This window comes from Eulemur rufifrons, chromosome 28 (assembly GCF_041146395.1).
Source record: "Eulemur rufifrons isolate Redbay chromosome 28, OSU_ERuf_1, whole genome shotgun sequence".
Taxonomy (NCBI): domain Eukaryota; kingdom Metazoa; phylum Chordata; class Mammalia; order Primates; family Lemuridae; genus Eulemur; species Eulemur rufifrons.
In genome coordinates this window covers 23414915-23625529 of record NC_091010.1, presented here as the reverse complement: position 1 = coordinate 23625529, position 210615 = coordinate 23414915, and the positions used below count along the sequence as shown (strand labels likewise).

The 210615-nt window shown below is 38.6% G+C and overlaps 6 protein-coding genes, 2 non-coding genes and 1 pseudogene across 31 annotated transcripts; 1 reads left to right on the top strand and 8 right to left on the bottom strand.

Moving 5' to 3' along the window:
* Positions 1-7461: 7461 nt before the first annotated feature.
* ATOH7 (atonal bHLH transcription factor 7) lies at positions 7462-8932 on the bottom strand. Its single transcript, XM_069461224.1, has one exon. The coding sequence runs from the start codon at positions 8496-8498 to the stop codon at positions 8040-8042; it is 459 nt and encodes a 152-aa protein (XP_069317325.1). The 5' UTR covers positions 8499-8932; the 3' UTR covers positions 7462-8039.
* Positions 8933-37357: 28425 nt separating this feature from the next.
* PBLD (phenazine biosynthesis like protein domain containing) lies at positions 37358-70128 on the bottom strand. 4 transcript variants are annotated; one of them, XM_069460444.1, is made up of 10 exons: positions 69985-70043; positions 54903-55053; positions 47400-47499; positions 46927-47025; positions 44393-44502; positions 44267-44296; positions 41762-41850; positions 41321-41499; positions 39703-39765; positions 37358-38616 (listed from the first exon to the last, which is right to left on the bottom strand). In XM_069460444.1, the coding sequence occupies exons 2-10, from the start codon at positions 54984-54986 to the stop codon at positions 38504-38506; spliced, it is 867 nt and encodes a 288-aa protein (XP_069316545.1). In that variant the 5' UTR covers positions 54987-55053; positions 69985-70043; the 3' UTR covers positions 37358-38503. The 4 variants fall into 4 exon arrangements, with proteins under 4 accessions (XP_069316545.1, XP_069316544.1, XP_069316546.1 ...); XM_069460443.1 differs by lacking the exon at positions 69985-70043 and adding an exon at positions 68712-68823; XM_069460445.1 differs by lacking the exon at positions 37358-38616 and adding an exon at positions 66713-66714 and having other exon boundaries at positions 38648-39765; positions 54903-55043; positions 69985-70128.
* HNRNPH3 (heterogeneous nuclear ribonucleoprotein H3) lies at positions 69313-80520 on the top strand. 19 transcript variants are annotated; one of them, XM_069460431.1, is made up of 10 exons: positions 69313-69455; positions 74024-74158; positions 74700-74838; positions 75358-75497; positions 75970-76056; positions 76269-76384; positions 77367-77502; positions 77804-77899; positions 77975-78067; positions 78196-80412. In XM_069460431.1, exons 2-10 carry the CDS (start codon positions 74047-74049, stop codon positions 78270-78272), a joined length of 996 nt encoding a protein of 331 aa, XP_069316532.1. In that variant the 5' UTR covers positions 69313-69455; positions 74024-74046; the 3' UTR covers positions 78273-80412. The 19 variants fall into 19 exon arrangements, with proteins under 19 accessions (XP_069316532.1, XP_069316530.1, XP_069316528.1 ...); XM_069460429.1 differs by having other exon boundaries at positions 69313-69474; XM_069460427.1 differs by having other exon boundaries at positions 69313-69474; positions 75358-75524; positions 78196-80411.
* Positions 80521-81822: 1302 nt separating this feature from the next.
* Positions 81823-119014, bottom strand: RUFY2 (RUN and FYVE domain containing 2). 3 transcript variants are annotated; one of them, XM_069459861.1, is made up of 18 exons: positions 118493-118601; positions 116832-117005; positions 114680-114797; positions 111398-111499; positions 108994-109117; positions 108740-108801; positions 107761-107826; positions 104944-105013; positions 103647-103748; positions 103391-103507; positions 102012-102179; positions 101121-101218; positions 98561-98680; positions 92161-92290; positions 91751-91845; positions 85072-85120; positions 82349-82426; positions 81823-82260 (listed from the first exon to the last, which is right to left on the bottom strand). In XM_069459861.1, exons 1-18 carry the CDS (start codon positions 118599-118601, stop codon positions 82117-82119), a joined length of 1926 nt encoding a protein of 641 aa, XP_069315962.1. In that variant the 3' UTR covers positions 81823-82116. The 3 variants fall into 3 exon arrangements, with proteins under 3 accessions (XP_069315962.1, XP_069315963.1, XP_069315964.1); XM_069459862.1 differs by lacking the exons at positions 81823-82260; positions 82349-82426; positions 85072-85120; ... (3 more) ...; positions 111398-111499; positions 118493-118601 and adding exons at positions 98898-100360; positions 118921-119014; XM_069459863.1 differs by lacking the exons at positions 81823-82260; positions 82349-82426; positions 85072-85120; ... (3 more) ...; positions 116832-117005; positions 118493-118601 and adding exons at positions 98898-100360; positions 118921-119014.
* A 7847-nt stretch (positions 119015-126861) lies between these two features.
* DNA2 (DNA replication helicase/nuclease 2) lies at positions 126862-167645 on the bottom strand. Its single transcript, XM_069460168.1, has 21 exons — positions 167572-167645; positions 165972-166154; positions 165062-165245; positions 163632-163777; positions 156074-156205; positions 152212-152431; positions 146924-147041; positions 146187-146349; positions 143804-143998; positions 141385-141615; positions 138705-138821; positions 138519-138628; positions 137858-137967; positions 136350-136574; positions 132637-132830; positions 132456-132545; positions 132166-132370; positions 129981-130070; positions 128846-129028; positions 127511-127657; positions 126862-126930 (listed from the first exon to the last, which is right to left on the bottom strand). The coding sequence occupies exons 1-21, from the start codon at positions 167643-167645 to the stop codon at positions 126862-126864; spliced, it is 3186 nt and encodes a 1061-aa protein (XP_069316269.1).
* Positions 167646-171342: 3697 nt separating this feature from the next.
* On the bottom strand, positions 171343-206515 carry SLC25A16 (solute carrier family 25 member 16). Its single transcript, XM_069460313.1, has 9 exons — positions 206317-206515; positions 202016-202108; positions 198424-198557; positions 197367-197430; positions 185928-186049; positions 185624-185690; positions 177502-177664; positions 174087-174155; positions 171343-172666 (listed from the first exon to the last, which is right to left on the bottom strand). The coding sequence occupies exons 1-9, from the start codon at positions 206429-206431 to the stop codon at positions 172510-172512; spliced, it is 984 nt and encodes a 327-aa protein (XP_069316414.1). The 5' UTR covers positions 206432-206515; the 3' UTR covers positions 171343-172509.
* On the bottom strand, positions 188263-191342 carry LOC138376535 (programmed cell death protein 10-like; annotated as a pseudogene).
* Positions 196601-196704, bottom strand: LOC138376758 (small nucleolar RNA U13). The gene has a single exon (XR_011231732.1). It is a non-coding gene; the product is annotated as a small nucleolar RNA U13 (small nucleolar RNA).
* On the bottom strand, positions 204207-204315 carry LOC138376696 (U6 spliceosomal RNA). Its single transcript, XR_011231681.1, has one exon. It is a non-coding gene; the product is annotated as a U6 spliceosomal RNA (small nuclear RNA).
* Positions 206516-210615: the final 4100 nt, after the last annotated feature.

Here is a 210615-nt window from a genome sequence, read left to right as displayed (position 1 = left end):
GCTCAGGAGTTTGAGGTTGCCTGTGAGCTAGGCTGACGCCACGGCACTCACTCTAGCCTGGGCAACAGAGTGAGACTCTGTCTCAAAAAAAAAAAAAAAAAAATCTGTAAAACATATGGGAGCATTAGGAGAGCTCCCTCTTTCTAGGAATTCTTAGGTGAATTGCAAGGTGGATTTCAATAATTCAGATGAATTTAGATACATTCTCTAATATTGCTATAACTCTGGGGTCTCTTTCTTTACCTGAAAAATAGGCAAAGTATTGGAGCTTTTCCAAGGATGGAGGCTAGGACAAATAAATAAATAAATATTTATGAAGAATTTACTTTAGAGACCCCAAAAAAGTGGTAGCAATGTTTTTATTCCCAGGAAAATGTGAAAAATATTTTTCTCCAAAGTAAATAGTTAATTTGTTTAAAAAGTTCATATTTCTTTCCTGTCCCACTACTTCGTTTTTTCCTTAGAAGGTAAAAAGTTTTATACAAAGGTGGAATGCCTTATTCCAAAATGGTATGCAGTAAAAAAATAAATAAATCTGGAGAAAAATCAAATGAATTCAAGAAATATTCTATCTGCTTTCTGCAGGCAGATTCCAAGGAAATTTACTACCCCAAGATAGGCAAAATAGCCTAGGGGAATTCTGACTCCTGCATCTTTGATTGAAGCTAGTGGAAATGATGACTCCGCAGTGCAGAGAAATAATAGCAAAGGAGTTCCCTGTATTCCTTTCTGGCTTAAGCAGTTCAAGGACAACTCCACAGTAGTGTTCCAAACCCTAATAAAGAAATGTCTTATGCCAGCCATCAGTGGCCTTATGTTGAAATGAGTCGACTTTAGGATAACTAGTAGATATGAACCCTCAAAAATGAGCATACCCTTTGGTCTCTGTTTTGGCATTCTCAGCTACATCAAGCCTGAATTTAACCCTGTGGATTCACATAATGACTGACAAATGATGCACATGTGCACACATACCCACACCCCTCCCCCACACACTTCAATTAAGGAGTCACAGAGCACCCATAGCTGACTTAATTCAACTGGCATCAAGTTATGTCTCTTAATGCTTTTCCTTTTACTCCTTGCATGAGTTCTTTCCACTTGAAAATACACCAAGCCCCAGAAGGCTCACAAACACAGTATGCTTCCATCTCAGGAAGCTTGAGTCAACTTATTTTCTAAAGTACTTTTTTGGTTATTGAAATCTTAATGCAGAAGCCATTATAGTAGCCATTTTGAAATGCGTGAATTATAAAAACTGTATATTTTGCCTCTATTACTAGAAAGCAATTAATAGATCTTGACTTTTATTCCCGTTCCTCTACATCATGCATGTTAAGACATTCTGTGGAACTGAAAACCAGTGATCATGTAAGCCAAAATGTCTGTGAGCATAAGTCGTGTCCTTCCCCAGAAGTTTATAGTACTGTATTCTGGTAGACCACGTCATCTCTGTGACATTTGTTGCTGTTCCCTAGTCATGCTTTCTTAAAGATTTCTTCGAGTTGTGTTTTGCCTGGAAACTTTGCAATTAGCAGAAGAAAAATAAGAACTAACAATCAGTATTTAATTTAATCTGAATGCTTTTAAAGGCAATTTAGAGGATGTGATGGACTGTTTCTTTATTCATTAAATAAAATTTTATTTATTCTCAATTGTTGGGTTTGTTTTGCTTTGGTTTATTTTGGTCCCAGAGTTAATATTTCGTGTTCTGTGATGGTCAGTCTGTGTTATGCGATGGTCAGTCGGGTGGCCACAAGAGGAGGCACAGGAGAGGCTCAAGAAAATAAAGTTTATTGGACTCACAGATCCTAGAGACAGGAGGTACAGCAAGCCACGCAGGGTCACATGGGAAAGCACCAGCTTTGGTCAGGAGGCAGAAGGGGCTGGAGCTAGGAAAGAGCCAAGGCCATGGCCCTTATTGGAGTTTCTGTGTGAAAGGCAGGGCAGGGCAGGATTGGCAAGGGTAAATAATTTTGGCAAACTCTAAGGAGGGGTCCCTAGTTGGCAGGTACCTGGCCCTGGGATAATGAAGGCAGAGGAATATTACCTCCTGGGATGTATGGGCCTGACAAAAGTCTGGCTTTGGATTGGTTAGTTTGCATATCAGAGGCAAGCACCCCACAGAGCCCTTTGCTTTTTTGGCTAGCCCTGGGAGGGACAGTCTCTCCCCAGCCAGAAAGATTTTTAAGATGTTAAAACATCATAATACATAGAAATTTTAAAAAATAAACAATATACTTAGTATATGAGATGGATAAATTCTTTCTTTCCACAATAGTAACGTGCCGACTAACAATGTTTCAGTCAACCACATATACGACAGTGGTTCCGTAAGATTATAATGGAGCTGACAAATTCCCATCACCTAGTGACTTCACAGATGACATAACGTCATAGAGCAACGCATCACTCACATGCTTGCAGTGATGCTGGTGTAAACAAACCTACTGCACTGCCATTCATATAAAGTATAGCACATACAATTATGTACAATACATAATAATAATTATAGTAAATGAGTGTTACTGGTTTGTGTATTTACTATATTATACATTTTATTGTTATTTTAACGTGTTCTCCTTCTACTTATAAAAACAAAAGTTAACTGTAAAACAGCCTCGGGCAAGTCCTTCAGGAGACACTCTAGAAGAAGGCACTGTTATCACAGGAGATGACAGCTCCATGTGTGTTACTGCCCCTGAAGACCTTCCAGAAGGCAAGATGTGGAGGTGGAAGAGAGTGATATCGATGATCCTGACCCTGTGAAGGCCTAGGCTAATGTGTGTTTGTGTCTTCGTTATTAACAAAAAAGTTCGTAATTAAAAATTTTAAAAAGCTTTAGAATAAGGACACAAAGAAAGAAAATATTTTTGTATAGTTGTTCAATATGTTTCTGTTTTAAGCTGTATTATTTTAAAAAAGGTCAAAAAACTTTAAAAACTTAAAAGTTGAGAGAGTAAAAAAATTACCAGTAAGGTAAGGTTAATTTATTACCAAAGAAAGAAAAAGTTTTTTAATAAATTTAGGGTCGCCTAAGTGTCCAGTGTTTATAAAGTCTACAGCAGTGTACAGTAACGTCCGAGGCCTCACATTCACTCACCACTCACTCACTGACTCACCCCGAGCAACTTCCAGTCCTGCAAGGTCCATTCATGGTAAGTGCCTTGTACAGGTGGACCATCTTTTATCTTTTATACTGTATTTTTACCATACCTTTTCTATGTTAGATATGTTTAGATACACAAATACTTACCATTGTGTTAGAACTGCCTACAGTATTCAGTAGGTAATATGCTGTGCAGGTCTGTAGCCTAGGAGTATTAGGCTACACCACACAGCCTAGGTGTGTAGTAGACTATACCATCTAGGTTTATCTAAGTACAATCCATGATGCTTGCACAACGAAACTCATTTCTTGGAACATATCCCCATTGTTAAGCAACACAGGACTGTAGTTTTCTTTCAGCTCAAGTATTTTAGGGATACACCACCAGTTTGAAATAGCAATCCAAAAGTCCCATGTTAATTCAATAAAATACTCATTAAAGTTTGTACCCATTAGTATATTTATGATCAGAGAGGGGAATGGGTATACATGTGAGAAGACAGGTCATATATTTATGATCTTATATGTACTTCGAAATTTCTTTCACCCATAGGTATCAAAAACAGGTATCTTTAGTGAAACATAGGCAGACAGCAGCTGCTAGCCAAATTCAGTCCAAAAATAGCACTTTGTTTTTATTGTAACAGGGCAAAATTTAAGTGAATTGAGCCTTAATTGTTGAATCCTACAGCTCTATTAACTACAACAAAATAAACCCCATCTTGCCCATATCTAGCAGAAATTTTAAATCTTCATTAGTATAAAGTTCAGCTCATTAACTAAGAAACTGGCTATGCTGGATGTTTGGAAAGATAGCCTAGTCCTTCTTAAGATCTGCAAATAGAAAGAATAGGGTGTGCACAGAGGGAAGTAGTGATAAAACTCATTGGAAATCAAGCAAGAGAGAGGAGGGAGGGAGGACGGGCAAAAACCTACCTCACAGATACAACGAGCACTATTCAGGTGACGGGCAAATTTATAACTGTGACTTAAGCATTACAAAAGTGATACATGTGGCCGGCTGTGCTGGCTCACACCTGTAATCCTAGCACTCTGGGAGGCCGAGGTGGGCAGATCGTTTGAGCTCAGGAGTTCGAGACCAGCCTGAGCAAGAGCGAGACCCCGTCTCTACTAAAAATAGAAAGAAATTATATGGACAGCTAAAAATATATAGAGAAAAATTAGCCGGGCATGGTGGCACATGCCTGTAGTCCCAGCTACTGGGGAGGCTGAGGCAGTAGGATCACTAGAGCCCAGGAGTTTGAGGTTGCTGTGAACTAGGTTGATGCCACGGCACTCTAGCCCAGGCAACAGAGTGACACTCTGTCTCAAAAAAAAAAAAAAGTGATACATGTAACAAAAATATTTGTACATCCTTAATATTTTGAAATTAAAAAAAAGAATAGGAAGTCAATAAAACCAGTTTTTGGTAATGAGGTTAATGGTATCATAGTAGATATTGTTTAATTAAATGGTTCTCAACCTTGGAAGCCCATTAAAATCACCTGGGGAGTGTTTAAAAAGTATCTATGCTTAGATCCCACCCCAGAACAGTTGAATCAATTCTTGGGGTGGGGGCCCCAGGCTCAGTATTTTTTAAAGACTTCTTAGGTGTGATTCTAATGAGTAGTCAGGTTTGAGAACCACTGGCTTAGGTGGCCTTTCCCATCTTGATAGCTCTGTTCACTTGTATGTGCTTCTTCAAGACTTCTGACCTTGGGGTTTGGAACCTCAACCTCTAGCTTGCACCTAGGGAGAATCCCTACATATGGCTAGACAGACTGAAACCCTGCGGGGGGGAGGTCTTCCTTTGTTATTTAATACCCCCTCTTAGGAGCTCTTGTGGCACGTATCACTGGTACTACACTATTGAAGGATTCAGCTATACTCTGTTTAGTACTGTTTATTGATTAGTGTGTGTGTGTTCTTTTTGGCTGCCTAGCCAAGGACAGGGATGGTGTTGTGTGAGCCTGGGTACAAATAGATACTTGATATTATGTGTTGATTTGTTGAGAAAGGAACTCAGAAACAAGAATATTTTTGAATTTCAATATGTCCTGTTGTCAAACTAGAAAGAAAATGGATTTTCAAAGGTGAACAGTATAAAATACTGTGGCAACTTTTGGGATGCTTGGCAACCTAAATTCTGTTATCCACAATGATATATGAATCTTGACTTCAAAAAGATTTTACACTTGCTTTATCTGAGCTCCCACTTCATAAACCATGAAGGATGTCCCAACATACAGTTTGAAGAGTTATATCCATTATTGAATTTGATCACTGTGACCCATTTACTTTTCCTTCAAATGTCTTTCTGGAAAAAATAGTACATTGAGTACAGTAAAAAGCTTAGGAATTTGGTAAGAGCTAGGTTGCTTCCAGAAATTTCCAAAACACAAAAGCAGCCAGCCAAAGGCATAATATCTAACAGGCTGATTTCCATTCTTTTGGAGGAGTGAGGTTAGGGAAGAAGAGGCATGGGATTAGAATCCCATCACTTTAATTGAATTGTTTGATTTCATTAAGAAAGTGCTATCAAATTAATAGCCAAAATTGAAATATTTGTTGAGTGTTCTTCCCGTGCAAGGCCCTGTACTAGAACCAACACAGATATAATGAAAGGTACAGTTCTCTTTCACAAGGTTTTTACAGTCCAGAGAGGGGAATGTGACACCTTAACTCAAAAATGACTAACGATCTTAATATATTTTTGAGAACTTCTCTGATGAATACATTTTTTTAGCATTGATTGTTCAATCTCAAACTCTACAAACTTACTGAGGTTATTGACGAAGCTTTGTAGAAGGTGTAAGTAGACTAGTGTACCCATATAGTGAGTAAAGCAAATGCCTTGAATCTTTTTTTTTTTTTTTTTTTTTGAGACAGAGTCTCACTCTGTTGCCCAGGCTAGAGTGAGTGCCGTGGCGTCAGCCTAGCTCACAGCAACCTCAAACTCCTGGGCTCAAGCGATCCTCCTGTCTCAGCCTCCCGAGTAGCTGGGACTACAGGCATGCACCACCATGCCCGGCTAATTTTTTTTTTTTTCTATATATATTTTTAGCTGTCCATATAATTTCTTTCTATTTTTAGTAGAGATGGGGTCTCGCTCTTGCTCAGGCTGGTCTCGAACTCCTGAGCTCAAACGATCCGCCCACCTCGGCCTCCCAGAGTGCTAGGATTACAGGCGTGAGCCACCGCGCCCGGCCCAAATGCCTTGAATCTTGCCATTGACCTAGGTGCACACTGCAGATTGGAGTGTGACCAGAGAGTTCTGGAAGCATCACTTCCAGAATTGTGTTGTTTGCCTGCTGGACTACACAACATCTTCTAAGAGTTGTTGGAGTCAAGAGATTAAACACTTTACTATCAAATTTACAGTAAAGAAGCAAAGCCCTGAGCCCTCCTCAGTTTCTTATTAACAGCTATCAGACAGAAAGGAAATTCAGCTTCAATTTCCCAAGGGGTTTCTGGAGATATACTTGTGATTTTCTAGGTTTAAGTGTATGTATGGGCTGGGGAAGATGCTTTCCTTCATTATGAACCAAATGGATTTTAATAAAGATAACTAAGAAAATAAAAATTTTAATGAAGACCCTGTAGATAAATTGCAAATAGGAGGCTGTGTCTGAGGTTAGGTTTTGGAATGCATAAAAAAGGATTTGGGAAATGTCGTTGTTGTTGACTTCTGACAAATTCCAAATGCACAGATAATTTAAGAGTCCTGCTTTTCCTAATTATGAGTAAGACTTTCTCCCAAATGCAGTCAGTGCTGTTCACCACCTAGTCACATAGTAAGGGCTTGCTTTATTCATGTAATGGTAAAGCAAACTAATAAAGGTAATTCAATCCAATACCATATATATTATTTTGTTCCCATTTTGATTAGCCTTGATGGTATTCCAAAAGCAGTATTTTTTATTTGTGTTAGTTTTAGGAATACATATATTTATTTATTCCTATATGTGTGCATATACGTATATGTAAATTCGTATATACATATAGGAATAAATACATATATTTGGGTACTTGTAAAGAATTAGTAGTAATTTGCTTAATAAAGAAAATAAAATACTGAAGAACTGCATATCTAGTTAATTAAAAGCTATTAACATCTCGATTTAATCTTTTTTAAAAATCACAAAAATATGTCTATATTTCCAGGTTGACACAGAAAACTTTCAAGTTAAGTATTTGTACTCTCATCAGCTTTTTGAGGAAATATTACAAAACAGTACATTTGCCAATCGGTATAAATTAGTTTTAAACATTCCACATCGTTACTCAGAGAAACACTTTGTATCATCACCCCCAAATAGGCCTTTAGTGCCATCAAGAAACTAGCAGCGTACTTAGCATGAAAAACAAACCCACGTTTTTATTTATATCTTACAAAATCTATATTTTAATAATGTGTACACAGTTTAAAAAAATACAGAGCGCTCATGCCCATGTACCCTACCAACGAAAGAGTCTGACTCTACATCATGCATGCACACACAATGCACTAAGCGTAAATGCATATACACAACAGCAAGGTAGCTCTGTTGTGAGCATGCACAAGTAATGGATACTGTAACTTCACCGGAACAGGACAAACTTACAAAGTTTAAGAACGTGATTATTTCTCTGAGGACTGGAACAGCAGAATAGCCTAATCTTATTTTTTTAAGACTGTTTTCCCTCAAAGTAGCCCAGAAAAGGGGAAGGGGGCATTATTTTCACAGCAAACAAAACCATTCACAAGATCCAGTAATGGCATCTACAAAATACAGAGGAGGGGAAAAGAAAGGCAATAAAATGATTGTGTCCATAGGTCTGATGTTGCGAATATAGGTAACCTGAAAGTTTACTAATTCTATCGGAAGAAAGCATCCTTAGCACGGTAGGCCACGTGGGGAAGGGCGGCGGCTCCTCCTCACTGGGCGCCCTAAGTGGCCATCTGGAAGGGCTCAGGCTGGAAGCCGAAGAGCCGCTGGCCGTAGGGCTCGCTCTCGCCCGGCAGCTTCGCGCCCGCGAACGGGAGGTAGTGGTCGCGTCCGAAGTGCTCACAGTGGAGACCGACCCAGTCCCGCTCCGAGCCGAATCGCTCGGCCTCGGCCAGGATGCGGGTCAGAGCCATGATGTAGCTCAGCGCCATCTGCAGGGTCTCGTACTTGGACAGCTTTTTATCCTGGCCCCACTGCGGCACCACCCTGCGCAGGCGGTCGAAGGCCGTGTTGAGCCCCTGCATGCGGCGGCGCTCGCGCGCGTTGGCCGCCAGGCGCCTGCGCGCCGCGCTCTCCAGCCGCCCGGCCCCGGCGCACGAGCCCGCGCACTCGCCGCCGCCCGCGCACTGGGGCGCCGCGCGCGCTCCCGCCGGCGGGCCGCTCGGCTTGCAGGACTTCATGCCCGGCCTGCGGCGGCGAGGCGCCGAGCTCGCCCGCCCGCTCAGCACCCGCGCGTGGGCCTGTCTGCCGAGCCGCTTCCCAACGAGGCTCTTCTCAGCAAATAAGTCATAAACAGAGCAACTCACGTGCAATCAAAAAGTTTACAGGGGCCAGTGCGGGACTCGGCCTTCTGTCCTACTGGATAACCAGGCTGATGTCTCTTCACTTGCCCCAGTTGAGGGGAAATTGAGATGCTCAAGAGAAAGTCATTTGCTCAAGGTGAAGTTGAAAAAGAAAAGGAAACCTTCTTCCAGCAGAGTTTGGTGTGGCTGGTTCGGAGAAGGCCTTTCAAGTCCTTTGGGAAAGCCCGAGACTCCTTTTCAGGAAGATGAAATCTTTCCCGAAGCTCAGATAGGGAAGGAGCGCTTTTAGCGCAGTAGCTGTCGGAGAGTGCTGGATGAATCTTTGAGGGAGGAGAATTTATAGCAGAGGGCTGAGGAGGGAACAGGTGGTGGCAGGTGGGCGGGCGTCCCTCGGCTTCCATCTCAGCACCTTCCTACCCTGGGAACTGCGGGGGGAGGGGGCGACGCACAGCAAAATCCTGACATTACAGCCTTAGTCTGTTGAAGTTTCTCCAAAGCTATGTCCAACACTAACACACCATCTGGAGTGGCCTGGCTGTCCCTAAAAGAATAACAAGGTGGGGGGGTGGGGGGAAGCTTGATCTATCTTTTCCCATATCTGCGGGCAGCTTACATATCAAAAACTTAACGGAGGTTTTTAAATTATGAGAAATAATTTGTGTGAAGATGTTGGTTTTGGCATTATGAGATATATCAGAAGTTTAGTGTAAGAAGATGTAGCTTTGTCGAGAAGTGTAACAATTTTGCATAATGCTGAACTAATATAGAGGCATTTTCATTTTAGCTATTAAGTAAATTGGGACAGATTAGCAGGTTCTAATATTGCAGACCTGGTATTTTACTGTAAATAATCTGGCTATTTTCTGTGAAATAACTTATCATAGCATATCAAAATATATTAATGTGTATATTAAAACTTTGTTATATTATTCTAATTATATAATTGGATTGTATGAGTATTTATACTTCATTTCTCCTGACACAGGTTCACAAATGTTTGTGGGACATACACTGAGATGATAACTAATCACTTAGATTTGACATTTAAATCTATTAAAACTAATCATAATGCACATATATGTGCAAAATGAAAACATCTAAGTACTGTGAGGTTTTTAAAACTAATTCCTGATGGAATATTTTAGCCCACCTCATAAAGCTGAATATATTTCATACTACTTAGATGTTTCCGTTGTGTCAACTGCCTTCAGCAACAATAAGGCAGTTGATAAGTATGATTTCCACTATTGATAACAAGGATCTGATTTTTACAGAGAAACCATTAATTTCATTCTCTTATCTCAGCTTGTTTCTTGCTCTTAAGACGAATCAAGGGGCGAAGAAACCAGCTCCAAATAGACTCAATGCGGACTCATTTCTGTATTCTTCAGGAACACCAAGTATGTTTCTTCTCCTTTTGAAATATGGATAATGTCAGCATTATTCTCAAATATGTTTGTTTAATTAAGTTATCAACAAACTCTCACAAATCCGGAGTCTTTTAACCATGACTTGCTTCCCCCTGCCTCAGACTATAACCACATTGTGACTGCCCTGACTCTAAGTCCTGTCTTCCCATAAATAGTTGATTAATCCCCAGCTGAAGCAATGACAATGAAATGAAGTTGAATAACATGAAGACAATAGGAAGCAATTGAACATTAATGATCTCCAGCATGACAGATGTTGAACGCAGACTTTTACATGGAGCCACTCAGCTCTGTTTCTCTGAGTCCTAACAGTCTTGGTTGGGAACAGCAGTCTTGTTACAGGAAATACTAAGTTATTTACTCATCAAAATGTCAAAATTTTTTTGAGTTTTCATGAAAATCTACCCTATTAATGCTGTTGTTTTTGGTGTTCATTTATCTCAACCCTTTCCTCCAAAGAGCTCCCACTGTGCTGCTCTGTGGAATGTTTCTCTGCAAAACAGACTATGCACTTGTTCTGGACACTATTGTCCAAAGTGCTAATGAGATGTAGGCTTTTGCAGGCCATGTACCCAGGATTGATGAGATTATAGCTCTTGTACCAAAAGCGTAACTCGAAGAGAAAAAAGAAACTATGAGAAGAAAGAAACTAAGAGAAAAAAGTACTATGCACAGAACCCAGTTATATTAGAATTTAAATTAGCGGACAAGTAGGACATGAAATTGGTTAAAAAATAGATAGTATTGCTGCAATAAAGAGCCTTAGAAGGCATACAGTAAGACATTATAAGTCTACAAAGATGCATCTGGGAAAAGGGTTTCCATAGTCAAATAAGTTTGAGAAATATCTGCTATTTTCCACTTGGAGAGTCACGAAGCAAAATTGACATAGTAAAGTTTCTGAGAAGTCTTGGATTAAAGAAACCTATTGACTCCGGCATTTTCTAGACCTTCTTGAATACAGAACCTTCTTTTCCTAGCAAAATCTGTTAACAACGTTTCCTTGGACACTTTTTCAAACCTGCTCTAGTACCTTCCATTTATTTTATAGAGGAGGAGACTGAGATCCAGAGACTGTACATTGTGCTGAAAGGCACTGAGCAATTTCATGATTGGATTAAGACAATAAATCAAATCTCCTACATCCTTTGATTTGAGAGGCTTTAAAATTATGAGATCACTTAATTCAAGCTCCTCATTTTACAAGGGGGCAGCAGAGATCTACCAGTGACTTCCCAGTCAGACAAGTCACTAACAAAAGTTTCAGGAGAGGCCAGGCATGGTGGCTCACGCCTGTAATCCTAGCACTCTGGGAGCCCGAGGCAGGAGGATCACTTAAGATCAAGAGTTTGAGACCAACCTGAGGAAGAGCAAGACCCCGTCTCTACAAAAAAAATAGAAAAAATTTGTTGGGCGTGGTGGCATGCACCTGTAGTCCCAGCTACTGGGGAGGCTGAGGCAGGAGGATCCCTTAAGCCCAGGAGTTTGAAGTTGCAGTGAGCTATGATGACACCAATGCACTCTAGCTGGAGCAACAGAGTGAGACTCTGAAAAGTTTCAGGAGTAGAATTAGAAATTTTGTGCATAAAGGACAGTGTCATTTATTTTATAACCCTAGTGTCTAGCACACTAGACACTAGAAATAGTAAGTGCTCGATAAATAACCCAGAATGAATGGCTGGAACAATAAATTAGATAACTAGTAGGTAGATGCTGATCAAAATGAGCACATTCCTAATGAGTAACTCATATGAATGATTTTTATTCCCTGACCTGTAGAGAACACAAGCTATTGCCACATTTTCTTTTTTTTTTTTTTTTTTTTTGAGACAGAGTCTCACTTTGTTGCCCAGGCTAGAGTGAGTGCCGTGGCGTCAGCCTAGCTCACAGCAACCTCAAACTCCTGGGCTCAAGCGATCCTCCTGCCTCAGCCTCCCGAGTAGCTGGGACTACAGGCATGCGCCACCATGCCCGGCTAATTTTTCTATATATATATATATATTTTTTTTTTTTTTTTTAGTTGTCCATATAATTTCTTTCTATTTTTGGTAGAGACGGGGTCTCGCTCTTGCTCAGGCTGGTCTCGAACTCCTGACCTTGAGCGATCCACCCGCCTCGGCCTCCCAGAGTGCTAGGATTACAGGCGTGAGCCACCGCGCCCGGCCTATTGCCACATTTTCAAAGCAGAATGGGTTCTTTCTTCTCAAAAAACAAATGCATAGTAATTTTAGACCAGAAGAACATGTACGTCAGACCAACTTCCACTATATTTCTATATTGAGGGCATAATCCTACCAGTTACATTGGCAGTTACTGTATACTTGATGGTCAGCCAGAAATCAAAACTGGAAGATGGAGATATGGAGATGGTGGGAGTTGGGGGTGGGGCCGGGGAAAAGGAGCTTACATATGTACAAGGAGTAGAAAAATAGGAGAAATATCATTTTAGAGGTAAAAGATCAATGGCTTGAAATTATTGCATAAAATGTGTAGAATAGGTTCAAGGATAAACATTATCTTATTATCCAAAACTGTATTTAATTTTTTAAATGGAGGTTCTCAAAAGAATACACAATTAAAAGAGAGAGAGGGGCCGGGCGCGGTGGCTCACGCCTATAATCCTAGCACTCTGGGAGGCCGAGGCGGGTGGATCGCTCTAGGTCAGGAGTTCGAGACCAGCCTGAGCAAGAGCGAGACCCCGTCTCTACTAAAAATAGAAAGAAATTATCTGGCCAACTAAAAGTATATATAGAAAAAATTAGCTGGGCATGGTGGCACATGCCTGCAGTCCCAGCTACTCGGAGGCCGAGGCAGTAGGATCGCTTAAGCCCAGGAGTTTGAGGTTGTGTGAGCTAGGCTGATGCCACGTCACTCTAGCCCAGGCAACAAAGCGAGACTCTGTCTCAAAAAAAAAAAAAAAAGAAAAGAAAAGAGAGGGACGAAAACACTTAGCAAAAAATATTCATTCTGAAATCTGAAGAAAAAATATGGAAATGGAATCCTGGGGCTTCCTTATGAAGAGTGTGGTAATTAGGGGACTGTGGGTCCCTGAAAGACTAAGAGGAAAGCCAGAAAAAGACAAAAGAACAATGAACTTGAGGTCCACTTTTGTTTTATTAAAGACCACAAGTGCAAGATATTAAGAGTTCTTATAGCTTTATAATGTGCTATGTAGTTACTAGGGGTAAAAAACCCCACAAAAGGATTTATATGCTTAGAGAAAGGAAGGGAGAGGCCAAGCCTTATACCTCTGCATCCTGCCACTCAAAGGTCCAGGAAAGAGAAAACTCAGCCGAGGACAGAAACTGAGAAGGGACAGAGACTAAAAATGGGGTCAAGAGAAAGATGACAACAATGAGGGGCCCTATCCCAGACCCCAGAAGTGATCACTTACCAGAAAGTGCAGGCTCATCAAAGGGCCCCAGGTGACTCTCCAAGCCCCAGTCACTCGATACTGCTTGAGAATTCCAGCTAGGCACTTTTATTTCTAGACACCATGAGTTAGACTGACTTATATGGTTTGGTCTCTGCCTTTACTTTTCTTGCTAGTAGATCTTAGAGTCCTGTTAGCATTCGGGCTGGAAAAAAACCAACATCTTTGGAGTCAGTTTTAAATCCTGAATCTCCCATCAACTAGCTGAACTGTGTGGTCTTACGCAAATCACTTCTGTTTCTCCATCTGCAAGGTGGAATCATAACACCTACCTCACAGGGCAGTAGTGAGCATTAAGCCTGCACTTATAAAGGACTCTGCCTGGTCTCTAAGAAAGTCACCCTTTAAATCAGAACTAGTATAACATATTCTGAATAGTTTTTATAAAAGTTAATGAAAATGAACTCATCGGTTTCTGCAGATTTAGAATGTAATGAATAATTTTTAAATTTTTACACATAAATATACAGTTAAAGTCATGATGTGAATTCTAGCTGTGTGATCTTGGGCACCTTGCTTAACCTCTCTGTGTCTCTTACCTTGTATGTAAAAGAGGGTTAGTAATATGTAGAAGCAATCTCATAGAATAGGATTACATCAGTTTATCTTTGTAAAGCACTTAGATCTATGCCTAGCTTATAATTAAATGCAATATAGGTGCTTGTTTAAAAAACAAAATGACCACCTTATTCCAGGTGTAAAACAGCCACCCCCTTCTTCTGCTCATTTTTCTGTTCTTCAGTGCTTGTACCATAAGGCTGCGGTCCCCAAGTCCAAGGCTGTGGACTGGTACCAGTCTGTGGCCTGTTAGGAACTGGGCCGCATAGCGGGAGGCGAGCGGCAGGCAAGCGAGCAAAGCTTCATCTGTATTTACAGCCACTCCCCATCACTCACATCTCCGCATAAGCTCCACCTCCCTCCTGTCAGATCAGTGGCAGAATTAGATTCTCATAGAAGCGTAAACCCTACTGTAAACTGCGCATGCAAGGGACCTAGGTTGTGCGCTCCTTATGAGAATCTAATGCCTGATGACCTGAGGTGGAGCGGAGCTGAGGTGGTGAGGCTAGCACTGGGGAGCAGCTGCAAATACAGATTATCGTTAGTAGGAGTTTGCCCAATAAATATAATGCGCTTGAATCATCCTGAAACCATCCCCCCACCACTACCCCACCCTCAGGTCCATGGAAAAATTGTCTTCCATGAAACTGGTCCCTGGTGTGAAAAAGGTTGGGGACCACTGCCATAGGGTGAGCAGGAACAGGGAAAGGAGAAAAAATTCAAAGGAATTTATTTTGCCTTTGATATTAGAGCAATTTGAGCTTGAAATGTCACAGACAGAAGCCAAAAGTCTACTCAGGGAAAGCCTTTACTGGTAGTATATTTAGTGGTTTCATTATAGTTTGAGGTTCAGTTTTAGTTGCAGACACATATTTAAAAGTGCTAATTTTCAGAGGATGCTCTACTTTTCCGGTGATTGAAATATTTGCATCCACCATCTAGGGCCCTTCCTTCCTGGTACTGAGGTATCTGAGAGGGCAAATCGATAAACATGATCTTGCTTCATGAGTGAGTGTAGCCCCAGAACAAAGGGAATTGGTCATAAGGATGTGCTGGACTGTTCTGTGGTAAACTTAGGCTGGAAGCTCCAGTTCTCAGGGTGGCCTTCCCTCTGTGGTCCCAGATTTGAGCTGGGCAAAAGTGAAGCTGCATGAGCTTTGGGAGGCAGAAGTAAAGCCATCATACTGTGAAGAAGATTGCAGGCTGGAGGCTTCGACAGTCGGACAAAGAGGTGCCACTGGATCCCAGTTGTCCTTGTTCTCTCTCGTTCCATGTCCAGCACACTCTGACTGCTGGCCCTGCTGGCCAACAGCGGCCCCAGACCCTCTACCAGGTGCTTCATACTAACTCACAGAGGTGGTAGCCACAGGGACCTCGACTTCCACACCAGCCGCCCTACCCAGTCTTACTTCTGCAGCTGGGCATGCCTGGCTTCAGACTCCCCTGCAAGCTATGACTCATTCGCCCACGCCAGGGCTGCTTCATGCGTATTCTCCAACCCTTTGACAGTGCTTTTTGGACTTTGTGTCCTCAGCTCCTCCCCCAGTTGTGTAAGGCCTCATATTTATAATAAATTCCTTCTTCCACCATATGCATAGTGGCTCTGCTTTCCTGATTGAACCCTGATTGAGACAAGGAATGTTTCACCCCGGCCACAGTAAGGCCACAGGACCTATCCCCGCCTCCCAGTGCAGACCTTCCACACCAGCACCCTGTTGTGTATGAGTCCACCAGGATTAAATAGTAATTACTATTTCTATCTGTTCAGCCCTGTACCTGTACCGGGCAACATCGGAGATAAGACAGCCTTTAGCTTATTGGAATTCACAATCCAATTATGCAGATGAGATCCAACACGTGTTAAAAACTCCCCCAAGCAGTAAACCAGAGTTTTTCTCCCCAAGAGGCACACAAGACAATCCATTAGGCTATGGGAAAAGATTAGAAATTTTACTGATATTTATTTTACCTAATCCTTTCTATCTCTATCTTGGGGTGTGTTTTATAATGTACAAAATATAAATACATATACTTATATGTGAGTATATACTGATGCTTTTTTTTTTCTGATGGGAATGTGTGTGATCGGAAAAGTTGGGTCCACTGTCCTAGGTATGAGGCAGTGCATAAATAGGAGCATTAGGACATCAGAGCACCGAGGTCTTACTGGGCTCTGGAGGAAGAGGGATTTCAGCTGGTGGCCCCACCTCTCTGACACCACCTCTCACTGCTGCCCCCTCACAGGGCTGCTGCTCCTCTCCCACTGCCCAAGCCCGCGTGGGGCTTCCTCGCTTCTTGCTCCCTCAGCCCCAAATGCAGTTTCCCCCGTTCTTCCCTGGCTGGCTCCTGTGTGTCATTCAGCTCCTATCCTATCTGATGTTTTATTTCCTTAGTTGTTTGTTTGAAAACTCCAGGAATTCACGGGCTTCCTCTGTACTTTTCCTAGCTGTATCCTCAGCACCTAGAGTTGTCTGTAGTACAAAATAGATGCTCAAGAAATAGTGTTGAAAAGAAGAAGAGAAGGAGGAGGGGAAGGGAAGCAGGCAGATGGAGGGACCCACACGCAGAGGGAGAGTAGACACCGTTCCACTAGCAACACAGCTCTCTTTCCTCCTGCTAACGGCCCCTTTTGGGGGAAATCATGTCCTCCAAAAGCAATGGCAACAGACCTGCTGCTTTTGTTTTTGCTCTGCAATTGTGGCATTCTCCGTTTCGCAGAGAGCAGGTGGCTTCCTTCCCCAAAGGGTGGCTCTCATTACAATCCAGGTTTCAGGCAGTACCTGAGTCAGCTCAGAGTAAAAGCCCAGAGGCTTCACCGGCCCAGGCCAGCCGCTGATGCCGGCTCCCTGCCCCAGGGGGAAGCGGTTTTCTGTTTATTTTAGTTGGTTTTGCTTTTTTTGTTTCCTTGTGCAATTTCAACAGCTTGGCTGAACAAGTTATTCTAAATGTCCAGACACTGGAGTCTTTTGATTCTGAGCTCATGTTCCCATCCCTCCTCACCACTGTTCTTGACTCTAGCTGTGCCCCAGCCTCCTACTGACCTCCAGTGAGGGGGACAAAAAGATATCATAGCTCACTCGCCAGACGTCTGTGCCAGAGTCCTAGACTATCTCTAAGTGGAATCCAAAATTGGGATGCCATATAATTTGTCACTCTAGGTCACGTGATTCACCTTAGCAAGCTTGCTTTTGTACTAACTGATGAACACTGAGTTGGATTCCAGGTAACGTTGGTGGTATGTGGAACCCAGGAGTCATCTAGAATGGAAGCCAAAGTTGCCTTATATACTTGACTACTTTAAGCCAAGAAACACCCCTGGAACATGAGTTTTCTGCAGAAGCCCATTATACCAATCTCTCATCAGTTACGTCCCCCAAGTGTCCCCAGACTCACATGGGTCGGAGGAATCCAGAGTACTGGCTGGAAACTTAATCCCCCTTGTCCCTCACTTTACCCAGATCAGCCTTGTTGGTTCTCTGAAGTGAGCTTCCCAAAGTGTGTCCTGAAACTATTGCCCTTCCACAAAGAAAAGCAAATCCTGGCTTAGACAAAGCTATACAGTCATCCCTCGCTTTCCGTGGGGGGATTGGTTCCACACCTCCCAAGATACCAGAATCCACAGACGCTCAAGTCCACGATATAAAACAGTGTAGTATTTGCATGTAACTATACACATCCTCCTATATACTTTAAATCATCACTAGATTACTTATAATAGCTAACACCATGTCAATGCTGTGTAAATAATTGTTATATTGTATTGTTCAGGGAACAATGACAAGAAAAAAAAGTCTGTGCATGTTCAGTACAGACACAATTTTTTTTCCTCAAAATTTTTTAAAATTATTTTTTCAGACACCTGGTCTCTGTCACCCAGGCTAGAATGCAGGGGCATAATCATAGCTCATTGCAGCCTCAAACTCCTTGGCTCAAATGATCTTCCCCCACCTAGGCCACCGAATAGCTAAGACTACAGGTTCACGCCACCATGCCCAGCTAATTTTTCTTACTTTTTGTAGAGATAGAGTATTACTACATTGTTCAGGCTGGTCTTAAACTCCTGGCCCCAAGCGATCCTCCCACCTCAACCTCCCAAAGTGCTGGGATTACCGGTGTGAGCCACCACACCTGGCCCTTTTTTCTCAAATTTTTTTTTTTCTTTTTTCTTTTTTTTTTTGAGACAGAGTCTCACTCTGTTGCCCAGGCTAGAGTGAGTGCCATGGCGTCAGCCTAGCTCAGAGCAACCTCAAAGTCCTGAGCTCAAGGGATCCTCCTGTCTCAGCCTCCCAAGTAGCTGGGACTACAGGCATGTGCCACCATGCCCGGCTAATTTTTTCTATATATATTTTTAGCTGTCTATATAATTTCTTTCTATTTTTAATAGAGATGGGGTCTCGCTCTTGCTCAGGCTGGTCTCGAACTTCTGAGCTCAAACGATCCGCCCACCTCGGCCTCCCAGAGTGCTAGGATTACAGGCGTGAGCCACCGCGCCTGGCCTCTCAAATATTTTTGATCCTTGGTTGGTCGAATCCATGGATGCAGAATCCACAGATGTGGAGGGCCGACTGTATAGATTTTTCACTGCAGGACTTTTTAGAGGTTTTACTGTAATCATGGTCCTTTTCAGGCCAGGCCATGCAGCATGTCCCAAACTTGTGTGGCCACGGAACCTCTTCATCTCAGAGGATAGCCAGAGAGCAGTGTCCACAGAAAACATGTTTGGAAAAAGGGAAGCTGAATCTACAACCTGACATTAAAGAGAAAGCTGTCTTGAAAAATTTTAGTGGTTAATTAAAAAAAAAAATCTGTATATCTTTATACTCAAAGTTTTTTAACTTGCTACTTTGAAATTAAAGAACTAACCCCCTTTTCCCTACATTCTAGTTGTTCTTTTGAGCCCTAAAGATTTCTCTTACAAAGTTACTTCTGAGCGTGGAAATTCTCTGGGTGGTGCCGAGGGTGAGGTGGCTGTGCCGGAGAGACACGCTGGGGCCGGGGGGACTTTCAGGGACAGAACTGGTCAGTAAGGAGGATAGTGAGAGGTCCACAGCTCAGCTGGTAGTACAAAGGAGGGAAAGATTTTTCTTCCTCACTGATCCTAGGTTCGTGGCCAAGGCCCCTATTACAAAAGATAGATTAACAAGAGAAAAACACATAAATTCATTTAATATAAATTTTATGTGACATGGGAACCCTCACAAGGAAAGGAAGACTTGAAGAAACAGGTAAACCTGTGTATTTTTTATGCTAGGTGTGATGAAAAACTGACAGCTGTGGAGAAGTGAGATTGCACAAAGGGGGTATGATCTAATGGGGAGAAACCGGGGGCGGGGAGGACTTAGCAAGGCCTGTCTGCTCCTCCCCGTGTCTTCAGAGAAAAGGATGTTCCTTTCCCCCAATTACAGGGCGGGCACCTCTTGAATGAGGATCTTTCAACCTGTTTCAGGGGAGAAAAGCAGTGGAAAAGTGAGATTGATCTTCCTGCTTCTGCTGTTTTCTGGAATATTCTGGGGGAGCATGTCCTGAACCCGATCAGCAGGCAGCCCAGAGTCCGGCTGCACATACAGGAACCCAGGAAAGGAAGGAGGCGCCGATGCAGAGAAGGGCAGGAGTGGCAAGGTCAGATTCAAACTCTGGGCTACCCCACGGTTTACTGCCCAACGCCTGGTGGAGACCTGTCCGTGAGTGGCCTGCCTCTGCTCTACTGCTCTTCTGATTGTACAGTTAACCCGCTAAACAGAGAGGAACAGACAGAATCAGACATCGTGTGCCTCCTGATGGAAAAACACAGCACCTAGTAAACGTACTAAAAAAATCGAACCTGAATCTTATTAGGCCTTCGTATCTAACAATGAATTCACTGAAATTCAAGGGAGAGAGAATCATGTTAACAGTGACCCTGGGGAGGCAATCAGATGCCTTTTATGGGGGAAATTTTATGTTATGATGATATTCTCAAGATTGGGGAATCCAGAGGTTTTGAGTTAAATCACTTGCAAACTTGACAATCTTACTGTACAAAACTCACCTCCACTCCTTTTTTTCTTTAAGTTTTTAGTAGGAAACAGTATCACTTAAGCTTCTTTCAGAAGCAAGCAAGAAAAAAGAAAACAGAACCAGCCTCTAGTAAATTTAAACAAAAAGAGGATTTATGAGAAAGATACTAACTAGGAGTAGCTCACTAAATCAGATGAAGCTGAAACAACCAATTCTCTGTCAGAATATAAGTAAAGGTGACCTGGGACCTTAAGAGCTATTGCACCTGGCCATGGAGCACTGTCACAGATGACTCCACGCCACCCCACTTGTCTTTTCCAGTCAAGTTTTCAAATACCAAGGAGAGAGAATTTCATATGCCAGCTTCTCCGTTGTCTCTAGCTTTGGCCAGGGAACAAGACAGGGAGCAGCAACGTGGTCACTGGGAGACCAGTTGTGAGTCAGAAGGCACTGAAGTTTGTGTCTACTGGAGAAAGAAGGACCCATTCATGCTGCCCCAGTGACAGGACCTGGCTGAAGATGTGGATTAAGGGAAAAAAAGTAATCAAGCGTCTTCCAGAAGCTGTGGCTCTGGCTTACAGCACAGTTCTCCCATCTGCCACCGCTCTCTACCAATCTAGTAGAATTGGCCCTTCCTCTCCCGTCCTCCTCACCCAGCCGCACCCAGAGGCGGGGCTCTTTGTTCCTGTTCCCTCAGTGTCCACTGCAATGAAACTGCCTCTGATGGGACAGAGGAGAGCTTGGGGTACGTATGGCCAGGCAGCCCACACTCCATCGGCGTCTGGCTCTGAAGAAAGCAACCCCATCCCCAGCTACATAAAAGCTTTTCTCCCATATGGGTCATCACTGCAAACTTGACTACCCATCTCTCTCCTGGGAATCCATCTCTCTCCTGGGAATGGTCTGGGAAACATGACAGAAGCCATTGCCATGATTGCTGCCAGGTTCCTGAGTTCTGGTTCTGCTAAGACCGGGGGATTGGCATGAAGTGCTTCCAAAGCAATAACCCATTCATTGCAGGGTGAATCCCCATCTCTTTGACGAAAAACGAGAAAGGTTAATGAGTCAGAGCAAGGGAGAAATGAGCAAGTTAATGAATTCGTATTCAACTTTAAGACTATGGAGTTCAATGGTAAGAATGTTAAAAATTAAGATTTTAAAACTAGTGCTACTCATTCAAGTCTACTGTTCCATCCTATTTTAACATGCCTGTTCTGCTCATATTTGACTGGACTTTTTATTATCATCTTTATTGTCATTTTCAACACCCAAGATTTACCGAAAGTGTATGAGTACATCAGGTATTATAGTGAGCCCTTTCGGTACATTATCTTATTTCATTCTCTCAGCATCTCAGTGTGGTGGGTACTATTATTACCCCCATTTCACAGGTGAGGAAAATGAGGCCCAGTGAGGTTAAGAAACTTGCCCCAAGGTCCTTTAGCGGGTGAGTGGTGGAACCTGCATTTGTCTGACTATAGACACAACCTCTTAGCTGCTATAAAGTCTTATGTAAAGAAAACCTTATGCAACTGCTATAAAATCTTATATAAAATTTCATGTAAAGAAAACTGGTTTACTTAACATGGAGTTGGCACATTGAACATAATGATCCGATATTGCTACATGCAGAGGAACCTACACATCTACCTCAGGCTACAGACAGTGTGGTAAGGCGTTTGGGGCCTACACATATTGCACTGATGCTCAGACTCCAGGCCCTGGATAAATAATGGCCAACGTCACCATTAGTCTGTCTTAGCATGACAGCTGGGCTGCAACACTAACCTCTCGTAAACAGACTCTTCAGCTTATCGATGTGCTGTGAAGACATCAGACTCCATTGGAACAATCCTGGGAGGATGATCTGCGCTCTGCCCTGCCCATTAGGGGCTGTAAAGTTTGTGCAAATGACCATAAAATTAAACCCACCCAGGGAGGGCCATTGATTTCCAATTGGCACAATTTGCCAGATGCTGTTTGGTCTAAGAACTGCCTTGACCTCTAATAGTGACGCCGCCTGCCCTTGGCTTTGCAGGGTGTGTTCCCAGCAGGGAAGGCCTCTCCACTAATGCGTGCTGCTGGAACTTGGGCTGAAGGCGTGGTGGGTTCCCCATATGTTGCAGGAAAGAGGCCAGCCACGCCCTGGCGTTGGATTCACCCTCTTATCCAACCCTGGGGCTGAAGCCACCACCCCCAGGAGATTACAGACGCTCCCACTCCCAACTAATTAAATAGCTGGCCTCCTGCTGCTAAAAGGGAATGAGGGTGGGGGGTGGGGGCGGAGGTGACAGAGGATGCCTGATTTAACTAGGACCTGGGTAAGTAGCTCGCCAGCCAGACCCAGAAATCACCGATGCGTGCTTAAACAGCCTCTAATGGGTCGGGAGGGTTCTATGCCTGAGACCTGGGATTCTGCTTATTCTCAAACCCCTTTGGACTTTCAAATCTTCTAGCCCAAACGTTTGTCATGGAAGCTTTACAAATTATTTAAAATAATAGTATCTATTAATGAGTATATCTTACAATTCATTTTTATTACACACTAATCCTTATGTTCAAACATTGGAGTAAAAATGACTATTCCAAAGTGACTTTTTTTCTCATAGGACAACCTGAAGATGATACTACCTCCTTAGACACACACAAGCACACACACACACACACACACGCAAACAGTAGGCTTCTAAATGCAAGGCCAAGTGTCTGCCTAAATTATCAGTGCTAAATCTCAATATCCATGCAATTATAAATTTAGATGGAAACTAAAATCATGGTTCGGATCAAGGAAAGAAACCTCATAGTCTTTTTTTCAGGAGTTCAGTCTAACAAGAAAGTTCTAATTGTTTCAGTTTTGGTTTTGCTACAACCATTTAGAAGGAAAGAAGACAGGAGGTGCAAAGAGGAAGACGGTTTAATAATGGGAAATTGCACTAAATTAAAATGATCCTAAGTCACAGCACAACTAGGCTTCTTCACCACCAACTTTTGACATTCTAATTAGGGTAAGTGGTTATGCAAATCCAGTCAATCACTCTTTTCCCCCCAGCCCGAGAGCCTGCGATTGTTCAAGTGAGGACTGTTGGTGGCATAATTAAAGCTCTCCTAAAAATTAATTGAGAACTGGAGAACAGCCTCCAAAGATGCCCTAATTTGTGGGCAGCACAGCACAGCTGTCCTTTTGTCCTGCCTGCCACCAGGACGCCTGGCGTTTCCCCATCAAGTTTAATAGAATGTGACACTGGAGGTGTTCTCAAGCCTTGGTCCTCCTGAGTGGAGTGGAAGACAGGCCAGCGGGAGTCCACCACACCCAGGTCACCTCCTTCTGGGCATGTTAGCTGAGGAAATGGGGTTGCAGGGTGAACCCAAACATGGAGCACAGAACGCCTGAGTTTGGGGCATACGTGAAACAAAATTGGTCATGAGTTGGTGAGTTAGTAAATGTTGAAACTGCATGATGGGGCCGGGCGCGGTGGCTCACGCCTGTAATCCTAGCACTCTGGGAGGCCGAGGTGGGCGGATCGTTTGAGCTCAGGAGTTCGAGACCAGCCTGAGCAAGAGCGAGACCCCATCTCTACTAAAAATAGAAAGAAATTATATGGACAGCTAAAAATATATATAGAAAAAATTAGCCGGGCATGATGGCGCATGCCTGTAGTCCCAGCTACTCGGGAGGCTGAGGTAGGAGGATCGCTTGAGCTCAGGAGTTTGAGGTTGCTGTGAGCTAGGCTGACGCCACGGCACTCACTCTAGCCTGGGCAACAGAGTGAGACTCTGTCTCCAAAAAAATAAATAAAAAAAAAAAAAAAAGAAACTGCATGATGGGTATATGGGGAGGAGGCAGTAAGTATAGTATTTACTTTGCTTTTGTGTAGGTTTGAAATTTTCCATAATAAAAAAATTAATGCATGCACTGCCAAAAATTAGCGTCTATCATAGGGCAAAAGTTCTTAATAACAAGTCAACTTTTGGCTATCCTTTTAATGGAGAAGAGTCATAGAGAAGCTAATCTTTAAAAGTAAGTGTACTGTTCTATTACTTCTCCTTGATCACCTCTCATCACATCAGCAACACATCCCCAGATCCAGCCTGACTCTTCCCAGTTTAGCCCTAGCTGGAGAGCAAAGATCTAGTGGCGAGGAAAGAAATGGGGCCAAATGAGAGACAGAAAAGCCTCATGTGAGGGAGAAGAATCAGAGAGGTCCCCAGATAATCCAACCAGAGGATAACTGAGAGTTGATTGTGAATTACTTCTATGTCCTAAAAAACCATTGCATCCCATTTGACTTTAAAAGAAAAATAACTTAAGTAAAACTTCTAAATTTAAAAAATAAAAAGTGCCAGATAGTTAAGGGGCAAATTCTCTCAAGATTACCAAGCTCCCCTTGGCAGCCGTGAGTAACGATGCAATGTGAGAAGCAGGTGATAGTTTCGGTCCTGGAGGTGGAAGTTTGTAAATACGGGGAGCCCTTTGGCTGCAGGAATTACACCACAGGATAACTGTAGGCGTCGGAGATCACCCATCTTCCCTGGTGCAGAATGATGCTTTCTTTCCTTTATCTTTTAGGAGTATCCATGTCTGGGATGACAGCAATTAATGAGCTAGTAAAAAGCTGTTCCAGCGAGGCTGTGCCCGGTGTTTCCTAGCTTTGTTAGAAAAACTTGAAAGTATCAGTATGGGCTAATTAATTGGTCTTCAGATAGTAACTAAATCAAAGGTGTCTTGGGTACCCTGGGAAGCCAGAGTCTCCTTTTTCCTGAGAATCAATCAGCTCAAGATTGATGAAGGGCTGCTAAGGTCAGGCTTAGAAACACAAAACCATCTGCCAACTCTCTAGGGCTGGTACCTGCAGTAGAGCAATTTTAGAAGAACAGGTGTTCACTTTTAACTTACCTCTTCTTTTCTTTTATGCTGAAATCATGGTTTTAGCTAGAGAGCCTCCAGTTGGTTGATGAAATGCACAAACTGTCTGTTGTAACTTAAAATAATCTGGCCCAAAGGTATTGTGATAACCTCAACTGGCTGTTACACAAAGTCATAGACCACTCATCCCTGACAGTGGTCACTCTGATCCTACCCTAGAAGTATTTGGCAGCATCAGAAAACAGTGACCACAAGTCACTGCCCCAAAAGGGCTAAGCCAAGGAACACTTTCATCCTCTGAATGATGCAGGACTGCAGAACAGATCCAATTTGGTCTGTCTAATTTGCAGAGCATGCTTGAGAGCCCACAAAGTCCTTGAAAGCTGACACTTAAATGTTTCTGGTTCCTTAAAAGTGTCTTCCAGTTTCAAAAGTCTTCGATGATGATCTGTAAGTTCATCCATATGTTTGGTGATGATGGTTCAATGACAGGAGTTGTCTTTGTTTCACAAAAAACTATTCAGGATTCATGTCAAGTTTTCTTCTTTTAAACAAACGTATTCCCTGTTCCTGCTAACTAGTTATGTCCCAATTTTCCCAAGAATATGAGAATTCCCCAAAACTCTCATATGGAAAATTATATTTTCCAAAGGTGACTTCAGTCGAATATACCTCATCCTATATGCTTCTCTTACAATGTGATATTGACACTTCTCCATCAAGACGTGGGATTTGTTTTCCTGATCCTTGAGACTGGACAGAACTTTGTAAATGTCTTGACCAGTAGAATGTAGCAGAAGCAAAACTGTGTGAGTCTAGGTCATAAAAGATGACACAGCTTCCACTGAGCTCCCTCCGGATACCACCCTAGGAATCCAGCCAACAGGGAGGACGTCCAGCTATCCTAAACCCACCAGGAGGGAAACATCATATGGAGAGATCATTTAGAGATACAGAAAGGTGTCCAAGGAGCTCCAGCTGTTCCAGCTCCCAGCTGTTTGAGTGTTCCCAACATGGGCTCTAAATGTGTGCAAATAAGCCTTCAAATGACCACAACTTCTGCCTTTGACCCATCCTAGCTGAAACCAAGTGGAGTGGAGACAAGTCTTCACCATTATGTCCTGTACAAATTCCTGACCCACAGAATCTGTGAGCATAATAAGTGATTGTTTTATGCCTCTAAATTTTGGGGGTAATTTGTTACACAGAATAGTAACCAAAATAACCCTCTAGGGGTGAAGCCTTGAAATGTTAAAAGGACATTAGAATTATAGTCACATAGTCTTGTTTGTTTGTTTGTTTGTTTGTTGAAACAGAGTCTCGCTCTGCTGCCTGGTCTAGAGTGCAGTGGCAATCATCGTGGCTCACTGCAATCTCAAACTCCTAGGTTCAAGCAATCTTCCTACCTCAGCCTCCCAAGTAGCTAGGACTATAGGCATATGCTACCATATCTGGCTAATGTTTCTATTTTTTGCAGAGACAGGCTCTCATTAGTTGCCCAAGCTGGTCTCAAACTCCTGGCCTCAAGGGATCCTCCCGCGTAAGCTTCCCAAAGTGCTGGGATCACAGGCTGGAGCCATCGCACCCTGCCACATAGCCTGGTTTTGAATCCAAACCTACAACCTTCCTAGCTGAGTAACCTTAAGCAAGTCAATTTTCTTTCTGAGCATTGCTTTCCTCATCTATAAAGTGGGGATAATAATGACCGCCCAAATATACATCAAATTTTTTAAATTAACATGCAGAACAATGTGATGAGTAAGCCACCCTAGTGTAAGACATATGTATATACACACGCATATGTACATATACATACTCACATTGATACATTTGTACATGCATAACTATAATGAGAAGAATACAAATTTATAACAGTAAATTACCCCCTGAGGAAGGGACTGGTAGACTAGGGACCAGAGGTGGGAGGGAGACTTAGTTATCACGCCATATACTTTTACATTACTTGAATTTTTTACCAAGTGTTTGTGTTAACTATTTTGAAACAATTATAAAATTAAAATAAATTTTGGGAAATTATATGGCAAAATTTGTTTAATAAAGATTTAGGCCGGGCGCGGTGGCTCACGCCTGTAATCCTAGCACTCTGGGAGGCCGAGGCGGGTGGATAGCTCGAGGTCAGGAGTTCGAGACCAGCCTGAGCAAGAGCAAGACCCCATCTCTACTAACAATAGAAAGAAATTATCTGGCCAACTAAAATATATATAGAAAAAATTAGCCGGGCATGGTGGCGCACGCCTGTAGTCCTAGCTACCCGGGAGGCTGAGGCAGTAGGATTGCTTAAGCCCAGGAGTTTGGGGTTGCTGTGAGCTAGGCTGACGCCACGGCACTCACTCTAGCCCGGGCAACAGAGTGAGACTCTGTCTGGAAAAAAAAAAAAAAAAGATTTAAATGTTTGGCCAGGTGCAGTGGCTCAGTCCTGTAATCCCAGCACTTTGGGAAGCTGAGGCAGGAGGATTGCTTGAGGCCAGGAGTTCATACCCAGACTGAGCAACATAGCAAGACCCTGTCTCTACAAAAAATTTTTAAAAATTAGCCAGGCTTGGTGGTGCCCACCCATAGTCTTAGCTACTCAGGAGACTGAGACAGAATGATCACCCAAATCCAGGATTTCCAGGCTGCAATGAGCTGTGATTGCACCACTGCACTCCAGCCTGGGCAGGAGAGCAAGACCCTATCTCAAAAAAAAAATTTAAATGTTTAGTAGAAAAAATAAGATAATGCAGTATTGCCATAGGAAAAACAAATGGTACATTCAACAAAATAGAGAGCTCACAAACAGCCAGTCACACCTGGATACTGGACGTCTGAAGGAGGTGGCACTACAGATCAGAGAAAACATGGACTTTTCAATAAATGGCTGTGAGCCAATTAGTTATCTATGTAGAAAAACAATGAGGCTGTACCCCTCCTTCAAACCACACACATGGCAGATGAAGTAAAGACCTCAATGTGGGCCGGGCGCGGTGGCTCACGCCTGTAATCCTAGCACTCTGGGAGGCCGAGGTGGGCGGATCGTTTGAGCTCAGGAGTTCGAGACCAGCCTGAGCAAGAGCGAGACCCCATCTCTACTAAAAATAGAAAGAAATTATATGGACAGCTAAAAATATATATATAGAAAAAATTAGCCGGGCATGGTGGTGCATGCCTGTAGTCCCAACTACTCGGGAGGCTGAGACAGGAGGATCGCTTGAGCTCAGGAGTTTGAGGTTGCTGTGAGCTAGGCAGACGCCACGGCACTCACTCTAGCCTGGGCAACAAAGTGAGACTCTGTCTCAAAAAAAAAAAAAAAAAAAAAAAAAAAAAAAGACCTCAATGTGAAAGGGAAAACTATAAAGTTTTTCAATGTTGATAAAAAATATCTTCAGGAATTCAAGAGTATAAAAAAAATTCTTCAGCAAGACACAAAATAATACATAAACTATAAAGGAAAAAAAGTGGTAAATTCAGGCACATCATTTGTTTATCAAAAAACACTAGAGAGGCGGGGCGCGGTGGCTCATGCCTGTAATCCTAGCACTCTGGGAGGCCAAGGCAGGAGGATCGCTCAAGGTCAGGAGTTCGAGACCAGCCTGAGCAAGAGCAAGATCCTGTCTCTACTAAAAAATAGAAAGAAATTAACCGGACAACTAAAAATATATAGAAAAAATTAGCAGGGCATGGTGGTGCATGCCTGTAGTCCCAGCTACTTGGGAGGCTGAGGCAGGAGGATCACTTGAGCCCAAGAGTTTGAGGTTGCTGTGAGCTAGACTGATGCCACGGCACTCTAGCCCAGGCAACAGAGTGAGACTCTGTCTCAAAAAAAAAAAAAAAGAATGACCCCTGATGGCTACATCACACCATACATAAAAATTAAGTTGAGTATCTATATATGAAAAGTAAAATAATCAAGTGTCTAAAAGAAAACATAGGGGAAAGTCTTCATATTTTGGGGATAGACCAAGATTTCTTAAACTGAGCACAAAAAGCACTACCCATAAAAGATAAAATTGATAAATTAGGCTTTATTAAAATTAATTTATGTCATTAAACTACATCATTAAGAAAATGAAAAAACATGCCACAATCTGGGAGAAGATATTTACAGTACATACATCTGACAAAGGACTCATATCCAAAACATGTTAATTAATATAAATACAAATTAATAAAAAAGACAGCTCAATTACAAAGTGGACAAAACTTGAACAGGAACTTTCACAAAAGAAGATCTCCAGATGTCCAATAACCCTATGACAAGGTTGTTCAATACTAGAACTCACTGGGATATGCAATTTAAAACCACAATGAGATAGCACTACACTATCCCGGAATGGCTAAAATTCAAAAGACAGCACTATTAAGTGTTGGTGAGAACGTAGAGCAAATAGAACTCTCATACGTTACTGGTGAAAAGTGTAAATGCATTCAACTACATTCAAAAACCATTTGGCAGTATCAAAGTTAAACATATAATAAACGTATTACTTACCAATTATACTCCTAGGTGTGCTATCCAAAGTAAATAAGTATATATGACTACGAAAAGACACGTTCAAGAATGTTCATAACAGTTTTACTTATAACCAAAAATTGGAAACAACCCAAATGATAAACAAAGTGTAATACAGTTACACAGTGGAATGTTATACAGCAACAAAAAAGAATGAACTCAACATCATGTATAAATCTCAAAAACATTATGTTGAACGAAAGAAGCCAAACACCAAACAGTATATGCTTCATGAATCTACTTACAGAAGCCCAAGAATAGGCAAATAATTTATGGTGACGCAAGTCTCAGAACAGTGATTCTTTTAGGGAGTGAGGGATGGAGAGTGGATTTGTTTTGTTTTATGGAAAAAGGGCATGAGAAAACCTTCTAGAGTGATAGAAACATTTTATATCTTGATCTAGATGGTTGATACATGTTGTATACTTATGTTAAAATATATATAATATTATACATATATGCCCAGTTTCACAGATTGGGCAATTTCCTTGTCCCACTCTGGGAAAAACTGTTTTTTTTCCCCCTTGGAGAATATAAAACAGAAGATCTCTAGACTCAAAGCATGGAGCATAAATGAGGAAGGGATGCTGTCCTGAAAATAAGTAAACCTATGCATGCCAAATGTTGTTTCACCCCAGCCTGGGTCCTTTTTCCTCACTTGGCTCCCTGCACTGAAAACTTACCCTCATGTCTCACTGGCCAGAGTTGTATCACATGCTCATTCCTAAACCAATGAACTGTGCAGGAAGGGGGACTCCAGTGAAATCAAGACAACCTTGAAGTCTGTCATCACCATCATCATTATCATCCACACATTTATTATAGGTTCATACAACACGAACTTGACTCTATTACCTACTGGGCCAATGTTAAACAAATATTATTTCTGCAGCCAATACTCTGAACAGCTCCTGCAATTGCCAGAATCCTAGGTCAGCCCGCAGAGCTGCCACTGCAGGACCATGGCCTCCAGCCACCTGCACAGTACCGCTTCCCTTGTGGAGGATCCAAATTCCCAGGACAATATCTCTAATTCGGTTGAGCCTGAGCAGCATGCCCACTCCCTGATTTTCATCTGGGCACTACCTCTTCAGACTACTCACAATGAGAATCTCCCAATTCAAGGTGCCAGGATGATGGTGTTTGGGTGCTGAATGACCCCAAAGAACAAATGTTCACAACAACAAAATATCATGAACTGCCTTTAATCTATCTTGAGCCAAAATTTGAAAACATGTTCCCTGTTATTTAGCCATCATTGACTTTACCTGATGCCCCTTCAACTTGACGGTCTCATTTCTCTCTCTGCTCCAACAGCACAAGGCCATGTAAATCCTCTTATTGTGATTCGACACACAGGGGTGTTCTTGGTCTCTAGGAGTTTACAATCTCCCACTCACCCAATGCTTTCTATATAGTACAAAGGTCTGGTGTGTGATTTTTAACTCTTTCTTCTCTAAGTCCCATCCCATCAACCAATGGTTTCTGATAAAGCCGTTTGCATGTGTGTAAACAGAAAATATGATTGACCAAGACTCCCCTTTAATAGAATCTCACCAGAGTACTACACGAGTTTTGATGTATGGATCAATTCCTTATGGAAAAATTATAATATTACGGTGCAGTGATTAACATTGCCAAGTCAATTCCCCTAATATTGCATAAAATAAAGTTTGTTTTGGTGCCCCTAAAAATGAGTATTTTTTATTCTTGTAGGTCTCAGCAGCTCAACTTGCTCTGCATATGGTTGCATGTTTAATTGGTGATCCTTCTGTAAGTGTCTGCAATTAACATCATGATGATTAATAAAATAACTCCTTTAAAGCTCCATTTAGCTAGCAGAACTGCACAATCAGGTATAATTAATTCATCATTAATAAATCATGGCTGATTAACTAATCTGTTTATTACCAACACATTACTGAACAGCTCCCACCTGAGCACAGCTAATTTTTCTATGCTGTACAGAACTAGAAGCTAAAAAAAATTAAAAAAAAAAAAAAAGCTCCTCCAAAAGTGCATGAAGCAGCAAGTATATTGGTGTAGTCAGGGAGATTTTGAGGCAATGCACATTTAAAAATTATTGAGCTACATAGGCAATTGTCGCTTGGGAGTGAAGAAAACAGTGGCTAAATTTGAAAGCCCAAACACCCAGTGGTTCTCAAATGTAAGCATACACCGCAATCACCAGGAAAGCTTGTTAAAACCTAGATTGCTGGGCCCCCTCTCCAGAGCTTCTGATTCAGCTGAACAGGATAGGGCCTGTGATGCGCAGCTCCAACAAGCCCCCAGGTGATGCTAATGCTCATGGTTGGGACCACACTTGGAGAACCACAGTTCTACCCTTTCTCAAACACTGGGGAGGACTCTCAATTGCTGTGATTTCCTATATCCTTCCTACGGATCTATAGATTTTTTTATGGGTTTTTTTTTTTTTTTTTTTTTGAGACAAAGTCTTGCTCTGTTGGCCAAACTAGAGTGCCGTGATGTCAGCCTAGCTCACAGTAACCTCAAGCTCCTGGGCTCAAGCGATCCTCCTGCCTCAGCCTCCAGAGTAGCTGGGACTACAGGTGCACGCCACCACGCCCAGCTAATTTTTTCTATTTTTAGTAGAGACAGGGGGTCTCTATTGCTCAGGCTGGTTCTTGAACTCCTGACCTCAAGTGATCCTCCCACAGCCTCCCAGAGTGCTAGGATTACAGGCGTGAGCCACCACCCCGGCCTATAGATTTTAATAGTTAAAAAAAGACACACCAGTAAAAATAACTTTCAGTATTATTTATCTGTCCTCGTGTTTACATATTGACTATTCACTGGATTGTTAGTTTAAGAATTACTGTTTTTTATTTCTCTCTCTGCCCCGCAGAACCTAACAACTGCTTTCTAGATGTAGAAAATCTAGACTAAATTTACACATGCCCTGTACATTCATCTCTGAATCTTTGCACATTCCCTTGTCTTTCTAAACTGTGTTCTTCAACACTCCCCTGACTGTCATAGCACTTGGCTCTGTGCCATATATAGGCCCTAATCACAGACCAGCACAAGAGTTCATTATCATTGCATGAAAGATGAGCCTGGTTTCCCCAGTTAGAGTGAATCCCTTGAGAATTCTGTAAGCTCCCTCTCTAGTCTCCTTTGCAGCCGACCTCCGAGCTCTCCACCCTGCCAGATTTTAGCAGGTGTCTTATAACAGGAGACAACAAACATTTCGTTGCTTTTTACCAACCATGTAAGATTGCTTAACGGCAAGTCTGACCCACAGGCTATGAATTCAGGATAGTAACTTACAGGATACAGGGAGCAACAGCAGGGCGGATTCCCATCCTGACAAGAACTTGGAAAGAGGAAAACAATCCACCCTCTGAGAGTTAAACCACAAAACGAATGAGTAAGTCAAAGAAGAGAAAAGTGAGGTCAACTTAAAGCAGTGGTTCTCAAACCCAGGGGGTGATGGATTTTTGTCCCCTTCCCCCACCCTCCACAGGGACATTTGGCAATGTCTAATGACATTAAAGGAACAGAATGTCTTAACTATAATCCGATACAACTGGAAAGATGGCTGGTCAGCATGGAAGCTCTGGGGAAAGCTTTGGCAGGGCTGAGGCAGGGCTGATCTGAGAAAGACAAAGGAGAATCCGCTCTGGGGCAAGTCACAGGCAGTGGACTCACCCCACGCAGTTGCAGGCTAAAGTCAGCACTGCTTAAAAAATACTGTAAAAAATGTATAAGTCAGTCAGGGAAATAGGAACATTCATTGGAAATTCAATAATACTAAGTAATTGTTTCTAATTTCTGGATGTATTAGTTTTCTATTGCTGCATACCCGTGTTACCACAAACTTAGTGGCTAAAAATAACACACATTTGTTATTTCACAGCTTCTGTGGATCAGAAGTCCAGGCACGATGGGGTCCTCTGCAAGGGTACAATCAAGGTGTTGGCTAGGGCTGGGGTCTCTGTCTCCTAAGAATGCTCAACTGGGAAAAGATCTGCTTCAAAATTTCCGTAGGTTATTTGCAGAATTCAGTCCCTCACGCTTGTAGGACTGAGAGCCTCATTTTCTTGCAGGTTATTGGCTCCAGGCTGCCCTCAGCTTCTAGAGGCCACCCTCAGTTCCTTTTGGGTTCCCCAACATGGTGCCTTACTTCCTCAAAGCCAGCAAGCATAAAAGGGATGCCAGCAAGACTGTGCTACAGTCTTATGTAACATAACCCTATAATGCTTGTAGGTAGTCACATGTATTCCATCATCTTTGTGGTACCGTATTGGTTAGAAGCAAGTCACTCTGAGGACCGGTGATTACACAATGGCGTGACCTAACAGTCTGTCTACGACAGATGTGACATTGATATTGAGGTTACTTTTTGGTAAGAGTTCTTACATTTGAGAGATAAATACTGAACTATTTGCCGATGAGAGCATGTGATGTCTGTCTGGCATTTGCTTCAAAATAATCCAGTGGGAGGGGACATGGGCAGAGTATGGATGACTGTGGAACGTGAATGACAGGCTCAGGGGACTTATTACACTATTAAAATTTTCATAATAAAAATAAAAATGAAAAGACAAAGACAGCATGTATATTTGTTATCTATTGCTGCAAAGCAAATGACCTCACGATTAAGCGACGTAAAACTACAAACATTTATCATCTCAGTTTCTGTGGGTCAGCAATCTAGGGCAGCTTGGCCGGGCACCTCGGGCTCAGAGTCTCTCACGAGGCTACTGTCAAGGTGTGAGCAGGACCGCGGTCCTCTGAGGCTTACCTGGAGATGGAGGATCCGCTGCCGAGCGCATGCATGCGGCTGTTGGTCAGAGGCCTCAGTTCCTTGCTACATGGGCCTCTTCCTAAGCTGCTCCTGATGAGACAGCTGGCTTCCCACAGGGCAAGTGACCCAAGAAAGAGGGACAGAGAGAAATTGGCCAAAACAGAAATGCAACCTTTTACAACCTAATCTCAGAAGTGACACACCATCACTTCTGCGTATTCTACTGGCCTCACAGACCAACCCTGAGGCAATGTGGGAGAAGACTACATAAGGGCCTGAGCAACAGAAGATGGGGACCGTTGCGAGCCATTTTGGAGGCAAGCTACCATAGCGCATAAGGCAAAAACTGGGTGTTGCCAAAATTATCCTTGAAAATCCTATAAATAACGTAGAAAGACTAGTAGACAGATATGCCAGTCCACAAGCCCAACACTGCCAGTTCTTTCTACAGTGCTGAAACACATCACTGTGTTTTTTTGTTTTTTTGGTCTTGTTTCTTTGAGACAGGGCCTCTGTCATCCAGGCTGGAGTGCAGTGGCATCATCACAACTCACTGCAACCTCAAACTCCTGGGCTCAAGGAATCCTCCGGTCTCAGCCTCCTGAGTAGCTGGGACTACAGGTACGTGCCACCACACCCAGCTAATTTTTCTATTTTTTATTTTTATTTTTTGTAGAGACAGGGTCTCATTCTTGCTCAGGCTGGTCTTGAACTCCTGATCTCAAGCTCCTCCCACCTTGGCCTCCCAAAGTGCTAGTATTACAGGCATGAGCCATCATGCCCAGCCCACATCGCTGTTTTGTTGAGTGCTAGATGAAGTTGTTTGAACTAGAGACCACGGTGGTTCCAAAAATAAATATATTTACACACTAAAATTCCCTTTGGCCCTGACCTGAGCACCTATAGTCAAATTCAACTAAATCAAATGCAGCATGATGGGATTTTAACGCACTGTTAAAGTGGGGAAGCTTACTATGTCTTGATGACATTTGCCATTTAAGTCCATTTTGCTGATTCTCCTTGATTTGGTTCTGTAGTCGCCATGCAGCTTTCTGATCACAATTTGGCTTCCCAGACAGATATGCAAATGGAGAGCAAATGCTCTGATCTAATCTATTCCATGGTTACATTTCTCATTGTAAAATAACAAATCGATATTCTGGCTTTATACATCAGTCTCTATGTGCTAGGTTAATGTAAGTCTGCCCCTGAGAGATAGATTCACTCTTGGTGCATTTACATAATAGACTTCTGAGCCTGCATCCCTAAGCCCCTGGACTGTGATAAATTTACCCAAGTAATGCCACCCTAGGAGGAACCATCTGAGTGACCTGAAAACCTTCTCCAGTTGTAACAGCTATGTTAACTGTACACAGATGAATTCATGAGCTCTCCCACGTTGCCTAGCTCCCTTGCTGTTAGATGGAGCTATGTGACCAGTGCTGGCCAACAGGCTGCGAACTGAATGGACACCTATCACTCCTGAGCCAAAACATAGTGAAGTTTCCACATGCTCTTTCCTCCTGCCAAAGCAGCCACGGAGGCCATCCACTCAGGTGGCAGAATGAAAAACCAGCCCGGGTCCCTGTGTGATCACCAGAAAGAGAACCTCTCCTGACCTGTACTAGACAACTGAGTGGAAATAAATGTTTGTTATTTTAAGCCATTGTGATTTTGTGGATATTTCATATTTTAGCACAACCCAGTTTAATTCAATATAGCAGGGATGCCAACTTTGCAGGAAGCACTTTTTTCAACCAATGGCAACATTAAACTGGAGGGCTAGAGTACAACTCTCATGGTCTCCCTCCACGTTCCTCTATGTGCATTCTCATAGGATCAGGGAGGTGAGAGGCAGGCAGAAGCGGAAGAGGCAGGCACAACTCTAGCTGGAACTAGAGTCTCTGAAGCGCTCTCAAACCTGCCCTACTCGTATTAGCTGATAACTTACTGTACACAGTATGCTAATCCCAGATGCTCTTTGCTGCTGCTACCCAAAGATGTCATTTTTTATAGTTGTATAAAAATATAAAAAGCTACAGTTGGGCACAGTTGCTCACACCTATAGTCCTTGCACTCTGGGAGGCCAAGGTGGGAGGATCGCTTGAGCTCAGGAATTCAAGACCAGCCTGAGCAAGAGTGAGATCCCGTCTCTACTAAAAATAGAAAAATTAGCTGGGCATGGTGGCACACACCTGTAGTCCCAGCTACTCAGAAGGCTGAAGTAGGAGGATTGCTTGAGCCCAGGAGTTTGAGGTTGCTGTGAGCTAGGCTCATGCTACAGCACTGTAGCCCAGGCAACAGAGTGAGACACTGTCCCCCCCAAAAAATAATAAAAATAAAAATAAATAAAAATATAAAAAGCTGCTTTGTGACTATGGAGCCAAAACTAGGAAAGTCAGCAAAATGGACTTACATGATAGATGTTATTGAGACATGATAAGCTTCCCCACTTTAATAGTACATTAGAATCCCATCATACTCTGTTTAATTTAGTTGAATTTGGAAGGGTGGGTGATAAAAAAAAAATTAGTTGAATTTGACTATACACACTCAGGTCAAGGCCAAATGTGATTTTAGTGTTTAAATATATTTATTTTTATATAAATATATTTATATAAAGATAAGTGGATGTCCTGTTTATCTATTCAGGTGTGCTTGTCCTGGCTCTGTCCTGCTTCCCCAGTGGCTCCTTCTTACACATGGGTGCGTGACAGCGACTGGGTCAATCTTCAGTAGGCTGAGTACACACACACTAAACATAATCAGTTGTTCTGACTATTTTGACTCAATTGTCCATTGTTAAATGGACAGTTTCAAAAATCATTTATACAAGTGAATATATGGTTTGAAAATATAGAATGAAAAGTGGAGTGAGGTCCTACAAATAGCATCTTTCCTGCAAAAAAGAATCCAGCGTCATCTCAGGGAATCGTTTCCCAAAAATATCCATTAAGAACTTAGCACACATTTGAGAGGTCAAATTCAAGCCCTTTCAACTATACGTTTATATAAAATTATTCATATAGTTCAGTCCCAGGCTGGGAGAACCTCACATTTGGTGAAAACCCTCCAGCGATTCTCGCCCTTGGTATCACGACCCGTGGGTATGCTGTGGCCGGTTGTGAGGTCTGCGGGAGGCCACCAGTTACTCATTAAGTTAAGACACCGAAGCTGGTGAATTATTGACTTTATTGCAAATCAGGGGAAACACAAGATTGCTGCTATCATAAATTTACTCTTACATGATTTAATGAAAAGAAATAAAAATAGGAAACATGGTAGCAATTAAGATGAAAAAATTTGAGACACTACAGGAATTTCTAACTTACCAGCTTGCAGTTTTTGAGATGGCTGAGAACTGCCATCAATGACACCACCTTACACAAACAGTCTCAAAGCCTTGACAAAGTCCCCATGCCAAAGTCAACTATAGGTATTCAATATTACAGATTTAACTGAATTTAAAGTTATGTTAAAACTCATTTTATCAAGGTAAGAGAAGAATTCCTTTTAATTTATAATTCTAGAGTCACATATCAAGAAGATCAAGAGATTACATTACTTTTAGTGTTTAATTTTATTACCACGGAAGTAGCCTAGTAAACACTGTTTTATTTTAATTTTCTGGGTTTTGTCCTGATTTTTAATTATTGTATATGAGTGCAGCAACAAAGGTAATAGTTTTTTAGATACATTAAAATGACTTCCCACCTTTGCCCCCACACATGAACTGTTCTCACTTTGATTTCTTCACAGCCCATGGTTGTCCGTGTCTATTCATACGCTCCATAGACACAGAATACCATTGCTAAGGTTTTATGGCACACTGTACTTTTATTTCTTAGTATTATATCATGAAATATTTTTCTATATTTCCACATAGTTATTGGGTCTTTTGTAATGGCTGCAAAATATTCTATCAGGTACTCACACCTAAGTTTAAATGGTTTAATCTCACTCCTCATAAACATATTCCTCCTTCTCTGATTGGTAGTCATAATCAATGAAATGACAACATTACTCTTTGTTACTGGTTACTTAAATTTCAAATATATTCATGGGTGGAGCCAAAACTCCATTAGTTCATTAGCTTTATTAAATCTCCATTACCATGGCTTCATTTTTCTTCCTTCCTTCCTTCCTCTCTTTCTTTCCTTCTTTCTTTCTTTGCCAACTGCAGATCTTGGGACATTTTTGTATTTTTACCATGAGGATTAAGTGGACTACTATGCAAGTTTGCTGAAGGCAGCCCCTTACATTTCCATTTATGCAGAAAACACGTGGTGGTTAGAGACAGCATCACAGCACGCGCATCCCTAGGCTGTCAGCGTGCCCTCTACAACAACAGCAGCACCTCCCCTAATGTCGACGCGGCCGTCTGGACGCAGCGAAATCTCCAGCTCTCCTCCCCGGGTGGAACACTGAAAGGCTAAAGAAAGCACAGAACAAGTCACAAATTAAAAAGCATTTTCACCCTTTTAAATTAACAGAACATAGTGAAAGACTCCTTATTACAAACCCTAGAGTTCTCCCAGGTCAGTTTTTCCTTTGTCTGTTTACGGTACTGGCCACTCCCACCCCATTCTCCAGAAGACTGAGAAGGCCACAAATTCAATCTGATCTACAAACACACAGCTCCACATCCTCCCTTCCTTCCCTTCCTGAGCCTTTTCCTGGGCCACTTCCTCTACGACTTCCTATAATGCCCCAGTATATCCCACCCACAGCTTCTTCCCCAGCTCTCTCTAGGAGTAAGCAAGGGTGTGTGAAAATAAGTCTAAGAAGATGAAGAGGGGTGGTCTTGGCCCTCCTGAGAAGGGCCCATCTTCTCAACTCTAAATAGGACAGAGGGAGTTTGTTCACTCATAACATATTCAAGCAACCACATGTGCCAGGCAGACAAGAGAGGCTTGGCGTCAGCCTTCCGGGAGCTCGGCACTTAGGAGAAAAATTAGACTCACCGAGGAAAACAAACAGCCACCCCGCTTTCTCCAAATCAGAGTCACAGAGGCCTAACCCTCCACTGAGTAAGGCTTCCATCCTGTAGGGTCAGACTCCTGCTTTGATCATCAGGGCAGTGCAGTCTCCCTTGGCTGCAATCTCTTTCTCTGTCCCTGAGCAATATATTAATCACCAGGGCACTTGGTTTGGAAGCAATTTGTTTGATTCAATCGTATGACTAGCAATAGCAGTAAGGAAACTTGGTGATCATCCAGGCTTAACCAATCACTTCATAAATAACCTCTCTGGGCCAAAGTTATACAGCTAGTCAACTGTATTCAACAAACACTTATTGGGCAGTTACTGTCTCAGAAGAGCCTGTGTGTTGGGGGAGGCAGAGGTGGAAGATGTTTGGGTAGAGGGTATTTAAGGGTGAAGGAATTTAAAAACCTTTCATTTTCACATGGATGATACATAACATTTTATGACATTTTCAAGGGGACAGTACATATGGGAAGGAACACTAGCTTAAAGTTAGGCAAATAAAAAAGAAATTGGAAAAGAGCTGTCCTACCACGCATTTCTCTCTTCCCCAGCTGCTGGGACCAGTAGCTGCTGAGAACAGTGTGCGCAGACCCTTAAAAGAAGTGAAAAGTTACGAGACAATTCCAAAGAAAACAGGGGCAACTTTGTGGTAAATTCACAAGCAATTACAATCAATTATCCAGTTTGACTAAACCTCTGATCACCTAATCATCATGTTGGCCGACCCACAGCAGAGTGTAGATTGATGAAAGGAGATAGAAAGGAAAACACAGAATTTGTGGATAAACTCTTCCAAATTACGAATCCAATATGTCTTATATTTCTTAAAGCTGAATGAAACTGCAGCGTTTAATTCTAATCTTGTTTCCCAGCTCATTGTGAGCCCTTTGGTAGGAAAGCCAAGGCCTTCACATAAAGCTTTCTACATCTTCCCAGGGAAAGCATCTCCTTCCTCCTAGGGCATGTGCAAGGAAAGGCGGGAACTCTGACAAAAGGCCAAATTTTCCACTGAGCCAACATCCCTGGGCTTTTGCCACCAAAAGAACTTTCTTTTTAGTGAGGTATTTTTTTTACATAATTGTACCGTAGAGGTTTGAGATCAGAGATTAGGTATTAAAATGAAGACACACAATGTAAAGTAATAACTGACAGAAAAGTCTTTGTGGGAGAAAAGAGTGGGAAGGAAAAGACCCCCCTGTTCAGGAAAACTTATTAAGAGTTATGGGATGTCCAAGTAGGGTGACCAAGCCTCTTGGGTTGCCCGAGACCACCCTGGTTTTAGCACCGAAAGTTCCGCATCCTGATGGTTTGCATCAAAATCCTAAGAGCTTCACACTCTAGAAAAGCATTATTGAAGGAAAAACAAACTTGCATTCTGTGCCAGTTCAAATCTTTGTGAAGCAGCTGTGCATGTGCAAATCTGCTCAGAACTTCTCTTCCATGGGGCAGTGGGACTGTCTGGATATTGTCAGGCATTTTCCTGAGTCTTTAAAAATGCTTGTTTGCTAAGCTTTCGATGTCATGTGCTTCTTTCCTCAGAGAATAACTAAGCCATCCAGCCCCTGCCACCTGACCAGGAAAGGGACCTTGAAGCCTCTGCCCAGCCTCCTTTGGCCCTGGCCACCGCCCCACCCACTGGCCTCCCCCACCAGCATTCCCGTGCTTTGCTGTTCAGCCACTGTTCCCAAAGATTGTGAGAGCAGGACGCACGATGTCTCTGGTGGAAGCTCTGGAAGTGTTGGCTCCCAGAGCCAGTTTCGTTGTTATTATTAAAATAGCTAATAGCTACCAGGCACCTACCATGTGCCAGGCACTGTATTAAGCACTTAACACGAATTGTGCTTACATAACCCTATGAGGTATTATACATATTTTATACAGAAGGGATCTGAGACTTTTAAAAGTTAAGTCACTTGCCCAAGGTCAAGAGCTAGGAAGCTAGGAATGCAAATCAGGCTGTCTGACTGCTATACTGCCTCCCTATCTTGTGTCTTTCAAAAGATGGACAGGGAGGGGAAGAGATAGAGAAACAAAGGCAGCTCAAAACCCAAGCAATCTGAAAGGTCCCATGAAGGGCAACTTACATAACTATTTGTTATTCTCCTCTTCCGTTGTTTAAACCTCCCCCGGACTCAAGTAAGAAGTACCTGTTACAGGGTCTTCGGCCACACCAACCCACGGTGCAAAATATCTGGAGTAAAAGTCAAATGCTTGGGTCTGCCCACCAGGCTCTCCTTTCAGGGTGAGAATGAGTCCTTTCACCTTCCCTGTATTTTCAACTTGCAGCAGATTCCCCGTGTTCACCTTCAGGTTCTCCAGAAATGACCTATTCATAAACAGGATGGATTAGGACAAATGCATTTCACAGATCAGCCCCTGCAGACTCTATGAAACAGGCCAGGGTGCACTTGCCCAAACAGCTCAGCAGGAGGGGAGGGAAGAACAAGTGGTAATATCTTCCCACAGGAAAAGAAACTCTGGCTGCGCAAATCCTGGTTTGACTGGACAGAGCAAGACCAGACCAAGGCAGAGCTATAAATCAGGGTGCTCAGCCCTCCCCAAAGTGCTGACACAGCCAAAAAACTTACCTGTCATAAGTATCACTGAGCCGGACGAGGAGCTTTCGGGTATCTGGAGAATAGCGGATGTCCTGGACCAGTGTGTCACCAATGGCAGTCTGTGGAGACAGACCAAAAACTCAGGAGCACACCCTGGGTCAAGTCCTTCATCCTCTGAAACAGGTAACCACCTCTCATTGAGCATCTACTGTGAGTCATACCCATCAACTCCAGTCCCCAAGAGTGTAAGTTCAGTTTCAGGGCTCATGGTGTTGCCCAAGGATGCCCAGTTTCCTGGCTACCAAAGAGGCCTCTGTGAGCCTCAAAACTGGCATTGCTCGCAAGTGCCTACTAAGTGCTCAACACACACAACTCCTTCAAATGGGTATTTTCCCCACAGAGAAGGAGAAAGAGGCCCAGGGTCATATGCACACATACACAAAAATGTTACAGACACACACATATACACACACAGACCACACACACACACACACACACACACACATATTTTGACCCAGGTCTGAGTGGCTCTGCAGTCCAAGTTCTGAATCCCTACTGTCTACTGTCTTTAGAGATGGGGGGGCTTCATGCCCACCTCTTAGGGTTGTTATGAGGATTAGAAGAAGCAATATATGTGGAGTACCTGCAGCAGCAACTAGAACGTTCTGCATGGCAAGGACTCAGGGCTGGCCATTTGATTGGAAGTGGGGACTAGAGGACTCATCTTATGCTGCTCTGCTTGGCAAGCACACCACTTTCACTTAGATTGTATTTTACAGATCAGTAACATAACATTTTCTCCAGATACCTTGGTTCACTATCTAAGACTGCACATAATCTTGTTCAAATCCAAGAACATCATTTGTTTGCTTGTATGTTTGTTTAGGGATGGGTTGGGGCACTGCAGGAGATGATGAGGGGACAACCCTCCTCCCCCAGTCATCTTTTGGCACCACCCCCAGCTGCCAGGCAGAGCAGATGATAATTCATGGCAGTTGTATGGCAGTCATTATATAGGTGGCTTTAGGTTCACTGACTCTATCAGGGATGGAGATGCTCAAGTTCCCACAGCCAGAACTCCCCCTGCCTTGGGTGGTACCTGGGCTTTCTGTCTCTGTCACCACAGGCTGACCAATGTCCCTCCCTCAAGAAATGAGAACAGCCAGATCTTATCTGCTCTCCAGGGCTGTTTGGTCTCTCAAACCTGCCCTTCTCTGCATGGGTCTGTATATTGATTTGAAAATTTATTTCTTAGCTGAGAATCTCATTGCTAGTTTCTAGGGAAGAACACAAAATGACAACAATCATAATAAATAACCCTTTATTATCCCATATTGCAAATGGTGACCCAGAGGCTTCAAGAGATTACGTTAATTCTTTCTACCATGAACAAAGTTTACCATTAGGAATATTTTCCACTTCCTTACCAACATGCTTAAAGCAGGCCATTTTTAAATTGGCATGTCTCCAGAAACTCAAGGCCATGGGTGGGACAGAGTGTAAAATCAGGATCTGTGATCCTTGCTTATACTCTTTAAAAACTTAGATAAAGCAAAACACTAAAGAGATTATAAACGCTGTAGTCGAAAACTCACAGAGAAACACTGCACTGATACCCACAACAGACCATTTCACAGAAGCATTTTTCTCAAGACAGCCCTTGCCCTGGTGCTGATCTGGGTCCCCTCGTCTCAGAACTCCAGCACCTGGCCATGCAGGGCTGCTCAGCTCTCTGGAACCTCCGTGAGACAATTGTATTGCCCACCTCACAGGGTAACATGGAGAATGAAATGAGATCATGCAAGTGAAATGCTTAGCATGTGGCCCTGCACAGAGCAGACTCTCAAAAATGTTATCATCTTCATCATCATCATCATCATCAAGCCCCACACCCACATAGACCCCAAGAGGAGGCCAGGCCCTGTATCTTATCTCCTCTGTAGAGGTACCCATGGATTCCTGGTCTCCTCTGTCAAAGCACAGCCCTCCCACCCCAGTCCCACCCTCCACCACAGAAACTGGGGACACTGAAAGCTGCCAGGCAGTTTCCATTCTTTCCCTCAACCTTGTTTGTATGGATTTTATGGAATGACCTTTTTCTGCCAGAAATCCCCAACTCTCATGCCCAAACTTATATGGCCATGCCCCAGGCCCACTCCTCTCCTTCTAGCTAGAGGACAGACATTCCACCTCCCTTCCTTTCCTAGAGGCTGGTCTCCTCCCAGAGACTTACGGTTCCTGGAAGCCTACTCTCCCTCTTCCCCACCACCTCCTTCAGTTCTTTTCCTGTCATCTGCCATACGATAGTCTCCCTTCTCTCCACCCACGGAGGCTAGCACGGACAACTAAGAGTCAAGGAAAACTGTTCAAGCTTCTCACCAAATAGACTGAACATTAAAATTCAAACCTGAACTATTGTAACATTTATACTGGTGTAAGGCCCATCTTTGGAGATCAAATGGTCCTGAATCTTTGTGTCCAAACAATAATAAATGACCAACTCATACAAGCTCAGGTTTAATTCTTTTCACCGACCTTTATCAAGTCCTCTACTTCATGGAAGTCCTAGATGGGGCGAAAAAAAAAATAGACAAAAATCATCGTAAAACAGGTGAGTTGTCAGCTGTACACAGTTTATGGCAATAATTAGAAAGAGCTGACCTGGGGGTGGGCTGGATAAAGAGGCAAGTCCAAGACAATATCATCCTCTGCTCTTCTGGCCTTTAGTTCCCCACTCAGAGTGACAAACGTTAGAGTGCTATTCACGTTTTCTGGCCAAAAAAAAAAAAAAAAAAAAAAGGAATCAAGAAATAGAAAATAAACTTCGTGAAATATTTGCATTTCAATCACCTTTTCATTGCCTTAGATTTCTGGCAGTGCCCTCCAGGACTGTAATGGGGGCCAGGTTTGGGCTGCTGGGGTGTAGAGGGGAGAAAACCCCCACTGGATTCTAACTGGAGAACCAAGAACACAACCGACTGGACGTGGCATCACGCTGAAAGGCTTCAAATCCCAGCTCCTTACCACCTACTAACTGTGCCCTTGAATGAATTACTGGACTTCCTTAAACCTCAGTCTCCTCATCTATAAAATGAAGTTAATAATTAAACCTACCTCATAGGGCTGTTATAATGTTTTCTAATACAGATTTAAAAATATCCAACAACCGTAACTATAGAGTCATAAACTCTTCTAGTCTAAAGTATGCCAAGGGGATGACAAATAGAACATATAAGCTGTAAAAATCAGTCTTATATGAAACAAATCAGGTTTATCCTAAACAAACCCAGCTATACGTAAAAAATTGATTTAAAGAAGGCACCACAAATGCTGATAGCACCTCATGTTACTGACGCAGCTTGGGCCACTTATCAGTGTATATAACATTTTTAGTAAAAAAAGACTTGTGACCTAATTTTTTCTCCCCATAATATTTCTGTAAAACTTAAACCATATCTCAAAAGTGAAGAGATGTGGCTTATTACCTTTCATTGAGCATAAAACTGACATTCTCAAACCCAAAGCTTAGTTTTTCTCATTATAATTGGTGTAAAGCACTGTTTACAAAGCATTTTTTCATACGTTATCTCATCAAACCTTAAAACAGCCCTATGCAGGGGCGGGGGGGGGCAGTCCCAAGGATGATTATTCCAAACCTCAGTGTCATGCCAACCCATGCAGGGCCCCGTTTTCACAAGACACTCAGTCCAACTTCAGTAAAATCTATTTTTCAGGATTGGGTTCCCGAACATTTCAGAATGTTTGCTTGTCTTCCCTCTTGTGTCCTATCCACAGAAACTAAGATCATCTTTTTGAAATGTATATTGGTTCACAGTATGGCAGCACCTTGGCCTAACTCTCAACTTCATCTCCTGCCCATCAGGCCCCCCTCAGGACCCCGGGCCCCACAGGGCACACCCAGGGGCTCTGCCTTTGCTGTGCCTCTGCCTGGGATCTCTGCGCACTCTAGCTCTTTGCCCAGACTTCATCTTATTCTTCAGCCCAATGTCCCCTTCTCTAGAGGGTGCTGTTACCCAGATTCTATACCCAACCCCCCACCTCAGGGCTGGGACAAGGTGAGGCAAGGCAGTCCCATGGGGTGCAAAATTTAAGCAGGTACTTGCTCTCAGGTGCAACCTGAGGCCTTGCCTGTTTCCCCTACGCCCATCCCTGATCTGCCGCTGGGGGCGTTGGTGGCCCACAGCTCCTAGCTGAGTCCCTATCTGGAAATTGCCCTTGGCTACACAGAGCTACCTTGCCCGAAGTCATAGCATCTTTTCCAGGCCTGGGGGACTGGTCCTCTGCCTCTATCTGGAACTGCACTAGGTGAAGAAATTCCCAGCTTCAGAGTTCACCGTGGGTTTGGCCTAGGCCTTTCTTTGTTGCTAATTTGCGGTACAACTTCTCCCTCTGTTCAATCCTGCTTTCTTTGCTCCCCTACCAACACTGAGCCCAAGAATATTCCTCCCTCCAGTTCCTCCTCCGTGCAAATGTGCGTAGGGTCTGCTTTCTGCAGTGTTTGCCCAGCAGCACCTGCCCTTACACCCCCGTCTAAAGTAACTCCTCCAAACACCTTCCTTTCCAACTCCCCTGGTGACTCTCTGTCGTATCATCCTGTTTATTTCCTTGTCTACGTTTCTGTTTGTCTATGCTTGTTTGTGGCTGCTTTCGTCTCCTCTGTCCCATTCCCACAAAGCCCTGATCTTTGTCCATGAAACTAAATGCAGCTAAGATTAAGATGCTTCAACTCCTGTTAAGGTAAATGTACACAGTTAGGGCCCAGGAAAATCTTTAAAATTCAGAGCAAAGAAGCTCTTGCTGTGGAACTAATTTCAATGATGATGGGGAAATAGTGGCAGCAAAGTGTCTTGCCTTTTGGTCCCCTGATATCACATCATGTGAGATGACTATTCAGCCCGTGCAAGCTCCCCTGCCGTGTTGGTCACAAAGACCAGATATCTCCTATTTAAAATAAAATGGCATTCTGACCGTGGCTTTCCAACAATGCCAGCACATTCCCTAAAAGGCCAAAGTGTTGTTGAAGGTTGCTGTTTGTGTTTCTCTGAATCACGAATTACATGAAATAAACTCTGCAATGTCTTTATAACAGTCACTTTGATCATTCAGAGTGAGAATTTTTTTTTTAATATTTGCTATTTTCTAAGTGATAGGTTCAATAAGGAAAGTCATATTACTTCTTTTGTGAAACAGCACAGCTGCAGAAGCCAGGGTGGCGTGGCCACAGAGTGGGACTTCACTCGCGGGCGTAAACCACCTTAGTCCGAAGCAGGAACCTTCAGAGGAGGAAAAGCCAAAAGGAGACAAGATCATTCCCACGCAACCAGGTCGCAAACCTGTCGTTTAATGCTTCTCTTCTAAATATTTCACTAGCATGATTAACAGCTGAAACATGCTGCAAAAGGAGGACTGAAGGCTTGGCAAGCATCCTAGGGGGCCCTGGTGCTAGGTCTCAACAGAAACATTCGGGTTCTCCCCCTGCCCCCCACGGCCCCTCTCCCACCAACTGAGACTCCAATCAGAATCTCCTCCTCTGTCTACTACTGCATGCAAGCAATACATGGGCATTTCCCTTAAATACCATTCCCCCACCTAAAAAATAAATTCTAGTGCCATTCAAGAATAGGAAAAAAAAACACCGCATATTTACTTTCCGTAAAGTTATCTGTTGGGTGCAGTTTTCTGATAAAAGCAGTTTCAGAGAGGTTCATTTCCCTTGCAATTTGCTGATGCAAGTCTTCGTTCAATTTCTTAATTAGAAACAAAAGATTATTGAGATTTCAGAAACACAGATCAGACTTCCTCAGACAGCAACTACCATTAGTTCAAAAAGTAGTTTATTAATATTAAAAGTTACAAGCTTAGGCCGGGCGCGGTGGCTCACGCCTGTAATCCTAGCACTCTGGGAGGCCGAGGCGGGTGGATCGCTCAAGGTCAGGAGTTCGAGACCAGCCTGAGCGAGACCCCGTCTCTACTAAAAAAAAAATAGAAAGACATTATATGGACAACTAAAAATATATATAGAAAAAATTAGCCGGGCATGGTGGCGCATGCCTGTAGTCCCAGCTACTCGGGAGGCTGAGGCAGTAGGATCGCTTAAGCCGAGGAGTCTGAGGTTGCTGTGAGCCAAGCTGACGCCACGGCACTCACTCTAGCCTGGGCAACAAAGTGAGACTCTGTCTCAACAAAAAAAAAAAAAAAAAAAAAAAAAAGTTACAAGCTTAAAAAGAAATAATTGCCAAGGAATTCAAGGCATTTTTATAAAGATCATTTTTTAGAAATCCATGCTTGCAACACCCTATGAAGAATTACAGATGTGCAAAGCTAGAATAGATTCTGAAAAACTGGCTGGTCTGGCCTGTCTTTTCTCAGATTCATGTCTAGTCTATTTGAGAGCGTGTGCTCTCTTTTTAAAACAATCTCCACAAAACGAAAGCCCTCAATCTTCCTTGACATGTTGGATAAAGAGATGTTCAACACTCATTCTGGGTAGGCTGGACTGCTGTCTTTGCATTGTTTACTCCCTTTCGTGGGAAGGGATTCAGACCAGAGTTCATCTCCTCCAGGAAGCCTTCCCAGACCACTCTGTCTAAAGATGCTGTCTCCTCTCCAGTGTTTAGAGCTCCTGAAATTAAATGGTGTGGCTCCCACCTCTGACTCTGAGTTCTACAAGGGCGTGGATTGTGCTGTCTTGCTTTGTCTAGGCCTAGAACAATGCTTGGTACTTAGGATAGTAGGAGCTCAGTAAACATTTGCTGAAAGAATAAATACATTATTTCATTTAATCTCATTTTTAAAATACTCCATGTAAATATTTTTATACCCTTACAGATTAAGAATTTTTTCTTAACTATCTCACGCCTGGGCACAGATGAAGAAATTAAACAAAGAGGCTGTGTCACATCCTAAGAACACAATATACCTAATAAATGGTACAGCGATTAAGAATGAGGGCTTTGCAAATGTGAGAAATGGTAACAACTGGTGAATCTAAAGGAAAGGTATATGGGTGTTCATTGCATCATTCTTGAAACTTTTCCATAGGTTTTTAATTTTTCAAAATAAAGTGTTAAAAAATAGGCCAGGTGCGGTGGCTCACGCTTGTAATCCTAGCTCTCTGGGAGGCTGAGGCTGGAGGATCTTTTGAGCTCAGGAGTTCAAGATCATCCTGAGCAAGAGCAAGAATCAGTCTCTACTGAAAAAGAGAAAAAATTAGCCGGGTGTGGTGGTACCAGCCTGTAGTCCCAGCTAGTCGGGAGGCTGAGGCAGGTGGATCGCTTGAACCCAGAAGTTTGAGGTTGCTGTGAACAATGATGATGCCACTGCACTCTAGTCTCGGTGACAGAGTGAGAATCTGCCTCAAAAAAAACAAAAAAGTTAAAAAATAAATGTGGGCTTTGGGAATAGAATTGACTTTATATCCTGGGTCAGCCCCTAGTAGCAGTGCAATAGCGGACAAGTCATTTAATCTTATGGAGCCTTGGTTTCCATACCCTCAAAGTGGGGATAACAGCACTTAAATTGAAGGTTTATTGTGAAGATATATACACGCATACGTACACACACTTCACTGCCCATCAGTTCTTTATTCCTCTCTACCTTGGTATACTGCACTGATCGCAATTTGAATTTCTATAACTGCTGTCCCAGGACACTTAAAAATGCACCCACTAATTTCCAGGGACCAGAGACAATACAGAAAGTTTGACAGTAGCAGTCTTCCATGTGTACCACAGGCAGCTAGACTTTCACTGAATTTCTACACTGCCAACAAAGATCAAGATAATGGTGAATTGTCAAAAGGTTTCAACTTTGAGAGCCTTAGAAACAAACCTGGAGAAACAAAAGAAAGAGAATGCATTCATTCAAAATACTGGCTTTCAGTTCCAATGATTTTTCCATTTTACACTACAAGCTTCTTTTCAAATGCTGCACTAACAGACAGACAGCTATTAGTTCTCTTGCTTAATTATCCATTGCCCTTTGGCAATCTCATGTGAATCAAATTTCCAACAGCAAAAACAGAGTGATGTCTGCTTTTCTGAGTTCCAGTTATCCTACACTGGGACACTGAGGTTCTATCACCTTATGACCTACAAAAGATTAATGATCAGAAAATCAGACTAAAGTTTTAAAATACTCCCATCTTGTGGCAGTTTATAAATATGGCAGCCTAAATATGAGAGCCCTGCCTTATCAGTCCTTATTGCTCACGTGTCCCTCTGCTGTACAAAGATTCCAGTAAAGTAAAAGCACCTGGATGTAGAAAGTTCTAAAATCATCCAGGAAGAAATGGGAGATTCCTTCTGAAGCACCTGGACTTCCTACAGAAGTTATGTTCATACAATGCAGCACTCAAACCATAGACCATCTTCAGTTGTACCTAATAGACTCCTAGTCTCTCCACCTTCATCATAGAACCCCAAACTCGTATTCACTTTTATATACCCCGTCCATCCAGCCGCCATGACTAAGAATGTGAAATCTATCATTGTTGGTTAACTAGAACTCGTAGAAGGAAGTTTTGCCATAATTTCATTGATTATAATTATTTTCACATCCACTAAACGGTATCTATTTGGTGCCTCCCACGTGCTAGGCAGGGGGTGTTGGAACAAGCCGGAATAGGATAAGATTTCATAGAATTTGCAGTCTAGTGAGGAAGACAGGCACAGAATGAACTACAAGAGTGATGTCTGTTACCAACTGGGAAGTACAGCGCACCACAGGAGCCCCTAAGAGGAGAGGATATCTGGTCTAACAGTGAGTATGGTAAGAGCACAGGCTCTGCAGTCAGGCAGACCTGGGGTGGGATCCTAAGGCAGCCACTAAGGAGTGTGTGACCCAGGGCAAATTACTTAACCGTCTTCTGCCTCTGTTTCTTGATCTGCAAAATGGGAACAGTAATAATAAGACCTACTCATAAAGTAGCTGTGAGTGTAAAACGAGATATATGAAAATCAATGAGCATAGTACCTGGCTGAATTTGCCTAACTTAAGTTGCTGTTCCCAAAAGTGAAGATCATGTTCTAGAAGGCCCTGAGGATACATGGGAAGCAGAAATTCCCACATTAACATCTCCTCCTCCTTTGCATTATACTTTTCTCTCAAACACTGAGCAAAGGAAACCCCTTCAGTACTATCTCTCTCCCTAGAAGAACCTTCTCTGTACTCCTCATCCCTCCTCTGGGCATAGTAATTAGATGTGAGGTTCAAACACCTAGAAACCCCAGCGACCTCTGACCCAGTATGTTCACACCCAGCCAGTGACCCTCTCTCCAAGGAAGGGCACCAAGTTTGGAAATGGCCACTGCATCATAAGCTTCCCCACATGAGTTAAAACATGGATTAAACACAATATTGTTATATGTCTTTATAACCCACCAAGCTCTAAATAGGTTTTTAGTGTTCTCTAAACTTATCCAGGAAAACTGGAACAGGAAGTATGCCAAGAACTAAAACGAAGCATTCCTCTTTAAAAGTGGGAAGCCAATCCCCTTTGCTGTCACTGAAAATGATTGTTATTGTTTAAAAGAATAATAATGCATATGAATGAATACTACATTTGATCCTATCATGGTGCCCAGAGTATGACAGACATCCTGTAATGCCAATTGAAGAGGAATAAATACACTGGGAACACAACTAAGTTTCTTTTTTATAAGTAATTTTAACAGAAAAACTCAGAAATAAATCTCTCTTTAGAAAAGGTATCCTCTGAAACAATAGTTCTCAATTGGGAGCAATTTTGCCCCCAGGGAACACTTGGCTATGTCCGGAGACATTTTTGATTGTTACAACTGGGGAAGTACTACTGTCATCTAGTGGGTAAAGGACAAGGATACTGCTAAAAATCATATAGTGCACATTAACAGCCCCATACAACAAAGAACCATCTGGTCCAAAATGTCAACAGGGTGAGTGCAGTGGCTCTCTCACCTATAATTCCAGTACTTTGGAAGGCTGAGGCAGGTGGATCACTTGAGGCCAAGAGTTCAAGAACAGCCTGGGCAACATAGCAAGACCCCATTTCTACAAAAAATTTAAAAATTAGTTGAACATAGTGGCACGTGCCTATAGGCCTAGCTACCCTGGAGGCTGATGCAGGAAGATTGCTTGAGCCCAGAAGTTTGAGGTTGCAGAGAGTTATGATCAAGCCATTGCACTCTAGCCTGGGCAACAGAGAGCAAAAAATAAAAAAGTCAATACTGACTTGTCAAGAAACTGTGTTCTAAAACACACACACATAACCCCCACCACCAACAACAAAATAATAAAAACTTTTAGAACACGAGGGAGGATCAATAATATGGGCTCCCTACTCCTGTTGATATGTTATTTTCACGAAATATTAAAGCTGGTTTACAGAAGAATAAAGTACCACTGGTTATCACTACCACAGCCCTGTGACCCATTGCAATACTTGGTCATGGGTTCCTTAGTTTTTTACACATCTGTCATCATAATGTGTTTATTTCATTTTTTATGTTGTTTCTATATATTTTCCATGTTCCTACGAGGTCTTTTTTGTCAAATTGATTGTCAGGCATTTGAGGACACTCGATTTTTTTAGGGGTTAATTTTTTTTTTTTCAAATATCTGTTCCATGTTCCACTTAGCCCATAATCTTTGCTTTCACCTAAGGTATAGTGTTATATGTTTCTCATGTGAAAATTTTAAAAATGAACTTGTCTTGAAAACAACAACATAAAAATCCCTTTAGAAAATTATAGAAGCTCTTGGAACTTTATTACTCAGAATTTTTTACTTTATTTCCAGCAATCTTTTATTAAGTATCAAAATCTCAAAGCACAATGACCTTGTCTTTAGTCTACCAAATTTTCCTGTGGTTAGTCTCATCTCAGTCAAATTTTAAATAATTTATAGCAAAGCAAAACAAAACAAAACAAAAATACCTTTGAAGGCCTGCATTTAAAATATGAAGTATTTTTACCTCCATAAAACCCAACATTATTCCATTCTCTGAGTCCCCATCGTACCTAGCACCTTCAGCTCTTTTAGCCTTTGTGGTGACTACTAAATAATGATCCGGTTTACACGTCTATTTCCCCCACTAGACTTTGAGCTCCTAGAGGGCAGGCAAATTTGTTAATCTTTGTGCCTCTGGCCCCTAGACGATAGCCTGGCTTGTGGTAGGTGTCAATAAATATTTGTAGAATGCATTAACAACACGAGAAAGTCCTGCTGAATTGTGGTCAACATTATAAGGTTTAGCATTTACTTGTCTCTGATACTTTCCTGTGTCCACCGTGTTCTCTCTAGGTGTTTGGGGCATTCTCATCCCAGGCCATGAGCAGAGAACCCAAGGACAGAGACCACAGTTTGTTTATACTTCTACTATAATTTTTACTGATTATGAATTCGGAAAAGTGCTACATTAGCCTCCAGGAGGACAATATTCTCATGTCCAAAGAGTGGAAAAAGGTGAGCACGATACCTATATCTTTAGGTACCTATTCAGGTGTCCCTGACAGGCCATCAAATTAGCCTGGTCTCACAGGCCCAACCTTGCAAAAGAAGTGAATTGGAAGACTATTTAGAGGGAGCTTCCCCAATCATGGACTTCCTTATGTTCTTTTTCCTTCTTCCATTCATACTAAAACATATTGCTTTGAAATATGTCAAGTTCTTTGCTTCAATTTTTATTTCCTCGTTTTTCCAAATATCTAATTAACATATAAAATATATTTTAATGGAGAGAGAGGAAAATAGATCCTGTAAGTCTGATGTTTAATGAATGTACTGGATGTAAAAGGAGTAAGTTGGGAAATAAAACCAATTCTTATTATCTGGTAAAAATTGAATATATAAATTACTCAAAACTATTGTCAAAACTCTTCAAGGATATTACATGAGGACACTGGGCAAATATGCTAAGACCCTTAACAAGCAGTTTTAGTCAGTTCCACAATTCCTTAACAGGAAGTTATGTTTGCCAGATTGTTTCTAAAGAAAGTTCACAGTTTGGAATCTGATTGTTAATTATTCTCTCCCTTATCTTCCCAAGCTCTTGTGCTGCTGGATAAAGTCTATTAATTTTGTTACCTTCCACATTTTGTGGAAGCTGCAAGGTTGCACAATGAATGCATAGTTAAGGTAAGATAGGGACTTTGATCACCATTTTATTATTCCACTTGAGGGAGAAAAGAAGTGTAAAAATGACTCAGTTAACAATATTCATCTATCTTAATAAAACCTCAACCATTCTCCATCTTGATTGTTCACTGGAATCACTTGGGGAGTTTTAAAAAACAGTGCTGCCTGGGTCCTACCCCTAGAGAATCTGTTGTAATTGGTCCAGGATGCATCCCAGGCATAGGAATTATTTAAGCCCCTTGGGTGATTTTCATGTACAGGACAAGTTGAGATTCACTGCCCTCGAAGGCCTCAGTGCACACTCTGCCCAACTCCGTATGACTTATTTAAGATCATCAATTGCTACTGTCTTTGTCAAATAATTCTCAGATAATCTGCTTTTGTGCTGACTGCTCTGAGTGGAAGGGTACCTTACCTTATTTCCAACTATCCAGGGACCAACACAAAGCTCCTAAGGTCAAGGAATATTTAACTAGTCTGTTAATATTTATCCTAATCAAAAAGCCATTTCAAAAATGAGACTTTTAGTAAGTTCTTTATATATGATAGCTTAATTCCTTCTACCTTGCTACTTAATCACTTAAATTCCTTTGAAAAATGTCTCTTTTTCTTGGTCCTGAAAAGAATTTCTAATGGTCTGAGCTACAGGTAAGGTTAAAGATAACCAGCTTGGATCCATTAGCCATGTCTAGTCACTCAAAACTCATTTCATTCTCTTCAGCATTTGGTGCTAACTAAATGAAAATCTGATGGCTAAAAAGGAACTCCAGTCCTTTTTTAAAATTAGGTCTAGTTCCTCTGTTTATGAATCTTCATTTCTTTGGACTTAACCTAGATATAAGCATTCTCATCACATAATTTGGTCCAAATCAACTTGCATAGCTGAATATCACTGATATCATGACACAGAATATAAACCAAAGAGGTAAACAAACAGGTGGCACTGGTTTGGGTTTTTTAAAAAGAATTAACTGGTTCTACAGGAATTTATTAGAATAGCGTTTCAGGTGCTGCACTTTAAAACACAAGCACTTACATTTTCCAGGAGGCAAACAGCGGCTGGATTCCCACGAAATGCTCTTGCAGTGAATGCATCTGCTATGAAAATCGGGAGCTTCATTTTCCTTGCAAGCTCTTTTTGCAAACTCTCAGAACTGCTGGTGGCCTGCTTTACTTCCTGTTGTTGTCTAAAGTCAAAAAGTTAATGTTTTACTTGATATACAGAACCAATTAATAGTTCCCAGACACAAAGTCAAGCTAATTATTCTAATACACCTACATTTAAAGATATGTGATCCTTCATTTTTCAAGCCTCTAAATTGAATTTGTTTTAAAATATTGCCTAAATGGAATTTTTTTTGTTTTTCAAATTTTGTATTGACTTTTCACACTGTACATAGGACATAGTAGCATAATTGTATTCTTTCTTAGAGTGGCCAAACTAGCTAAGGCTCTGTTTTTAAAGAAGTGCATGACACATCCAAGAGGCTTGTATGTTACTTACAGTCTCCCAGTGAAAGTTATTACCCTTTTAAAAGAATGCATTTTTTCTAATTTGGAAATATTATAAAAAACTTGGGAGATAAAAAATGACCTATAAACACATAAATTAGTAATAACATTATTAATGTTTTTAGATGTATAGTTTTCTACCAGAATTTTTACTCCTTTAACAGTATAGTCTGCCTTCTGATTCCGGGACTCCTTGCAGATACCAAAATCCTCAGATGCTCAAGTCCCTTTTATAAAGTATCATAAATGGAGGATCAACTGTATAACATCAGTATTTTCCAAGGACACCAAATGCTTCTAATCATCATTTTAGTAGATTTACAATAGGCTTATAGATATGCTGTAAGTTATTTAACTCTATCCCTTTGGGTGAGTTTTTAAGTCATTTTTAATTTTTCATTTGTAAAGATAATGTAGTAACCAAACTTGTTGAATGTAAATCTAGACCTGTGTTTCTGATTTTTTAATCGTAATAGATTCCTAGAAGTGAAATCCTTGGATCAAAGTATATAGGTATTTTAACTTACACTGTTAAATTTATCTGCAGAAAAAGTATACCAATTTAGACAGCATATGAGAGTGTCCCACCATTGCTAATCTGATAAATAAAAAATATCTTGAGTTTTCATTTGCATTTCTTAGATTATTCTAATCAGACTGTAAAAGCATAAATTCAGAATCTCTTCTTGGTTTTGCCTTTTGAGACAGGGTCTCTGTCACCTAGGCTAGAGTTCAGTGGCATCATCATAGCTCACTATAACCTGTCTCCTGGGCTCAAGCGATTCTCCTGCCTTAGCCTCCCATAGTGCTAGGATCACAGCTATAATCTCGGCTCCCAGGATAGTGCCTGACACACAATAAATATTTATTGAATTAAATAATAGTATAATGAGCATGCATCAAAACTTGAGTTTCATACATTTGGCTGAAAAATGTTAGGATTTGTTATCATGCCAGCCAACATTTCAGTTTCAGTAGCATCACCATTATTCACAGTACATTATAGTTTGTTTATACAATTATTTGGATATTTTCTTTTTTCCTGAAAAAACCTCCAATTTTGTTTGGAAAGGCAATGCACGAAGTCCTAGACAATGAATTATAAATGTCAGGACAGTCTTATTCTCCTTTGCCAGATGCTCAATCTTCTTTCGAAGCTAGAGATGGCCACATGACCCAGTTAGGGAAAGATTGCTAGGGGAATTCAGGGGAAAATATTTTGCCTTCTGATAAAAGGGGCAGACCAGGAGTTTAAGACCAACCTGAGCAACACAGCAAAACCCTGGCTCTACAGAAAAACAGAAAAATTAGCCGGGCATGGTGGTGTGTGTCTGTAGTCCCAGTTGTTTGGGAGGCTGAGGCAGGAGGACCGCTTGAGCTCAGGTGTTTGAGGTTGCAGTGAGCTATGATGATGCCACTGCACTCTAGCCGAGGCAACAGAGCGAGACCTTGTCTCCAAAAAATTAATTAATTAATTAAAAGGGGGTGGACCTAAGAAGAGAATAGACTGCTGCCATGCGTTCCCCCTTTTCCTGTGTTGAACGTGTTCCTGATGCACAGAAATTCAACAATCATCTTTCAAACCATGAGGTGACAAATATGAAGATGAAAAGCTAAAAAGCTAGGTAAAGGAGACAGAGTATGGTTCTTGATGATATAGATAACCCGCTAAATAAATATTAGAAGCTCTCACCTCCAAACTTGTTTAGTAAATAATAAATGTCCTTAAGTTCAAACTATTGTTAGTCCACGTGGCAGCCAGAATAATGGCTCCCCAAAGATGTCCGCATCCTAATTAACCTGTGAATATATTTTGTTACATGGCAAGGAGGAAGTAAGCTTGTAGGTAAGATTAAGGTTGTTAATCAATTGACTTTAAAATAAAGAGTGTTCTGGATTACCCAGGTGGGCCCAATGTAATGACAGGTGTCTTTAAAAGTGGAAGAGGGAGGCAGGCAAGTCCAAATCAGGGAACGATTTGAAGATGCTACGCTTCTAGCTTTAAAGATAGAGAAAGGAGCCACAAACCAAGGAGTGCACATGGTCTTTAGAAGTTAGAAAAGACAAGGAAAAAAAATTCTCTCCTAGAGCCTCCAAGAGGAACAAATCTCTGTTATTCAGCTCAGGATGCCTTAACAAAATACCATAGACTAGGTGGCTTAAACAACAGAAATTTATTAGCCAGGCATGGTGGCACACACCTGTAGTCCCAGCTGCTTGAGAGACTGAGGCAGGAGGATCGCTTGCACCCAGGAATTTGAGGTTGCTGTGAGTTATGATGACACCACTGCACTCTTGCCCAGGAAACAGAGTGAGACTCTGTCTCAAAAATAGTAATAATAATAATAATAATAAATTTTTTAAAAAACAGAAATTTATTTTCTCACACTTTGAAGGCTGGGAATTCTAAGATCAAGGTGCTGGCCAATTCTATTCTCAGTGAGGGTTCACTTCCTGGCTTATAGACAGCTGCCGTCTTGATATGTCCTCACGTGGCAGCAAGAGATGAAGGGCGACTTCTCTGGTGTCCCTTCTTATAAGAGCACTAATTCCATCACAAGGACTCCACTCTCATGACCTCATCTAAACCTAATAACGCCCGCCAACAAACTCCATTTACAAATACCATCACATTGAGGGCAAGGCTTTACCATGAATTGAGGGGGGCACAATTTAGTCCATAGCAGCAACCCTGCCAACACCTTGATTTTGTCCCATTGAGACCCATTGTGTGCTTCTGACCTCCAGAACTATGTTAATATGTTGTTTAAAGTCACTATGTTTATAGTAATGTGTTATGGAAGCATATTAAACTAATATAGTCCAATACTCAGGCTGGGCGCGGTGGCTCATGCCTGTAATCCTAGCACTCTGGGAGGCTGAGGTGGGAGCATCGCTCAAGGTCAACCTAATGTCTGGTCCTGAGTTACAGCTATCAAGAAGGACTCTGGCTTCCTGTGTTTCTTCTTCAAATGACCCGAATAATTTATATTATCCTTCTTTAGTTTCACTTACATTCCATTTGGACCCCAAGAGTGGCTTCATATGCCCCTCAATAATGCCAAACAAATACGCTGTTTAAGTAGAAATCACTTACTCCCAGGGAGGACTAACTCATAAATGTAAATTCATATGACTTCTCAACCATTCACATCTCTTTTTTAACTCTCAGTTTTATAAGTTGATTTTTAATCACCAATTTAGTATGTGAATATAATTTCCTTATAAAGAATAAGATAGTACAGAAGAAGCTAAAGTCCCTTTTGACAATTTCCTGTCCCACTACCTCCCCCAGGGGTCCATCTGATTTGTTTTTTGAGAACATTGTAGACACTTCCTGAATTCTAATCTTGGTTCTGTTTACCATGTAAGTGTAGGGAATTCATAAACCTTCCTTGTTCAAATAGCTTAGTCATCAAACTTGCCCCTGCCTGTGGGTGTGCCTGGGAACACTGGAATGCATTTGTCTCTCTGTAATAAATAGTTTGTTTATAGTTTCCTGTGGCTACAGACAACAGAAAGTTGATTCCTGTTATTCTGTAACTGTTAGCATAAAAGAACTCACCTAGATACTGTTTATGACTGCTGCCTCAAAAGCAGGCTACTCGTTAATAAATGCCACTTCAGTTCTCTGAAAATGTAAATATTTAATAATAGAGTACTGGCATTCACAGTGTACATGAAAGCTATTTGCTTTTTTTCAGTTGCTGAAAAGAAAATAAGTATCAAAAAGAATTACAAATTATAAGGAAAATAAATTTTAAATCAAAATTTGGAAGAAAATTTTTTTTCTTGTCTCTTTACATTGTTTGTGGTATTCTTAAATTGAGAGATACAATTGTATGTATTTATTATGTATAATATGATGTGTTGAATATACACACATTGTGGAATGGTTAAGTCTAGCTAATTAACAAATGTGTTACCTCACAGTTATCACTTTTGTGGTGAGGACACAACATCCACTTTCTGTAGTTTTCAAGGATATAGGAGGTTGTCATTAACTATAGTCACTACACTGTACAATGGATCTCTTGAACTTATTTCTCCTACCTACTGTAATTATATATCACCAACATCTCCCCAACCCTCTCCGCTTCTGGTAACCACCACTCTACCCTCTACTTCTACGAGATCAACTTTCTTAGATCCCACATAATGAGTGAGATCATGTGGTACTTGTCTTTCCATGCCTGGCTTATTTCATTTAACATAATGCCCTCCAGGTTCGTTTATATTGTCTCAAATGACTGAATTTTCTTTCTCTGATGGCCGAGTAGTATTCCATTGTTTATACACAGGTGCTCTTCGATTTACACTGGGGTTAAGTCTCAATAAACCTATCATAAGTTGAAAATATTGTAAGTCAAAAATGCATTTAATACACCTAAGCCTATACCATGCATCATAGCTTAGCCTAGCCTACCTTAACTGTACTCAGAACACTTACATTAGCCTAAAGTTGGGCAATCATCTAACTCAAAGCCTATTTTATAATAAAGTGTTCAATATCTCATGTAATTTATTGAACACTATACTGAAAGTGAGAAGCGGAATGGTTGTGTGGGTACTCATCATTAACATACACAGCTGAAAGCACACTGGGCCTAAAGAATGTTTGAAGCATTGAACTAAAATTGCTGGACGATGGGGATGCTACAGCAACAGAGTCACCAATTTCTCTCTCTTTCATGAGGCTTGAGAATAGCTGGTAGAAGGCACAGGGCATTGACACGTGTTGATAGTTTAGCAGGATAGTGGTCTTCAAGAAGATGGCAAATACCAGTTGTTGACCCTCATGATTGCAGGGCTGACTGGAAGCTGCAGCTGGCAGCTGCTACCCAGCATTGCCTACTTTCCAGCATATTGCTAGCCCGGGAAAAGATCAAACTTCAAAATTTGAAGTACAATTTCTACTGAATGCATATTGCTTTCCCATCATCATAAAGTCAAAATATCATAAGTTGAACCACTGAAAGTCCAGGACTGTATGTATACCACATGTTCTTTATCCCTTCAGGGATTGATGGACACTTAGGTTGATTCCATATCTTGGCTATTGTGAATAATGCTGTAATAAGAACGGGAGCACAGATATCTCTTCAACATACTGATTTCATTTCCTTTGGATATACCCAGTAGTAGGATTGTTGGATTATATTGTAATTTTATTTTTAATTTTTTGAAGAACCTCTATACTCTTTTCTATAATGGCTGTACTAATTTACATTCCAACCAAATAGTGTGTAAGGGTTCCCTTTTCTCCACATCCTCACCAACACTTACTATCTTTTGTCTTTCAGATAATCGCCATTCTAACAAGAGTGAGGTAATAGCTAATCCTTTCTGTGATTTGCATTTCCCTAAAGATTAGTGATAGTAAGCATTTTTTTTCATATACCTATTGGTCATATGTATATCTTCCTTTGAGAAATGTCTATTTGGATCTTTCGCCCATTTTAAAATTGGGTTATTTGTTGGGGTTTTTGTTGCTGTTATTGAATTGAGTTTCTTATGTATTTTGAATATTAATCCCTTATCAGATGTATAGTTTGCAAATATTTTCTCCCATTCTACAGGTTGTCTCTTACTCTGCTCATTGTTTCCTTTGCTGTGCAGGTTTGTGCAGCTTTTTAGTTTGTCTATTTTTGCTTTTGTTGCCTGAAGAAAATTAATTTCTAAATTAGTCTCACCTAGCTATTATAATACATACATGTACATACATATAATTCAACTACTATATATAGTGCTCAAATACTTTGTGTTTACTTTTATGCATATTTCCTAGACTTCACAGAAGCTCTTTGTTAAAATATTTATAGGCTAGTCCTGAATTCCTCAACTATATTTATATTCAAATGCCCACTGTTTGGGAAATTTTTCACTTTTCTGCTATAATTTAGGGTTCTCATTTTATCATCATGATTTACCATTTATCAACCAAATTTTGTAAAAACACTTTGGTGTTAAGAACCACATTCTTGCCAGGTGCAGTGGCTTGCGCCTATAGTCCCAGCTACCTGGAAGCTGAGGCAGGAGGATGACTTGAGCTAGGGAGTTGGAAGCTGCAACCTCCTAGCCTCCTGGGTGCTACAGTGAGACCCCTGCCTCAAAAACAAACAAAAAACCCCATTCTTGCCCATTCAGAAGTTCAACAGGCTGGAAAGAACTTCAGAAAATAGGTTATAAACTGATGTTATGATGCTTTCTAAATAAGAAAAAATATGATTCAGTACTTTGCAGTGGTAAAACCTTTAGCATATGCCAAATGAATTGCTTAAATTCTTTCTACTGCTCTGTAAGGAAGCTGTATTTGACTATCCAACCGTACTTGATATTTATATTTTGAATTTAGAATTTTTAGACTCATAGTTAAAGACTTATCCATCATTTTGTAAAGCACTAGTGGAGGTTTGCTCTATCTTGACATTAACGGAGAAAACTGGGTCTACAGAGTCTTTAAGGGAAACATTATCTATCACTCTACATTTATACTATTTGGGTTTAACTGTAGCAATGGAGAGAAACAGTGTTTTTAAAACATGTTATGATTATCACAATCTCATAAACAAAATATTAACTCTTAAAGCCTTGTAGCCCTCTCTATATGTATCCTTCTTTTCTTTTCATATATATTTTATTTTATTTTTTTTTTTTTTGAGACAGAGTCTCGCTTTGTTGCCCTGGCCTAGAGTGAGTGCCGTGGCGTCAGCCTAGCTCACAGCAACCTCAAACCCCTGGGCTCAAGCAATCCTCCTGCCTCAGCCTCCCGAGTAGCTGGGACTACAGGCATGCGCCCCCATGCCCGGCTAATTTTTTCTATATATATTTTAGTTGGCCTCTTTTCATATATATTATTTACAAATGCAAGCTTACAAAAAAATTTTTATATATAAATATTTAGTTTCTAACAAAATATAAGAGATTTGGTTTTTTCCTCAAATAACAAAATACTGTGGGCACATTCCACGGTACTACACAGAGTTACACTGCATATCAGTACATACCTTATTCTTTTTAGCATCCACATAGTATTTCATAGTAATTTTTGTGAATGACTTCAGATATGGCCAACTCTATGCAGCAGTGGGGAGGAAAAGCTCAAAAAAGGGGAATTACAAAAGCAGCTAGTTTTGTACCTCCAAAACCCAAGGCTAGCCCTCAATAAAAATGAAGTACCTGAAATTTGTTTTTTAGATTCCATTTCTTCTGATTTTTTTTCCTTTCATTATAACTTTTTTCTCTATTCCCTTCTCAATAGAAATATTCCTTGAAGGTTTATTCCAGGAGTGCTAAAATGTTCAGTATTAGAATTCTATTAATGTAGATCATAATATTATATATTTAAGGAGACAAATGTTTATTCAAAAAATAGTGTCCAGGCCGGGCATGGTGGCTCACGCCTGTAATCCTAGCACTCTGGGAGGCCAAGGCAGGCGGATTGTTTGAGCTCAGGAGTTCGAGACCAGCCTGAGCAAGAGCAAGACCCCGTTTCTACTAAAAATAGAAAGAAATTATATGGACAGCTAAAAATATATATAGAAAAAATTAGCTGGGCATGGTGGCACATGCCTGTAGTCCCAGCTACTCCGGAGGCTGAGGCAGGAGGATTGCTTGAGCCCAAGAGTTTGAGGTTGCAATGAGCTATGATGATGCCACTGTACTCTACCCAGGGCAAAAGAGCGAGACTCTGTCTATAAATAAATAAATAAATAATCTAACTAAATTCTTTCTACAAGAGACAAACTTTAGATTCAAAGACACACACAGGTTGGAAATAAGAGTGGAAAAAAGATATGCCATGTAAAGAGTAACTAAAAGAGACCAGAGTGGCTATACTAATATCAGACACAATAAACTTTAAGACAAAAGTTGTTACTAGAAACAAAGGACATTTTATAACACTAAAAGGATCAATCCATCAGGAAGATATGACAATTACAAACATATATGCACCTAACAGAGCCCCAAAATACATGAAGCAAAAACTGGCAGAATTAAAGAAAGAAAAAAACAATTCAACAATAATAGAGTCATTTTTTGGCATCCACGGGGCATTGGTTCCAGGACCCTCCATGGGTACCAAAATTCAAGAATGTACAGGTCCCTTATATAAAATGGCATAGTATTTCCACATAATCTACCATGTACATTCTTCTATACACTTTAAATTATTTCTAGATTACTTATAATATTTAGTACAATGTAAATGCTATGTAAACAGTTGTTATACTATATTGTTCTTTTATTTGTATTATATTTTATTGTTGTATTGTTATTTTTCCTTTTTTCCCCAAATATTTTTGTCCATAGTTGGTTGAATCCATGGATATGGAGAACCGACTACAGTTGGAGATTTCAATGCCTACTTTCATTAATGAATGAAACAACTAGACAGACGATCAATAACGAAATAGAAGACTTGAATGAATAACACTATAAACCAACTAGACCTAACAGGCATCTATAGAATGCACCACAACAGCAACAGACAATACATTCTTCTTAAGTGCACAGGGAACATTCTCCAGGATAGGCTATTTGTTAGCCCATAAAAGAAGTCTCAATAAATTTAAAGGACTAAAATCATACAAAGTATGTCCTTCAACCACACTGGAAGGAAATTACATATCAATAACAGAAGGAAAAGGAAATTTGGGAGATGATCTGAGGCCTGCCAGTAGCCATGAGAGTGAACTTTCAAGCAGATCTTCCCTCACTTGAGCCTTGAGATAACTGTAGCCCCAGCTTACATTTTAATTACAATCTTGTAATTACAATCTTGTAAGATTGCCTGAGCCAGAGGCATCCAGCTAAGCTGCCCCAAGATTTCTGACCCATAAAAACTGTGAAATAATAGTTTGTTGTTTAAGCTGTAATTCTGGTTTTTACAACAGATTCTGCAGCAAATTTACTTAGCCTGAGGAGATCCCAAAAAACCTATTTCAAAGTATAAAAGCAAAATGTATGTTGATGAATGCCAAAGTCATATCCCTATCCCAAATTAATTTCCTAATAGACACACCCACTTGGATTGTACATGGCATCTCAAAATCAACATACCCAACATTCCTACATTTCCTATGTCAATTGCTGCTTCTGCCATCCAACCCTAAGCCAAAAATAATTCATCCTTGACTTTTTTTCACTCACCCATTCACAGCCCCTCTCCTCAAACACTAAATCTTGTTGATAATGCTCCCAAATATTTCTCAAAGACATCCTCTTGTATCTATCCCTAATACCATGGTTCTAATTTAAGTGCTCACTATCTCTGCTGGGCCTTCTCATAGTCTTCTCTCTTCTCCTCTTCCCAAAATCTACTCTCCACACTTTAACCAGAATTACCTAATTAAACACTAAGTTGACCATCAACATGAAAACAATAGCCAAGTTCCACAGGGTAGAATAAAAACTTCTCCAAGATCTGGTTACTACCTACTTCCTTCATCTATTTTACAATGCTCCATCTGCTTAGAGTTTCCACTTCTACCAAGTTATTTTCTACATCCATGCCTTGGATCTTATTGTGTCCTCAGCCTTAAATGCCTTTCCTATCTTTCAAAGCCGAGCTAAATTTTACTTATTATCCAACTCTTAGCTCAGGAGTTATCTATTTCAGAAAGCTTTCCCTGAAGCCCCAGGGTATGCTAATGGCCCTATTCTGTGCTCCCTGAACACTGTGTGCTTACTGTCTTATCACTTGCTATAGTTTAATATAATTTATCTATTCAATGGAATGTACCTGTATGCTCTTAAAAGTCGGGACAGCTTCACTTTACGTACTTGTAATTTTTTGTGGCTAGAAACATATATACTGACCTACTAGAAATTCAGTTATGCTCTCAAATTTCCATATTATTAACAGCAGCTGTATCTGCCTATATTGGAAAATCAGCAGTACGTTACATGTGAACTACTATTTATTCTGTCCACAGATGAGTTCATATGAGTTATAGATATCACTGGAATAATTTCCTGGCTCCCAACACAGTGCTTCAGACACTGTACTTACTAAAAAAAATTCCATTAAATTCTCTGTTGAAGTGAGTTTAACAGTAATGAACCAAATTTATTAACAATGCCATGACAATTACATATGAAACAGCATGGGACTAGAATTATTATTTCAACCACCAACCTCTACCCTATATAATAACCTAACAACTCATTTTAGAGATTAAGAAACTGAGGTTCAGAAAAGTAATTGCTTCAGAATCAATTAACTGGTAGCTGGTGTCAGAACTAGGGTTGAAAGGTAGGCCTGTTTGACTCCTTGTAGGCAATTCTAAGTTTTGTCATTGGTTTTTTTGGGTAAACTTTGGAGCATTACTTTATCTCTTGATTCTTCAATATCTTGGCCCATAATATAATAACGTTGCTAGACTGTGGTGAAAATGAATTACTTAAAGTGTCTTCACCCCAATGTGACCATTATTATTTGCACACTGAGAGGCACAGGTACATAAATAATGAAACCTGAAACCTGCATTTTTATCTATCACTAAGAAGTTTAAAATCACTTTGGGGAAAATGGTCTGTTACTCTATTATCAATGCTGTATTTTCTAAGTTATTAATGAGCTTATGACATGCTAAAAACAGTACAGTAATTTGATTTAGATTCTTTAAGTACCTATTTTTTTTAGCTGTTTTTCCTGGTCTTCACAGCAATCTACCAGAACAGAAAGAATGTTTAGTATTTTTAATTATTTGCAAAAATTAGAGAAAGAATGTGTTTAGCTGTTTTCTTCCTTTTGAGTTTCTATTTATTTACTTAGTGTCATAATTATTAAGATTGGATGAGGTCATTTGGTTTCCATAGTCCCACAGTGAACATTTAGGTGACTTAAAAAAGTTATCAAGAACATAAACTGTAATTAATCCTTGTCTTGAGAAACAATGTTAAATAGAATAAAGATTAGTGCTTTCTAAAGACAGTAGATATATATTATACAAACCAAAGAACAAGCGGTTTAAAAAGCCTTAAGAAAATTTTGTTGTTCCAAAGGCATTAACTACTTTAATTAGACACACTCCTAGAAACTTATTTGTGGATTTTGTCACATTTTTAGTTTGTTTGCTTTTCCATAGGCAAGTGATTATGATAATCCAGTTTTTATGGTACTTTACAATGCCTTCAGGGGTACGTGAACAAAAATCTTAACCGATTTTTAGTTAATGTGCCTTCACTCCTCCAGAAGAATGCAATCTCTTTCAATTTCTCTTTCTTTCTCTCAGGCTCTGCATGGCATTTTCCTCTCCTCTTCCTCCTGATGGCAAAATACATGATCACATGTTCCTTGTCCTGTTTTCCCCTGGGTGGTGTGGGTACTTCTATTTCCTTCTCCTTTTTCATCTTTTCTCTCATTATGGCCTCTAGCAAGATACTCTCCAGGGTCCCTCTGATCTCTATGCTAATAGCAAAGCACTGAAATGACAGAAAGGAAGAACAAAGAAAAAAAAAAAAAATCCCCAAAGCAGCTGGGAGTCCGTAGTTCTAACCATCTCTATGGAAACAATTCCACAGAGATCGATCTGGAAACAATTCTGTAGGGATTACTGGAGCTGTGGTGAGCTAATCTCACTTTACTTATAGGATTCAGCTTGTAAATGACAATACTTGACATTGTTTTTTGTTGTGGTTTTCTTTGGAGAAAGTAATAAAATTGGAGGCCAAATAAAAATTATACTTATGACTATATGGTGTATTTTTTAACTCAGAACTTCCTACTTGCTGTAATAATAAAAGGCAAAAGGAATGCATGTACTAATTTCAATTCCTTCCTAAGCATTTACACTGGCAAAGAGTGCCCAACACAAAGAAATTGTGGCCAAAAAACTTAAAACATAGCAGTTTGGTAGTGAAAAGTTATTCATGTCATTAGAATGATTGTAAGATTGTGGCCCATAACCACACAAAGTAAGTATGTAGAAAGAATGCCAAATTCAATCAGGCAGTAAATAGATTGTTTGAATTCAGGCAAGCGGTGAAAAGGTAACAGAATTCCACCTACCAAGTCAGGTAGAAAGCTCCCTGGATCAAGTAGCCATGTAACTTGAACCCAGGGAAGGAGTACTAAGGGAAGAACTCCATCTGAAGTGTGGGACCTGTAAGTCTTACTAATACAGCAATTTGGTTTTTTTTTTAAGGGGCGGACATAGAGAGTGACAGTGTCAGTGATATCAGGACTATCAAGTTTCAGGCCTGTTTAAAAACCTCTGGCCAGTAAACTAGTAACCACAGGTCTCCTGAGATGGTAACTCCAAGTGTTTATTAGGGCCAGTTAACTTCAATTTGCCTATAATAATGTCTGTTCTCTTAATTTACGTATAAGTTATTTGTAACTCGAGGAAGGTTCATAGTGTTTTCAGACCCTGGCCCTTGGGGTAAAACCATATAGGTTCCAATTCTAGCTCTGCCACTAAGCTATCTGTGTGACCTTGAGCAACCATTTTCATTTCTCTAGGACTCAGGCACTTCATCTATAAAATGCAGATAATTATTATTTTTCACAGTTGTAAAGAATCAGTGAATTGAGTAAAACACCTAGCTCAAATAAGCTCTCAATAGCTGCAAGCTATTGCAATTATAGCATCAGCGAGCGGTCTCAAGAATGGCAGTAGAGCACTATGACCTAGGCAATGCTTACTGCCCCACACTTGTCTTAAGCAAATTTGAGAATGAATTAAAGCCTTGAAATGGAAGTTTCCATTACACGAAGATAAATGGTTTCCTGTCTCCATCCTACACATTGCAAATCTCATGGGGAAACAAATTTCATCCTTCTACACTGCTAACATACCTCACTGCATCCCCAATAGTCTTTCCAATGTCTGTAACACTAAGTCCAAAGTCTTTTGGCTGTACTTTGAAGGTTGTCTACAATCTAGCTTCGTCCACATTTCCAATCTTACCCATGCCACAGAAACACTCAACTGTGGTCAAGTTCTTTTTCTCTTCCTGGCATTCCACGTACATTCCTACCTTTGCACTTTAACTTGTACTAATCTCTTTACCAGACTTGCTCTCCATCTTCCCACAGAAATTCGTCTTGCATTTTTTTTTTTTTTTACTTAAAGGCCTTAACGCGTCCTGACGCATTCAGGGACGTGACAGCACGACCGAAACGTATTTATTAGGTGCTACTTGTAAGCACAGTTTTCAAAAACGCAAAGCTCTATTTAGAAAACTACCCGAAGGTGACCTCCAACGGGAGGCCGATCAGTCACTGAGGCTTTAGCGGAGAGATTAAAGACAACGCGAAGGCGAGAGGACAGGAACGATTTGTTAAAACAAGGGAAACAAGAAGCCTCAGGCCCATGCCACGCACCCGGACCAGGCCTGCTGGGGGGCAGCCGGCAGCTCCAGGCCCAGGGGAAGGAAGAGGATCCCCGCCAGAGAGACGAAACAGGGTCCCGGTGGGCACTTGTATCTTCGTAGCCGAGAAACACTATTTTTTACTGCACAATGCAAATATGGTGGACAAACACCACCCTCCCCGCGTTCGCCTGTCGAACCACGTGGCGCCCTTTCCACGCTGTTGACGCGGGGGTAAGGGCGGGACCTTCACGGAATTTGCTCATGATGGGGTAGACCATGGGAGAATTTTTCCAGACCGCGACACCACGGTTCCTTCAAAACACACGCGCAGGACTGCTGCGGCCACCTCCCCAAGAGGGCAGAACAGCAGGGTCTGAGAATTTGATAGTCGTACGGTAAGCAAGAAAAGCGGCGCGTGTAGAGGCTCTTTCTCTAACTGGAAGAGCCCCCGCTTCTCTCTACCTCGCCCACAACTGGTCAGCACACCCGCACTCAAGCCCTTTTCTTACCGCCAACGCCAAAGCGGAACCGATTCTATCATCTCGCGAGAGTAGCGCCGGGCGTTCTAGCAGCTCTCGCTCCACCCCCTCCTTCTCGCTCGCTCTCTCCCATCCCCCCAAGCCAGTCGCTCTGCTACGCAGCTCCCTTAGCGGTTGCCGCCGCCGGAGACGGTTGGAGTAGCCGTTGTGGTGAGCGCTACACGAGGCGAACGACTTGTCCCGCCTCACGACCGGACCCGAGCACCGGAGTCGGTGTTACTATCGCCTGACAGGGTATCCGAAGTAAAAGGGGGTAGGTTGGGCTGGTGGTTTTGAGAGCCGAGTCGGGAGAAGGACGAAAGACCGGGAGGGGGGAGGGGGTGGAGGTCGCTGCTCGGTGACGGCTGGGGTGCGCCTACCCGGTAATCTCCCACTTCAAGGAGGGCGGCCTGCGGAGGGGAGGACACCAAGGCCCGAAGTGGGGGACGTCCAGCATTTCCCTTTTCAAAATGGCCTCCGCCATTTTGGGTACGGTGGCGCGGCCACCTTGGCTTCCCGCCCTTCCCCGCTCTTTTTACTTTTTGTTCCCCAGCTTCCGAAAACTGACTTAGAAGGCCGGGGGTGGGGGTTGGTTTAGGGCTCCTTGGAAGGGATGAAGGTGGGGAGTGAAGCGAGCAGGGAACGGCGGGGCAGTTGGGTGGGGGGAGAGTCAGGGCTGTCGGGCGCGCTCCCGATGGAAATGGCGCCGGATGGGCCTGGCCTCCCACCGCGGCCTCCGTTCCTCCGCAGTCTCGGCAGGGCTACCTGGGCTGGCGGGGCTGCGAGTGACTTCTGACGCAGATTCCCAAGATGAGAAAGGCTGGAGCTGGGGGAAGAAGGCCAATGGCGACGAAGGCGCTCAACTCCCAAATCCAGGACAAAGGAGGCAGACGGCCTCCTTTGTAATTCCGCCGCCCGGTGGCGAAGGTTTTAAGCCAGGCTTGGCTGCCGGGCCGGGAGGGGGAAGGGGCGTACTCTCCCTAGCTCTCTGGTCTCTAGGGCCGCTAGATAAACGAAAAGTCTCCGGGGAGGAATAAAGGACGCTTAGCCGGCCCTTATATTCCCGATTTGGAACTTCGAAAAGAGTACGTACTCCTTTTCCAAGGTTTTTTTTTCTTTTCCACGCTTAAACGTTAATTTTGCGGGTAATTATCTACGCAGAAAAGTTGGGTGACTTATCAAATAGGAATGTGAAATGGGCATATTTCAGATAGGTCGTCTGGGCCCAGTGAACTGTGATACTGCTTTTTGAACTTGGGGGGAGGTGGTGGGTGGTTTAACCGTGGTTTTGTGTAGTTTGGTCCATGTGGGTTAGAATTTAAGAGTTTCACTTTTAGGAAATAGTTAAACACAACCAGTGATGGTAAAAGTATATGTGTGTATGTACAGGAATTGCGTTACTAGCTTTAAATATTCAATCTCCAAGAGTTGTATTTTGTGCAGAGAGATTTTTTTTTTTCTTGGCATAAGGCTGTAGACATAAAATACTTAAAAATACAGTTAGGGTTTATTTTCTTTTGGTAGCTAAGCATGTTTTTCCTTTAGGAGTATAGTACTTTGTAATCGTATTTGAACAGGGAAATAAGCCTACTACACAGGACAAGTTGTAAACCCAGTCACGTAGTGGTGTAATTTTGAGGACAGGTTCCTTAGAGCAGCGAACTGGTGGGTAGTTTTCTTTGAAGACAGTACAGAAGGGAGGGGAAAGGCCTGAAAGAGCTTTTAATGATTCATATGAATCTTTACAAGAAGTCTGTTATCTACTTTTCCAGCTCTAAAAACAAAACCTTCCTGCCTGTTGTTGAAGATGTTCTATGATGCTTTGTCAAGATTGTCAAGGAAAAGTTTACCAAAATTCTTACTTTGAAACAGTAGGTTTTAGTGGACTTTAGAAAGACAGCTCAGACATTCCTACAAAGTAGTATACGTTATGATTAATAGCTTTCCTGGTTGGATTAGACGATACACCTTTTTTCTGCCCTCTTTTTGTCTGCGCCATAATCTGGAAACCGTCTAGTTGCCTTTTTAAAATAACTGAGTCCTTATCTCCTTAAGGTATTAGTGGTATGTCTAGGTTTCTTATTTAAAATTAAGGTGCAGGCACATTGAAAAGGAAGAATGGTGTAAAATTTCCATTATAGTTAAACTTAATTATCACCACTTGTTTGGCAAAAAATAAAATTCATTCTCATTTTTTTGGACCACCAGGCTACCATTTAGAGGACACTTCAAGAAGATAGGATATGCCCCCACATTATGAGAATTCTGTATTTCAATTGTTCTTATTAGGTATTTTTTCCCTAATGGGTTTGGTATATAATTTACATACCATAAACTTGACACATTTAAAATGTAGAGTTCAGTGGATTTTAGTGCATTCCCAGATTTGTACAATCATCACTACAATTTTAGGACATTTTTATCACTCAAAAGATGCCCATATCAATTAGCAGTCATTCCCCTTGCTGGCACCCACTCTCCCCTCAAGCCTCAGACAATCACAAATATAAATGGTATCATAAAATTTGTGGTCTTCTGTGACTGGTTTGTTTCATTTAGCATAATGTTTAGGAAATTATATTTAAAGTCTCATAAAACTGACCAAAGTTATCCTCATATTTTAATTGCTGGTATTTTAACACTTGAAATTCTTAGAGTAAGTGATTAGCTATGACATTGTTGCAAAGAAAGGTTTAGATGGATTATCCTGAATAATTAGTAAACTGTTTAGGTAGTTTCTGACAGCTTTATTAAGATAATACATTAGATTGCCTCTTTCTATGCACTTGGGGTTTTTTTTCTTCTTTCTTTTTTTGTTTTGTAAGTAGATTTTTGAGTTTTGAAGGGGTAGTAGAGCAAGGCTCTCTTTTTATTGTACACTCTTGTTCTGAATCTGGGTATGTTTTCCTCAGTTGAAAATTGTGTTAACAATTTAGTGTTTCTTATAGACAATACTTTGTTGTTTTCATATGGGAAAGTACCGACTAAGATCCTTTCACATTAAATTAGATTGACTTCAGATTTTTAAATTTCTCATGAGGAAGTGACATTTGATTTTAGATCTTTTCCACCTTTTCCTCTCTTCTGTTCTTAGATCACGCTTTTTGGTCACACTTGTTTAGGTTGGTGCTGTTTTGAATTTTTTTATTTTTTTTAAATGGTAGAGATCTTCAAGATGTCTCTGAACTTTTTTCTCAAACTGATTTGGGGGCTTTTTTCAGAGCCACTCTCTGGAATGATATTAAACTTTTAAAAAGCCTTTGCTGCCTTGGAAAAGATTTAACAGTCCTTATTTCCTTTCAAGACTCAGAATAATTTTCTATTCTTTAAGGTTCAGAAATTCTGTTTGTGGTATATCTCATTGCTTTTGCAGGGCACCTTAAAATTCAGTGACAGTTGCTGTCAGCAAATGCTTACCATGAGGCAGACCAAGCTCTTTAAATAATTCTTGACAACAGCCCAGTGAGGTATGGGTTCTACTGCTATATTTTACACTTGAATAGGCTCAGAGGTTAAGTGGTTGATGCAGCCTGTGGATGACAGAGTAGAGACTCAGGCCCCCAGGGTATTTCTCTTAAAAGTTGATAATGTTTATTTGTGAATAAGTTGTAATGTCAGTTCATTTTGGTTCTGTATGTCTAGGGTGGCACCTAGGACTTTAACAAAACAGGTGCTGAAGGTGATTCATATGTAGAGGTTATTTGATTAGTAACAACTTCTGGAGAGTTTTTATATTAGCTTACTTTAGTGCATGAATTCTAGGAAAAAGAAATTTACTCTTTGCGGATGCCACCTCTAAGAGTTGAACTAATAATTAGATCATGCGAAATTAAGCATTAGTGAATGCTATTGATGTATGAAATATCCTCAAGCATAAAGGAATCAAGTGAACAAACTGTTTTGTTTACAGGGGAGGAGGTGGTGAGGGAAAGGTTTGAAATATTCAGGTGAGTAGAATTCCTACAGCTGCATAGTGAAATTTGTAAGGTTCTGGTAAGTTTCTGCAGCTGAAGGACTTCTGCATTAGCCTCTTTTGAAAGTGTTCTGGAATTTTAAAAGGATGGATGCCTGTTGCCTCTGGGGAAGGGAACTGGGTGGATGGGTTCCCTATCTCCAGTGACTTCCAAATAGATGGTTTCTAAAACATGGGTACTGTTGGAAGATGATCATTTTAAAGTGGCCTTCGACCTCAGTTTTAACTCAGTTCTAATTAATTTTAAAACTCTTGCTCTTGGTGAGTTTAAACTAGATACAGCTAAAATTTCCTCCCTTCAAAGACAGTTTGGTGTATTGAAAATTATAGTGCATCACCTTTGTAATACTTTTCAACATCAACCACTATTCATTACATTTTTACTTAGGCTCTCTGATGTGAGTAGATGGTGGTATATGTAACTTCTGAATAATTCAAGTTTTAAAGAATTTGCATGACTATTCAGGTGAATAGTGAAATCTGAGAAGTATGAAAGAAAATGTGAGATGAAAAGGCTGGAGTTGGCATTCAGGTGACAAGTAGTTTGAAGACTCTGGTAGTTGAATTATTCGAGTTTTCTTAAAAGTAGGAAATATATTTTTGATCCTAAGAAATTCAGTGCTTTTTGCCAGGAGGTGTCAGGTTTCACTGCCTTTTTCCCTACCCCAAAATAGAAAGGTGGTATCCCTTGGGTTGTGGCATTGTCAACAGGAGTCTTTTAACCCTATGTTGCATTTCCTCTTGTGACACCTCTGAGAGGTGTTTCTTCAGTACCTCTTGAAAAGAGTGTATTTTGATTGACTGCTCTATGTGCTTGTTTATTTTTTATAGCATTTAAATCAAACGGTATTGAGATGGATTGGGTTATGAAACATAATGGTCCAAATGACGCTAGTGATGGGACAGTACGACTTCGAGGACTACCATTTGGTTGCAGCAAAGAGGAAATAGTTCAGTTCTTTCAAGGTACCTCTAGTATTAGTCAAAGTTTAGTAGTGTGATTTTCTATTTGTATTATATTACTCAGTTTTTAATTTGTAAAACCCATTTGATTTTGGAACTTTTAAATTTAACCATGATAATCCTGGTGAATGTATTAAAATATAAAATGTGCTCCAGTTAATATTCAATACAGAATGTGTAAGAATTTGTAAAACCTAATTAATTTACAGTAACTTAATTGAGAATAATTGTGTGATGAAATAAACCATGAATTAGCATTTGGAGCATGTGGAGTTAAGTTTGATTTGTAGCAATTTTTTTCATGTAATATAGGTGGGCTTTTAGAGTATAATTACACAGTGTTTTTACACTGGTTGCAAAAAATTTATTTAATCTAGTAATATTTGAAAAAATCTTTTCATTTGTATTATGGGGTGATGGGAAACTAAGCTTTTTTGTTTTGTTTTGTTTTCTTTAGACTTGTTTTAAATATTTGATTCAGATGGGAATGTTTCAGCCTTTAACACTGTTCCCCTTGATGGGGTTATTTGTCCTTGGGTTAAAGGGTTGGAAATCGTGCCAAATGGGATAACATTGACGATGGACTACCAGGGGAGAAGCACAGGGGAGGCCTTCGTGCAGTTTGCTTCAAAGGAGATAGCAGAAAATGCTCTGGGGAAACACAAGGAAAGAATAGGGCACAGGTGGGGATGGAGAGTTTGGGATGGTGTTAAATTTTTATTTTTGGGGGTTGTGGGTCACTATTGCTTAAATGGGGGGGTAACCATAACATTTTTCTGGGGTAGTTTAAAAGAATTGATAATTACCTAAATTTAACTTGGAAACTACAGATTTGGGTGGGGAATTAATGCTAATAGCTTACTTAAATTAAAATTAGATTGTTTCCATTTCTCTGTAGGATGTTGTCAATGAATGCATTTGTATAATCACCTATTTTCTTTAAAACACTATCTTGTACTAAAGGAAACAAACTAAAAATATATTTTATGAATTGTTTTCAAATGACTAATTTGTCTATGTAAAACTTAAATATTTAATTATTTAAGTTTGTAGGTGTAAAAAATGTTAACTTATGGTGTATTTAGGCAATTTAAATTGGGTTATGTATCTAGATGTAGAAAAATGTACTGCATTTTGCCCAATATCTAATTTGCTCTAATACATTTATGCTGAAACCTATACCTTAAAACGTTTTTAAATAGGTATATTGAGATCTTCAGAAGTAGCAGGAGTGAAATCAAAGGATTTTATGATCCACCAAGAAGATTGCTGGGACAGCGACCGGGACCATATGATAGACCAATAGGAGGAAGAGGGGGTTATTATGGAGCTGGGCGTGGAAGTATGTATGACAGAATGCGACGAGGAGGTGATGGATATGATGGTGGTATGTGTATCTAATGAACACAGGTTCTGTTGTCATTTTCTTAATATTCCTGACATTTTGTCAAGAAATATAGAAATGGCAGTAATTTCAGTACCTACAAGGTTCTAAAACCTGTTCATGAAAATATGGATATCTGTGGCCAGCTATGGGACTGGATTGATGCACATTAGCACCTAGAAAACTTACGCAGAAATTACAAGGAAGATATTGGCATATTTTGGCATGGGGATGAAATTTAATTTACATGTCTGAATTTGTCCTTTTTAGATTTTTAATATCCATAGGTGTTTAATACTTCATATGCACTAAGTTGGAAATTACAAAAATAGTCAAGTGAAACTGCTTATCACAAAATGTGTTTTATAAACTAGATTATAAAATTTATCTCTTGAAAGTGTATTCATGTATTTCTCCTTAAATTACACAGGTTATGGAGGTTTTGATGACTATGGAGGCTATAATAATTATGGCTATGGAAATGATGGCTTTGATGACAGAATGAGAGATGGAAGAGGTACAATAAATATTAAAGATAATTTTATTCTGAGATAATTTTTAGTATTTGCAAGCTCTTAGTGGTAATAAAGGGAACTTGTATAAAAAGTTGAGCATACGTCAGTGTGGTCCTCTGTAGGGCTTTTTTTTTATACTTTGTATAGTACATATGTATACTTTTCTAACATGTTTCCATAATAGTTTATAATCTTTGCAAATGTTATTTTCCAGGGATGGGAGGACATGGCTATGGTGGCGCTGGTGATGCAAGTTCAGGATTTCATGGTGGTCATTTTGTACACATGAGAGGGTTGCCTTTTCGTGCAACTGAAAATGACATTGCTAATGTGAGTAATTTTAGTAATTATTAGTGGTTTTGTACTTGTCCTGGTATCTCAATTTTGAAGCATTCTTAATGTTTTCATGTTTATAGTTTAACATTAGAATCCCTTGAACATAAAAACATATCCTACCCCCTTATCTTTAGTGTTACAGTTATTTTTGTGTCCATTGTGTCCTGACCTACATAGGATTCAAGCAAGTAAAAAGCTGCATTCATAAAATTCAGTTAAGGGGATATAGTGAAAGAGAATGATCAGTATAGAGTGGTGGTGACTGGAGAATATTTTTTTGTCATTGTGTCAGGTTTCAAAAGATTTAAGTTTTGGTGGTTGGGTTTCGCTTTATAGGCTAGATGGTGATTAAAAACTGAGGAGTTGCAAATAATAGGAATAGATGCTGCTGCCGTCATTGATTTGAAACTGATTGGTTTTAGATTGGTGGGGGGGGGGGTGGGCAGCAAATATCAGCCCATGGGCTAAATCCAGTCACACCAATTTGTTTATTCAGTAGGTGCATTAGAGAGCTAGTGGTAAACAAAGCCAAAAATACTATCTGGCTCTTAAAGCCAAAGTTTGCTCTAGATCTTACTGGGAACCAATTGGCGTTAAGTTCCAAATGCCTTTATACTGATAGCTTAAACCTGGTTAACTTGTGATTAGAACTATATGTAGAGTTTGCAGGTTTATCAAACCCCATTGTTCTGAATCATGATATACCCTATTTCTCTGCATATAGTTTCTGAGTTTCAGGGGACCTATTATATCTAGGACAGCAATATTGAAGTAAATTTCTTGGAAGGCAGGATTAGGGGTGGGGCTTTGTTCCATTTCAGGTCATAGGGTAAAAAGATTTCTTCTGTTTACGATAAAATATTTTCTAGATTAGATACATTGTTCTTTCAAAATTTATTATCACCTTGCTTATTTTAAAAGTGGTTAAGTTCTTTGCAATAATCTGAACAGAAAAGAAATGTGTTTTTTCATTTAGTTCTTCTCACCACTAAATCCAATACGAGTTCATATTGATATTGGAGCTGATGGCAGAGCAACAGGAGAAGCAGATGTAGAGTTTGTAACACATGAAGATGCAGTAGCTGCCATGTCTAAAGATAAAAATAACATGCGTAAGTGGTATTCTTGGCATGCTATCATTTCCTAGATGTGAACTTACATGTAAAATAAATTCTCATTTGTTTAAGTAAATATAAGAGGTCATAGGTTCTGTAGATTACTCTTGGCAGCCATTGGCCTCTATATGAAGTTCAGATTTTAATGGTTCCTCTGGGTTTTTTTCATCACCACACTAGGAATTGATACTTAATATTTACTTTCATATTAGCCAGTTAACCTTTTAAAGCTTTTATTGATAAAATTATGATCCATCATTCCTTTCTCTCCCCTATGCCCTTGCTTTTTTTCTTAAAGAACATCGATACATTGAACTCTTCCTGAATTCGACTCCTGGAGGCGGCTCTGGAATGGGCGGTTCAGGAATGGGAGGCTACGGCAGAGATGGAATGGGTATGTAAAGTTTTTAAGATAAGCAGAGTTAGCTACTTAGCAATCCGTCTCAAACTTTTTTTTTTCCCCCAAAAGATAATCAGGGAGGTTATGGATCTGTTGGAAGAATGGGAATGGGGAACAATTACAGTGGAGGATATGGTACTCCTGATGGCTTGGGTGGTTATGGTAAGTATCTCTAGTTCGGTTTGTGTTAGTCCCCATATAAAGTACAATTAAAAATGCACACAATACTTTTTACATCTCACGCATGAATGTCTTGTGCTAAGTGATTCTTAATGTTATTTTTTCTTAAGGCCGTGGCGGTGGAGGCAGTGGAGGTTATTATGGGCAAGGTGGCATGAGTGGAGGTGGATGGCGTGGGATGTACTGAAAGCATAACCACCAACACGTACAAGTCCTGACAACAGCATCTGGTCTACTAGACTTTCTTACAGATTTACTTTCTTTTGTATTTTAAGAACTTTATAATGACTGAAGGAATGTGTTTTCAAAATATTATTTGGTAAAGCAACAGATTGTGATGGGGAAATCTGTTTTCTGTAGGTTTTATTTGTTGCATACTTTGACTTAAATAAATTTTTATATTCAAACCACTGATGTTGATACTTTTTATATACTAGTTACTCTTAAAGATGTGCTGCCTTCACAAGATTTGGGTTGGTGTATTTTATTAGCTCTGTTAAGAAGTAGAATGGTGTAATTTTAGAGGATAATGGTTCACCTCTGCATAAACTGCAAGTCTTAAGTAGACATCTGAAATAGAGTTTCACAAATATAATTAGTGTAACTTTTTTTTGTTAATTTCTCCTGGACAACACTGTAAATATAAAGCCTAAAGATGAGGTAGCTTCAGGAGTATAAATTCAGCTAATTAGTTCCATGTTATTCTTTCTCAAATGTAATTTATCAGGCTTAGCTCTGGAATGTTGATGACATAAGAGGTATCTGGATTTCTGAGTATTCGTAATTGTGTAACTGGGGGGTGGAAGCATTGGAAGTTCTAAATTCTAACACTAGATTTTGGAGTAAAATCCCCATGACACTTGACCAACCGAAATACCAAAAGTGTTTCCAGAAAATTGAGAGTTGTACGTTATCTCAAGATGTCTTAGAGTAGGTTAAGGTTCTCAGTGACATGAGAATTCAGTATAAGTACATAGGTATTTACTATGGAGTATAATTTTCACAGATGTATTTTCAGTTTCCTGCCCAATGGAGCATATGGTTTTAAAATAACTGTAAATGAGTACTTTAAAGAAATGTAAGACAAGTCCATGTTATAGTCAATTAAAATAAGAATCTGCAGTTGGGTTTTTTGCATCTGATAATCTGCTTGGAGTTTTAAAATACTATATGTAGCAAGGAAAAGGTGCTTTTTTTAGTTCTAATCCCTTTCATCAATATGGCTTTTTCAAATTGGCTAATGGATCAAAATGAAACCTGTCAATGTGAATTCAGTTAACTGAACTTGTTATTGTTTTTGCTAGAAATGTTATTAATGTAATAAATGTCAATGTGGGAGATAATAGTATGGTGTCTGTCCTAGAATGCTTTGTGTCGGTCACTGTATCAAATTGGTAGAAAGTACTGTATATGATGTCTAATTGAAGATTTAGAACAAGTGACTCCTAAGGAGTGATTTCTGCTGTTAGAAGAGGGAGCTGTGACAGCCTGTATATTTGGAAGCTGTTAGTTTGGTTTGTTTTGAGACAATCTTCTCTGTTGCCCAGGCTAGAGCATAGTGTTGTCATCATAGCTCACTACAACCTCAAAATTCCTGGGCTCGAGTGATCCTTCTGCCTCGGTCTCCCAAATATCTGGGACTACAGCACACATCAGCGGGGTCTTGCTATGTAATACAGGCTGGCCTTGAAATCCTAGCCTGGAGCCCCTTGACTCAAGCAATGATTCATCTTAATACTTGCAGTCACTTCCTTGAAATAGCTACTTAAATATGAGGGCTCACAGCACCTGTCTTTTGAAAGTCACATGTGCTTTTATTTTCCCCTTAAAATCTTCACGCTGTAAAAGTATAAAATGTTAGAAATCAAAGTTGCCCTTTTTAAGCAGGCTAGTTTTTCAAATCTTTATTTGGTTTATAAAATTCACATTTTATTTTTAAAACATTACAGGATAGAAGAATTACAATTGCAATTCCTTGGCACCATGATAGCATTATTATAGTAGTACTGCTAGGTGAGGGAATGGTATGTGAAATCTTTTGAAAAGTAAAAGGTTCGTAATCACAAATTGTGAACATTTTGTAAAAGGAAAAACTCAAAGCATAAGTGGTTTTTGAGCCAAAAACGAAGCAAGTTGCATTCATAAAAGCTGCCTTTAAAAGAAAAAGCCCAAATGAATGGTGAGACATGTTTTGAATGGCAAGAAATTTGAAGGGTGACTAGAAGTCGTGGTTTATTTGTTCAATGAAATCATTCTTGGAATTTAAGTTACTTTAAAATTTGTTCAAGCACAGTAATAAAAAACACCTATTTGAAATTTTTCATTTATGCTTCTCATTTTCAACAGTCATAAAAATGTTAATCTATCCCATCAATACAAAATGGTTCATTCAAGAATATAATTCCTTCTTGAGGACATTTCTATCAATCAGTATTCAAAAGAAAGACCATCTAAAAATATGTCAAGATCTAACTGAAGTTGACCTCAAAAGCTGAAAATTTATGGGTTCTGGAGATAATAGATCTTCAAGTAAAATATTAGTCTCATGCTTTGGCAATTAGAAAATTTAATAATTTTAAATGTGCATGACAGTATATACTCATGAGGAAAGATCCTGTGGAGTAACTATTTTGGGGAAGGAGAGGAAAATGTTCTGATAAATCACAAAATGTGATGCTCCCAAGTAATGTAAAATTCCTATACATTTTTGATAGGCTCACAAACTTAAAGTGCATGGCTAAAAAATTAAAAAGATAATGTGATGCTGTTTATATAAAGATAACAATTTTTACAGATTAGATTCTTAGTATGCTATAAACAGTATAACTGGATTAGTGTTCGTTGCGTCAGCTTGAAATAGTTCAAATATATATTTCACAGTGGGACAGAGACTATTTTCATCTGCTCAATACCCTGGCATAGAGGTGACCAGTATATTGGTGTAATTTTACTGTGGGCATATAATGCAGTGGTAGACCACTACAGTGTAATGCTTCCTAAAAGTTACTCCAATGGCAATATAATACAAAATTTCTTGAACTACTCAAACCTATGTGTAATATAAAAGGTAAAGTTTTAATTTTTTCCTCATTTGTAATGCTTAGAGAAGAGAATCTTTATAAGGAACCTGTAATCCCCTGCTTTTATACATATTTTTTTCCAGGGAAGAGACTGTTTTCATTTTTGAATTGGGGGGATCTTAAGCAGACAGCTGCTTAAGAAGGGCTGTCTGAGCCACCTTAAATAACAGCAATTCAGTGAGACAGGTAGCATAGGAGACCTGCAAGTAACTAACTTAAGGTAAAAGTATGATATATACATGTAACTTCCTTTCAAGATTAGAAGAAAAAATGTTGAGGCCAAATAATGCCCCTTTAATTAAATCCACTATCTGAAAGGTATAGGCAAGCATGACAATAATTTTGAAAAGACTAAAAGGAAATTTTTTAGGACAAAATATTGGTCCTTTCTAATGCAAAAGAGGGAAAGGGGAAGAAGGGGCAAATAAATAGAGTTAAATTGAAATCTTACCAAGATAATGAAAAATGTTCAATTGGAATATTAATACTTCTAAAAAGTTTTATGCATTTCCAGTCTCCATGAGACCTGTGAAGCTTTAAAGTGCATTAAGAGAATTTCAGGCACCATCAAATATCAACTTGACAGAATTTGGAAGAATAAAACAATCTGAAGCCTTATTTTTAAGAAGGCCTTTACAAGATAAGGCAAATGTGTGTTAGCTATGCTATCTGGCCTTTCAATGAAATTAAGTGTTCATGATTATTACATCAATTAAAAATTAGGCTAACATTATTTTTAAGCATGCTCTGCTGAATTCTTTTTGAATAACAATGAGGAAGGAAATATCAAATTACAACTAATTACCATGAGTTGAGTATGTGGAAAATAAACTGGTACCAATACTGACTGAAAGCTGCTTAAGAAGGGCTGTCTGGATACCTTGTATACATACAGATCATACACAACATTCCTTGTAGGTACTTGGATCATAAAGATTTAGTTCTGGAGTCTTATGGTAAGTTAGATGAGCATCTCTGAATGAGCAATGCGTGACAGGAATCACAGACTCGTACTGGTTTTGGTGAGGAAGGCAAAGGCAGTTCATTGTCGGAGCAGGCATTACAGAAAATTTCCCCGCAGTTTCTACAATGGTGCTATCAAAAGAGAAAAAAATCTATGAATAACCATAGTTGGAGGCATTTTTGCACCAAAATTTTTGGACTCACTTCCTAGCTCCCTTACCTTTCTCTTAGAGAGTGAAAATTCCTTTTCGCAAAGTTTACAATGTGTTGCTTCTTTGTCTTTTAGCCAAACCAGTCCCTAGTAGGAAGAAAAGTCAAAATGCTTACATTGGTAACATCAAAAATTACATGTGAAAACTTTTTTGCCCAAGAACATTTTATAGAAATAAATATATGAAGAAGCAAAAATAAAAGTTCTTTTCTTTGAGATGTACTGAAACATTTGTAGATGAACTATGTGTGAAATTTGCCTCAAAATATCCTGGGTTGGGAGGGGAGATGTGTATTGAGTATAAACAAGATTGCCAATGTAATGATAAATAGTGAAACTGGGTAATATTTCATTTTACTCTTCCTGGATATGATCAAACATAGTTCATTTTACAACTGTATATATTTGATCATATCCAGGATAAAATATTTTTAAGAAATAAAAATCTATTATTGATGGGAATTCTTTTTTAAGGAAAAGAACCTTCAAGATTATCTAGTCCAACAACATTTAAAGAGAAATTTTCACTACGTGAAATGCAAGATTTTGGCATTATGTATACTTTATACATAGTAAAGCCCTAAAATCTGAAGAAAATTGGGAAATCAGATGTTTGAGTTCATTATTTTAGATAAGACCTTCTTTTTTTTCAACAGAGATAGGGTCTCACTCTGTCACCCAGGCTGGAGTGCAGTGGCATGGTCATAGCTCACTGCAACCTCCAACTCCTGGGCAAAATAATGATTTCCACAAAATAGAGGATTACTATAAGGAGGAAAGTGCCAACAGGAAGCATACATGGGGGCTTCCAGGGTACTGGTCATATTCTATTATAAGCTGAGCAGAGGGTATGCAAGTGGTTTTTTTGTTTTGTTTTGTTTTGTTTTGTTTTTTTTGAGACAGAGTCTCACTCTGTTGCCCGGGCTAGAGTGAGTTCTGTGGCATCAGCCTAGCTCACAGCAACCTCAAACTCCTGGGCTCAAGCAATCCTCCTGCCTCAGCCTCCCGAATAGCTGGGACTACAGGCATGCGCCACTATGCCCGGCTCATTTTTTCTATATAGATTTTTAGTTGTCCATATAATGTCTTTCTATCTTTAGTAGAGACAGGGTCTCGCTCTTGCTCAGGCTGGTCTTGAACTCCTGACCTCGAGCAATCCACCCGCCTCGGCCTCCCAGAGTGCTAGGATTACAGGCGTGAGCAACTGCGCCCGGCAAAAAATGTTTTTACACAGTTTAAATAATGGTGATTTGGGCAAACATCCATGTATCCACCCATCTCCTAAAAAAGTGTGAGAACAGAATAAAGGCATATTTAGATGTGCAAATTCCTACAATTTTTATCTTCATCCACCATTTTTCAGGAAGCTACTGAAGGATGTGCTGCCCACAACAAGGGAGTAAACCAAGAGAGAAGTTATGGGGTTCAGGCAACAGGACTCCCACATAAGAGAAGGATAAAGGGTATTCTGAGAATACCAGCAAATGGAACTGTCAGGACAGGAGGAACCAGACTAGACATGAGCAGTAGAATAGAGAACTCTTGAACTTGAAGAAATGATTCCAAGGAAAGAATAAACTAACCTATTATTACCTGATACATTTTACCACGTAAAAAAACTTTATCAAGAAGTATTTTATAGAACTGTTTGAAGGTATGAGAAAACTCTGATGTTAAAGAGAAGGGCAATTACTCAGGGGGAAATAAAAAGTATTAATAGTTCAAGTAAGAAAATAAAATCACAATACCTGGCTCGGTAAGAAACAATTCAATAGTCATAATGAAGAATATAAAGTAAATGAAGGCCACAAAAAACTTAATTATACTGGGAGAACAGAAAGACTCCAGTGAGAGTGACCAAAACTCACCCACCATGTTAAGAAGTCAACAGATAGCCCTAAAATCGGTGAATCAAGAGCAAACAGTAGATACTACATATTATTTAGAAATACAGGGATAAATACCAGAAGAAACAGGTAAAAGAACTGAAAGTAGCTAGGCTAGTTCCTCATCTGGGGCAGACAAGAGACCACTACCATTTTTTTTTTTTTAACTTTTTTCGGTGTTAAATCTTTTTAGCAATGTTTTTTGGTGTTAAGTCTTTTTAGCAATGTTTTTTTATTTTCACGTAACACTTTGATAAAAAAAAAAATGAAATAAGTAAGTTACGGGGTAGGAAGCCACCTGTCACTGAAGTGCTCACGCGGACACTGTCTTTTTCTATGTTGTAGAAGGGATTCTTGCATCCAGACACATTCACAATCATATACTGATAAATTGTACCCACCACTTCCATATGTATTAACGTATTCAAAATTCAAAGCAACCCTATGCAGAAATAAGCCCATTTCAGAAGAGAAAACTGAGGCTCAATGAGGACATGTGACTTGTTGAAGGTCAAAAACTAGTAAGTAACAGACTGGCATAGGAACTCAAGGATTCTTAAGTTCAAAGGCAGTTTCACTCTATAGTGCCACACTTCATAGAGAAGTGGACAAAATTTTATTTCTAAAGTCAATTTCCAACAAGAACATTATTTAATAATAGTGTGATTTCTAGAGGTGCCAGAAAGAGCTGAACCCCCATCATCCAGATTCCCCATTCGGTGCTTCTGCCTTCATGCATCCTGGGATTCATTAATAATACCTTAGATTTATACAGGGCTTTACCTTTTATTGGAGACTTTCACATATATTATACTTTCCTACTTAAGGAAAACATTTCCTACTCACCTGTAATGCTTTGTTGGCTTCTTTTATATCCTCTATTTTAAGTTTTGATCTAAAAAAATAATAAGTCCAAATTTTAGTACACATATTTAAATATAGAATACCTAGTAAGTCATTAGATATTGGTTTTTCATAGGATATAAAATTGTATATATTTAATAGTACGTGATCCTAATGATCTGTCTCTGACCAGAATATTTTCCTATATTTTCTAAATGTCCTAAAGCCAAAATCTATTTTTTAGATGTACAACTTGTATTTCTAAGGAAAGAAATATTAGCATGTTCACATGATGATGATAATGTTAATAGCTCTCATTTACTGTACGTTTACTATGTGCCAGACACTATACTATAACCTTTGCGTGTACTTAATCTTCACAAAAACCTATTTTAACAATGAAAAAAGGCCTGATGAAGTTCAGTCACTTGTAAGAGGTCACAGAGGCGGTAACTGGAGAAGCCAAGATCCAAACCCTGGTCTGTGACCCCAAAGCCCGCATGCTAATCATTATATACACTATGCATCCAGCAGATATAAAAGTGCTAAGGAAGAAAATATTGCAGAAGACATAGTCGTGATGCTTTTCTACTTTTTGTAAATACATATGTTAATGAAAATGCAGATTTATAAAAAGCAGTATTTAATTATATTATATAGTGGGATCTGGCAGTGATCCCACTACCCGGAGATAATCTCTACATGTCTATATGTGTATTTTAAATGGAATTATTATTTACATAGTTTTCTATAACCAGCTCTTTTCACTTAATATATCCTGAACAGCTTACAGCTACTGACTTGTTACTAAGTATCTGCCCCATCGCTATCGTATGTGGCAGATACTTAGTAACTGGTGGGTTGGTATATAACATGTGAAAGAATATAAAATGGTTTATATAATTATGATATACTGTTGAACTTTCAATTTGTTTCAAATTTTTCACCACAAAAGTTGTTTATTAAAATTGGAATCATCCCTGGAAGAAAAGGGGGTTTAAAAAAAAAAGTAAAATTGGAATGACTAGAAAATCTGTATTATTTTTCTTAGAAATGAAATTACTGGATCAAAAGCTATATCAAATATTTCAGTTTCTGCTACTGAAACAGAACATTACAAACCTTCTTTGCCCTATAGGTGCTCTTCATGCCAAGACATAAATCTAGTTTACACTGACTCTTACAGTGGAAATAATAAATGTAAAACTATACACTGTAAAAATGTTGACAGAACAATCAAATTTTCTTGGCTAAAATTCACATCTATAAAACGTGCCTCAGGAAAACTGACTCTGGTGGGAATAATGGCCTCCACAGTAATGGTTTATCTGTGTGCTATACAGAAAAATTGGATATGGAATGACAGTGGCATAATGGCATTGACCACAAAAAATAGTTATGAAAATGTACTGGTATTTATATATTCCTGATTAAAATGCTTTCTATTCACAAATATGGACTCAGAAAAGATTGTCTCCCTATGACATATATGTATAGACTAAGTGTCCTAAAGAAGAAGGCCGTCAGTTACTATTCCAATAAATGTAATGTACAAGAATATCTTCTCCTCCTCCTAAATAGAGAGGAAATAGGTATCCATTATTTGTTTTAATTAGCTTTTATTAGGGAACATGTATTTTAAGTGTGTGAAAATATTCTGACCTTAGCATGAAAACAGCATAGAAAAGGGTCAAAATAAAATATAAGAGGCCGGGCATGGTGGCTCATGTCTATAAATCCTAGCAACTTGGGAGGCCAAGGTGGGAGGATCGCTTGAGGCCAGGAGTTCAAGACCAGCTTGAGCAAAATAGTGAGACCCTTGTCTCTACAAAAAAAATTTTAAAAAAATTAGTTGGGTGTGGCGGTGCACACCTGTAGTCCCCACTACTCATGAGACTGAGGCAAGTGGATCTCTTGAGCCTAGGAGTTTTGAGGTTGCAGTGAGCTATGAGGACACCAGCCTACTACACTCCAGCCTGGGCAATGCAGCAAGACTCTATCATTTGTTAATAAATAAATAAATGAATAAATAAAAGAATGAATGAATATAATGAATGTGATACAATCAATTATGATGCCACAGGAAAATATCCATAAACTACACAAGCCTCTGATAATCCTGAAACCCTTACTTTCAAGGGGAAAAAAAAATCTATAAATGTCTTTATATGGAAAGGACAGCATTTACAGAATATTTACAAAATATAGACTTGGAAGAGTCCTGGTAATCCCTCTTTTTCTAAACTAAAAATTCTTCTTGCTAGAATTTAAGGCTCAGTGAAGATAAGGAAAAGGCCAGTTATCCTTCGCAGAATACTCCATGCATTTTAAACTGTCAGTCAATATAATACAGATATACTAATTAGCCTAGATTCTCTTCCTTGAATAGTCCATCCTAATATTTCATATGTTCCATGTTTTCTTCAAATATAAATAGTTTCCTTTAAGCTTCTTTTAGTTCTCAAATTAGTCTACTGTAATTAGAATTCATTCAGAACAACGTTTAAAGCCTTCCAAAATCTATCAAAAATTCTCTATCAGAATCCTTCAATATAAACCAGTAAGTAAATATTTCATTTTCAAAAGTGTATTTCTAATTAAAATTAACCATTTACATTTAAAATGGCAAGTTGAGATGGTAATGACTAGGAAGTAACTTCCAGATCCAACCCATTCATTTTACAGCCAAGAAACTGATATTCTGGCTGGGACGAGGAAAGGCACTGTATTAGGTGTTTTCACATACATACTTATTCTCAGTTAATTAGAAAAAGAACCCTTTGAAGATTTTATAAGTCTCCATTTTACAAATGGGGAAATGGGCTTAAAGAGGTTACATAACTGACCTTAGGTCACACAACTGGTAAGTGGCAGAAGGATGCGATATTCCTGTGAGTGATATTAATGAATACTAATTTTTAAATCTAGTATTGAAAATGCAGAGCTCAAATGGTAAGTTTAAGAATAACTCTTGGCTGGGTGCGGTGACTCACGCCTGTAATCCTAGCACTCTGGGAGGCCGAGGTGAGGGGATCGTTTAAGCTCAGGAGTTCGAAACCAGTCTTAGCAAGAGCGAGACCCCGTCTCAAAAAAAAAAAAAGAATAACTCTTTCTGAAATTTTAATTTTCCCTTTTTGCAAAATTAAAAGAAGATTCAAAGAAACCATTCCAATATGTTTCACTATTATTCTATTAAATACATGATGTTCCCACCCCATTTTAATAACACCTACATGGTCTATAAAGCCTAAAGCCAATTCTGGTAAATTAGGAGCAAGGTTAAACAGCATTGATCCAATCTCAGCCCTCACCATCAAGTTTTTAAAGAAATATTTCATCATCCTGTGTAGCAGAGGAAAATTTGTTTTTATTTATTTCAGTCTGATAACATATAAGAATAGGAGAAGAGAAGTAAAAGTGTTTCAGCAGATAATTTAGTATGGTCTGGGAAAACTCAATGGAAGAGGCCATTGATCTTTTCTCTAGCCCTGATTAAATTCTCGTCACTGCAAAGAACTAGAGTTGAGAAAGGATAAAATACGTTTTGACCTAAAACTGGTGCTACCCATGTTTTAGGGACTATGGTCTCAGAGGCAATAAAGGAAAACTCCAATAAATCTGTACCATAAAAATTCAAATATTAGCAAGGAGAAAAATACATATCATAACGTAAAAGGATGAAAGACAAACTAGGGGAAAAAAAAGATGTGCACAATTAATTTACAAACATCCCATTAGAAAAAGATGAGCAATCCAACTAAAAAAATGTGTAAAGGGTATGAGCAGGCAATTTACAGAAAATAAACTATAAATATAAATAAGTATGGTCAACCTAGCTCATGGTTAAAAAAATATAAATCAAAATAATAAGATTTTTTTTTTTTTTTTTGAGACAGAGTCTCACTCTGTTGCCCGAGCTAGAGTGCCATGGCGTCAGCCTAGCTCACAGCAACCTCAAACTCCTGGGCTCAAGTGATCCTCCTGCCTCAGCCTCCTGAGTAGCTGGGACTACAGGCATGTGCCACCATGCCCGGCTAATTTTTTTCTATATATGTATATATGTATTTTTTTTAGCTGTCCAAATAATTTCTATTTTTAGTAGAGATGGGGGTCTCGCTCTTGCTCAGGCTGGTCTCGCACTCCTGACCTCGAGAGATCCTCCCTCCTCAGCCTCCCAGAGTGCTAGGATTACAGGCATGAGCCACCACGCCCAGCCCAAGATTTTTAACTATCATACTATCATAAACAGGCACTCTCTGCCCCACTACTGCAGAGGGTACAGATTGGACATGGAAGGCAATTTAGCACTATTGAAAAATTTAAAGTACATTCTTTTTGGCCCACCAATTCACTTCTACAAACTTCCTCTTCAGAGAAACTCAAGTATATCAAGATAGATCAATATACATACAAGATGTTCACAGCAGTACTGCTTATAAAAGAAAACTTGGAAGTTTAACTTATAGCATCCATCCTATGGAATATCTATCTATATGCACTGATACGGTGTTTTCGTAGAGACAGAGTCTCACTCTGTCGCCCTGGCTAGAGTATAATGGTATCATCATAGCTCATTACAACCTACAACTCCTGAGCTCAAGCGATTCTCCTGCCTCAGCTTCCTGAGTAGCTGGATTACAGGTGTGCCTGGCTAATTTTTTCTATTTTTAGTAGAGACGGGGTCTCGCTCTTGCTCAGGCTGGTCTCAAACTCCTGAATTCAAGTGATCCTCCCACCTCGGCCTCCCAGAGTGCTAGGATTACAGGCATGAGCCACCTTACCCAGCCTTCTAACACATGTTCATATATTAACACATAAAAATCCACACACTACAGAAGAACATGCATACAGTGGAATTACATGGGTTAGGTATGCAAGTCAGTATACAGGAGAAAAAGTAGTCAAAATAACCCTTGACGATTCCTTAAATAGGGCTGGGCGCAGTGGCTCACGCCTGTCATCCTAGCACTGCCATGCGCCTGTAGTCCCAGCTACTCAGGAGGCTGAGGAAGGAGGATCGCTTGAGCCCAGGAGTTTGAGGTTACTGTGAGCTAGGCTGAAGCCACAGCATTCTACTCAGGACAATGGAGTGAGACTCTGTCTCAAACAAACAAACAAAAAAAGGTTCCTTAAATAGCCCATAAAGTTTAGTATAGATTGTTTCATATAGCCAACGTTGAGCAGTAATTTTCCTGCAAACTAAAATTTGAGAAACAATGACCCAGACTAAAGGAAATAACAAGAGTCTGAAGGCAACATCTAGACACTCAAATGATCATGCCTTTAATACAATTATAAAGTCTCTAGTATTAAGTAGGGGATGGGTAAAAAGTAATACACATTCCTTATTTTATTATACCCTTATATTTTAAATTAAACTTTATGATCTTAATAAATGTAAATATGTTTATTTTTGGTTGTGGGGATTGTTCACTGTTAAGTTTCTAGCACTTAGCATAGTGCCTGGCACATAGTAGAAGCTCAATAAGTATTTGTCAAATAAATAAGTGGGAAATAAGGTAATAAGCACACAGCACACAAGGTCTGGCTCAAAGTACTCAATAAATGGATGTTAGATTGGAATCAAAATCTTGCTTATTAGAACTATAATGCAAATTCATTATTCTTTGAAAAGCTATAGAGACAAAAATAGCTTTTTCTTTTTGAGGGCTGATATTAATATATCCTTTTGTGGTTCTAGTGAATTACTTTCTTATGTTCCTGAATTGGTTTCATTACTTCTTAATGGAATCCCACCTTCAGCCATTAAGTCTCCATTCTAATGAGTTCTACTGAGTTAAATTTTTACAAACAACATATAGGCACATACATATAACTAATTCTGTCTATATAAATGACAAGATGTTTACACACAGATTTGTTCAGAGATTAGCTAACTTTGAGGATTGATACTTGGGAGGAGAGGCACTTTTTAAAATTTTATATCTTTTTGTACTATTTGAATTTTCTAATCATATTAAACATCAAAAAAGATTTGGAAAGGTGATGGGATTATGAGCCATTGCGGCTTTCTCATTTTTACTGTTCTGTGTTAAAAAGAATGATAGGGTTTTTTTTAACATGGCCATGGTACATTCAATACTAAATTAAACCTTGAGCTTACTTCAAATACCTGGTAATATGTTAAATCAAGGCACAAAGATAGAACTGCTAACTCAAAACACAGACTACAAGGAACAAAAAGAAAAGTGTAAAAGAAAGGTAGAACACCATTTGTCCTTTTCTTTATAGAATCCCACTGACATTTTACTGCAATAGGACCACATCATATGAAGTTAAGGCCTGACTTCAGAACATAAAACCACTTCCACTTCTCATGATGCTGGCTCCTTCTCAAAACAGTCTGAAAGAGAGCTCTGTGGATATTTTGAAAATTCAACTTCTGTTGTTCTGAGAAAAATATATTAAATGACCTTCTGTTCTCTGAAATTTTATAAAAGTCTACAGGGAAACGTTCAGAGCTAAGACCTACTAAAATGAACATAACTTTTAATAAGATCTCTCTAATCTGGTCTTATTTTTTAATCATTAAAGTTTTTATCTTGTTTAATAGTTCTTCTTTCTTTCTTGTATTTAAACTTTTCTGCCTATTTGGTTTAGTACATTTATACCTTTTATAAAAGCCAGTAACTACTTAGTTGAAGGAAAAAAGAGAAATTACTCGCTAAGTTTGTTGCCAAGTTCTTGAAGAGCTTGCTCTTGTTCATGATATATTTTTTTCAACTGCTGATTTTCATCCTGGAGGTTAAGGAACTCCTTCAGAACAATAAAAGACAGAAAATGCAATTTAAAAGAAAGAAAAAAGAAACTCCACACTGTATAATATATATACCACTAATTAGGAACAAATATATTAATACTTTAGCTTTTTATAAGAAACAGAACTGTGTCTAAAGCTCTTTCTAGCTGCTCTGGGTATCAGCTGTTTTCCATTTACTTAATCTCCTTACTGATATTTTTTAAGATACTAGTATATCCTGTTTCCTTGGTATAAATGTAAATTATGATTTATCTTTTTAAATACGTTAACATTCATCAAGATATAATTTTTAAAGTTTTACCACTATTTACTTTTTTAAGACTAACGATTTGTTGGGTCTCATTTCTAAGATGAGATAAGGCATCTTTTTCCTTTTGAAGATCTTCCTGCAAAGTCTGCCTCCATTCCTTCTCAATCTTCAAATCGGTTTCCAGTTGTACCCTTGAATGACAAATAATACACAGAAGCTCAGCGCTATTTCTCACACACAGCTGTATGTGTTCTCTAACAAGAGCATCTTTTTTGGTTGGTTACTTTGGCCTTTATAATACATTTCTTCAGACATTTTCTTTCATAAATACTTTTTGGTAAACAAGTTCAGCAGCACAGTGACTACCACTCACAAAGTATCAATTCATTTGCCCACCACAAAAAGAATCCTTGCTAAATAATTTATATCATTTATTAATTCTGTATATACAAATATTGTATAGGCATAGAAAATGCTATGGAAAGGCACCCACCATACTATTTAAACTGGTTACATCTTAGGAATGGAACGAAGGGGAAGAATGTGGGGTTGTAATTATTTACATTTCTATGCCATGTGAAAATTTTTATAACAACCTAATGAAAAGGATTATTCTGACATGAGAATTATAGCAATTGCTAAATCAAATTAAACATCAGGTACAGAAAATCAGCCCTGGTACAAAGTGCTAATTTGCAGGTTACTGTTGGAAGCTGACCAATTACAGGAGAGATCTAAGACCAAGCAGACACTGGGGAAAAGTCCACACTGCCTGGAAATGCCAGTTCTCATCTGAAAGCACTCCTACATTATTCTATCAACAGGTGCTAGCTGGCAAAACAAAAGTAGTTCAATTTATACACTCTAGGTTGACCAAAAACAAAAAATATATATATTTTTGGGTTAATATTTTGATTATTTTTTGTTTCCTCATAGTTAGCATTTCCAACTACAGCCACATATTTTCCAGGGAAATAAATTTTAGATTGTATAATTCAGGTCGAAGAGATGAGATACCTGAGAATGGAATTTAAAGATTGTTGGTAAATACTATTTCACTACAAATTTAAAAGGAATACAGAGGGAAGGGTACAGCAGGTCCTTGAACACTGCTGTTTCATTAAACTTCGTTTCATTATAATGTTGTTGAGAAAAACAATCAACTCCTGGCCAGGGCCACTGTCTGTGTGGAATTTGCATGTTCTCCCTATGGCTGCATGGGTTTTCTCTAGGTACTCCGGATTCTTCCCACATCCCAAAGATGTGCAGATTCAGTTCAGTGGCGTGTCTACATGGTCCCCATCTGAGTGAGCATGGGCGTGTGTGTGAGTGCCTCCTGCGATGGAATGGTGTCCTGTCCAGGGCTGGTTCCCAGCTGGCACCCTGAGCTGCCAGGATAGGCGCCAGCCACCCACAACCCTGAACTGAAGTAACTGGGCAAATAATTCACTTGTTTTTATGAATCTTTCTTAAATGTATGTATAGCTCACATTTATTTCAATATTTAATATTAGAAGTGTTTTGGTCTTTTTTTTTTTTTTTTTTTTTTGAGACAGAGTCTCACTCCATTGCCCGGGCTAGAGTGAGTGCTGTGGCGTCAGCCCAGCTCACAGCAACCTCAAACTCCTCAGTTTAAGCGATCTACTGCCTCAGCCTCCCAAGTAGCTGGGACTACAGGCATGCACCACCACGCCCGTCTAATTCTTTATATATATATTTTTAGTTGTTCAGCTAATTTCTTCCTATTTTTTTAGTAGAGATGGGGGGGGTCTCGCTCTTGCTCAGGCTGCTCTCGAACTCCTGAGCTCAAACGATCCACCCGCCTTGGCCTCCCAGAGTGCTAGGATTACAGGCATGAGCCACCGTGCCCGGTGGTGTTTTGGTCTTTATTTAGAAGTTCAGTGATGTTTTTGTGACCAGAAATATGCCATAAAACTTAACTACTGTTTATATCAACTAGCCTATGGTAAAACTGGTTTTATTATATGTCGTTTTGCTTAAAGTCATAGTTTCCAAGAACCTATCAACAACATTAAGTAAGGACTTACTGTATATATTACAAACACTGAAGTAACCAAAGTACAAATACCCTGTTTAGCAGCTTAATCATCCAGGATCAGAAAAAACTGAGTGAAAAGGCAAAGGAAAAATTTTGTTTTTAAGTTATATAAATATAGTGTGAAAATACATTTTGAATATCAAAAGCAGAAACCATAAAGGAGAAAAAGGGAAGGTATACTTACATAAAAAAATTAAAATGTCTAAATAAAAAAAACACTATGAACAGAATTTTTAAATAAACAATAAGCCTGTAATCCCAGCACTTCGGGAGGCCAAGGCAGGAGGATCACTTCAGGCCAGGAGTTCAAGACCAGCCTGGGCAATACAATGATACCCCATCACTATAAAAACATTTTAAAAAATTAGCCAGGTGTGGTGATGCATGCTGGTAGTCCCAGCTACTCAGGAGGCTGAGGTAGGAAAATTGCTTGAGCCCAAGAGTTTGAGGTTGCAGTGAGCTGTAATGATGCCATTGCATTCAGCCTAGGCAACAGAGTGAGACCCTATCTCAAAAATAAATAAATGAATAAAATAAAATAAACAATAAACTTAGAAAACATCTTCACTAATGTGAAAGACCTAAACATATAAAGAGCTCTTACAAATAAATACTAAAAGGATGATCACCCCAAGGAAAAGAAATAGGTTATATCAATTAGCAATTCACATACACACACAAAAAATACAAAAGACTGTCACTAGTAATCAAAGATACACAAATCCAAACAATAAGGCAGAATTTTTCAGGCTAAAGAATTCCCTTAGGTTAACTTTGATGTGATGATGGTATAGACCTATATTAATAGATATGATACAATGTCCATGACATAGTAAATAAAATAAACAAGATACTAAAGGGTATCCAGCATGATACTTTTTTAATTTTGTAATTTTTTTAAGACTAGTCAAGTGTAGTAGTGAGATGCATGATACTATTTCTAAAAACATGAAAAATACTGATGTATACCAAAAAAACTATAACGATATTTTTCAAATGGTTTCAAAATGGTTCTTTCTCTGGTTTTTATTTTCTTCACACTTTTCCATATTTTCTTAGGTTTTGGCCAAGAATATGTAATCTTTTCATAATCAGAAACCGACAGTTATTTCCACCGTAGGGGAAAAAAATGGAATTTGTTTTTCTCTTCTAAAGTCCCAACTGCCCATTTCCACACATACAACTCCAATTTTTCTGAATCATCAGGGATTCCTCTGTTTGCCAAATTGCTAACACGTTCATCCTCTACCAAAATGGCACCAATTGAGAGACAAGATTACTTTTATAGTTTCACCAAGGACAAACATCTTCTCTTAGCAGTTGCACCAAAGTCCTACTGAGTAGTTTAGCCCTACAGAGAAGGGGCAGGTCCCTGTAGCATTGTTTGGGTCACCCTTTGGGCAGGGATCAAATAGTGGCATCAGTGCAGAATAAGTTGCATCATTGCAGAATATCAGATTTGTCTTACGTACACTTTTGTCAATCACTAGAAAGGTGATGCAGTAACAGAGTATCAGGGTTTCAAGATTGTATTCTATTGACTGACAAAGTGTCCTAGTCTTGCTTTTCATGTGTTTCATTCAGCTGGGCACAGAGACTTAAACAAGGCACCGCTGATAAACTTGATGACTTAAATAAATGCTCCTTGTGACTTTTGTTGCCAAAGGAAGTCCTGAGAGTGTTGGCTACCCTTTTAGGAAAGTGCTTAAGAGAAAATTTTGATTTGCTGAATGTTTTTGGTTTTAGGGGGCAGGTTTTAGTTTCATAATTTTCACAATGTACAAATGATGCAAGTTTTCAACCACACTAATATTCCCTGACCCCAAACCAGGGAATTCTATATACCAGTTCCTCAAGATATTTTTGTGGTAAATTTAAAAGGAACTTAGAATTCTGATTCTGCACAAAATGGAGTAAACACATTACTCCCTATCTCTCCAACTAAGTATAGCTAAAAACCCTGGATATAATATATATGTTATAAAAAAAAAAAAAAAAAAAAGACGACGACTCTGAAAGGCAGAGAGAAGAAACAGCATCAGGTAGGAACACCACAAATCAAGGAACAATATGGTGGTAAGTTACCTGAGGTTTCTTTTTCTCTCCTATATAGCTCAGATTGGGTATTGAAGAAGCCCTCAAACTATAAACACTAATGGGCAAAGACCAAAAAGCCTCAAAAAGAACCTTCTCTTTTGCCAAAGGGCTGGGAAAGAGACAGCCTAGCAAGATAGAAAACTTTTTGACGATAAACATCTTATTCCAGCAAAACACCAGAGAAAAAAACCCATGCATACCCCCCTACATAACTCTGTCAGCAAAAGCTGAGTGGAGAACCTAGATTTCCACCCTGACCTGGCAATAATGAGGTATCCTCCTATGCCCTGCTGTGGTAGTATGAGAGAATGCCAAGTGGGGAACCTGGACTTTCACCACTGCTCAACAGTAATAAGGTGTCTGTTATGGCTTGAATGTCCCTTTCAAAACTCATGTTGAGGCCAGGTGCAGTGGCTCATGCCTATAATCCTAGCACTTTGGGAGGCCGAGGTGGGAGGATCATTTGAGCCCAGGAGTTTGAGGCTGCAGAGAGCTATGATGATGCCACTGCATTCTACCTCAGGCAACAGAGTGAGACTCTGTCTCCAAAAAATAAATTAATATGTAATAACAACAACAAAAATCTATACAAAGAAATATTCTCAAAAACACTACAGATAAATCAAAATGGAATTCTAAATAATATTCATGTAACCCAAGGGAAGGCAGGAAAAATAAAAGAGGAATAAAAAGCAGGAAAAACAAACAATAAAATGGCATATTTAAGCTCTTACGTATCAATAATTACACTAAATGTAAATGAACTAAATAACCATGAAAAGGCCGGGCGCGGTGGCTCACGCCTGTAATCCTAGCACTCTGGAAGGCCGAGGTGGGCGGATCGTTTGAGCTCAGGAGTTCGAGACCAGCCTGAGCAAGAGCGAGACCCCATCTCTACTAAAAATAGAAAGAAATTATATGGACAGCTAAAAATATATATAGAAAAAATCAGCCGGGCATGGTGGTGCATGCCTGTAGTCCCAGCTACTCGGGAGGCTGAGACAGGAGGATCCCTTGAGCTCAGGAGTTTGAGGTTGCTGTGAGCTAGGCTGACGCCATGGCACTCACTCTAGCCTGGGCAACAGAGTGAGACTCTGTCTCAAAAAAAAATAAATAAATAACCATGAAAAGACAGAGTTGGCAGAATTCATTTAAAAAACATATGAACTATATGCTGTCTATAAGAAACTTCAAAAATGATAAAGGTAGGCTGAAAGTAAAAACATGGAAAAATGCAAACAATAATCAACAGAAGGCAGGAGTGGCTATATTAATATCAGAAAAACTAGACTTCAGAGCAAAGAAAATTACCAGAGCCAAAGAAGTACATTATATAATGACAAAGGGTTAATTTACCAAGAATCCTAAATATGTAGGCACTAGACAACAGGGCTTCAGAATACAAGAAGCAAAAACTAACAGATCTGAAAGGAGAAATACACAAATCCACAATTACATTTGGATATTTCAAGAAATCCTCCCCCCAATAATTGAACTACTAGACAGAAAAATCAGCAAGGATAGAGAAGAACTTAATACTTCAACCAACAGATCTAAAGGCAGCTTAGCAACTTACACAACACACATGGAATGTGGTCTTCTTTAATGATCTGTTAACATAATACATAACCCTCTATTCTCTTTTAATAACAGAAGTGACACATGTTAAGTCGGAAAAAAAATACTGATGTTTACAAAGTAAAAACTAAAATGCCCCTTTCAACCTGCCATCACTTCCCTGAGATGACCACTCCCCAGAATGTGTATTCTTTGAAATCTTTTCTACGTATATGTAAACATATATACACATACATGGTTTTCTTTAATTTTATAAAAAAGATATTCGGCATACTATCTGCAACTTGCTTTTTTCCAACACAATGACACATACTAACATCCTTCCTAATTGGTCATATATAGATCATATGAAGTATTAATAAAAATGTTCTCAGAAAACAGCATGTTCTTTGACAATGTAAGTTCCTTTGCAGTTGTAAAAACCTATTATACTCAGTACCTAGAAATATAATGGCCATCAGATTAATGTTAAACAACAGAAAAAAACTCTCCTAGAGCAAGAAGATAACAAGACAGAATTGAAAGTGCTCTGTAAACAATAAAGGGCGTAAAAACATAAGTAGTATCACAATTATTATTTTCTGATTTGTTTTTTAAAGTGAATACTATAACCTAGCTGGCATCATTAGATAAATAAAAATATTAGTATTCTACCATTAGACGCAAAAAAATGGGAGAGCTCACTATGTTAAATACAAGTATTTGTTTCCAAGAGTAAAATACTCACAGCTGTTTCTCCTTTTGGGAAATCTGTTTCTGTAGACTGTCGGATTTACTCAGACATTCCTGTAGGTATTTCTCGTCCTCATCTTCAGCTTCCATTTGCGCCTTCTCTGTTTGCTGCAATCTGGTGTAATTCAAATCAACTTTGGGTAAAACTGAGGCTAGAACTAGGGTGTAAAAGGGTGAAGAAGACAAATAAAAGAAAAATGGGGAAATAGAAACATTTCTAAATGAAAACAAAGTTTGGGAGAAAACTCACAAACTCAAACGTGAAAGAGCCACACAATGTCTAGAAATTGTTTTGTGGTTTTTTTCCAACATAACATATAATATGCCCAGAATACTATTCTTCAAATTTGTTTATTTCTTGTTCATAATTAACAATGCAAAGCAGTACAGCCTTTACCACTGATGTAGAGCATAATGAATCAAATTTCAAAGTATAATAGGTATATTACTGCCTTTTTAGAAAACCATGAAAAGCATAGTACTTATGTCTACACTAGGTGAAGAAGCCTTATGCTAGGATGTGTATGCCAGGAATCAAGTGTGCTACAAGGCCAAGAGCAAAGACCTGCAATTATGTCAAATGATAATCGAGTTCTTCCTATAGGGTCTTTACTGAATTATACCAAAGCTCTATGTGTGTGTATGTGTGTGTGTGTGTGTGTGTGTGTGTATGCAAGTGCATATATTTTTTTTAAGATTCAAAAAGAACTGTGCTAGTTGGCATCATTCTCTAAAGATCATTTTGGTTCCTCACCATTAAGTTAAAAAATAGTTCAAATGTGATTTTCATTTTTCCTATTTTTATTTGTAAGTCATTGCTTTTCCCTGTGCTTAGCTCCACTCCCTGCCTTCCTTTGGCCATCTAGGACTTCTTAGATTTAACCTCAATATTTTTATAAGAAAATATCTTCCAAGATTCAAAGGCCATTAACTGCCTGTAGGGAATTACAAGAGAAATTTCTGTTCAACTAACCAAAAAAACCTGCTTCTTCCTTTCTTTCTTAAAACCGTATCAATCAGGCAACCCTTACATATTTCAGGAATATAAGTGCTGCTTCCAAGGAAAGGAGAGTAACATTTAAGTTATCTCTAAATCTAAATTAAAATATTAAGGTGGCAGGAGTGGACTCAAGCTTTTCTCTAAGATTACAGAAAGTAAAATAAAAGTCAGAGTGAGGTAGGCCTTGAAGTTGTGCTATCACAGAAGAGTGCTAGGGAAAACTGGAAAATTGAGATGCTAAAGCACAGGATCATGTCCAATCTGGTTTATAAACTATTTTAAAGCATATTAAAAAATCAGTAAGGGAGCCATTAGGCAAGGAGTGGGCCAATGGGAAAAAATATCTGTGCCGACACATGGTGAAACCAAAGGTTAACTTATTTTAAAACAATTTTTATATTTTCCATCAAAAAGTAGCTAAAAAGATAAAACTACATTTGAAAATCCTGACCCCCAAAGGGTCAATACTCAAATCAGCCTTTGTGCACAAGGTTTGAAGAATGTATTTTTGTAAATCCAGGTGCACCCACTCTGTTTCATGGCAGTGTATATTACCATAGCAGCTGACCAAAAATGTACAGGGCTCCTGATACCCTTTTAGAATACTTAATAGCATAAATTATCTTCTATTTAATATATTATAAAATTGTTGATTCTCTTTCAGTCTGTTTAAATACAAGTTGTTTTCAGAAAGATATATCTTTGACCAGCTTGTACTGGTCCTGAGTGTCACTGCTGGCACATTTCACCAATGACATTGCAATTGTCCTAGTTTGAGTTAACAGATCGTTGTCACTTCAAAATGGAATGGACAGAAATCAAAGACAGAAAAAGGTAATAAAAATGTCCAAAATGTAGAAATGGGGATAAAGAAAACAAAAAAGAAAAAAGAAGAAAGAGGATGTCAATAAAAGAATATTCATGTCAATAAAGCATTAATAGTTATGTTTTTCATAAGTAGATTCAAAGAAAGCAATGATTAGACATATGTTGACACCAACATGACAGGGCAATGGAAATACATTACATTTTCCAACAATAAAAGTGAAAAATGCCAATATAAAACAATTCAATTTAAACAAAATTGTATCTTTGATCGGGTTGAGGGTCCTAGCTCAAAAAAACAAAACTAAAGCACCAATTCAGAATGCTTGATTTTAGATAAAGAGATGGTGAATGGCAAAGAATATGGCAATTAATATGCATGGAAATCAATCATGGATAATCCCACCATGGATTTTGTTCGCTTTTAATTTTTTTGAGGTTTTTGTTTGTGTATTTGTTTTATGTAGATTGAACCACATGAAATTGCTGATATTAGGCCTTTAAAAAAAATCTACAAAACGGCAACTTCTAATGAATCAGCCTAATATAAAGCAACTTGATTCCATGCAACAACCAAAACAAAAAGGCAAAATCCTGCTGGGCTTAAACAAAAAACATGTCCTAATCTATATCTTCCTAATGGATTTTTTTGTGGCAGGTGTCAGAGTTGAATAAAAAAAAAGGGAGGGAAAGAAAAGAAAAAAGGAAACTAAGACTGGAAATACTGTACCTTTGTTCCAGCTGCCTCATGGCTGCAGTAATTTTATTGGTTTTTTCTTCTAGTCGGGCAATTATTTCATTTTTTTCTTTCAAGCCATCTTCAGAACCCTATTTATAAAAACAAAGCTATAGTGGTTTTGATTTTTTTTTTTTTTTTTTTTGACAGTGTCTAGTTCAGGCTGTTTTCAAACTCCTGGGCTCAAGGGATCCTCCTGTTTCAGCCTCCCGAGTAGCATTTTGATTTTTAAACATGAATAAGTTTCTTACACCCTTTTGCTATGGGATTATTACATTGAAATAAGCAGAGTTAATTTTTACATTAAAATAATTCTATGATATAAAACAGTTCTATGAGTCTTCATTTAAAGTGTAGTAAAAATGTAATTCTTTAAAATGTAATAAAGAAAAAAACCCTCACTTTCAAAGTTTTTGGAAGACAACAGAATAAATTCTTATAAAATATGCCATTTTCCAAATTAATTAAATTGTAGAGGACTTTTAGCAACAAGCGCCTACTTAATAGCAATGTGACTTTATTAGAAGATTCACAACAATTATGATAATAAAGCATTTTAATCAAATCTTTCTTAGGACTATACTATAAAAAAGAAGTTCATAAAAATGTCTTGCATATTTAGAGTTTTCTCCAAAGATCTAATCTTCATACTGTTAATCTTTCAGCATTAAGAAACAAATTCAGACAGGTGGGTTTTTTTGTTTGTTCTTTGATATCTTTTTCATTACATTTTTAAGCTTCCATTTAGAAAAAAAGACACTGGCTTTTATAACCAATATGGCACAGTTAAAACAGACTTATCTCTTAAAAACCAAACCCTTCCTACAAATATTCATTTTCAATTTATATAAAATGGAATTGCAAGAATTTAAGAACATTTCTTACCTGCAACTTTTGATACATCTCTATGTTAATTGCTTTAACTTCCTCTAGTTGCTGTCGAAGGCCTATCAGAGTATCTTGTTTCTCATGGATATCTTTCTCCAACAACTTCATGGCAAGTTCAATCTCATGTTTCATACTCACTTGTACTGCTAGCTCATTCTCCACATCCTGAAATTTCAACATATCCTCAACTCACATGCCACTTCAAAGTGTCAAAATCAGATACACAATAGTTAATAAGACCAAGAAAGATTTTCCATTCAATATGTAGACTACAACTTTTAAGTCTACTAAAGGAAATCTATCAGGTCCTATAACAACATAATACTTTAAATATTCTCAAGTAAAGTTTTTGCTAAAATGAAAGCATTTTCTACATTCTGTTAATCATTACTAGTTTACTGGTTCAAGAATTAAATATCTTTATGCCTCATAAATTCAGTATTAATTTTCCTTAAACAAAAAAAAATGAGTCTCTCTGAACCTATTCTGGTTTGGGGGGCTGCTTGATAGAAAAATAAAATAAAAGGAAATAAAGTGGTTAAGGCCAAAGATAACTCTAACAGTTTTAATTTCTCCCCTTAAAGAATTTTTATGGCCGGGCGAGGTGGCTCACGCCTGTAATCCTAGCACTCTGGGAGGCCAAGGCAGGAGGATCACTCTAGGTCAGGAGTTCGAGACCAGCCTTAGCAAGAGCAAGACCTCGTCTCTACTAAAAATAGAAAGAAATTAGCCAGACAACTACAAATATATAGAAAAATTAGCCGGGCATGGTGGCGCAGCTACTTGGGAGGCTGAGGCAGAAGGATTACTTGAGCCCAGGAGTTTGAGATTGCTGTGAGCTAGGCTGACGCCACGGCACTCTAGCTTGGGCAACAGAGCGAGACTCTGTCTCCAAAAAAAAAAAAAGAAAGAATTTTTATAAGAAAGATTAAGAAATTTCTTAACATTAAAGACAAGCAGCAAAGGGGACAGAAAGGCTGGCAATGTTCTCTCCTTGACCTGGGTGGTGGTTACACAGGTATTTGTGTTATAATTCATGAAACTATACATTCATATTTCTCTGTTGGTATTATATCTCACAATTTCAAAAGTTAAAAAAATAAGTTAATTTTACATATGTCATTCTATGTCTTCTGTTTTCCCTTTTTTGTAATGCTGGTCACAACCAATTCATTTTACAACCATAGATTGTAACTCAGAGTTTAAAAAACACTGATATAGTGGGAACATAAGGATTTTGAAAGGATTAACGGGTGAGTTTGCTATCCCACACCAAAAAATGTAAGACAGATGAGGCTGAAAAAGACTTGAAATGGTCCTTGCTTGAGGGTAAATTATTCCCAGGATTTTGCTAATGTAACTTTAATGTTACCCACCTGTCGTAACTGAGATTCATCTCGAAGCTGCCTTCTGGCGTCATTGTACATTTCATCTAGCCCCTGCCGAGAATGCTTATATGTTTGAAGCTCAGTTTCCACATCTACTTTGGTAACCTAGGAAGAAAACATAACAACTTTTCATTCTATAATCACTACTATTAATACAGCAGAGAAATACCTACTTTATGCAAAAGTCCTTAAAAGTGTTATTCTTTGACACAAGACAGTCTGTCTGAAAGCAATCTATACTCACCTCTAGGTGCTGCTGTGTTTTCATTAAAATCAGTTTATTTTCACTTCGTAATTGATGATTTTCTTCTTGGAGTTTAATGATATTATTCTTTGCTATTGCTAACTAAAAATTAAGAAACAGAGGCAAGAAAAAAGATTTTAAACATCTTTATACTTGTTTTATAAATTATGTTTGTATCTATAAACAATAGAAAATAAAATCTTAAAATTAGTAAATGTCTCTCACACCCATAGAAACTTTCATAAGACAAATGTGCTCCTTACTATCCCAAGATACCAATCAAAGAAATTACACTCTTATTTCCTTTTGTACTATTCCTACTATTTCCTTTTGTAGTTGAATCATATTATGCTTACTTATTATGCTTATAATAAACATTATGCTTATTGTCTGATTTATATGATCTGAATAAAAAGTGTCTCAGTAAACATGAAAATTATGCATTAAACAACAAAGACTGTAAAGACTTGTGTAAATATAAAAACATGTATAAGGAAAGAAAGTTGTGCTATCATGAATACAGACATTCATGGTAACTGAATACGTCACCCTGTAAAATCTGGGCATGTCATGGGAACTTAAGTGACTATGACAAACATGAGATAGCTCTCACCATCAGACTTAAATATGAATGAGTTGTGGTCATAGCACTAATAATAGAATAAATAATTCTGAAAGTAGGAAACAATAATTCTGTCATTTGATAGTTTTAAAAAAAAAAAAAACTTATCTAAAAAGCAACTCTACAAAAGTATTAAAAAGAGAGCCGAGACAAATTTCTGGTTCTTCTTCAAATGAGCTCTGGGACCACGGGATAGCCACTTTCACAATGTAAGAAACCAGAGCACATGGGATGAGTTTTACACATGGGAAGGTGGAGAAAGGGTAGACATGATCATACAGGGATGCTTGTGAAGAAAAAGTAATCTGACCAGGGGAACAGTATCATTTTAAGAAGAATTTCTAACTATAAGTGATTCTACTACGTAAGTATAGGCCATTCAGATTTTAAAATGAGAATCACAGCTTATCTACAGAGGAGTTTGTGTTGAGTTTCATCTCTGGGGCTCTTTTCTGAAAGTTGAGTATCTCATATATAGATTGACTTAACTGAAAATTTGCCTAAGAATATGTGCTTTCTCTAGAACTTACACCATCAGTTTCAACTACATTACAAGTATTCCATTAAATGATGAAAATGTGTGTGGGAGTGCTTAATGCATTCATACTTAAAATGGAAAGGGATCACAAACACTAGGTCCATGAAATACTTTTATCCATTACTGGGTGACAGTACCTCTTCAATCAGCTTAGTATTTGACTTTTCTAATGAATCGACTCTTGAATGGAGGCTGCTGACTGTGCTGCTGAAATTAATAAAGAAACCTTATTCAAAATCACACAAACTAACAAAGGCAAGACAAAATATGTTAACCTAAACTCATTATGTTGACTGACATACACCAACAGTCCTGTCCAAATTTGTGAGTGTGGAAAATATCATTAATTTGGGTGACCTGATTTGGCTAGGAGAGCAATAAAGAGTACAGTAAAAGATTCAATATTTCTTTTGAAATTCCATTTGGCATTACTCATTATTTTTTATTATCTTCTTAGGGTGCTTCTTACATTTAACTGATAATATTTGGGAATGAAAATTCCACACACAGATTACTAAATATTATTAAAATTTTATTTTATTGTATTGTATGTATTTTTTGAGACGGTGTCTTGCTCTGTCACCTGGGCTAGCATGCTGTAGCATCAGCCTAGCTTACAGCAACCTCAAACTCCTGGGCTCAAGTGATTCTCCTACCTCAGCCTCCCAAGTAGCTAGGATTACAGGCACATGCCACCACACCCAGCTAATTTTTCTATTTTTAGTGGAGAAAGGGTCTCACTCTTGCTCAGGCTGGTCTCCAACTCCTGACCTCAAGCGATCCTCCCACCTCAGCCTCCCAGAGAGCTAGGATTACAGGCATGGGTCACCGTGCCTGGCCAAAATTATATTTTAAATTATTTTTAAAAGTATGAACTCTGTCTACTTTATAATTATGTGGCTTGATGAAGCATATTAAACAATGGTCTTTAATTCAAGCCCCATTCTGTTTCCCCTCTCCATTTTCATAATAACTTAGAGACTTCCAAAGTCACCCATAGTTTGAGAAATACGAATACAAGATATCCATCATCAGATACCTAGCATCAGGTACCTGGCAGCTAAACACCTGTCTTTCTAGAAAATAGTCCAAAGTCAGGTTAGGCCACATGAACACACCCGTTTTTTGCTCTTTTGTTTAAATGAATCAAGACTAGACATTACTGTACATTTCATTAAGTCTGTTGTCTAAGGCCTGCTTGACACTACTGTCTCAAACTTTCTCTAATAAAATGGAATATGCTATACATATCGTGTATTACAGCAAAATCAATAAAATATACAACAAAATTTATACTGGCCTCAGAAACAAGTACTGGCATTTTAGTTTAACTGGTGAAACAAGAAAATGTTTTTCCATTCATAGTAAATCATTTTTTAAACATAATCACTCTTAGGTAAACAACTTGAGTTTTTCACAAACAGCACCAGGATGTACTGATGTTGAGATAGAAAAGTACAGGTCTGAGAAATGTAAGACCAAGGTCATGGGCCCTGCTTTTCTACCTTCTAATTGAGTCACCTTGAAAGTTATGAAACCTTTCTAAGCTTCAGTTTCTTTTCTATAAAATCAGACAACAGTATTTGCCTTGCCTTTATGTGAGAACCCATAATCACCAAAAAAGCACTTTGAAAACAATAAACCCTCAATAGTAGTTTTGAGTAAAGAATAATAGATGAATTCTTTTTTTTCTGCATCTTTTCTCTATATTGATGAAATATTCTAAACGTACAATAACTTTTTATTAGAAAAAGCAATGAAACATTTTTAAAACATAAAGTGTACAAAATTAAGGCACTAATAGTTCTGTAACTGATTAATACACATGATTTAAAAGACTGAGAATGAGAAAACTGTTTTGAACTGAATAGAATAGATGCCAAGATAAACTGTTGAGTGAAAATAGTACAGAGTATTGTGAAAGTATGCTACCTTATATGTAAAAACAATTAATGAGAACAGTCCATTCATTTCTAATTATGTAGCAAATATTACTCAATATACCTGTGCTGTTCAGTATGGTAGCCATGAGCCACACATGACTACTAAGTACTTAAAATGTAGCAAGTCCTTCTCCTTTAAAAATACAAAATGAACAAAAAGAAAAAAAAAATGTAGTTAGTCCAAATTCAAATGTGCTATAAGGGTAAAATACACGCTGGATTTTGAGGACAGGACCAAATAAAATGTAAAATATCTTATTAATAACCTTTTTAAAGAGAGAGGGTCTTGCTATATGGCCCAGGCTGGTCTTGAACTCAAGGGATCTTCTTGCCTCGGCCTTCCAAGTAGCTGGGACTACACCCACACACCACCACACTCAGCTAATAATAATTTTTTATACTGATTACATGTTGAAATAATATTTCGGGTATATTAGGCAAAATAAAATATATTTTGTAATTAATTTTTTTTAACATTTTTAACGTGGTTACCAGAAGTTTTAAATTACCTATGTGCCACACATTATATTTCTATAACAACTGCACTATACTATTTTACATACAGATCTCAGAAACTCTTCTCAGCTAGAGTATTCATTGACGGCTTCAATGACCAGTTGACAATGTAAGAAGGAGAAAATTTCCACCATAGAAGATGACAGCCACATTTACACATGAAGCCCTTTGAAGTAGGAAAAATGAATTTTTGAAGCATCAAATTATATGAACTTCCACCTTATCTAGGCTTTTTTCTTAAAGGAATAGTGATTAAGTTCAAAATTTTACTTAAATTCTATGAAGATTCTATTTAAAAATCTTACTCTCATTTTCTGCTGAAAATGAATTAGCTTCAATAATTCTCAGTATTCTTAATTTCCATGTTCTATCCCCTCAACCCCTCAAAGGTACTTAGAAGAAAGAAACAGGGTTAAGCTGAAATGAAGGGAAGGAGAACAAAAATAAAAACCTAAGATAATATTCATAAATGTGCTAAATATCCATAATACTTACTTCAGTTGTCTATTTAATTCTTCAACATAATTCTTTTGGTCTAATATGGCAGCAATTTGAACATTCCTGGGGGGAGAAAAAAATAGGTTTGTACTAGTTGAAAGGTACTTACTAGATGCAAAAAGAAAAAAAATTTAAGTCATCTAAAATTGTTGTAAAACCATAATGGTGTAACAACATTATCTTCATTTAAAACATGCATGTAAGCTCTGTACTGACTACCTATAACCTTTGTTGAATAAATTACTTGCTAATAATAGACTTAACAATACCATTAGTGTATATATATTTATTTATTTATTTTATTTTATTTTAGACAGAGTCTCACTCTGTTGCCTGGGCTAGAGTGCCATGGTGTTAGCCTAGCTCACAGCAACCTCAAACTCCTAGGCTCAAGCAATCCTTCTGCCTCAGCCTCCCCAGTAGCAGGGACTACAGGCATGCACCACCATGCCCAGCTAATTCTTTCTATATATTTTTAGTTGTCCAGCTAATTTATTTTTATTTTTAGTAGAGACAGAGTCTCGCTCTTGCTCAGGCTAGTCTTGAACTCCTGACCTCAAGCAATCCTCCTGCCTCGGCCTCCCAGAGTGCTAGGATTACAGGCATGAGCCACCGTGCCCGGCCAGCATATTTTAAATTTAAACACAATTATACCTTGAAATAAACCACCACTTGTAAGCTTGTGAATAATAAGCTTTCATCTCTTCTATCACAAAACACAGTTATTAAAATGGGTCTCAGTAACTACAGGTACAGCTAAAAGCCCTACTTTATACTGAAGCCTCCTTCTGCTAAGTGGTTTTCCCTAATTTGCTTTGTAAAGTTACAATAGAAGTGGAAGTGAAAATGCAACAAAGTAGAAATGGGGGGGGGGGGACAGAAAACCACATTGCATAACAAATAGATGGATCCCATACTGATTTGTAAAGAGCTATCTAAAAAAAAAGACATGTGAAATAACTTATGAAAATCATACCTTTCTTTATTTCCAATATCTTCTTCATTCTTTAAATACATAGAAAAATCAATCACTCCAACCTGAAGTAAATAAAGTTATTTTTATTTAAAGGAGAGAAATACTACCTAATCAGAAGTACCTTTACTAAATTTCATTCTTAATTCTTCTTTAGGGTTTAACAGCACTGTTTACAGATTAAAGCGATACCTGGATCAAGGGGGACTGCACAAACTGAAAACACTCTGCATTTGGTGGTGATCACTTTCACTTACTTGTGAGTCTAAATCCTCTCCCTTCACACACAGATTAGCATCTATCACGTTCAGGCCAACCAGCAGCCCAACAATTACTGCTCCTTCTTCTTCCATCATTAGTGCATGATACTCATAGAACTCACTGTGAAAATTAAAAACAAACAAACAAACACCTTAATTCACAAATTCATTTCAAAAACTAAATTTTAAAATCACCTTATCTTCCTAATCTTCCATTTTATAGACATAGAAGTAATCTAAGTTACATAACTTCAAATTAGCCTTTCTACATCTGAATAACTTTTTAAAATTTTGAAATTTAAATGTCTATATAGAAAAATTAAAAGAAAAACACAAAAGGAGAAAAAAGAGGAAAAGGAACTTTGAGAGAGAAAAGAAGAGAAGCAAAGAGACATCAAAAGAAAAAGAGGCAACACTGAAGTCTGGAACAGTTATGAGAGAAAGAGAAAGGGGTAACACTGAAGCCTAGAATGTTCCTGAATCTCAGAAGGACATGGTGACTGTTGCTGATCTGATTGTAACATTTTTTGTTAGAGCTGAATTGTCAATCTTAAGATTTATTAAGACCGTTGGGATAAGACTAAAGTGGGAAATGAACGTATGAAACATTTCAAAGCCCAGGTTCAAGTCAATGCATTTGATAGGTATATTGTAAGTGCCCTTAATAGATAATCATGAATTAAAGACACTTACAGCTATCTATACTCTTAAAAATGTCCAAACAAGAGACTTGTGAAAGAAGTAGGACAGTCCAAAAACAAAGTCTTGTCTCTAAAACAAATAAAAAATAAAAAATTAGGCTGGGCGTGGTGGCTCATGCCTGTAATCCTAGCACTCTGGGAGGCCGAGGTGGGAGGATCATTTGAGCTCAGGAGTTCGAAACCAGCCTGAGCAAGAGCGAGACCCCGTTTCCACTAAAAAATAAAAAGAAATTATCTGGACAACTAAAAATATATAGAAAAAATTAGCTGGGCATGGTGGCGCATGCCTATAGTCTCAGCTACTTGGGAGGCTGAGGCAGAAGGATTGCTTGAGCCCAGGAGTTTGAGGTTGCTGTGAGCTAGGCTGATGCCACAGCACTCTAGCCAGGGTGACAGAGTGGGACTCTGCCTCAAAAAAAATAAAAATAAAAAATAGAAAATTATCCAGGCATAGCATGCCTATAGTCCTAACTACATAGGAGGCTGAGGCAGGAGGGCGAGGCGTGAGCCCTTTGAGCTCACGAGTTTGAGGTTATAAAGGGCTGTGATAGTGCCACTGCACTCCAGCCTGTGTGACAAAGCAAGACCTTATCTCTAAAAAAAAAAAAAAAAAAAAGTACAAAAGTAAAACCTAAAACAGGACCAACTTCTCTACAACATCAAAGAGGCACTCTAAAAGAACAAGGACAGATGGAGGGCTATCGTGGATCTACTCCTTTGGAAGACTATTGGGCCAGGCATGGTGGTTCATGCCTGTAATACTAGCACTCTGGCACTCTGGGAGGCCGAGGCAGGAGGATCGCTTCAGCTCAGGAGTTCAAGGCCAGCCAGAGTAAGAGAGAGACTCCATCTCTACAAAAAAATTGAAAACTTAGCCAGGTGTGGTGGTGTGTGCCTGTAACCCCAGCTACTCGGGAGGCTAAGGCAGAAGGATCACTTGAGGCCAGGAGTTGGAAATTACAGAAAAGACTGAATACTTTGTTCTGAAAGTAATAACCTTTGGCCTTCAATTTAAAGTGTGCCCAGGGCCAGGTGTGGTGGCTCATGCCTATAAGCCCAGCACCTTGGGAGGCCTAGGAGGGAGGATCACTTGAGGCCAGGAGTTTGGCAGCATAGCAAGACCCCATTTCTACAAAAAAATTTTTTTAAAAATTAGGCAGGCGTGGTTGCAAGTGCTTGTGGTCCCAGCTACTTTGGAGGCTGACCCAGGAGGATGGCTTGAGCCCAGGAATTAGAGGTTGCAGTGAGCTATGATGGCACCTCTGCACTCCAGCCTGGGCAACAGAGCAAGACCTTGTCTCAAATAAAAAAAAAAAAAAAAAGTCCACAATACAGTCAAAGCAGTAATTTGGACATTCAAGATCAAAAAAGAAACCTGTGGAATTAAAGCCCCAAATTCCAACACAAATTTTTATCTATAAAATTAACTATAATTCAGAAAAATGAAACTAAGAAATACAATATATATAAATTTCCCTTTATTGGCTGATAATAAGCTTATGGTACTCATGTTTGAGGCTAGTTCCTGATCCATGCTATGCCCCCACCATGGTTTTCTTTCTCATTTTGCTCCTCCTTTTATTTTATACCATCTTGTTATATTTTATATAACCTTTTATACTCCATCTTCAATCCTTTTTAGAAGACAGGACACAAATGAAATAAAAAAATGAAAATGAACATGACTTAATAATACTAACCTCAAGAGATCCCTCTGAATAATTAAGCAACGCAGGTAATCAGCCATTTTTTTCTGCATGAGGGCTAGTCGAAGCCATGCTCTTGCTCGACCCAGGGGCGTCCTAACAAGAAGAACCAATTGGTCAGAAAACAACCCTATTCCAAAGATCATGGACTACATGTTCTATCTCTGTTGAGGTACACATTAACAAAGAAAAGGGGCATTTTTACCATGATTTTCTTCACATTTTTATAGTTAAGCCAACAAACCAATCTCTGGGAGCTAGCTAAATTTGCTCCTGTAGGTCACCTAGGTACCATTTTATGCCTTTGAAGAAATGACTCTCTAAATATGGTCATGGATCACTTAACACTGGGGATATGTTCTGATAAATATGTCCCTAGGCACTTGTATCATTGTACAAACATCACTCTTACACAAGCCTAGATGGTATAGCCTATTGCTCCTAGGCTACAAACCTGTACAGCATACTACTGTACTGAATACTATAGGCAACTGTAACACAATGGTTAAGTATTTGTGTATCTAAATGTATCTAAACAGAAAATGTATAGTAAAAATAGAGTATTATAATCTTATGGAACCACCATAGTTGAGTGACACATTGCTATACAGGGCAAGACTGTAGTGAGAATATTTCTACAAGAAATATTTAGTGCAAGTAGGCTTAGCCCTCTAAAAATGAATATGTAAAATCTATCATTATGGTAGTATAATGCCTTCAAAGATTAGTTAACATTATATCTGAATTTTAAAAATCATAATAAAGCTAAGAAGATACCAACTTGCTAATTAAAGAGAAATCACTGTGCTGCTTGCTGTTTTTCAAATGTTTCTTTTACCCAGTTGCACTTAAGAAATTAAATCTCATATCTCTCTTACCTAAGTTCCATATTTAAAAGCAAGTTTTAAAGAATATGTATTTTTTTTTTTTTTTTTTTTGAGACAGAGTGTTGCTTTGTTGCCCTGGCTAGAATGAGTGCCGTGGCGTCAGCCTAGCTCACAGCAACCTCAAACTCCTGGGCTTAAGCGATCCTACTGCCTCAGCCTCCTGAATGGCTGGGACTACAGGCATGCGCCACTATGCCCGGCTAATTTTTTCTATATAGATTTTTAGTTGGCCACATAATTTCTTTCTATTTTTAGTAGAGACGGGGTCTCGCTCTTGCTCAGGCTGGTCTTGAACTCCTGACCTCAAGCGATCCAACCGCCTTGGCCTCCCAGAGTGCTAGGATTACAGGCGTGAGCCACCGCGCCCGGCCAAGAATATGTATTTTTATAAAAAAAAAAAAAAAAAAAGGAACAATATCATTCACATTTTATGTTTTCTTACACAGAGAACATATTTTCAGGTAGTTTGGGAGGATACTTAATCTTCACTTCCAAACATCAATGAGTTTCTTATAGCTTAGCATTTTAACACACATTATCAGGAAACATTTCGTAAAGTTTAGCTTTTTGAAAAAATATGAATATGTATTTTGATATTAAAACCAAATCTTATATTTCCCTTGAAACTCCATTTTTCCTCTATGTTTTTTAAAAATTACTACACCTAATATGTCATTATAAGTGACATCAAGTTTGAACATCATTTGCTATTTAACTCTAAAATCTGGGTTTTAATCCTGCCTCTGCCACTTTTTTTTTTTTTTTTTTGGATACAGGATATTGCTTTGTCACCCAGGCTGTACAGTGCAGTGGCATCATCATAGCTCACTGCAGTCACAAACTCCTGGGCTCAAGCGATCCTCCTGCCTTAGCCTCCCAAGTAGCTGCAACTACAGGCATGCTATCATGCCCAGCTAATTTTTCTAGTTTTTTGTAGAGACAGGGTCTCGCTATGTTGCTGAGGCTAGTCTTGAACTCCTGGCCTCAAGTGATCCTCCCACTTGGGTCTCTCAAAGTGCTAGGATTACAGGTGTGAGCCACCTTGCCCGTCCTGCCACTTATTAACTGTAACTTCTCTGACTTTTATTTTTCACATATATACAATTATTATAATAATAATCTCTACCTATAGGATTGATTTAAGCACTAAAGGAGATAATTCATGTAAAACAATTACCTTATTACCCTGACACAATGCTCAATGGTAGGTATTTATTTTTATCACTCAATTATGTCCAACTTACACAAATTTGAACATTGAAATAACAGCAAGAAAACACTACCATATTTCCCACAATATATAAAACCCTAAACTGTAAAGCTAAGAGAAAACAAACTGATAATCTGACAGAAAATACTAAATATAAAAATTATCTTGGCCGGGCTCAGTGGCTCACGCCTTTAATCCTAGCACTCTGGGAGGCCAAGACAGAAGGATTGCTTGAGCTCAGGAGTTCGAGACCAGCCTGAGCAAGAGCAAGACTTCATCTCTATAAAAAATAGAAAAATTAGCTGGGCATAGTGGTTCGTGCCTGCAGTCCCAGCTACTCGGGAGGCTGAGGGAGGAAGATCACTTGAGCCTAGGAGTTGGAGACTGCAGTGAGCTATGATGACACCACAGCACTCTACCCTAGGCGACAGAATGAGATCCTGTCTCAAAAAAAAAAAAAAAAAAAGAAAAAAGAAAAAAAAAATTATCTCCTTCACAAGAATTAAGATGAACTAAAGGGAGTGCTTACATTTTAATTACCCCTAAAGAACGTAAGAACTTCGCCTTAACACTTGAAGCCTGCAAAAAATTTCAATACTTATGAGTTCTTAGCTAGAATACTCTAGCTTTTAGGACATTTCATATACATTGGTCTGATGAAACAAGCTGTTGATACTATAGGTCACAACATCAAGGAAGAAAAGTAATTTATACAACTCCTATGTACATAAATGGCTTATCTGAGAACCTGAATCTCCTGAGCCCTTGTCCTACATTCAACCTAAATCCGTCTTCAATAAATAGTTATTGACTGCCTGCTACATGCAAACTAATTTAACACTCAGAAAACAGAGATGCACAATTGATATACCCTATCTTAAAGGGAATTGCAATTTCCTGCAATACAAGGCAGAACTGAAGATATAGTAAAGCAGGAAATACAGTGATACGAGCATAAAAGAAAGAGTGGTTAATTCTTATCAAAGGGGCTAAGAAAAACTTCTTAAAGGAAATGGAATTTGAGCTGAGCAATAAAGAATGAACAGAATTTTATTAAAAGAGAATGGAAGAAGGGGATCGAAGACTGAGAGAAGATACTAAACTAGAGCGTGAGGTACTTCAGAGGAAGGATGAATGCACTTCTGTGGTTAAGGATAAACAAGTAATAAGATTACTTACTTAAGACCAGGTAAATCCCGGACACTGGCTCCTATTTCCTCTGCTTCTGGGTACAATTTTTCCACCAGTTCCAAAGGGCCCCAGATGGTTTTGTTATAACTCAAAAATGATTTTCTAACTGAAAAAAAGAAAATATAATGCACACAATTTCCACATACAAAATAGTGGTAACTTGATTTTTTTTTTTCTTGTTTTCTTTTTTATTTTTTGAGACAGAGTCTCACTCTGTTGCCCAAGCTAGAGTGCCGTGGCATTGGCCTAGCTCACAGCAACCTCAAACTCCTGGGCTCAAGCAATCCTTCTGCCTCAGCCTCCCCAGTAGCTGGGATGACAGGCATGTGCCACCATGCCTGGCAAATTTTTCTATATATATTTTTATCTGTCCAGCTAATTTCTTCCTTTTTTTTTTTTTAGTAGAGACGGGGGCCTCACTCTTGCTCAGGCTGGTCTTGAACTCCTGAGCTCAAACGATCCACCCGCCTCGGCCTCCCAGAGTGCTAGGATTACAGGCGTGAGCTACCGCGCCCGGCCAGTAACTTGATTTTAAATATTAGTTTCAATTTTTCTAACTTAATACACAATTAATTATGCAGAGATCTTTCCTCTTTTTCAGTCACTACACAGCCCTATTGATCAAGAGCCTGTTCAATCAGGAGCCTGCTGCCCATCCTGCTGTTTTTTTCTGTATCAGAAAAATGCACCTTGGCCATTCTTTCATATCAAATATGCAGGCAAGAAATTAAAGTAAAATATGATTCCAATAATTCCTTACCAGTACCAAAACAGAGACTGGTGGCTTTAGCTGATTGATCTTTATAAGTCTATTAAATAAACCAAGCACAAATAAAAAGTTATTTTAATTTTAAATATGAAAATTGTGAATTTGCTTTTCCTTTTATTTGATTCTGAGATTTGGGCAATAAAAAAACCATGAAATAACCATACATTTCTTTCTTAATGCTGATCAGATCTCCTGCACACACAGTGTACCAATCACATGCATCACCCAAGGACAACCAACAAGATAGGCAACTTTTACTGGGGGCAAAAATCACAAGCACAAAGTAGTTTTATAATAATTCATCATGATAAGCCCAAGGATGTGGCTCACTATATTTTGTGAAGTAAAGGATAATAAATTCTAGGCCAGCATGGTGGCTCACACCTGTAATCCTAGCACTCTGGGAGGGTGAGGCGGGAGGATCACTTGAGCTCAGGAGTTCAAGACCAGCCTGAACAAGAGTGAGACCCCATCTCTACTAAAAATAGAAAAAATTAGCTGGAGGTGGTGGCACACACTTGTAGTCCCAGCTACTCAGGAGGCTGAGGCAGGAGGATTGCTTGAGCCCAGGAGTCTGAGGTTGCAGTGAGCTATGATCATACCACTGCACTCTAACCAGGGCAACAGAGTGAGACGCTGTCTCAAAAATAAATAAATAAATAAATAAATTCTAAAAAGAACTTAAAATTTAATTATTTGGGCCATCATTTGGAAAACTCCATTTCAGCAGACTTGGGGAAAATAAAGATGTATATCACTGTTATTTTTAAAAAATAAAGCTTTTCTTTTCTTTTCTAGAGACAGGGTCTTGCTTTGTCACCCAGGCTGAAATGCAGTGGCCCAATCACAGCTCACTATAACCTCAAACTCCTGGACTCAAGCTGTCTTCCTGCCTCAGCCTCCTGTGGAGCTGGTACTACAGGTATGCACCACCATGCTCAGCTAAATTTTAAAAAAAATTTTTTGTAGAGATGGAGTCTTGCTATGTTGCCCAGGTTGGTCTTGAACTCCTGGCTTCAAGCGATCCTCCTATCTTGGCCTCCCAAAATGGTGGGATTAGGGGAATTCACCAATGCACCTGGCCTAAAATAACTCTATAATTGTCCTAGAAAATGGAAACCAGTTCAGAGTATGTATGTTGAAAAAGCTTAAAAATCAAATATGCTTTTTACAAAACACTAAGCATTTTCTGAAAACCATCTATTAGAAAACATAAAGTTGTAAGATATTTCCTCCCCAAATCATCCAGTTCAATGTTTTTAATGCAGATTACGTTATTATGGCCTCAAAAAATAACACATTTTCAATATATTTAAAAATGGAAAGGGGGAGATTCTAAAGTGAATTAAAATGTTTTAAGTCTCTTGATACCTTTAAGACCGTGTTTCAGACAATGTTCCATAACAACAAAGAACTGCTGCAAGGGAGGATAGTCAGAATCCAGAGTGCGGCCAAAACTTAGAGCAGATTCAATGAGTCCTTTGATACTCAGTTTAGCCATGTTTAACAAGTTTGCTCTCTCTACAGCTGTGGGGTCTTTTGTAGCTGAAAGCACAAGAAAAGCATCCAACATCATTTGCAAGACATGACAATGAAAAATGTACCAATTCTTCTCATATCCTATAAAACCAATGGTGTTTTGCTTTTCCCTTGGTCGACAAACTGCCTCCCAACTAAACTATACCCCCAGTTAACTTATCCTTATGTCTCTCTCACATATACCATAGAAAACTACCATACCCATTCCAGTGAACATTTATGAATTATTTCCAAATCCTGCAAATTTTCCATTCTCCTGAATTTATTTTGCTTTTGTAGTACCTCTTCATGAAGAATGATTTTTTTATGGTCTAAGGATGAATTCTAAGGTTAAAATGCCCAGAATAAACTGGCAAAAAAAATAAAAGGCAGTTAAAATTCTAAGATTTCAGTATCATCCAAAACAAACATGACAAGTAAAATGTACTGACAAGGGGATACAGAAGAAGTCACCCATAGCTTTCACTCATTGTAACCCTCAGTCTTGTTTCTTCATTCTGACAGTAGTTCTGTATTGCACGACTCGTTTATTTCCAAGAGGAAATAAAAGCAGGGACCAGTTTCTAATCCAAGCTCCCTGTCCTTGCACAAAGTTGATGATGCTCACTGTTTCCAGTTTGAATACCAAGTTAATAGATGCATATTTTAAAAGGCCTGATTTTTAATTGATATTTTAAATTCACACACAAAAAAATGTCTTCTTCCCCACAAATTTTATTCTCAGTTCACTTAGAAATTCAGATGCTTCCCCACCCTTTCATCACTGCTGGGACTGGCAGAAATATTTTCAGCAAAACACAGATGACAAAATTCAGGTGTGGAAAAATGAAGCATTTAGTATTAACATTTCACAATCTCTGACAAATTTACAAGTTCAAGTAATCAAAGTGTCCGTTTTTCCTTCACTGAACAAAATCCCAGAGTCCCCAAGGACTCAGTATTCTAGTTCTGATCGCGGATAGCTAGGCGTGAAGCCTGACACCGAATCTTAAACAACTTAAAATGCAAACAGTCACAACTGCTATGACCAAGCTGGCTGGTGGAAAATGCCCACACACGACATTTCTTCAGATCCGCACCGTGGTCTGATTCCCATTTGCGGGGGGGGCCGCGGAGAAAACCACTTGATGTCTTATAATCCGTGACAATTCTCATTTTTCTTAACACTGCGCACCACAATCCATAATGTGCGATGCAACAGCCACACAAAGGGCGGCTCTGCAGCTGCTAGCAGACAGGTCTGTGCTGGGCACCGGCGGTTCCCACGCCGAGGGGCGTTCACCCCCGGCCACGCCCCGACTAGGCTCTCCGACTTGTCCCGCCGGGACGCGACCCCAAGCCCGGCCGCAGGTGCGCGGGGAGACCGGGAAAAGGGCCAGTCCTTGCATCTTGCCGGGGCCTAGAGCCCCTTCCCTGTCTCTCTTCCTCACCCGCCCTCCAGCAAGGCTGCCTACAGGCCTCGGGGCCCCCCAGGACCCCCGCGGAGCGCTCACCCAAGGTCTTGCGCGTCATCACTCCCCCTCTTCCGCCCTCGGCGTCGGGCACCCAGGCCAAAACCCGGGACACGTCTTCCCTCCGCCACCCCCAAACTTGAAAAGTCATCGGCCGTCCCGACTGTTCCCAGACCCCGGAGCGACACCCTGGCCGACCCTGTCCTTGCTCCCTGGAAGCCGTCAGACCTCGAGGCCTAGGTTACTAGGCCCCAGAACCGAGGCGGCGGCGGGAGAGAACGAGGGGGGCGCGTTGCCATGACGACCCCAGGAGCCCCCGAGTCCTGGGCTGTCCCCGCCCATCCCAGGTTCGGGCCCGTGCCGACTGGCGCTCTCAGCGCCCCACCCCCACCCGCAGTCCACCTCCCCCGGCCGCGGCCTTCTGCCCGGGGCGGAGGGCTGGGCGTCTGCTCTCTGCCCGCTCCCCTTACCCATGGCGGCGGCGGTAGCGGCTGGGTCTCGGGCGAGGGCTCCTCGGCCCGGCCAGCAGCTCCCTCCCAGAGCTCCGCGGCCGCCACCGCATCTGCAGCCAGGCCCGCTGCGACCCACAGCGCCCCCGGCGGCGGGAGGACTCCCGGGCGGCCCCGGCGGGGAGTGGCGCCCGGGGTGAGGCGGGGGCGAAAACACGCCCTCGCTGAGCCTCTTCACCGCCGCGGGGACCGGGAGGAGAAGGAAAAGGAGCGTGAAGGAGATCTCGGTGTGAGGAGCCGGAGGCTGGACCCTTGCTCGGGTCCCGGGTCTCTCGGCCTAGGGACTTCGCCAGAGCGCGGAGGCTGGATTTCCAAGGGGCGGCGAGCCACGTGCAAACGTTTCCATCCCGAGGCCAGCTGGGTTTAATAGCACGTGCCTGACCGCTTCCCTTTCGTCTGCACAATCTAATAGGGAACCAGAAGAATTTGGTAAATACGAAAGAAATAAAAATCGGCACGGCTGGTCCGATGATAGTGGGTTATCAGAACTTACTAACATTAGTGTCACTAAGGTTCGTAAACAACCCCCACTGCTAAATTTGACTGGCTTTTAAAGAACTAAAAAAAAAATTTAAAAGATAGGCACAAACCTAGTAAAACTTTACTTTTTAATTTTTTTATTCCGCTTATGATATAAGCTAAAACTATTTACACAGCCCCAAATCACGACACTTAAACCAGTGAATACATTGGTTTATAAGAAGCAACGAGCAATAGTCTTGTTAATCAAGAAAAGAGATAGAATGCATATTCTCATTTCCAGAAGGGAAAAGAAACCCTCATAGATAGCACTAGGTTTAAGTTACATCAGTTTGGGAAAAGTAAGCTATCACCCAGTTATATCTGTAGCTATTGAGACTAGCTGAGCTAAAAGTAGACCCACATATTTTGTGAAGACAGGGCAGTGTGTTTCTCTTCATCGCTTTGACCAGTATAAAGTTCTGTTTACTTCTTTTGGTTTTAAATTTTCTGCATTCTGAGATTATCACACATGTGCACAGAGGTAAGTAAAACTCAGTGGAAATAAGGGGGGGGGAGGAGCAGATGGGCGAAAACCTACTGGGTACCATGATGGGCACACTTACAACCCTAACTCAAGCATAACGAAAACGATCCATGTAACGAAAAACACTTGAACCTCCATAATATTTTGAAATAAAAAAATACATGGATAAAAATGTATAAAACAGGCTGGGCGTGGTGATTCACACCTGTAATCCCAGTACTTATGGAGGCCTAGGCTGGATGATCGCTTGAGCCCAGGTGTTCGAGGTTACCGTGGACTGTGACCTGGCCACTGCACTCCAGCCTGGGCGACTGAACAAGACCGTCTCTTGAAACTCCTTCGCAAATACCCGTAAGCCCCAATCACAATCTCTCCCAGGGGTAAATACTATTCTGACTTTTATGAGAATCGTTTCCTTGTTTTTCTGAATATTATCACCGCCTCAGTTGTGTGCCCCTAAACAATGTAGGTTATCTTTGTTTATAAACTTCTCACAAATGGAATAACACAGTACAAACCTTATTTCTTTTGCTGATTATTGTATGTCTGAGTTTCATCCAAGTCCATGACGAGTTTCCAGTTTGGGCTGTTTCCAGGTTGTACATACATCCTGATGTACATATGCAAGAGTCTATAGGCACATAATTAAGGATAGAAGGCCGGGCGCAGTGGCTCACGCCTGTAATCCTAGCACTCTGGGAGGCCAAGGAGGGTGGATCGCTCAAGGTCAGGAGTTCGAGACCAGCCTGAGCAAGAGCAAGACCCCCCCCCCTCGCACCCCCCCTCCCCCGTCTCTACTAAAAATAGAAAGAAATTATCTGGCCAACTAAAATATATATAGAAAAAATTAGCCGGGCATGGTGGCGCATGCCTGTAGTCCCAGCTACTCGGGAGGCTGAGGCAGTAGGATCGCTTAAGCCCAGGAGTTTGAGGTTGCTGTGAGCTAGGCTGACACCACAGCACTCACTCTAGCCCGGGTAACTATGCCAGACTCTGTCTCAAAAAAAAAAAAAAAAAAAAAAATATTACTACTTGGAAATCAGGTGTGTCTTTCTTTAAATTTACTAGATAATGCCAAACTGTTTTTAAAACTTACATTCCTACCAGCATAGTTTTTCCATTGCTATATGTCCATTCTAATGCCTGGAATTGTGAGAATTTTTTCGCTTTTAGCCATTCTCGTGGGTGTGATTGTATGGTGGGTTTATTTTGTATTTACCTTATTACTGAGAACATTGGGCACCTTCTCCTATGTTGACTATTTGGAGTTCCTGTTCTGCAAAGAATCTGTTCAAGTCTTTAGCCTATTTTTCTTTTCTTTTCTCTTTTGAGACAGACTCTCTCTCTCTGTTTTGCCCAGGCTAGAGTGCAGTGGCATCATCATAGCTCACTGCGACCTCAAACTCCTGGGCTCAAGTGATCTTTCTGCCTCAGCCTCCCAAGTAGCTGGGACTACAGGTGTACACCATGATGCCCATTAAGCCTGTTTTTCTATTGACTTTTTTGGGGGGGTTGTATGAGTTACTCAATATTCTACATACTAGTTTGATGTCAGTTATGTGTTGCCAGTATCTTCTGGCTTGTCTCTTTTTGGTGACCTTTGATAAATATAAGTCCTTAATTTTCTTGTAGTTGTATTTATGGTTTATACGTTAGTGTCTTGTTTAAGACATCTTCTCTACCCTAAGTTCATGAAGATACTCTCTTTAGGAATTACATAGTTTTGCCTTTTGTATTTAGGTCTGTTCTTGCACCCAGACTTGATTTTTGTGAATGTTGTGAGATGGGATCAAATTTAACTTTTTCCATATGTATAGTCAACTGTCCCGTTATCCTTTCACCATTGATCTTCCATTCTCCATCTTGTATCCACGAACATTTTTTTTTTTTGAAACAGAGTCTCACTCTGTTGCTGGGACTAGAGTGCCGTGGCATCAGCCTAGCTCACAGTAACCTCAAACTCCTGGTCTCAAGCCATCATCTTGCCTCAGCCTCCCAAGTTGCTGGGACTTCAGGCACGCACCATGACACCTGGCTAATTTTTCTATTAGTAGAGACAGAGTCTTATTCCTGCTCAGGCTGGTCTCGAACTCTTGACCTCAAGTGATATTCCTGCCTTGGCCTCCCAGAGTGCTAGGATTACAGGCGTGAGCCACCGCGTCTGGCCTGATGAACATATATTAATATGAGCAGGTCAGTTACTAGACTGAAGTCCCTCTGATTTTCAAAACAACCTCATGAAGAAAGCATTATCTGCATTTTACAGATGAAGACACTAACCTCAGAAAGGCTGAGTATCATAGCTCATGCCTATAATCCTAGCACTTTGGGAGGCTGAGTTGGGAGGATGGCTTGAGGCCAGTTCAAGACTGCAGTGAGAGGCTGGACGCGGTGGCTCACGCCTGTAATCCTAGCACTCTGGGAGGCCGAGGCGGGTGGATCGCTCAAGGTCAGGAGTTCGAGACCAGCCTGAGCAAGAACGAGACCCCGTCTCTACTAAAAATAGAAAGAAATTATCTGGCCAACTAAAATATATATAGAAAAAATTAGCCGGGCATGGTGGCACATGCCTGTAGTCCCAGCTGCTCGGGAGGCTGAGGCAGTAGGATCGCTTAAGCCCAGGAGTTTGAGGTTGCTGTGAGCTAGGCTGACGCCACGGCACTCACTCTAGCCCAGGCAACAAAGTGCGACTCTGTCTCAAAAGAAAAAAAAAAAAAAGACTGCAGTGAGATATGATGGCACCACTGCACCCCAACCTGGGCCACAGAGCGAGACCCCATCTCTAAAAAATAAAAATATAAAAAATCAAAAACAAACCCTTAGAAAAGGCCAGGTACGGTGGCTTGCACCTGTAATCCTAGCACTTTGGGAGGCTAGGGCAGGAGGATTGCTTAAGGCCAGGAGTTCGAGAAAGGTTAAGTAACCTACCCAAAGTCACAGAACCAGAATTTGAACCAGTAAAAAAGTAGCCACCCTCCAGCCTGGGTGAAAGAACAAGACCTTGTATCAAAAAAAAAAAAAAAGTAGCCTCCATTTTCATAATCTCACAATGTGTCCGAGGGTTTTACAGTGTTTCAAGGAGTCAAAAACTCACAAGTCTAACCTGTTCTCTCTTTTTTCCTATCCAAAAGCCTTGAGAATCTGTTATCTTGCTATTAAATGTTGAAATATGACTGACTTGCTCATTTTTCTCCCCTCCAAAATAAGTAAAAAAGGAGGGACTTGGATTCTAAGTGCATTTGGAAAGGCTAAGAAAATTAAGTAAATATTTAATTATTTCATAGAATCATGAGAACAATGAAAAAGAGCTTTACTTTCTAGGTTGCTTTTCCCCCAAAGACTTTATTGGTAACAATTACGAAAGAGGTTTAATTCAGCAACAGACCATCCTTTTGTAAAAAAAATTTCCCCCTTTGAGGCAGATATTCTTTTTTTTTTTTACCTTTTTTTTTTTTTTGACACTGGTGAGGCAGATATTCTTAAACTCTGAAATACACATTTGCTAGATACTCTAGCCCCCTTGTGTTGAACAGAATTGGAATTTAGTGTATGTGTTTAAGCTACACTTAATAGGGTTGAAGTAGACAGTATTAACCTATTCCAAGCCCTTATTCTGCTAAAGCTAAAAATTTAGATTTTTAAACTTACAAACATAATTATGTAACAAAAATACTATTTTTTAAAAGCTGAAGTACAGGCGGTAAAATTAAATGATGCCTGGAATTTGCTTTAAAATATCTCAGCAAAGAAAAGAAAAGATGTTGAAAACAACTGCAGGAAAGTCTTGTAAGTATTGAATAAGGGTGATGGGGATATGGAAGTTCATTGTAGTCTACTTTTGTCTGTTCAAAACATTTTATAATTTTGTTTTTTTAGAGATGGGGTTGTGGTAATTTTTGTTTTTTAAATATAGTCTAGATCATAATATACTGAACAACCAGTAATTACTAAAAGATAAGATTACAGAAAAAAATTTTTTTTTTTTGATAGAGTCTTGCTTGCTGGGTAGAGTGTAGAGTGTAGTGGCAGCATTGTAGCTCAGTGTAATCTCAGACTCCTGGACTCAAGTAATCCTCTTGCCTCAGCCTCCCGAATAGCTAGGACTATAGGCACAAGACACAATGCATGGCTAATTTTTCTGTTTCTAGTAGAGATGGGGTCTTGCTCTTGCTCAGGCTGGTCTCAAACTCCTGAGCTCAAGTGATCCTCCCGCCTTCGCCTCCCAGAGTGCTAGGATTACAGGCATAAGTCACCACGCCTGGCCTAGAAATTTCATTTTCTAGAATGTATAGTGTTTGGAATTCTCACTAAAATCATGTACTGCTCTGTAAACAGAAGGAAAAAATGTTTTAAAGAAAGACATGCCCAGACTTTTAAGCTCAGAGGTGATGGTGTCATTTACAGAAAAAGGAATCAGGCCGGGCGCGGTGGCTCACGCCTGTAATCCTAGCACTCTGGGAGGCCGAGGCGGGTGGATTGCTCAAGGTCAGGAGTTCGAGACCAGCCTGAGCGAGACCCCGTCTCTACTAAAAATAGAAAGACATTATATGGACAACTAAAAATCTATATAGAAAAAATTAGCCGGGCATAGTGGCGCATGCCTGTAGTCCCAGCTACTCGGGAGGCTGAGGCAGTAGGATCGCTTAAGCCGAGGAGTCTGAGGTTGCTGTGAGCTAAACTGACGCCACGGCACTCACTCTAGCCTGGGCAACAAAGTGAGACTCTGTCTCAAAAAAAAAAAAAAAAAAGGAATCAGAGGAGGAACACTTTAGATGAATTTCTTTGCGCTGGGTCCGAAGTGCTCACAGAATATTTTGAAAGCATGAGCTAGAAGGCAGTTATATAAGTAGAACATGGAAGACAGACAAGGTGGAGTACAGGTTTGATAAATAGCTATGTAGGTGATGGTCAAAGCCAGTGACTGTCCAAGGAAAGAGGAGGACCAAACCAGAATTAGAGCTCTGGGGAAAAGCTGCCTTTAGGGACTGAGGTATGAGGAGAAATGAAAGGAATCAGAGGCAGCAGCAAGAGGGAGAGGTCAGGAGGCAGGAACTCTGAACTGATTCAGGAATGGGGCCACTGGAATGGCTACATCCTGGCTTTACACTTCTACAAGAAAAGCCTTGTCTAGGCTAATGGTACTTTCAATCTGGAACTGCACAAAGTGAGTTTCCAGTAATGTTAGTGACTGGAAGCCACTGCTATTCTTAGTCCTTAACATGGATCTCCTATTTGTGCTTCACTATTAGCTTCTTGAAGGCCTAATCTGGATTTAACCTCCAACTTTCCCCAAGCCTCCAACTCACAGCACCTTATATAATACACAGAAGATATATCCTAACTTTTTAAAATAATTAAATGGCTAGAATCTTGTGACCAAGACAGATCCAAAAATGACAGGAAACATGGAACTCCTCCCCAGGCTCTTCTATGGAGCTTTACTTTTCAGGCCATACAAACCTGGAATGAAGCAACCACTGACTAAACCAAAAGAACTTTCTTATTCATTTCATTCCCAGGAACTGAAATTTCTATCTTAGATTCCTTCCTGATTTATAACTTCATGATATCTAACCAATATTTAAGTCCTATGATAGCACCCTTTCCAGTTTTTCCTGTCTATAATCTCTCCATGATCAAGCCCATCCTGTGTGTCCTCCTATCAACACTCCTTGGTTTCAGCTCTAGAGCATGATCAATATTTCACTTATCACTACTAGAAAAAATGCTGGATGACCCTGAACTTAATTGTTTAATATTAATAACTGACACAGTAAGATCCATCAGTAGAAAACAATTTATTAAATAAAAATTTTAAGTAATAATTGTCAAAAAAAAACATGAGGTAGAAGCAAAAATTTTAACATATTTAACATCCATTAAAAAAAAAAAAGTCCTCCAGAGAAACGGAAGATTCCCACCACTACAACCCAGCCTCAAAGATGAATACACTGACGTTAAAATTTGTTATTATATAAATAATCGCCAGGGCAATTTTGTTTTATGAAATATCTTTACACAAAAGGGGAAAACTGAGTAATGCCCCCAAACATAGGGGCATACAAATATAAATGAAAATAGGCACATGCCTTTTTAACTTGCTGTCAATTCAGAAAACAAAATTTCTTCTCAAAGGAAGAATGATTTGCTTTCATATCAAAATCTACTCTAGAATACTGAAATACTGAATATTGAAAATAAAAAAGGGTGATAGTAAGGGAAGATAGGAAATTAACTGCAAGTAATCAATTCATGTCATAAAGGACTAAATTTAAAGTGAAAACACATTTAATACCAAAAAGAAAAGTCAGAAAAAAAACCCAGCAAAATGGCCTGTGGGTTAGGGACCTTGAAACACAGAAAAGAATCACACCTATGTTCTCATCATCACAAGACTGTGCTTAAATGATGAAAACAAAACAACTCTCTTTATCCAGTCTTTCAAATAAAGTTCTTATGATAACATCTATAAAATCAAATTAGTCCTGAAATTTTGGACTTAAGATTTTAAAAGCTCAGACCCAAAAGTTAATCTGTCTTTAAAGCTGGTAAAAAATTTATCAAACTCTTTTTCTGGGTCATACAAAAATACATGTAGTATAACACCTATAAATTTAGACTTTTCACAGTTTTGGGTACACCTGTACTTTAAAAAATACTCTGTAAAATTTTGTATGTTGACAGAATTTTATATTTTAACAAGATTATAACAAAAAAAAATTAAAAACAAAAACCAAACTCTGAACAGAGTACATTTACTTCATTTTGTACCCTTCAGATAAAAGTTATCTTCACAGTCTAACCAGGCACTACTTTTATAGCAAACAAAATACAAACCACAGGCACTAGCTAGAGGAGATACTGCCCTTGTATGAAAGGGCAAGGAAAACAGTGCTTTATCCTCTTGGAAAATCACCCAATATGTAACAAAGACTTTCATGTTCTCTTGATGGAAGATCAATGATGTAAAATAAATTAAGGAAGACATATATTAACACAATATGGAACTGCACAGAAACATTTATGACATTATTTAACATTTTGTAATTTGGTTTACAGGACTGCAAAAAAAAATTAAAGATCTTTATGGCATTCTATGGACAATTATGCACTTAAGTAATAAGATTTATATATCTTAGCCTAAGACCTTCATATAAGTTTTTTTTTAATTATCTATTTTAAAAATAATCTGTAAGAAATAATTCTCTATTTTAATATGATAATCATTTGTCCTGGATTTTTTAAAAAAGGCTATATAAATTGGGGGTGAGAGAAGCCAGAAGGAATAACCAATTTTCCTATGTGTGCTCATTCTAGGGCAACAGATCAACTCCCTTTTTTCCCCTTTCTTACTTCACAAACTATCCTTCCCTATCACCTTCATTATTTCATTTTCATCTAACATTACTTCCTGTGAATTGTTTTCTCTTTCTTTTGTGGAATCAGATCTTTGAAATATACCAATGGAAACACAAGACAGGTATATAAATAAAGCACCCACAGTAGCTCAATCAAATCTGACCATACACAGAACAAAAAGGATATTAATTTTTCTGAGTTTAAATGATAAAAGAGCTTCTCCAAAGGAGGATAGCAGTTTAGTGAGGGCACGCACCCCAGGAGAATCAGTTTATGTTTGGCTCTGGTTATAGCAACATTAAGACGTCGCCAATCTTTCAAGAGTTCACCAAGCTGTAAGAAATACAATTTTCAATTATTTGAGTTTTCTTATAATATGTATTTGAGTTTTTTATGACAAAAACACCATTTGTCTTGAACTATTTTGCTACTTTTGAAACACAGATTACAAAAAAGGTTCATCAACACATTTAAAATTATAAGCAGTTGGAAAAATTTACCCACGATGCCAACTTCAAATATTTTGTTATGATACCCTGGCCATAATTTAAAATTGTTAAATACATATAATAAAAATAAAGAACTGGAGCTATCTCCGCTCATTGTATCATTATTTGTAATAGTAATAAAAAACTGTAATAGTAAAAGATTCAGGGAAGTGGTTAAATATACTGACACAATGCACAACCATTCAACTATGAGAAGAGAATGAAACCTCCCTCTGTGTACTCATATAGAAAGATCTCCAAGCTCTTTTATTAAGTAAAAAAGCAAAGCCCAGAATAGTGTGTACATTGTCTAGAAGGTTACTCCCCCAAAAAAACACCCCAAAATGTAATTATCTATGAGGTAAGAACTGAGTAGCTGAGGGAGTAGGAAGGAGACTTTTTATTATGTATATTTTAAAACCATAAGTATATGTTATATAGTTGAGAAAAAATGAATTAAGGAGAGGTAAAAATGCAAAAAAAAAAAAAATAAGACCTAGAATTATCTATAAATTTCAAAGTATATGAAGAAAGCCTTTTAAAATGTTTCAAACAACAGCCAAGAGGTTTTGGAAGGAACCCAAATGTCCACTGATGGATGAATGGATAAATAAAACGTGGTATATACAGATAAAGGAATATTATTCAGCCCTAAAAGGAAGGAAATCCTGTCACATGCTACAACATGGATGAAGTAGTTGGCTAAGTGAAATAAGCTAGTCACAAAAAGACAAATACTGTATGATTCCACTGATATGAGGTACCCAGAGTAGGCAAATTCTTAGAGACAGAAAGTAGAATGGTGGTTACAGGGAATAGGGGGAGAGAGATATTGGTAGTTGATCATGAGTATAGAGTTTAGATTTGTGAAATAAAGTTAGGAGATCTGTTGAACAACAGAGGGAATATACTTAACACTACTGAACTATACACTAAAAAATGGTTAAGATGGTAACTTTTGTTTTTTAATACCATAATTTTAATAGAGAGAAAAATGCCCCAAAAGAATTAGTACCAAATATAATTAACTCACAGTTCCATCCTTATTACTTCTAACAAAAGATACTAGGATAATACTTTTGTCTCTTCCTTGATATTTGTCTACTGTATTAACTTCGACCATCCCAATTGAAGAATGTGCCAATAAATCATTGATGATCTTTAACTGCTGCCTGTATGGTGCAATGATGCCAATATCAGAGGGATTAGATCCAGCCTAAACAGAAAATGACACAATTTAAAATGAAAAATCCTGATTTTCAGTTATTTAAGCTTTTCTGAACTTTCTAAATTAAATGTTTACATTATGTAACCAACTGATGTTTATAACAGATGTTCCTATCTCAAGGATGAAATACAATTATTGAATTTGCTCTAAATTTATGTCCATATTTCCCATGATGAAATAATTCCTCAGACATTGTTTCCTTAATTTTTAGAGGTTCACGGCAGCATAAGAGTCTGTATGCCACTACAACAGTGCTGCCACACGCAAAAAAGTACAAAGAAATACATTTCACTTTCTGCTATCCCTTACATAGAAAAGTTTCCAATCCCCAATCATAGTGATCACAGCACAGTATTTTTATTTATTTATTTATTTATTTATTTTTTTTTTTGAGACAGAGTCTCGCTCTGTTGCCTGGGCTAGAGTGAGTGCCGTGGCGTCAGCCTAGCTCACAGCAACCTCAGACTCCTGGGCTTACACGATCCTACTGCCTCAGCCTCCCGAGTAGCTGGGACTACAGGCATGCGCCACCATGCCCGGCTAATTTTTTCTATATATATATTTTAGTTGGCCAGATAATTTCTTTCTATTTTTAGTAGAGACAGGGTCTCGCTCTTGCTCAGGCTGGTCTCGAACTCCTGACCTTGAGCGATCCACCCGCCTCGGCCTCCCAGAGTGCTAGGATTACAGGCGTGAGCCACCGCGCCCGGCCCACAGCACAGTATTGACACAATTATGACATCACAAAATTATCCTAAATGAAAACTCCAATGCCATTATAAAACATTACATGTTTTAGATGAATTTTCTCAAAAACAATCAGCCTTCAGTCCCCTCATCTTAATAAACAAGGGTTAATGCCTGATCATAAGTTTCTTAGTCTAATATGCCACTACTCTGCACCTTAATATTTGTTAGCCTTGAAATAATTTTAAATTACCTTAATAAAAATTGAGGTCAGGAAAACTATGAGTTTGGCTTCTGTTATATTGCTCACACCTCCTTTTTCAACTTGTTCTGGTGCTGGAAGCTAAGTAGAAAAATATGTAGTCTGTTTATAACACAGTAAGTTAAGAGTACTGTAAGTGCACTGGCAGCCACAGAGACTGTACTACCAGATTTGGAGACAGATGAAAATATCTTCTTAAAAGTTGAAGGTGAAAGAATCAACAAAAATGAATATTAGTCACTTTCAGAAAGCCACACAGAGCCAGCCCATCTTAAACACGCTACAGGTTGGAGCTAAAAATACCTAGGAAAGCTGTCCACACGCTGAGCTTCACGTACTTTACTTTGTTATCCCCCATTATATAGGAATCAATCACAGAAAAGATAAGTAACTTGCCCACGCCTCACAATAAACTGTGGCACTATGATTCAAACTTCGATCTGCTCTGCTGTCTGTGCTCTTTCCATTTTCTTGCCCCCTTTTATACAAAAAAAGGGGCAAATAAAACTGCTACCATACCTGCTAAAACTGTCCAAGGACTACTTTACTCCAATATCATCTCTGAGAAACCTTGATATATTTTTTTTTGAGATGGAGTCTCACTCTGTCACGTGGGTAGAGTGGGGTTATCATAGCTCACTGCAACCTCAAACTCCTGGGCTCAAGTGATCCTTCCACTACCAAGTCCCAAGTAGCTAGGACTACATGCACTTGCCACCACACCCAGCTAATTTTTTCTATTTTAGTAGAGACAGTTGTCTTGCTCTTGTTCAGGCTGGTCTTGAACTCCAGAGCTCAAGCAATCCTCCCTCCATTGCCTCCCAGAGTGCTAGGATTACAGGCACGAGCCACCTCCTCGCCCAGCCAGAAACCTTGATAATTTTTAACACATACTATTTGAAACCCTGATAAAAGAGGAAACTTGAATAACAAAGAATGTGAGCAATCGCTGGTAAGGTAAATAATTGTAAATTACAATAAATAAACTGAAATCGAGGTTTATGAAAGCAGTCATTTGTGAAATCAGTTTATCTGAATAAATTTCCCAGAGGCTGCCTGCCTCTAAGTGTTAAGATAAAATCAAATTCTTGAACCTGAATTGCTAAGCGCAGTACCTAAGAGATGAAAATTCTATCAAAGACATGTAGCAAGGCCCTATTTTAAACAACCAGCTGGCTCCACCTATCTTAAAAAAAGACATAATTATTTTAAAGTAATATGTATGCACATAATTGGTTGCTATATTTTTATTTAAACTTATGTAAAGACCTTCAACTCAATGCTGAGAAGCACTATATAAAGCAAACCGTAGGAAGTCATTTAAAGTCCTCATGAAGTTTTTTTCTTTAATGACAGGTTTGTAAAAAGGTCTTTCTGTGTATATGTGGGGGCAGGAGTATATGGGAAATCTTTGCATCTTCCACTTAATTTTCCTGTGAACCTAAAACTGCTCTAAAAAATAAAGCCTATTTTTAAAAGTCTTTAAAAGGATATCAATTTATTATATCTTCTGGCCACATGTAAATCCAGCCCTTTGATAGTATCAGTGCCATTTTCTTTTCTAGGAAATATAGTTATACCCTTGAGTTGACTTTGTCACCTTCCTTCTTCAAAAGTCAATTTTGGCCGGGCGCGGTGGCTCACGCCTGTAATCCTAGCACTCTGGGAGGCCAAGGAGGGTGGATTGCTCAAGGTCAGGAGTTCGAGACCAGCCTGAGCGAGACCCCGTCTCTACTAAAAATAGAAAGACATTATATGGACACCTAAAAATCTATATAGAAAAAATTAGCCGGGCATAGTGGCGCATGCCTGTAGTCCCAGCTACTCGGGAGGCTGAGGCAGTAGGATCGCTTAAGCCCAGGAGTTTGAGGTTGCTGTGAGCTAAGCTGACGCCACGGCACTCACTCTAGCCTGGGCAACAAAGTGAGACTCTGTCTCAACAAAAAAAAAAAAAAAAAAAAAAGTCAATTTTGACGTCTACCAGCCCCCAGAATAAACCTCCTCCAAAAGATATTAGGCCTATAAAAAGAAAAGACTCTTTTGTGTTGAAGTACGAGAAGTTCACTGGTTTGGCCTTTTAACTGAATAAGCTTTAAGGGAGCATAAACTAATGCAAACTGAGAAATGTAAATAGTAGGGCAAAAGGAGAAAACTAAAGAAAAAAATTTTTTTTTACCTTTTCAGTATTAAGAAAACAAACAGGATTGTTTGGCTCAAATACTCCAATCAGCCAAGGATTATCAGAATAATCTGCATAAAATTCCAGTTCCAGCTTAACATCTTTAAAGTTAGGGAGGTGTACAACTGCATTGGCCACTTTCTCTGATCCACACTCCAGCTTTCCCTCATAGGTCAGCTTATTACTTAAGGACATAATTTTACTAAGGGAATTACAAAAAATAATTTTAGTTTTTGTAGATGAAAACAAACATGAAAATCACTCATAGCTAATCCTGTTACAAATACCTGTTCATTCTGTACTGCACAGTTAATTGTACAACAGCATTCTTATTCTGCTCCAGCCTCTTGAATAAGCTTTCGGTCATGCCAAGAGCTCTGTCAACAAATCAAATTCAGGCTTATCAATGTACTAAAAGTATCCCTTAAAAAGAATCCAGTTGGAACTGAAAACTAAATGTCCACCCACCTTGCTTCTCGGTTTAGCACCAAGGGAGGAAGCTGCTGATGATCCCCCACCAATACAAATCTCCGAGAAAAAAAAAGTGGCCCCAGGCAAATTGGTTGGCTAATTTGAGAGGCTTCATCCACGATACAAAAATCAAAAGTTTTACGGGAAAATATTGGATGATTTATTCCCATACATGTTGTTGCAACTATAAGCTAAAAACAAAGAAAATAAATAGGTTATTTAGTATGTAAAAGAAATGCAGTTTTGTTTTTCCAATTTTTGAAATTAAAAGATCAAAGAAAGTTTTTTGTCCCCTAGCATCAGGAATCCTCCAATATTATTATTTTTGAGTGGGGCCTCTCTGTCACCTAGGCTAGAGTACAGTTGTGTAATCATAGCTCACTGCAACCTCAACTTCCTAGGCTCAAGCGATCCTCCTGCCTCAGCCTCCCAAGTAGCTGGGATTACAGGCATTACAGAGCAAGACTCTGTTTCAAAAAAAAAAAGAAAGAAAGAAAAAGAAACAACAGCTAAAGGTTCCCCACGTTTAGCAAGAGACATTAAATTTATAGATAGGATAAGCTGAGAGAACCCCAAATAGAATAAAGCAAAAACATCTACTACAAAATACATCATAATTAAAATTCTAAAAACTAAAGGGAAAAAAATCTTGAAAGGAGCCAAAGAAAACAATATTTTGCAATAGGGGAAAAATTTATGAATTTGAGTGACTGTGTATTTCTCATCAGAAACCATGGTAGCCAGAAGGAAGTAACAGAACATTTTTCAAGAACCTGTTAACCTAGAATCCCGTACATGGTAAAACTATCCTTCAGGAATAAGGAGAAAATTCAAGACTTTTCACACTGAAGGAAAACGAAGAGAATCTGTTGCCACCTGACCTACCACTCTAAAAGAATTGATACCCAGGTTGGGGAGGCAGAGGTGGGAGATCACTTGATGCCAGTTCAAGACCAGCCTTGGCAACACAGCGAGGTCCTGTCTCTACAAAATAATTAGACATGTGTGGTAGTGTGTGCTTGTAGTCCCAGCTACTGGGGAGACTGAGGTAGGAGAATTGCTTGACCCCAGGAGTTTGAGGTTACTTACAGTGAGCTACAATCACACTATTGCACTCCAGCCTAGGCAAAAAAGATAGACTCTGTCTCAAAAAAAAAAAAAAAGAAAAAAAGAAAGAAAGAGAAAAAGTTTGATCTATATTATTTTTACTAAAAAAAAAATTGATAAAGTTCTCTAAACAGAAAGGAAATGATAAAAGAAGGAAATTTGGAACATCAGGAGGGAAAAAAGAACACAATAAGCAAACATATGGAATAATACAATAGGGTTTCCTTCTCAAAATTATGTTTGATGGCTGAAGCAAAAATTATAATACTATATGATGTAATTCTAAAGTTAAACTAATTTAAGACAATTATAAACAAGGGAGGGTAAAGAGACATTAATGGAGGTAAGTTTTCTCACTTCACTTGAACTGGCAAAATGACGAAACCAGTACACTGTGATGTATATATAATACGATACCTAGAGCTACAGAGCAACCAGTAAAAAAGCTACTTAAAGAGATATCCTGAAAACCACAGATAAATTAAAATGGAATTTTAAAAAATGTTGACACAATCCATAGGAAGGCAGGAAATAGAAAATAGAGAACAAAGAACAGAGAACAGAAAATAAAAAATAAAGTAGCAGACTTAAGCCCTAATATATATCAATAATTATGATAAATGTAAATGGTTTAAAAACGCCAATTAAAAGACAGCAATTGGTAGATTAAAAAAACATATCCAGCTATATGCCATCTAAAAGGAACTCCCTTCAAATATAATCATATAGGTATGTTGAAAGCAAAATGATGGAGTATTAGATTGATTTTCATAGGTTGAATGGTCCTTGACTTATGGGACTAAATCCCACTTGGTTATGGTATATAATCCTTTTTACATATTGCTGAATTTGGCTTGCTAGTATTTTGTTGAGCATTTCAGCACCACACAAATATGCTCAATTGATTGTGTATTTTTTATTTTTTTTAGAGATGAGATCTTACTATGTTGCTCAAGCTGGACTAGAATTCGTGGGCTCAAGTGATCCTCCAGCCTCAGCCTCCTGGGAGGGAGGGACAGAGAGAGGGAGGGAATGAATGAATAAATAAATAAATAAATACTGGGAACAACTCAGATTTTTAATGGGTTAATGAATAAACACACTGTAGTATATCCATACTATGGAACAATACTCAGCAATAAAAAAGGACATTGGTTGAACATGGGGGACAAAAAAATAAATATAAAAGAAAAAAGAACAAACCATTAATACGTACCACAATCTGGGTGAATCTCCAGGGAATTAGGCTGAGTGAAAAATGCCAATCCCAAAAGGTTACATACTGTATGACTACATTTATATAGCATTCTTGAATGACAAAATTACAGAAATGGAGAACATATTCGTGGTTGCCAGGGATAAAGGAGTGAGCAGGGCAGGAGAGAAGTGGGTACAAATGTAAAAGTGCAACATGAAGGATCTTGTGGTAATAGAACATTTTATCAATGTCAATATCCTGGCCGTCATATTTGTAGTACAGACTTACAAGATGTTACCACTGGATAAGGGTACACAGGATCTGGCTATTATTTCTTATAACTGCATGTGAATCTATAATTATCTCAAAATAGAAAGTTTAATTTAAACAGACAACCAGACATACGTCTTGGCCACTTCAAAATTTATCAATAATTGGTATAGATAGTAGACAAAAACATGTTAGTATCAGACAAAGGATTTGGAAGAATAGCCTATTAAATCTAATTTAAATTTTAGGTAAATTTTTAAAGACAAAAACATCAGTTAAGCTAGGCACCATGGCACACACTTGCAGTCTTAGCTACTTGGGAGGCTGAGCCAGAGAATCACTTGAGCCTGGGAGTTCAAGGCCAGCCTGGGCAACATAGAGTCCGTCCCTTTAAATAAATCATTTAAGATTTTCAGTAAAAGTAGACATTAAACAAAAATAAAATAAGAATTAGAGTCTATATAAAAGCCTAGAAATATTTACCATAAGACTGTTAAGTACTGTTGCTTCTGATTCAAATTCACTAAAATATCCTAATTATTAGCAGTTTTCTAGGATATCTCAAACTAGAAGAAGGGAGCTCTGAATAATAAACCAAAAAGCTCATTTCAGTTCAGAAGGAAACAGCAAACTATAAATTAATAAACTGGTCCTGTGGCATATGTAAATTAATCAGGTACAAATGTGGTCAATAAGAATAAATTTCCCTGGCCGGGCGTGGTGGCTCACGCCTGTAATCCTAGCACTCTGGGAGGCCGAGGTGGGCGGATCGTTTGAGCTCAGGAGTTCGAGACCAGCCTGAGCAAGAGCGAGACCCCATCTCTACTAAAAAATAGAAAGAAATTATATGGACAGCTAAAAATATATATAGAAAAAATTAGCCGGGCATGGTGGTGCGTGCCTGTAGTCCCAACTACTCGGGAGGCTGAGACAGGAGGATCCCTTGAGCCCAGGAGTTTGAGGTTGCTGTGAGCTAGGCTGACGCCACGGCACTCACTCTAGCCTGGGCAACAAAGTGAGACTCTGTCTCAAAAAAAAAAAAAAAAAAAAGAATAAATTTCCCAGAGTATAGTTCCTCCTCTCATTCTGGCTATAGAAATTACTGTCAATATTATTATAAAATAATTGTACTTACTTGACTATCATAGAGTTCTTCTAGCAGAGCTAAGGATTTAATGGACTTTGATCTGCAAATTTCCTCCTCTGTAAATTTCTGGATATCTGGATGAACCTTCTGAGTCTGACCCAAACGCAAAAATCCTATTTTAAACTTAGCTAACTTCAAAAGAATATTGTCAACAGCAGAGTGTGTATAGCTCGTCAATAGAACACTGAAACCACAGGCATAGAGGATTCTTACCTAATAATGGATAAAGAAAAACAGCATTACTTTTAATTCCAGGTAATTTTTAACATACTTATATTTTCCAAACAAAATTTAAAAACTTAACAGGAAGCATACCTAAGAGCTGAGCCAAGTAACTTTAAAAAAAAATTATAAAGCCAAAATATATTATAAAAATTACATAGTATTATTGTTACTAATGATGTTTATAATACATTATAAATGATAATAAAATTGAATACTTGTAAACTTTTAATAATGTCTGGCACACAGTGTCAAAAAGTATTTGCTGCCATCATCATGATTATTCTAAGACTGCTTAGAAATTTACTGACATGAGGCCAGGCATGGTGGCTCACACCTGTAATCCCAGCACTCTGGGAGGCCGAGGTGGGAAGATCACTTGACGTCAGTAACTTGAAACCAGCCTGAGCAAGAGCAAGACCCCATCTAACAATAGAAAAAATTAGCCAGGCATGGTGGCGCATGCCTGTAGTCCCAGCTACTTGGGAGGCTGAGGCAGGAGGATCGCTTGAGCCCATGAGTTGGAGGGAGCTGTGACGATGCCACGGCACTCTAGCCCAGGCAACAGAGCAAGACTCTGTCTCAAAAAAAGAAAAGAAATGTACTGACATGAAAAAAAAATCCAAGAAAAATCTATTTCAACCATCTCTAAATCATTTATCATAAAACATACAGTGATACATATCACATACTACTTATGGAAAGAGACCTTTGAAAAATCTGAATGCAAGAAATCTATAACATGACTACAACTATTTGTGATTCAGCTTTACTAAGTCTCATGTCATTCTAAAAAGTTTAGTTGAAATAAAAACATTTTGAATTAAAATTCAGCCTTTTTGATATCAAATATCATATCCTCTGAACTGATGTAAATATTTTAGAGAAGCTGATGTATTAATAAATATTTATTGGGAGGCCGAGGCGGGTGGATCGCTCGAGGTCAGGAGTTTGAGACCAGCCTGAGCAAGAGTGAGACCCCGTCTCTACTAAAAATAGAAAGAAATTATATGGACAACTAAAATATATATATACAAAAAAAAAAAAAAAAAAAAAATTAGCCGGGCATGGTGGCGCATGCCTGTAGTCCCAGCTACTCGGGAGGCTGAGGCAGTAGGATCGCTTAAGCCCAGGAGTTTGAGGTTGCTGTGAGCTAGGCTGATGCCACGGCACTCATTCTAGCCCGGGCAACAGAGCGAGACTCTGTCTCAAAAATAAATAAATAAATAAATAAATATTTATTTAGTTTCTAAGCAAAAGAATAATAACCTTACAAGAGTACATATTGTAGTTGTTTTTCCTGTCCCAGGCATACCCACGATGAGTGTGTAGTCTTTTGAAAGAAGTACCTTTTTCATTGCTTGCCTCTGAGGCTTGTTCAAACCTACATTTAAATTAAAAAATAACAGGAAAAAGAATTTCAATGAACAAATCAACTATTTTATGAGAAAGCCAGTCTCTATCCCAGTCTGTTCTTCAATACATCTTTTCAAAGTAAAAAAAAATCCCAGCCTGAGCAAGAGCGAGACCCCATCTCTACTAAAAATAGAAAGAAATTATATGGACAGCTAAAAATATATATATAGAAAAAATTAGCCGGGCATGGTGGTGCATGCCTGTAGTCCCAGCTACTCGGGAGGCTGAGACAGGAGGATCACTTGAGCCCAGGAGTTTGAGGTTGCTGTGAGCTAGGCTGACGCCACGGCACTCACTCTAGCCTGGGCAACAGAGTGAGACTCTGTCTAAAAAAAAAAAAAAACAAAGTAAAAAAAAATGTGACAGTGACATTAAAGAATATATAAACTACTTCCAAAGAGTCTCGGTCTGAACATTATAATTGCAAATTCTAAACAATTATTAAGATATCATACTATAGTTTAAATTAAATAGAACCAAGAAAAAGTAATCAAAGCTGACATGCTGACTACAGCATACCCTTTAGAATGCAGGCAACTGTATCCTTTGCATCATGTGGAAGAACAGAACTAAGGTACGATATAAACTGAGGTTCACGAAAGTCAATGATTAAATCTCGAAGTTTTTTGCTGAAAAGAAAAAATACTTTTAGTAATATTCCTTTAAAAAGCAGGGTGAAATTCAGATTCATTCATTGTTACAAACCTGACATTTGTGTTTTCCATCAATTTAGAAAGATTTCCTAGTGGAGTATCTATATCACAATTTTTCTCTTCCTGGTCTAATCTGAGCAAAGTTGATTCTGGGAGTATCGACAAGTTCCTGTAACAGCAAAACAAATACACACGAATGCTTTTCACTTCTCGTAGTCTATATGAGAAACATACTGCTATCTGCTAAAAGAGTAAATAGGCCAGAATAGCTATTAAAATGGACACCAGCCTCTCAGTCACACTTGCCAATCAAAGACAAAGCATGAGGCCCTGGATTGGTGGGAAAAGGGGGAAGAGGAGAGCACAAGGCACCAAAATCAAAGCAATTAATAATCAGGAACCTCTAACATTTGCTGAAAATTCAGGTGACCTTGCAGTCTAACATGGCTCACCACTCCCAAGAGGGAACCTGAGCACATGGCCCCTCCCCTACTCCCTCCTCCAGACTGGAATACAGGTCTCTTTCCTACTGCCTTCTCCCACTACTCTATCTGCCCCTTAAGCCCTAGTGTTTCCTAGTCCCTACCCTGGTCCACGGTACTGCTCTTTCTCACTTTCCCTATGGTCCCAAGCCCTCATGTGGCTCCAAATCCCAAATCTACATCTTCAGGCCTGACCTCACACTCCTCCCCTACCCACAGTTCCTCATCTAAGCTTCAGGATCTACACTGCTGTCTTGAACCTTCCCTCTCCCTCACCTTCTTCCCAACCCACACATCTCATCAGTATCCAAATGCCAGATAATTTGACTTTCTAAATACTTAACAAAGTCATCCTGTCCTCTCTGCCAACACTACTTTGCCTTCATTGCCTCTCTCTTGGGCCACTACAACAGCTTTCTGTTCTCGGCTTTCAGTTTTGTCTCCATTAATTAATTCAATTCTTCATAAGGTATCCACAGAAAAAATGCAAATCCAAGTACTATACATTCTTCCGTTTAAAACCCTTCAACACATCTGAATAAATAAAATCAAAACTTCTTAACATGGTATGTAAGACCTTCTATGAACTGGCCTCTCCAATCATCCCATCCTTGTATTTTACATTCCAGAAATACTTAATTACCTGCACTTTGCCGAATGCTCCATACTGTATTACACCATTGTGCCTTTGCACAACATGCTCACTTGGTCTGGCATACTCATCTCACACTGCTTCACGAGGCTGATTTATTAATCCACAGGATGAAGATCCAGAATCAGCTCTTTCAAAAAGCCTTCCCTGAGCTTCCTAAAATTGGGTTAAATGCCTCTCCTTTGCATTCTCATCAATTTGAACACATCGTATTAGACTGAAAATATGTGTAAGTGTCTACCCACAAGATCATAAATTCCTCAAGGATTTGCAAAGTACCTAATACATGCTAGGCACTAAATAAATACTGCAAGGGACTGCAGGGAATCCTAACAGATGACAGGAATATTTTGTATCTCATAATCCCATATCATGAGACCCAGCCTAGGGTTGGTTATGACTCAACTAGCATTACTAGTTGGTAGGGAACAAGCCTGGACATTATGGCTACTCAGGCTCACCATTATGGTCACTAAGTCTCAATTGCTGACCTCCATCCATTAAAAAATGGCGAGGCATGCCTGCAAGGAAGGCTGGGCAATACAGCCTAGCTGAATGTGAAAGAAGAGGGATATGGATATTAGTCTCTGCCACAGATTTTTATATCTACTATTCTAATATGAATGGAAAAAAACATTTTCTTTTTTAATAGGAAACAAAATGATGAGTGCCCAGAGCGCTAATGAGAAATAAGCCTTATAGCTAACACAGGGTAGTATCTATGCTGCCTCCTGTACATGTGGTTGTGAGAATTACATAAGATTATGGTCACGTTAGCACTATGGGACTATGTACTAATGTACTATTAGTTAGTACGATGTACTAACTAATGTACTAAACAGAAGTTTAGCAGTTTGGTAGTTCCTCAAAGTGTTAAACACTAAATTAGCAAATGACCCAGCTATTCCACACCTAAGTAACTACAAAGGAAAATGAAAATATGTCCACATAAAAATTTGTATGTGAATGTTCATAGCAACATTATTCGTAACAGCAAAAAAGTGGAAACAACTCAAATGTCCCTCAGCTGGCGATGGATGAGCAAAATGTGGTCTATCTATACAATAGCGTACAATCATCAGCCATAAAAAGAAATGAGGTACAGATTTTTTTCAATCTAAGTGTTTAAACTGATGCCACTGAATGCCACTGAATTATACACGTTAAAATGATTAATGGTCAATTTTATGTTATGTGACTTTTATCTCAACATTAAAAGGAATAAAGTACTGATATGTGCTACGACACAAAAATGAACCTCAAAAACAGTATGCTAAGTGAACAAAGCGAATCCCCAAAGACCACATATGATTCCAATTATACAAAATGTTCAGAATAGGCAAAAATATAGAAACAAAAAGTAGATGAGTGGTTGTCTTGGGCTGGGGGAGTTGGAAAGAAATGAGAATTGACGGTTAAGGAATACAGGGTTTCTTTTTAGGGTGATAAAAATGCTCTAAAATCGATTGTGGTGATGGCTGCACAACTCTGTGGATACACTAAAAACCACTGAATTGTACACTTTAAATGGATTAACTGTATGTTATGTGAATTATCTATTGATAAAGCTATTACCAAAAAAAGTAATGTTTCATTACCTGTCTAATAAACAGGTTACTGTTGTCATGTTAATCTCCTTCACATATCCCCGGGACAAAGCAAACAGTGGTCTCTCTTCTCCACTTAAAATAATTCTGTCACCTGCCATTAGATTTGTGACAGGTATGGTACCATTTTTACGTAGGAAATTATGTAAATACTGTCCATCACCAACTGTCTTTACATGTTTTGTTCTAATCAGGTTTCCAATGCAGTTGCCACTCTCCTCCCTATGAAGGACAAAGAGAGAAAACTTCCACTTACATCACATATGTTAGTATTGTATTTGTATTTTCACACAATTGTCCATCTGATCCCTAAAAACTAATGCTAACATTGAGTCCGCCATTTTCACATTTTCCGCAATCTACAGTCAAGTGTCCGAAATGCTAAATAAACATTCTCTCTATATATTTTTAACTAATCTCTCAACAACAGACTTACAGAAAAGTAGTAGGGAGCACTCTCCTACTTGTACCCACAGGCTGCCATCTCTGAACAAGGTGTTTTATTGGCACTTTGATCCTTGAACAATTCCCCACCTTCTGGGCTGATACACATAACATTACAAAAGACAAATCCTAATAATCTTCTCCTAAATGTGATGTGAAAAAAATAAGGCTGAGAGAGGTGGCTCACACCTATAATCCTGGCACTCTGGGAGGCCAAGGAGGGAAGATTACTTGAGCTCAGGACTTCAAGAGCAGCCTGAGCAAGAGCAAGACCCTGTCTCTACTGAAAACAGAAAAATTAGCCAGGCATCCTGGCAGGTGCTTACAGTCCCAGCTCCTCAGGAGGCTGAGGGAGGGGGAGCACATGAACCCAGGACTTTGAGGTTGCAATGTGCTATGATGACGTCTCTGTATGCAACAGAGCAAGACTGTCTCTCCCCGCCAAAAAAAAAAAAAAAATTCTGTAGTGTTAACAAATACACTTGACATATTTATTATACTTATGACGTCTATCTCTAATTATTCCTCTACTGTAATGTTTTCTTGTGTTAAGGTCTAACATTAAGGAAATAACAACCCAATTATTTCTAAAGTCACATTATCATTAATATTCATTCTAGAAAGAAAAAAAAATGGAACCAAAGCAACTAAATTTTATATTGAGAAAAATACTATGTGAACATATACAAAATTCTAACTTTACAAATAACATTTAAAAACGGGGGCTGGGCGTGGCGGCTCACTCCTGTAATCCTAGCACTCTGGGAGGCCGAGGCGGGAGGATTGCTTGAGCTCAAGAGGTCAAGATCCCAGCAAGAGTAAGACCCCGTCTCTACTAAAAATAGAAAAGAAATTAGCTAGACAACTAAAAATAGAAAAAAATTAGCCGGGCGTGGTGGTGCATGCCTGTAGTCCCAGCTACTAGACTAGTGAGGCTGAGGCAGGAGGATCACTTGAGCCCAGGAGTGAGGTTGCTGTGAGCTAGGGTGATGCCACAGCACTCAGCCCGGGCAACAGAGCGAGACTCTGCCTCAAAAAAAAAAAAACAAAAACAAAAACAAAAAAGAGTTCTACAAAGACAATGACACTGACCTTTAGAAAATTTGAATCTCTATCAAAAACTTACTGAAAATACAAACTTTTAAAATACTAATATTGGTGCACTAAGGGTCCCGGTCATGAGGAGGAGGAGGATGTGACCCTCAGAGGGGAAATGGCTGCCTAAAACAAGCCAGAAGATAATCATGAGAACAGCACAGTAGTCATGTAAAAATCCTTTTACTGAAAAAGCTGCTTGAACGTCTGCCGAAATGTTCAAGTTCACCAACAAAGAGGCACCACTGGAATACTAATCAGAGATCATGATGCAGCCATCGTTCCATCCTTTTGGATTTCTTTTTAATAATGTGTGACCCTTCACCTTTGATCCCCTGACTTGCATTACCTTGTAACCATTTCATTTTTTAATTTTGGTGTACAAGCTGTAACATTTCACCTCTCAAAGTGTTAACATGCTAATTTCCTTAGAGATACCCCTTTGAACGATAAATTTGCAACATGCTGTCTTCGTTTTCTGTATTAAAATTCATTTTTTTTAAATGCTAGCATTTAAAAAATTACATAAAACATCATTAATCTGCATTCTACCAATACGTAACAATTCATTCAAGTTTTATAATGTTATCACTGACTAATAAGTATTTACTAATCATTTTTAAAATAAGACTTCTTAAGGCATATTTAACTTACAGAAAATACATAACTAACAATGACTGTAGCACACAGCATTCATAGAAATGGTGCTCTACTTGGAAATAATTCATTGACAACCATCTGGAGTTGTCATGAATAAATGAAATCACAAATCTTTAAAATGCTACATAACCTGTATTAGTAGCATTCCAAATTCCATAACACTAGCTAATCCAAAATACTGAAACTTTACTGTATTAAATGGGCCACTTACATTTTTGAAGCAGGCATTAACCAGATATTTTGGTGATTTTTTCTGTTATCCTTTGATTGTGACTCCAGGGTTAACATTAGACACCAAAGTCTGAAATACTCTAAGTGTGTTAGCTTCAGATGCTGGGTTTCTTCTTTTATTTTGGGCAGCATGACAATTGGGACTGAACTGTCATCCGTGTGTTGTTCAACTGCTCTAAATATAAAGTTCCAAGTTAAATGTTTATAGACCATTTCACTGGCTGGCTATAAAATGAGGTATTTCTAAAATAAGTACACATATATAACCATTATAACATACAACTACAGCATCTATTTTTCCTTAAATGCCATTTCAATATTTTACAAGCCATATAGTTTTCTACAAAACAAAATGCGTAAGAAACTCCATACTGCCTTATTTTGCCTTCAGTGACTATCCCCTAAACAACTTAAGTTTGGTTTGGTATGTTCTAGCCTTCATTCCCATATGCTACAAGTTTTGGCTTTTTGTATAACAGTATTTCTCAAAAATCACAAAAATTAATACACTCAGCTATGTGACCTAAGGACAAAAACACAAAAACATGGAAAATCATTTAGATTTTGGTTAATACTAACTTAAAACATTTTAATGTAGAAGCAAACATGTTATTGAAGAGCATACAAAACAATGAAAATAAAACATAAGATTTCAAAGAAACATGCTACAAGCCAAGACATGGTTCACAGTCCTCTGCAATTAAGAGATCCTTTGAAAGAATACTTTAAAAGTACTTTATGTGGGCTAGGTGTGCTGGCTTATGCCAGTAATCCCAGAACTTTGGGAGACTGAAGTGGGAGGACCACTTGAGGCCAGTAGTTCAAGACCAGCCTGAGCAACATAACAAGACCCTGTCTATACAAAAAATAGAAAAATTAGCCAGGCATAATGGTGCATGCCTATAGTCCTAGCTACGCAGAAGGTTGAGGCAAGAGGATTACTTGAGCCTAGGAGTTTCAGGCTACAGTGAGCTATGATGATGCCACTGCACTCTAGCCTGGGTAATAGAATGAGATTCTGTTTCACCAAAAAAAAAAAAAAAGTACTTTATATGAATTTTCAGGCCAAACTAGAACTTTGGCTCAGATTTGACGTTGTTTCCTAGTCTGTATTTACATCTAACTACTTTTTGGGCCCTTCAGAATTTTCACTGGCCCATGAAGTATAAATATATACAGTTGTTCATATGACAACTGATAAAATTTCCATGTGTAGAAAAACAGCCACACATAAATAGGACAGGCCCATTCACTGGGTCATATCAAAGTGTCTACCTGGAAAAACCAATTTCCCTGTATCTAACTATAAAAGCCCTGAAATTAAAATAGCAACTAAGAGATGGAAGATGTCTTGAAGTATCATTTAAGAAAATCTGAATTCAAAATGCCCATACAGGTTGAGCATCCCTTATCTCAAATGCTTGGGACCAGAAATGTTTCAGATTTTGGTATATTTGCAGCATAGCGGTTGAGAATCCCTAATACAAAAATTTGAAATCTGAAATGCTGCAATGAGCACTTCTTTTGAGCATCATGTTGGTGCTCAAAAATTTGCACATTTTGGAGCATTTTGGATTTTCAGTTTTTAGACTTGGGATGCCCAACGTATCTTATATTAATATCTTTCTTAACAAGATTCCATAGTCTTAAAATTATTTCACTTTATAGAAACCAGATGCAGCAAGATTAAAATATCCACTTTTGGAAAAAGTTAGTTTTTTGTTTTTTTTGTTTTTTATTTCAGCTTATTATGGGGGTATAAGAGTTCAGGTTATATATATTGCCCATGCCCCCCCATCCCCTCGAGTCTTTTTTTGGTAAGAGATAGATCTCTTTCTGTCACCCAGGCTAGATTGCAGTGGCATGATCATAGCTCATTGTAACCTCAAAACCACGCCCAGATGATTTTTTTAAAAAATTTCTTATAGAAAACGGGTCTATGTTGCCCAGACTGGTCTCAAACTCCCGAGCCACTGCATCTGGCACTGGAAAAAAGTTTTAAAAGCATTCTATTATTTCCTAAGGAAATGAGCTTGCTAGAAAATATGAATCCAGACGCAGTGGCTCACACCTGTAATCTTAGCACTCGGGAAGGCTGAGGTGAGAGGATTGTTTGAGCTCAGGAGTTTGAGACCAGCCTGAGCAAAGAGAGAGAACTTATCTCTAACAAATAAAAAAATTTAAAAAAATAAACTGTGTTTTTTCTTCTGTTCCCTTCATTTTAGAAACACTACACAGAAAGGAAAATCTAAAAGAAAAATAACTAAAATGAAATAATCAATGCCAGACCAGATTTAACCAATGTTAAATCATATTGAGTTCATACTCAAATTGAAATAATGCTTTTGGTAGACAGTATTTACCTGCTATAAAGGGCACAGTTGCCCATTTGTGAACAATATTTACATGTTTTCTCTTCCTCAATTATTTGTGGCAAAGAAGCAAGCTGTGTCTTCTGTCCAGGAGCAGATTTGCTAATACGGTGAAACAAAAAGAATGCCATCTGGTTTCTCAGCTTTAATAATTCTATGGGGGGTAAAAATTGTGTACTTTTAAGAAATAAAATTTATCAAATATCTTTTTTTTTTACCTATGTAATATCATATATCTTTTTCATTATATAAATAAAACTTTCAAATTTAAGAAAATTTTAAAAAGTGGAGAACAACATTCATATTTCCCACTATATTAGAACAATTACTGTTAACATTTTGGTATATTTAAGTTTTTGTTCCCTTGGTAAGCTCTTTAAACTACATATCTAATAACTAGTAGTATTGCAAAGTTGGTGTTTTATTAGCTGAATGCTGAGGATAAATAGAGCTAACTAGAATAGCTCTAATATAAGACAGGAAGTTAAAAACAAACTTTTATATAATAAAATTTTCAAAGGTACTAACCTTTTAAAATGTTTTCAACTATAGAGCTTGACATTTTATGAGTATATTATAAAAATTCTTTTTAAAAAATACAACTGAAAATTACAACCTGTATTACACCCAGCAAGTGCAGTGGGCAGACTGCCAAATATAATATATATCAGCAAAAGCTGAAGTGGAGTGATGGGCAGGGAAGTACAATTGAGAGAAAACAGCTCAACCTCTTTTGTCTAGATGGTTGGCAGGCACAGGGTACATCTGACCAGTCTTGAGGTAGAGAAGCCAGCCAGCCTCTGGATCAGCTCTTCTCTCTTGGCTTAGCAGAGTGTACAGAACAACCTGCACAAACAGCAAACATTTTCTCAAACAAAACTGTAACTTTCTATATTTCCCTACATTGTCTTGCAGTGAACACACACTATAATTTTAAAATCAAAAGATCAATGCCATTTCCATTTTGAAAACATGAACCATATTGGTAAAGTAACATAACAAATTTGATGTCAAACATTTAATTTCCACAAAACAAACACAGTTCATGCTTTTCAGTTTTACTTAAGATAATGAGGCAAAATAGAGAATTTTTCAGAAACAGTATATGTTTAGATTTCCAAATTAAAAAGGGAAATTAATCAATCTATGTTTTACATTTTGAAGTTAACAGTCTTTAGACACCATTTTCCCTATTAAATGAACACTAAAATGCTTAAATGTCATAGTTACTGTGGCAAATAAGACTAACTCTACAGTTTGTCTTTTGAGAGCATAAGATGTCATTAATTGCCTTATGTTTAATGGTGTTCTTCAGAGAAACCATCTAAAACAAGTTAAAAATAGTCCCTTTAGCACATTAAAAGGCTTTAGTGGCAAAAGCATGTCATTTAGTTGGAGTCATACACAACCTACAGATGAGCTAATTGGTTTTCCAGATCTCCAAGATTCAAATATTAATAATTTAAGAAGGCCCAGTCCCTAAATCATAAAATTCTAAAATAACAAGTCTAACAATTATCATTAGAACCTGTTTTCTAAACTATATTTAAAATATAATGATTAATTTATAGAAGACACAAAATATTATTTGCTGCAAAAATATTATATCTATAAATTCATCATTAAGTGTCCATAGCTGGTTTACAAAAATCAAAGTTTTGCTCTTTTGTTCCTATCAAAAATAATGGTGTTTGTGCAATCAGCAAATGCAACAGAAACGAAAAAGAAATCTCAATATGCAAACGTTGCAAAGAAAATAAATATCACATGCTTCAATGTTCAAAGACATATATAGAAATATTTATAGTAACCTCAAATGTCTACAAAGTAAAACATGGAAACATTTAGTCCTTAGGAAATAATCATGTCAGAGTTTGATATTTTAGCTTGATCTCCTAAATTCAACTATATACATAAGATCTTACGAATGGCTACTGCTTTAATTTCTGAGTCCATGAAACATGTTTTTGAGAGGTCTTCTTACAAGCACTCTACTTGTGGTCCCTAAATAGCATAGCTACCAAATAAAACTTTTTAAAATTAAAGTGAACTTATAAATGACAGGATGAGCCTTGGGGCTATGGACAAAGAAGTAATCCAAAACTAATAGTTCTTCCAGGTTACATTTTCCCTCCATGGCAACTGAGACAGAAGGAAAAGGTATATGGGACTCTTCTTTTGGAACTTAATAAAAGAGGAAAATACCTTGAATGAGTTGAATTCTATAATATTATTAACTCAACTATATCACAGATTAAATAGGTTTTTATAAACTGGTTTGGAGATCCCAGTTCCATATAATATTTTTCCTTTAGAAAATGTATTCCAAATGCCAAATTACTAAATTACAAATGAACTTTTGAAACAAATCCATTTATCAAATAAAGGTCTTCCTTTGACTGACTGACTGACTGACTAATATATTGTCTCACTCTGTAGCCCAGGCTGGAGTACAGTGATGCAATCATGCTCACTGCAACCTGGAATTCCCGAGCTCAAGAGATCCTCCTGCCTCAGCCTTTTGAGTAGCAGGGAATATAGGCATATGCCATGACGCCCAGCTAATTTCTTTTTTTTTTTTTTTTTTAACATACAGGGTATTGCTATGTTGCCCGGGCTGGTCTCAAACTCCTGAGCTCAACTGATCCTCCCGCCTCAGCCTCCCAAAATGCTAGCATTACAGGTGTGAGCCACCACACCCAGCTTCTAAAGTTAGTTTATAATATAAGCTTTTTTAAAAAACGCTTTCTTAAACCTTTTTTTAATTACCAAAGTAAAATAGTCAAATCTTTTAAGAGGAGAACTTTACTTCTTTCTTTATCCTCGACATTTATATAACTCAATAATGAACTACCATAATTAATTTTTCAATGCTGTCTTGTTTCTTGCACAATAAATTTGCAATATAAACTCTAACATTTTTGTTCGAGCCTTACTCTAGCAAATTTTCTCATTTTTTTCAATACAAGAATTACTGTTTTATTCTTAAAATAGTTTCTACTACTTAAAATAGTCTCTACTAAAAAACAGAAAAATTAGCCAGGCCTTGTGGCACGTGCCTGTAATCCCAGCTACTCAGGAGGCTGAGGCAGGAGGTTTGCTTGAGCCCAGGAGTTTGAGGTTGCTGTGAGCTAGGCTGACGCCACAGCACTCTACTCAGGGCAACAGAGAGAGACTATATCTCAAAAATAAATAAATAAATAAATAAAAAACAAGTCCTTGAATCTAGACCACTTTAGATGCTGAAATGCTTTTATATTTCTCTCCTGCCTCACATTCTAAAGTGAGTTGATTAAAATTTATGATTTCAAAAAAATCAAGTAAAAAATTTTTAGTCTTGTATACAAAACACATTTCTTCAAATCTTGACTTCAAAAACAGCCTTTTTTCTATCTTGGCATGATCTTCCTTCCTCAAGAAGGCTTTAATCTACGCAAGTCTTTAGTTTGTAATTTCAGCCATTTCTGTATTACCAAAGTGAAAGTTCAAGTTCTTTTATGATAATAGGGGAAACCTATGTTTTGCTCCCCTTCCAACATCTATGTAAAGCTCATAAATAGGTGAAACAACAACGTTATCTTAATTTTCATTCCTAAACTGAAAAGCTTTCATGAAAAGCTTTAATGTTTGATACACAATTAAGAATCGCGGCCGGGCGCGGTGGCTCACGCCTGTAATCCTAGCACTCTGGGAGGCCGAGGTGGGCGGATCGTTTGAGCTCAGGAGTTCGAGACCAGCCTGAGCAAGAGCGAGACCCCATCTCTACTAAAAATAGAAAGAAATTATATGGACAGCTAAAAATATATATAGAAAAAATTAGCCGGGCATGGTGGTGCATGCCTGTAGTCCCAGCTACTCGGGAGGCTGAGACAGGAGGATCGCTTGAGCTCAGGAGTTTGAGGTTGCTGTGAGCTAGGCTGACACCACGGCACTCACTCTAGCCTGGGCAACAGAGTGAGACTCTGTCTCAAAAAAAAAAAAAAAAGAATCGCAAGAAAGATTTAATAGAGAAAGTCTCTTTAATCTCTGATGATACAGTTCAGTACTTTGAATCTGAACCTTATTTTATATAAAATCTGCTCAAAAAACATGCAAAATTGCAAGGGCAAAGGAAATTTAAGTTATATTACAAGTGCTACATTATTTGTTATTTATTACCATAATATTTATGTCATAAAAATATAATAATATCACTATCTTTTAGTTTTATTGTTGAAGATTTAAAAATTGGTGGTGGCTCATGCCTATAATCCCAGCACTTTGGGAAGCCAAGGTGAAAGGACCACTTGAGGCCAGGAGTGACCCGGGCAATGTAGCAAGATCCCATCTCTACAAAAAATAAAAATAAAAAATTTTTAAATAAATTAAAAAATAAAAGTTTCTATGAGAACATACCATAGATTACCAATGTGGAGATGGGCAGAGGGGATGGAAATAATTAGAAAACAAAATACCACTTTGTGTTAATTACTTTGGTTTAAGTCACTATACTAAATATGAATTCAAAATAACTTTGTAAGGACAACACAAAATTTTTATGCTTATCACAGAGAAACATGAATTTAAAAGATGATAAGTCCAGGTGCAGAGCCCTGGGCAACAGTGTGAGACCCTGTCTCTTAAAAAAAAAAAAAATGATGAAAAACTTGAATTTAACATTAATGCAAGACACAGTTAGTTCTATATTTCATCTTAGCTAAAAATCAATACAATCACATAAAGGTTGGAAATAAAAGAATGAGTTTATACTGATGTTTCCTATAGAATGGCCTAAGTAAATGTTACACATAAAAACAGCTCCATGGTAAATTAGGTTTAGGAAACACTACATTAAATATAGCTAACACAGGCCGGGCGCAGTGGCTCACGCCTGTAATCCTAGCACTCTGGGAGGCCGAGGCGGGCGGATCGTTTGAGCTCAGGAGTTCGAGACCAGCCTGAGCAAGAGCGAGACCCCCCCACCCCCGTCTCTACTAAAAATAGAAAGAAATTACATGGACAGCTAAAAATATATATAGAAAAATTAGCCGAGCATGGTGGCACATGCCTGTAGTCCCAGCTACTTGGGAGGCTGAGGCAGGAGGATCGCTTGAGCCTAGGAGTTTGTGGTTGCTTTGAGCTAGGCTGATGCCATGGCACTCACTCTAGCCTGAGCAACAGAGTGAGACTCTGTCTCAAAAAAAAAAAAAAATATATATATATATATGTGTGTATATATATGTATATATATCGCTAACACAAATCATTTTACTTTAAATTTTTCAGAACCTTTAATAAAGTACATTGTAAAATTTCCAATTAGGCTGGGCTCAGTGGCTCAAACCAGTTATCCTAGCACTTTGGAAGGCCAAGGTAGGAGGATCACTAGAGGCCAGGAGTTCAAGACCAGCCTAAGCAACACCTCATCTCTAAAAAATTTTTTTAAAAATTAGCCAGTCATAGTGGCATGCATCTGTAGTCCCAGCTACTTGGGAGGCTGAAGCAGTAGGATAGCTTGAGCCCAGGAGTCCAAGGTTACAGTGAGCTTTGATAATACTACTGCAATCTAGCTCGGGCAACAGAATGAGACACTGAGGAAAAAAAGAAATCTCCAAATCCACTTGGATACCACAACTCACATGACCAAGAATTATTTTTCGTTCCCAGCCATCACCTGGGAACTTGTTACAAATGCAGATTCTCAGGCCCTACTTCAGACCTACTCAATCAGAGGTAAGGTCTAGCAATGTATTTAACAAACCCTTTGGTTAGGAGCATCTGTTTAGACTGGTTGTTTGGCAGCCTAAATTTAGCAACACTGCCTTACAAATTCAACTGTTATATTACTTTGCTAGAGAAAAATTCCTACTTTAATATGTATATATTAATATTTATAAAATACATTGAATACCATGGAAGTACACCAAATTGAAAAGTACTACATGAACTGAAATTAAAATGACCTGAATGGAACCAAAATATTTAAAGCAGACTACATTTCAAATACATTATTCAATTTTCTTATTAAGATTTATACCTGACTACGGTGTTCAATAGAATTTGATTCTTTGCCAGTTTTAAGTTCCAATGGCATTATCTTATATTTTGTTTTACATCCTCGATGTATTTTCACACCAACCGTAACATCTATTTTGCCTTTCAATCCAAACCTAGGGGACCAAATGCTTTCTTCAATATCCACTGAGTTTACTACTTCGATGTTACACGTTGAGTTATTCTTATCACCATTACTTGGCCTAAGGGGGGAAAAAAACAATTAGAACAGCTTATTTCACATATGCTAGCTCTGACTTGCTATTACACACAGAGAATGTAGAGATGGGAAAGAGTCTACACACTTTTATGGCAATGATTCTCAAAGTGTGGTTCCCGGACCAGTAGCACCAGCATCACCTGGGAATTAGTTATAAACACAGATCCTCAGGCCCCACTCCAGACCTACTCGAATCGAAACTCTAGTGATAAGACCTAGCAATCTATTTAACCTTTCCATGACTCTGATGCACACTTGAGTTTAAGAACCACTGTTCTATAGACTCTGATTCATGTAATCTAATCTTTCTTAATGTTTATTGTCTGTCCCTTTCAGTTCATTCCTACTACAATCTTTTTTTTTTTTTTTCCTTTTTTTTTTATTTATTTATTTATTTTTTTTTGAGACAGAGTCTCACTCTGTTGCCCAGGCTAGAGTGAGTGCCGTGGCGTCAGCCTAGCTCACAGCAACCTCAAACTCCTGAGTTCAAGGGATCCTCCTGTCTCAGCCTCCCGAGTAGCTGGGACTACAGGCATGCGCCACCATGCCCGGCTAATTTTTTTTCTATATATATTTTTAGCTGTCCATATAATTTCTTCCTATTTTTAGTAGAGATGGGGTCTCGCTCTTGCTCAGGCTGGTCTCGAACTCCTGAGCTCAAACAATCCGCCCACCTCGGCCTCCCAGAGTGCTAGGATTACAGGCGTGAGCCACCGCGCCCGGCCCTACTACAATCTTAACTCAGGCCCTTACTTCCTCAGGCCTAGATGACTGCAACAGTCTGGCTACATAAATTGCTAAAGCTACAATTCCAATCTGAGGATTTTCATATACAATTATTACACAAATTAATATGTAAATGGTTGCATGTGGTTGCACCCTAGGTAACAAGGAATATGCTCCTTCATGTAACACCATATTAAATCAGGTAAGAATGAGCTGTCTCCACAATCTAGGAAGCGTGGGGCTTTATTGATCTAATACTTCATCTACATACCCCCATGTGACAGTCTTTAGAGGAGCTAATGGCTACTCCCACACATCTCAATTACTTTCTTAATCATTAAATGAAACTATCTCTGCCACTATCGATATTTAAAATAAGTACTCAACATTTTTTATATTATAAAAGAAGTTCCAACTTTTAGTATCTTAACTGTTAAATAAGCCATGAGGACAGAAAGGATAAAAAAGGGAATATATAAATGTGAAAGGAATTAGAAGGGATGGAAATAACTTTTAAAACCTCTTATATCTCTCATCTAAGATTCACTCATTTTCACAGCACTTACAGGTATTCTGCAGAATGGATTAGAAGAAAATTCAGGTAAGAGCTACCTCTTATTTATTAATCCTATTTGCCGGCAAAATATTTTAAGCTTTGAGATTCAAAGCCATATAAAATACTAAATCTAATGGAAATTTTACATGAAAGGATAAATTTTCTAGTAATAAAACGTTATAGCAAAATCAATATTTTAACAAGTACAGTAATTCTAGCTGTAAGAATATATAATTTAGTTGATTTTGGTTTACTAGTTTCATGTTATTGAGGTCAGCAGCTATTTTTTAACAAATGAGAATATTTTCTGAGGATAAAAATGCTGTTTTCAATAATTTTTCTTTAAAACACTGTTTCAAGATGCTTCAAATATAATCTCCAAGAATATATATACTTCTATATTCATATACAATATATGTTCTATATATATATACTTCAAAGGAAGACTCTTTGAAGAAGACAATAGTGGAATTCAGAGATGACATAATTTATCTGAAATTTCTTAAGTTTATTTATTTATTTATTTATTTTCTGAAACAGGGTCTCTGTTGCCCAGGCTAGAGTACAGTGACATCATCATAGCTCACTGCAACCTCCAACTCCTGGGTTCAAGCGAGCCTACAGCCTCAGCCTCCCAAGTAGCTAGGACTACAGAAGCACCCCACCATGCCCAGCTAATTTTTCTATTTTTTGTAGAGACAGGGTCTTGCTCTTACTCAGGCTGGTCTCAAACTCCTGGCCTCAAGTGATCCTCCCACCTCGGCCTCCTAAAGTACTAGAATTACGGGTATGAGCCACCATGCCCAGCCCGAGAATTTTTAAATATTCTGTTTTCTCTTACCAAATGTTATCTGGACATGGCATGTATCCAAATATGCTTTCATTAAATAAAGCAAAATTTATTATTTATAAAATGTCACATGGATACCTAATAGAAGAAAGGTAATAAAACTTTTAAAGTTGCTACTAAAATTCAGTCCCCTAGAAGAAGAGCAATGTGATTTAGATCTAAACCTGTGGAGCAAATGACAGTACGGTCACCCCTCAGCATCTGTGGGGAGACTGATCCCAGGACCCTGTACAGATACCAAAAGCCTCAACCCTGGGAAACCTGATATCTGAAAAGTTGGCCCTAACAGCATATTTCTCAGAATGTGTCCCCATAAAGCTACACATGACTACGCTGTATATAAATTTTGTATAAAATTTTTTTAATTTGTATTTGATTTTAAAGATTCCTTTCAAGTCAAAAATGACTCTGAATCCCACACTCTCTCTTTGGCTTCTATGATACACTTCTTCCAGGGTCCCAAATCCCTTGCTGCTCTTTCTTAAACCTCCTTCAATGGATTCTGTTCTCTCTTTCTGTCCTTTATATGCTGGTAGCAAATTTATGACCACTACAAAAATAAAGAATATAAGAAATATGGCAGAACACGGTGGCTCACGCCTATACTCCCAGCACTCTGGGAGGCTGAGGTGGGAGGATCACTTGAGGCCAGGAGTTTCAGACCAGCCTGGCAACAGAGCAAGACCCCATCTCTACAAAAAATTTAAAAATTAGCCAGTGTGGTGGCAGGCACCTGTAGTCCTACCTATTCGGGAGGCTGTGCCAGGAAGACCACTTGAGCCCAGGAGTTCAAGGCTGCAGTGAACTATAATCGCGCCACCACACTCCACCCTGGGCAACAAAGTGAGAACCTATCTCTAAAAAATAAATAAAATAAACATATTTTTAAAAAGAATATGAGAAATAAATTCAATTCTAAAAGCAACACAAGCCCTTTTTTCAAAAACCACTACATATATCTAAAATATGTATCAAAGTCCCATTAGACTGTGCTGATGGTTGGGCAACTCTATGATTATACCAAAAGTCACTGAATTATAAATAACAATAACAAAATAAGGCCAGGTACAGTGGCTCACACCTGTAATTCTAGCACTCTAGCAGGCCGAGGTGGGAGTATTGTTTGAGCTCAGGAGTTCGAGACCAGTCTGAGCAAGAGCAAGACCCCATCTCTACTAAAAATAGAAAGAAATTAGCTGGACAACTAAAAATATATATAGAAAAAATTAGCCGGGCATGGTGGCGCATGCCTGTAATCCCAGCTACTGGGAGGCTGAGGCAGAAGGATTGCTTGAGCCTGGGAGTTTCAGGTTGCTGTGAGCTAGGCTGACACCATGGCACTCTAGCCCGGGCAACAGAGTAAGACTCTGTCTCAAAAAAAAAAAAAAAAAAGAAAAGTAATAGCTCAACCTTTAAAAAGTTTTAATGCGACATACAAAATAGAGTCCTGGCCTAAAAATATGAACATTATATAAACAAAATGTGTTTCTTACAAAGAGAGCTGCATCTGAGGGAAGTCAGTTAAAGTATTCTTATGCATGAAATCTCCAGCCCATTTAGAAAATGAAGGAAGATATTCCTCTACTTCTTGTCTGATTTCATCTTGATTCAGATTTAAGCGGTACCTGCCAAAATAAGAGATATTAAATATGAAAATATGAGAAAAGTAAATGAAGGACAGAAACATTCAAATAAGCAACCTAAGTGTCCACAGGCCAGTAAATGGATAAACAAAGTGTGGCATACCCACACAATATTATTCAGCCATAAAAGGGAATTCTGGCATATGCCACAACATGGATGAACCTTGAGGACATCATACTTAGGGAAATAAGCCAGTCACAAAAGGACAAATACTGTATGACTGCACTCATATGAGGTACCTACAGTAGTCAAAATCATAGAAACAGAAATGGGTGTTACTACGGGCCAGGGGAGGGAAAAATAGGGATTTCTATTTTAATGAGTATAGAGTTTTAATTTGGGAAGATGAAAGAGTTCCGGAAATGGATGGGGTGATGGTTATACAACAGTGTAGATGTGTAATACTTAATGCCACTGAACTGTACCCTTAAAAATGGTTAAGATGGTAACTTTTATGTTATACGTGTTTTACCAAACTAAAAAAACCATCTAAACCACAGTGACATGACATTGAATTTCAGATTATTTGCTCCATTTCATACCATGTCAGGTCTAATTAGAGGGGTCCAGTTATGCTTTTGGGATAAAAAAGAAACTGTAGGAGATGTTGCTCCTGAACCAAGCAATGGAAAGTAGAAATGTAAAAAAGGAAACACATCATACAGCTAGAGAGGTAATCTCAGCCTTATAACATCAAAGGACTGTCTAGAGGAACATTAACTTCTTGCATCAGAAATCAGCAGATATGTTCTCGTTAACAAAAAAAAAAAAAGAAATCAGCAGAAACAAAAAATTTATAACAATACTAAGACATTATTTGTCAGGCCGGGCGCGGTGGCTCACGCCTGTAATCCTAGCACTCTGGGAGGCCGAGGTGGGCGGATCGTTTGAGCTCAGGAGTTCGAGACCAGCCTGAGCAAGAGCGAGACCCCATCTCTACTAAAAATAGAAAGAAATTATATGGACAGCTAAAAATATATATAGAAAAAATTAGCCGGGCATAGTGGCGCATGCCTATAGTCCCAGCTACTCGGGAGGCTGAGACAGGAGGATCCCTTGAGCTCAGGAGTTTGAGGTTGCTGTGAGCTAGGCTGACGCCACGGCACTCACTCTAGCCTGGGCAACAGAGTGAGACTCTGTCTCAAAAAAAAAAAAAAAAAAAAAAAAAAAAAAAAAAGACATTATTTGTCTTTTTAGTTTCATTCTCTCAAGCATCACAGGGGAGTTTTCTGAAGCTACATGACAAAAAATATAGTAAGATATTGAATGCAGAAGCAGACATGAGAAAATAGCAATCTTGTGTTAAGGCAGACATTTTAAAAATTTGCAAAAATGTAAAACAATTGCCATTCACCTTGTTACATTTTTTTCTGAAAATAAATATTTTTCATTAAAATGTTATTTATGTTAAAAATGGATGGATCCTTATTTTTAGTAAACAGTTTTCATTTTAAATGAGTTAATAAACATTTTAATTATTTCAGTTTTTATTTCTTTTTTTTTTTTTTTTTTTGAGACAGAGTCTCACTCTGTTGCCCAGGCTAGAGTGAGTGCCGTGGCGTCAGCCTAGCTCACAGCAACCTCAAACTCCTGAGCTCAAGCGATCCTCCTGTCTCAGCCTCCCGAGTAGCTGGGACTACAGGCATGCACCACCATGCCCGGCTAATTTTTTCTATATATATTTTTAGCTGTCCATATAATTTCTTTCTATTTTTAGTAGAGATGGGGTCTCGCTCTTGCTCAGGCTGGTCTTGAACTCCTGAGCTCAAACGATCCGCCCACCTCGGCCTCCCAGAGTGCTAGGATTACAGGCGTGAGCCACCGCGCCCGGCCTCAGTTTTTATTTCTAATATGGTAATTATCTATAGATATAAGCCACATAAACAAAGGCTCTTTATAGTCCTTAATAATTTTTTAGTATAAAGGTGTCCTGAGACCAGAAAATTTTGAGAACTACTGTAGACTTACCCTCACAGGATGGCTCTTCCAGTTCCTTCTTTATATTTAAGCTTCCCAGTCTTAATAACTGTGCTACAGTGTTAAAGAGTATATTAATTTGTGTGTCAGATCACACCTAACTCCATACTAACCAGACATATGACTTTGGGCAATTCACTGCTAATTCAGCCCATTTTCTCCTCTGTAAGGTGGAGATAATATTAATAACTACCTCACAGAGTTAGTGTGAGGATTAAATGAAACAACATATGTAAAGTACTTAGCTTATGCTAAGAACTCATTAAGATATGAAGATGATGATAAGAAAGAACACTATATAGTGCTGACTATAGGCCAGGCACCATTCTAGATGCTTCACATGAACAAATGCCTTCAACCCTCCTTATTACTCTGTGACAGAGGTACCATTATTGTCACCTCCATTTTATAGCTGAGGAAAGTTAGGTTACTTCCAAAGGACACACAGTTCTAGCTCTGGAACCTAAGTTCTCAATCCCTATACTCCCTCCTATACTGTTGTAACAATCTACCTGCCATTATTCTCTCCCTGCAGGCATGAATTCATTTGAGTATTGACAAAGCCTCCAACAAACTGCAAACTTCTTTCAAAAGATACAATTTATAATTTTTCTCACATGCTGAAGGTAGCAAAATAGCACATTCATTGAATATGAGACTTCAGGATAGTACATATTTACCATATAATAACTGTGCAATATTTCTAATACCAAATTTAGTAAGCTCCTACTTTCCTAGGTTTCTACTACCTCCAGCTTACCAAGACTAAGAGAGCAGAGCTGTGTCAGCCCTCTGAGAGAGCCAGTCCAGCAGAGAAGACAAAATCAGCAACCCTAGAGCTCTGGCAAAATTGCCTTGAGCACAACACCAACCTCACGTTGGAAGACAAGCTGAAATTCCTTAAGCCAGGAAGCAACTGGTAATACCAAAGTATCCCAAAAGATTCAGAGAAACACATATTCAGACTACCCCAGGTGAATGTTATCCTTGCAAAAGGCTGTTTGAAATCACATAGCTTCCAGCTGATTAAAGATGATACAGGTTGAGAACGTGGGGCAATAAGAACTCATATTGTCAACAGAAATGTAAACTGGGACAATGTCTATAAAGAACAATTTGGCAATATGTATCAAAATTTCAAATGCACCCAGACTGGATCTTGTACTAAAGCAAAAAAATTCTATAAAGGACATTATTGGCCAGGCATGATGGGTCATGCTTATAATCCCAATGCTTGGGAGGCCGAGGTCGGAGGATCGCTTGAGGCCAGGAGTTTGACCAAACTGAGCAACACAGTGAGTCTCCATCTCTACAAAAATTTTAAAAATTAGCTGTGCATGCTGGCATGCACCTTTAGCCCGAGCTACTTGGGAGGCTGAGGTAGGAGGATTGCTTGATCCCAGGTGTTCAAGGCTGCAGTATGTTATGATCACACCACTGCACTCCTGCCTGGGCGACAGAGTAAGACCCTGTCTCTTAAAAAAAAAAGAAAGAAAGAAAGTAAGAAAAAAAAATCAGAGCATTATTGGACAACTGACAAAACTGAAACTTGAAAAGCAGTAGTTCAGATAAAAGTATTGTGTTAATGTTATATGTGGTTACATAAGAGAAAATCTTACTCTTGGGAATTGCATACTTAAGTAGTTAGGTAAAAGATCATGATGTATATGATTTATTCTCTTGTGGTTTAGAAAAAAACCTACAGTGGCGGAGGAGGAGAGAGAACACTAATGAAAAGGCTGATCAGATCTGGATAAAGAGTATATGGATGCTCTTTGTACCACTCTTGTAACTTTTCTCTATAAAATTATTTCCAAATAAAAATGTTTTATAAAATGTTTAAATGCATATACTGTCTAAGCTAGCGGTTCCACCTCTAGGTATTGAACCCAGAGATATGCTCGAACTGCTACAAGATGAAGGATGTACAAAGGTAATTATTATAGCATTTTTTAAAAAGGAAAGACTTAAATGTCATGGGAGTACTTAAATTATGGTACAGCCATACAGTGAAACACTATGCCACTATTAATTAAAAATGAGACTGCTCAATAAGTACAACTATGGAATAATCTCCAAGATTTAATGTTTAAGAGCACAATAATACGTATAGTATACACAGTATCACACATGAATCCTTGACGTCTCCATGGATGAAAATACAAGAAACTGGAAAAAGTGGCTGCCTCTAGGGTAAGTAACTGACTAGGGGCACGGGGTAGAAGGGACTTACTTTTTACTATATACCCTCTTGTACTGTTACCATAACATATGGTACATATAAATTTATAAGCTATTTAGAAATAATAACTTTTTTAAAAATCTGTGCAATTGGGTAATCTTTTTCCTAAATTACTTTCTCCAACCATACAGGAACCTTCCTTCATTGTTATCAACTGTTTAGGTAACTTTTTCTGGTTTCTTAGTAAAACCAGTGTTTTACTTGTTACAGACCAGGACTCCCAAGGAATCTAAAAGTTTCCAAAGCAGTCCATACTGGTTAAACCCTTCTGCATTTAAAGTCTCCCTTGTCAATTTTAGTCAAGTCTCAGCAAATGATATGTAACAGCCTAGACTTTCCCGAGATTATTAAGGTATTTAAAGTAGGATTTTCAAGCCCGGTCTTTTATCCATATAATGAGCATGAACAGATCTTTCTCTGTACCAAGGGAGAAAGAGTCTATGAGAGAGGACAGAAAAGAACTCCAGAACTGTTGTTTTAGGATTTGGGAATTTTGAAAAAGCATTCTCTGAAATAGGACTGGCATTACTTGGGATGGGAAAAATTAAGAGGGAGTTAACATTTTCATAATTATGAAACACATCATGTTTTCCCTCAATGACTTAGGATATCATGATATATACCAATGACATAATTCAGTGACACCCAGTGACTGCTAAGAATGAATCCCCCCAAAAATTCAAGAACCTTTACAGTTCTTGAATTTTTAAATAGCTTCCTCTCTCCTATCCTGCAAAGAAGACATCAGCACTTACATGACCATGAAGGTGCCTCTCTATAGCAGCCGCCTTATTCCCTGCTGCATCTTGGAAACCAGATAACTAGGACTGTTAGAAATTAGTGAAAAATAGTAACAGATGTTGAGGGCATGAGAGATACTCCATTATGTAAAGTGCATAAGGGCTAATATATGGATTTCATAAAATTAAGTTTCTCTGCTCAGAAACCGTGTTTTCTTTCATCTTTTTTTCAAGCTGGGTTCTGCACTAAACAGGTTGGACCTGGACCTCAACATCTGTGGTGGTTTAAAATATGTCCACAAAGAATGGGAGAGTAAATGTTGGGTCAAAAGATACAAAATTTCAATTAGGTAGGAGGAATAAGTTCAAGAGATCTCTTCTACAACATGGTGACTATAGTCAAAAACAATGTTATTATATTTTGAAAATTGCTAAGAGTAGGTTTTAATTAAGTGTTCTCACCACAAAAAATAAGTATATGAGGTAACACATGTTAATTAGCTTAACTGAGCCATTCCAGTATATACATATTTCAAAACATCATGTTGTACATGATAAATATATACAATTTTTATTCATCAATTTTAAAAATTAAGTAAATTTTAAAAAATTAAATATGCCAACAAATTCTTTGATACTCCCTTCAAAAGATGGCACCTAAGTCCTCTACCATTGAGGAAGACCTGGACTTAGTAACTTGCACCAAATGAATAAAAAAAAAAACCAACAATGTACAAATTCAGAGACAAGGTTATAAAAGGCACTGCAGCTTCTTGCTTGGTCTCCTTCCTAGACCACTGAATCAGGAAGCTGCTACTATGTCATGAGCACATATCAGGCCACCCTACGTAGAAGTGAGCCATCCTGCCAAAAGCTATGTGAGTAGGCCACCTTGGAGGTGGAGCCTCCCTCCCACCCAAGTCAAATCTTCAGATGACTGCAGCCTCACGTGAAAGAACCACATGGCAGAACCACAAAGCTAAGCCACTTCCAAATTCCTGACCCAAAGAAACAGAGAAAACAGATGTTTGTCATTTTAAGACACTAATGTTTGATATAGTTTGGTTCATGACAATAATCAATACACAACAGATAACATATTACTATATGCTAATTAGTGTGACAAAATAGCCAAAACTTTGAAATGCAAAGTAGCAAATAAGAAACTCAATTAATAAAGTCCAAACAGGCCGGGCGCGGTGGCTCACGCCTATAATCCTAGTACTCTGGGAGGCTGAGGCAGAAAGATCACTCAAGGTCAGGAGTTTCAGACCAGCCTGAGCAAGAGCAAAACCCCGTCTCTACTGAAAATAGAAAGAAATTATATGGATGACTAAAAATATATATATAAAAATTAGCTGGGCACGGTGGTGCATGCATGTAGTCCCAGCTACTCAGGAGGTTGAGGCAGTAGGATCGCTTGAGCCCAGGAGTTTGAGGTTGCTGTGAGCTAGGCTGATGCCACGGCACTTTAGCCCGGGCAACAGAGCGAGACTCTGTCTCAAAAATACATAAATAAAAAAAGTCCAAACTATTAAATCTCTTCATATTCTGAATGATATGTGGTGTGGCCATAGCAAATGACAACTTCTCTGTGCTTTGGTTGCTTCTTTTATAACAAATTGATGTCAGATTATATAAGATATCTAAAAGCACTTAACACAGTGCCTGGCATATGATAGGCCTCAAAAATGTCTATAGAACAAATTGTACATCATTAGTAAATCAGCTGTGTGAAATTTTACAAAACATTTTCCCTGTATAAACAGTGTTAACCACAAAACTATATTCTGGGAAATGGAAGTTTACATCAACTAGTCTGGAAAGCAAAATCACCGCTAATAAAAACATTTCTGCCCCACTGTTTCATTTGACTAGCCAAAAAAAAAAACAAAAGAAAAATTCTGTGAAAAATAGATGGACTTCATGCGAGTCAAGAACATAGACAGTAGAACATGCCAATCTCTCCGTAGGAAGTCACATGTAAAATATCAATTAGCCATTTGTGGGTTTACATATATTATTCTCCACTGGCACAAAAAATATGCAAAAGTAGGTATTATCACCTTTTTCAGAATCTGTATGGATCTTTTTCAGTCATAAAACTGGCAAAGTTAGATTCTGAAACTACTTCCATTTGTTTTCCAAACCCATACAATTTCCACCATATCACAGTTTCTAGAATAATGTAAAGAAGTTTTTTACACATTCTCTGAGAGCAGTTAAAAAATATGTTGTGCTTATATACAGTTTATATTTTTACTCAAAGAGTTCCTGTTGTGCAATTTCAGAAACTTCAGAGTTGTAACAGGGTACTGTAACCTTGAAATCTGCATTCTAGATTCCACTAGCTTATACTGAATAGGCTCATATCTAAATACCTTATAGATCCTAGGAAAGAAGTTATATAATAAAATCATACCTGCAGTAATTCTCATAACTACTTACATTTCCTTCAAATGCTTTATTTCTTGAATAGTTTGAAAAGCAAGCTCTTGTAGCTTTTCTGGGGCAAAGCTATTACTTATTGCTTTTTGAAATACCTCATGAAGAACTGTACCAATTAGCATTTGACGAGTGGCTGGATCAGAGCCCTACGAAAACGAAAACAAATCATACAAATATTTTATTTCACAATACATTTACAGAAGCAAATCATACAAACATTTTATTTCACAACATATTACCAGACATGATTGTACATTTACTACTAATGTATTAAACCATCATAGCCAAAATGCACTGGTAAGAAAATGTTTTTTGTAAGGCCGGGCTCGGTGGCTCATGCCTGTAATCCTACACTCTGGGAGGCCAAGGTTGGAGGATAGCTTGAGCTCAGGAGTTCGAGGACAGCCTGAGCAAGGGTGAGATCTTGTGTCTTTTAAAATAGAAAGAAATTAGCTGGACAACTAAAAATATATAGAAAAATTAGCCGGGCATGGTGGCACATGCCTGTAGTCCCAGCTACTCGGGAGGCTGAGGCAGAAGGATCACTTGAGCCCAGGAGTTTGAGGTTGCTGTGAGCTAGGCTGACACCACGGCACTCTAGCCTGGGCAAAAGAGTAAGATTCTGTCTCAAAACATAAAAAAATAAAAAAACATCCTAAGAGGAGTGGAAAAACATTCAACAAATAAATGGCATTGAAACACAAAAGGTGGGTGGAAGGCAGAAGTAATATAGAGACATAGATTAGGAACTAACTTAAGAGACCTATGGACCAAATGAAATACTAGGGTCTTGTTTGGATATTGATTCAAACAAACCAACTAAATATTTTTGATAAAAAACATTTAAGATAAACTTAGCATTAGATTTAAAGAATTACTGTTCATTTTACTGGGCATAATAAAGACATTATATTTAAGTTTTTTAAAAAATTCTCAGTTGTCATTTACACACAAAGTAATACAATGTTTGGGAATGTTGGTTATTAATGTTGCATACAGGGGGATTTATTATAATCATCTCTTTGTATATGTTTTTTAAATATTCCAAAATAATGTTTTTAAAAGAAACTTGTACATTTACTGTTTAATGAGAACCATTTGAAGCCAATTTTGGAAATGCCTAGATGTACAGAATAAGTTTTACTTAAATTAATTTTCTTATCATTAAACCTACTTATTTATATTATTAAGTGTTAAACAAGATTCAAAGGACTCAGGCACCTCGCCTTGAGTCCCAGCACTGTCACTTACTAGCTACATGGCTGTGGGCAAGTCACTTAACCTCTCTCAGCCCATTTTCCTCATCTGTAAAATGCAGCCAATTAATACCAGCTATCTTGCAGAATTGCTGGATTAAATGAAACAAAAAATGTAAAAATGCTCTATAAACTCTAAGACCTGTAGAAACATCAGTAGTTAATATTACTCACCTTGAATGTTTCACTAAGGACAGCTCTTCTCATACAACGAATACTACTGGCTATGCTTGTGCCAGAAATCAGCATGTCTGGATAGAGAATCAAATATCCAAAATGTTTATCTATTATCCAAGTACCAGCTGTGCAGTTTCCCTCCAAATGAATGATATCCCCTGGCTCTACTGGTACAGAACACCTGAAAATATAGCAAAGTTAAGGTATAAATATTAATACATAGTTTAGGTTCCTACATTTAAATGTATTGGAAAAGCTTCAAAAAGTAAAAAAATGAGCATTTTATCTGAAGAAGAAATAGTTATTTCTGAATTCTGGGTCTTTTTTTTTTAAAAGAGACAGGGTCTCCGTCTGTTGTCCAGGCTAGAGTAAAGTGACCCAATCATAGCTCACTACCACTTCAAACTCCTAGGCTCAAGGGATCCTCCCACCTAAGCCTCCTGAGTAGCTAGGACTACAGACGCATGCCACCACACCTGGCTAACTTTTTAATTTTTTTGTAGAGACAGAGCCTCACCACGTTGCTCAAGGTTGGTCTCAAACTCCTGGCCTCAAACAATCTACCCGCTTCAGCCTCCCAGAGGTGCTAAATAAGACATGAGCCACTGTGCCTGGCATACCATGGGTTTTAAGCTGCAATCTTAAAACAGAATATACTGGGAAATAGGAAGTTGTCATTAATAAGCCCCTTTGTACTTGACTTTCAAATGACAATAAAAATCAACTTTTGGAATAAGAGACTTGAGATGCTGGGGTAATAGATACAATTTGCATGTAGAATTAAGCCAGGTTCAAAATACTCCCTTCTTAACAATTATAGTAACATCCACACAAGATATTTGATGGGATTTAAGATGGTACCCTTAAGACTCTGCCAAACCAGAGCTAAAAGTCATACAAAAATTACCAGTCATTCCTAAGGATGCACCGATCTTTATATTCTAGTGACTGGTGAGCAGTGATGATTAGGTGCTTTTCATGGTTTCCCTCTTCGTTCTGCACAATATCGACTGCTAACACCAGGTACCGGTTATCCATTCCTCTGGTCAGAACTGTTTTAGGAAAAGAAGATACGACTTTCTTCTGAAATCTAAAACATACATACATACAAAACTATTTTAGCACAACCATGAAATAACAAGCCACGAATCTTTTATCAAAAACCAACCTTCTAGTTTCCTAGGTTTGTTTCTTCTGGAAAGCTTATTACAATGGCTGTTAGCTAAAATAGGTAAAATTAAGACAGTAAAGACATAGTAGAATTCCCATTATAAAAACATCCCAGAAGTAATGCCATTTAAATCATGCTCCCAATATAGGATTTCCATATTAATCTCTGTGAGGAGTTCTGTGGGACATCTATAACCGAGGATTAAAAATAAATTGGAAAATATTAAACAACAAACTTCTATCACTGGTGCAAGCCTTCTCAAAGTACAAGTAACAGGAGATGTTTTGGACATTATCCTTTTAGCAAATAAGAGACTTAAGTTATGGAAAAGTGCAGTTTAGCTGGTTCACTGTAAGTCCTATCATAAGCTACAGAATTGTACTTGAAATCATCTGGTCCGACCAATATTTAATGCAGGAAACCTTTCTACAAAATCTCATTAGGGATCAACTAGCCTCTGCTTTGTAGAGAAAGCAAGCTCAATACTTGTCACAGTAGCTCATTCCTTTATAGAGTAACTCGGAAGTTTCTTATTCATATTTATAATGGACAAGTCAATTTCACAATACTTTAATACAGTGCTCCAAGCCGCCTAAACTTATGCAAAATAATCTCTCCTCCGAAAAACAGCCCTTCTTTTATTAAGTACTTCTTGTGTGAGGGATCAAAGAGTCCAAAGTCACTATGTCTGCAGTTATTACACCAAATGGCTTTCACATTACCCAATAAATTATCTTCAGTCACCCGACTGTAGATCCTATTATTTTGTAAACATTTCATTCAAGTACCTCACCTAGCCTCAGGCCACGAATTTCCCAAGGAAGGCTGTGTGATGCCTATGGATCTCTCAAAAGGTATTGCTGATCAAAACCTCAAAGGCAAAAGTCCCTCAGCACTAAGTAGCATTATTGCTATTATATTAATTTCACATTATGGCTGGTTAAGTTTCTCCGACCATTTACCCCGAGCTGAGGGTGCAGAGTTCTCCCTGGAATAAGTTCCTCCAACTAAACATCGAGAAAAGCATCAGGCAGTTGCAGTTTCTTTTTATGAAGATATTTCAGTGGCCCAAACTCCCCCAAATTGGGAAAGAGGTGACACCAAGGGAAACAATGAACTGCTGGGCGACAGCGTCTTCAGGCTCTCGCCGACTGCGGCCCCAAAGAAAACCCCGGGAAGCGGACCCCAGCTCCGGAGGCTCGTCGGAGCCGGGGCAGCTGAGCCGGGTCTCTGGCCCCCCAGCCCCGGTCATCGCGCAGGCGTGGGTGCGGCCTCTCCCGCTCCTTTCTTTTAAATCTCCCGCTTTACTCCCACACCCTCCCCCAGCTCCGCTCACAGCTCTGCCGGCAGCGCAGCCTCCTCCCCGAAACTCTTCTCCATCAGCAGCTCCAGTTCGCCCAGCTGCTCCATCCCGGGCGCCGGGACCGCAAACTGTCGCCAAGGACAATCAGGGGGAACCGGGGGCAACTGAGCACACGGAGATAAGCAGCGCGAGTGTACGCGCATGCGCCAACCTACCAGGTCCCAATTGACCTGCGCGAGGCCGCCCTTCCCGCTCCTGGCGCGTTGCTACGGAAGCGTTTCGCTTGCACCGCGGAGGCGCTTGGCAGCCCCTTAGCTCCCCAGCTTAGGGCTTGGAAACCAAGTCTTCACACCTGGCCCAGACTCCTGCCCTCTCCCTTGCCACTCCAGCCCGTGTCCAACTCACGCTCTTAGTTTGAAGAGGACCATTTGCAGTTGTCCAAAACCTGGCGTCCCTCGTTAGCCTTCACAATTTTGCATTCCCTGGGAAACAGCCTCTCCTCCTTTTTTTCTGGAAAACTCATTGAGAAAATAGAAACTTAGATAGGAATTCCATCATGCTACGACTAAATCTACAAAACTACCAGTATGTGCACCCATCTTATTATCTCTTTCCACTTTTTGCCAACACTGGACAATGTTCTTCCTGTCAATGGGCAATCCCTCCACTGTACTTTGGATTCCAGGGCTAGTATTCTCCAGGGCATTGCTTCATCAATTATTGCCTCGGTCTCTGGTATCATCAGTCTCACCTGCATTATTGGATTGTATCCATCATCATAGCTCACTGCAACCTCAAATTCTTGGACTCAGGCTCCTGCCTCAGCCTCCTGAGTAGCTAGGACTACCAGCATAGGCTACCACATCCTGCTAAATTTTTTTTAAATAGAGACAGGGTTTCATTGTGTTGCCCATGCTGGTCTTGAACTCTTAGCCTCAAGCGATCCTCCAGCTTCTCAAAGTGCTGGGATTACAAGCATAAACCACTGTGCCCAACTGTGGAAAGGTTTTTAATGATCAATTTCTTTAATTGGCTATGCAGATTTTCTGTTTCATCTATGTCAGTCTTGATTGTGTTTTTCAAGGCATTTCTGTCCACTTCACCCAAATTGTCAAATTCCTTGGCAAATAATTATTTAGAAATCCCTTATCTTTCTTCCTTTTTTAAAAAAAAACGGACAATTCAGGCCGGGCGCAGTGGCTCATGCCTATAATCCTCTAGCACTCTGGGAGGCAGAGGCGGGTGGATCGTTAGAGCTCAGGAGTTCGAGACCAGCCTGAGCAAGAGCAAGACCCCCGTCTCTACTAAAAATAGAAAGAAATTAGCTGGACAACTAAAAAACATATATAGGAAAAATTAGCCGGGCATGGTGGCACATGCCTGTAGTCCCAGCTACTCAGGAGGCTGAGGCAGAAGGATTGCTTGAGCCCAGGAGTTTGAGGTTGCTGTGAGCTCGGCTGACGCCATGGCACTCTAGCCCACGCAACAGAGTGAGACTGTCTCGGGGCGGGGGATTTGGACACTTCATTCTATAAAATAGACTGAGCATTCTCCCTTATTATCTTTTTAATATCTTTAGGATCCATAATGATGTCCTCTTTTTTATTCCTGATATTGGTAACTTATGGTCTCTCTTTTTTAGTTACCAGTCTAGCCAGGGATTTATCAATTTTCTTGCCAAAAACCTTCAATAGCTTCCCAGTGCATTTAGAATAAAACAAAATCATTACCAGATCCTGTAGAACCCCACATGATCTGGCCTTTGTCTATTTCTTTAACCTCATCTGTTGCTACTCCTTCAGTCACAATGCTTCAGTCACACTGGCTTTCTGACAATTCCTATGTCAAGACAAACTTTTTCCTGTCTCAGGGTTTTTGTACCTGCTGTTCTATTCACCTGGGCCATTCTTCCCCCACAACTCTTTGTATAACTGTTTCCTTTCAATCCTCCATGTGTCAGATTAAAAGTATATATACACTTCAAAGAAACCTTTCCTTGACCATTCTAAAGTAACTCCTTTATTTACTTCCTTCATAAAAACTTTCCACAAACTGTAATCATTTTTGATTGGTTTATGTTTATTGACATGTTCAAATTTATGGACATGTTAAAGTTTCATCTGAACAGGATACTACTGTGTTAGAGTATAGCCTCATGGCTGTAAGACTAGGCTCTAGATTCGGACAAGCTGATTCTGAATCCTAGATCCACCAACTTAACGTGAACCTGGGCAAGTAATTAAAACTCCCTAGGCCTTGATTACCCCCATCTGTGAAAAAGAAATATTAAACAGTACCTATCTCATAGTATTGTTGTAGAGATTGACTTAAGGCATCAAAAGTGTTTAAAACAAGGCATGGCACATAGTAAGTCTCCCGGAAATATACATAACATTATTTATCACTGGTTTCTAGTGCCTAATATAGTGTCTGGTATTCAAAGAATAGATACAAGGAACTGTGTAAAGTATATAGCTGTTATATGTGTCAGATAGTATTGGCAAGACTCTGCAAGGCAATGCATTAATTGTACATAGGTTTTTATTTACCACTCATTGTGGCAAATTAGCAACAAGACATTTCTGTGAAACAAACCAAGTGACTGTATTTCTAAATCATCCATTTTGTGGACTATTTGTGCTTCATTTCTCCCTAATAGAATACAGAGTTTCCAAAAACAGGGACTGGGCCTTCTTTCTTCCCACCATAAACATCACTGAGCACCTGTTATCGTGGTGCTACCCGGTGCTCCTCAACAGGGTTGAAAGCATGGCTCTGCCCTTGAGGGAACCAGTTGTGGGGAGGGAGGGACATAGATAAACAGGTAGTTATCATAAAGTGTGGTACATACTCTATTAGAGAAATACTTGGTGTTAAATGCTATTCGGCATCCGAATTAAACTGTAAGTACAGCTAATAGGCCTCCCAAGGGAAGTTCTACATAATGCTGACATAATGGGTGGTAAATAAATGGATGTTCAGTACCCTGATGGAGAATGAAGCAAGATATTGTTATACATACCCAGTAACTTCTCCACCTACACACAGGGAACCATTGAGAGCTAAGGGTGATGCCTCCTTTAGCAATCCCTAGACCAGACCACTGTCTCATTCTATATACCAGAGGGCTCTATGCACTGAAAGGTAGGAAAACAGAAAGAACAGAGATCAAAAAGGAAATAAATTATCAATCTTCAAATAGAAGATAACATAGCTAGATGGACTTTGGGTTATCTATCTGAAATAAATCAGATATAAACATAGTCATTATTTTAAGTATTCTTCCATTCTGACTTATGTTTCAATAATGTAAATAGCTAAAAAAAGAAAGAGTCAAAACATGGAAAAATTTATTTTTAATAGCCTATGAATTCTATAACAGACATAGAATGCAAATTTTTATTTAAAAAAATATTTGCAGTGCCCTTTTATTGATAACATAACTGAGATTCTTATTTTATACATTTAAATTATTTTAAGATTTAATAACAATAGTTAGCTACAATGTGACCCAGAAATGAAAATATACAAAATAGTTTTAAGAGCACGAGTATTTCTACCTGCTGGTACACTTACAGGTCATACAAAGATACATATTTATTTTTAAAATAAAGACTTTCAAAATGAAACCAGCTCATCAAATTTTTACTGAGGTATGACAAGAAATCTTTTATGCAAAAAAAAAAATAAAAATTGAAGCCAAAATAACACTTTCAATGTAGTTTTCTAATGTCCTAAAAATCACATCAATTCTACAATTTACTATTTCTGAAGACAGAACTTTAATTTGTTCCCCTCCCATTTCTATCATGCTTATAATAATAAAACATAAAACTGCTTTAAACACAATAAATGGAATTCTGACATTTCACCATATTATTAATATAAATAACAAGTCAAATCTTATTTTACATTTCTACTTGCTTGTATTGCACTAAAATTATTTTACATGGAAGAACTAGTTGATGTATCATGACATAATACCTTAGAAACATTCTTTGATATTCACATCTACATTAATGGATATTTCACAGTCCACTTAAATAAATTTTCTAATATAAACCAAATCATCTAACAAAAACAAATCTATAGTTCTACTTTGTTTTTGAGAGCAAAGATATTCAGTATTTATTATTACTGTCTTTGGGAAATACATTGCCTCTTAAAAACATTTGGAAATCACACAGAGTACCTGGTTAACATTTGAGCAAAACCTGATCCATCCTTCTATTTTTCCTTCATGTATTTTAGAGACAGGGTCTCACTATGTTGCTCAAGCTGGCCTCAAAATTCTGGGCTCAAGAGAACCTCCCATCTCGGCCTCCGGAGTAGCTGGAACTACAGTCATGTGCCATTATGCCATTGCCTCCAGCCTCTTCATTTACCTTTGTCTCTATGTGGCTACTTTTTAAATATAACATTAATTTTATTTTAAAAATAAAGGAAAAAAGTGTCCTTTTATGTAGTAGAGCAGAATTATAAGAGAGATAATAATACTTCAATGCTGGCTGTTTTATAGAACTCAAAAATTCAGTTCTCATCATTCTGCTGCAATATAACCAAGACTGCTTATTTTAATAATAAACAATGTTAGCGTTTTTTTAAAATCTTGATTACAATAAAAACTTGGAACAGCATGATAAATCTAATGGCAACCTCTTGAACCTCGTCTTGAAGTTAGCTCTTCTTCCAAAGAAAACTTTAATTAAAACGGTTTTAAATAACCTAATTGTTTAGCAAGCATCAGCTTAGGAATATTTTTTCGGTGTTCTAAAGTATAACGTTTGGCATCAAAAAGCATGGTAAGCACTTTTGATTTGTGAGTAAAAAAGAAAAAAAATCAAGTACTAAAATACCAGTGGTTCCTGTAACAGGGTAAATATCCTGATTCAAGTACTGTTCTCCCCATAATTAAATTAACATTTTATCCCCCCCCCCGAGTTTATTAAGGAAGACAAACCACAATTTTTTTTAGTTGAGGTGAAAAAACTGCTTCATAAGTTCATATGTTGTAAAAGCCACTGCTTGAGAGGGGATGCAGCGAATATAATTAAGAGATAAACCACGATATAATCCCTTTCGAATTCCATGGTGTCCATAGACATACTTCATAGTATCCCACATGGTACTGAAAGACAATGATTAAATGATGACACATCTATGCCACTCATGAAGACACAATTTCAGGATCCATAATAGATAGCATTCTTAAAAGAAGCTAAAATGCTAATCTGTCATGGGGTTAGAGGAAAAAAAATAAAAAATAATAAAAATGAAGCTAAAATGCCACCTTGAATATCTTGTGGAAGGCAAGTGTTAACAAGCTAAAAATTTTCAAAATAAAACAGCAAGTCATTCCAAACAAGTACAAGCATTATGCATAGAATTTCAGGGTTCATTAATACAATATATTTTGTTTGTACTATGTCTATGACATTTACCAACACACTATTTCACACTAATATTTGAAATACTGATGCAATCCTTTCAAAGGTTGTATGAGCAGTTGCCCTTTAAGCTTTCATTATAGCTCAAGTTCATTCTGCTGTTGTTGATCTTGTTATCACTGTTTTTAGACAGGGTCTTGCTCTGTCAACCCAGCTACAATGCAGTGGTCCAATCATAGCTCACTACAATCTGGAATTCCTGGACTCAAGCAATCCTCCCCCTTCAGCCTCCCAAAGTGTTGAGATTACATGCATGAGCCACCATGCCTGGCCACAGCTCAAGTTCTATATTATAAAAAGCAAGTGTCACAGAACTAAAGCTTAAAGGACTATCTTTCAGATTTCAGCAATGAAGACTTTCTCGTTTCAGACAGAGTTGTTTCTTTCCTTTCAAACCAATATTTTGGGCTTTGCTTTTTCCCTTTCAATAGGCAATCTGGGCTAAAATCTTCAAAAAATCTTTTGGGTGAACAAGGCAGAACAAACATTTTGCTCTTCTCCTGAAGGCAACAAATCACCACTCAAATAGAATGGTTCTAAATTTCTACAGCTTATAGAAAATTGTAGAGCCATGCTGTACAATAACAGTAGCCAACAGTCATATGTGGCTACTAAGCACTTGAAATGTGGTAGTCCAAATTGAGATATGCTGTGAGTGTAAAACACACCCTGAACTTAAAATGCTAAGTATTAAAATAAAAAGAAAGCAAAATATTGAAGTGTTAAACTGATTGTATTTTAGATATTTTAGGTTAAACAAAAATATATTTAAACAATTTTATCTCTTTCTTTTTATACTTTTTAAAAACGTGGCTACCAAAAAGTTTTAATTACACATGTAGTTCACATTATATTTCTATTTAATGAAGCTCTCCTCTAAAATAGAATGGAAACTGATGGAAACCTTATAAAGTTACCAAAGCATACTCTGGGGGATAAAATGGAGGATATAGACTATTGGTGAGACCAGAGTCCCATCTCCCTCCTGATTTAAACTTTTTTTTTTTTTTTTTTAAAGGATGGTCAAGTGAAACAGTTCCCCACCTCCTTTAAACATTACATTTCCCAAAGAAAATGAATGATGACATATGATAAACTTACAGGCACTTTTCAAATTCTGGCAGAGAAGTTCCTAATTGCATTCGCCGACGAGTTACATCAAATGGATAGCTAAAAGAAGAAAAAGACATAAAGACTTAAAAATAATTTTTGGTTTTCTACTCAACGACTGTCGAATACAAAGCCCTATATGCACTAGGAAATAATGTGTTCCTATTCTCTTATTGTTTTGTCTAATTTATAGGCACATGAATAAAATCAATTAACAACGCATAGGTCTTTGTTTATGGAACTCCCTCTGGTTAGAGGATTCTTCTCTCCCATCACCACAATATCAGGTTCTATTCACTCCTTAAAGCCAAATTAAATGCTGCTTACAAAGAAATAAACTGGTTTTTATTGTTGTAATAAATAGGGGTTCTCAACTTTGGCACTATTGAAATTTTGGGCTGGAACATTCTTTATTGTGAGGAATTGTCCTGTGCATTGTAGGATGTTTAAGTGATCCCGGGCCTCTGCCCACCAGATGCCAGTAGCACTTCCCCAGTTGTGGCAACCAAAAATGTCTCCAGATATGAACAAATGTTCATTGGAGACTAAACCACCCCAAGTTGAGAACTACTCTAAGGCTATTCAGCAAGTCTCCTCAAATATAGTAGACCAATACAAAACTTTTCTTAAGAGCTAAAATTTTAGAAAGTGAAAAAAAAAAAGAGCTAAAACTAATGATACATGTAATTGCATTTCAAGGACAGAGAAAATCATATCACAGGATTGCCTGAAATGAAATATGCAAAGATAATCTCTTTTAGGAGTAGGATACAGGTGATTTTTAAGAATTATCTTTATTTTGCTAATATTAACCCCTTGTGTTAGGTCCTGTGCTAAACAATGTACATTATCTCATTTCATTTTCACAATTGCATTACTGTTATCCCAACATTAAGATTAAAAAAATGGAGTATTAGAGACATTCTCTAATGTCACAGTGCTTTCTACTTTTTGTTTAAAGTTCCCCATGGTATCTAATATATACACAAGTGATATATGATAAAAATGTTTTTATATACATTTAAATTTACTATGAAGTAGTTATGATAAAAAACACCCAGTCACTACCCAAATGACTTAAGAAATAACATTACCAATAGTTGAAGCTCCCTATGCACTTCAATAGCATCTCCACAAATTATTTTTTAATGGGAGAGAAAAAAAATGTTATGGGAGTAAAGTGACCAAGTATCTTCAACCTGAGGGATTGAGTTTCTAACCAGGACAAGATGTATGTGGGTAGAAGGAATTGATTAATAGAAAGGACAGAATGTAAGAAGACAAGGTGACAAAGACCAGGACTAGGGAAATAATAGTGGGAAAGAAAGAAAATTGCATTCTAGGCAACGTTCTGAAGTAAAAAAATGACAAGACTTAGTGACTCTTTGGATATGTACAATGTGAAAAATGACTTCAAGTTATCAGGACTAGTAGATTGGTAGTTATCAGTAACAGGAAAGTTAGGAGCTGAGGATTGTTGTAAAGAAGAAGACAAGAAGGTAGTATTTGACTTATGAAGTTTGCCCTAATGGCAAAGATCCAAGGGAAACATCCAAAAGCTTGCTAGAGATGTAATGGGGAGGCAGTAATGGAGATTTAAATAGAATTGGTTATCTTTACAGTGGTGACCCTCGATACCATGAAGATAGATGAGCTGTTCTATATATTTATAGGAACCGAGAAAACTAAAGTCTGGCTGGGCCTTAAAAAATCCACACAGATAAGCAGGAAGATACTTGAAAAGAGAAGGTTCAGGAGGATGATCGCCTAGAGAGGGCACTGTTACAGGAGCCAAAGAACTAGAACAATTGGAAAGAAGATAAAAGAACTAAGAAGGGAGGTACTGAATTAAGGGGTCAATGGGTTTACAATACAATTTAAGAAGAGAAGTGGGAAAGAGAAGGTAGATTTTAAGGATCTAGGGGTTGGGAGTAAGTAATGAAGAGAGGGAAGCAATAAAAGCAAGAAAAGAATCAGAATAGCTGGAGGTGATCATGTCTCTGCAAATGAACAAGCCAACTTTCCAAAAGTAAACCACATTCCTTTTCTTCTTTACCTTCAATCTAGTATAATCTGTCCCATCCACAAATACACTTAATCCGCTTTCACAAAAATAATCCTTAATTGTACAATCTAATGAAAACCTGACTTAACTAACTCTGACTTTTCTTTTCCCATTGGATATTCTTTTTTGAGTCTTTGTGACACTACTACTTCCTTGTCTTCCTGTTTTTCAGGATTCTCACTTCTCAGTCACAGAAAGCTTTTCTTCTTCCTGTTCCTAAACAGTTCCTTTTTCACAGTATTCTAGCCTCTTTTTATCTCACTCTATTCCATCTCTCTTGATATAAGGAAATTCTTTGAAGCCATTTTTCCAATTGCAATATAGTATTAAATAATACCTTTGTCTATGTTTCCACTTAACTCCATTGTATTGCTACTGTCTTAATAAGGAGATAGCCTTGTTAAGGCAGAACTTTGTTTTTCTTTCAGTGACCCTCCCAATGCCTAGTACACTGTCTAGCACAAAGTAGTCCTTCAAGATTTAATGCAAGAGAAGTTGTGTCTCCTTACACACACGCTACATGGTTCAAACTGCAGAAACTTCATGTAGGCAAATTCGTGAGAAAATATAAAGATTATATTTAGTGTTTCTTTTTTTCTTTCTTTCTTTTAAATGAATCTACAGGAAATTGGGTGAATTTAGTTTAATTTGGTCAATTTGGCATGTAATTACTATTATTTCTTTCTTTCTTTTTTTTTTTTTTTTTTTTTTTTGAGACAGAGTCTCACTCTGTTGCCCAGGCTAGAGTGAGTGCCATGGCGTCAGCCTAGCTCACAGCAACCTCAAACTCCTGAGCTCAAGGGATCCTCCTGTCTCAGCCTCCCGAGTAGCTGGGACTACAGGCATGCACCACCATGCCCGGCTAATTTTTTCTATATATATTTTTAGCTGTCCATATAATTTCTTTCTATTTTTAGTAGAGATGGGGTCTCGCTCTTGCTCAGGCTGGTCTCGAACTCCTGAGCTCAAACGATCCGCCCACCTCGGCCTCCCAGAATGCTAGGATTACAGGCGTGAGCCACCGCGCCCGGCCTCTTTCTTTCTTTCTCTGTTAAGGGATGAGGGTCTCACTATGTTTCCCAGTCTGGCCTTGAACTACTATGCACAAGTTATCCTCTCATGTTGGTAAGACTACAGGTACACACCATTGCACCTGTAATTATTTATAATATGCTTACAGTGCAGGCACATCTGAAAAACTGTGTTAAATTAATACTTATATTTTGTAAGGGATCTTATTTTTGAATAATCTATTAGAAAAAGTAAACTGATTAACCGATGCTGAAAAATCAGGATTGGGTAACTGTAATTTGATTGAATTAAATTGATGAAGAGACTTACGATATTGTCTGTGCTATTGCTCCAGCAAAACCACCACAAAGTAAGTTTATGTGAGTTTTCAAAACTAAGACATTAGGATTGTCTGATGAAGGTCTGCCAAGAAGGGTAGGAGCATGGGAAAGCCCAACACTCTTTAAGGTACCAAAAGTAAAAAATGAAACACCTGAAAAACAAAATATAAATTCACCATGATGCTTAACAGAGCACAGAGCTGTGAAAAAGACACCATTCTTACACAACAAACGCATTTCCTAATTTCCAATGTTTGGCTTAATCTAAGACAAAAAGAGTTAGTTAATGTTTGTAAAAGATTACAAAATTACCACCTATAAAAAATTGTAGCAATGGTTTCACACACTATTATAGTTCAGTGCACTGAAGGAGGCGGTAGTGAATATAATGCCACCTTATATAGGAATAGAATTAAACAGTTTTCCAAGGTTTCACATGAGTAAAAATTAAATTCATGATTAACAATTATAAGTAAATATGGCAATTACATTTATAATAATAATGATGTGATAATGTAAGATAGAGGCAAAAAAATTCAGAAGTAACCAAGCATTGTTATTTTAAATCAGTGACTAATTTTGTCTTCAAGGAAGAATTGTGACAATGAGAGAAATGTTCATATTGGACATGTAGAATCTAATAAATATAGTATGCAGTTAGAGCTTGCTAAACGTTACATGATTCTAATAGAACCAGTAAGGCTATATATTAATAAATTAGAAAAAGAATTCAAGCATTCCTATCAACTAAGCATTACTCAAGATATCTTGATATCTACTAAATTGAAAGAACACATTTTAAAAGATAGCTGATGCTTAAGAACAAATAAGTACTAACAAATATCCAGTCCAGGATAACACCTCAATATATACATTTATTCTTTATGCAAAAATTCTTATAATATTATTGTATTTTGAGATGATATACAATTTTAGAATATTCATATACTTTTATATTTGGAGAATCTATTTTAAAGTGTTAAGTACAGAAAAAGTTCATGAAAAGGAAATTCACAGCAAATTAAACATGAGTGGAAAAAAATTATAAATACTTAAATGATGTGGAATGGTATTAAGTGTAATATGACAGAATTAAAAATGATGTTTGTGAAGAATATTCAAATATGTGAAAAATATTTGGGAAATGGGGAGAATTAAAAAAATTTGTATATATACTACAACTATGTAAAAAATATATTTTAAAAACTAAAAAAGAGTGAGGAAAATACAGCAAAAAATAAAGAGTTCTGCACTAGCACAATGGCAGTCTAAGTATTCTAACGGACTTTACCATTACAGAAAAACTGCATCCGTTACTGGACTTGTAAAAAGGATGGGAAGGTCTCCAAGAAACAATGCAGCACTACTGCCTCACAAAAATATAAGCTGAGGCCTGATTGGGAGTTGTGGATACATCAGGGAGGTAAAGTTACTGCAAATAGATGCCAGTAGCAGCAGAGACATTGAAATGGATCTTGTCATTGAGCCTACAGAAGTGGAATCACTGGGTCTGAAACTCCTGGGCAGAGCTCAGTTCTGAACAGGAGCTCCTGGTAGAAGCTGAATAAAGATTCTTTGGAAAAAAAACATTCCCAATTTAGACCCATAGGGTACTCAGAGATTAATATCACGCAATGAACTGCTAATCAAAGACTACCAAGCATAAGAAGAGGCAAATACATATATATTCACAAAAGAGTAAAAGGAGTAAAGATTCAGACAAATAAGCAAATAACATTTAAAAAGTAGTAAAAAGAAACATAAAGAGAAAAGCAACAAGTAGAAATAAAATAGCAAGGTACAGATACAAGTCCAAATACATCAATAATCACAATAAATAACAAGTGGACTAATGGGAAATAAAAAGATGTTTCAGACTAGATTTTTGAAAATATGCAGCTATATGATGCTTACAAAACAAAACACCTAAATGAATTTTCATGTTTGGAGTGGGGTCCCATCCACTAATCATTTTATACAAATTCTTCCCTAAGGATGGAAAATGAAGAAACACTCTTCAACTAATTCTATGAGAATCATATAACTTTGATACCCAAACCACATAAAAATATTACATGAAAAGAAAATTACAAGTTTATCTCACTTGTGTATATAAATGTAAAACTTCTAAAAACAATTAACAAATTGAATCAAGCCGGATATAAGAAGATCATTATATCATAAACAGTTTGAGTTGACCCCAAAGTAATTTAACATTACAACATCTATTGATGTCATTCATCACATTTATAGATTAAAGGAGAAAACTATATGATCATCTCAGTAAATGTGTAGAAAAGAACATCTGCTAAAATGCAACAGCAGTTCAGATCAAAATTCTCATGAAAACTTCCTTAATCTGATAAATGGTATATATACTAAAAACTACAAGAAACACTATGCTAAAGAAGTGTTAGAAACTTTCCCTTTAAAAGCAGCAATGAGCCAAAATGTCCATTATCATCACTTCTATTCATGCTACACTGTAGGTCCTTAGCCAGTATAGTAAGATAAGATAAACACAAATAAATAAAGGATCGGAATGGAAATTTAAAAAGTGATTATTATTTGCATAGTATATGACTGTCCACATAGAAAACCCAAAGCATTTACAAGTAACATGTTGGTTGGCTATAAAATCAACAAACAGGAAAATGGCTATTAACATAAAAATTAAATCAAGCAATAAACAGAAAATGTTAATTGCCTAAAAGATACAACAAAACTTATAAGGTGTCTACAAATACATCTAACAAAAATGTCCAAGACCTATTTGAAAATTCATTCAAAATATCAACAAAAATTTTTATGCAACAGCAAAACCAAATTCTAAAATACATGTGGAGTAGCAGAGTATCTATAGTCCTGACATTCCTGAAAAAAAGAAGCATAAAGGGATCTGTCCTACCAAATATAAAGGCTCATTATAAAACTGCTCACAATTATTTTTTTAAGTAGTAGCCCTGCAGATCACTGGGGAAAGGCGAGACTATTTGACCCAGACTATAAACGGTCCTGGGTCAAAGGGGAAGGAAAAAAAATACTTCCAGATGGATTAGGAGCTTATATATGAAATGCTACACTTTAAAAATCATTTTAAAAATATATTTTTGACTTAAAAAGCACTATGTGTAAAATAATAGATTGATAAATTCAAAATTTTGAATTTCTGAACCACGAGAATAACTAAAAACATTTTAATAACCCCAAATGTTGGGAAAGTGTGCAACAACGATTTCTCACACGATTTCTCTCTAGCAGGCAGGTACAATTATTTGGAAAGCAGTTTGGAAGTTTCCCTAAAGTTAAACATATACCTATTCTATGACCCAGCAGTTCTACTCTTAAGTATTTCCCCAAAAGATAAAAACACATATGTCCACAAAAAGGTTTTTATGAGAATGATTATAGCAGCTTTATTCATAATAGTCCTAAATTGGAAATATCCCAAATGGTCATCAACAGTAGAATGGATAAACAAATTGTGCTATGCCCATACAACGAAATATGACTTAGCAAAAAAAAAAAAGGGAATGAATTTCAAAACCACAATGAGATACCACTTCACACTAGTAGGATGGCTATAACCAAAAGTCAGATAAAACTGTTTCCAGAAATGGAAGAATTTGAGGAAAAAAAAAAGATAATAACTGTTGGCAAAGATATGGAGAAATTGGAACCTTCATATACTGCTGGTAGGAATGTAAAATGGCGCAGTTGCTAGGAAAAGAGTTTGGTGGTTCCTGAAAATGTTAAACATAGTTACCATTTGACCTAGCAATTCCAATCCTAGAAATATATCCAAGAGAAATGAAAACATAAATCCACACAAAAATCCGTACATAAATGTTCACAGCAGCATTATTTATATTAGCCAAAAAGTAGAAACAACCCAAATGTCTGTCAATTAATGAACAAATAAACAAAATGTGGTATATTTATATAATGGAATACCATTTGGCCATAAAAAGGAATGGAAGTGCTGATACATGCTACAACATGGGTGAACTTTAAAACAATATGCTAAGTGAAAGAAGTTAGTCACAAAAGACCACATATAATATTACTCCATTTGTATGAAATGTCTAGAATAGGCAAATCTATACAGAGGGAAAGAATAGTGGTTACTTAGGACTGAGAAATGATAGTTAAAGGTACAGGGTTTCTTTTGGGGATAATAAAAATGTTCGCAAATTAATTGTGGTGAAATTTGTACGACTCTGCGAATATATGAAAAAGCATTTAATTACACATTTACAGGAACAAATTGTATGATATGTGAATTATATCTAAATAAAGCTATAACCCCCCAAAATAGAATTTCTGTTCATTAAAAGACACTACGAAGAAATGAAAAAGCCAAGCCATAAATAAGGGAAAGATATTTTCAACATATAAATAGCAAACAATTGATAATGAAATTATATAAATACAAATCAATAAGAAAAAGACAAACACCTCAGTAGAAAAGTACGCCAAACACATAAGTAGGTATTGCACAGAAAATATAATTGGCAAATAAACATATTAAAAGGTACTCCACCTTATTAATAATGAAAGAAATGCTAAATAAGACCTTTTTTTTTTTTTTTTAAGAGACAGAGGTCTCGCCCTTGCTCAGGCTGGTCTCAAACTCCTGAGCTCAAACGATCCACCTGCCTAGGCCTCCCAGAGTGCTAGGATTACAGGCGTGAGCCACCATGCCCGGCCTAAGTAAGATCTTTTAAGTTAATTTTTTTCTCTTTTTTGAGATGTTGTCACACTATATTGCCCTGGCTAGTCATGAACTCCTGAGCTCAATCAATCCTCCCACTTCAGCCTCCAGAGTAGCTGGGATGACAGGCACAAGCCAGCATACCAGGCTTATAAATTACTTTTTATATCCAATAAAATTCACAAAAAATTTAAAAGTCAGCTAATACCAATGATTATTGTTAACCACTGCTGGCAGAATTATAAATGGATACAACCGCTTTCAATCAATTTGATCTTATCTAATAAAACTGGATATACATTTAACTTGCAACCTAGTAATTCTACTCCTAGGTATATAATCTAGAAAAACTCCTGAAGCAGGACACACACACAATTGGACAAATGAACAGTTATATACAACGTGAATAAATCTTTAAAATATAATGAATCCAAGAAACAAAAAATATTGATATTTTCATACCATGGAGGCCGGGCGCGGTGGCTCACGCCTGTAATCCTAGCACTCTGGGAGGCCAAGGTGGGCGGATCGTTTGAGCTCAGGAGTTCAAGACCAGCCTGAGCAAGAGCGAGACCCCACCTCTACTAAAAATAGAAAGAAATTATATGGACAGCTAAAAATATATATAGAAAAAATTAGCCAGGCATGGTGGCGCATGCCTGTAGTCCCAGCTACTCGGGAGGCTGAGACAGGAGGATCACTTGAGCTCAGGAGTTTGAGGTTGCTGTGAGCTAGGCTGACGCCATGGCACTCACTCTAGCCTGGGCAACAGAGTGAGACTCTGTCTCAAAAAAAAAATAAAATAAAATAAAATAAATAAAAAAATGAAAAAAAATAAAAAACATACCATGGAACAATACTCAACAATTAAAAAGAACAAATTATTGATACACAAAACTAGAATGAATTGCCAGGGAATTATGCTAAATGAAAAAAGTTAATCTCAAAAGGCCACATAGCATAGATATCATTTATTTAAAAAAAAATTTTTTTTTTTTAAGACAGAGTCTCACTCTGTTGCCTAGCCTAGAGAGCAGTGAAATCAACATAGCTCACTCCAACCTCGGACTTCTGGGCTCAGTCTCTGAAGTAGCTGGGACTACAGGCAAGAGCCACACGTTGCTCAGAGAACTCCTGGCCTCAAGCAATCCTCCCCCCTCAGCCTCCTAAAGTACTGGGATTACAGGTGTGAGCCACTGTACCCACTATGAGAATTCTTTTTTTTCTTTTAGAGACACTTTGTGGCCCAGGCTGAGTACAGTGGTGTGATCGCAGCTCACTGTAACCTTTAACTCCTGGGCTCAAGGGACCCTACTGCCTCAGCCTCCCAAGTAGCTGGGACTATAGGCACATGCCGCCATGCCTGGCTAATTTTTATCATTTTAATAGAGACGGGGTCCCTTGTCTTGAACTCCTAGACTCAGTCAATCTTTCCACCTCCACCTCCCAAATTGCTGGGATTACAGGCATGAGCCACTGCACCCAGGCTCTATATAAAAATTCTTAAAATGACAAAATTATAGAACTGAAAAACAGATAAGTGGTTGTCAGGAGTTAGGGAAAGGGGCAGGGAGGGTATGCCTGTTAGAGTCAGCAGGATGGATACTTCTTATGATGGAACTATTCTGTATCTTGACTATGTTGTCAATACCCTAGCTATGATACAATACTATAGTTTTGTAAGACATTACCACTGGGGAAACTGGATAAAAGAGTACACGGGATCTCTTTGCACTATTTCTTTTTTTTTTTTTTTTTTTTTGAGACAGAGTCTCACTCTGTTGCCCAGGCTAGAGTGCCGTGGCGTCAGCCTAGCTCACAGCAACCTCAAACTCCTGGGCTCAAGGGATCCTCTTGCCTCAGCCTCCCGAGTAGCTGGGACTACAGGCATGCGCCACCATGCCCGTCTAATTTTTTCTCTATATATTTTTAGTTGTCCAGATAATTTCTATTTTTAGTAGAGACGGGGTCTCCCTCTTGCTCAGGCTCGAACTCCTGACTATCCTCCCGCCTCAGCCTCCCAGAGTGCTAGGATTACAGGTGTCAGCCACCGTGCCCAGCCTCTTTGCACTATTTCTTTCAACTGGTAAATGAAAATCAAAGGAGGTCATTGTTTTGGATTAAGCTCCTGCAGTGGGCCCCAACAGAACAGACTAAAAATGAACATGGAGTGATCTATACTAAAGTTCTATAACATCAAACTAAAACTAAGTTGTTATCTGACCTTCTGAGAAATCAGGACAGAGAAATAACAGCCAATTTCCCAAACAGGGCTTTCAATCTTTCATAGGCTTGATAATAAAGTTCCCTCTGCTTTAAACCTTACATCAAAAAAGTAGCCTAATATAACTGGAAGTTAACTGATTAGTTATTTTTCTATTACTCTGTCTCCCTGTCCCCACCTTACAAGGAAAGTAACTTTGAAATGACAAATCTGCTTGTTCTTTGTTTTGCTTTCTTCAGTCCTTTCTGTCTATAAAATGAACTTTCTTTGCTCAACTCACTGGAACACTTATTCTACTTTATGGAATTCGAGAACTGCAAATAAGGTCAATTGAGATCATTAAACCAAATTTGTTGCAATTTTGTCTTTTGAAACAACTATATGTGAATTTGCAATAACCTCAAAATAAAAATGTTTAGTTAAAAAAAAAAAAAACAGGAATAGACACAAAGTAAGATTAGAGGACTACAAGCATCCTATTTTTCTTCTTTCTACTTATCTGTATTTTCCAGATTTCCTGTAAGTCTTCCCTATTTATAATTAGGAAAAAAACTTTTTTATTTAGAAGCAGGGTCTCACTGGTCACCCAGCCTGGAGTACAGTGGCATGATCACACCTCATTGTAACCTCGAACTCTTGGGTTCAAGCCATCCTCCCACCCCAGCCCCTCATACAGCTAGGAGTAAAAGAGTGCACAACCATGGCTGGCTATTTTTTTTTTTTAGAAGTGGGATCTCACTATGTTGCCCAAGCTAGTCTTGAACTCCTAGCCTTAAACAATCCTCTCAAATTGGCCTCCCAAAGTGCTGGGATTATGGGTGTGAGCCACTGTGCTTGGCCAAAAAACCACTTCCACCTCTTGAATTAGCATGCTCGTAAAAACTGAATCCTTAACAGTCATCTAACATATGTGTATATTAACAAGACTACACTGGCTCAGGTATTAAGAAAAAAGATGTAAAAGAACATTTCTATTCATTGTACACAGTCATCTTTACATATAAGATATGACCATGTATGACCAAGTATGATCAGAATTTTCTCTTCATCATTTTTTAGTTAAAAGTACTTTGCCGATAGTATCAATAGCATCTTTTCATGTTATCATTTCAGAAAAAAATGGTGACACATTGTAAGCACAAAAATTAGGATTTGGCCAAATTTGAAACATACCTGCATATGGAGCCATTCCTACTATAGTGGGCATCAGGCCTCTGTAAAATCCAAGGAAACCACCTTCCTTTTTAGCGAAGGAAAATTAGAAGAGAGATTACATTGTGCTCATTAGGATAAACATCAAAGAAAAAAAACACACTTAATAATGAAAAAATTTTTCTAGGACCCACCCTGAAAGTACAAAGATGTACTTTCATAATTATTATCAAACAGTTATAAATAAAAGATTTAGATAACATACAAAATATTTTCCTAAATATAAAAGGACATACTATAGATGAGAAAGATAAATATTAAATACCTTTGCATAAATTGTTTTGAATGCATGAATAATTCCTGTATAGGTGTGTTCCCCTTTCACCTGGAATGCTAGGCGTACTCTAACCATGTCAAGAGGATAAGTACAGATAACTGCTGTCATACCTGAAAAGAAAGTAGAAACTTATAGGTAAAAATAAAATACATATAATGTGTAATGTATATATACACATATATACACACATATACATATATATAGATGTTCCCTATCATTAGTCATCTAAATATTATACCAATGATGAAAACCCAACAAAATCAAAGGTGATATAAATGATAGAATTATACTACAATATCATCAACTAGAAAACAACCTAGTAAGTGAAAGGTCAGTCTGTGAAAACCTTTCCAAGTTTTTCCCACTGTGAAGTTAATTTGTTGGCACCAAAATAGTATAGTGTAAGTGAATCATAAGGTTTTTCAAAAAATTTATTCTACTACTTGTCTATTCCCACTTAAGATATCAGAAAGAAAACACAGTAGGCTATCCTTATCTGTGAGTTCCTCATCCACAGATTCAACCAACTGCAGATGGAAAATAGACTTAGGTCTATAATGGTTGTCTGTACTGAACATGTACAGACTCTTTTTCTCTTTTTTTGCCATTATATTCCTTACATGATATAGCATAACAAGTATTTACATAGCATTTACATTGTATTAGGTATTATAAGTAATCTAGAAATGATTTTAAGAATATAGGAGGATGTGTGCTATATGCAAATATTATGCCATTTTATATAAGGGACTTCAGCAATTATGGATTATAATGTGGGGGGCTGAGGGAGTGCTGTAACAATTTCCCATGGATACCAAGGAATGACTTATACTATATCTCCCAAACACTAGGCAAGATGTTTCATTTTTTTACTTATGTTCTCTAATCCTAAAAGAGAGATGTTTTACGTAATAAAACATAAAGAATTTGTTATTTTAATTTCTATTTTTTGAAAAATAAATTGACAAATTATAGCTGTATATATTTACAGGGCATAAAGGGATGTTATGATTTATGAATACAATGTGGGCTAATTAAAACAAGCTAATTATCATATCCATCACCTTGAATGGAATCCTTATAAAAATAAAGACACTTTTTTAAAAAAAAAACTTCAGAGCAATCATTTTCTTTTTAAAATCTCAGTTCATTTGTTATTGACTAAGCATAATAAAAATATAAATATCCAAGGTAATACAAACAATTGGTTTTAGGGATAAAATCTCCTGATGATAAGCAAATTTAGTATTAAGTTCTAGATTTTCACCAACATATGATCTCAAATTCCACAAACTATCAAGCTGAATTGTTTCGGCTTTTTTTTTTTTTTTTTTTTTTTGAGACAAAGTCTCACTCTGTTGCCTAGGTTAGAGTGCATTGGCACCATCGTAGCTCACTGCAACCTCAAGCCCCTGGGCTGAAGCGATCTTCCTGCCTCAGCCTCGCCAGTAGCTGGGACTATAGACACATGCCACACACCTGGCTAATTTTTGAATTTTTTGTAGACACAGGGTATTGCTATGTTGTTCAGGCTGGTCTCAAACTCCTGAGCTCATGTGAATCTCCTGCCTCGGCTTGCCAAAGTGCTAAGTTACAGGCATGAGCCACTTTGCCCAGCCCTGCTGAGGTTTTTTTTAACTTAGAAAAAAAATTTTTTTAAAGTACCAAAGGAACGTCTGTTCAGTGTAGGAAGTTAGAAAATATAGACAAGTAAAATTTATAATACATATACTCATCCTCCAGTAATAACTACCTAAATTTATAATCTTTCAAACCTTTTTATACATGTGCATTTACATATATGTACACACACACTTAAAACTTATGGTAATAACGTAATTCTATTTTGTAGCCAATTCTCTATGTTATATTGTGAACATCTTTCCATGTGAGAAAAACATTTTTTTCCAGTAAAGAAATGTTCAACAGATATAAACTATTTGTTGAATATTTGCCACCAAAGATTGTTAAATACATAATATTTTAGTGTATCGCTTTCAAGGTAAAATGTCAGAAACAAACACTAATATTAACAATTGTTTTAAGGAATGTTATATAATGATACATTAAGGCATAAATTCTTTTGGCCTATGATTTTGAAAAGAATGATAATAGCAAAAATGATGCAAAATTTTCAGTGTGAGATTATGATTAAGCTACATTTTACAAAAATACAGTGTAAAATGGCAATAATCCCAATCAACCTCCTAGATTACATCTCTTCAGGAGGGACTGACAAATTATACAGTGAAACTTTAAAATTTACTTATAAAGGCAGTTGAATACTGCCACTGAGGAGTACATCTCTTAACATATACAACTTTCAGCCCACAGTTTTGAAGGTCTTAAGTATTAAGTTGGTTTGATGAATTAATCAGTTGGCACTTACGAACACATTTATTGCCTTGCCATCCTTACATTTTTCAGAATTATCATGGAAACTTTTGGAGTACTTTACCAATTTTTTTTTTTTTTTAAGACAGAGTCTCGTCTCGCTATATTTTCGGGGCTAGAGTGCTTTGGCGTCAGCCTAGCTCGCAGCAACCTCAAACTCCTGGGCTCAAGTGATCCTCCTGCCTCAGTCTCCCAGAGTAGCTGGGACTACAAGCATGCGCCACCATGCCTGGCTAATTTTTTCTATTTTTGGTAGATTCGGGGTCTCGCTCTTGCTCAGGCTGGTCTCGAACTGCTGACCTTAAGCAATCCTCCCTTCTTGGCCTCCCAGAGTACTAGGATTATACGCGTGAGCCATCACCCAGCCCTACAAATTCTTTACTTTGATATTTAAGTGCCGTGTGGTTCTGGTATGGATATTTCTTGAAGACATTATTCACTGTACCAAGAAGGTCTTTTACTGCACTAGCTATGTCCTCAATTGTCTGCAGAAACCTCATTGTCATTAATCTCATTCCAGGACCTTATTGAGAATTTATGTACTTGTGACTTTTCATTTAGATCTTGGAATCATATACTCAATCATATAACTCTTTTTTTTTTTTTTTTTGAGACAGAGTCTCACTCTGTTGCCCAGGCTAGAGTGAGTGCCGTGGCGTCAGCCTAGCTCACAGCAACCTCAAACTCCTGAGCTCAAGCGATCCTCCTGTCTCAGCCTCCCGAGTGGCTGGGACTACAGGCATGTGCCACCATGCCCGGCTAATTTTTTCTATATATATTTTTTAGCTGTCCATATAATTTCTTTCTATTTTTAGTAGAGATGGGGTCTCGCTCTTGCTCAGGCTGGTCTCGAACTCCTGAGCTCAAACGATCTGCCCACCTCGGCCTCCCAGAGTGCTAGGATTACAGGCGTGAGCCACCGCGCCCGGCCCATATAACTCTTCTACATCATCAGCTGCAACACAAAGAAGGGACTCCATGAAGTTAACATCTATGCTTTTTTCCCCTAAAGTTTTCATAATGATGTCTTGTGTGATACCTGGATTTTCTTTTTCAACCTTAATGAAAGTGGTTCTCAGTGTCTGAGTTGCAGACACATTTATTTATTCCAGCTCATTAAAAACCAATCCATTCAAAAACCAACGATAGGCCGGGTGTGATGGCTCATGCCTGTAATCCTAGCACTTTGGGAGGCTGAGGTGGGAGGATCACTTGAGGTCAGGAGTTCTAGACCAGCCTCAGCAAGAGCGAGACCCCGTCTCTACTGGGAAAAAAAAAAAAAAGAAAGAAAGAAATTAGCCAGACAACTAAAAATAGAAAAAATTAGCCAGGCGTGGTAGCCCAGCTACTCAGAGGCTGAGGTAGGAGTATCACTCGAGCCCAGGAGTTTGAGGTTGCTGTGAGCTAGGCCAACCCCATGGCATTCCAGCCCGGGCAATAGAGCAAGACCCTGTCTCAAGAAAAAAAAAAAGCCAACTACAGTAGAAAAAGTAGTGCTAAAATGCAGAGGAATCTTCATTCACTGCAGTATTTGTTCTTTTTTGTGTAATAAAAGAATAGGGCACAAAACACACTCTGACTGGCAACTGAGGCACTGACTTCATTGCCCACCTTTGGAAGCCTCTTCAACTTCCGGATCAATTAACTCCGGCAACACTGGAGGGACCCGACGAAAAATATAATTTAAATGTACCATAATTTATTAAAACAATCCTCTTAGACATTTAGGTTGTCCTCACTATTTGCTATATGACATTAATATAGCAAATAATGTTTTGGTGAATGTCCTTATAACTAAATATTTCTGCATATCATTTCCACTATAGATAAATTCCTAATATAGAATTACCGAGTCAGGCCGGGCGCGGTGGCTCACGCCTATAATCCTAGCACTCTGGGAGGCTGAGGCGGGCGGATCATTTGAGCTCAAGAGTTCGAGACCAGCCGGAGCAAGAGCGAGACCCCGTCTCTACTAAAAATAGAAAGAAATTATCTGGCCAACTAAAAATATATACAGAAAAAATTAGACAGGCATGGTGGCGCATGCCTGTAGTCCCAGCTGCTCAGGAGGCTAAGGCAGTATGATCGCTTAAGCCCAGGAGTTTGAGGCTGCTGTGAGCGAGGCTGACGCAGGGCATTCACTCTAGCCTGGGCAATAGAGCAAGACTCTGTCTCAAAAAAAAAAAAAAAAACATTTTCTTTTTATTTCTGGAGTTCCAGCTTTTTGGGGGGCCAAAGTATGCAGGTAGTCTGCCTATGAAGTAATCTGGCACTAGCATTATTTTCTTGGTTTGACAACCTTTCTCATTTCAGCTAATTTATTTATTACTTTATTATTAGGCTATTTTTGATTTACTGTCAAAATTGGTCAAAATGGTCAAAAGAGGTTAAGAGTATGGACTCTAGGGTGCACCTCCTTAGTTCAAATCAGGCTCTATCACTAACTAGCTATATGATCTTGATCAAGTTACTTAACCTATGTTTCAGTTTCATTATCTGTAAAATGGGCATCATAATAAGTAGTACCCAAGTTAGAGTTTTATGAAGATTCAATGAGTTGATATACATAAATCCCTAAAATAATTCCTGGTACATAGTAAAGGTTTGACCCTTTCTTTGAGAACCAAATCATTTGTCTTTTCTTCTCACTAAAATCCCCTTCCCCCTCATCTCTCTCCTGCATATCAATGCTCAGGAATTTGAATAAAAAGGGAGGCATACTCAGAGAATTATTATAATAGAAAGGAATAAGTAATGAAGTAGGAATTCAGCTTGACTGCTAGTCAACAGACTGACAAACATACCAGTCATTCAGAGGGGGACTGGGATTTAATTCATAAAGCTACTGTCTCTCATTTGGGACCCTTTTCTCCACTCGCACACTCATTATTCTACCTAGCTGCTTTATAGAAAGGGGAAAAAAAAAAGCTCTCCAAGAGCAAATAAAGGAAATTAGAAACTGCTTACCTTAAATAGCAGTGGTGACTGACAGCTTTCCTCTTCCCCCATTTTACAACTACAATCCAATACAAAGAGTAGAATAAGGCCGGGCGTGGTGGCTCACGCCTGTAATCCTAGCACTCTGGGAGGCCGAGGCGGGTGGATCGCTCGAGGTCAGGAGTTCAAGACCAGCCTGAGCAAGAGTGAGACCCCGTCTCTACTAAAAATAGAAAGAAATTATATGGACAACTAAAATATATATATACAAAAAATTAGCCGGGCATGGTGGCGCATGCCTGTAGTCCCAGCTACTTGGGAGGCTGAGGCAGTAGGATCACTTAAGCCCAGGAGTTTGAGGTTGCTGTGAGCTAGGATGATGCCACGGCACTCACTCTAGCCCGGGCAACAGAGTGAGACTCTGTCTCAAAAAAAAAAAAAAAAAAAAAAAGAGTAGAATAAATATCTTCACCTATCAGGAAGCAATGAGACTCAATCAAGCTGAGATGTGCTTTCAATTTTTGTGTATGTGCAAAACTCTTTTCTTTCCCTCCCCTGAGTCAAGAAACTGAGGACTTAATGATGAATCCAAACCAAGTGACTTTTCTTCTCTAAATTCTCATCCTCTAACATTCTCTATATAGAATCCCAGGAATTGTGGAAAACCTAAGAACATACTTTAACCAGGAATTATATTTTGTTAATTTGGGAAGCTTAGAAGAGCCTGACATTGCCTTCCATAATCTACACAGCATGCTCACTGTATGCTTAAACAAAACAACAAAAACAAAAACCTCTGGCTGTAAATTATGTTTCTAACCACACTACCAAAGACAAAGATAACCCTTGATCACTAAAGCTTGAGATCATATTCAGAAAGTATGGTAAATATGAATTCTTTATTCTGCTACAGAAAAGCCTTCCAAACAGCTGAGATTACAGGTGCAGGTGGCCTTCCCAGCTATAAAGGACTTCTTAGAAAAGGAACTAACCTTATGAGAAAGAGAGAGTAAAGGGAAAAGAGGAATAAATATTAGAAATTGCATAATACAGGGTTGGAGTAGAAGCACTAACAGACCCTCATCAATTCATCCTCTTCTCAACTGCTCAAAGAATATGGAAGTAGATTTGAATTTTCAAACATGGCTTCTCTCCCAACACACCACTCTCCATTTCCATCTGAGGTTACCATGGTGGGAGCAGCATCCAGAATCCATGTATGTATCCAAAGAAACTGAAGTTTGATAAAAATATATAGATTCTAAATATATGCTTTAGACAAAGGAAGGACTCCATGCATCACAAATATAAAAGTTAAGCCACAAAGCTAAACAAATTGGCCTGGAGATTTCCAAGCAAGTCCAATTCTATTACACCTTGTCCTTTGGAAGCACATTACTGCTTTGGGCTCGATTAAATATTTGTTACAAATAACCAATATACAACTGTCTATAGTTGTGTGCAACATCTGATGAGTGTGACAAGTAAAATCGTGCTCTTAGAGAAGATTCTAGGGGAGAGATCATTCAGTTATGACACTCACAAGCCACAACAGCAAAATTATTACCCAAAGGAATAACTGATGCCTTTTGTACAGTATTTTCATGCAGAAATCATAGATGTTTGGTAACTCTACAATGTAGGTCAAAGAACCAAAGGGCTGGAGAGCAGAGGTCTGAGTGTCACACCACTCCCGCACCCCACACACACACAAATCAAGACTCAAATTCTATTAATTGGAACTTAAGTTCTGATTTTTTAAAATTTAAGAGTTGGACTACTAGCTCAGAAGAGCAATTTTTCAATGTGTATTAATAGGAAGCTTGTTGCTTTTGAATTCAGAATCAGGGCTCAAGAGGGACAGAGTTCCCTTTTAAAAATAAAAGTAGTTGATTCCAAGCATGGCAGCTCACATCTGCAGTCCTGGTTACTTGGTAGGCTAAGGTGAAAGGATCACCTGAGCCCAGGAGTTCAAGGCTGCAGTGAGCTATGATCACACTACTGCACTCCAGCCTGGGCAACAGAGGAAGAGCCTGTCTCTAGGGAAAAAAGAAAAAGAAAAAAAAGTATTTGGGAAAGGGGCCTCCAAGCCTCCTTGACATTCTCAAAAGTATAGTGAGTACTCTGTTCTAATAATCATTGTACTATACCATTCATTCTGGCTGCTGATGTCTGGCCTCTGCTGTGAATAGCTGTTGCCTTTGCTATACTGGTTGTTAAATATTTTTATTATCACTTCTATTTACAAAATTCTCCCTATGTTACAAATGAGACAAAAAGAAGAATAACAAACTCAGATAGCTGGCTTAAAAGCATGCAACAAGTCATTGGCATGTAAGGTTTAATAACATTCCCTCATTATTTATGGAGGACCTCAGATCTTACAGAATGTTTTCGTAACATTTCTTTACTCTGACACTCAGAATAACTGAGAAAAGAGAAAGAGACAGAGAGAGAGAGAGAAACAACCATAAGCTCCACTTTAACAAACGGGCAGCTGAGTCATGGAGGCCAGCCAGGATCCTTGCCAGGATTCCAGCAAGTGCTCTGTCCACTCAACCATCCAGCTCTGGACTAGAACACCAAGCAGGAGTAGATCAGGGAGGGCAAGAAGCAGGACTCAGCTCATAGCTTCTAGTTTCTAACACCTTCCTTCTTTTTTCTCTTTCCTTTATCTTGTCACCCTTAGTTCCATGGGAACTGGCAGAGGCAGATGGATTTCAGATAATTGAAACATATGCAAGGCAAGAAGACCTTCCTTAAATATACAAACCTTGATTCTCAGTCTGTGCTTTTTTCTTTTTCTGGCCAACTGAGATTCAACATGTACTGGATTGTAGTTGTAGGATGAGGGAAAAGGTCAAAGTTTAAAAGCTTTAAAATAAGCTCTATTGAAATTATTATATAAAACACCACTTTTTACTTTGGCAAATGTAAAATTTCCAAAGTTACATTTAGAGGCCACCAAAAGTACCAGAGTAAATACACCAGACATAAATAAAATTAATCAGAACATTCATTTCAACTTTTAAATTATAAGAACAAAATTTCAATTGTAATTACTTAAACATAATAATTAAAAGAAATATTAGACAGTGGCAGCACTGGCCGTATCTGTAATAGCTAGAATTTTAAAAAGCTTTTGTCTTTACAAATTAAAATTTGTAATTGAAATTCCTCTTGTTTATTATTGTTTTCTAATATAATACTGAAACCTTGATGTTAACTGTCTTTAACTTTAGAAGACTGAAACTAGAAACACCATTTAAATGAACATGCAATCAATAATCAAGTGCCATGAAAAGGAAATAATAAAAGGCTTCAGAATTAAACTCATATTCATAATCCTACTCCATCTTTCCTATAACATTCAAAGAAAAGATTTTGACTGGTCACTTATAAAAAATTTTGAGAGACAAAAAATTAAAAAGTGATATAAAAAATTATAAATTTTAAGATTTAGAAACTTATTAAAATTTCTCTTTTGCAAAATGAGGATCATCATAGCACTTTCCTCACAGTATTGTTCTGTGGACTACATGTCAAGTGTCCAAAGATTACATGTCAAGAGCTCAAGTCTGGCCAGGTGCAGTGGCTCACGCCTGTAATCCTAGCACTCTGGGAGGCCGAGGCAGGCGGATTGTTTGAGCTCAGGAGTTCGAGACCAGCCTGAGCAAGAGCAAGACCCCGTCTCTACTAAAAATAGAAAGAAATTATATGGGCAGCTAAAAATATGTATAGGAAAATTAGCCAGGCACGGTGGCGCATGCCTGTAGTCCCAGCTACTCGGGAGGCTGAGGCAGGAGGATCGCTTGAGCCCAGAAGTTAGAGGTTGCTGTGAGCTAGGCTGACGCCACAGTACTCTAGCCCGGGCAACAGAGTGAGACTCTGTCTCAAAAAAAAAAAAAAAAAAAGAGCCCAAGTCTGTGTAGGGCAGGTTCAATACAGGTTCCCAGTACCATCACATCAGTGTAAAATACTGAAATATGTCTATACCACTTGTGCTATAGTCTGAATGTTTGTGCCCTCCAAAAAATTCCTATGTTGAAACATAATCCCCAATGCAACAGTATTAAGAGGTGAGGCCTTTAGATTAGGTAATGGGGACAGAGCTCTCCTGGATGGGATCAGTGCCCTTATATAAAGAAGGCCACAGAGGGCTTGTTTACCCCTTCAACAATGTGAGGACACATAAGACACCATCTAAGAGTAAAGGGCCCTCACCAGACACAGAACCTGCCAACATCCTGATCTTGAACTTCCCAGCCCCAAGAATGACAAGCAATAAATTTCTGTTGTTTATAAGTTACCCAGTCTATAGTAATTTGTTATAGTAGCTCTGGGGTGTGGAAGGAACCTGCAGCCTCTGGGCCACATGGGGCCCTCCAGATCCCCAAGTGTGGCCCCTCGGTCAAATCCCAACTTCGTAGAACAAATCTCTTTATTAAAAAGATTTTTTCTGTAAAGTTTGGATTCAGTCAAAAGGCCACACTTAGGCCAGGCACAGTGGCTCATGTCTGTAATCCTAGCACTCTGGGAGGCTGAGGCGGGTGGATCGTTTGAGATCAGGAGTTTGAGACCAGCCTGAGCAAGAGCGAGACCCCGTCTCTACTAAAAATAGAAAGAAAATTATCTGGACAACTAAAAATATATCTAGAAAAAATTAGCCGGGCATGGTGGCACATGCCTGTAGTCCCAGCTACCTGGGAGGCTGAAGTAGAAGGATCACTTGAGCCCAGGAGTTTGAGGTTGCTGTAAGCTAGGCTGACACCATGGCACTCTGGCACTGGCAACAGAGCGAGACTCTGTCTTAAAAAAAAGGCCACACTCAAGGATCCAGAAAGCCACAGGTTCCCCACCCCCTACTTCCACAGTTGAATTATTAAGAATTTTGAATATTATTCCTGATTATTTTTTACTACTTATGAAACCTGAGTCAGCCAGCCAGAAGTCAAGACAGCTGAATAAACATAGGACATGGCAAAACCACAGATAGAGCAAGGTAGATCAGGCTATGGCTCTAGGTGGAAGTATAAGACTAAAGAGTCACTAGTAGTTTCAGAGTCTGAGGTAGTATCTGAAAAGTCCCTAATACTTATCATCCAAGACCACGTCTGTCATCTCAGCAACTAAAAAAGAGCCCAGGAATTAAAGGCTAGCCTGGGCAACATAGCAAGACATCATTTCTTAAAAATAATCGGGAAAAAGGATAAATTACTAAAAAAATGACATTAGCATAATGGACTAATCATTTGGGGGAAAAAAGTTTTTTCTTCCCATCAGAAAGGTAATGTGCTTTCCCAATTCTTAAGACTATAAAAAAAGAAAAAAGAAAGAAAGGTAATATGCCGATGTCGTAACAAGGTGTGAGAGAGGCACACCTCACACGTGCATGTGAAAACCCAGTCATCATGGTTACGAACTGCAAAAGGATGTGGAAAAAAAATTTATTCAATCTGTACCTCATTCCTTAAATAAAAATAAATATGAGATCACCACACCAAAAAAGTTTTAGCAGAAAACATGATTAAATGTCTTTATCTTGAAATAAGGAGGGCATTTCTAAACACAACAGAAAATTTAGAAGCAACAGGAGAAATGACAAACACATTTGGCTATGTAAAACTTCTAAATTGAGGAAATAAAACTTTTGGATAATTTTTTTTAAAAAAATCAAGGCTGTGTGAGGTGGCTCATGCCTGGGCTAGAGTGCAATGGTGCAATCACAGCTCCCTGTAGCCTTGTTAACTCCTGGGCTCAAGCAATCCTCCTGACTTAGCCTCCTGATTAAGCTGGGACTACAGGCACATGCCACTACACCTGCTAATTTTTCTTTTTCTTTTTCTTTTTTAGAGACTGTTGCCCAGGCTACGCTTGAACTCCTGGACTCAAGTCATCTTCCCACCTCAGCCTCCCAAAGTGGTAGGATTACAGACATGAGCCAGTGGGTCCAGCCATTAATGATTTCTTATATAACTGAGTATAGAAAGACAACAAATGTATGCTACCTAATCAATGTTAGTACTAAGTATTCAAATTAAATATTTTAATAGAAAAATAATTTGTCAGAAATAAAATATATGTAACTCCTCTTACCTGCCATGGATCCAGCCATTAATCTGTGCACATGACCTGAAACTCCCAGCTTTGTAGTAATTAACTAGAAACCAAAAACACTGAATTAAATGAGATATTTTTAAATGCTGCGCATTTCACTGTTTGGTAATCAAGACTTATTTCAAAAGAGTTTCAAGACTAATAAAAAGAAAATTATAAATGTAAATGAAATGAGCACAATTATATAAAGCTGGGCAGGGTTATTTCGCATCAGAAAGAGATGTTTCCTTTGTTGCCTCTGCTCTTTTTGCACTTTTGCAGAAGCAATCTATCTTAGAATTGCCAAATATACAATACCATATGTTAATAACCATAGACTCTTGAAGAGCGAATGGGGGCAGTAGGAATAAAATACTACTATAGATGATAAAGTCCTGATATACTGATGGCATCAATTCTGTCTGACTGATCAGTTATTATAGAATGTTGTTCTCATCTCTACTGCTTACTTTTCATTCTGAAATACCCTTTGAAACTTAATATACTTAACTCCTTTCTGTGTTAAGAGAATGTTTGAGAGGATAAACTTTCACTCAGCCAGAGAAGAGAACTTCATCAATGAGTAGGATAGGAAAAGCTATTAACTTATAGCATTACTCCAAAACAGACTTTCATAATGCATTTCACCACAAGCCATGTTTTACTTAGTAAGAAAATCCAAAGCCATAGTGTTCCTCTCCTACAACTGAAGAACAAAAAGCACATTAAAAAACTATTAATATTTTATGAATTTATTATTATCTTCTTGAAAGGTACTCCGGCTTTTCTTCATATGTGTGAACATAAAGAATTTACACCTAAATTACTAACAGTTCTGGAAGAGATAACTTTAAAACCAAGTTACGTTTAAAAACTTAAACCATCACAAGTCTTACTCCTTAAAAAAGGCATTACTTTATCCATTCATCAAAAGTAACTTTATATTTCTCCACAAAATTCACAGAAAAAAAAGTAATTTTAAAGTCTAAAACAAATGTCTGATTAAGTAAGCATGATATTTAAAGACACAAAAGTGAAAAGATCAAGATTCAATTACCGTTTTGTAATGCTCAAATGCCATAAACTGGATTGCACCATAGGGAAAGATTCGAATCATCATTGCACCATTTCCTTTATACAATCCAAGGTATCCTTCCTTTTGGGGAACAGCACGCAATGCAGAAAATACTCCTATTTTTTAAAAGATTTTTAGAAGAAAAACACTATTAAAACAAAGCAAACTATGTAAATTCACAATTTTCACAACAATCACAGATAAAGATTACTATGCCATCACTTGTAACTTTGCTTAAGGAATTACACAAATAATTTCTATACAACAGTTAAACCTACTTAAAATATATCTCTTATCCAAATTATACAAATAAGCGTAACTTATATAAAAATATAAAATCTTATTTTAGCAAGAACAGCTATTAATCATAGTAAATTGGCCAGGCACAGTGGCTCACGCCTGTATTCCTAGCACTTTGGGAGGTTAAGGCGGGAAAATAGCTTGAGGCGGGGAGTTGGAGACCAGCCTGAGCCAGAGCAAGACCCCATCTCTACAAAAAATAGAATAATTAGTTAAGCATGGTGAGGTGCGTCTGTAGTCTTAGTTACTAGGGAGGCTGAGGCAGGAAGATTGCTTGAGCCCAGGAGTTTGAGGTTGTAGTGAGCTATGATAATGTCACTGCACTCTAGCTGGGGATACAGAGCAAGACTCTGCCTCAAAAACAAAACAAAACAAAACAACAGTGTACTCTCAAACAGGTACAAAGTTCTCTGTCATATCTGTTATATCAAGCTGTGTGTTATTTAAATCCACCTCTGTGTCTTTACTTGCTTTATCAAGCTAGGATTAAAAGGAACTAACATTTGGTAAAATACATGCTTGTGTATGTATAATTAGCTCTGGAAGGAAAAGAAAGAAACTTATAAAAATGCTGAATTCTAAGGAAGAAACAAGGAAGGGAGAATGATTTTTTACTTTTATACTTATTGAATTATGAACTTTGCGAAAATATTGTAATTCAAAACATTAAAAATGAATAAATAAAATGTAAAAGCAAAATAATTAAACATTTTAAAAGAATCCTATTGTGATTCATATATCTATTTTTATATCACATTTGACTGTACAAAGCTAAATAGAGGTCATAGATTTTCAATATATTACAGGGAAAAGGTCTTTACATTAATATTGCAAATTGGGGGAAGGAGAAATTTTAAATATATTCATTCCTCTTCATCTGGCTACAATAAATTTGATTTAAAATGAAAGGTAGGGGGTTTTTGTTGTTATTTTTTTTCCCCACATATGATCATTCCCCAAAAAAGTAGTTTTTGATTTCTTGGAAGTAATGTCACATTTTTAAAAGAAGCTAAAGTAGAAGTAATAGCTTTGTTTGATAGCTTATCTTGATCATCTTTGACTATAAAAGCAAAATTTTAAAAGTTATCTTATATATATAAAAGGGAGGAGGTACCTAGGATAAAATGCCCCAAAACATATAAAAAACAAAATTAAAAGACACCACGATGTTTTTGTTTTGGCTCGTATACTTTAAAGATACATGACACTTCAAATTACACGAATAGTTCATTGTTGCACTCCAGGAATTCCACTTCAAATTTTGCATGCCTTGTAGGGTATGCTATAAGCCGTGGCATGCAGCCCTGTAGAGCGTGAAATCTAATGTGAATATGTAATCTAATGATTACAAATCAGGAAACAAAACAACATACATCAGCACGGGGAGGAGGTTAAAGGAATATAACAATCCTGTTCCGACGTTCGTATGCCAGGTCATTGTAAAACACCCCGAGATACTGTGTAACATAATTCATCTCTTTTTTTCCCTCAATGTAGACAACAAAAGAAAATAGTTTCCTTCCTTTCCAGTTTTTCACAATCTCGCAGTAAGTTCAAAAGTCTGACTCTTTCTAACCATGAGCAATACACTGTATGAAGATACAGAATTCATTGATGGATACAGAAATAGTTGCAACTTTTTTCTTTCAATTTTAAGTACAGACTTCCATAGTATTAAAAATATTGATAAGAAAATTAACTACAATTAATATATAACATAAGTATCTATTCAGGTTTTTGAAAAAAAAAATCACATTCAAAAAACACAATTGGAAAAATAATTGATTCTTATTCACCCTGTTAAACATCTTTCTATGTCCGATACTACATAATCATATAGTATCATCATTCCTAGCTACTGAAGCATGAAACTGTAAAACAACGGAGTGGTATGAGTTAGTTGCTCCAACCTAATTTCTTTCTTCGTTTCTGTCCACATTAATTTTTTTTCTTTTAAATCTTTCCCCAACCCCTAATTGAAAAAGTAATATATGTTCAACATGTTTTACAAATGAGCTTAGAGAAAAAATTTTCTATAATCTGACCACTCAGAAATAACCACTTAATGTTAATATTTGTCCTTCTAGTCTTTTCTCTAAGCAAATGTTTAATAAAGTACTATATGAATAAACCATTTTAATATTCTTTTTTCATTTAACTAAGACATTATGAACATTGTCCCTAGTCAATTAATATTCTTTTATAAATTTTTTATGATTGCAGAATAGTCTATAATATGGATAAACTAAAACTTATTTTGCCCATTTCCTATTACTGAATATTTCTAGTTGTTTAGTGGTTGGAGTTTTTTGGTTTTTTTTTTAAATTGGGCAACACTTCATTCCATAAAATGAAATGAGTATTGCTGGTTTTTTTTTAACTACATAAATAATGCTTTGATCCTTGCATTTACATCTCTGACCACATTTATCTACTTTTTTTTTTTTTTTTGCAACAGGCTCTCCTTCTGTTGCCTGGGCTAGAGTGCAGTGGTATTCATCATAGCTCATTGCAACTTCAAATTCCTAGCCTCAAGTGATTCTCTTGTTTCAGCCCCCCAAAGTGCTGGGATTAAAGGCATGAGCCACTGTGCCCAATCTTTGCTAACTTCTTTAGAATAACCTCCCGGAATTGGAATTGCAAGGTCAAAGAGTATGTATTAATTCTTTTCCAGATTTTTATGCATATTGACAAAATGGCCTCTAAAAACACTGTAAAAAATTCTTATTCCTACCAATAATAAATTATTACAGTAAACATGTTAATCAAACGGCTGATTTTTATGTTTGTAAGGAAGGTCTTGATATTTTTTAACAAAGCAAGTTTATCCATAAATAAATATTAATTGCACTAGATTCTGCTTGTCCTAAGATTTCTAGGATGCCCATTTAAATGTTAAAAGGAGTAATTGCTTCAGTTTTACATTTATCAAACCTTGTCTCCATCCTCTAATTGCACTAAAAAATCAGACTGAGCTGTTATGTGTGTCCGTGAAGAATGTGACTCATTAATCTCAATAAATAAATAGTACTTATGATACTTCAATGATTTCAAGATTTGGGATAGGAAAATATCATTACCTTAAAATGATAAACATAACCACTACTGCAAAGCAAAAGATTAAAATGGATAAAAGATATATCTCTTGCAAAATTTGCCCCCAAACTTGAACGCCCTTTTGTGTCCTTTTTCTACTATAATTCACAACTAGAAACCAAGCCAGCAGATGGATAATATTTTCATTCATTTTTATCTTTAGCATTTATGAACTCACCTAAATGTTTGTAATGGTGATTGTGAGCTTGCAATAAAACCTTTACTCTATCCAATGGGGCAACCGTTGTTTTGGCACAGCATCCAGCAATACCTAAAAAGTTTTTGAAAGGTTAGAAACTGCATACCATTTCTTTCCAGATGGAAATCATTATTGGTTCAGCCAGCAAACCCTCTGATCTCTAATTTGGTCTCCATGAGTAGAACTGCCCAACAGCAGGGATATACAGATGATTGGTCCCCATTCCCTGTAACTTAATAATTGAGATGTCAGACTTCAAAATAAGTTTTAGGAGTGTAAATCAGCCCCTAGTACCCAAAATACCTGATTGAACACTGAGAATCTTGCTAAAATGTGGTTAGGGAGAAAGACACTTAAAGGTATTTACCCAACTGTAAGGTTCTGCTTGAAGTAACCACCTCTCCTTCTAGATGACTTTTCCATTGAAACAACCGAGTTTTACCCATAAAATCAGTCATTCACTTATACATCCAGCAAATACGTATTTGGTCCCTAACCTGTGCCGCCGAGTAGATGTGTAGATGAAAGCGGAATAAGGTACATACATGGACTTTAACACAGGTCAGAATCCAAGCCAATCCTACTAGCTCGGCATGCTTCTAAAGCAATGATATAAAAACTTTTCTGTGATACCTTCCATGTAGTAAGCACTTGAAAAAATGAACTATTACTCTTTGAATAAAAAGTCTTTAGTATCTTTTATGATTACATTAAGCTCTTCTTCACCATAGAATGTGTATTACACAAGGTACAAGACGGGAATTTTGTGAGTCTCCTTCAGTGCTATATCCCCAAAGACCAGTACAGGGCCTGGCACATCGTAGGCACTCAATAACTGTTTGCTGAATGAATGAATATAGAAAGTCTTACGTTAAAAACTTTTAACAACACAAGACAAAAATCACTCAGGCCAGGCACAGTGGCTCATGCCTTGTGATTCCAGCATTTTGGGAGGCTGAGGCATGAGGATCACTTGAGCCCAGGAGTTCAAGACCAGCCTAGGCAACATAGCAAGAACCCATCTCTACAAAAGATAAAAAATCTAGCTGGGCATGTTAGCATGAGAATTGTCCTAGCTACTGAGGAGGCTGAGGCAGGACGATCACTTCAGCCCAGAAGTTCTAAGCCCACTGCACTCCAGCGTAGGCAACAGAGTGAGATCTTGTCTCTTTAAAAAAAAGAAAATCACTCAAAGTCCACAAAAATTTACTTAATAGCTCAGCATGTAACTGATATTAAAATCTATATTCTGAGATATACAAAAATAAAGTATATACCTGTACTCACATATCATGTCCATATATGTTTCTATATCAAACTTCTCTTATCTGAACTAATGGAAATAAGGGTCATGGCTATCCAAAATTGAGGATAAACTAAAAATAATTTACAGCTGGTTAAGTTTTGTTTCAGATTATTTTCTGTTATCTTCTCACTCATGTATGAAATTAACCTTATAATGAAATTATTGAGAACGCACACTCAATAAGTAGTTTCCTTTAATACTATCTTAACTTGCTTTCACACTACTGTAGTTCCCCTTATCTGGGATTTCACTTCCCGCAGTTTCAGTTACCCCTGGTCAACCACAGTCTGAAAATATTAAATAGAAAATTCTCGGCCGGGCGTGGTGGCTCACGCCTGTAATCCTAGCACTCTGGGAGGCCGAGGCGGGTGGATCGCTCAAGGTCAGGAGTTCGAGACCAGCCTGAGCAAGAGTGAGACCCCATCTCTACTAAAAATAGAAAGAAATTATATGGACAACTAAAATATATACATACAAAAAAAAAATTAGCCGGGCATGGTGGTGCATGCCTGTAGTCCCAGCTACTCGGGAGGCTGAGGCAGGAGGATCGCTTGAGCCCAGGAGTTTGAGGTTGCTGTGAGCTAGGCTGAAGCCACGGCACTCACTCTAGCCCGGGCAACAGAGTGAGACTCTGTCTCAAAAAAAAAAAAAAAAAAAAAAAAAAAAATTCTCAAACAATTCATAAGTTTTAAATGCTACATCACAATACTTACACCATTTACTTCACTTCATCTCATCACATAGGCATTTTAGCATTTAACATCATCATAAGAAGAAGGGTAAGTACAGCACAATAAGATATTTTGACCCTAGGCAACAAAGTGAGACCCTATGTCTAAAAAAAAAATTTTTTTTAATAATTTTTAAAATATGGAACGCTTCACGAATTTGCGTGTGATCCTTGTGCAGGGGCCATGCTAATCTTCTCTGTATCATTCCAATTTTTTAGTATATGTGCTGCCGAAGCGAGCACTAAATAAATTTTTAAAAAGTAGATATTTTGAGAAAAAAAGAAAGACCACATTCACATAACTTTTATTACAATATATGATTATAATTTTTCTATTTTTAGTTATTCTTGTTAATCTCTTACTGTGCCTATTTTGTAAATTAAACTTTATCGCATGTATGTATGTATGTATAGAAAAAAACATAATATAGGGTTTGGTAATATCTGCAGTTTCAGGCATCTACTGTGGGTCTTAGAACACATCCCCACAGATAAGGAGGGACTATTGTACTACAGAGCTCAATTAGGTTAAGTAGCTTTTTTTTTTTTCTTTCTACTCTGTTGCCCCGGCTAGAGTGCAGTGTCATGATCATAGCTCACTGCAGCCTCTAACTCTTGGACTCAAGTGATCCTCCTGAGTAGCTGCAATACAGGTATGCTCTTACCACGCCCAGCTAATTTTTCTTTCTTTCCTTCTCTCTCTCTGTTTTTTGTTGTTGTTGTTGTTGTTTGTTTGTTTGTTTGTAGAGATGGGATATCACTAAGTTGCTCAGGCTGGTCTCCAAATTCTGGCCTCTGTGGCAAGAAATCCTCCTGCCTTGACCTCCCAAAATGCTAGTATTACAGGTATGAGCCACCACACCCAGCCAAGGGTCAAGTAGCTTTTCATCTTCCTTTTAAGATTAAGCAACTAAAGTTAAGAGATCTGCACAAGGCCACTGCTAATAATAGTTAACAATTATTGAGCGTTTACTTTGTACCAGGTACTAGGTTAAAATATTTAGGACGGGCCGGTGGCTCACTCCTGTAATTCTAACACTCTGGGAAGCACTTTATTCGCTGATGTATACTAAACAAGTAGAAGGTACATAGCTTGCATTCTAAATATTCTCTGTAAGAATTAATGAATGTCCTCTTAATCAGCAGAAGAACAAAATAATTAAATACTTTTTTTTTTTTTTTTTTTGAGACAGAGTCTCACTCTGTTGCCCAGGCTAGAGTGCCATGATGTCAGCCTAGCTCACAGCAACCTCAAACTCCTGGGCTCAAGCAATCCTCCTGCCTCAGCCTCCCGAGTAGCTGGGACTACAGGCATGCGCCACCATACCCAGCTAATTTTTTCTCTATATATTTTTAGTTGTCCATATAATTTGTTTCTATTTTTAGTAGAGACGGGGTCTCGCTCTTCTCAGGCTGGTCTCAAACTCCTGAGTTCAAACGATCCACCAGCCTCAGCCTCCCAGCGTGCTAGGATTACAGGCACGAGCCACCGCGCCCGGCCAAAATAATTAAATTCTTACTACTGCTGCAACCTACAGATATTGTCTTTCTACAAGTCCTCATAATGTGGAATTTTTTAAATTCCCAGCCTTAAATAATTAAGTGATGACAACCCAGGGAAATAATTAAGTAATTAAGAAAGGGTAGAGATTGAAACACCTTTCTGGGAAGGCAGAGGAAATTCCTAAGAGGCAATATGAACCGTTTGGCCCCACAGTCACACCAATAGTAGGGCTTGTCAAGTAGTTGTGGCACCGCTTACTAGAATTCACTGGAACCAGTTTTGATTGTAGACAGTTTTGCACAATTTTCTGGTCATCTTTAAAAGGCTGACCTCCAATATTTGCTTTCCTTTCGGTAAACAGCAAAAGCCAATTCTACACTCTCGGTCACTCATGATCTTTACAAAAGAAAGCAGTGCCCAGCATGTTTCACTAAAACCCTCCTCTCTGTAAGGGATCCCCTTCTTTTCCCTACTATCCAGCCCTGGAGAAGAGATGCCTGGTTCAGCCCTTCCACGTCCCCAGCCTCTGCCCGAGAGCCATAGGCCTCACTCTCCAGGACGTGGCTGTCACTAGTCAAGTGACTATTAGAAACAGGTTATGGCAGGTCAGGGAAAACACTCGGCAGCGCAGTGAGGCAGCCAGAGTCCAGGAATGTCATTAAGGCCGCTTGCTTCCGACCTGCACCCGATCCTGCCCCCGCAGCCCCGAGCACAACCGGGTCTTCTTGTCGGACACCTACCTCCTGCCAGAAAGGAACGCAACCAGTAGAAGTCTCGGCGGGCGGTGGGCCCTCCGGCCCCTGGCGGCATCGCGGAGGAAGGGTCAGCCGCCGCCAGGGCCGCCGCCGCCGCCATCAGGACCAGGGCCGCCTCGGGAAGCCTCAGCCGCAAACTTACGAACCGCCGGCTGGTAGCATAGCCCGAGCAGCCAGTGATAAGAGGCCGTCCGCCTCGCCGGCGGGCCCGAATGACATCCCGCGCCGCGACGCAGGCGGATGGCGTACGCCAGGGGCGGGGCCTGGGTCACCGCCCGAAGGGGCCGGGGTGGGGCGGGGGGAGGAAGCGGGAGTCTTTCAGGCTCTTAGCCTCCCCCTTCCGGCCACAACCCAAGTCCCTACTGCCCGCTTCCCTGCTCAGGCCCCTCTGTTCAGGCAGAAGAAGGAAGGGGTGGCCAGTGAAAAGGTCTTATCGAAACCCACTACCTTAGAAAGCTCTCCTCCTTCCATTGACCTGTAGTGACCACTGACCTGTAAAAGCCCATGAGGCTGTCTTCTGACGCCCCCCTAAGATGAACCCTTTCCAGAAGTAATATTTGGCTCCTCACCTTTCCAGGCATCTTTGAACTTGCTCCCATATCCAACTAAATCAGCTCTGCCTGCTCAGAGCTCCTCAATAAACCTCAGTTACTGCCCTCTCTAATCACCCTGTCTCCCCCCCAAACTCCCCAACAAAGCTTCCACTCCATCCCTACCACTTCTGCCAAAAACATTGCTAAAGCAGGTTATTCTTCCTTTGGGGCCCTACAAATTACACAAATACTTCTGCCTCGTCAGGCCCTTCTGAATCTGTTTGTGTCTTCAGCTTAGTTCCTTTTTCTTTCCTTTTTTTTTTTTTTTTTTTGTTTTTTTGTGTTTGTCATGAGCCAGAATCTAGCAGTGTTGCCCAGGATGGAGTGCCCTGGTGTCAGCCTAGCTCACAGCAACCTCAAACTCCTGGGCTCAAGCAATCCTGCCACAGCCTCCTGAGTAGCTGGGACTACAGGCGCCCACCACCACGCCCGGCTAATTTTTTCTATTTTTAGTAAAGACGGGGGTCTCACTCTTGCTCAGGCTGGTCTCAAACTCATGAGCTCAAGCTCATGCGATTCTCCCACCTTGGCCTCCCAGAGTGCCAGCATTACAGGTGTGAGCCTCCTCGCTGTCCCCGCCTTCAGTTTAGTTCTTAAATTCCACTGAGCATTACTTCCTACCAAGCCCAAGTTCCTGCCCTACACTCCTGTGAACATCCCAGTTTCTTCTCCCTAGCCCTGGCAGTATTCCAAGGTTATTTATTAATTACCCCTTACCATTCTCTTACTGTGAGCCCCTTATCACTTCCAACCGGGCAAAACTCATTCTTATTCCTTATGACCAAAATTATTCTGAACTTTTATCCTCTCTTTCAGAAATTATCTTTTATAATTGTCCTCAGTATTTACTACAACCTTCCCCAGTTTTTTTTTCTTTCTATGCATGTGCCTCTGACACATTGAGTTGGTAAATGATGAGTTACTAATGATGCATCCAGATTTCAAATTTATTTTTGCCTCTCAATTTTCAGTTTCTACCAGAAAAAAAGAACCATTTTTTTACATCATTATTTATATTTTACATGTCTAATCTGAAGAATCACAAAGTTCCAGCCAGGGGCGGTGGCTCACACCTGTAATCCTAGTGCTCTGGGAAGCTGAGGCCAGAAGACCACTTGAGGTCAGGAGTTTGAGACCAGCCTGAGCAAGAGGGAGACCCCATCTCTACCAAAAATAGAAAAATTAGGCTGGGCTCTGTGGCTCATGCCTGTAATCCTAGCACTCTGGGAGGCCGAGGTGGGCAGATTGAGCTCAGGAGTTCGAGACCAGCCTGAGCAAGAGTGAGACCCCATCTCTACTAAAAAATAGAGAGAAATTATATGAACAGGGGGGAGGGGGGTAAGGGCAATATACATAACCTAAACCTTTGTACCCCCATAATATGCTGAAAAAAAAATAAACTCTTAAACTTACAAATAAAATTAATATAGTATGTTTTATGAAAAAAAATAAATACATCATGCTGGGTAAATCAGAAAAAAAAAAAAAGAAATTATATGGACAACTAAAAATATATATAGAAAAAATTAGCCGGGCATGGTGGCGCATGCCTGTAGTCTCAGCTACTCGGGAGGCTGAGGCAAGAGGATCACTTGAGCCCAGGAATTTGAGGTTGCTGTGAGCTAGGCTGATACCATGGCACCCTAGCCCAGGCAACAGAGTGAGACTCCGTCTAAAAAAAAAAAAAAAAAAAAAAAAAAGAATATTTAGCAACTAATAGCTGGAGTCTGAAGAGAAGAAAAACCAATCATGTCCCTCCAGGAATTTACTCTTTCATGGAATGAATGTGGTCCTAATGGTAAAATAAGTACAGTAAGACACACATAAGGTTAAAACTAGGGATACAGAAGAAAGACCATATGTCAATGGTCATCAGGGAAGGAAGTAAGTGAACTGTCCTTTGTCATGGCTAAGCATGGACCCTGGCAAACACACACACACACACACACACAGAGACACAAAATAAGAAAATACAACTTGTTCAAAGAACAGTCCAGTTTGCCTAGGTTAATTTCCTTGACCTTCTCATAACTCTTTCCTCATGGTTCCCCAACATTTGTACAGCAGACATCAGAGAAGTAGATCAAGGTTGTATTATAAACAGGTTTAATTGTGGCTAAAGAGTATAGACTTAATTCAGTAGATATGATGTTGATGACAGCTATGTTTTAGAAAAATTAATCTGGGAGAGATTGGGTGATTGGGAAGGCAGACAGTGAGAGACCTGACAGTAGGGAAACCAGTTAGGAAGGTTTTGCAACACTCCAGGCCAAGTGGGCTGGTGGGAGCATGAAAACAAGGTGATCAGAAAGGAATTGGATAGCGGAGGCAGCACCTGCAGGGCTTGCTGAGGAATTAGATATGGAGGGCAAGGCCAAAACAGAAAAAGTCAAAGCTGCTGCAAAGTTTTTTTTGCCAGAGTGGTTAAGAGACTTGATGGTAGCATTAACAGAATAGAAAAGACAGAAAGAAGAGGGGGTCAAGGACGGTTGGTACAAACTAAAGATGAAAACATACAAAAGCACCAAAGGACTTATATCAGGATAGTAAAGGTTTTTTGAATATAGACAACATATGATTAGTGCATAGACCATATATAACAATAACTACCTAAAAAAGACTTCCTTGAAAGCTCCCCCCAACACCACATGTACCTCAACATAACATGAATAGGGAGAAATTGGTGTGCTTTTTAATAAACATTGCCTTGGACCTTAGTTATCTTTAAGACTTCTGGCTGGGCGCGGTGGCTCACGCCTGTAATCCTAGCACTCTGGGAGGCCGAGGTGGGCGGATCGTTTGAGCTCAGGAGTTCGAGACCAGCCTGAGCAAGAGCGAGACCCCATCTCTACTAAAAATAGAAAGAAATTATATGGACAGCTAAAAATATATATAGAAAAAAAATTAGCCGGGCATGGTGGTGCATGCCTGTAGTCCCAGCTACTCGGGAGGCTGAGACAGGAGGATCGCTTGAGCTCAGGAGTTTGAGGTTGCTGTGAGCTAGGCTGATGCCACGGCACTCACTCTAGCCTGGGCAACAGAGTGAGACTCTGTCTCAAAAAAAAAAAAAAAAAAAAAAAAGACTTCTATTATGTAGTCTCTTTTAGATGACAGATCATTAACTTTTATATATTTATATTTATCAGAAATAGGTATCACATATCACAGATGCCTTATTAGTTTCAAAAACTTTAGGGTCATATATAATTAGCCCCATATATAACATATGGTCTTTGCTCCTTTAATGTAGAATTTGTCGACCAGGTACAGTGGCTCATGCCTATAATCCTAGCACTCTGAAGGCCGAGGTGGGAGGATTGTTTGACCTCAGGAGTTCAAGACCAGCCTGAGCAAGAACTGGACTCTGTCTCTACTAAAAATAGAAAAGATTAGCCAGGCATGGTGGCAGTCACCTGTACTCCCGGCTCTTCAGGAGGCTGAGGCAGGTGAATCGCTTGAGCCCAACAGTTTGAGGTTGCAGAGAGCTATGATCACTGTAGCCTGGGTGACAGAGCGAGACCCTATCTCAAAAGTTAAAAAAAAAAAAAGAGAGAGAGATAAATGTGGAAGTTTGAGGGATTTAAGTTACAACCGAAGCTGTTTTTAAAGTGAAGTGTGTAAAGACCTAAAGATGTCATTCAATCAATAGTAGCAATTATTCACACCCACCAGCAATAATAACACTGAAAGT

Bases quoted from the DNA above. Each gene is read 5' to 3' on its own strand.
- ATOH7 (XM_069461224.1), bottom strand. From the start codon at position 8,498: ATGAAGTCCTGCAAGCCGAGCGGCCCGCCGGCGGGAGCGCGCGCGGCG.
- PBLD (XM_069460444.1), bottom strand. From the start codon at position 54,986: ATGAAGCTCCCGATTTTCATAGCAGATGCATTCACTGCAAGAGCATTT. The intron at 47,026-47,399 runs GTAAATATGCGG...CCTCCTCTGAAG, and splicing joins AACAGATAACTTTACGGAAA to GTTCCTGCTTCGGACTAAGG. The intron at 38,617-39,702 runs GTAGGACAGCTC...TGCTTTCTTTAG, and splicing joins GGGGAAGAGAGAAATGCGTG to CCTTTCAGTGTTCCACCCGG.
- HNRNPH3 (XM_069460424.1), top strand. From the start codon at position 74,047: ATGGATTGGGTTATGAAACATAATGGTCCAAATGACGCTAGTGATGGG. The intron at 77,503-77,803 runs GTAAGTGGTATT...TTTTTCTTAAAG, and splicing joins TAAAGATAAAAATAACATGC to AACATCGATACATTGAACTC. The intron at 77,900-77,974 runs GTATGTAAAGTT...TTCCCCCAAAAG, and splicing joins CTACGGCAGAGATGGAATGG to ATAATCAGGGAGGTTATGGA.
- RUFY2 (XM_069459861.1), bottom strand. From the start codon at position 118,601: ATGACTTTTCAAGTTTGGGGGTGGCGGAGGGAAGACGTGTCCCGGGTT. The intron at 103,508-103,646 runs GTGAGTATAGAT...TTTTCTTCCTAG, and splicing joins AAACACAGCAGCACCTAGAG to GTTACCAAAGTAGATGTGGA. The intron at 98,681-101,120 runs GTACAGTATTTC...GAATTACACCAG, and splicing joins ATGAGGCAGCTGGAACAAAG to ATTGCAGCAAACAGAGAAGG.
- DNA2 (XM_069460168.1), bottom strand. From the start codon at position 167,645: ATGGAGCAGCTGGGCGAACTGGAGCTGCTGATGGAGAAGAGTTTCGGG. The intron at 132,371-132,455 runs GTATTTGTAACA...TAATTCCCTTAG, and splicing joins GTGCAGTACAGAATGAACAG to TAAAATTATGTCCTTAAGTA. The intron at 129,029-129,980 runs GTAATTTAAAAT...TTTTCTGTTTAG, and splicing joins TGACCTCAATTTTTATTAAG to GCTGGATCTAATCCCTCTGA.
- SLC25A16 (XM_069460313.1), bottom strand. From the start codon at position 206,431: ATGGCGGCGGCGGCGGCCCTGGCGGCGGCTGACCCTTCCTCCGCGATG. The intron at 197,431-198,423 runs GTAATTGAATCT...TTTGGTTTCTAG, and splicing joins CATTTGAGCATTACAAAACG to TTAATTACTACAAAGCTGGG. The intron at 186,050-197,366 runs GTAAGAGGAGTT...CTTTCTTTTCAG, and splicing joins AATGGCTGGATCCATGGCAG to GTATGACAGCAGTTATCTGT.